Raw genomic sequence first — 283,285 nt, 5'->3', positions numbered from 1 at the left:
GGTTCCTGTGCAGCAGTCCTCCTCCTCCTGTGCAGCAGTCCTCCTCTCCTGGTTCCCGTGCAGCAGTCCTCCTCTCCTGGTTCCTGTGCAGCAGTCCTCCACTCCTGGTTCCCGTGCAGCAGTCCTCCTCTCCTGGTTCCCGTGCAGCAGTCCTCCTCTCCTGGTTCCTGTGCAGCAGTCCTCCTCTCCTGGTTCCTGTGCAGAAGTCCTCCTCTCCATGTGCCCCCGCAGCAGTCCTCCTCTTCTGGTTCCTGTGCAGCAGTCCTCCTCTCCTGGTTCCTGTGCAGCACTCCTCCTCTCCTGGTTCCCGTGCAACAGTCCTCCTCTCCTGGTTCCTGTGCAGCAGTCCTCCTCTCCTGGTTCCTGTGCAGCAGTCCTCCTCTCCTTGTGCCCCCGCAGCAGTCCTCCTCTCCTGGTTCCTGTGCAGCAGTCCTCCTCTCCTGGTTCCTGTGCAGCAGTCCTCCTCTCCTGGTTCCCGTGCAGCAGTCCTCCTCTCCTGGTTCCCGTGCAGCAGTCCTCCTCTCCTGGTGTCCCCGCAGCAGTCCTCCTCTCCTGGTTCCTGTGCAGCAGTCCTCCTCTCCTGGTTCCCGTGCAGCAGTCCTCCTCTCCTGGTTCCCGTGCAGCAGTCCTCCTCTCCTGGTTCCTGTGCAGCAGTCCTCCTCTCCTGGTTCCTGTGCAGCAGTCCTCCTCTCCTGGTTCCTGTGCAGCAGTCCTCCTCTCCTGGTTCCTGTGCAGCAGTCCTCCTCTCCTGGTTCCTGTGCAGCACTCCTCCTCTCCTTGTGCCCCCGCAGCAGTCCTCCTCTCCTGGTTCCTGTGCAGCAGTCCTCCTCTCCTGGTTCCTGTGCAGCAGTCCTCCTCTCCTGGTTCCTGTGCAGCAGTCCTCCTCTCCTGGTTCCCGTGCAGCAGTCCTCCTCTCCTGGTTCCCGTGCAGCAGTCCTCCTCTCCTGGTTCCCGTGCAGCAGTCCTCCTCTCCTGGTTCCTGTGCAGCAGTCCTCCTCTCCTGGTTCCTGTGCAGAAGTCCTCCTCTCCTTGTGCCCCCGCAGCAGTCCTCCTCTCCTTGTGCCCCCGCAGCAGTCCTCCTCTCCTTGTGCCCCCGCAGCAGTCCTCCTCACCTGGTTCCTGTGCAGCAGTCATCCTCTCCTGGTTCCTGTGCAGCAGTCCTCCTCTCCTGGTTCCCGTGCAGCAGTCCTCCTCTCCTGGTTCCCGTGCAGCAGTCCTCCTCTCCTGGTTCCCGTGCAGCAGTCCTCCTCTCCTGGTTCCCGTGCAGCATTCCTCCTCTCCTTGTGTCCCCGCAGCAGTCCTCCTCTCCTGGTTCCTGTGCAGCAGTCCTCCTCTCCTGGTTCCCGTGCAGCAGTCCTCCTCTCCTGGTTCCCGTGCAGCAGTCCTCCTCTCCTGGTTCCTGTGCAGCAGTCCTCCTCTCCTGGTTCCTGTGCAGCAGTCCTCCTCTCCTGGTTCCTGTGCAGCAGTCCTCCTCTCCTGGTTCCTGTGCAGCAGTCCTCCTCTCCTTGTGCCCCCGCAGCAGTCCTCCTCTCCTTGTGCCCCCGCAGCAGTCCTCCTCTCCTTGTGCCCCGGCAGCAGTCCTCCTCTCCTGGTTCCTGTGCAGCAGTCCTCCTCTCCTGGTTCCCGTGCAGCAGTCCTCCTCTCCTGGTTCCTGTGCAGCAGTCCTCCTCTCCTGGTTCCCGTGCAGCAGTCCTCCTCTCCTGGTTCCCGTGCAGCAGTCCTCCTCTCCTGGTTCCTGTGCAGCAGTCCTCCTCTCCTGGTGCCCCTGCAGCAGTCCTCCTCTCCTTGTGCCCCCGCAGCAGTCCTCCTCTCCTGGTTCCTGTGCAGCAGTCCTCCTCTCCTGGTTCCTGTGCAGCAGTCCTCCTCTCCTGGTTCCTGTGCAGCAGTCCTCCTCTCCTGGTTCCCGTGCAGCAGTCCTCCTCTCCTGGTTCCCGTGCAGCAGTCCTCCTCTCCTGGTGTCCCCGCAGCAGTCCTCCTCTCCTGGTTCCTGTGCAGCAGTCCTCCTCTCCTGGTTCCCGTGCAGCAGTCCTCCTCTCCTGGTTCCCGTGCAGCAGTCCTCCTCTCCTGGTTCCTGTGCAGCAGTCCTCCTCTCCTGGTTCCTGTGCAGCAGTCCTCCTCTCCTGGTTCCTGTGCAGCAGTCCTCCTCTCCTGGTTCCTGTGCAGCAGTCCTCCTCTCCTGGTTCCTGTGCAGCACTCCTCCTCTCCTTGTGCCCCCGCAGCAGTCCTCCTCTCCTGGTTCCTGTGCAGCAGTCCTCCTCTCCTGGTTCCTGTGCAGCAGTCCTCCTCTCCTGGTTCCTGTGCAGCAGTCCTCCTCTCCTGGTTCCCGTGCAGCAGTCCTCCTCTCCTGGTTCCCGTGCAGCAGTCCTCCTCTCCTGGTTCCCGTGCAGCAGTCCTCCTCTCCTGGTTCCTGTGCAGCAGTCCTCCTCTCCTGGTTCCTGTGCAGAAGTCCTCCTCTCCTTGTGCCCCCGCAGCAGTCCTCCTCTCCTTGTGCCCCCGCAGCAGTCCTCCTCTCCTTGTGCCCCCGCAGCAGTCCTCCTCACCTGGTTCCTGTGCAGCAGTCATCCTCTCCTGGTTCCTGTGCAGCAGTCCTCCTCTCCTGGTTCCCGTGCAGCAGTCCTCCTCTCCTGGTTCCCGTGCAGCAGTCCTCCTCTCCTGGTTCCCGTGCAGCAGTCCTCCTCTCCTGGTTCCCGTGCAGCAGTCCTCCTCTCCTTGTGTCCCCGCAGCAGTCCTCCTCTCCTGGTTCCTGTGCAGCAGTCCTCCTCTCCTGGTTCCCGTGCAGCAGTCCTCCTCTCCTGGTTCCCGTGCAGCAGTCCTCCTCTCCTGGTTCCTGTGCAGCAGTCCTCCTCTCCTGGTTCCTGTGCAGCAGTCCTCCTCTCCTGGTTCCTGTGCAGCAGTCCTCCTCTCCTTGTGCCCCCGCAGCAGTCCTCCTCTCCTTGTGCCCCCGCAGCAGTCCTCCTCTCCTTGTGCCCCGGCAGCAGTCCTCCTCTCCTGGTTCCTGTGCAGCAGTCCTCCTCTCCTGGTTCCCGTGCAGCAGTCCTCCTCTCCTGGTTCCTGTGCAGCAGTCCTCCTCTCCTGGTTCCCGTGCAGCAGTCCTCCTCTCCTGGTTCCCGTGCAGCAGTCCTCCTCTCCTGGTTCCTGTGCAGCAGTCCTCCTCTCCTGGTGCCCCTGCAGCAGTCCTCCTCTCCTTGTGCCCCCGCAGCAGTCCTCCTCTCCTTGTGCCCCCGCAGCAGTCCTCCTCTCCTGGTTCCTGTGCAGCAGTCCTCCTCTCCTGGTTCCTGTGCAGCAGTCCTCCTCTCCTGGTTCCTGTGCAGCAGTCCTCCTCTCCTGGTTCCTGTGCAGCAGTCCTCCTCTCCTGGTTCCCGTGCAGCAGTCCTCCTCTCCTGGTTCCCGTGCAGCAGTCCTCCTATCCTGTTCCTGTGCAGCAGTCCTCCTCTCCTGGTTCCTGTGCAGCAGTCCTCCTCTCCTGGTTCCTGTGCAGCAGTCCTCCTCTCCTGGTTCCCGTGCAGCAGTCCTCCTCTCCTGTTCCTGTGCAGCAGTCCTCCTCTCCTGGTTCCCGTGCAGCAGTCCTCCTCTCCTGGTTCCCGTGCAGCAGTCCTCCTCTCTTGGTTCCTGTGCAGCAGTCCTCCTCTCCATGTGCCCCCGCAGCAGTCCTCCTCTCCTGGTTCCTGTGCAGCAGTCCTCCTCTCCATGTGCCCCCGCAGCAGTCCTCCTCTCCTGGTTCCCGTGCAGCCGTCCTCCTCTCCTCGTTCCTGTGCAGCAGTCCTAGTCTCATGGTTCCTGTACAGCAGTCCTCCTCTCCTGGTTCCTGTGCAGCAGTCCTCCTCTCCTGGTTCCCGTGCAGGAGTCCTCCTCTCCTGGTTCCTGTGCAGCAGTCCTCCTCTCCATGTGCCCCCGCAGCAGTCCTCCTCTCCTGGTTCCCTTGCAGCCGTCCTCCTCTCCTCGTTCCTGTGCAGCAGTCCTAGTCTCATGGTTCCTGTACAGCAGTCCTCCTCCCCTGGTTCCCGTGCAGCAGTCCTCCTCTCCTGGTTCCTGTGCAGCAGTCCTCCTCTCCATGTGCCCCCGCAGCAGTCCTCCTCTCCTGGTTCCCGTTCAGCCATCCTCCTCTCCTCGTTCCTGTGCAGCAGTCCTAGTCTCATGGTTCCTGTACAGCAGTCCTCCTCTCCTGGTTCCTGTGCAGCAGTCCTCCTCTCCTGGTTCCTGTGCAGCAGTCCTCTCCTCTTCCCACTATGGAGGTCGATTATGCAAAAGCACCGGAATCATCATTTAAAATTTTTAAACCCAATCCAAACTCAGCATGTGAACGCGGTTTTAGCGGTGTAGTCACTGTTGTCTGCATATGTTGGATGTACACACACAGCTTTGCTGCTTGTCACCTATATAGTATAGTATAGATTTCTGTACAAACCTGGAAGGGGAGATGGATCTCAGCATAAAGTGATGACTGATGTCCCAATATGGCGGCCATACAATCCCATAACTGTGCTGACTGATAACGCCAGGGGGATCCATCCATCACGGATCCCATGAGACGTTTATATGAGGGCACGTGTCCATACGAGCCTCCCCTACAGGGCAGCGGCCATGATCCCCCTGGAGAAGGACATGGCCGCCGGCTCTTTAGGACCTGCCATCTCTGCATTCCTTCCTTTAATAACTTCTCGTTGTAAACATGTAAAAGGATGTTACCGCACCGCGGGTCACACCCGGCCGCGCTCTGGTCTCACGATCGGATGGGGCAATAATCCTAATGACCCTAAACACCGTCCCAGTGCTACTCATTAGGACTCACCTGGATGGGAGGTCAGAGATCATCATGGAGGGGCTGGATATGGTCATGTGTGTACTAATCATCTTATCATAGGATGCAGCGTGTGACTATACAGTCATACTGTACACATAAATAATGCCGCCATACAGGCGAGGTGGAAACATTACAGCACAAGTGTCTACACACAATAATTTGGGGTCTTGGCTACAGTGATTTACATTATACAATGGACGTAAAACTGGTATACGGTACATATAAATAATGCCGCTATACAGTACATATAAATAATGCTGCTATACGGTACATATAAATAATGCCGCTATACGGTACATATAAATAATGCCGATATACGGTACATATAAATAATGCCGCTATACAGTACATATAAATAATGCTGCTATACGGTACATATAAATAATGCCGCTATACGGTACATATAAATAATGCCGATATACGGTACAAATAAATAATGCCGCTATACGGTACAAATAAATTATGCCGCTATACGGTTCAAATAAATAATGCCGCTATACGGTACATATAAATAATGCCGCTATACGGTACAAATAAATAATGCCGCTGTACGGTACAAATAAATAATGCCGCTGTACGGTACATATAAATAATGCCGCTGTACGGTACATATAAATAATGCCGCTGTACGGTACATATAAATAATGCCGCTGTACGGTACAAATAAATAATGCCGCTGTACGGTACATATAAATAATGCCGCTGTACGGTACAAATAAATAATGCCGCTGTACGGTACATATAAATAATGCCGCTGTACGGTACAAATAAATAATGCCGCTGTACGGTACAAATAAATAATGCCGCTGTACGGTACATATAAATAATGCCGCTGTACGGTACAAATAAATAATGCCGCTGTACGGTACATATAAATAATGCCGCTGTACGGTACATATAAATAATGCCGCTGTACGGTACAAATAAATAATGCCGCTTTACGGTACATATAAATAATTCCGCTGTACGGTACATATAAATAATGCCGCTGTACGGTACATATAAATAATGCCGCTGTACGGTACATATAAATAATGCCGCTGTACGGTACAAATAAATAATGCCGCTGTACGGTACATATAAATAATGCCGCTGTACGGTACATATAAATAATGCCACTGTACGGTACATATAAATAATGCCACTGTACGGTACAAATAAATAATGCCGCTGTACGGTACGCTGTACGGTACATATAAGTAATGCCGCTGTACGGTACATATAAATAATGCCACTGTACGGTACATATAAATAATGCCGCTGTACGGTACATATAAATAATGCCACTGTACGGTACAAATAAATAATGCCGCTGTACGGTACGCTGTACGGTACATATAAGTAATGCCGCTGTACGGTACATATAAATAATGCCACTGTACGGTACATATAAATAATGCCACTGTACGGTACATATAAATAATGCCGCTGTACGGTACATATAAATAATGCCGCTGTACGGTACAAATAAATAATGCCGCTGTACGGTACATATAAATAATGCCACTGTACGGTACATATAAATAATGCCACTGTACGGTACAAATAAATAATGCCGCTGTACGGTACATATAAGTAATGCCACTATACGGTACATATAAGTAAAGCCGCTGTACGGTACATATAAATAATGCCGCTGTACGGTACATATAAATAATGCCGCTATACGGTACATATAAATAATGCTGCTATACGGTACATATAAGTAATGCCGCTATACGGTACATATAAATAATGCCGCTATACGGTACATATAAATAATGCCGCTATACGGTACAAATAAATAATGCCGCTATACGGTACAAATAAATAATGCAGTTATACGGTACAAATAAATAATGCCGCTATACGGTACAAATAAATAATGCAGTTATACGGTACATATAAATAATGCCGCTATACGGTACATATAAATAATGCCGCTATATGGTACACAAAGAACATTATAAAGACCCAAAATCCATTGACTCCCGAATATCTATCAGGCCGCAGAGTGTCCCTTTAGGCACTGACAGGGGGCACCTGCTGTATAGTGTTCGTCCTATTAGAGATACACAGACCGGACGTTTGTGTTCGGCCATGCAACCCAGACATATTGTCCAAAATGTTGGGCGAACAGCTAAATCAACAATGGACACCCCTAGGCTATGATTGGCCAGGGGGTGATATATTCGGGTCATGTGGTTAACCCGAACGCGAACGTCGGGTCCTCTCATCTCCTTGTACGTTGCTAAATTTTAGCCATTCCTATGTGACACACGGTCTCCTGCATGAGGTTTGCTTATGTCTTCATAGGGTGCTATGATGGATAGGCCACGGGTGCCACGTAGGCACAGTCAGCACCCAGTTGCAATGGCTGCGATATTCTCCTTAAAGGTAAGGTGACACGTTTTCTCCTTAAAGGTAAGGTGTCCTTGGTAGGTACCTGGGTGGGTGCTATCAGCAGGTTTTGATATTAAGATATTAGATATACCAATGGTCAGTGGAGAAGTAATGCCCGGTATAGATGTACATTAAGCACTTGGGGTGAGATAGAAGTTTTTTTTACTGTATTTTACACCTCAGTATAACTCAGGGTCTGATCGCTCAAAATGATCCCCTGCAGTCTTTCTCTTAGGCCCTCATCCCCCTCCACTATTCATAGACTTCCAAGGACAACTATTAACAGATCTCTATGAGATGGTTCAGTCTGTCTTGGAAGACCAAGACATATTCAAAGTAGATTAAGGAGTAATTCTGAGTTTTGGATGAAGAGAATGGAAACATAAACAAGGCAGGTAGGTGGGAAAAGAAGCATTTCCTCTGATAACATTTCTTGTGTTCACTCGTACTATTGATTTATACGACATTTTTCTAAGGATGAAGACAAGACTCAGAGTCCATAGAAGTCTATACAGAGGGGAGGAGACACACACACAGGCTTCTTATGGTCAAACTGCTCATTGCTGCTGTATAATGTGCTCCATGCTGCTGCTGCTTATAAGGATGAGCTACAGACAGATAGGAGACATCATGGCCGCTGGTCTCCATCTCAAAGACAACTGAGAACCAGAATCTCCATAACCAAACTAGAATACACTCATCTTTTATACCTTATGTCCTAAGATTGTGGCTGGATTCACACGACCGGTGCCCGCCGTACTCACTGCTGCTCACCCCCTCCCCTCTCCATAGGGATACATGGCGCACGGTGCCGTATGCCCTGAAAAAATAGGACATAGTACCGCTCCCGTAGGGCGCCGCGCGCCCATTGCCGTCTATATATAGCCCCCCTTGCGGTCGTGTGAATGCAGCCTAAGAGCGATCAATCTTTTGGGATCTGAGACATAAGTTGAAGTTATCCAAAACTGTACCAAGCTGTTCTGTTTCTATGGGGAAGAGATACAATGTAGCTTCTGGGACAGGATACTCCTGCACCCCTGACGTCTCTGTTTGGGTTACACCATTTATACTGCAGTATTATATGAGCACTTTGTATTGGCTGCTATTTGTATCATATTCTGTAGGCCCTTACTCCTCCTACTTTTACTCCATTCCTGGTGGTTTGGGCATCAAAAACTGTATCTGAAAAACTGAACGCGTGCCATCACCCTTAAGCCCCTTCTACACTGGCGTTTTTCACGCGCGAGTTCTGCGCGTGCATTTGACGCGCAGAACTCGCATTGCACTCTGTCCCATTGTATTCAATGGGTCTTTCTCCATTAGCGTTGTTTTTAACGCGCGTGCTTGCGTTCGTTTTCAAGCGCGTCAAAATCGCAGCATGCTCTATTTTTGCGTGTCACGCGCGTTTTTCACGCCCCATTCAAGTCTATGGAGATGCATCAAGAACGCATTGCACTCGCAATCATTGCAAGTGCAATGCGAGTGCAATGCGTTTTAAACGTAAGGGTTGCTAGGTGACCAGAATAACATTATTTCCCCTGCTCGCGATCGAGCATTTAATTAAAAAAACACAATGAAGAACAGTGAAGAATAGAATAAAAACATTGAACACAGTGACCACAGGATCATTTAAGATAAAAACACAGTGCAGAACACAGTGCAGAATAGATTACAGATGTTCGGCACATCTGCTTACTTGTCGGGAGATGCGCACGGAACGGTGCGCCCAAAATAGCATGTGAAGAACAATATATATGTGTGAAGAACACATTGCAGATGTATTTAAACATCTGCAATGTGTTCTTCACACACATATATATTGTTCTTCACATGCTATTTTGTTCACACCGTTCCGCGCGTATCTCCCGACAAGTAAGCAGATGTGCCGAACATCTGTAATCTATTCTGCACTGTGTTCTGCACTGTGTTTTTCTCTTAAATGATCCTGTGGTCACTGTGTTCACTGTGTTCAATGTTTTTATTCTATTCTTCACTGTTCTTCACATCTGCTAAATTGTCGGAAGATAATATACGCGCGGAACAGTGAAGAATAGATCGCAGATGTTTGCAAATTATCAGAAGACATTATTTTTCAATTAAATAACACATTTTAATCCCAAACCATGGTCCCTTTGAAAAATGCTCGAGTCTCCCATTGAATCGCAATGAGTGAAAAACGCAAAAACGCTAATTACTCCAAGGAAAAATGGAACAAAAACGCAGCCAAAAACGTCAGTTTTTCACGCATTGCACCCTGACGTGAAAACGCAACGCTAGTGTGGAAGAGGCCTTAGGCTTTATTATGTGTGATCCAATCTTAATACAGGCAGTCCCCGGGTTACATACAAGATAGGGTCCATCGGTTTGTTCTTAAGATGAATTTGTATGTAAGTCGAAACTGTATATTTTATAATTGTAGATCCAGACAAAAAATTTGTCCCAGTGACAATTGGATTTTCAAAATTTTAGCTGCAGTGGGACAATGGATTATCAATAAAGTTTCATTACAGACACCTTACAGCTGATTATTGCAGTCTGGGACTATAGTAACATCCAGAGAGGTCACCAGAGGTCACAGGGGGCAGAGGGATCCATCTGTAACTAGGGGTCGGGCGTCCTTAAGTAGGGGGCCGCCTGTACAGTATATTAGTTCTGGAGAAATATAGCATGGATCCCTACATCTGCACAATCACTGCATTACCCATTTCCAACACCAGGGGGCAGCTTTGGACAATCCAAAATTTCCCTTTCACAAGGCAAGTGTTTTACCCCATAAGAGCAGTGACACTCGATATACAATGTATAATATATAATGAAGAACTCGGCTTCTTGTTGAATTTTAGATCCTGATGCGGTCAGGAGCTTTCCCTCCTCGCGTCCATGCGGTTCTGGAGACAACGGGCTCCGTTCACTCGGTGCCAGGAATTCTTTGCAAGTATTTGGGTCACTGATCCCCCAAGTATCAAAGTTCTGCTGCTTATAATAACAGTTACATTTACATTTTCAAATAAAAAGTAATTCCAACTAATTATGAACCAATAACATATCATTTATCGGCAGCGAGGAAAGTGCCAACCAATAGGTCCACCATGACCTCTGATCTCTGATCCTACTTTCCCAGACTCCTGAATGGTCGATGTGACTGGTGTAACAATAACATAGAAGTGGCTTTATGTTGGATAAGCTCAGAGCCGCCATGATGGATATATTACTTGTCACTGAGCTTTCCCAAAATCGGCTACATCTAACAAACAAACAACTTTTTTGGACTTTTAAAGGAAATCTACCATCAGGGGCATTTACTTATAGGTGATCCAGTCATTGTGACTGTGGTAAACTTCTAGTGTTGGTTATCCATGGTATCCTTCCTTCTAAAATATGCTAATGAGCCTGGAGGACTCCTGGGTGTGTTACCAAAGCTCCTCTGTGCTGTAGGTTTTATGTCATCCGTTATGTTTAGTTATGCATGCGTTTGTTTGAGGTTTTTTACAGAAAAAATTATGGTGGCCGCAGTAACCGCTGTTATCATTTTTACACTGAAGTCATTTCATCGATGATAGATATAGATAGCCAGAAATCGTTAACCTATGCATTTATAAATGTGAGAGATAGATAGACATGGATAGTTCATCTATGCAAATATAAATAGATGAAAGATTATAGATACATATGAGAGAGTGAGGGAGATAGATAGATGTTAGCGTAGGGTGTGTGTGCCAGGAATATCAAGCATACACTCTTGATAGAAGGAAAGAAGATTAGATACAGAGAGAGAGAGAGAGAGAGAGATAGAAGAGACAGATACAGAGAGAGATAGAAGAGTTAGATACAGAGAGAGAGAGATCGAAGAGTTAGATACAGAGAGAGAGAGATAGAAGAGACAGATACAGAGAGAGATAGAAGAGTTAGATACAGAGAGAGAGAGATAGAAGAGACAGATACAGAGAGAGATAGAAGAGTTAGATACAGAGAGAGAGAGATCGAAGAGTTAGATACAGAGAGAGAGATCGAAGAGTTAGATACAGTGATAGATAGAAGAGAGAGATACAGAGAGAGATAGATAGAAGAGTTAGATACAGAGAGAGATAGAAGAGTTAGATACAGAGAGAAAGATCAAAGAGTTAGATACAGAGATAGATAGAAGAGAGAGATACAGTGAGAAATAGATAGAAAAGTTAGATACAGAGAGAGATAGATAGAAGATTTAGATACAGAGAGAGAGAGAGAGATAGAAGAGAGAGATACAGAGAGAGATAGAAGAGTTAGATACAGAGAGAGATAGAAGAGAGAGATAGATAGAAGAGTTAGATGCAGAGAGAAAGAGATAGATAGAAGAGATAGATAGAAGAGAGAGATAGATAGATAAATAGATAGATACAGAGAGAGATAGAAGAGTTAGATACAGAGAGAGATAGATAGAAGAGTTAGATGCAGAGAGAAAGAGATAGATAGAAGAGATAGATAGATAGATAGATAGATAGATAGATAGATACAGAGAGAGATAGAAGAGATAGATAGATAGATAGATACAGAGAGAGATAGAAGAGAGAGAGAGATAGATAGAAGAGTTAGATACAGAGAGATACAGAGAGAGATAATTGTGTGAACTGAACCTTACATAGAAATCAATGTTAAATTAAGGACGGGAAAGATTCTTCCGTTACTGGAGACGGATAAATTAGCGCTGCAGTTCACGTCCAACTATCCGCCGCAACAATGAAAGGTCTGAACGATGATATAAAAAAACGGATACTGATGAACATCATTACGGGTCCATTGAAATCAATTGAGAAAGAAACGTATCCGTTAGTCATCAGTTCTAGAACAGAAGCCGCAGCCAGGACGCTGAGGGCAGGTGTGAATGTAGCCTGAGAATATCTGCGTTTATGGGAATTGATACGTTTTCCCATGAGGGCGCAGGCTTTCCGTATTTGGCGTCCTGTCCCCGCGCGGTGTAAGGGGGAGCCTGGCACGGTACTGTATATACACATAGCTCGCCCTGTGTATTAGGCGGGGGCAGGGAGGGGGTCGGGAATGTCCCGGGGCCGGATGCTCCTTGATGACTATTAATCTCTTCTGTCAGCTGCCTTTGTGTGCTCGGTGCAGGATCTTTGGGATTAGGGAGGGGTATTATATTACCTCTGATTGAGGAGCTCCTGAAAAATGACAGGAAATGCGGAATACGGCAAATCCCTCTAAACCCGGGTGAGGATGAGCGGGATCTAAAGGATGGGCCGTCATCAAAGAGACACTAGATACCTGCTATCATTTATAGACACTTTACTTTGATTTAGTAGAGATCAGCCCATCAGTATGTTAAAGGGATTGTTCAGGATTCCTGAAACAGCGCCTCACCTGTATACAGGCTGCACGTGGTATTGCAACCCAGCTGCATTACAGCAACGGTCCTACAACTGCAATCGTGAGAACGGGAGTCCTAACCCGCCCAATGAACAGGTTAGCATTAGGAGGGGTCTAATGGTTGACCTCTACACTTTTGTCATTTGGGGGGTCAGGATACCCATTTTCATGATATATAGGGGTCCCAGCCTTCAGACCCTCAAAAATCAGCATTTATCCTGTAGAAAGGATTAAACATGTAACTAATTTAAGCTTTTTAAGTTAATTAGGGTGAAGCTGCAATACCACACACAACCAGCAGACGAGTGTGGCGCTGTTGTTAGTCGACCTTTAATATTTAGGAGATTTGGAAAATTTAGGTGAGTGCCCCAGTCAGATCAGTGTTAGGGTTCATACGGGAGGTCGCCCAGCTGTGCTATGTACAGCAGATGTATTAGTTTTCATCTCTTTATACCCATTTGCTATGAAAATGTTTCTTTTTTTAGTGATATTTTTGTAAACTCCTCTCCAGCTGGTGAATCCCCGGCTCCTGTATGAGATTATCCCCCCTCCAGAGCCTCTAATCTCCCGTGATGGAGGCCGCAGGGTGCATGAAACCCCCCGCAGGGCATATGGTCTGCATTATGGTTATATGGTCAGTGCTGGGATAAGGGACATAGGATTTCATTAGGGCAATGCGGATCCTCAGCAGATGGGATCCAGTCATCTACATGGATCAATGGGATCTGGTATCCATGAAATACTACAGACTGTGTCTAGGGTTTTATTCCTGGAGAGCTATTATTATTATTTTTTGTATTATAATTATTTATTAATAGAGCACCATTAATTCCATGGTGCTTTACAATCAGTAGGGGTTCACATACATTATATTAAAGGGAACCTGTCCCCAGGGACCCATTACACCTGCAGTGCAAATCTGCCATTCTCCTTTTTATTAGCATTTGCATTACAATATAATTGTGTGTTATAACTCACCTTGCACCCTGACAGAATCATCTGTGTAGTCCCAGGGGTTGGGCTGCAGACTCCCCAGCTCCCCAGGCTGTGACCTAAGTTATAACACACAATTATATTGTGATGCAAATGCTTAGAGAAGGCAGATGTGCACTGCAGGTGTAATGGGCTTCTGCAACCTGTCCTTAGTGAAAATGAGGTCCCTGGTGACAGGTTCCCTTTAAGACAAAAACTGGTGCAAGTACAAAACACAAAACTACAGTGATCAGGAGTGATGACAGATCTACACTCACCGGCCACTTTATTAGGTACACCTGTCCAACTGCTCGTTAACACTTAATTTCTAATCAGCCAATCACACGGCAGCAGCTCAGTGCATTTAGGCATGTAGACATGGTCAAGACAATCTCCTGCAGTTCAAACCGAGCATCAGTATGGGGAAGAAAGGTGATTTGTGGCCTTTGAACGTGGCATGATTGTTGGTGCCAGAAGGGCTGGTCTGAGTATTTCAGAAACTGCTGATCTACTGGGATTTTCACGCACAACCATCTCTAGGGTTTACAGAGAATGGTCCGAAAAAGAAAAAACATCCAGTGAGCGGCAGTTCTGTGGGCAGAAATGCCTTGTTGATGCCAGAGGTCAGAGGAGAATGGGCAGACTGGTTCGAGCTGATAGAAAGGCAACAGTGACTCGAATCGCCACCCGTTACAACCAAGGTAGGCAGAAGAGCATCTCTGAACGCACAGTACGTCCAACTTTGAGGCAGATGGGCTACAGCAGCAGAAGACCACACCGGGTGCCACTCCTTTCAGCTAAGAACAGGAAACTGAGGCTACAATTTGCACAAGCTCATCGAAATTGGACAGTAGAAGATTGGATAAAACGTTGCCTGGTCTGATGAGTCTCGATTTCTGCTGCGACATTCGGATGGTAGGGTCAGAATTTGGCATCAACAACATGAAAGCATGGATCCATCCTGCCTTGTATCAGCGGGTCAGGCTGGTGGTGCTGGTGTCATGGATCCATCCTGCCTAGTATCAGCGGGTCAGGCTGGTGGTGGTGGTGTCATGGATCCATCCTGCCTAGTATCAGCGGGTCAGGCTGGTGGTGCTGGTGTCATGGATCCATCCTGCCTTGTATCAGTGGTTCAGGCTGGTGGTGGTGGTGTCATGGTGTCTTTGGGCCCCTTGGTACAACGCCACAGCCTACCTGAGTATTGTTGCTGAGCATGTCCATCCCTTTATGAGCACAATGTCCCCTGTAACATCTGATGGCTACTTTCAGCAGGATAATGCGCCATGTCATAAAGCTGGAATCATCTCAGACTGGTTTCTTGAACATGACAATGAGGTCACTGGACACAAATGGCTCCACAGTCACCAGATCTCAATCCAATAGAGCATCTTTGGGATGTGGTGGAACGGGAGATTGGCATCATGGATGTGCAGCCGACAAATCTGCGGCAACTGTGTGATGCCATCATGTCAATATGGACCAAAATCTCTGAGGAGCTTCCAGCACCTTGTTGTATCTATGCCACGAAGAATTGAGGCAGTTCTGAAGGCAAAAGGGGGTCCAACCCGTTACTAGCATGGTGGACCTAATAAAGTGGCCGGTGAGTGTATGTCTATGTTATAAGAAGCAGCAGGACTGTGAAGAGTTATGAAAATAAACTAAAAGTGGCCGGAGGGGGCTGCTTAAAAAAATAAAGATCTACTTACCTTCCGGTGCCCTCCGATGTCCCGGGCTGCTGTCGCTCCGCTCCGGGCGCCATGTGAAGAAACATGGCCGCCGGAGCAGCGCTGGACTCAGCTTCTGGCCGGACCCGATAACCTTGCAGCCCGCATACACAATGCTGTGAATAGGGACGGATAGGCGGCGCTGCTCCGGCTGCCATGGTTCTTTACATGGCGCCCGGAGCGGAGCGACAGCAGCGCGGGACATCGGAGGGCACCAGAAGGTAAGTAGATCTTTATTTTTTTAAGCAGCCCCCTCCGGCCACTTTTAGTTTATTTTCATAACTCTCGGACAAACCCTTTTAATGGTTACTCTTCTTACAGAGGCACAGCTCTTATTTACTCTCTTACAGATACACAATTCTTAATGGTTACTCTTCTTACAGAGGCACAGCTCTTATTTGTTACTCTCTTACAGATACACAATTCTTAATGGTTACTCTTCTTACAGAGGTAACAGATCCTCTCTTAAAGATGCATAGCACTTGCAGTTGCTCGGCCTCTAATGGATAATTTCAAATCCTGTCCCCCTGATAATATGACATTAGGATCCATTGAATATAAGGGAAGTCCATAATGTAGTCTGGGATTTTACCACAAGCAGTGGGCGATACGGACAACATAACAGTCTACAAATCCATGTAATATCACCTGAATAATATTGCATGTGATTTGAAATGACCGAAACCTCCTCAGAATAACACTGATACTGTCATCAGCTTTACAGGCGGCTGCCATATCGCTCGGCCCATGTCTACTTAGCAAAGAATAACATAATGTAACCGTATCCACACGCACGTCTTCCTGCTGACACTCAAGGAAACGTCAGCAATTGTCCATTTCCTCGAGGGCCTGTGATAATGTTTAGCTTAGAAGAAAGGAGACAATTCAGCCATTCTACGTGGCGGTCGAGCTCCAGCGACCACCGCAGGAGAAATTTCAACACTCAATCAAATTTAGGTTCAAAATTATCCCTTTAAAAGAGTTTTATATTCTGTGATTATTATTATATATCACATTAGTGGGATCTGGCAACCTGAACCCCCACAAGTCTGCTGTTTGCAGTGGTTAAGACCCTACAATATAATTTATTATTTAGCTGTAACTCTTCCATGTGAGCGGCACAGAGCGTCAGTAAGTTGTTGTACCATGCACAGCAGCTACAGAATATGGGGGCGCTGTGCTTCCTCCAAGCACCACCGTTTTTTAAGACCGCTCATTATTGACCTCCATAGAGCTGCTATTGATAACGTATCCAAAAAATGGGCCTGCGAAGGAATTGTTCCACAAATGATACTTTCTCTCATTCCACAGGATGGGGTGTAAGTGGCTTTGGTTCCATGGTGCACCCAAAAATGGAAGCTAAAAGTCCCTGATGTGAATAAAGCTGTGCTGCTGCTGGTCACGGGTGCTCCTGCGATCTACATCACACCCGTGCCCCTATCCGTGGTGGTGCGGCTCCCCCCGACCCGCACTTACCTCTCCACGCTCCTGCTCCCGACCGGCCTAGGCCCAGTGTGTGTCCTCCGCACTCGGAGATATAAAGGACCAGCGCACAGGTGATTGGCGCTGGTCACTTCCGGCTCTGCTATTTAATCCGGCGGCTCCCATCATTTCCGAGAAGTGAAAGCCCTCCTGCGTTCCAGTGTTCCGGTGCTCCAGTGTGTTACCGTGTTACGGTGCTCCTGTGTCCCAGCGTTCCAGTGTTCCTGTTTCCCATCTGCCTCGACCTCCCGTTGCTGACTACGGATTTGGACTTTGACCTTGCACCTCTGCTGCCTGCCCTAACTGCCCGCTTGAGCCCGACTACAAGACTGTCACCTCCTAAGGTACCTCATCCTTGGCTGCCACCGCGGGCTAGTCGCACCCGTGGAACGACCTGGTGGCACCCTGGCGGGCTCTGGTGAAGACCAGGTGCCACTTAGACTCCGGTCCCAAGTGTCGGCTAGTACCTTCTCCCGTGGAGGTCTAGAGGGTCCACAGACACAGAACCCTGACACTGCTGTATACAGTGAGCTCCCCCTAGTGGATGCAGAAGGCTGCAAAAACTACAACTCTTACAAGAACCTACTAATAGACTACATCTCTTGTCCTGTGTCCAATGTTGTATTCTGTCTTATTAGGGGACATGATTGTGGCGTTGGAAGATGCTTGTTATCATATACTATAGGATTTTATATTTCTCCAGACCCTACTCGGTCTTGAATACTATGGAAGGTCTGTACTTAAAAGCTCCGTATTCCAGGTGCCCCTTGTACGTCAACAATGGGATCATTCTTGCATCAGCTCCAACTCTGCATCAATGGGATTCTTGTATATGCCCCAGATCACTTAAGTGAGTCAATAGGATTCTTCTATTTCGGGATTATTGGCATCACACACCGACATGTTGCCTACATTTTGCTAACTTGTCCATTTGAGGTCAGGAAGAATTAGGGGGACAATGGAGAGGATGACTGTGGTGTCAGGGGATGCAGGGTTATGCTGTATTCTCTAATCATGGAGTTTATATAGGAGCAACATAAAATGCAATAGAAAATCTGCAAAGTTGCTACTTACCCGCTTCATAGTGTCCCCCCCACTCACAATATTGTCATTGTCATTCTTCATTTTACCCTTGGGGACTGAGGAAGTTGTTGGGTGGTAAAAATGTTTGTCCTGTGCAATGTCAGGAAATTAATAGTAAATGTGCCCTGGGGGGGTGGGTAAAAACCTAAATAATTAAGGTTCACACAAGTTTCTATAAGGGAACCTGGTGAACCAAAAGCTATGGAATTATACATACAGGATGTCCTCAATATAGCCCAGATGTGAGTCAGTATAGAGCAATACCCCAGTATAACCCTAATGCCCTGACATAGAGCAATGCCCCAGTATAACCCTAATGCCCTGACATAGAGCAATACCCCAGTATAACCCTAATGCCCTGGCATAGAGCAATACCCCAGTATAACCCTAATGCCCTGACATAGAGCAATGCCCCAGTATAACATTAATGCCCTGACATAGAGCAATGCCCCAGTATAACCCTAATGCCCTGACATAGAGCAATACCCCAGTATAACCCTAATGCCCTGGCATAGAGCAATACCCCAGTATAACCCTAATGCCCTGGCATAGAGCAATACCCCAGTATAACCCTAATGCCCTGACATAGAGCAATGCCCCAGTATAACCCTAATGCCCTGACATAGAGCAATGCCCCAGTATAACCTTAATGCCCTGAAATGGAGCAATGCCCCAGTATAACCCTAATGCCCTGGCATAGAGCAATACCCCAGTATAACCCTAATGCCCTGACATAGAGCAATGCCCCAGTATAACATTAATGCCCTGACATAGAGCAATGCCCCAGTATAACCCTAATGCCCTGACATAGACCAATGCCCCAGTATAACATTAATGCCCTGACATAGAGCAATGCCCCAGTATAACCCTAATGCCCTGACATAGAGCAATGCCCCAGTATAACCATAATGCCCTGACATAGAGCAATGCCCCAGTATAACCCTAATGCCCTGGCATAGAGCAATGCCCCAGTATAACCCTAATGCCCTGACATAGAGCAATGCCCCAGTATAACCCTAATGACCCGATATGGGGCAATTCCCTAGTATAACCCTAATGCCCTGACATAGAGCAATGCCCTAGTATAACCCTAATGCCCTGACATAGAGCAATGCCCCAGTATAACCCTAATGCCCTGATATAGAGCAATGCCCCAGTATAACCCTAATGCCCTGATATAGAGCAATACCCCAGTATAACCATAATGCCCTGACATAGGGCAATGCCCCAGTATAACCCTAATGCCCTGATATAGAGCAATGCCCCAGTATAACCCTAATGACCCGATATGTAGCAATCCCCTAGTATAACCCTAATGACCCGATATGGGGCAATTCCCTGGTATAACCATAATGCCCTGACATAGAGCAATGCCCAAGTATAACCATAATGCCCTGACATAGAGCAATGCCCAAGTATAACCCTAATGCCCTGACATAGAGCAATGCCCAAGTATAACCATAATGCCCTGATATAGAGCAATGCCCAAGTATAACCCTAATGCCCTGACATAGAGCAATGCCCAAGTATAACCATAATGCCCTGACATAGAGCAATGCCCAAGTATAACCCTAATGCCCTGACATAGAGCAATCCCCCAGTATAACCCTAATGCCCTGACATAGAGCAATGCCCCAGTATAACCCTAATGCCCTGACATAGAGCAATGCCCCAGTATAACCCTAATGCCCTGACATAGAGCAATGCCCAAGTATAACCATAATGCCCTGACATAGAGCAATGCCCAAGTATAACCCTAATGCCCTGACATAGAGCAATACCCCAGTATAACCCTAATGCCCTGACATAGAGCAATGCCCCAGTATAACCCTAATGCCCTGATATAGAGCAATGCCCCAGTATAACCCTAATGCCCTGACATGGAGCAATTCCCCAGTATAACCCTAATGACCCGATATGGGGCAATCCCCTAGTATAACCCTAATGACCCGATATGGAACAACTTCCTAGTATAATATTAAATGGAAAAAAGTCTCTGGCGGGCACAGCCCCAACGATACCGCCGACAGCCCAACGCGTGCCCGACTCTCCAGGGGCAGGGGTGATCACGGCAGGACTTTCCAGCGGTACTCAATCAATATATAAAAGAGGATAACCATACATAAACATAGAGAAAGGTGACGGCACTCACCGGTTCCAAAAGCAGGAAAAGCGTCCTTTATTGGTGGGGAAGCATGCAGGGGGGTAAACAGACAGGTTCCGGCAACGGGGCCGTTTCACGCACTGTGGCGCTTTCTCAAGCCGATGGCCACGCCTCTCCACATCATCGCTAAAATACACATGACCGCGGGTGGGCGTGGCCAAACCCAGTGGGCGTGGCCATGCCTAGTGGGCGTGGCCATACCTAGTAACAAGCAATGCATTACAACACCTGTGACAATGAGACCGCAACAATAGTTCAGTGATGCACATGAATATCCTTATATAAACACACAAGGAGACAAAGTATATGTGACAACCAGGTGATAATTAAAACTATTCAGGTAAGTGGGAGGATGATAGATCGTCAGGCCCGGCATGGAGGTCCTTCCAAAACCCGGACCGGAGGTTCAATCCCACTGCTGAAGCTAAAAACAAGAAGACACTAAAGCTGCGACGATCTGATCGTCGATCCATGCTAAATGGCACTTATGTACAGCGAACTATTAATACCACCCTACAATTTGAAGAGGGTAAGGGGCGCAGGGTGCTATAAAGGGCGCAGGGTGCTATATGGTAAGGGGCGCAGGTTGCGGAATACTGTATGAGCATATGCTCCAAGTTATAGTAAAATGGTGGCTTGGGATTAGGTGGCCAAGGTAGCCTGACCAGTATGAAAGAAGAAAAAGGAAGAGATAGTAAATATCACAAGAATACATTGAGCTCGTTGCGGTCATTGAGTCCCAAAGGGCCCAAGGCCCCAAATTTACTAATGAGCCTGCTCTCACGCTGAAGGAGGAGTTTTGCACGGTCCCCTCCCACGCCCTTATGCTCAATCCTCTCAATGCCAGAGAACTTGAGAACATCTGGGTTGCCCCCGTGTACTCGTTGTACGTGTTCAATCAGACGGGGGCTTCCATTACCTTTAGTAATGGATCTTCGATGCTCCCTAAATCGGGTAAATAATTTCCTAATGGTTTTCCCAATGTAGAAATGACCACAGGGGCAGTAGACCACATACACCACGAAGTCCGACCGACAAGTTGTCAGCGACTTCACTACCTGTCTCACCCCTGCAAACTCTGCCACCTTTAGTTGGCCATTTAGGTTGCAGTAGTTGCAGTGACCGCATCTGTGATTGCCAGTGGGTGAATCCCTAGATAACCATGTCCCTCCCATTGGTGGAAGTTTACTATGGACCAATCTGTCTCTAATAGTGGTGCTTCTCCTGAAAGCGACTAGCGGTCTAGCACCTGAAATACTGGCTAAATCTGGATCCTGAGTGAGGATATGCCAATTCCTTTGAATGCCTTTTTGGGGATATTGGAAGATTTACACTGGCAGGAAAACTACAGCCTTGCATCGATAGATGTAGAGAGTCTGTATACACGGATCCCCCAGGACTTGGGAGTAGATTGCATCAAGGAGGTATTGATCAACGCCGGCCGGGAGGAGAAGTACATCGACTTTGTATGTGAGGGTCTGAGATTGGTGTTGTCCCATAATGCCTTCACATTCGGTGGCAAGTGGTTCGCCCAGAGGACAGGTACGGCCATGGGCACCCCTGTAGCGTGCACCTTTGCCAATATTTTTCTGGCATGTTTTGAGAGCCGCTATGTCCTTTCCCTGGGCAACCGCTATGCACAGAATGTGAAGGCATACCACCGATATGTGGATGATGTGTTTATAGTGTGGGAGGGATCTGAGCTCGAGTTCCACTCATTCGTACAGTACCTCAATACAGTTAATACGATGAACATGCGATTCACATCGGTGTTTGGGAACAAAAGCATAGATTTCCTGGATGTACGGGTTACAGAGTCTGAGGGTAGGCTCAGTACCACGGCATTCCGTAAGCCTACAGCCACCAACTCCCTGCTGCATTTTGGTAGTTTCCACCCGGAGCATACTAAGACCAGCCTACCTTACAGTCAGTTCCTCCGACTTAGACGAATTAACAGCGACGAAAGCAGATTTCAAATCCAAGCAGAGGAGTTGAAGGCCAGGCTTAGGGACCGGGGGTATCCAGCAGGACTACTAGAGGAGGCACAGGGGAAGGCAATGAATGTCCCTCGGAGGGACTTGTTGAAGGGCAGGAGGAGGACCCCTGGGGGGATAGAGGGAACAGAGGAGAACAGGTTTTCCTTCTCCTTTAGATACTCCCCCTATGAGAGGGCCATACGATCGGCCATTCAAAGGAATTGGCATATCCTCACTCAGGATCCAGATTTAGCCAGTATTTCAGGTGCTAGACCGCTAGTCGCTTTCAGGAGAAGCACCACTATTAGAGACAGATTGGTCCATAGTAAACTTCCACCAATGGGAGGGACATGGTTATCTAGGGATTCACCCACTGGCAATCACAGATGCGGTCACTGCAACTACTGCAACCTAAATGGCCAACTAAAGGTGGCAGAGTTTGCAGGGGTGAGACAGGTAGTGAAGTCGCTGATAACTTGTCGGTCGGACTTCGTGGTGTATGTGGTCTACTGCCCCTGTGGTCATTTCTACATTGGGAAAACCATTAGGAAATTATTTACCCGATTTAGGGAGCATCGAAGATCCATTACTAAAGGTAATGGAAGCCCCCGTCTGATTGAACACGTACAACGAGTACACGGGGGCAACCCAGATGTTCTCAAGTTCTCTGGCATTGAGAGGATTGAGCATAAGGGCGTGGGAGGGGACCGTGCAAAACTCCTCCTTCAGCGTGAGAGCAGGCTCATTAGTAAATTTGGGGCCTTGGGCCCTTTGGGACTCAATGACCGCAACGAGCTCAATGTATTCTTGTGATATTTACTATCTCTTCCTTTTTCTTCTTTCATACTGGTCAGGCTACCTTGGCCACCTAATCCCAAGCCACCATTTTACTATAACTTGGAGCATATGCTCATACAGTATTCCGCAACCTGCGCCCCTTACCATATAGCACCCTGCGCCCTTTATAGCACCCTGCGCCCCTTACCCTCTTCAAATTGTAGGGTGGTATTAATAGTTCGCTGTACATAAGTGCCATTTAGCATGGATCGATGATCAGATCGTCGCAGCTTTAGTGTCTTCTTGTTTTTAGCTTCAGCAGTGGGATTGAACCTCCGGTCCGGGTTTTGGAAGGACCTCCATGCCGGGCCTGACGATCTATCATCCTCCCACTTACCTGAATAGTTTTAATTATCACCTGGTTGTCACATATACTTTGTCTCCTTGTGTGTTTATATAAGGATATTCATGTGCATCACTGAACTATTGTTGCGGTCTCATTGTCACAGGTGTTGTAATGCATTGCTTGTTACTAGGTATGGCCACGCCCACTAGGCATGGCCACGCCCACTGGGTTTGGCCACGCCCACCCGCGGTCATGTGTATTTTAGCGATGATGCGGAGAGGCGTGGCCATCGGCTTGAGAAAGCGCCACAGTGCGTGAAACGGCCCCGTTGCCGGAACCTGTCTGTTTACCCCCCTGCATGCTTCCCCACCAATAAAGGACGCTTTTCCTGCTTTTGGAACCGGTGAGTGCCGTCATCTTTCTCTATGTTTATGTATGAACTTCCTAGTATAACACTAATACTCTGATATAGAGCACTGCCTCACTGTTACCCTAATACCCTGAGATGGAGCAATTCCCCAGTATAATCCTAATATTCCAATGCCAGACATGTCTGCACCACCTGATGAAACTGAGCATGCATGTGGGTGGGGTATCAGACAAGGTGTCTGTACAGCTATCTTGTGTGTATGACTAGTTTAAAGGGAGTGTGCCAGCAGTAAAAAGCTTCAGACAGTGTTCAGAACCCTGGAGATCTGTGTGTTGTTAGTAGCAGCAGGACTGTGAAAAAAATGTATTTACATTCCTGGATTGTAGCTGGACTTGGAGCACTTAAGGAGTGTCCTCACACTGCTGTGCTTTTAGATGTCCACATTGCACTGCTTCATAGCCCCTCCCCTGTGCTGTGATATCTAACCAGAAGCACAATACAGCTCAGAGAGAAAAACTGTTACATGGCTTTATGCTAAGTAGAAGTCGTCCAGCTGAATCAATCCCTTTAAGCAGCCTCACCTTCTACCTCCTCTCAGAATGAAGCATTAGAAGGTCTGTACAAATCTTTATATAGAGAACAAGTCTTATAAAAAAAAAGAGTCAATATTTCCAGACAAGAAGACCAGAAATGTCTCCTATAGCCTCGCTGTTTGCTCAGTGACTCAGAAGACGAGATTGTAGATATCACTATTACTCCCTGTGTGAGGACCTACGGCTTCTTAAAGGGGTGATCTAATTAATAAATATTAGTTTACCATGTGAGGATCATATAAAATGTAGTCATTTTTACTTTGTTTTTGTACTCAATGATGATCGGTAGGTGCCCCACACCTGGCCCCCACAGTGATCAAGTGTTCGGATATGTGTAGACAAGAAATGAAGGTGAATGGGGCTCGGCTACGGTTCTTGTTTCCTTACCTGGAGGCAGGTGCTTTCGGTTTGGTGTGTTGTGTCTTGGTCTGGGCTCTGGTTGTTTCTGGCCGACCCCTTTAAGATTCAAACTCCAAAAAAATCTACTTGATGTTCCCAGTGCAGCATCAGATTGGCCTCCATGTTGTATCATATTTCCCATTCAGCCTGCAATCACTGATGGTGTTTACTAGGACTCCAGGTACATCACCTGATCTGGGTTGAACGTGATGAGACAATCCCTTTAATTTAAAAAAAAAAATTCCCATCTAGGATATGTCTTTGTGATTAGTGAATCTCTGACCTCTAGGACCGATGCTATAACACCTTGCACTGCAGTCCCTTCAATTTTAGGATTATGGTGTCCCAGAGTAGAGATAAAGCTGCTTTCTGAAGGCTCCTAGAAGTGAATTGAGCACTTATGGGCACTAGTGGGCACCCGTTCTTGTGATGACTGAGGGCCCATCCTTCATCATCCTGAAAATAGACCCAACCATATATTAGTTGTCTTCTTCTGTACCTCCTGGGCCCAGTGTATGGGAAGGGCCCACCGGATGACCCTTAGATTCTCCGGTGGGCCAGTCCGACTCTCTATAGATCCCAGTTATTAGGCCTTGATGATGAGACACTTATCATCATCTCTAAAATAATTTTTAACTAACTTAATTAAAATTAATTAACCTGATAAATGTGATTGATAGTGTCTTCTATGCCAGTATGTGCCCGCTCAGCCCTTGTGCGTCTCGTGGATGCCAGCGCACGCGGCTCAGCGGTCTTGGACTCCTTGTACTCGGATTCTTCACAAAATTAAAACAGAGAGAGAAGTGAGTCATTCCAGATGACAGATCTTCACAACACAACATTATCTCATCGGGGGCCGTGTGTGTTCTGCTGCGCCCCGGGGGCCGCTGAGTAATGGAGCTGGTACCAGGTCACACTCGCCGCCTGAGACATCACTTCACGTCGGTGTTGATGGAAACGAAAACTTGCCCAAAACTCTGACCCCCCCCAACGCGGCTGAGAGTTTATATTCAGTCCTAGTCCGTTTATATACAGCCAAAAACTCCCTCCGATTAACCCTTTCATCACCAGGCCTCCCAAATTTCACAGGTTATCCCAGAGGGGCCACGGGTAGGTGTTGCAAATGAAGCACTATGGGGAAAAGGGGCAATTTGGGATTTCTAATTCTTTTCTATCTAACAGGGTAGATGACATTTGACCCTAAATGACATTTGAAGGGGGTTTCCATGACTAGATTTATTATGACCTTAATGATTATGATTTGGGTTCATGGGGGTGTGTGACATCGCCTTATCAGCTATTTGGGGAGACTGTCCTGTTCAGGTAAGTCGTGCGGTCTCGTTGTTGTTTAACAAGCACAGCGCCATACAATTTATAGTGATTGTGCTTGGGTATTGCAGCTTAAATCTACCACCAAAAATTACTCATAGATCCAGACACTGTGACGGTGGTAATATTCTTTAATTTGTTATCCATGGCCTCCTTCCTTCTAAAAATCAACTTTTACAATGATGCTTATGAGCCTGAAGGGCTCTGAGGGCGTTACCAGTGCCCCTCCGTGCTGTTATTTCAGAGGCTGTTACACTGTCTCCCACCTATTACCTGATCCCTCAGAACTCTGCCCCCCATCTGATGTAATCTCACACAGTGAGAGGGGGGAAACGCAGGGGGAGAGGAGACAGTGTAACATCCAGTGAAGCTACAGGATGGAGGGGCTCTTGTAACACCCCCCATAGCACTGGCTGATAATCAGATTTTTTTACGTTGAGTTTAGAAGGAAGGAGGCCATGGATAACAAATATAAGAAGATACCACAGTCACGGTGCCTGGGTCTATGAGTAATGTCCCTGGTTTATGATGGATTTTGATAGTAGATTTCCTTTAAGAAATCAGATAATTGGTGGGGGTACCGTTGTCGGACCACTATGAATCTGATATTGGTGACTTATAAGGACAGGCCATCAATAGTCCCCGAAAAATCCTTTAAACCTTTATACAGATATTTTCTACCCCAATCACACTGCTTTGCCTGTGTAAGCGTTTTAGTACTCATGAACCAGGAGGCTCAGACTGAACAGTGCAATTCCAAAGAAATCTTCTTTCATATTACTGATGCTACATGTGAATTAGCTCAGTCTGTTTGCAATTTTATCTCATTGATCTGGTGGTGTTCGCATCTATCTATCCCAGATTCTGGGGGGGGGGGGGGGGGGGGGCTTACATCACATGCTGATTATTGTCAGATAAGTGGCACAATCACCTTGCACTAGGTTCCCTAGCCCGAGGCCTGGGTATACAACTTCTGTTCTCACAAACACATTCAGGATCTGTTAAATTACCTCCTAAACCTACATGGAGATAAAATGAATGAAGACGACTTAAAGGATGAAGCAGAACCTGCCCGGACACGACAGGCGCGGATGCTAAATTATCTCTGCTCCTTATATACTCATTGTAAACTCTCACAGACATCAGGTTACTACACAGTATATAATACTGAACTGAGTGCGGGATGCTAGGAGAGTGTTTTCTGATGGTACGTTTGGGATTCGGTATTGGGGTGAAGGGCCCACCGGTGGATCCTCTGCTACTCCGGTGGGCCAGTCCGACACTGGATACCAGACTCGAGATTTGAAGGTTTTTGCTACCAAAAGTAGTACAGAAATCGATAAATAGGGCAGTAACCAGATCTGACCACTACACGAAGAATAGTGCTGTCTGCTCCCCATTCTCTCTTTATTAGCTGCTAAGAACCACTGATTGGTGGGGGTGCTGGGGGTGGACCCAGGGCCGGTTTTAGACAAAGTGGGACCCTGGACAAAACTAAAAGTGGGGCCCCAAAATAAAACAGCCACATTCAGTACAGTATATCATGAGGGGCCCTGAACAGGACAGGGGGCCCTGGGCAAATGCCCAGTTTGCCGCCCCTTAGCCCCGGCTCTGGGTGGACCTCAACTAATCTGATACAGAGGACCTAGAGTTCAATCCGGTCCAGCTACAGAGGAGTTTGCAAAGGTTGTTTTGTTACCCGATACTACAGGACACATTTCAGAGGTCTTGTAAGGTCTGTGCCTCAATGAATTGGGAATTTTTAGGAGGCGCATAAGTGATCAGCAGAGTATGAGGCAGGTTTGTATGTCATGGCTGATGAAGGTGTGTGTATTTTGTGTGATGAAATTAGTATCTGAAAATGAATATTGTGAGACAAAATCACTTTTGTGTGATAGAAATGACATTTTGTAGTTACACAATTACACAAATGAGTTCTGTACACACAAAATAGTGTTATATTGTATCCATTCTGTCAAAATCTAATTGATGACAAAATGTGTCATTTTGTGTGGCCAAAACTTACTTTGGTTACAACAAATTAGATTTTTGTAATTTTGTGATTACTAAATTGAAAATATTTTTGAAAGTATTTTTTTTGTAATATAAGACACCCATTGTGCCTGCATAGAGCACTGTTCCCTCCCTCTCTTACGTCCCGTCCCAGCATGAGTATTACTGCAGGACCTAGAATGACGTAAGAAGCCGGTGACTGATCACTGCAAGGTCCTTACACCCTTTCATGCTGCCATGGGATGGGGCTCGAGAACCCAAGACGTTGCAGCTTGCAGCAGGGTGGCTCAGTGGTTAGCACTACAGCCTTGCAGTTCTGGGGACCTGGGTTCAAGTCCCAGGGTCAACATCTGCGAAGAGTTTGTATGTTCTCTCCGTGTTTGCGTCAGTTTCCTCCCACACTCCAAAACATACTGGTAGATTGATTAGATTGTTAGCCCCATGGGGGACCGGGACCGATTTGGCACACTCTGTGCAGCGCTGCGTAATCTGTGTGTGCTGTATAAATAAAGAATTATTATAAATGGTGAACGGTTGTAGCAAAGCTCTGTGTGTGCGTGCCTGCAAATGGATATAGCAGAGCTGTGTCTTTGAGCATACAAATGGATGTAGCAGGGCTGTATGAGCAAGCAAAGGGATGTAAGTTGTCTGTGTGAGCATGCAAATGGATATAGCAGAGCTGTGTGAGTGAGTGAATGGATGTAGGAGAGCTGTATGTAAGTGTAAAGATATAGCAAAGCTGTGTGTGCTAGTGAGTGAATGGATGTAGGAGATCTGTGTGTGAGTGACTAAATGGATGTAGCAGACTTGTGTGAGTGAATGGATGAAGCAGAGCTGTGTGTGCTAGTGAGTGAATGGATGTAGGAGATCTGTGTGTGAGTGACTAAATGGATGTAGCAGACCTGTGTGTGCTAGTGAGTGAATGGTTGTAGGGGATCTGTGTGTGAGTGACTAAATGGATGTAGCAGACCTGTGTGGGCTAGTGAGTGAATGGATGAAGCAGAGCTGTGTGTGCTAGTGAGTGAATGGATGAAGCAGAGCTGTGTGTGCTAGTGAGTGAATGGATGAAGCAAAGCTGTGTGTGCTAGTGAGTGAATGGATGAAGCAGAGCTGTGTGTGCTAGTGAGTGAATGGATGAAGCAGAGCTGTGTGTGCTAGTGAGTGAATGGATGAAGCAGAGCTGTGTGTGCTGTGCTTGTGTGACCAACAGGGAATTTTTTAATTGGTTTCAAATATATTTTGCCTTTTTTTCTTTTTGGATGACTCTGGGTCTGAAATATTTGATACATTGTTGAGATGTTTAGCCATTGTTCTAATGCATTGCCCTCAATGTGGCAGGTACCGCATATCATCCTCCAGCGCCTCGGGAGGTTCATAGACTATGTGTAATGTTACTCACAGACCTAAACTTCACTCAGCAGCGCAGACAGATAGAAGAAACACGTGTAACATTCGCACTGTGTATTATCCGTAGAGCAGACCCAGCGAGATGATGTCAGATGCTGCCTGAGGGGGGACACATCTATGTATAGGCTGCTGTATGTACTATGATGTAGTCCTTCCTACATACCACCACGGCGTATGAATCATATAACATGAATCATTGGGAGAATGGCAGGGCTGTGCATGGAGTGGGATAGCTGTAGGGGTAGTAGAAGTAGCGACTAGGCCTCAACACAATGGGGGTACATGGTACATTGCTGTCTATACGTGGACTATAGACAGAAAAATCATACAACTACCCCCTCTAGACCAACCCTTTTACTAGCACATAGAGACTGGGAACCTACTACACCACAGCTGGGTCTAATGCCCGGACCCCCATTCAGTAACCCATCCTGACCCAGCCTGCGGTAGAGACTGGGAACCTACTACACCACAGCCCGGACCCCCATTCAGTAACCCATCCTGATGCACCCGCGGTAGAGACTGGGAACCTACTACACCACAGCTGGGTCTAATGCCCGGACCCCCATTCAGTAACCCATCCTGACCCAGCCTGCGGTAGAGACTGGGAACCTACTACACCACAGCCCGGACCCCCATTCAGTAACCCATCCTGATGCACCCGCGGTAGAGACTGGGAACCTACTACACCACAGCTGGGTCTAATGCCCGGACCCCCATTCAGTAACCCACCCTGACCCAGCCTGTGGTAGAGACTGGGAACCTACTACCCCACAGCTGGGTCTAATGCCCGGACCCCCATTCAGTAAACCATCCTGACCCAGCCTGCGGAAGAGACTGGGAACCTACTAACCCACAGCTGGGTCTAATGCCCGGACCCCCATTCAGTGACCCCTCCTGATGCATCTGCGGTAGAGACTGGGGACCTACTACCCCACAGCTGGGTCTAATGTCCGGACCCCCATTCAGTAACCCATCCTGACCTAGCCTGAGGTAGAGACTGGGAACCTACTACCCCACAGCTGTGTCTAATGCCCGGACCCCCATTCAGTAACCCATCCTGATGCACCTGCGGTAGAGACTGGGAACCTACTACCCCACAGCTGTGTCTAATGCCCGGACCCCCATTCAGTAACCCATCCTGATGCATCTGCGGTAGAGACCTAGCCTGAGGTAGAGATTGGCTTCTTTACCCAAAAACAACAGATAGATTATCCAAAAAGTGTCCAATGGACAGGACAACCTTCTTATTTTTTTGGTTTGTGACAATCGTCCTTCCATTACAGATGTCCGCAGGAAGGAGGATGGGACATGTTGGATTTACATCTGCCCAAGCGTTTTGTTCTCCCAGAAGGTGGGTGTCTGACTGGGGCTCGTGCCTTTGTGGGTGAAGGGGGTCGCAACAACAACTTGTGGACTGCTATTTAAGGTCTATACACTGTATGTTATATCTTGTAGTCATCTGTATATAAGATATACAGGCGGTCCCCTACTTAAGAACACCCGACTTACAGACGACCCCTAGTTACAAACGGACCTCTGGATGTTAGTAATTTACTGTATTTTAGTCCAAGGCTACAATGATCTAGCTATAATAGATATCACAGGTGTCTAGAATTAAGATTTATTGGTAATCCGGGTTCTTAGGACAATCCAAAAGTTTTAAAATCACAAAAAATTTTTGGCTGGGGTTAAAATTATAAAATTATACAGTTCCGACTTACATACAAATTCGACTTAAGAACAAACCTGCAGAACCTATTCTGTACGTAACCCGGGGACTGCCTGTAGATGCTGACATATAGGTGTATATGAATATATATATATACACAGAGGCCCTTAGGCTGCTTTCCATTCATTGTCTAGACGGCAAAACCTAATGTTGGTCTTTTGAAGTATTTTTGTGATGGGGAAGGTGGGGGGGGGTTGGGTCTTTTCAGGTGAGATCCAGGTGTTGCGGTGGTGTCTGCGTTGTATCCTTCCGAAGGGGAGTAAAGGAGAATAAACTTTTCCGCAGCCTCTCATCGCTAGATAAACAGCCCTCATGCTCCAATAACTCGGCTGCTAATGACTTCCCATGTGTCTACGAGCAGAAGGAACTTTGTGTGACCACCTGATACCTGCGCCGGATCGTGTTCTCCTCTGACAGCTTTACTGCGCCAACACTGTCGTCACCCCATGAGAAACTTACACCAACACGCTGAATACTTCATGTAGGCACAGGGGGTATCACATGCTACTCCTTGTGCCTCCCTGTAGTGCTCACCCTTTAATATGTCTATGCATTTGCACTTTTTTCATAATTTTAAACATATGGGGTATCCCTACCCCCACCCCCGACCGCCCCGGGAGCTTGGCTTGTATTTATATTAAAAAGTCGGGTGATCACAGTTATATTTATGACTTCCTATGACCTCATTAGAAGGAACCTGTCTGAAGCCATAGATTTTGTTGAGTTCTGTCTACCATCCTATGTGAATGAGGCCTCCTAACTCTCCTCCTCCATTGGCTGATATTGTGGGACCATGGGCAGTATTATGGGGGTACAAACACCCATGACCTTAAAAAAAAATGATCCAGGTCCCAGATCCCACATCACCCCAGACCTTCCAATTTCAGTTCCTGTGCCCAGATGAAACTTCCAGGGAGATCATGGCCGGCGAGTGTCCACCTCGGACCAGTGGAAAACTGATATGACCAAGGAGGCCACTCATTGGCTGGGGCAGATCCTGTGACCACTCCTGGAAATCCGAAAATACCAGAGTCGAGTGGGGGAAGTATGACTTTTTTTCCCACCCTGAACATAATAATAATTCTTTATTTATTTAGCGCCTACAGATTACGCAGCGCTGCACAGAATTTGCCAAATTGGTCCCTGTCTCCATGGGGCTCACAATCTAATCCTACCAGTATGTTTTGGAGTGTGGGTGGAAACCGGAGAACCTGGAGGAAACCCACACAAACCCCAGTACCCCAGCGCTGCAAGGCTGTAATGCTAACCACTGAGCCACCGTGCTGCAAGGCTATAGTGCTAACCACTGAGCCACCATGCCTCCCTATTAGAGATGAGCGAGCACTAAAATGCTCGGGTGCTCGTTATTCGAGACTAACTTTTCCAGATGCTCGAGTGCTCGTCTCGAATAACGAGCCCCATTGAAGTCAATGGGAGACCCGAGCATTTTTTTAATAAAACTGAACAGTAAAAGAACAGTGCAAAAAAAAAAATTCCAGATGTTTGCAGATGTTTTACTTGTAAGAAAACATTGAAATAACACTATTCTTCACTTTGCAGGTGTTCGCGCGTGTCTCCCGCTAAGTTAGGAGATGTGCACGAACATCTGGAATGTGAGGAATATTGTTCTTTCAATGTGTTCTGCACTTAAATGCTCCTGTGTTCACTGTTTTTAATGTTTTAATTCTATTCTTCACATTGCAGGTGTGCGTGCGTGTCTCCCAATAGGTTCGGAGATCCGCGCGCACACCTGCAATGTGAAGAATAGAATTAAAACATTAAAAACAGTGAACACAGGACCATTTAAGTGCAGAACACATTGAAAGAACAATATTCTTGACATTCCAGATGTTCCGAACATCTCCGAACCTAGCGGGAGACACGCGCGAACACCTGCAAAGTGAGGAATAGTGTTATTTCAATGTGTTCTAACAAGCAAAACATATGGAAACATGTGTAATATTTTTTTTTTACAATAAAAATACTTTTATTCAATTTATTTTATTAATTTACTGCTCGATCTCGAGCCGGCGAGATACTCGTCCGAGTAACGAGCCGGTCCGAGTATGCTAATACTCCACCCAGCAGTATACTCGCTCATCTCTACTCCCTATATAAATCTGTTTTTAATTTGCACAAATTCTTAATGCTACAGATCCTTCAGAATCCTTCAAATGGACTTCCCACTAGGGATAATATTTGAGCAAATCTGTTGCAGATGTGTTACCAAGTATGTGTCCCGCACATACAATAGGTACAGAAAATATTCAGACCCCTTTTTAAATTTTTCACTATTGGTTTCATTGCAGCCAATTGGTAAGATCAAAGAAGCATCTTCTGAGCGAGTGCAGCCGTGAGTCGTCTTCACCATCCAACCTGAGGGAACCGGAGAGGCAGAGGATCCTCAAATCCAGGGGTGAAAAACCACTTGGATTTGGGGATCTTCTCCCTCTTCCTCCAGATCCTATCCAGTTCCCTCAGGTTGTATGGTGAACGTTGGTGGAGGACATTTTCCAGTCTCTCCAGAGATGCTCCATTGGGTTTAGGTCCGGGCCGGTGAGGAATGGTCACAGAGATGTTCTGAAGCCTCTGCTGTGCTATTTTAGCTTGGGCTTAGGGTTGTTGTCTTGCTGGAAGGTTCGGCCCAGTCTGAAGTCCAGGGCACTCTGGAAGAGGTTCTCATCCAGGTTATCTCTGTACTTCTTCTGTGAAGATGGGGCAGAGCGCACATTAATGAGCAAAAAAAAAAAAAGAACATTTTCGATCTTACCAATTGGCTGCAATGAGTGAAAAATTTAAAGGGGTCTCCGTACCCCCAGTATCTAGGTCTGGTGACCAAGCTGAACAGAGATTTTGCTGCAATGTTCTTCTCAATCCCACCACAAATCAATGTTTCTCCGAATAAATAAAAGTCCACCAGATCTCCCTGTATTTTTAGGACGCCCCTTTAATAGGGCTCCTAGATAAGTGAATAATAAGATGTTCTGTTGTATTTCTATGTTCCTGTCTTGAGGCTCGTTGTCCTCCGATGCCCTATAAGCCCCGTTACAATGTGTGCCATCCTAGATAAGTCCTCGGGGAGATGGCGGTCCTAGTCCTCCAGACTATGGACCTTGGTGGTGACTTCGGTCTGAGGAATGTGATGGGATCACGTCATCGGTGACCTCCACTGTATCTTTATAGTGTGATAGTCTTTCATTATGTTTCCAATTATATTAACCCTAATGGGGAACTAAATGTGAAGCCCTAGAGAGGAGCCTGAAGATGTAACGTCATTGGATGAAGGACCATCCCCACCGCCCGTATAGGAGAAAGAAATATCCATCCATAGATTCCTTCCGCCTGTCCCAGAATTAGTGGGCCAATCCCGGATTGACACTCGCCCTTCCTCTCCTTTCATCCCGGAGCAGGCAGCGGGTGCCTTGTTCGGGGAGGTATCAGAGGGCCCCTCTCAGGTTGAGGCCCTCCAGCAGTAATTAGGGAGACGGCTTCCTGTAGCTGGGACGGGCTGATGAAAGGTGTCTGGGAGCAGCCACCCGTGGACCTGCCGGAGGAGGATTGTGGCCAAAAGGCTATGACAATATTATCATTCTCTGCGGTTCTGTAGAGTTTTCATAGCCGGGTCACACACTAGAACTTACACAGCACATTTCATACTCTTCTCATAGCATCTACAGCAGTACCAGGAGATGTTACCCGCACATTACAGCACAGTGACGTCACAGTACAGGGATAATACACACAGCGATGTCACAGTACAGGGATAATGCACACAGTGATGTCACAGTACAGGGATAATACACACAGTGATGTCACAGTACAGGGATAATACACACAGTGATGTCACAGTACAGGGATAATACACACAGCGATGTCACAGTACAGGGATAATACACACAGCGATGTCACAGTACAGGGATAATACACACAGTGATGTCACAGTACAGGGATAATACACACAGTGATGTCACAGTACAGGGATAATACACACAGTGATGTCACAGTACAGGGATAATACACACAGTGATGTCACAGTACAGGGATAATACACACAGTGATGTCACAGTACAGGGATAATACACACAGTGACGTCACAGTACAGGGATAATACACACAGTGACGTCACAGTACAGGGATAATACACACAGTTACGTCACAGTACAGGGATAATACACACAGTGATGTCACAGTACAGGGAGAATACACACAGTGATGTCACAGTACAGGGATCATACACACAGTGATGTCACAGTACAGGGATAATACACACAGTGACGTCACAGTACAGGGAGAATACACACAGTGATGTCACAGTACAGGGATCATACACACAGTGATGTCACAGTACAGGGATAATACACACAGTGACGTCACAGTACAGGGAGAATACACACAGTGATGTCACAGTACAGGGATCATACACACAGTGATGTCACAGTACAGGGATAATCCACACAGTGATGTCACAGTACAGGGATAATACACATAGTGATAATACACACAGCGATGTCACAGTACAGGGATAATACACACAGTGATGTCACAGTACAGGGATAATACACACAGTGACGTCACAGTACAGGGATAATACACACAGTGATGTCACAGTACAGGGAGAATACACACAGTGATGTCACAGTACAGAGATAATACACACAGTGATGTCACAGTACAGGGATAATACACACAGTGACGTCACAGTACAGGGATAATACACACAGTGACGTCACAGTACAGGGAGAATACACACAGTGACGTCACAGTACAGGGATCATACACACAGTGATGTCACAGTACAGGGATCATACACACAGTGATGTCACAGTACAGGGATAATACACACAGTGACGTCACAGTACAGGGAGAATACACACAGTGATGTCACAGTACAGGGATAATACACACAGCGATGTCACAGTACAGGGATAATACACACAGTGATGTCACAGTACAGGGATCATACACACAGTGATGTCACAGTACAGGGATAATCCACACAGTGATGTCACAGTACAGGGATAATACACATAGTGATAATACACACAGCGATGTCACAGTACAGGGATAATACACACAGCGATGTCACAGTACAGAGATAATACACACAGTGATGTCACAGTACAGGGATAATACACACAGTGATGTCACAGTACAGAGATAATACACACAGTGATGTCACAGTACAGGGATAATACACACAGTGACGTCACAGTACAGGGATAATACACACAGTGATGTCACAGTACAGGGATAATACACAGTGATGTCACAGTACAGGCATAATACACACAGTGATGTCACAGTACAGGGATAATACACACAGTGATGTCACAGTACAGTGATAATACACACACAGTGATGTCACAGTACAGAGATAATACACACAGTGATGTCACAGTACAGTGATAATACACACAGTGATGTCACAGTACAGGGATAATACACACAGTGATGTCACAGTACAGGGATAATACACACAGTGATGTCACAGTACAGGAATAATACACACAGTGATGTCACAGTACAGGGATAATACACACAGTGATGTCACAGTACAGTGATAATACACACAGTGATGTCACAGTACAGTGATAATACACACAGTGATGTCACAGTACAGGGATAATACACACAGTGACGTCACAGTACAGGGAGAATACACACAGTGATGTCACAGTACAGGGATCATACACACAGTGATGTCACAGTACAGGGATAATCCACACAGTGATGTCACAGTACAGGGATAATACACATAGTGATAATACACACAGCGATGTCACAGTACAGGGATAATACACACAGTGATGTCACAGTACAGGGATAATACACACAGTGACGTCACAGTACAGGGATAATACACACAGTGATGTCACAGTACAGGGAGAATACACACAGTGATGTCACAGTACAGAGATAATACACACAGTGATGTCACAGTACAGGGATAATACACACAGTGACGTCACAGTACAGGGATAATACACACAGTGACGTCACAGTACAGGGAGAATACACACAGTGACGTCACAGTACAGGGATCATACACACAGTGATGTCACAGTACAGGGATCATACACACAGTGATGTCACAGTACAGGGATAATACACACAGTGACGTCACAGTACAGGGAGAATACACACAGTGATGTCACAGTACAGGGATAATACACACAGCGATGTCACAGTACAGGGATAATACACACAGTGATGTCACAGTACAGGGATCATACACACAGTGATGTCACAGTACAGGGATAATCCACACAGTGATGTCACAGTACAGGGATAATACACATAGTGATAATACACACAGCGATGTCACAGTACAGGGATAATACACACAGCGATGTCACAGTACAGAGATAATACACACAGTGATGTCACAGTACAGGGATAATACACACAGTGATGTCACAGTACAGAGATAATACACACAGTGATGTCACAGTACAGGGATAATACACACAGTGACGTCACAGTACAGGGATAATACACACAGTGATGTCACAGTACAGGGATAATACACAGTGATGTCACAGTACAGGCATAATACACACAGTGATGTCACAGTACAGGGATAATACACACAGTGATGTCACAGTACAGTGATAATACACACACAGTGATGTCACAGTACAGAGATAATACACACAGTGATGTCACAGTACAGTGATAATACACACAGTGATGTCACAGTACAGGGATAATACACACAGTGATGTCACAGTACAGGGATAATACACACAGTGATGTCACAGTACAGGGATAATACACACAGTGATGTCACAGTACAGGAATAATACACACAGTGATGTCACAGTACAGGGATAATACACACAGTGATGTCACAGTACAGTGATAATACACACAGTGATGTCACAGTACAGTGATAATACACACAGTGATGTCACAGTACAGGGATAATACACACAGTGATGTCACTGTACAGGGATAATACACACAGTGATGTCACAGTACAGAGATAATACACACAGTGATGTCACAGTACAGGATAATACACACAGTGATAATACACACAGCGATGTCACAGTACAGGGATAATACACACAGCGATGTCACAGTACAGAGATAATACACACAGTGATGTCACAGTACAGAGATAATACACACAGTGATGTCACAGTACAGGGATAATACACACAGTGATGTCACAGTACAGAGATAATACACACAGTGATGTCACAGTACAGTGATAATACACACAGTGATGTCACAGTACAGGGATAATACACACAGTGATGTCACAGTACAGGAATAATACACACAGTGATGTCACAGTACAGGATAATACACACAGTGATGTCACAGTACAGGGATAATACACACAGTGATGTCACAGTACAGGGATAATGCACACAGCGATGTCACAGTACAGGGATACTACACACAGTGATGTCACAGTACAGGGATAATACACACAGTGATATCACAGTACAGAGATAATACACACAGTGATGTCACAGTACAGGGGATAATACACACAGTGATGTCACAGTACAGGGATAATACACACAGTGATGTCACAGTACAGGGGATAATACACACAGTGATGTCACAGTACAGGGATAATACACACAGTGATGTCACAGTACACAGATAATACACACAGTGATGTCACAGTACAGGGATAATACACACAGTGATGTCACAGTACAGAGATAATACACACAGTGATGTCACAGTACAGGAATAATACACACAGTGATGTCACAGTACAGGGATAATACACACAGTGATGTCACAGTACAGGATAATACACACAGTGATGTCACAGTACAGGAATAATACACACAGCGATGTCACAGTACAGGGATAATACACACAGTGATGTCACAGTACAGGAATAATACACACAGTGATGTCACAGTACAGGATAATACACACAGCGATGTCACAGTACAGGGATAATACACACAGTGATGTCACAGTACAGGAATAATACACACAGCGATGTCACAGTACAGGAATAATACACACAGTGATGTCACAGTACAGGAATAATACACACAGCGATGTCACAGTACAGGATAATACACACAGTGATGTCACAGTACAGGAATAATACACACAGTGATGTCACAGTACAGGGATAATACACACAGTGATGTCACAGTACAGGGATAATACACACAGTGATGTCACAGTACAGGGATCATACACACAGTGATGTCACAGTACAGGGATAATACACACAGTGATGTCACAGTACAGAGATAATACACATAGCGATGTCACAGTAAAGGGGTAGGTAATACAAAGTGATGAAAACATTTTTAAATAAAGTTTTAATGCATGAAGAGCGCTGAGGTAAAGTTACAAGTCGCAGATACAATGGTCGCACAATGCAGGGATAATATAAAATGTATAATGGCCCCGTGCACACAGCGACATCACGAATAGGAATAAGAACATTCAGTGATATCACATACAGGTGTAAATCCGACATATTTGCACCCTTGACCTGCAGAACATCATTATCCCTCCATAACATGAGTGTCAGTCCCTGCAGGACATTCTGCATACAAGTGATGAATGTGCAATGTGCTGCAGCGCCTCTGGCGGCCAGCAGGGGGCTCTGTGCCTGTGTGAATGGCCTGTATCCTGCGCCCAGTGACTCTTTACCTTATTCAGCGTCTCCAGGAACCTGAACTTCACTTTAATAATGTGCTTTTTGTTAATTATTTTATTGTTGGCTCCTGTGATGTATTTTATCGAAATTCTGATATAATTGGTATTTGCTTCGGAATAAGATACGACCCAACGCGGATATTTGCTCTAGATACAGACTCAGGCCTCGGCGTAGTAAGAGGATATAGATTTCACACCTAACCTGGAAATTCAGATGGAATATTCGCGTCTACTGTGGAATTTGTTAAGCTCTCATAGATTTTTTTCCGACTTGTCCAAGACAGATCCTGTCACCACACGTGGGCGTGCAAAAGGGGTCCGAAACTTGGGGGGCCCAGAAGGAGTCTTTTCCTAATAATATATTCATTATACATATATTATACATTATACAGGCAGTTCCCGGGTTACGTACAAGTTTGGTTACCGTAGGTTTGTTCTTAAGTTGAATTTGTATGTAAGTCGGAACCAGGGCCGGCTCCAGGTTTAAGTAGGCCCCTGGGCGACAGAGCCATGGTGGGCCCCTTTTCAAAAAACTCACATCCCGGCGCTACACTGCCAACCCCCCCCCCTCCCTCCCTCAACATGAACCACACTGTGCCCCATAAGCCATACTGTGCCCCCATAAGCCATACTGTGCCCCCATAAGCCATACTGTGCCCCCATAAGCCATACTGTGCCTCATAAGCCATACTGTGCCCCCATAAGCCATACTGTGCCCCATAAGCCATACTGTGCCCCATAAGCCATACTGTGCCCCCATAAGCCATACTGTGCCCCCATAAGCCATACTGTGCCCCCATAAGCCATACTGTGCCCCCATAAGCCATACTGTGCCCCATAAGCCATACTGTGCCTCATAAGCCATACTGTGCCTCATAAGCCATACTGTGTCCCCATAAGCCATACTGTGCCCCCATAAGCCATACTGTGTCCCCATAAGCCATACTGTGTCCCCATAAGCCATACTGTGCCCCCATAAGCCATACTGTGCCCCCATAAGCCATACTGTGCCTCATAAGCCATACTGTGTCCCCATAAGCCATGCTGTGTCCCCATAAGCCATGCTGTGTCCCCATAAGCCATACTGTGCCCCCATAAGCCATACTGTGTCCCCATAAGCCATGCTGTGTCCCCATAAGCCATACTGTGTCCCCATAAGCCATACTGTGCCCCCATAAGCCATACTGTGTCCCCTTAAGCCATACTGTGCCTCATAAGCCATGCTGTGCCCCCATAAGCCATACTGTGCCCCCATAAGCCATACTGTGTCCCCATAAGCCATACTGTGCCCCATAAGCCATACTGTGCCCCATAAGCCATACTGTGCCCCCATAAGCCATACTGTGCCCCATACGCCATACTGTGCCCCCATAAGCCATACTGTGCCCCATAAGCCATACTGTGTCCCCATAAGCCATACTGTGTCCCCATAAGCCATACTGTGTCCCCATAAGCCATACTGTGCCCCCATAAGCCATACTGTGCCCCCATAAGCCATACTGTGCCTCATAAGCCATACTGTGTCCCCATAAGCCATGCTGTGTCCCCATAAGCCATACTGTGCCCCCATAAGCCATACTGTGTCCCCATAAGCCATGCTGTGTCCCCATAAGCCATACTGTGTCCCCATAAGCCATACTGTGCCCCCATAAGCCATACTGTGTCCCCTTAAGCCATACTGTGCCTCATAAGCCATGCTGTGCCCCCATAAGCCATACTGTGCCCCCATAAGCCATACTGTGTCCCCATAAGCCATACTGTGCCCCATAAGCCATACTGTGCCCCATAAGCCATACTGTGCCCCCATAAGCCATACTGTGCCCCATACGCCATACTGTGCCCCCATAAGCCATACTGTGCCCCATAAGCCATACTGTGTCCCCATAAGCCATACTGTGTCCCCATAAGCCATACTGTGCCCCATAAGCCATACTGTGCCCCATAAGCCATACTGTGCCCCTATAAGCCATACTGTGCCCCATAAGCCATACTGTGCCCCCATAAGCCATACTGTGCCCCCATAAGCCATACTGTGCCCCATAAGCCATACTGTGCCCCCATAAGCCATACTGTGTCCCCATAAGCCATACTGTGCTCCCATAAGCCATACTGTGCCCCCATAAGCCATACTGTGCCCCCATAAGCCATACTGTGTCCCCATAAGCCATACTGTGCCCCATAAGCCATACTGTGCCCCTATAAGCCATACTATGCCGCATAAGCAATACTGTGCCCCCATAAGCCATACTGTGCCCCATAAGCCATACTGTGCCCCATAAGCCATACTGTGCCCCCATAAGCCATACTGTGCCCCATAAGCCATACTGTGTCCCCATAAGCCATACTGTGCTCCCATAAGCCATACTGTGCCCCCATAAGCCATACTGTGCCCCCATAAGCCATACTGTGCCCCCATAAGCCATACTGTGATACCTGTTATAGCTGTTAATTGTAGCCTAAGGCTAAAGTACAGTAACTTACCAACATTCAGAGGTCCGTTTGTAACTAGAGGTCGTCTGTAAGTCGGGTGTTCTTAAGTAGGGGACCACCTGTAGTTGGGAACCTGGAATGGATTATACATTGGAGCTGAGTAATTGTAAAGGGTTGTCCAGGATGATGGGCAAAAGAAAAGAATTCAAGGGACATTCCAGTAAAAACAAGACCACAGGTTAGGGGATACCTTGCCGATCCCACAGATAAAAAGAATGGGGGTCCCCAAATCTGTACTTGTGCCTTATTGTGCTCTATCACTATGGCACTGACCAAGGTAGCCGCATGCAGTGCGCTACTACTTGTGTCAGTGCTATAGACAGTCTGACCTGTTCTCTGGATCAGTGGGGATTCCCACCACCGAGACCCCCACTGATCAGCAAGTTATCCCCGATCCACAGGAAACATGTTGTCATTAGAACAGCCCTTTAAGTTGTATAACTAAAAGATAACTATTTATGGCCAATTAGGAAAGTCCCATCAGCGTATTACAAGTTACTGCAGCTTAAAGGGGTCGTCCTGTTTCATCAAATCATTGATATTCTGTGTGTAATGAAAAGGGATACAATGTTCCAATATACTATCTGTATCAATTCCTCACAGTTGTCTAGATCTCTGCTTGCTGCCCTTCTATACTAAGCTTAATTGTTTACTTCCCGTGGCTAAAAACTGCTCCCTGGTCATGTGATGTCACACAGGTGCATGGGCTCCTTATATCACTTAAAGTGATCAGAGCTCTGTGATATAAGAAGTTGTGCACCTGTGTGACATTAAATTACCAGGGATATAACCAGCCGTGCACCTGTGTGACCAGGGATATAACGAACCGTTCAGCTGTGCACCTGTGACATCACATGACCCAGGATATATAACGAGCCGTGCACCTGTGTGACATCACATGACCAAGGATATAACCAGCCATGCACCTGTGTGACATCACATGACCAGGGATATAACCAGCCATGCACCTGTGTGACATTACATGACCAGGGATATAACCAGCTGTGCACCTGTGGGACATCACATGACCAGGGATATAACGAGCCGTGCACCTGTGTGACATCACATGACCAGGGATATAATGAGCCCTGCACCTGTGTGACCTCACATGACCAGGGATATAACAAGCCTTGCACCTGTGTGACATCACATGACCAGGGATACAATGAGCCGTGCACCTGTGTGACATCACATGACCAGGGATATAACAAGCCTTGCACCTGTGTGACATCACATGACCAGGGATACAATGAGCCGTGCACCTGTGTGACATCACATGACCAGGGATATAACGAGCTGTGCACCTGTGTGACATCACATGACCAGGGATATAACCAGCCATGCAGCAGTGTGACATCACATGACCAGGAATATAACAAGCCGTGCACCTGTGTGCCATCACATAACCAAGGACATAACAAGCCGTGCACCTGTGTGCCATCACATGACCAGGAATATAACAAGCCTTGCACCTGTGGGACATCACATGACCATGGAACGGTGTTTATCGCCTCTATGTAAACAATGAAGCTTGGTAAAGAATGACAGCAAGCAGAGATCTAAAAAACTGTGAGTATATTGTGAAATTGTCTAATTTTTCATTACACAAACCATATCCATTATTTGCTAAAAGTGGACAACCCCTTATATGCCATTCATTTGAGTTGGACCGCGCTGCAGTACCGGGTACAACCACTATAACTATAAGGCGCTGTACACGAGACAGTCATTAGATCACTGCTGCTTCTTCAATCATCTGATCCCGGGCCGCCAGTAGCGCAGTCTCAATAATTTATGGTTAGGTCTCACTTTTTTATGGGCAGCATCGGATATTTTTACCTCACGAGGCTTAAAACGGCCATGATGGAACCGCTTTTTCTTTTGCTATTGTTTAGCGGGTAATGTATACAGGCCTCATGGTTATCCGAAGGCCTGCGCTCCGGGGAAGGATGGAAAATCGGTTCACCACAGTAAACAAGATTATGTCGTCTCCATGGGAACGTGTAGTAGGATAGTGAGGCTTCGGCCTACGCTGTCACCTGTCATGTATCTGTGACATGTCCCCTCACTGACGCGTTGCAGATACGCCGCCTGCTTGGGTGGTGGGATAGACATGGCCGGGACGCCTGGTGCTGTTTACTCTCCTGCCACACACGTCTCTGTTTGCTGGTGGGTGGTTTCTGACCTCTGACCCCACACGGAGGGGACAGGTCACGGGTTTGGAAAAACTTCTGTGCGGACATTGAGTGAAGCCGCCTGTCACCAGCTCCGCTCCGGCCATGGAGGACAATGGACTTTGGTCATACGTGTATACAAACACGTCACGTCACCCACTACTTCATCCGCAAATATCCATTAAAGGAGACCTGTCACCAGGATTTACCCCATAAAACTAGCAGCCCCCTGAGGTAGGGGGTACATTGTCCTTTCTAGAATCCCCTCTTTTATGTGAAATCTACCTATAGAAAACAAATCTCCTCCAAAGTCTTGTGACAATGAGCAGAGAAGAGTTATATTTGTCTGAGAAAAGTCATATTTAGAGGCTACAGGAGGAGAGTCACTTCAGAGGCCTATATCTTTGGTTCTGTGGTACCTAAGAACATGCTTTTGGTGTCAGATTAAAGATAAAATAATCTCATCTTTGAGATCACAACCGGCGTGTGGTTCTGTGAGCTGCAGACCCCAAAAACGCAGACCATTAAACACAAATCTCCTGTTATTTAGCTTACAGAACCGGATGCGATCTGAAAGGTGAGATTCTTATCTTTAATATGACACCAAATGCATGTGCATCAGGATTTGTGAACTACAGAACAGGAGCAGAAGCGGTTAAATTCAGGGCTGGAAATTTTCATCTGCAGCTCACATTTACAACTAGTTGTCTGTATTTCTGGTTCTGTATCTGATGTGATCCGAAGAGGAGATTATTATCTTTAATATGACACCAGGCGCACTCTTCTAGGTCCTATACAACCTGAGATTGTCTGTCAGTAATGACGCTTCATCTGCAGCCTCTTAACTTGACTGCGCTCAAGTAAAATATGACTCTTCTCTGCCTTTTTCACATGACTTCGGAGGAGATTTTTAAAGGTAAATGGGTGAAATTTATTATTACAAAATTCTAGAAATGGACAGTTTCCTTTTAAATGTCATTTACCACAATATTAGTAACATACATGTATCAATTTGTGACTAATTGGTGCAAATTTGGTGTAAATATATTGGTATTTGGAGTATGGTGGAGGTGCAAGGCCTACCCAAAAGCTTTGAATTATAGAGTCCTCGCATCCAGTACAGGACGTTATCTGTTTAGGTATGATAGGGTCCTGGAGATCTGGGAAAGTGGGGGAGGGGAATCTCGAAAACTTCTAACTTACTTTAAACTATATCAGCAGCCACATGATGCCAATACAATACAAAGCTACGGCATTGGATCTCCTACTGTTCAGGGTGTACCAAATCAAAGTGGGTTACCAGACCACCCCCCCAAAAAAAAAAAAGGGATGGGACAATAGAACTTTGCCTGGTCCCTACTCGCTCTGCAGAGTCCCGGCTACTCTGATTGGCTGCAGATAATTATTGGAGATGTATTTGTGTTTTCTCTGCCAGCTGCTCGCCCCTGCCCATAGGTCTTCTGGGGTCACAATGCCGCTTGCATTATTCATGTGTGATCTCCAAAGGTTTTGCTTGGCTTCACAATGTCTGACATGGAAATAGGGATCAGGTGGACACTGGGACACCAGGGAAAAGTGATTTCTTAGAGATTATAGTAATTATAGACAATTTGTTCACTAGGGCCGTGATGAAGATCTGCTAACGTCACAATCATTTCTATAACTGCTCCTCCTAGTGGCAGAGCCTTTGTGTAAATATACATTGTATCCCTTGAAATATTTAGAAAATATATTGGAAAACAAAATATTAGCAGAGCACCCTCCATCACAAGGTGAAATCTTACCTAGTTCCTAAGCCATAAGCAAATGAGTTGCAAAGACTGAGAAGAGTCACTTTTTGCTGCAGACAGAATGTAATTTCAGATGCCTCAATCTTCAGTTCTACAGCACCTAGAAACATGCTTCTGGTGTCCTATGAAAGATAAGAATTTAATCTTTCGGGTCACTTTAGGTTTGTGGTTCTGTGAGCTACAGGCAGTAATGAAATATATAATATAGGTGGTTTGGGCGGTAGCTCAGGGGCCCATGGCTACCCAAACTAACCACCAAATTATATACTAAGAGGGACCTTCACCCATGAAATCCTCGTCCTTCTGTTCCTGCTCTCAATGAACATGTACACAAAAGCCACTTGAGGACCTTTGAAGGTCCTCCAAAGGTCCTGAAACTGCAGAATGAATGCAGGCAGAAGAGACGCATCCCAAGAAGCGGATTCTAGCACCGTATGTAGGACGTGATACAAGGCTTGTAGGGGCTAGAATATTAATACAGCCCTGGGCCCATAGTATTCTTAATCCACTAGGCTAAAAATATGAGCAGTAAAAAAAGAACTATTTCCCATCTAAGTCTTTACCTGTCGGTATCTCCAATTCCGTACAATAGAAAACCACAATCCTGTTGCAATCGGAAAAATTAGATTCTTTAATGTAACATCAGAACCTTGAAGCAACACATCCACTGATACCTCGAAACTTGACTCGTCACAGGTAAAATATGACTCTTCTCTGCTCATTTTCACATTTGCTTTGGAGGAGATTTTTTTTTTTATAGGTAAGATTTTACATAAAAGAGAAAAATTCTGGAAAGGACATGTCTTTACCTACCTGAGGAGGTTAGTAGATTAATGGGGTAAAAGCTGCTGACAGGTTCCCTTTACATGTTGTTAGAGCTTATACTTTATATATGATCAGACTATTCCCACTAAACCTTCCCTTTTATACATTAGGGTTAATTGTTCATATGACGTATTGGCGTGTTTGATCAATACGGCGGCTTTTACTATAATGAATCCATGTAAATATTTAGCGGAGCGGCTGTCTATAATGGATTCTTGTAGAGGTTGATGTATGGTGATGTATGCTGATGCTGCGCTCGCTCCTTGCTCTGCGGTTGTTGCTGGGGGCCCGGGGCTAGGGATCACTACCTGCACATCTTCTCTCCTAGAGGTCGGGTCTCTGTAATCACCCCCATCCTGCATCCGTAAAAAGCTTTCAGAGCCGCGACCTGGCCCTGGGGCTCGGTGCTTGATGTACATCCATCCACAGGATTTTTATGGTTTCTTATCGGGACCCGTGTGCGGTGCACAGCCCCCTCGTCTTTGTAAATCTTTTTGAAGTTTAATGAATCCTCGTGCCTTATTATTATTACTACGTCTTATTACGACCTTTATGTGTTCCAAGCGTTTTGTAATAATGGAAAAATGGCTTTTTAATTACAGGCTGGAACCTATTAGTCATCTATAGGAACCCCGGAGCTTGTGGTTCCTGTATCTTCCTCTGTATTCCTGTAATATTCCTGGAAAGGGAACATCTTTGATCAGAAACGGGTTTTCTTTTTACCCAAAACAGCGCCACTCTTATCTACAGGCTGTCTCCAGTATTGCAGCTCGGTTCTGTGCAACGACCAGGCTGCAATACCCAATATATCCTTTAGGTGAAAATGGCGCTGTTTTGAAAAATGACTTTTTTTTCTAATTTCCTTATAGGGTGATGCCACACATGGCGTTTTGAACCCGTTTTTGGTCCGTTTTTTGAACGCATGCGTTTTCGGGCGGACTGCTTAAAAACGGACCAAAAACAGGTTCAAACCGCCATGTGTGGCATCACCCTAAAGGCCGCGGTCACACATTCCGCTAGCTTTACCTTTATAACGCCCACAGGGGGCGGGCCTTAGCCTGAACCTATTTGCGAAACGCATGCGATTGGTAACCAGGTTTATTCCTGATGGTCAAATCTTCTGGATTATCTTCCACAAAATATATGAAACTTGTTTGTTTGGGTGGACGTCCTACAATGTCCCCAAAATTATATACTACCTACTATTCACATGGGGCACCTTAGGGTACTTGTAGGGGGTCCGATTACTAGGACCCTTTCACTTTAATAGGACTTCTGAGTTACCCCACTCCCACAAACCTATACAATAGTTGCCAGAAAATTATGGTGGGCATCTGCATCAGAGCCACATTCACATGGGGCACTTCAGGGGGTTATTATAATCACTGGGGATAGGGGCCAATTGTTATTTGTAGTAAAATTTAAAGGGGGTTTCCAGTCAGTGGTCACTTGTGAGGAAGTTGTTTCCTTCTGTGACCGCCAATGCCACCAAGTCGCCATACAGATCGGTAAAACATGGAGAAAATCTGGGAATCCAAAGCAAGATAAGTACATTTTATTGATTTTTCTTGCCCTTCAAAATGGAATACCCCTTTAAGTTTGGCACAGCTTGGCGCATAGGTAGCAGTTTCTGGTGTAACTTTGTAGACACAATGTGAACCCTCATTACTCTCAGGGCGCTTTTACATTGTGTTTACACTGCTTTAACAACGCGCTTACATTGTGTTATCAAACTAGTTAGCAGCGCATTTACGTCAATGCAATTTTAACATGATGTAAAGACAGTGTCAACATAATGTTTACGCCGTGCAAACACAACTGAATTGCATTTGCAATGTGTTAACAAACACAACGCCCCCTTAGGCCCCAATGCGTTTGCGATCTGGAGAAACACTTGTTAATCAGTGCTGAACATATGTCGCCCATTCCTAACGCAAACGTTTAGGTATAAACGGGATCTGGAGATGCTCCTCCCCACTGCGCTTCAAGTGCATTTCTAAATGCTACTCAAAGACAGTGGGGCACATTTACCTACCCATCCGAGTCGCGATCCCCGCAGATCGTGCGTCCGATATCCCCACTAAGGTCCCCGGAGTTCATCTTCTTTTTCCCGGTGCATGTAAGTGTAAGTACGTCGGATCGTCCAACGGCCGACAACCCCCCCCCCCCCTAACCCTCCCCTGCCGCATGTGCGCCAAAATCCGATTGAAAGCAACACAATCCCCTTTTAAATGTGGCGCAAAGCGGTAATCGTCAGAATATCCAACGAAACTGTGGCCGCAGGACCCTTAGTAAATGTGCCCCAGTGTGTGAACGTGACCTTAAAGATTGTCACCTACATTACCTCTTGATGAAATATTAGATGACTCCAACACAAGAGCCTCTCAGGCTTTAGCTCTATGAATGCGGTCTAACAATCCTGAATGGACTCCATTGTTTTAGGGGTGTGTACGCTTTTACGGTCCGTGCATGGTGGAGCGGGGCTTGTTATCTGTGGGGCTTTTCTTCCTTGTTCCCACTGGATTGTCTCCATCCATTGTGATACAGATGAAGGGGGAGGTTGTATTATCTGTAATTAACTGATAGCCTTGTCTTTAGCGTTGGTGGCCAAGCTGATACTAGAATACTAGAGGTGCTGAACTAGTCATCGTAGATACCGCGTGCACCGGCGGTGGCCAAGCTGATACTAGAATACTAGAGGTGGTGAACTAGTCATCGTAGATACCGCGTGCACCGGCGGTGGCCAAGCTGATACTAGAATACTAGAGGTGGTGAACTAGTCATCGTAGATACCGCGTGCACCGGCGGTGGCCAAGCTGATACTAGAATACTAGAGGTGGTGAACTAGTCATCGTAGATACCGCGTGCACCGGCGGTGGCCAAGCTGATACTAGAATACTAGAGGTGGTGAACTAGTCATCGTAGATACCGCGTGCACCGGCGGTGGCCAAGCTGATACTAGAATACTAGAGGTGGTGAACTAGTCATCGTAGATACCGCGTGCACCGGCGGTGGCCAAGCTGATACTAGAATACTAGAGGTGGTGAACTAGTCATCGTAGGTACCGTGTGCACCGGCGGTGGCCAAGCCGATACTAGAATACTAGAGGTGGTGATGAACTAGTCATCGTAGATACCGCGTGCACCGGCGGTGGCCAAGCTGATACTAGAATACTAGAGGTGGTGAACTAGTCATCGTAGATACCGCGTGCACCGGCGGTGGCCAAGCTGATACTAGAATACTAGAGGTGGTGAACTAGTCATCGTAGATACCGCGTGCACCGGCGGTGGCCAAGCTGATACTAGAATACTAGAGGTGGTGAACTAGTCATGGTAGATACCGCGTGCACCGGCGATGGCCAAGCTGATACTAGAATACTAGAGGTGGTGATGAACTAGTCATGGTAGATACCGTGTGCACCGGCGGTGGCCAAGCTGATACTAGAATACTAGAGGTGGTGGACTAGTCATCGTAGATACCGCGTGCACCGACGGTGGCCAAGCTGCTACTAGAATACTAGAGGTGATGAACTAGTCATGGTAGATACCGCGTGCACCGGCGGTGGCCAAGCTGATACTAGAATACTAGAGGTGGTGAACTAGTCATGGTAGATACCGCGTGCATCGCCGGTGGCCAAGCTGATACTAGAATACTAGAGGTGGTGATGAACTAGTCATGGTAGTTACCGCGTGCACCGGCGGTGGCCAAGCTGATACTAGAATACTAGAGGTGATGAACTAGTCATGGTAGATACCGCGTGCACCGGCGGTGGCCAAGCTGATACTAGAATACTAGAGGTGGTGGACTAGTCATCGTAGATACCGCGTGCACCGACGGTGGCCAAGCTGCTACTAGAATACTAGAGGTGATGAACTAGTCATGGTAGTTACCGCGTGCACCGGCGGTGGCCAAGCTGATACTAGAATACTAGTGGTGATGAACTAGTCATGGTAGATACCGCGTGCACCGGCGGTGGCCAAGCTGATACTAGAATACTAGAGGTGGTGAACTAGTCATGGTAGATACCGCATGCACCGGTGATGGCCAAGCTGATACTAGAATACTAGAGGTGGTGATGAACTAGTCATGGTAGATACCGCGTGCACCGGCGGTGGCCAAGCTGATACTAGAATACTAGAGGTGGTGAACTAGTCATGGTAGATACCGCGTGCACCGGCGATGGCCAAGCTGATACTAGAATACTAGAGGTGGTGATGAACTAGTCATGGTAGATACCGCGTGCACCGGCGGTGGCCAAGCTGATACTAGAATACTAGAGGTGATGAACTAGTCATGGTAGATACCGCGTGCACCGGCGGTGGCCAAGCTGATACTAGAATACTAGAGGTGGTGAACTAGTCATGGTAGATACCGCGTGCACCGGTGATGGCCAAGCTGATACTAGAATACTAGAGGTGGTGAACTAGTCATCGTAGGTAGCGTGTGCACCGGCGGTGGCCAAGCTGATACTAGAATACTAGAGGTGGTGAACTAGTCATCGTAGATACCGCGTGCACCGGCGGTGGGCAAGCTGATACTAGAATACTAGAGGTGATGAACTAGTCATGGTAGATACCGCGTGCACCGGCGGTGGCCAAGCTGATACTAGAATACTAGAGGTGGTGAACTAGTCATGGTAGACACCGCGTGCACCGGCGATGGCCAAGCTGATACTAGAATACTAGAGGTGGTGATGAACTCGTCATGGTAGATACCGCGTGCACCGGCGGTGGCCAAGCTGATACTAGAATACTAGAGGTGGTGAACTAGTCATCGTAGGTACCGTGTGCACCGGCGGTGGCCAAGCTGCTACTAGAATACTAGAGGTGCTGAACTAGTCATCGTAGATACCACGTGCACCGGTGGTGGCCAAGCTGATACTAGAATACTAGAGGTGGTGAACTAGTCATCGTAGATACCGCGTGCACCGGCGGTGGCCAAGCTGATACTAGAATACTAGAGGTGGTGAACTAGTCATCGTAGATACCGCGTGCACCGGCGGTGGCCAAGCTGATACTAGAATACTAGAGGTGGTGAACTAGTCATCGTAGATACCGCGTGCACCGGCGGTGACCAAGCTGATACTAGAATACTAGCGGTGATGAACTAGTCATCGTAGATACCTCGTGCACCGGTGGTGGCCAAGATGATACTAGAATACTAGAGGTGGTGAACTAGTCATCGTAGATACCGCGTGCACCGGCGGTGGCCAAGCTGATACTAGAATACTAGAGGTGGTGAACTAGTCATCGTAGATACAGCGTGCAGCGGCGTGGAGACAACAATGTAGAACCTCTTTATCTATGCGGCAAGGCTGGTACCCATTAAAGAGCAATTAAGAGTAGTTACTTATAATACATAATTGTGTAATAATTTGCGATCAGGAGAAGCTCATCCCCGCTGTTCATGAATTGCGCTTCAAACACAGCATGTGAACACCGGCCAAACATCAGCCAATTGTATCCCCATGTAATGCATGGGTATCCATTGGTCTAGTGTAGGACTGAGTATCTTTGGGTGCACCTTCATCAACCTTGAAGAAATAGACCCTCTAAATTGGGTCGCTTCCTAGGGGAACCTATTATTTGGTTAGAACCAGATGATCTTCCAGTGCACCAGTCAAACCCTGTGTAGGTTTACAGCGACCCCCCATATAAAACACCTTGTGCAATATGTTCTCCATGGCTTTATCTACCTTATGGCACCACTATATATACAGATTTTTTTTAGATATTTGCGCCCCTTTGCTCTTAGTGCATTTTATGTTCCTTTACTTTTGTTTTTTGTCTTTTACTATGCTACAACTTCTGTAGCCATATTGTCCATCGGTGCAGGGTGTTTTGTATGTCCCCGGTTGACCATTTGGAGGGTTTCGTAAGTAAAGATTACACAGGGAAAGCAAATTGTCCATGAGACCTGCCGTGCTGTCCAGAGGTCGCATTTGGTGAATACTAAAACTACTGAATTCCAAATTCCAGCTCTGGGGGAGATCTGTAGACACAACCAAATGCCCCTGAAATCATAAAAACCTTCATACACCCTATGCCTATGATTTTTGTTGGCAAGTGAGGCCGCTTTGGATGGGATGTCAGTCATTTTTTATCTAAGCCTCTAACTCCTGACTCCTGAATTAGTCTCCGTTCACACTTCATGATCTAATGATGAATGCAACATGTTTGTGTATTTTGGCTGAGCACACATGACTTCTAATGAAGGAAGTATTCACAGCCAGGCGCCCCTGGTAGCAACTTAGAAGGTACCATTTTAGGAAAACCCTATCACAATGGAGTAACTGCTGGTTACTTTTATAGGATTAGTCAAGATTGGATACGGTTATCTAGAATTGGCTGCTTTCTTCCAACAACAGTGCCATGCCTGTCCACAGGTTATGTGCGGTATTGCAACTCAGCTTACTTCAACTGAAATGAGTTGCACTACCACATATGACCTGGGGAAAGGTGTGGCGCTCTTTTTTTTTTGGAAGAAAGTATTTATGGTTTTTTGCAATACAGGGCAGATACTTTAGGGCTAGTTTACACTCTAAACATAAAAGTAGCCAATCCCTATGGCCTTAAGCTCTGAGCTATTAATTCATAGTAGGATTCCATTCCCTGACAGCAAGCAGGTACCGTGAAAATTGTGGCAGACTAAAAAATTCAAAGTCCATAAAGCAAACCCTACCATATCTTGGGGTTCTGGAGATCTAGCCCTCTTAGAAAGCTGTTAGAATGATTTAATGGAATAAGAAAGGGGCAAACCCTTTGTGGTATGGACACATATTGATAATACTACTTCTAAATCTGCAAGGAAAGCAGCTGGAGCAAAATACTACCTAAATTAGGTGTTTTTTTCTATAACACCAACAATGTAGTTACTATATATTGCAGGGGGTTAGTCACTGAGGAATATTCAGCAGCTAACCTAAAGCTCTTGGGGTGCACTAGCAGCTTTGTGTATTGATTTTCTCCACTGCCGTCTATCATGACCTACTCCCTGAGCAGAAGGCAGGCCTTGGAGCTGACGGTGTCTATAGGTAAATAGAGGGTTTGATGGACTTGGTTAAATATGAGAACATGTTACAATTTGCAAATAGCTCTCAGGTAGACGAGAAAGGATCTGGGTTATGTTCCCTGGCGGTAATGCACAGATAAGTAAAACTGATTGCATTGCTGCTGGCTGACTTGTAATGTGATGTATGGAAAATCAAGCAATCATTAGCAGAAAGGAGTCAGGTAGGTTCACATTCCCCATAGGTCACAGCGTACTAGGCAGCTGCGAGGCTTTATGGATGCTGGGAAATGACTCCCCCCAACGTGCGGCATGCTGGGAGTTATAGTCGGGCTGAACGGGTTAATGGTTAGCGAGCGGTGAGATCAGAGGCCGCTTCTCTCGGGCTTTATGGCTGATCTGTGATATCATAGAGGGTAAAGTCACAGAGAGTCAGGCAGCGCCAGCAAGTGCAGGCTTGTTCCCAGCACAGAGGATCTAAGCCTTCGCCCCACCCAAAAAACGCAGGGCGGAGAGGGGCCGCTGACCTTTCAGTTCCACTCAACTGTTGATTTCATTGTCCGTGCACATTTACAGCCAAATTCAGAACAAAACTCAGAACAAAGCCGCTCTTCCTACGCGCCTGACCCACTTTTGTTTCCGCTTTCAGTTTTTTTCTCTTTTCTCTTTTTTTTTTTTTTTTTTGCATTCACTAGAAGAGTTTCAAAGAATTTCGAGAAAACACTTTGCCTCTCCCTTCTAGAATTGTTACTTTCTGGGAATTCTGAGGCCACGTTCTCGTGCATTCACCTGCGTTTGAATTACGTTAAGAAATGAGATTCCTGCACGGCGCGGAGGAGCCGATCAAAGATACACGTAGACCTAAAGTCTTGGGATTGGGAACAATCAATATGTGTTTTGTCAGTAGATGATGTTATCGGGATCGGGAGAAGCCTCTTCCCATTGTGGTTGAATTGTTTCTAGACCCAATTAAAAGGAAACGCGTGGCTGCGGCCCATAAATATTCTGTACATTTTGGATCACCCAACTATAAGAGGTGTCTCAGACTGCCCCATATTGGACAGCTGATTTTTAACATGTCCGATCCATTTCTTTTGAGATATCTGACCTCTAGGGTGGCTAGAGACACAAAACGTGATAGAGCTTAAAAATTCCAGCTTCAATAGGGGGGCAGCACGTCTTATGTGCCGGAGCTATGAAAATTCAAAGTCTGGTATTCTTGCTGGAGTGGACCCAGTAGGACTGCTCACACTACTAGGCGCTGAGACTCATCACCGGCCTCCATTCATAAAATCAGATACCTACTCCGGGAGTGCCTTATAGGGAGCCTCATTACCACATTGGCAGCCACTCTTCTTGCGTTACCCCGCTGGCCTTGACGGGCATGAAAGAAGCCTACATCGGGACATGCTACCATGACATCCTTGGCTAGGCCGCAACCAAGCCAGACACTCAGTTCTTGATGTACATTTGCCCCTACACATGTTGCACATAGTGGGCACATAAAAATACCGGTCTGTATAAGGCTAGTAAGTATACCTGTCAATAGAAAGTATTCTGAAAGTGTATTCACATTACTAATGGGAATACCAACTCTTCTTAGTGATCCGGCTCATTAGGCTCAGCTCAATAAGAGGAGCCGGCTCTTCTGGCTCCTGAACAGCTCCCTATTAAATATATAATAGGGAGCCGCAGGCCAGTCAGCCACCGGACACCACTCCACTTTTAACCCGATTTAATTGCGTTAAAGGGGGCGTGGTGAGCCGTTCAGGGGCACGGTTTAGTGAGCCATCGGCTCAATAATGGGAGCCAGCTCAGGTCGTTCCCGAACAAAAGCCGGCTCTTTGTGCCGGCTCGTTTGCAAACGACCCATCACTAATTCATATGAAAGCATCTGATCATTTAAAGGTCAGACTAAGGGTGATGCCACACGTTAGCGTTTTGACTCCGTTTTGTAACTGAATCAAAGCCCACTGGGGTGGCCCCTCAGGCAATGCATTTGTATGCAAACGCTTGCAATCGGTAATCAGCGCATTTACACAATAACAGACCCCGGATGCTAACGTGTGGCATCACCCCTGAAATCTGCCCAATAATCACGGAAGTGGGGGTCCACTTTGTGAATAGAGTAATAGCGCATGTGTGATCAACACCCCAATTATATTCATGAGACACGCGGCCCACAACTCCTGGTGCCATAGAAGTGAATGGAGCATAATGCACATTACCTCTTCATTTACACAGGGGACCTCGGAAACGCCATTTTTATGTGATCAGAAACTTAACAGGTCCTTGCTTTATAATCAATGTGTCCATCTCAAGGGTCCTCCAGTGGCCTCATCTCCTTGAATGTAGTTCTCGGGTACAGTCAATAACTCGGCCTAGATAGGGCATATGAAAGGAGGACTGTGATGTAAAAGGACACCCATACACCCATGTACCCTAACGTCTACCCGTGTTTATCCATAAGTAGCCTCCATTTGTGTGGGCGTGCGGTGAGGACGCAGAGAAAACATTCACCTCAGGCTCGAGGCCTAGTAAACAAACAGTAATGAAGAGGAACAATAGGTGTGTGCGCAGCAATAGGACGCCTTGTGCCGGCTCCCTCCTGGATCATTTTGTTTATTTTGGCCACTGGCAAGTGCCTCTTCCCACGGTGATAAGGACACAGGAGGAGGATAGCACCAGTCCAGCCATTGGGGAAACAAAGGGCATTGTTATGAGGGAGGATGATGAGCTTATGGAGGTAATGGAGGCAGCGGCCAGTTACACTCATTGCCTTTTAATAAGTCCTTATTGGGAACTAATAGAGCGCAGACATATGGAGGGCACGGTCTGATACCTTTTGTATTCAATGACTAGGACAAACATTGGCCATGGAGTCAGACACGGGAGCATGGAGATGTCCTGCATACAGGATCTGTCACCCCCTCCCCTTTACATAGGGTCCTTTACATGTGTAAAGTAGGTCCTTTTAAGTAACAATCTCAATTTTAGGTTCAGAGATGACAAGAAGTCTACGGTGGATCCAGAGGTTCATAAGGTTCCTCCGTGGATGTAGGATGTAAAACTGTCTATTTTGGGGGGAAAAAAATAAAAATAAACAACACCATTCATAGGGGCAGATTTATCAAGCTGTCTGAAAGTCAGAATATTCTCGGTTGCCCATGGCAACCAATCCCAGCTCCCCTTTAAAATATTCATGAGCATTGGTAAAATGAAAGCTGAGCTGTGATTGGTTGCCATGGGCAACTAGGAATATTCTGACTTTTAGACAGAGTCTGCCCCATAATGTACAATGTCCGACCACCTTTGGTCCTAATTGAGGACCGCCACCTTGGCCGGAAACAATGGAGACTTGTCTCATAAGAGTCTCATAACGGCAGAGATATTTTTCATCATCTTCTCCATAAATGGTCCAGCTCTTGACGCACTTTTGACCAACATCATGGAGATGCAAACTGTGGGGACACATTAGACTTTTGTTGTGCAATGTGCCTATAGGACCCGTAAACATCCCTCCTAACGCATCCTAAGAAGTGGAAAATTTGCATCCGCCACCCCTGCTGTATGCGAGGCATCACTTGTATACTAATGGTCTGACCCCATGATGGGAAGGTCTCATAATAGCAAGAAATTGTCCATGTCAGCATCAAAACAAATTAATGGCTCCTAATATATACTGGCGGTCCCCTACTTAAGGACACCCGACTTACAGACGACCCCTAGTTACAAACTGCCCCCTGTGACCTTTGGTGACCTCTCTGGCTGTTACTATAGTCCCAGGCTGCAATAATCAGCTGTAAGGTGTCTGTAATGAAGCTTTATTGATAATCCTTGGTCCCATTACAGCAAAAAATTTTCAAACTCCAATTATCACTGGGGCAAAAAAATTTTTTTGCCTGGATCTGCAATTATGAATTATACAGTTTTGACTTACATACAAATTCAACTTAAGAACACACCTATGGAACCTGTATTGTGTATAACCCGAGGACTGCCTGTATTCTGATTCTAGACCTAAATATGTGACCTGGTATAGGTAAGAAGCTTAATCACAGAAGCATCTTGTCGTTAGCGATTGAAGGGTTAAACAGGTCAGGATAGGTCAGCTGTATGTTAAAGTAGGGAAGCCTCTTAAATGCAGCCGTACATGTGCAGTAACTCCAGAGAGACGTAACCTGCTTAGTTGTGGTCAAAGGGGGTTAAACGGTTATGGAAGGTCCGATGTGGACTGGATGCTGTGGCCCTTGATGGTCTTTTAGGGCTTCTGTCACGCTGAGTTGTGATGGGAACTGGATCTTTATCGGGAGCTCACATTTCAACTATGGGGGTTATTTATCATCCGGCGGCTCCTTTGGACACTTCTATGTCTGTCTTTGATGCTCCACTGCCCTCAGATTCATGAATGTGACTCTGAAACCTTAGCAAATGTTCTTATGCCCTACTACTTGCTGTTTGGGTCTTTTGTTCAAAAAGTTGCGAAATGCATAAAAAGTCGCAGCACATCCACCAGCAGGGGATCGGAGTGACTATGTGACGTTTTATGCGACTTTCTCTATACTGACACCAAAATAGTGAAGTGGCGGAAATAGTCCTGTGCGACTTTTTAGCAGTCAAAGTCCCAAAAAACGGATTGCAACTTTTTACGCCAAAAAAAGCCCAACACGATTAATAATAAATAACCCCCTATGTCTTTATCTGCTGTGTCTGAAGCTGAAGCGACCGGAAAGATAAGATTCTTATCTTTAAAATAACACCGATATCAAATTATTAGGTGCTATAGAACCAAAGATGAGAAAGTGGTGCGGAAGGCTCTAAATTTGACTCATCTCAGTCAAAATTTGACTCTTCTCGTCTCATTTTCACATGTCATTGGAAATTATTATTTATAGATAAAATGGTAGAGATTTCAGATAAAAGAGGGAATTCTATTTCATATCCTGTATGAGGGAGTGTGTAGTTTAATCTGGTGACAGGTTCCCTTTAAATAGGAACAGGTTTTCCACAAGGCCATGATCACACAGTGCTCGGTATATCACAGCCGTATCAGATGTGGGTGATGGCTACAGGTCGTCCTGACATGACAGAAGGATGATGAGAGATTGTGGGATGACATTTTCGGCTAAAGTTTGCCTTGTTGCCTGGCACCCGACATGACGGATGACCTGGCCATATACAGGACCTGAGCACTTTAGGAACAGTTTGGAGTCCTGGCAGTGACACATTGCGGAGGCGACATTGTGCGGCTGCGGGCATCGTGTTATGTAAGGATGTGTCAGAAGTTGGCACAGTGATTTGTGAGGCTTGCGCTGTACCTGAGACGTGTGCAGCCTGCGCCCCCTCCCAGCTTCAAACAACTTCCATTCTGATAACACTTTCCATATGTGACGTCCCGGTAGTTGTGCGCACACACCGGGTCACCAGAGCGAGATTAAAGAGCCGCTAATCCTAAAATACAAGCTGGTTTATATAAGATAACTCCTGACTACAGGAGTCTCATATGGAAAAAATCAGAGTCCCCATAACGCAGAATATTGCAGGTCTGTAGGATCATCAGATCACGGTGTCAATCCATCCGGCGCTCCTGTGTGGCTCCATAAAATAACTTTATACGTTTCCAGGAGGGATAACAGAGGGGCGGCACAAAGTCGTTCTAATTTGATGACACTTTGTATACATTTCACCTGAAGGTGATTTAGAATAGAAGCCACATCACGGAATGGATACTTGTAATGGGTTTGTCGTGTGGCAGGATATATGAAGAGAAGCATGTAACTTTTTTGGGGGGTGGGAGGCTCCTGCTGCTGTCCATTCACCTTATCAGATTTTCTAATCGGTATTTAGTCGAGACCCTGGCTGATTCCTGTAGTAGTAGTAACACTCGCTCCATTCTCTGTGTAGCGGCCATCCCTGGACAACTAAAGCTCAGCTCTTAAAGGAGTTGTCCAGCCACATCACATGGTCCCTTGCAGACTGGTGGGGGTTCAAGCAAAGGTGCACCAACCATGTGGCAAGTTGAGCTTCTCGCCTCAGGCAGCACTAACTGCAGGAAGGTGGAGGCAGCATCAAGGGCATAGTCTTTCTACAAAGCAGGACCTGACAATTGAAAATAATGGGGCACATTTACTTACCCGATCCCCGATCCAGTGGGTCCGACGAAGATGAAGTCCAGCGCGATTCATGTAGCTTGTGCGCCCGAGATCCTGCATGTGTCGCTTCCCCGCTGAGGTCCGCCGGAGTTCACCTTCTTCTTCCCGGTGCTTGTAAGTGCTTGTCTTGCCACACAATTTGAATTTTAAATCCCGCGAGTAGTCCGAATCCATCGGGTTGTCCGGTGGCCGCACCCCTGATTTGCGTCGCATGAGTTGGCGCGATTGAGCCAAAATCTGATCACGTGCACCAAAAACCCCTGTTAGATGCGGCACAACATGGAAATCGACAGGAAACCCGACGAAACTGCGGTCCGCGGACCCTTGGTAAATGAGCCCCATGGTCTCTTCACACTTTGTCAGCGAGGGTGTGAGACACTGCGTGGAAAACTCACATACTAAACAACTAACATGATATGTTACCATTGAATTGGAAGGAGGGGTAGCAGAGAGTGTAGGTTCACCCCTGGGTCCAAGTGTTGGGACCCCCCAGGTATCACCAAATAGGGGTCTATTCTGTGACCCAGCAGTAATAGTGTAGCACAGAGGTCTACTATTGGTCATTGGCCATAGACTACAAATGAGGCAGCAGTGCACGTGCTTCACCTACCACTCCGTTCATTCCGGATACAACGGACCCCCCTATTCCTGTGATCCGGAAGGTGCAAGTTAACCCCTTCCTTATAGATATGGAATAAATTGTTGTGACTGGACGACCCTTTTAAGTGAATATTCCACTATTCCAGCTTCAGCATGAGTCTTCCTTTTCCGGGTTAATTTTGACTGTTTTTGCGGAAGGTGATAAATGTCTACAAGAAGACCCAAAGCTGTAAACAGGTCCATCCTCTTCCCAGGGGTCTGTCTGGTCGCAGCTCTTATACATTCGTGCTAAGATTATCTGAGGAACACTGATACTTTCATCATATCACACGAACACTTTGTTGTGTCTAAGTCTACCCCAACATCCCTGTATGTGACAAGCGCAGGGGGCGATCACATCACAAGATCCGGGAGATACAACTTTGTTCTCAGAGGAAGGACCGTTTTGCTTTACACTAAAAACTTCCTGTTTGGGCCCTTTTTTAGTTCATAAGACGCTTCATTGAGGAAACCTTAGTCAGTGTTACGTGGTAGGAGGTAAAACCACAAAAAGTTTGACTTTTTTTTTACAGTGATAATGTTCTATAGCACAAATGGATCTGTCTATGATTATGGAGGATCAGGACGGACGTATGTCCTTACAAATGTGCATTTTTGTATTGATTCCTTGACTTGATGTTAATTTTTAGCTAAAATAAGAAAACTCGTGAATGTGATGCGATGACTGAATGGATTTGGCTCAGAGCGAAAGTGGCTGTCAAAGTTGTCCCTGGTTTTTACCCTTTAACCCCTCCAGTAGGCAGGGGCGGAAGACTGCCATGGGCCCTGGGCTGTATGAATATTATAGACCCTACAAGGCTGGGATCACTTCCTATATATGGTACTAGGATCAGCTTCTTGGGGAAAGGAGGATGCGCCCCTTCTGCTTTCAATCTGCGGTTTCAGGACCTTTTGGAGGACCTTCAAGGGTCCGGAAATGGCTCTTGTGTACATGTGTATTGAGAGCTGTAAGAGATGTATGAGGATTTCATGGGTGAAGATCTTTCTCAGTATAAAATTTGGTGGGTGGTTTGGGTGGCCATGGGCCCCCTAGAAGGCTTGGGCCCAGGCTACCGTCCAAACCACCTATATTGTTAAACGCTACTGCCAGTAGTTCTTTGCTAAAAGGACCAGGTCCCTACCTCCGGAGTAGTCTCTGTTTAGAGTGGGGTGACCCGGATGTCACCAAAGTATAATCTCACAGATAAACTAACTCTAGTTCATTCCAAACCTAGGAACCTTTAGCTCAGGCAAATTCATGTGGTGGAAGATTAGGTGCCTTAGGAAACCAAGAGACAAAAAGTTACAGGAGGGAATATTAGAGGGTGCACACTCCTCCCAGGTGGTTGGAGACAGTCTGGCACATTGGAGGATCCTCTCTTAGACCTCATGTGCATGAACGTATGCATAGCAAGGGCCACAAACGATGGTCCTGTGACCTGTGTATCCTCAGTGTGTAAGGTTCGCTCGTGTGCTGATGACTGTGGAAAGCACAGACTGAGATGCAAACAAGGGCAAGTATTGTGAGCAATCGGCTCAGACACGGGGCCAAGGAAACCAAGGGCATGTAGAGTTATGAGGAAAGATTAAAACAACTAGATTTATTTAGTCTGGAAAAGAGAGGACTACGAGGGGACATGATTAATTTATATAAATAAATGAATGGTCCTTACAAAAAATATGGTGGTAAGTTGTTTCAGATTAAATCAAATCAAAAGACGAGGGAGCACTGTCTCCGTCTGGAGAAAACAAGGTTTAATCACCGGAGGCGACACAGAGGCTTTTCTACTATGAGAACTGTCAATCTGTGGAATAGCCGAGCTCAGGCGCTGGTCACAGCAGGGACAGCAGAGAGCTCAGGCGCTGGTCACAGCAGGGACAGCAGAGAGCTCAGGTGCTGGTCACAGCAGGGACAGCAGAGAGCTCAGGTGCTGGTCACAGCAGGGACAGCAGAGAGCTTCAAGAAGGGTCTAGATGCCTTTTTACACCTAAATAACATTGATGGTTATGTTATATAGAATTGTTTCCCCTAAATCCCTTCCTCATCCAATCACTTCCCTTCCTTGCTTGAACTTGATGGACATGTGTGTTTTTTCAACCATGTAAACTATGATACATGGTCACATCATAGACCCAGTACGTTGACAATCTAATCTCTATACCACACATGCTGATAGTCCTGGGGGTCTCGCTATTTGGTCCCCTAGTGATAATCCCACCCTTCATGGATGACCAGGCAAGTTAATAATGGCAGCTCTCAGATGTCTATGGCCCGGGTTATCTAAAGGAATGAGTGTAAAGGTAATAAGATAATCTCATTACATCGCCTGTTCCTCTCTCCGTATAGCGAGGGCGTTGCCCGCCGCCTCTTACCAGATGTGAGTATTTAATAGCTAACCTATACTTTGCTCCATTGTTCGTAGACCCCCATGACACGTACCCCTGTCATTAGACAACCCAAGCTGCTGGGAACAGTTTCACTCTAAGTCCATTAAAATGCTGATGTTAACTAGCCGCCCCCTGTGGCCATCTCACATTCACCACTTTAATTGTGTGCGGTGGGAACTTGTACAAACCTTGTATTAGTGTCAGTCAAACCCCAAACACACCCCGGCCCCTCGCTGTGTTTTATATTACATTGTGGTCTTACTCTAAAACCTTCATCCACTTTCATAAAGTGAGATTATTCCTGTATGCAGTAAGGACTTACGTAGGAAAACATTCACTGCTGGGAAGACAAACAGTGGCCCATGGGTTAAGACACGGGTGTCAAACGCAAGGCCCGCGGCGAAATCCGGCCCAAATCTTGTTTCCCTGCCCCTATGTTGCGCTTGTCAGGAGTGCGGCATGGGGTAGGGCAGCTACAATACTTACCTTTCCCCATTCCCCTGAAGCAGCAGCTGTCCTCTTCTTGCTGCAGTGGGTGCACGATGTGCCCGCCAGCTCTAAGTCCCGGAACACGTGATGTAATGACATAATCACGTGTTCTGGCTTCAGAGGCGGCACGTTCACCGGGCGCGCACTGGAGCAAAGAAGAAGACAGCTGCTGCTTCAGGGGAGTGAAGAAAAGTAAGTAAATGTTTGTTTTTTTAAGTGGGAGAGAAAAGGGCACTGTGACCACTGGGGGCACTCTGACTGTTAGGGCAGGACTCCTAGGGCACTAGGAAAGCACTGTGACTATGGGGGGCTCTAGGAGCACAGGGGCTTCTGAGGGGCATTGGGGGAGCACAGTGGCTACTGGGGGAGCACTGTGGCTGCTTGGGGCATTGTGGCTTCTGGGGAGCACTAGGGGCACTGGCTGTTGGGGGGGCACTACGGGGGCAATGTGTCAGCTGGAGATGCACTGTGGCTGCTGGGGGAGCACTGTGACTGCCTGGGGACACTGTGACTGCCTGGGGACAAATTGGGGACACTGTGGATGCTGGAGGTGCAGTGTGACTGCCTGGGGACACTGCGACTGCCGCATGGACAAATTGGGGACACTGTGGTTGCTGGGTGGCACTGTGGGGGCTCAGTGGCTGCTGGGGGTGCACTGTGGCTGTTGCTGTGGGGTACTCTGATTATTTGTCGCTGTGGGGTACAGTGTCTCTGGTTATTTAACATTATGTTCAGCTTTGTGGTTGCCCTTAAAGAGCCGATTGTAATTGTATCACACTATGAATGTAACTACTAAACAGCTCAAGTACGGTAGATACATTTATACAGTGATATAATTACAGTCAGCCCCTTTATGGCAACCACGAGGTTGATGTGGCCCCCGTGAAAATGAGTTTGACACCCCTGTGTTTAGAGGTTCTGACCTTGCGTAGATTTCAGCTATAATCAATCCCAGTTTTTTGGCTCAGGTTATAGTAAATCTGGCGGGTCAGGGTATCCGTGCCGGACCCTCCTCATCCCCACATGGCACAAAAGAAGTGAATAGTTGCAAGTTCAATGACACAGATTTGCTACTTTTTTATGCTTTGAATGCCAGAAAACCAACACACAAGCCATATTATATCGGAGCTACTGGCTGCCGTGTGGGGGCACGGTGACTATTGGCTACTGTGTGGGGACGCTGTGACTATTGGCTATCGTGTGGGGACGCTGTGACTATTGGCTACTGTGTGGGGACGCTGTGACTATTGGCTGCCGTGTGGGGGCACGGTGACTATTGGCTACTGTGTGGGGACGCTGTGACTATTGGCTATCGTGTGGGGACGCTGTGACTATTGGCTACTGTGTGGGGACGCTGTGACTATTAACTACTGTGTGGGGACGCTGTGACTATTGGCTACCGTGTGGGGACGCTGTGACTATTGGCCACCGTGTGGGGACGCTGTGACTATTGGCCACCGTGTGGGGATTCTGTGACTATTGGCCACCGTGTGGGGACGCTGTGACTATTGGCTACCGTGTGGGGACGCTGTGACTATTGGCTACTGTGTGGGGACGCTGTGACTATTGGCCACCGTGTGGGGACGCTGTGACTATTGGCTACTGTGTGGGGACGCTGTGACTATTGGCTACTGTGTGGGGACGCTGTAACTATTGGATACTGTGTGGGGACGATATGACCATTGGCCACCGTGTGGGGACGCTGTGACTATTGGCCACCGTGTGGGGACGCTGTGACTATTGGATACTGTGTGGGGACGTTATGACTATTGGCTACTGTGTGGGGACGCTGTAACTATTGGCTACTGTGTGGGGACGCTGTAACTATTGGCTACTGTGTGGGGACGCTGTGACTATTGGCCACCGTGTGGGGACGCTGTGACTATTGGCTACTGTGTGGGGACGCTGTGACTATTGGTTACTGTGTGGGGACGCTGTGACTATTGGATACTGTGTGGGGACGTTATGACTATTGGATACTGTGTGGGGACGCTGTAACTATTGGCTACTGTGTGGGGACGCTGTGACTATTGGCTACCGTGTGGGGACGCTGTGACTATTGGCTACTGTGTGGGGACGCTGTGACTATTAGCTACTGTGTGGGGACGCTGTGACTATTGGCTACCGTGTGGGGACGCTGTGACTATTGGCCACCGTGTGGGGACGCTGTGACTATTGGCCACCGCGTGGGGACGCTGTGACTATTGGCTACCGTGTGGGGACGCTGTGACTATTGGCCACCGTGTGGGGACGCTGTGACTATTGGCCACCGTGTGGGGACGCTGTGACTATTGGCTACTGTGTGGGGACGCTGTAACTATTGGATACTGTGTGGGGACGATATGACTATTGGCCACCGTGTGGGGACGCTGTGACTATTGGCCACCGTGTGGGGACGCTGTGACTATTGGATACTGTGTGGGGACGTTATGACTATTGGCTACTGTGTGGGGACGCTGTAACTATTGGCTACTGTGTGGGGACGCTGTAACTATTGGCTACTGTGTGGGGACGCTGTGACTATTGGCCACCGTGTGGGGACGCTGTGACTATTGGCCACCGTGTGGGGACGCTGTGACTATTGGCTACTGTGTGGGGACGCTGTGACTATTGGTTATTGTGTGGGGACGCTGTGACTATTGGATACTGTGTGGGGACGTTATGACTATTGGATACTGTGTGGGGACGCTGTAACTATTGTCTACTGTGTGGGGACGCTGTGGCTATTGGCCACCGTGTGGGGACGCTGTGACTATTGGCTACTGTGTGGGGACGCTGTGACTATTGGCTACTGTGTGGGGACGATATGACTATTGGCCACCGTGTGGGGACGCTGTAACTATTGGCTACTGTATGGGAACGCTGTGACTATTGGCTACTGTGTGGGGACGCTGTGACTATTGGCTACTGTGTGGGGACGATATGACTATTGGCCACCGTGTGGGGACGCTGTAACTATTGGCTACTGTATGGGGACGCTGTGACTATTGGCCACCGTGTGGGGACGCTGTGACTATTGGCTACTGTGTGGGGACGCTGTGACTATTGGATACTGTGTGGGGACGATATGACTATTGGCCACCGTGTGGGGACGCTGTAACTATTGGCTACTGTGTGGGGACGTTATGACTATTGGCTACTGTGTGGGGACGCTGTGACTATTGGATACTGTGTGGGGACGGTATGACTATTGGCCACCGTGTGGGGACGCTGTAACTATTGGCTACTGTGTGGGGACGTTATGACTATTGGCCACCCTGTGGGGACGCTGTGACTATTGGCTACTGTGTGCGGATGCTGTGACTCTTGGCTACTGTTTGTGGGCACAGGGACTACTGGCTACCTTGTGGGGGCTCTGTGACTATTTGCCACTGTCTGGGAGCACTGTCACTACTGGCTATCATGTGGAGGCTCTGTGACTACTGCAGGGGCACATACAGGGCACGCCGGTGTCTCTCTCATTAACAATACCTTTTGCTTTGTGGTTGCCTTTAGATGACTGATTGTAATGGTAACGCTGTATAAATGTAACTACTAAATACCTCAAACAGATACATTTATACAGTAATTAAATGACATTCAGACCTTTAAGGGCAACCACAAGGTCGATGTGGCCCATCAATGAAAATGAGTTTTACACCCCTGCCTTAAAGGGAACCTGTCATCAGACATTGGCCTAATAAACCGCTAGCAGTAGTTGTCAAGCAGCTGAGCAGCTTCTAGATAATGTTTCTTTCAGGGTCTGGTGTGGTGGCCTCGCCCAGAAAATCAACTTTGAAGTCAGATATAAACTGGTCTTATGAAGTCAAGGAGGCGGAGAGTTTAACACTGAAGTCAGGCTTTCCCTGCCATGGAATACCCCCTTCACCTTAATTGATGGTCTTGAGCCCTGGGACGTCATCGATCAGATCTCCGGGGGATGATGGTCTTCAGTGGCAGTGAGAGCTTGACTTTACTGTTAAACTCTCCGCCCCCTTGACTTTATACAACCAATTAACATCTCACTTCAAAGTTGATTTTCTGAATGATGTGACCACCATGGGCCATGAAAATAACCTCATCTAGAAACTGTACAGCCGCTTGGCAATATACTGGTAGGGGTTTATTGGGCCCATTTATGATGGCAGGTTCCCTTTAAGGTGTCTCTTCCCCATACAATGAGACACTTGTATTCCCGTCCTGGCCTGGACACCCAGAAGACCCTTTGCCCCACCAATATTTTAACCAGTTGGATGTAGATGGCCTTTGCTTCTCCTGAATCCTGCAGAAAGAAGTAAGAAGGTCAATGACACAGCTCAGAGAGGATGCAAGTGTTCTCCATACTTCTCCGAGCATGGAGGGCCGCCATACAGAGCTGCATGGTGGTTGTCCTAGATATTGGACTCCCACTGATCAGCTGCTAGTATCCTCCAGTCAATCCAATGTGCTTATATAGCATTAGGTAATATATGGGCTAAAATGTGGCTGTCAGAAGGGCATTTGTACAAGAGCGTTATCCAAAATTTTGGAACGAATATTAATAAACCACATAGAGGCATAGAGAATGACTTGTGTCAGCAGAATCTCCTGTCCCGAGTTGCCTCCATTGTCTCCTATGCTGCTCATTAGCATCTCCTTCCCATGTGTAGAATTTATCTCTGCCGCAGAACTGCAGAGGAAACTGAGGGATGATGTCACTAACGAGCCAAAAAAAAGTAGGACGCTGCTGCGGAGAGAGGAAATCGTTTGATCTATATTCATGGTGGTGGTGGTGGTGGGGGGGGGTTGATAGGGAACGCTTCATGTAAAATTAAGATAGATTTCATTGTTAGGGGGGATATATATGAAAGATGGAGGACAGGGGATCCAGACATAAAGAGGCGACGGAGAAGGTGAGCGAGGAATGAAGGGCAGTAATGAGGACCCTGAAAGGTTGTAGGGGATACAGACCAGGTCTAGGAGAAGGATGGGAAGAGATGTGATGATGGTCAAGACGGCCAAGAGATGGGGTCAAGAAGACAAGACTAGATGTTCAATGATATGAGGGTGAAGGAGGGTTCACGAGCAGGGAACGAGCAGGGAACGAGGCGATTGGGGGTTGTAACATAATGAATTGGGGAAGCTATAGAGTAGGAGACGTCAGCCAGGAAGGTGGGGGACTGGGCAATATGAGCTTGGTCTAGACGTCTTAAAGGCGTTTTACATGCTAGTGCAACGTACGGCAACATTAAAAGGGTTTTGACCTACTCCTACAAGAGAGGGGCCCCAGCTAGAGCCCCCCGGTCCTTGGAGAGAGGGGATGGCTAAGGACATGGGTCGTTGGGTTGTGATGGATTGGATATTAGGTGTAAGAATAGGGCTGTTATTCGAGGACGAGATGGATAAAGATAAAAGGAAGAAGATTGAAGATGAGCTGGAAAAGACAGGAGGATGTGATACGGACAAAGGAAATGTGACGGAAGAAGAACCCAAGTCAAGTAAAAAAAGAAATGTATAATTAGAAGCGCAGTCTCTCCTTGCATCAGTGAATGTCCTGAAATAGTCTGTTATCTTTCCCAAACCCTCCCGATCTGATTCCTTCCCCCCTCTTACAACGTGGCCCCCCAGAACAATACTCGGCCTCGCCAGTCTCACAGTGTTTTGTCTCCTCTGACCATCATCTGACGTGTGATTAATGAGGCGTCCCGCCTCACACAAAGCACTCGGGGCCTCACAGCTACTTCCCGCAGCTCTCTGCTTTACAGAAAACATTATTGCTACAAACAATGGCTGCCCTGGTGTGATCCTCAGCCTCAGTAACAGAGGGGAGACCTGGGAACGACACTCTACATGATAGACCCACGGCCAATGGACAACCTGGAGGACCCTCAGAACTAGAGCTGTAAATATCAATCATTTAAGATTAAAGTGTAATGAAATCTTTCTATAAATTATTATTTGCCCTAATCAGGTCCCTAATGAACCCTTAATTTTCAAAGAACGAGGATGTGACGGCCATCTTGGATTATTCAACTTTACAAAAGGTTTTATGTCCATGTAATACACAGACGGCAGAAGTCCTCCAGAACGAGGGGTAGTGTCTTCAGTAGTTGTACCCACTTCAGGATTAAAAGGGTTTTATGAATTCAGTAAGTGAGACAATCCTTTTATAGTTGGTGGAGGACTACCCTATGTTCGAGAACTAGCCGGCACTAGATGGCACCTGACTGTCGCCGTCATATGGACATGTATGTGACCCACTCCGCTAATCTCTCTTGAAGATAAAGAGGCAAGTCGGTGACTACCGTAGAGTTCAATGGAGAGAGTCCTACAAATTCATAATCCTGTCTAGGGTTGGGTCAGGGGTCATCAGTGGACTCCATTACTGAGAGGTCATTGTGCCGGTGGTAAGTAGTGTATACGCTGCCCACATTGATAGTGACTACAGGCTGGGCCTGTGATAAAGTCCTTGAAGGATGATTGAAGGTTCCACAGGGGTGACCTACACAACTTCTATGGGGCTTGGTTGACTTTATAAATGGACACTTATCTTCCTAGACGTCAAGAAGTAGCAAACAAAGGGCTCCTATCAAATATTAGGGACCTCTATTCTCTATAGATGCTTCCACTCATTGTACCCATAAGTTATAGGTAGTGGTGAGCTGGATGTATGTGACTCTGCAGCATTTGGTTATGGGTTTTATGTAGGACAGACACCTTGTGTGGTCGGACTTTTAGGTTTTCTTCTATGGCCTTTTAATATGGCAAAAGGAATTCCAATAAAGTTTACAGACGCTGGCTGTCAAGATTGGCACCAAACTCTTCCCCACCCCCTACCCACCGAGGTACAGAAAGAAATACCCATGGGGCACTGAGTCCAATACTGCTTAATTGGGTGTCAGCAGAGATGTAGGTTGCAATGAGGGGCTGTTTTGAGTGGGGGAAGGGCATTATATTTCCATCCCGCATTATACCAAGATAAAGGGTTTAACATCTAAAGACTGAAGACTCTTTGTTGTGTAAATAGTGGATTGGCTGGAGAGACCTTCACAGGGGATTAACTTCCTAATTTACTTGTAGACCAAGTTCTTTCCTTTTATTCTTGACAAAACAGCACAAATTTCACTGAAGAAATCCCAGTCCCAGGCTAACAATGTAACACGGGGCTGAAACATGGTCTCAAACACACTGGAAGCCGATTACCAAGTTCTGTTACGTCGATGGGCAGATTTTAATATCAACTGTAAAGGTTTCAGAAGACATTTCGGGGGCCACAGACCTCGTGTTCTACCAGAGAGATCCTTATTTGTGCAAGTGCTGGAGAACATAAAGGGTCTCCTTGCTGAAGAACCCTTGAGCCAATGCAAAGTGTGTCCTTTATTTTTGAAGACCACTTGTTGCACCATTACTTAGACACCTTATGATATTTCCATTTTCCTGCACTGAAATGAATACTTTATGGCAGTGGTGGTGAACCTTTTTGGAGACAGAGTGCCCAAGCTACAACCGAAACCCACTTATATGTCGCAAAGTGCCAACATGACAATTTAAGCAGTAACTTACTGATTCCGGCTGTATAACAGGTTTTAATCGTGTTGGTGTCCTGAGCTCACCAATACAATAGAAAGATGATGGAGAAATTTGGATTGAAGCTTCCCTCATGGGTCACCTGAAGAGGAAGAATTAGAGGACCCACAGCAGGAGCTCCATTGACAATCCGTCTCTATCCAGTCCTTCTCGCTCCTCCTGAAGTCCTGGCAGCCAAGGATGTCGCTTTAAAATGGAGCTGAGCATGGCACGTCCCGGGCTGCCTTGGACTTGGAGGAAGCCTTGAGTCCTATCTGACAAACTTAGTGTTGGGGTGAAGGTCTGGGTGCCCACAGAAAGGGCTCTGAGTGCCGCTTCCTGCACCCGTGCCGTAGGTTCGACACCACTGCTTTATGGTCCATTTCTGTCTCTGGAGATCCTGGAGCTTTGGAACCACAGTTGTCTATGGATATCTCCTTGAAGCAATAGACAACCATTAGAATCATCTTCAACCAAATTTAATCAAATAAGAGTAGCTGTCCTCGGCCTTGTTGTATCGTCCAAATCGGAGCCCGAAAGAGTGTTATGACGTTGTCTCTTTCGAAAAAGCCCTAATTGGAAGACGCCCTCCTGTAAACAATTGCTGAACTATCAGGATTTTCTTATTGAACGCTGACCTTACCAGGACCGGACACTGGAATCTGCTGACATTTACTTACCAAATCCGTCTTACAATATTAGGCCAGTAATGAGCCTCCCTATGTAATTACTGTCTCTCCCACCCCATCGTGCTGACACCACCAAACGTTCCTCTACCAGAGATGGACCCTACCATGTCTTGACATTACTTGGACTTCATATGACTTCGGGCTATGTGCACCCATACTTTCGTAGCTTCTTTTGTAGGCCCCCATTTGCAATTCTTTCCCGTTGCTCAGCAGGCAGCAGTTTTCTTACAGGAAAGAGATCAGACATCACAATGCAATCCCCATGGACTCCATTATGTCAGTAGGGTTCATTGGGATTCGCTGCACAATGGGATCTTTACCTGTAGATGAGCTTTCTCTATGAATGCACAGAGACTTAGTTGCTCTATAACCTCCCACAGACAACGTTGTTGTATTTTATGAATCAAGGAAGAAGAAGCTGGTGACGTCCAGGCACATAAATTGAGGGGGTACAGTTGCGCCTAAGCCTAGGAGCCATAGGGGGCCCATATGGATTGTCTTCCAGTATGAGAAGACCAGGTCTATAAATAGTATAGTAGTAACATGGTAAGGGGGTCTTGGGCAGATTCTTCTTTGGAGCTTGGCGTTAACTTAATAATAATAATAATAATTTATTTATATAGCGCCTAAAGATTACGCAGCGCTGCACAGAACTTGCCAAATCAGTCCCTGTCCCCAATGGGGCTCACAATCTAATCAGCCTATCAGTATGTTTTGGAGTGTGGGAGGAAACTGGAGGACCCGGAGGAAACCCATGCAAACACGGAGGGAACATACAAACTCTTTGCAGATGTTGACCTGGGTGGGATTAGAACGCAGGACCCCCAGCGCTGCAAGGCTGTAGTGCTAACCACTGAACCACCGTGCTGCAAGGCTGTAATGCTAACCACTGAGCCACCGTGCTGCAAGGCTGTAATGCTAACCACTGAGCCACTGTGCTGCAAGGCTGTAATGCTAACCACTGAGCCACCGTGCTGCAAGGCTGTAATGCTAACCACTGAGCCACCGTGCTGCAAGGCTGTAATGCTAACCACTGAGCCACCGTGCTGCAAGGCTGTAATGCTAACCACTGAGCCACCGTGCTGCAAGGCTGTAATGCTAACCACTGAGCCATCGTGCTGCCCATATATTGTATGTTCATTTGCGTAGAATATTTTTATAATCTTAGGTGGAAATGTTTTTCGACAGCTAGAAACCTGGACAACATTGAGACCATCTGGGTGAAGGTATTGACCACGGTGGTCAAGATTTAGTAGGATTAGGGTAAAAAAAAGGGTAAACTGGGAAGGGATTTGGGGCCCCTGTGGCGTTTTTATGTTCACAAATGAAAGTAGAACTTTGTAATCTTCGGAGGAGACCATTAATGACCAGAGATCAGGACAATCTGTTGACCCCTCCGGTAGACTGTTCTTTGTGAATGACATATTCTGCGCCATTGACTGACCCCAGCGAGCACTTTACCTAATCACCGGCCTCAGGCTCCGAACTTGAAAGACAACCTACCTGTCATCCAGATGTGGGAAAGTCTGACCTCATCTCACGGGAATTCCTCTTGTTTTTTAACATTTTCCACATTATTATTTCCACTGCAAACCATCAATTCTTCCTGTTATGAGGACGGATGAAGCTTTTTGATGTCGCTATTAAGTTGTTAACAGTTTGCTGTGTTGTCCGTATGCTCAAGCCCCGCCATGTCACGTACAAACTGCCATCTCTTACTGTTTGACAGGGTTTTTAAAAATTTTTAGAAATTCACACTCACTTGGTAGCGTAGGGGCTAATGTACTAACACATACCAGGAGTAGTGATAGCATAAAGGAGTAATAACACAAATAGTAAAAAAAAAAAAAAAAAAAATCATAAATAATAAAAATAAATATTAAAAAAAATAATAATAATAATAAATGCATAAAATTTTAAATTGACCTAATTGTCCACCTAAGATAGAACTTTTCAATTAAATAACATCAGACACAAGATAAATAGGGTTATGAATTATTGGACGTAGAGGGTCTTGACAAAGTTTGTGATCTGATGACCTTTGTTTAATCAATTGGAGCCCTTAAAAGGAAGCTGTTAGGGGGATTCGGCGCAGTAAGCCCCCCATGTGGCTTCTGCAGATTTGGTAAATTATTGGCCCAAAACTAACACTTATAATTACCTTGGTGCGGAGCTCTCGGCATCTATGTGGTCTTGCAGTGAAGCCGAGGTACTACATATATGGGTGCGGCGCATGCGCAATGAAGCCGGGGTGTAAAATCAAAAAACGTTTTTTTTTTTTTACCTAGGGGGCACTTGACTTTGAGACATAATAAATAATAATAATTCTTTATTTATATAGCGCACACAGATTACGCAGCGCTGCACAAAGCTGCCAGATCAGTCCCTGTCCCCAATGGGGCTCAGAATCTAATCAACCTAACAGTATGTTTTTGGAGTGTGGGAGGAAACCGGAGGAAATCCACACAAACACGGAGAGAACATACAAACTCTTTGCAGATGTTGACCTGGGTGGGATCCGAACCCAGGACCTCAGCGCTGCAAGGCAGAAGTGCTCCTCCTCACCGTGCCGTCCTATTAGACATTACTGCTGCAGTGTATACATCCTCCTCTGTGTTTAATGTATACACACCTGTTCTGTGTATTACACCCAGCTCTGGATATACTACTAATGCACCTCTTGTTCTGTGTATACAGCTCTTGTACAAACTTTCTCCACTCCTGAAAACCCCGTGCACCACAGAGCCCACCTCGCCTTCCCCCCCCCCCCCCCCCCCCCCCCCCCCCCAGTGCTCAATCCCTATCAACGTGTTTGTTTATATGAGTCTGGTTCCATCAGGATCCTGGACCCACTACAATGAAGCCTGGTTTTGTTTATACAGGGCGTCTCTGTATACCCTGCTTTGTGTTCCTACAAACAGCGGCACACTCCATCATGTGCCCCTCGCCCCCCCAGTCACCTTTTAACCCTTCCATAATAATCTAAGTAATCAAAGCTCTTTTTTGGAAGCATTTAGCGGCTTCCTGTATTGTGAATGCACCTTTTTCTCGGACCACCCAGGATCGTCCTCCCGGGCAGGTACATTGTCTAAGTGAATTAAAGTGGCGAGAAGACATGTGCACCAACCTCATGGGTAGGACAAGCCCTTCATATGACATGGGCCAATGCTGCATTATTACAGCAGTTTCTTCACGTTGGCCTGTGTCCAATGTAAACGTAATAAATCCTCAGCCGATCGATGACCTCCCCACCGCAGCGCGCAGAGAAAACCTCAGGACAATCATGTCCCAAGTCATAAGACAACCAGAGCAATATAGATTATATCCATGTCCATTCCTTTCGGGAGGGACGTTAGTCGTCTTTATGTTGGTCTTACATGAAGGCGGCCATTTTTCTGTAGCCTATTTAGTGTCATATCATCAGACACAGTCCGGACACGGATGAGTATATCCGTTGTAGGGTTGGAGGAAACTCCAGTATAGTAGGTAAGCCAATTAGTCCAGCCCCCAATGTGTTTGCAGGCTGATTTGCATATCCAGAGAAAGTTAATTATCTCTGCATTTCATCATTGGTTTGTGCCAATTTAAGAAGACCTTTGACCATCTATATTATCTGACACTCTTTGTCTTTCCGCTGATTCCGGCATATTTGGAATTTTTTCTACCATTCCTGATCAATCAGTGTCACTATTTCCAGATCTCTACTGTCAGGTGGGCAGAGCCAGACCCCCGGCTTTAGCCAAAGACCACCCACACCTGATATCAGGTGACTGCTAGTGATTAGACACATATCCCCTATCGTGAAAATGGAATATTATATGGGGATCAATGACTGGCTGCTGGGTCCCCCAGTTCCATGGGCCCCATGACAGTCGTCTTGTCCATCTTCACGTTACATAAACCCTTTGTAAAAAGATCTTGAGGCTGCACAAGAATAACGTCTTCCCGCCGGCAGCTGGAAAGAAACCAACCTTCGTTCTGGGCAGCAGATGAGATCAGAGAGACACAAGATTCAACCCCCAGCGAGATATAAAAAGTTTTCTTTCTATTTGAAGATTTGGTGTCTCTTGAATTAATGAAACTAGAAAGTAGGTCACGGAAAGTGTCTCTAATCTACAAGATATATCCGGCAAATGTGGATGTTAAATAAAACATTTATTATAGAATATTATAGAATTCCAGTGACAGATTTACGGATTACGGATGGTGACCACCCACTATTTCTCCATATTTTGGGTATCTGTAACGCTGGCGACGGGTTCCGCGCCTTGTCGCGTTCCCTGTCGCAGGCCTACCTTCAGCCGCCATGTCCGGCCAAGCTTCAGCTCCCTTAGGGCGCAGCTCTCCTTCTTAAAGGAGCAGGGCATTTCATTAGCATGCACCTCCCGTCATATAGTCCGGCATGCCCTATTCCCCGCGTCTGACCAAGGTGGTTAGTTAAGGTCTAACTTGCTGTATGGTATCTGAATCTGCTCATCTTCCCATGTGTGACCCATGTGTTTTCTGACTCTGTTCCCTGGTATCTGACCCAGGCTTATATTCTGATCCTGTACTGTCTGCCACGACCATAGGCTTGTACGCTGTTTGCCTTGACTCGGACTGACTTGACTACCCGCTCTGCCTGTCCCCTCGGTACCATGTACCGGTGTCTCTGTGCCCGGTGGGCCAGTTGCTATCCACACTTGGACCACCACAAGAGGTAGCGGCCTTGCAATCTCTCTGTAGCGAAGTCCAGGGGTAAAAGGGTGAATACAGGAGAGGTCCACGGATAACGCTCTTAGTGTGTGGCCCAAAGCCAAACCAGTTGGATAGCACAGAGGGTCCACAAGCCGCTGCTTGTTACAGTATCATTTTTAGGTGGTCATTTGGAAGAGGTTTTATGGAATATGGAAAGACCATCAGTAGTTTTTCATCCATTCTTGGACATGAGAGGAGCACTAAGAAGAGCCACGTCACACTTCCCAACCCCTTGAAGTCTTCTTGATTGGAAAACCTTGGCGGTGAAGGGCTCACAAGCCGTTGTTATGGATGGGTTAAAAAATGTTATCGTTTGTTATGACACAAAGGGTAAAAAAATATTTGCTCTGCATAATAAGTCTATCAGTTATTATCACAGGAGACAGATCATGTCCAAGTGCTGGAGAGGACCTTGCACTCTTTACATTACGTGAGTCATGCTGTTGTTGGATCCTGCCCATGTGAACAATGATGAAGTAGGAAAGTTCAGTGACTATGACACAGTTCACCTGATGTTTGCTTTCTAAGTGTGCTTGACTGAGATCAGAACAACCATTGTATTCATCTCTCGGAAACTGGTTACCCTCAGACGTGGAAGACAAGGAGCAGACACATCTTACAAATCCTCGAAGACAACAAAGTGTAACCTGAAGCTCCTAAGCCCAAATGTATAACAGGGGTCCTGAACCTATCATGTGCATTCATAATGTTAAGGTCTTCTTGTAAGGCAGTGGGTTCTTTGGGGCTCCAGTATGTGACTGCTAAATCTCCACCCATATATACTCGAGTATAAGCCTAATTTTTCAGCACAAAAAAATGTGCTGAAACCCCAAACTCGGCTTATACTCGAGTAAAAAAATATATATAAAAACTCACCTTTCTGGCTTCCCCCGCTGCTGACTGTATACTGGGGCAGGGGGCTGGCTATATACTGGGGGATATGGGCTGGCAGGCTATATATTGGGGGTCAGGTGCTGGCTATATACTAGGGGCAGGGTCCGGCAGGCTATATACTGGGGAGGCTGTGAGCAATGCATTTCCCACCCTCGGCTTATACTTGAGTCAATAGGTTTTCCCAGGTTTTTATGGTAAAATTGGGGGCCTCGACTTATACTTGGGTCAGTTTATACTCCAGTATATACGGTAAATAGGTTTGTGACTATGGTTACTCTTGTATAGTCCAGCCAAGAAAGAAGGCAGGTGACTCGACATGGCTTCAACCAGCTCTCTTATAGGAGGGTGACTTTTATTCAAAGTGTCCTTGTCATGGGGGAACATGGAGAAGAGAAGCTTAAATTTAGGGGACGTGTGATATCTAATGGGTGACCTGAGCAGGACTCTTCATTAGCAAACGAGAAGCCAACAAAGAAGGTGGTTCCACCCCGTATCGATGACCTCTCTACCCTACAAAAGGTCCTACATGCTGCATTTTCCTCTTTCTTTAGTGTCTGATTCCCATACGTACGCCCATTGTAGGCCTATGTAGTTGATAAACATAGCTACACCGCCGTTGTATAGAGGAATGTGGATGGCGCCGTGCACTTTGTGTCCTTACACACTCACCGTGTCACAGAAATATCTCTGGGTAATCATTCGAGGACAAGACCCGTGAAGGCCGTATGTGAGACGTCTTTTATGTCCTCACCTGTTGCATTGCTGAGATTCTTTCTCTAGGCTATATATTGGAGTATATAGATATATGGACGTTCATATAACACATTTTATAGGCCACATAAAACTGGGTCTAAATTTACTTGTGCTAAAAATATGCACATTTTACAGTCAAATGAATTTCAACTACAATAGTAAATCTCACCCATTGTATATACATTGTTTGGGACTGGGGAAAAAAGAGCTCAAACTTACCCCGCTCCAGCCCCCATTTCGGCTAGAAAGGTCGGCGGTCACGGAACCTGCTTCATCCAATGAGTGGCCTTCTTACACCACAGGATGTCACTTCCTGTTCTCCAGGCCTGCTTCACTTCCTGTTTTCCAGGCCTGCTTCACTTCCTGTTTTGTCACCTGGCCCAAGGTGGTTACTCATTGGATAAAGCAGGTCATATGATCTTATGGAACTTTTGTCCTGCAGGCCTGAAATCCGGGAATACTGGAACAACGTAGGAACTGGGAGCCGGCAAGAGCACGGAGACACATTATTATTGGTAAGCTGGGTTACTGATAGCCCATCGTGGAAAATGGTCATCGATGTTCATCCCTGGACAACCCCTTTAAGCCATTTAATTGTATCCGAGAACCATTGAATCCTGTGTAATAGGAAGTAGAAGGGATAAAGGGTTCCAAAGAGAAACAATAGGCTCAGACAAGAGGAGATGTAAATGGAGCCTTCAGTTCACATACTATTGGTCATCTAGTTACATGGACATTTTTATGGTAGTATTGTAGGCCTCCATATGTTCTATGACCCTCGGAACAGAAGACCTCCATGCTATATATAACCTGGCTCCTCAATTATATTATTATATGCTGACACTGCTTCCTAAACCCCCTCAGGCTCCTCTGGAGAGGGTCCTTAAAGTTGTGTTTGCTCACTTCCCAGTGTCTGCAGGATGTTATTGTGATGGGGGCATGACCAAGGAAGCTAGCGGAGACCCTCATGGTCCCCTGGAGGGGGTCATCTTACAGACTCTGCTTTGATTAGGGTTGAGGTTTGCCCTGCCTGGGTCATTATGTTGTGACAAGTCACGTGAAGACCTCTTGATGACCAGATCGCTCACAGGTTCCCGTAACAATAGACATATCATGAGTTCTGGAGAACTTCCTGCGTTGGTCAATGGAAAGAGCAGAAAGTAAACAGGATTGAATGATCTCATCTCAGTGTTCCTGATATGTTCCACACCTCCTCACCCTGCAGATCATACGAGTCCTGGTCATGGTAGACGTTGGGTTAATGCTTACTGGGACCGGTTCCTATTGAGTTAATGTGTCACCAATGTGATTCAGCCTGTCTGACCAATAGTAACTGGTAACTTCAGTGTGTAGGGAAATATATGATGAACCCCTTGATGGATTGGGGTCCATTGTCAGTGAAAGTCCACAGCTTGACCAGCGACACCTCCGAACTCCCTCCATGCACATGCACCCTTGGCTGAGTGCAGCACATGTGTTCTCCAGATGGACAGGGTTTATGGTGGTCTCTATCTCGTCAGATGTCTAAAGAGACCCTATCAGTAGGTTCATGTCTTCATGCAGCGGGGGTCTAAGGTCCCGAATCTTTTATCTTACCTGTGTTGGTTGCCATGTTCCCGAAACTCTGAAAGGTAACAATAGTGAGGCTCCAAATAGGAGCCCTCTGGACTCATAATAATAATAATTATTTATATAGCGCACACAGATTCTGCAGCGCTGCACAGAGTTTTGCCATATGTCACCAATGGGGCTCACATTCTAATCAACCTACCAGTATGTTATGGAGTGTGGGAGGAAACTGGAAGAAGCGGAGGAAACCCACGCAACCACACAGAGAGAACATACAAACTCTTTGTAGATGTTGACCTGGGTGGGACTTGAAGCCAGGATCCCAGCACTGCAAGGCTGTAGTGCTAACCACTGAGCCACCATGCTGCAAGGCTGTAGTGCTAACCACTGAGCCACCATGCTGCAAGGATGTAGTGTTAACCACTGAGCCACCGTGCTGCCCTCATGTCACCATACTCCCACCGCCTGGAATCTTGACATTGTTGGGGTTTTAAGGGCCCCAAATACTACTGACCTATCCCCTATAAATCCAATATGGCTGATCCTATGTTCCCCATGAGGTGCCAATTATGGCAAATTGTAATCTAATGTCTGGTTGTACCTATAGGTCAGGGTTCCACCATAAACATATGATCTGTATTTATTCAATTCCTCGCTAGCTTTATCGATCGGTGGCCACTGCTGGTCCACGTACATCACCCACATGACCGCTGCAACCAATCAATGGCCTCAGTGGTCTGATACAGGACACACAAGCGTGGTCTCTGAGGCCAGTGGATTGAACGTGACATCATCACCACCAAGACCCAAAGGGGCCACAGATGGATCCTGGTTCACCTCCGACACCAATGAGATGAATATATGGGAATAGATTTTCTTTGTTTAGTCCGTGGCATTGTCTCTTCCTGCCTCCGTAGGGTCATGTCCCCTCTATCTACCAGAGGTCACAGGAAAAGGAAGTGTGAGCTGCACCTCAAGGGTCATTATAGGGAAAGTGGGGTCAACGACACGGAGACAGACCCCAGAACCGTAAGAACTACTTTACCTTCCTTACATGGGGGAATGATAATCCAGGGAACACATGTCTATGGCTGCCCGGAAGCTTCTCCTCCCTTCATTCATAGATACAATGTGCACGTTTGTCCTGAATGAATGCGTGAAATACAGAAAGAAAACGCCGATTTGCAACACTTCAAGTCAATTTCTTCAATGGGGAAACCAGATGTCCATCTCTGGACCAGATTACAGAGGATTAGATCCGGGGCAGAGAGGAGATTACTGCTGGAGCAACCTACCTCCCAGCTGGGGTGGGATCTGATCTGTGAGAAGACATACACAATTATAAAATCTGGGATTACAGAGGGAGGTTGAACTGGAGGGTGGAGGCTGAGACAGTGTAACAGCCTGTGAAGCTACAGTACGGAGTGGCACTGGTAACACTCTTCAGAGCCCTCCTGGCTCATTAGCATAATTATAAATGTTAATTTTTGAAGGAAGGAGACCATGAGTACATGTCCCTGGTTTATCATGCAGGATTTTATTGGTTGCTTTAAGCAGGTCACCATTAAAGGGGTTGTACTAAATTTGTATGGTATGCAATGCACAGAACAGGGAATAACAAGCTGATTGCGAGGTATGACTGTTAGGACCCTCACCCATCAGCTTGTTACGGGATAACTTATAACATATAAGACTGCAGTGTCCGTGCATCTATGACACGTATAACGTGACCACGTATAGGATCCATACAGCACACATCATCTCTGAGGACGTGACCACGTATCGGATCCATACAGCACACATCATCACTGAGGACGTGACCACGTATAGGATCCATACAGCACACATCATCTCTGTGGACGTGACCACCTATAGGATCCATACAGCACACATCATCTCTGAGGATGTGACCACATATAGGATCCATACAGCACACATCATCTCTGAGGACGTGACCACGTATAGGATCCATACAGCACACATCATCTCTAAGGACGTGACCACGTATAGGATCCATGCAGCACACATCATCTCTGAGGACGTGACCACGTATAGGATCCATGCAGCACACATCATCTCTGAGGACGTGACCACGTATAGGATCCGTACAGCACACATCATCTCTTAGGGCGTGACCACTTATAGGATCTATACAGCACACATCATCTCTGAGGACGTGACCACGTATAGGATCCATACAGCTCACATAATCTCTGTGGACATAACCACGTATAGGATCCATACAGCACACATCATCTCTGAGGACGTGACCACTTATAGGATCTATACAGCACACATCATCTCTGAGGACGTGACCACGTATAGGATCCATACAGCTCACATAATCTCTGTGGACATAACCACGTATAGGATCCATACAGCACACATCATCTCTGTGGACGTGACCACGTATAGGATCCATACAGCACACATCATCTCTGAGGACGTGACCACGTATAGGATCCATACAGCACACATCATCTCTGAGGACGTGACCACGTATAGGATCCATACAGCACACATCATCTCTGAGGACGTGACCACTTATAGGATCCATACAGCACACATCATCTCTGAGGACGTGACCACATATAGGATCCATACAGCACACATCATCTCTGAGGACGTGACCACGTATAGGATCCATACAGCACACATCATCTCTGAGGACGTGACCATGTATAGGATCCATACAGCACACATCATCTCTGTGGACGTGACCACGTATAGGATCATACAGCACACATCATCTCTGTGGACGTGACCACGTATAGGATCCATACAGCACACATCATCTCTGAGGACGTGACCACGTATAGGATCATACAGCACTCATCATCTCTGAGGACGTGACCACATATAGGATCATACAGCACACATCATCTCTGAGGACGTGACCACGTATAGGATCCATACAGAACACATCATCTCTGAGGACGTGACCACGTATAGGATCATACAGCACACATCATCTCTGTGGACGTGACCACGTATAGGATCATACAGCACACATCATCTCTGAGGACGTGACCACGTATAGGATCCATACAGCACACATCATCTCTGTGGACGTGACCACGTATAGGATCATACAGCACTCATCATCTCTGAGGACGTGACCACGTATAGGATCCATACAGCACACATCATCTCTGAGGACGTGACCACGTATAGGATCCATACAGCACACATCATCTCTGAGGACGTGACCACGTATAGGATCCATACAGCACACATCATCTCTGAGGACGTGACCACGTATAGGATCCATACAGCACACATCATCTCTGAGGACGTGACCACGTATAGGATCCATACAGCACACATCATCTCTGTGGACGGGACCACGTATAGGATCATACAGCACACATCATCTCTGAGGACGTGACTCCAGATCTCTGTCACTGTCAGGCGGTGCAGCATTCCGGGTGTCCGTCCGGATGATTGATGATAATCCATATATATTGGTTCAGAGCCGCTGGACTGTGTTCAGACTTGTCACAGCAGTAACTCGGAGAAATGCCGTGTTTATACAGCGCACAGTTATTCCTCACCTCCATATGACTCTATACATCACTGCGGCCATATATGTGCACGCGTCTCCTTTGGCTCTTATCACAGTTTTCTGTTCCTGGAATTTTTTTTTTTACAATTTTACCGAAATAGAATGAAAATCTGCAGGCCAGAACCCAGCATCTAAGACCCCGAGAAGCCCCTCAGTACAGAGACCCTAGGAACACACTAAAACCTCTTAGCATTGTATAGCGCTATTATTATACCAATTGTGATAGTAGTATTATACGGGAACTGTGGTCATGTCTATAATTTACTGACTATTTTTTTGACTCATGAATGAAGTTCATCACCCATCAAAATATTTTGGTAAAATGTATCAAATAAAACTAATAAATGGAAATGGTATATAAAATATATATTTATATTATTTGTATTATTTATTTGTGGTTATCATTTATTTAATTATTATTATTACCGTATATACTCGAGTATAAGCCGACCCGAGTATAAGCCGAGGCCCCTAATTTTACCACAAAAAATGGGAAAATCTATTGACTCGAGTATAAGCCGGGGGTGGGAAATGCATTGGTCACAGCCTCCCCAGTATATAGCCTGCCAGCCCCTGCCCCAGTGTATATAGCCTGATAGGCCCTGCCCCAGTGTATATAACCCCCCCGTTGTGCAGCACAACAATACCATTGTAGCGGATGGATCACACAGAAGATCTACGGGGGCCACCGGAAAGGTGAGTTTTGATTTATTTTTTTGACTCGAGTATAAGCCGAGTTTGGGTTTTTTCAGCACATTTTTTGTGCTGAAAAACTAGGCTTATACTCGAGTATATAAGGTATTATTACGGTATATTTTTTAAGGGTGCAGTTATACGAAATAAAAACATGGCATAATAATACACGGGGTTTTTTTTTTCATATTTGTCTGAAAAAAAAAAAAAACATTCCTTACATTCTTTTCCCTTTCATATCTGAGGGCAATGGAATGGATAGAATCCTGATCAATAACCAATGTCTCAATTTCTTATCAGGCCTTTGACAAGCGGAACGTTATTAACGAAATGAAAACCCCCGATATTATTTATGGCCATGTGGTGATGTTATTAATGACTATACAGTGGTATTATTTATAGCCATATGGTGGCATTACGTTATTTGTTGCTATATTGGTAGTAACTCATTATTGCTATATGTTGCCATTATTTTTTGCTGTATAGTGGTATTAGCGATTGTTATATGGTAGTATTACGTATTGCTATATGGTGCTGTTATTTATTGCAATACGTTGGCAGTATTTATTGCTATATGCTGATTTAATGGTGTTATTATTTATTACATTGTTGCTATGTGTTGGTATTCTTATATGTTGGCATTATTTTTTGGTATATGGTGTTACGGTATTATTAATTTCTATATGGTCATGTTATTTACTGCTACATGGTGGAATAATTAATGTCTGTATTGGTGGATTATTTATTACATTATTGCTATATGGTGGAATAATTAATGTCTGTATTAGGGGATTATTTATTACATTATTGCTATATGGTGGAATAATTAATGTCTGTATTAGGGGATTATTTATTACATTATTGCTATATGGTGGAATAATTAATGTCTGTATTAGGGGATTATTTATTACATTATTGCTATATGGTGGAATAATTAATGTCTGTATTAGGGGATTATTTATTACATTATTGCTATATGGTGGAATAATTAATGTCTGTATTGGTGGATTATTTATTACATTATTGCTATGTGGCGGTATTCTTTATTGCTATCATTTTGTGGTATCATTTTGGAATTACCGTAAGTTGCATTATTTTATGGGCACTATATGGCAGTATTATGAGTGATCTTTAATCTTCGGAAACCTGCTAATGCTAATTTTCTGCAAAAAGCTTGTGAGCTCATCCCACAGTCCATTTTTCGAGGTCTCCGCATGGAAACATCATCCCCACAGTTAAGCTTTTAATCTTCATCGGAAGAACTGACATAGGAAATCTGCAGGTTATTTTGCGGTGGAATGTGGCCAAACAGTGCAGGTACCAAATCCAGCCAAGTCCTCACCCATAAGTCCTCACCCATGCCCAGCTCCCACATGATTTGAGCTATAACTTACCTTCAAACTTGCTTTCCATTGGCACCATATAGTGGTACTACATAGGATGTTGGTAGCAGTACTACATAGGATGTTGGTAGCAGTACTACACAGGATGTTGATAGCAGTACTACATAGGATGTTGGTAGCAGTACTACATAGGATGTCGATAGCAGTACTACATAGGATGTTGGTAACAGTACTACATAGGATGTTGGTAGCAGTACTACATAGGATGTTGGTAGCAGTACTACATAGGATGTCGATAGCAGTACTACATAGGATGTTGATAGCAGTACTACATAGGATGTCGATAGCAGTACTACATAGGATGTTGGTAGCAGTACTACATAGGATGTTGGTAGCAGTACTACATAGGATGTTGGTAGCCGTACTACATAGGATGTTGGTAGCAGTACTACACAGGATGTTGATAGCAGTACTACATAGGATGTTGGTAGCAGTACTACATAGGATGTTGGTAGCAGTACTACATAGGATGTCGATAGCAGTACTACATAGGATGTTGGTAGCAGTACTACATAGGATGTCGATAGCAGTACTACATAGGATGTTGGTAACAGTACTACATAGGATGTTGGTAGCAGTACTACATAGGATGTTGGTAGCAGTACTACATAGGATGTCGATAGCAGTACTACATAGGATGTTGATAGCAGTACTACATAGGATGTCGATAGCAGTACTACATAGGATGTTGGTAGCAGTACTACATAGGATGTTGGTAGCAGTACTACATAGGATGTTGGTAGCCGTACTACATAGGATGTTGGTAGCAGTACTACACAGGATGTTGATAGCAGTACTACATAGGATGTTGGTAACAGTACTACATAGGATGTTGGTAGCAGTACTACATAGGATGTTGGTAGCAGTACTACATAGGATGTTGGTAGCAGTACTACACAGGATGTTGATAGCAGTACTACATAGGAGATAACAGAATGAGGCCACTGGATGATGATGGCCTTCAATATGATATCCCCCCCCCCCCCCACACCTTATCTCACATATTACTACCTGATGAAGCTCTTTGGTCCTTCACCTTTCACTATGAATTTTTCATGAAATTGTCACTTTCAGAGCGATAAACTGGAAGGCGCAGCTGAAAATAAACTTTTATTTTCCAGGAATAGTTTCCCGGCCAACCAGAAAATTCAGGTTTGAACATAGTTCAGTATAATCCCGGACTCATTATAGACTTGGACGCTGAGATCTGGCCAAAAGGTACAACGAGATGGTCACTCGTAGACAGCGAAATATCCATAGACAGGGGGCGCAGGTGGGTGACTATATCTATAGGGAACAATAAGCATCTGGTATAAGGCTAATAAAAAGTTCTAATGGATCCTACAATCACCTCTATGGATAGGGGATAACAATTTGGTGGGTGATCACGAGACCTGGATTGGGAGAATGGGGGTCCTGTTCTCGCTAAATTATGGAGCACTAGGTCGTGCATGTCTCCTGCCCTCCATTCAATACAAGGGCAATTTCAGGAATTGACAAGCACAGCGCTGGGGTACCTCCGGCACTCCCAGACAGCGAACAGAAGTGTGGGAGATAGCTGAGCGCTGCGCTCACTTGATGCGGCAGAGTGTATGCTCATCCTGGGGCTCTATCAATTAGTGAGAAAAGGACCTCCATTCTCCTGATTGTTGGGGGTCTCTTTTTCCAGATAGCAGGGGTCCCAACATTTTGACCCTCATTGATCACCTTGTTAGTCCTATTCTGTGGATAGGGAGGTCGCTTTTTCACCAATGGGTTGAACATGCGCCCTGCTGCTCTATTCAATAGTATAGGAGAGGTCAGAAATTTCTGAGCACAGCGCTCAGGTATCTCCGGCACTTACATAAGCATTGAATGAGAATGCCAAGGATACCCGAGCGCTGCACACGGCCATTTCTGATACTGGCATACTATTGAATGTAGTAGGAGGACACATGCTCGACCTGCTGCTCCACCTCCATGGCGGTCAATTCTCATGGTCATTGGGGGTCCATGCAGTCAACCCTCATCGTTCAGATTATTATCACCTATTTTGTGGATAACGGACAACATGCAAACATAATATAGGCATATGTGGTTGCTTCATTACAAGAACAGCGCCATGCCTGTCCACAGGTTGTATATGGTACTGCAGGTCAGCCCTATTTACATGTGAATATAGTACAATCTCATATGTTATTACTGACAGATGTCGATCTCCTGGAAACCCCCTTTAAGATGGATCTTAATCCAACATTTCAGGTCCGACATTTGATAATTCTATCTGAAATGCCCCCACACCTGCTGCTGTGCCCCTTATATTGCCCCCTGACATGCTCCCAGTGATTTCGGCTTCTCGCCTGGACTTGTACTTGAGTTTAGCCTCCCTCTAAGCGCTGAGGCAGGGTAATGGAATAATAATAATTCTTCTTGTCCATTGCTCGGCAGATCTCTTGGCAGGACGTTTCCTCCAGCAGATAAGCAGCTGTTGTGCACGGAGCTCATGGAGTCCTGCAGTGGTCAGCGACTGGTGGAGGGATGCGGGCACACATCCCCATTGTCTCCTCCCAACCCCCCACAGGCAGAGCTATGCTGGCACACAACGCTCCGGAGATTTAGGGATGGGTTGAGGATGTGCGTCATAATATTTGATTTTCCGAGCACAGTATGTCACGGCGTTACCAGCCCCGGCAGATCTTCCATAGGATCCCAGGATGAGGCATATTCCCGGAGAAAGTTGCTGATCTTACGGATGAATATTTACGCTGATTGTTACACAATGTCCTTCCAGTAGGATACAGAATAATTATGGGATTGCTCAAACATAGGAAAAGTTTTACAAACAGCTGACAATAGTATAAAACATCTGCCGCTCCTGAGACGATGCTTGGATCCCCATCTGAAGGTCTGGAGATGTGACCACGGATTGATACAGTCATGGGCCCCAGGCTGTATGAATATTGTAATCCCTACTAGTACATATGGTACTAGGATCAGCTTCTTAGGGAATGGAGGATGAGTCCCTTCTGTCTCCTTTCAATCTGCGGTTTCAGGACCTTTGGAGGACCTTCAAAGGTCCTGAATTGACTCTTGTGTACATGTGTGTTGAGAGGAGGAACAGATGTATGAGGATTTCATAGGTTAAGGTCCTTCTTAGTATAAAACTTGGTTTAGGAGGCTGTGGGCCCCCTTGAAGTCTTGGGCCCGGGGCAGCCACCCTAACCGCCTATATTATAATCCACTACTGGCTGTGGTCACCCCAGAGGCCAGATCATGGCTGCACGGCTCACAGATGTAATGATGTGATGAACATTGTCTTAAATGACCACCTACCCCCAATTCTGCTGCTTGAACCGGCCATCAGCCGCCATCGTATATACAAGGTCCAAGGTGAAAGTGACTGCAGAGAAGCCTGGAGCATGAAATATATCTGGTGTTTGGCGGATAAGGGACAGGAGGAGGACACAGGATGGATTAGTAAAGAGAGAGGTGACATTTCATGCAGTTAGCGAGCGATAGATCTGCCTAAAGAGATGGGATATAAGAGCACGTCTGAAGCTTTGGAGGGTGGGGATTAGTCTGTGAGTCCGGGAAAGGGCATTCCAGAGAATTGGTGCAGCTCAGGAGAAGTCCTGGAGATGTGAGTTAGAGGTTCGAATTAAGGTGGAGATGAATCTAATGTCACTGGCAGATCGAAGAGCACCGGCAGGGCGATAGACGCAGAGAGATAGGGAGGTGCAGCATTGTGCAGAGCTGTGTGGATGAGGGTTATTATTTTAAACTGAATACGGAATAAGACCAGGAAACCAGTGCAGTGACTGGAGGCGTCCGTGTAGCGTTTGGTCTGAAGGACGAGCCCGGCTGCTGCATTAAGAATAGATTGTAGAGGGGAGATGATTAGTCGGGAGCAATCAGAGCAACAATTAGCATTTTAGAAATTTCAGTTGTCAGAAGTTATTGGATTCTGGAGACGTTTCTGAGCTGCGGGAAGAGCGAACAAGAGATGGAATATATGGTGCAAAGGAGACGTCAGAGTCCAGCACAACCGCAATACAGCAACCTGCTACATCACTGTTAGTATATAGGGACCCAGTTACATACATCAGTATTACTCTGTAGGGGCCCTGTTACATATATCAGTATTAGTATATAGGGGCCCAGTTACATATATCAGTATTAGTATATAGGGGCCCAGTTACATATATCAGTATTAGTATATAGGGGCCCAGTTACATATATCAGTATTAGTATATAGAGGCCCAGTTACATATATCAGTATTAGTATATAGGGGCCCAGTTACATATATCAGTATTAGTATATAGGGGCCCAGTTACATATATCAGTATTAGTATATAGGGGCCCAGTTACATATATCAGTATTAGTATATAGGGGCCCAGTTACATATATCAGTATTAGTATATAGGGGCCCAGTTACATATATCAGTATTAGTATATAGAGGCCCGGTTAATACATAAGTATTACTCTGTAGGGGCCCTGTTACATATATCAGTATTACTCTGTAGGGGCCCAGTTACATACATTAGTATTAATATATAGAGACCCAGTTACATCGATCAGTGTTACTCTATAGGGGCCCAGCTACATACATCAGTGTTAGTATATAGGGACCCAGTTACATAAATCACTGTTACTCTATAGGGGCCCAGTTGCATACATCAGTGTTAGTGTATAGGGGCCCAGTTACATACATCACTGTTACTCTATAGGGGCCCAGTTACATACATCAGTGTTATTGTATAGGGGCCCAGTTACATACATCACTGTTAGTATATAGGGGCCCAGATACATACATCACTGTTAGTATATAGGGGCCCAGTTACATACATCACTGTTGTATATAGGGGCCCAGCTACATACATCACTGTTGTATATAGGGGCCCAGCTACATACATCACTGTTGTATATAGGGGCCGAGATACATACATCACTGTTAGTATATAGGGGCCCAGTTACATGCATAACTGTTGTATATAGGGGCCCAGCTACATATATCACTGTTGTATATAGGGGCCCAGATACATACATCACTGTTAGTATATAGGGGCCCAGTTACATACATCACTGTTACTCTATAGGGGCCCAGTTACATACATCAGTGTTAGTATATAGGGGCCCAGTTACATACATCAGTGTTAGTGTATAGGGGCCCAGTTACATACATCAGTGTTAGTATATAGGGGCCCAGTTACATACATCAGTGTTAGTATACAGGGGCCCAGTTACATACATCAGTGTTAGTATACAGGGGCCCAGTTACATACATCAGTGTTAGTATATAGGGGCCCAGTTACATACATCAGTGTTAGTATATAGGGGCCCAGTTACATACATCAGTGTTAGTATATAGGGGCCCAGTTACATACATCGGTGTTTGTATATAGGGGCCCAGTTACATACATCAGTGTTAGTGTATAGGGGCCCAGTTACGTACATCAGTGTTAGTATATAGGGGCCCAGTTACATACATCACTGTTAGTGTATAGGGGCCCAGTTACATACATCAGTGTTAGTATATAGGGGCCCAGTTACATACATCAGTGTTAGTATATAGGGGCCCAGTTACATACATCAGTGTCAGTATATAGGGGCCCAGTTACATACATCAGTGTTAGTGTATAGGGGCCCAGTTACATACATCAGTGTTAGTATATAGGGGCCCAGTTACATACATCAGTGTTAGTATATAGGGGCCCAGTTACATACATCAGTGTTAGTATATAGGGGCCCAGTTACATACATCAGTGTTAGTATATAGGGGCCCAGTTACATACATCAGTGTCAGTATATAGGGGCCCAGTTACATACATCAGTGTTAGTGTATAGGGGCCCAGTTACATACATCAGTGTTAGTATATAGGGGCCCAGTTACATACATCAGTGTTAGTATATAGGGGCCCAGTTACATACATCAGTGTTAGTATATAGGGGCCCAGTTACATACATTGGTGTTAGTGTATAGGGGCCCAGTTACATACATCAGTGTTAGTGTATAGGGGCCCAGTTACATACATCAGTGTTAGTACATAGGGGCCCAGTTACATACATCAGTGTTAGTATATAGGGGCCCAGTTACATACATCAGTGTTAGTATATAGGGGCTTAGTTACATACATCAGTGTTAGTATATAGGGGCCCAGTTACATACATCAGTGTTAGTATATAGGGGCCCAGTTACATACATCAGTGTTAGTATATAGGGGCCCAGTTACATACATCAGTGTTAGTATATAGGGACCCAGTTACATACATCAGTGTTAGTATATAGGGGCCCAGTTACATACATCACTGTTACTCTATAGGGGCCCTGTTACATACATCAGTGTTAGTGTATAGGGGCCCAGTTACATACATCAGTGTTAGTGTATAGGGGCCCAGTTACATACATCAGTGTTAGTATATAGGGGCCCAGTTACATACATCAGTGTTAGTATATAGGGGCCCAGCTACATACATCAGTGTTAGTGTATAGGGGCCCAGTTACATACATCAGTGTTAGTATATAGGGGCCCAGTTACATAAATCAGTGTTAGTGTATAGGGGCCCAGTTACATACATCAGTGTTAGTATATAGGGGCCCAGTTACATACATCAGTGTTAGTGTATAGGGGCCCAGTTACATACATCAGTGTTAGTGTATAGGGGCCCAGTTACATACATCAGTGTTAGTATATAGGGGCCCAGTTACATACATCAGTGTTAGTGTATAGGGGCCCAGTTACATACATCAGTGTTAGTATATAGGGGCCCAGTTACATACATCAGTGTTAGTATATAGGGGCCCAGCTACATACATCAGTGTTAGTATATAGGGGCCCAGTTACATACATCAGTGTTAGTATATAGGGGCCCAGTTACATACATCACTGTTGTATATAGGGGCCCAGTTACATACATCAGTGTTAGTGTATAGGGGCCCAGTTACATACATCAGTGTTAGTGTATAGGGGCCCAGTTACATACATCATTGTTAGTATATAGGGGCCCAGTTACATACATCAGTGTTAGTATATAGGGGCCCAGTTACATACATCATTGTTAGTATATAGGGGCCCAGTTACATACATCAGTGTTAGTGTATAGGGGCCCAGTTACATACATCAGTGTTAGTATATAGGGGCCCAGTTACATACATCAGTGTTAGTATATAGGGGCCCAGTTACATACATCAGTGTTAGTGTATAGGGGCCCAGTTACATACATCAGTGTTAGTGTATAGGGGCCCAGTTACATACATCAGTGTTAGTATATAGGGGCCCAGTTACATACATCAGTGTTAGTACATAGGGGCCCAGTTACATACATCAGTGTTAGTATATAGGGGCTTAGTTACATACATCAGTGTTAGTACATAGGGGCCCAGTTACATACATCAGTGTTAGTATATAGGGGCCCAGTTACATACATCAGTGTTAGTGTATAGGGGCCCAGTTACATACATCAGTGTTAGTATATAGGGGCCCAGTTACATACATCAGTGTTAGTATATAGGGGCCCAGTTACATATATCAGTATTAGTATATAGGGGCCCAGTTACATACATCAGTGTTAGTATATAGGGGCCCAGTTACATACATCAGTGTTAGTATATAGGGGCCCAGTTACATACATCAGTGTTAGTGTATAGGGGCCCAGTTACATACATCAGTGTTAGTATATAGGGGCCCAGTTACATACATCAGTGTTAGTATATAGGGGCCCAGCTACATAAATCAGTGTTAGTATATAGGGGCCCAGCTACATAAATCAGTGTTAGTATATAGGGGCCCAGCTACATAAATCAGTGTTAGTATATAGGGGCCCAGTTACATACATCAGTGTTAGTATATAGGGGCCCAGTTACATACATCACTGTTGTATATAGGGGCCCAGTTACATACATCATTGTTAGTATATAGGGGCCCAGTTACATACATCAGTGTTAGTATATAGGGGCCCAGTTACATACATCAGTGTTAGTGTATAGGGGCCCAGTTACATACATCATTGTTAGTATATAGGGGCCCAGTTACATACATCAGTGTTAGTATATAGGGGCCCAGTTACATACATCAGTGTTAGTATATAGGGGCCCAGTTACATACATCAGTGTTAGTATATAGGGGCCCAGTTACATACATCAGTGTTAGTATATAGGGGCCCAGTTACATACATCAGTGTTAGTATATTGTTTTTTATTCTATTATCCGGCATTTTCTTGCTGATTCCTGTCATGCGGTCGGCACAGAAGTTACTGGAAACAGCTGAGGGACCTTTGGCCGGAGATTTCTCGGGAAGTCCCTGGCGTTCTCCTTATCGCCGGCGCCTCTTTTCATTTTCGGAGTTGGCGATGAACTGGGGGAGGGGAAATATCAGGTTTCTGTGGTCAAACTTTTATCAACTTCGTCATTCACTTCTCTGGATCATAAAGTGGTTGTGGCCGAGGAGATAATGGCCACATAGCGAGGCCACGCAGGTGGACTTCCCCTTTAAGTGCCCTCAGAGCGCTGGAAGAAGCGGCCATTGTCCTCTCCCCTGTCATTAGGAGATTTCTCCAGATCTAACCCTGTGTAATAACAGCCCATATTTCCTCACATAGACAATGGTTTCCGCCGCTGCCCCTCGTTTTCTGGCTATAAATAGATTCGCTCATTAAGAATTAGAGGGAGACGTGAACCCGCCGGCCTTTCATCAGTGATGTCACTGTCCGTCTCCATGGCGAGCGGCCTAATCCCTGCAAAAATACGTCTTCACAAAGACAACAACTAAATATAGTCTTATAATCAGTCAGGTAGAGCGCAGCAACAACTCTGCTACATCATGTGCGGCCCATGACACATACAGCTCCACTACATCATACACAGAACTGACACTGCTGCATCATGTGCGGCTCAGGACATATACAGCTCCACTACATCATACACAGAACTGACCCTGCTACATCATGTGCGGCCCAGGACACATACAGCTCCACTACATCATACACAGAACTGACACTGCTACATCATGTGCGGCCCACGACACATACAGCTCCACTACATCATACACAGAACTGACTCTGCTACATCATGTGCGGCCCATGACACATACAGCTCCACTACATCATACACAGAACTGACACTGCTGCATCATGTGCGGCTCAGGACATATACAGCTCCACTACATCATACACAGAACTGACCCTGCTACATCATGTGCGGCCCAGGACACATACAGCTCCACTACATCATACACAGAACTGACACTGCTACATCATGTGCGGCCCACGACACATACAGCTCCACTACATCATACACAGAACTGACTCTGCTACATCATGTGCGGCCTAGGACACATACAGCTCCACTACATCATACACAGAACTGACACTGCTACATCATGTGCGGCCTAGGACACATACAGCTCCACTACATCATACACAGAACTGACACTGCTACATCATGTGCGGCCTAGGACACATACAGCTCCACTACATCATACACAGAACTGACACTGCTACATCATGTGCGGCCCAGGACACATACAGCTCCACTACATCATACACAGAACTGACACTGCTACATCGTGTGCAGCCCAGGACACATACAGCTCCACTACATCATACACAGAACTGACACTGCTACATCATGTGCGGCCCATGACACATACAGCTCCACTACATCATACACAGAACTGACACTGCTACATCATGTGCGGCCTAGGACACATACAGCTCCACTACATCATACACAGAACTGACACTGCTACATCATGTGCGGCCCAGGACACATACAGCTCCACTACATCATACACAGAACTGACTCTGCTACATCATGTGCGGCCTAGGACACATACAGCTCCACTACATCATACACAGAACTGACTCTGCTACATCATGTGCGGCCCAGGACACATACAGCTCCACTACATCATACACAGAACTGACACTGCTACATCATGTGCGGCCCAGGACACATACAGCTCCACTACATCATACACAGAACTGACTCTGCTACATCATGTGCGGCCCAGAACACATACAGCTCCACTACATCATACACAGAACTGACACTGCTACATCGTGTGCGGCCCAGGACACATACAGCTCCACTACATTATACACAGAACTGACACTGCTACATCATGTGCGGCCCAGGACACATACAGCTCCACTACATCATACACAGAACTGACACTGCTACATCGTGTGCGGCCCAGGACACATACAGCTCCACTACATCATACACAGAACTGACTCTGCTACATCATGTGCGGCCCAGAACACATACAGCTCCACTACATCATACACAGAACTGACACTGCTACATCATGTGCGGCCCAGAACACATACAGCTCTACTACGTTATACACTGTGTGTATGTATACGCAGAACTGACACTGCTACATCATGTGCAACCTAGGACACATACAGCTCCACTACATTATACACAGAACTGACACTGCTACATCATGTGCGGCCTAGGACACATACAGCTCCACTACATTATACACTGTGTGTATATATACGCAGTACTGACACTGCTACATCATATGTGGCCCAGGACATATACAGCTCCACTACATCATACACAGAACTGACACTGCTACATCATGTGCGGCCCAGGACATATACAGCTCCACTACATTATACATGCACAGCTATACTACGATACACGCTGTATATATATATATACCCGTTCTCCCAGGTACTTTTTCAGGACGCAAATAGAGTTGAATGCAATGGTGAAGCAGGGAGCCGCTGGCTCCTTGCATCACTGCTGATCCCCTGCTGATGCTGTGTGGCAGAGCCTCGGCTATGGTAGTAGGGATCAGGTGGGATGGAGTTGGGTAATATATATATACTGGACTGGCATAATGTGGGGAGAGGAGGGAGACATCGTATGTACAAGCCTCGGGGAGGTATGTGGCCCTCTGATAACAGAGACTATACTGTCCTGTGTGATGTGACCACAGGGGGCGCTGCTCAGGGCAGGGGCGGAGTTATTTCACCCCAATAATAGTAATAGTTTTTATTAGATAGAACTTTCCTCTGCAATAAGTCTTGGATAACTTCTTTGACTCAATCCCATCTCTGCTGATGGAAGCCATCTATTGTTCTCTGCTATCAGCCACTTTTCACTCGGTGACCCTTGTACCAGTCGGGCCCTTCCCGCATCCTCCAGGACAGTAAGGAAAGAGCGGACACTTTACATGATAAAAGGTGATTTTATTTGCAAACAGAAATCGCATGAAAAGAGAATTTTGCGTCCAAACAAACAAACAAAATGCTTGTAAAGCGTCATCACTGAGACTGATAGGAGGCGAGCTGGGAGTGACGGGCGCTGGGAGTGACAGGCGCTGGGGGTTAGTAACTAGCAGCCCCCCAGATGTTCCCCGGACTACAAGTCTCAGCATGGGGTCCTGTAGTTGGGAGCAGCTGGAGGCGCCTGGAGTTACACAAAACCCGTTTGATCCCAGGTCCCGTCTCCCTCGCAGACCCGGACGTCCAGGCTAATACACAGTATTACAATGTCCATATGTCACACGCTTCCTACAACAGAAGCTTTACATTCAGGGCGTCCAGCCGCCAGGGCGAGGCAGCGAATCAAAGCAATCATCATCTTCATGCTCTATAGGCACCAGCTCACCAGGATTCATTCTGACACATTCCCACCTGGATCCCTTATCCAGTGTAAACATGGGTGCAAATGGGATGTATCCCTTTAAGAAGAGGTGTCAGAATATCGTTATGTAGGTTAGTTCTACGTCTCCAGGGGGAGGGAAGGGGCTCTGCTGATTCAGTCCATACCGGACCCCCCTCCCTGGTACAAGTCTTTGAACTCTGCGTGCTCCCGGAATTTGGGCACGATAGTCCGGAACCATGAACTTTCACAGTCACTTTTCACAGCAAGGAGTCGCGCTCCCGCTCCGAGTGCAAGCTCTTTGGATAAGGCACTTGGCTTGTTGGTCCTAAGGTTACAGTGAGAAAGAGTCTTAGACGCACACGTACTTCTTCCACCACGCCTTGGAGAGAGTCTTCATCTTGCTGGCGGTGGCAGCCATCTTCCTCTCCCTCTGGTTCCGAAGGTCGGAGTATCGGAGGCCGGACAGGATGGCGGTATCGAACACTTCTTTCAGGTTCTTTTGAGTAAGAGCGGAACATTCGACGTAGGCGACGGCTCCGATTTTTTCAGCGAGGGCCTTGGCGGAGGAAGGCGGCACAGGTTTCTCCCGATACCGCGCCAACTGGATGAGGACTTTGACATCCTCGCGGAGGTCGCATTGCGTGCCCACCAGGATGAGCGGCACGTTGGGGCAGTGGGTTTGTATCTCCGAAATCCATTTCTCCGATATGTTCTGAAAAGACGACGGGCTCACCACGCTGAAGCACAGGATGACCACGTCCGTTTTCGGGTAGCAGAAGTGACGCAACTTGTCAAATTCATCCTGGAGAAAGAAGGAACGTGGGGTTAGGGTTGTGTATCCAGAAGAAGAACAACAAAACTGGTGGAGGTGGAACTGTCGGGGGCACAACTAATGTAGGGTTATATAGGATCCTAGGTGAAAGGGGAATAACCCTAATGGTCATGGACTGGTGGCATAGCCCAGGGTGGGGGTAGGTTCTCTGTCCCTCCCATCACAAGGTGCTCCAGAAGGTAGAAGTTGGAGGACATGGAATCTGTAGGGTGTCACAGATATACGATACGGCGTCTCTACCTGCCTTCAGGGATATATAGTAACGCACCGGAGAGGATCATGCAACACCAAGCCTGAAATACAATCCAGCTGAGCACTTACCTGCCCTGCGGTGTCACAGAGCTGCAGCTTGACAGGCGTGTTCTCCACTTGCACCAGAGCTGTAAGAAAAATATCACCCAGAATTAACCATTTGCGCACAATCCTATATATATATATCCAGTAAGGTGGGACCGGGCAGAACATGACCCTATTATCGTAACGCCAGATGCCGCAGAGCGAGAAGACGTTATAAAACCACGGAGCTAATAAAAACATAAAAGGTGACGTTATCCCGAGTTATATAAGATCTGGCCCGGAACACAACAGCTTTAAGGTACATTCCTAAATGGAATAATAGGGGAGAAACAACAATCCCCTATTATATACAAATATCGGATCCCTTTCACAAACGCCCTGGAAACCCTGTGCAAACAGACGTGCGAGGAATACAACATAAGAGAGACGACCTTCTCGGTGTAGTGCAAGAAGAAACATTGCAAAAAAAATGACCGAAAAATAGGTGGAGGTTTTCTCCGGATTTAGTCTGACATTGGTTTTTGCTATAGGATTTGTCGCCGTGCCCCTACCTGAGAAGTCATCGAAGGCGGTGGGAATGTAGCGGGTTGGGTAGCCATTGGTGGTGTAGCTGACCAGAAGGCTGGTCTTCCCTACGGCCCCATCTCCTAGTAGGACACATTTGAGGATCCTCTCTTGACCTCCGGTGGTTGGTAGAGGTTTAGGCTTGTGCGGTGGCACAGGGGGTGCAAAGTGGGACCTGTATTCCATGGACATCTCTTGGGGGGGCATTATCCTGCGGGCGCGGAAGGTCCACCTTGTCAGGTTCCTACAGGTAAACTGTTTCAGGAAAAGGAGAAATGACTTTTTAAAATGGTTTTCCCCTCCCTCTTTGTGCGAGACACCCCCCCGCTCTTGGGAACTCTGCAGGCGGAGGGCTGGGATCAGGAGAGGGAGGAGACAGTCTGGGATAATCAATGGGGAGGGAGAAGGGATTGATGTGGTGGGGGAGGTGGAAGGGTTGGGAGGAGGAAGGGCTCTGCTTGGGGGGGGGGGGGAGCTCTTCACCAAAGAGTTTTGCATAGAATTGGGAAAGAAGAAAAGTTCCCTAACACTCCCTGAGTCCCTTCTCCCTCTTATCCAGGGGGAAATGAAGGAGTTAACGTTTCTCCTTCTGGAAATCTCCGCCCTGAAGAATTGAAGTTGAGATTCCTGTACAATGGACTTTTCTAAGAAGTCTTCATTTTAACCCTCGGCTCCCCGGGGCTGAGAGGATCTCCCCGGCTTAGCCTGTAATGTACCTACCTAATGCTATAATCCTCCTTACAGACCCACACAGGGAGAGCTAAGACGTCGTGTAATGTCTTCAGAGTCTCCAGCCGCCGCCGCATTTCGGATCAGTCTTATAGGATCCGGGATCAAACCATAAAGTGAATTATTAGTGATGTTACGGAATAGACCGCAGACTGGCAGCGAGGGAAGAGCCCACACTTGTCTGACTGATCTACTTAATAGTTGTGTGGCCCCGGGGCTCTGCCGATGATGTCATGGCGTTCACGATTACCAGCGTCAGCCCTCGATATAAGCCAACATCACAGGAGAAGCTTTACCCAGCGCCTCACTGGCATTGAGATCACATACTGCCGTGTATGATGATGTCACACTGTGTATGATGCTGTCATGTGGTATATTATGACATCACATTATATAGGATTAAGTCAAGCAGTATATGATGATGTCACACTGTGTATGATGCTGTCATGTGGTATATTATGACATCACATTATGTAGGATTAAGTCAAGCAGTATATGATGATGTCACACTGTGTATGATGCTGTCATGTGGTATATTATGACATCACATTATGTAGGATTAAGTCAAGCAGTATATGATGCTGCCATGCTGTGAATGATGATGTCACACTGTGTATTATGAGGTCAAACTGTATCATGTTACATTGTATATAGTGAGGTCACGCTCTATACACTGAATATGATGTCATACCGTATTTAATGATGTCACATTGTATATTTTGACTTCACCTTATAAATGTTGATGCCACAATGTAAATAATGATGTCACACTGTATATGATGATGTCATGCCATATATGATGATACTATGCTGTATATGTTTATGTCATGTTATATATGATGTCACACTGTATATTATGATGTTACTGTATATGATGTCATATGAGGTCAAACTGCGTATCACGTGACACTGTATATAATGATGTCACGCTCTATACGCTGGATATGGTGTCATACTGTAAATAATGATGTCATGCCGTATATGATGATGTCAAACTGTATATGATGACATCATGCCGTATATATGACGGTACTATGCTATATATGATTACGTCAGACTCTGTATTATGATGTTAAATTGTATATGATTATATCACACTGTAAATGATGATGTCACACTATATGATGATGTCACACTATATGATGATGCTTCGGCTTCCATATACATTCTGAATATTAACTATTTACTTGCTGATACCCTCTCCATCCATCACGTCACTGCGGGCCTTTGGTCGTCATGTCCCCTCAGCTAAACCCTTTAGGCTCCAGCTACATATAGTCAGAACTCCTAACCCAGACCTGTAGCAGGGAATCCCAGCGGACACCCCCCAATATCTGCCCCATTTGGGTTTCTTACTTCATAAATCACATTGTAAGATAAAATGATTACAAAAATTAGCAGAGCCCCCCCCATGTGGAGGAGCCATCAGCCTCGTCTCTTAGGTGTGAATAGTGACGTCCCGGCATCTGTCCCCAGCACAGATCCAGCAGCTGTGTATCCCGGGGAGCGGAGCCCACCCAGCGCGTCCTTCTCCAAACACTTCACCCTACATCAAACACCCAGAGATGGCGGCTCCCTGTTACTGTTTAGATTAGGGGATTATGGGGCTGATAGTGCTTTATGGTGACGGGGTGTACCATCCGCCTGATACATATATACTGTAATATATACCATCCGCCTGATACGTATATACTGTAATATATACCATCCGCCTGATACGTATATACTGTAATATATACCATCCGCCTGATACGTATATACTGTAATATATACCATCCGCCTGATACGTATATACTGTAATATATACCATCCGCCTGATACATATATACTGTAATATATACCATCCGCCTGATACATATATACTGTAATATATACCATCCGCCTGATACATATATACTGCAATATATACCATCCGCCATCCGCCTGATACATATATACTGAAATATATACCATCCGCCTGATACGTATATACTGAAATATATACCATCCGCCTGATACGTATATACTGTAATATATACCATCCGCCTGATACGTATATACTGAAATATATACCATCCGCCTGATACGTATATACTGAAATATATACCATCCGCCTGATACGTATATACTGTAATATATACCATCCGCCTGATACGTATATACTGTAATATATACCATCCGCCTGATACGTATATACTGTAATATACACCATCCGCCTGATACGTATATACTGTAATATATACCATCCGCCTGATACGTATATACTGTAATATATACCATCCGCCTGATACATATATACTGTAATATATACCATCCGCCTGATACATATATACTGTAATATATACAATCTGCCTGATACATATATACTGTAATATATACCATCCGCCTGATACATATATACTGTAATATATACAATCTGCCTGATACATATATACTGTAATATATACCATCCGCCTGATACATATATACTGTAATATATACCATCCGCCTGATACATATATACTCTAATATATACCATCCGCCTGATACATATATACTGTAATATATACCATCCGCCTGATACGTATATACTCTAATATATACCATCCGCCTGATACGTATATACTGTAATATATACCATCCGCCTGATACATATATACTGTAATATATACCATCCGCCTGATACATATATACTGTAATATATACCATCCGCCTGATACATATATACTGTAATATATACAATCCGCCTGATACATATGTTCTGTAATATATACCATCCGCCTGATACATATATACTGTAATATATACCATCCGCCTGATACATATATACTGTAATATATACCATCCGCCTGATACATATATACTGTAATATATACCATCCGCCTGATACGTATATACTCTAATATATACCATCCGCCTGATACATATATACTGTAATATATACCATCCGCCTGATACATATATACTGTAATATATACCATCCGCCTGATACATATATACTGTAATATATACAATCCGCCTGATACGTATATACTGTAATATATACCATCCGCCTGATACGTATATACTGTAATATATACCATCCGCCTGATACATATATACTGTAATATATACCATCCGCCTGATACATATACACTGTAATATATACCATCCGCCTGATACATATATACTGTAATATATACCATCCGCCTGATACGTATATACTGCAATATATACCATCCGCCTGATACGTATATACTGTAATATATACCATCCGCCTGATACATATATACTGTAATATATACCATCCGCCTGATACATATATACTGTAATATATACCATCCGCCTGATACATATATACTGTAATATATACCATCCGCCTAATACATATATACTGTAATATATACCATCCGCCTGATACATATATACTGTAATATATACCATCCGCCTGATACATATATACTGCAATATATACCATCCGCCTGATACGTATATACTGTAATATATACCATCCGCCTGATACATATATACTGTAATATATACCATCCGCCTGATACATATATACTGTAATATATACCATCTGCTTGATACATATATACTGTAATATATACCATCCGCCTGATACATATATACTGTAATATATACCATCCGCCTGATACATATATACTGTAATATATACCATCTGCCTGATACATATATACTGTAATATATACAATCTGCCTGATACATATATACTGTAATATATACCATCCGCCTGATACATATATACTGTAATATATACCATCCGCCTGATACATATATACTGCAATATATACCATCCGCCTGATACGTATATACTGTAATATATACCATCCGCCTGATACATATATACTGTAATATATACCATCTGCCTGATACATATGTTCTGTAATATATACCATCCGCCTGATACATATATACTGTAATATATACCATCCGCCTGATACGTATATACTGTAATATATACCATCCGCCTGATACGTATATACTGTAATATATACCATCCGCCTGATACATATATACTGTAATATATACCATCCGCCTGATACATATGTTCTGTAATATATACCATCCGCCTGATACATATATACTGTAATATATACCATCCGCCTGATACATATATACTGTAATATATACCATCCGCCTGATACATATGTTCTGTAATATATACCATCCGCCTGATACATATATACTGTAATATATACCATCCGCCTGATACATATGTTCTGTAATATATACCATCCGCCTGATACATATATACTGTAATATATACCATCCGCCTGATACGTATATACTGTAATATATACCATCCGCCTGATACGTATATACTGTAATATATACCATCCGCCTGATACATATATACTGTAATATATACCATCCGCCTGATACATATGTTCTGTAATATATACCATCCGCCTGATACATATATACTGTAATATATACCATCCGCCTGATACATATATACTGTAATATATACAATCTGCCTGATACATATATACTGTAATATATACCATCCGCCTGATACATATATACTGCAATATATACCATCCGCCTGATACATATATACTGTAATATATACCATCTGCCTGATACATATGTTCTGTAATATATACCATCCGCCTGATACATATATACTGTAATATATACCATCCGCCTGATACGTATATACTGTAATATATACCATCCGCCTGATACGTTTATACTGTAATATATACCATCCGCCTGATACGTATATACTGTAATATATACCATCCGCCTGATACGTATATACTGTAATATATACCATCCGCCTGATACATATATACTGTAATATATACCATCCGCCTGATACATATGTTCTGTAATATATACCATCCGCCTGATACATATATACTGTAATATATACCATCCGCCTGATACATATATACTGTAATATATACCATCCGCCTGATACATATGTTCTGTAATATATACCATCCGCCTGATACATATATACTGTAATATATACCATCCGCCTGATACATATGTTCTGTAATATATACCATCCGCCTGATACATATATACTGTAATATATACCATCCGCCTGATACATATATACTGTAATATATACCATCCGCCTGATACATATATACTGTAATATATACCATCCGCCTGACACATATATACTGTAATATATACCATCCGCCTGATACGTATATACTGTAATATATACCATCCGCCTGATACGTATATACTGTAATATATACCATCCGCCTGATACATATATACTGTAATATATACCATCCGCCTGATACATATGTTCTGTAATATATACCATCCGCCTGATACATATATACTGTAATATATACCATCCGCCTGATACATATATACTGTAATATATACAATCTGCCTGATACATATATACTGTAATATATACCATCCGCCTGATACATATATACTGCAATATATACCATCCGCCTGATACATATATACTGTAATATATACCATCCGCCTGATACATATATACTGTAATATATACCATCCGCCTGATACATATATACTGTAATATATACCATCCGCCTGATACATATATACTGTAATATATACCATCCGCCTGATACATATATACTGCAATATATACCATCCGCCTGATACGTATATACTGTAATATATACCATCCGCCTGATACATATATACTGTAATATATACCATCCGCCTGATACATATATACTGTAATATATACCATCCGCCTGATACATATATACTGTAATATATACCATCCGCCTGATACATATATACTGTAATATATACCATCCGCCTGATACATATGTTCTGTAATATAGAATCATATAACATTCAATCATAATATATAGGGGGAGATTATCAGAGGTAAAACTGTTCTAGTTGCCCATGGAAACCAATCAGAGTTCAGCTTTCATTTTATAAACAGCTGTGGGGAAATGAAAGCTGAGCTCTGATTGGTTGCCATGGGCAACTCGAACAGCTCTGCTCTAAGAGGCCTATGATAAATCTCCCCCATAGGTTCTGGATCTGGATTGTAAGGTTAATACAAAATCTGAAGCATTATTAGGGTACAATAATGACACATAATAGTCTATTAGTGCTGTATTATGTTCTCTTATATGTTCTCTCAGGGTCCTCCGGTTTCCTCCCACACTCCAAAACATACTGTTAGATTGTGAGCCCCATGGGGACAGGGACTGATTTGTCATGCTTTGTGCAGCGCTGCGTAATCTGTGTAAATAAAGAATTATTATTATTATTATTACAACCTAGTGGCTATATGTCCCCTATAGGCTACACCTATATGGGGTTATAAGTAATATCCATGTCCCACTGAGCTATGGCCGGTCTTATATCCATGTCACACATCTGCAACATTTGACTGCCGATCCTGAGGGACTACTACTACTACTACTACCCCCAGCATTGCTCTCTTTAGAACCTGGAGAGGAACAGGTTACTTGCAGAAGATTTACACTTGTAATATATGTATCTACTGCCTCCTAGTGGTAAAGTGACGTGTTACACCCCTATGGATCATTACTAACGAGCCTGTTTTTGTAGTTCTGCTCTAGGATTACATGTTAATTGGATTGTCCAGCCATTTTTGTGATTACACTAGTTACCGCACACCACAAGGTCCCACCTTGAAGGAAATCTCACCAGACTTTACCCCCCAATAAATTCAGCAACAAAAATAAAAGCAGCAACTTTTTTACCTTTTTACCTGCGAAACTCATATTTGAATGAGCAGAGATGCGTCACTTTTAGAGGCTGGAAGTGGAGCATCTCATCTTTTAGATTGAATCAGGCCTGTAATTCTGTGATCTACAGAACCGGAAATACAGGGAGTTAAAAAAAAAAAAAAGTGAGATATTTATCCGCCAATCATATTTCCAACTATGTCTTTACCCCCCTCTGTTCCCGTTTCTGTAGCTCACAGAACCCTAAGTCTAATTCAGTCAGAAAGATGAAATTCTTATCTTCATTGACACCAGGAACTATATGAACTATACAACTGAAGATAAGAGACTCTCTCCTGCATCCTCGAAACTTGACTCATCTCTGCTCGTTGTCACATGACTTGGCAGGAGATTCTTTTTTTATAAGCAAACGGGTGAGATTTCACATAAAAGAGGTAATTCTAGAAAGGACGTTTCATACCTTACAGGAAGTAAAATCTGGTGACAGGTTCCCTTTAATACAAACCCTAGTGCCTCTTAAAGAGGTTCTCCTGAAATATGGCTGCTTTCTTCCAAAAACAGCGCCACACCTGACCATGGGTAATGTGTGGTATTGCAACTCGGCTCCATTCATTCCTATACAGCTGAGATGCAATACCAGCACTGTCCATGGTCTTGAATGGAAGCAGCCATATTTTTCAACCTCAGGAGAGCCCCTTTAAGGAAGCAGCGTTCAGACACGGTCACTACCTCTGTCATTAAACCCTGCACATCTCTAGAATATGATGAGGCCGACCCCAAGTTTGCTTCTCGTTTCATCGACTTGAAAGGAATTTTCTATCACCTTTGTCAATCAAGTTCTCCTCAACTTCTAAAAAGTTTTTTTGGGGAAAAAAATAACTTGGGGTGTTTGGAGTCCACCCCTTAAAGGGGGGGGGGGGGTACTGTCCCCATTCTACAGTGATAACTCCAGCATTCTTACTCCCTCTGGTGGCCAGAATGCAGATTACTTGCTGTATCTCCCTCTAGTGGCTGGTTTTAAGCATTAAATACAATAATTGTCATATGTTCTATAGGATGGTCTATTACACCCCAAAAATACTAGTCCCCTCAGTTAGAGTCTGAAAAGTCCTTTCTAGAATTCCCTCTTTTATGTGTAATCTTGCAGGTTCTTTACCCATAGAGAATCCTCTCCAAAGTAATTTGCAGATGAGCAGAGAAGGGTCATTTTTTGCCTGAGATGAGTCATTTTTAGCGACTTGATTAGAAGGACATTGCTTCAGATGCTCATATCTTGGGTTGTGTAGTACCTTGAACTATGCTGGTGGCATCTTAAAGACAATAATATCATCTTTTGAATTTCAACAGTCTTGTTGGTTCTATGAGCTACGTCAGAGGAGATTTATCACAGGTGTCGGAGGGAAAACTGTTCTAGTTGAACATAGAAACCAAACAGAGATCAATTTTAATTATATTAATAGTTGTGGGAAAATAAAAAGCTGAGCTCTGATTGGTTGCCTTGGGCAACTAGAACATTTCTGTTCTCCGACACTTCTAATAAATTGCCTGGTTGTAGTACTTTATGTTATTATCTTGGTTCCGGTACTTTATCTATGTAACAAGCTTGGCTCTGTAACTGGAGTGTCTCTATACAGTAAGCTCAGTTATGGTTCTGTATCTATGTAGTAAGCTTTGTTCTGGTACTGTATCTATGCGGTAAGCTTGGTTCTTGTATTGTGTCTATATAGTAAGCTTAGTTCTGTTGTATATTTAGTTAGCTTGGTTGTAGTACTTTATGTTATTATCTTGGTTCCGGTACTTTATCTATGTAACAAGCTTGGCTCTGTAACTGTAGTGTCTCTATATAGTAAGCTCAGTTATGGTTCTGTATCTATGTAGTAAGCTTTGTTCTGGTACTGTATCTATGCGGTAAGCTTGGTTCTTGTATTGTGTCTATATAGTAAGCTTAGTTCTGTTGTATATTTAGTTAGCTTGGTTGTAGTACTTTATGTTATTATCTTGGTTCCGGTACTTTATCTATGTAACAAGCTTGGCTCTGTAACTGTAGTGTCTCTATATAGTAAGCTCAGTTATGGTTCTGTATCTATGTAGTAAGCTTTGTTCTGGTACTGTATCTATGCGGTAAGCTTGGTTCTTGTATTGTGTCTATATAGTAAGCTTAGTTCTGTTGTATATTTAGTTAGCTTGGTTGTAGTACTTTATGTTATTATCTTGGTTCCGGTACTTTATCTATGTAACAAGCTTGGCTCTGTAACTGTAGTGTCTCTATATAGTAAGCTCAGTTATGGTTCTGTATCTATGTAGTAAGCTTTGTTCTGGTACTGTATCTATGCGGTAAGCTTGGTTCTTGTATTGTGTCTATATAGTAAGCTTAGTTCTGTTGTATATTTAGTTAGCTTGGTTGTAGTACTTTATGTTATTATCTTGGTTCCGGTACTTTATCTATGTAACAAGCTTGGCTCTGTAACTGTAGTGTCTCTATATAGTGAGCTCTGTATCTATGTAGAAAGCTTTCTTCTGTTGTGTGTGTATATAGTAAGCTTTGTTCTGGAGCTGTATTTATGTGATAAACTTGGTTCTGTATCAATGCACTAAGCTTGGTTCTGGTACTGCACCTATGTAATAATGGCATCCCATCCTCCTCACTGCCAGGTTGGGTTGTTTGCAGTTGCGCCCCCTAGTGATCAGCAATAGATGACACATTCTAGATATCAGTGAGATCTGTCAGGTGATGATGTGGTGATTATGGGACAGGTCAGGTGATCAAGCCTCATAGAGAAACTAGATTGTAAGCTCCATGGGCGACAGGACTATGAGTGCGGGAATAGCAATGGTGACCTAAGAACCTATAGAGGTTATTATATGGATGATGCGGAATACTCATCACAACAGACGTTGATATCCGTTTCCTATGGCCGATCACTAGAGCCTTTGATTTTTCGGCGGGATCCCTTTAACAAACATGATGACTTCACCTGCTCCGTGTATGTGAGACCACATCACAGTCCAGGGTCACCGGCCAGTAACGCCACGAGGGGCCTGATCTCACAATAGGATACAACAAATGTTACATGAGACCCTTGTAATGACATTGTAACGAGCGGGCACTTAGCACCTCGGTGTAAATGAGGGGGCAATTTCCTTTACCCAGTCCTGACCTCATTTACATGGGATAACGGGATCACACGGTGATCAGGATCCCTTTATGGACACATCCTAAATATCTGCATAGTCCTATATACCACTGAGCTATCACAAAAAGTCAATACAAATGTTTCCCAGATTAGACATTTTTTGACACGTTAAACAGCGCCCCCCTTGTCCGTGGGTTGTTGGAGGTATTGCAATTCATCTAATATTAAGTGAGAGAAGAGTCACTGTTTTCAGCCCGTACCTACCTAACTTACCGAAACATCTGGCTTGGCCGTAATGATTCATGCCCATTTATATAAGCTGATATTAGGCCCATAACCAGGGCTGAACAATGGTATAACCAGTGTCGGAAGGGCCCACCGAAGGATCAGAGGATCCCCCAATGGGGCCCAGGCTATAACCCTAATGAAAACCCACTTCAAAGGCTGTTAGGTTCTACTTCCTAGAGGTTAAAGGGTATTCCGGGAATATGAACGCCGCATACAAAACCCCATAATGCTATAAATAAATGAATACAACAAAAAGTCAATGTCATTAATCACAAAATGGAGCTTAAAGGGGTTTTCCAGGAATCAGCATAATTCATATTCAAATGGGACATTAAAATATAAGCTAATATGTAATTAGTTGTTACTTAAAATTTTGCTCCCCTTAGCAGAAAAATGATGTGGACATACAATGTAATGAAGAATTAAAATGCTACCGGCCCTTTAATCAGTCCTGTGACTTTGTCCCTGTGGAGGAGACACAGGACAGAAGATGGCCGCTGGTCACATGTCCACATCACATGTCCTGCATCTGCCTGGGCAGGTCATGTGATCACCACTATGGCTGTAGTCAGTTGCTTGGTAAATGAGGGATCATGGGAGTTGTAGTTGTAGGCAATATTGGAGATAACTCCGCCTACTTTAAAAAGCTCCTAAAATGTTGTGAATTGAGTTTTGTTGTATTCATTTATTTATAACATTACGGGTTTTTGTATCAGACGTTCATATTCCCGGAACACCCCTTTAAATAGTTTATATTTTTAATGACATATTTGAATTTAAGTTAAGCTTATTTTTGGAATAGCCCTTTAATAGAAAGTGGCCCAAGTCACCCCAGACTGAAACTGAGTATAACCCTTGATGGACCGTAATGCTGTCCTATCTAAATCTACGATTAATATGTAAATAATATAATAAAATTAAAATATATGTAAATTAATATGTAAACTAGGTCAAAATATACCGGAAGCTCCTTTAGGACATGGATCTGAACACATTGAATGACACGACCCTGGTATATGCATTTATTGTACGTAGCATCACAGATCAGCCATAGGGATTGGGGAGTAGGTCTCGCTTTATGGCTCTGCTGCAATTGTGCTGATGATATGTATGGACATCACTTGAGGTTGGGGGAGGTCAGTGACACATGAAATCCCATTGCTGAAATAGAAAAGACAAAACAAAGTGTAAGCTGCGGCCAACTGAGGTCATCTGGGTCCAGCAGAGGAGGTGCTGATGCTGGTTTTGGACCCACCCTAATCCCAAAAACCTAATCTTATATACAGGTCATATACTCCAAAGATTTCCTTCTCATGGCTAGAGATGACCGGGTCTGTCAGTGCCCCCTCCGCCCACCACCCCAGAATTAAGGGCCCCTGCACCCCTGAAAATAATGGGGGTCATCATAGAAGTTTATAATATAGGCTCCCGACAATGAACCTTGTGGGACATCAGACCACGAGAGATGGAAATTTGTAAGACCCCTTTAAATGTGACCCCACCCTCTGCACCCCCTTACATTATAAGTCGCTGTAATTACTCACATCCGTCCTGAGCTCCACTTTCCCGGGCATTAGGTAGTGTTCCTCCTGGACAATGGAGCTGGGGAAGTAGCCCAACCTGGCCGTGTACTCCCCGTATTCATCTCCTTGTACCTATAAACAGACGGCAGGAGGTCATACGAGACTCCATTGCTGAGCGTTACACATCGGCGCGCCTACTTACACTTCCCAGCCAGAACAGCCGCCCCCGCCCCTTTAACTTGGAGTAGATGTACAGAGTCTGTCCGCGTCTGATGGGGATGAAGCGACAGTCAGGGGGGGTGTAATCGGACAGCGCCACGGCCATAGAAATGGGATCTGCCAAGAGGAAGGGGAATAAAACCTCATAATACTGAGTAGTGTCACATCTAAGCACATACGTGTTTCATACGTGTTTCCAGGCCCTTCATACTGCAGTAACAATGTGACAGATGCTTGTTCACCTCTAACCACACTCTAGGGTGCACAGAATGCTATATGTGTTCATTGCCCCTCATTGGAGCAGTATTCATGTATTCTGTATACAGACAGCTCCCCCTAGTGGTGGCCACTTGCAGCATTTTAGTTACATTTGGCTGCTGTGCTTCCTGGTGCCTCTGTTTTCGTCAGAGATCACATATAACATCCCTGGACGACACATAATTCATGGAAAACCTCCTTTTAAAGAAAATATACGTAACTTTCTATGTTATTCCCCTGCCTGGAATCAACAGGGTAGTGCATTCTAGAGAACTGGTGCAGCTGGAGATGGAGTCTGAACTGATACAATGTAGAAACCAAAGGAAGGATGATTTTTATTAAAAAAAATATTTAAAAAATTATAATAATCCAGTCCATTGACTTTGTTTTGCAATTTGTTTGTGAACCAGGCTGCTCAGGATGAACGCGGTCACAGATGAGCACGGTCGCTTGTCACAGCAGAGTGTGAAATATTTGACATTGTCCTGAGCACAAACTGAGAGCCGTGAGATCTCTGGGAGTCGGAGGACTATCCGCTCTTGTTTGTTCTTATATATTAGTTTCCGGAGGGGAATGGGTGTTCTCCAAGTGGAGATCTACAAGGTTTACTGTAGATAATAATAATAATTCTTTATGTATATAGCGCACACAGATTACGCAGCGCTGCACAAAGCTTTCCATATCAGTCCCTGTCCCCCATGGGGCTCACAAGCTAAACAGCCTACCAGTATGTTTTTGGAGCGTGGGAGGAAACCGGAGGACCCGGAGGAAACCCACGCAAACACAGAGAGAACATGCAAACTCTTTGCAAATGTTGTCCTGGGTGGGATTAGAACGCAGGACTCCAGCGCTGCAAGGCAGAAGTGCTACCCACTGAGCCACCGTGCTGCCCCTGCCACGAGCTTGATATTGGGTTTTCCAGTAGCATCGGTGTCGTAGTAGATTAGACTAAAAGATGAGCGAAACGCGTTGGCGATTACTGCAAACTAAATCTAAGGAGGAGCAAGACTTGGCCGCCATGAAATGTTCACTTTTTGGCGATGTCATAAACACATAGTATTATAACCCCCATCGGACTGGGACTACTTACGACTACATTCCTCGTCGGCGCAGAGCTTCCTGTCCGCAAGTTTGGGCATCTTCCGGTTTCCTTGGACCGACCCAAGTATCAGGCAGAAGAGAAGTCCCAGCAGTGAGCGATGCATGGCTGCGATGCTCTGCAGACTCCAGGCACTGACTGCAGCGGAGCGACGATCAGCCAGGACTCTGCTTCACGTCTCCTCCCCAACGCTTTTTTCATCTAATTGGGGAAGAGGAGGAGGAGGTCAAACAACAAACTCCTTTCTACTAACTTCTTCAAGACTTTCACTTTAATGGGTCTCCAGATGTTTACCCCCCTCAGGTCGGGGATGAAATGTCCTTTCTATAATTCCCCTTTTTATGTGAAATCTCACTCGTTTACTTATTAAAAAAAATATCTCACGTGAAAATGAGTCATATTTGCCTGAGATGAGTCAAATTTAGAGGCTGTAGAGGGAGCGTTACTTGAGATGCCCCTATTTCCAGTTCTACACCTAAAAACATGGTACTGGTGTCATATTAAAGATAGGAATCTCAACTTACATCAGGCTTGTTGGTCGGTGATTTACAGAACCAAAGATAAAGGCAGTTATAAAAAAAAATGGAGGAATTGGATCTTTATCTGCAATCTGATGTGATTTGAAAGATGAGATCGTTATCTTTAGTATGTCACCAGTACCATGTACCTAGGTCCTATAAATTAGTCTCATCTCTGGTAAAAAATGACTCTTCTCTGCTCATTTTCTCATTACTTTGTAGGAGATTTTTTTTTTATAGGTAAATGGGTGAGATTTTACATCAGAGGGGATTCTAGAAAGGGCATCTGATACCCGACCTGAGGCTGCGCAATCAAGAAGGAACGCGCAGGAGCTCGGCCCGATTGTACGCGTTTCACTGGAAGCGCATGTGATGGGTAATGAGCACCTGGGTAAACAATGGAAAACACTGGGCGCTCGTTACCCATCAACAGAAATGCAAATGTGATGGGGCGGAGCCTCTAACCGTTCTGTCTGGATTGTGATTCATAACGTGTAATCGCCGCCTGAGGGGGCTGCTAATTAAGGGTGAGGCCACAGGTCAGATTTTTGGACCGTTTTAAAACGGACTGAAAACGCAAAGTGTGGCAACACCCTTAGGGTGGTAGTAAGGTCATTTTAACCTCTTCTTGACTGGGTAACCTAAATGTATGTCCCCATTTTGTTATGGCTCATCAGCTCTGTACAGGGCAGGTGTCTGCTGTATATACTAAAACATTGCGACGGGGGTTCCAACTGACCAGCAGAAATCCCATGGGTCCGGTAGATTTTTAGAGACGTTTAAAAAGGTTTTTTTTTTTTTTTTTTGGGGGGGGGGGCAATAAAACTTTATACACAATGATTGCAGCACATTCACTGCCGCCCCCTTCCATCAGCTATTGCGCATGCGCTGGTGTATTTGCATGGCTCAGTCATTTCTCTCCCGCTGACTTTGCGCTATTTGGCAGATCGTCTCCATCGCTTTACACGGCTTATGCTGAGGCCGGAAAACACATGGAGAAGCAGAAGCGGCCGTATTCTGATGACTGAGCCTCCTCAAGAGGCTGCGGCGCTAGTGCTAGCCATGGATTCTCCTCTTTTATAGACACGGAGCGGGACACTGTTCCTGCAGAAACCGCGTGGCTGCCGTAGTACAAAACGTGAAAGGCGCTGGGACACACAAAAGATAAAGCCGGTCCTAGTCCTGCACATTTTTGCGTCCTGAGCAGACAACTCAATTGTCACTGACACGTGCGCAGAACTCGCTGCACAGGAAGCAGGACACTCGTTTGTTTTCCGCATACATTAAAGGGAACCTGTCACCAGGAGACCCATTTTTAGCACTCCCCCAGTCCCCACAGAGCATAGTATATACACTGCCATTAGCTGTGCTGTGTGACTAGGCAGTTGTCAAATGGGAGGGGCTGGAAAGGAGCAGTCCCCCCCACCCTTGGGAAACAGCTCCTCCATGTGACCTTTTCAAATATATGAAAACACCCATCACTGGGCTTAGCGACGCCCCCTGCTGCTCTACAGCCAATCCCAAGTGTGAGGAGTTATTCATATATTTAAAAAGGTCACATGGAGGAGCTGTTTCCCAAGGGTGGGGGGGGGGGACTGCTCCTTTGCAGCAACTCCCAATTGGCAGATGCTAATGAAAGGTACAATACAACATCTTTTTTTCTGTAAAACCTATTTTTTTTATACAAAAACACTTTGGCAGCGTATGTACTATGCTCTGTGGGGACTGGGGGAGTGCTAAAAATGGGTCTCCTGGTGACAGGTTCCCTTTAAAGGGCATCTACCACCAGGACGAAGGACTACATTCAAATAAGCCTGAGGAGCTCCATAGGTGTTAATGGAGCCCCTGAGGCTTATTTGCATACAGTCCTTCATCCTGGTGGTAGATGCAGACTGTTACACTGTCTCACCCTCAGCAGGAGGCGCTCACACGGTCTCTTGCTCTTCACCGACTCTCGTATGAGTGCAAATACGACTCGTGGATAGTCCACTGTGCACAGAGGTTCTTCAGTGGGTTGATCCAATCTGTGAACAATGCTGTATGTACCTAAAAACAGCACCTGTATTTCTCCTATTTTAGGTAAGACTAAAACCGTACGGCCACTGGCCACAGGGCTCCATTACCTGGACATTAGACCTTTGTACTTAAAGGGGTTCTCCAGAGGTTGAAAAATGTGGCTGCTCTCTTCCAAAACAGCGCCACCCCTGACCATGGTGCCTGCTGGTATTACAGCTCAGCTGCATGGAGCTTAGTCACATACCCTGCATGCATGGTCAGAGGAGCTATTTTTTGGATCTCTGGACACCCCCCTCTGAAGAATTATAGCAAAGCATTGCCTGGAGTATGTGTCAGGTGTCTCCCCGGACCATATTTTCCAGCCTTCACCTTTGGCTCCGCTGCTTGTGATTATTACCGGCTCTGGTCGCCTTATTTATACCAATGGATTGAAGTATAAAAACGTTTCTGTTATTAAATGTTTCCCTCGAGTCAAGCAATGAATGGAGAAGGAAAGGCAGCAGAAAACTACATCCCAAGCGCGGCCATGAATATAGTCACATGATCTCCTCCTGTATACTGGGACCTGCCGCCTCCACAACGACCTGGAGCTCCGTACACAAAGTGACCGCTGTATCTCCCCATCAATGAGCGGCTTGTGTGCAGCTGGAACACGTTGGATCTTGTGGGTCACAGCTCACATGAGGAGGGATATAGGGGCGGAAGGGCAATTTTCCTCGTTAGTACCAAAATGTAGGTTTTAATGTGACATGAAGTATTATAACTTATGAATAGTCTGAGTAAGAGGGGCAAGAGGTTCCACATCCAAATACAATCGGGATGTAATGATTTGGCTGCCTATATAGATTAGACTTACACATTCCCAGGACAGTCAGTTGTGGTGAGCGATTAGTTTTTCCTTCTTGTTGGCATCACAAATAGAGAAAGCGGCTGCTTTCTTCCCCAAGTCGTCTGTCTGTGCCGGCACCTCCGCTGCACAGAGATGAAACCAGCTTAGGTGTAATACCCCCAAAACCATGGGCAGACGTCACACTTTTTGGAAAAAAAAATCTGCCATTTTTTTCTTCAACCTCCAGACAACCCCTTTAACCTGTGGTCACCTGTATAGGGCTCTCTTAGTTAACCCCTTTGTAGCTTTTATTTAGCTGGCAGGTTTTCCAAATGAGAATTGGTGCAACTGTCCAATAGTGAGAGGTTACAGCCGGATTTACCGGAGGCATCTGTAAAAGGCTCCAATATAAAACATGTGACTGAGTAAACAGACCCCCAGGTCAGGGGCAGCCACTAGATGGTTTGCAAGTAAAGACTCAAATTATCAAAGAGAAGCACAAAAATACAGAAAACTCAGAAAAAAAAACTTTTTATTCACAAGCTCCAGGTACAATGTCTGGGAGTCAGACTCTGGGTGCAATGCTATCATCCCATTCATAAAAAAAGAAACCATGCCATACTCACCAACACAACGGATGAGAGATCAGCACTAAGTAATTGCTACAATTAAATAAAAGCGTCCAATCGTTATCAACGACTGGGAAGAACAAGTCCGTCATTTTCCTGGGGTCAGACTGAAGCTTGAGGGGAGAGAACCTTTACTTCTTCGCAAACGAGATCTTCATGGCGTTGCTCTGGGTGATCTTGAATCCTTGAAGAGACTCTCGGGCGGCTGCGGCCTGGACTTCATTGTCAAACTCCACAAAGGCGATGTCGTGACGGCCGGGGACCAGACGCACTTCTTTGAAGCCGGGGAACCTGGAGGAGAAGATTTGATTGTTAATATCTAAGTGAACCCTTTCCTGCCGGCATCAAGTAAGAAGTCATGACGCAAAGTACAGACCACCAAGGACCAGAGAAGGGGCAACACAAGCGCCTCTCCAGAGACCGTACGACTAGTACAAAGCCTCACAATGACTTGTCACAAGGTACAGGAACGCAGGGAGGGAGGAGATAGATACTCACTGGTTGAACAGCATAGACAGCATCAGCTCATTCGTTTCTTCAGGGAGGTTGGTCAGGAACAGAATGTGGTTCGGAGGATTTTCAGATATCTGAGGAACAAAATAGTGGAAGTGTTATTATAGTCTGCGATCCTAGAAAGCTCCAGAATGCAAAAAGGATCTCAGAAAGCAGGACACATAGGAAACCATAGCAGAAGAGCAGCTCTACATGCAATATATGGACACACCCCGACCTCTATAGGGCAGCTTCATTGTGCTGCAAAGGACTTCCCGGTATTTTTAGACATATATAAGCCAAATACACGCAGCCAAGTGCTCATCACGTGCAGCTGCAAAACGGCAAAATATAGGACACTTCCCGTAATGAGAAATGGTGCTCAACGACCGAATGCCATACAAGGGCCATGATCACGGCCCCCATAACGCTCACGTGCATGAGGCCTCAGTGGTGACACACTACAATCCAAAAGGCTGTGTGATAAAAGATACTATTAACCCCCCCCCCCCCAACCCCCTATCCAAAGTAATAGGGAGAACAGTCCCCTGTATTTCACTTCTCTGGGACGTTAAGGCCCCTAACACACTAGCGAGCGCAATGCATCCATCTCACGTGCTGGCTGGAACGTCTGGCACAAACGTTAACAACTGAAACTGAACCGACTGCGGACATCACATGTGAGTTGGGTGCAGGAGGCCACAGACATTCTCTAGGCTTTGGCGGGTTTTTTGAGCCTTAAAGTCCTTCCTGTATGACATGTCAGCAATATCCCAAGCCATTTAGTGGTGGGAATAAAGCTGTAACACCAGGCTGTGCGGTTAATTCCACTACTGCACAATCGGCACACTACCAGTACGGAATGAATTACAACCAATGTAACATTGTAGAAAGTTTACTCACCGGTTGCATAGGTGCCATTTGTCCTGGCATCATCTGCCCATGAGGCATGCCACCAGGAGGCATCTGTCCAGGAGCCATTCCAGGGGGTGGCATCATTCCAGGATGATGCATATAAGGCGACTGTCCAGCCATGTGCATCATACGCGGAGCCTGGCCCATGCCAGGGATGTTCTGCATTCCCTAAAAATAAAAAGAACATTTTTTGAGACTGATCCAGGAGAGATCAGCGGCTGCAGCCAGAGAGATCAGTAAGAGAAGACTCACCGGCATCTGTCCTGGTAAGCCTGGCACCATAGGAGCGCCGGGCATAATCTTCTTGGCAGCTGCAGCTTCTTGCCCCTTGACTTTCCTCTTCTCCTGTCTCTTTCGGTCTCTCTCCACAAAGGTGCCTTTCATTTTCGCTATGATGTCGGAGTCGGTCTTTGAATATTGTATTCTCTAAAAGAAAAGAGAAATCAAAGTTTTACTCGATTGTCTTGGAGAAGGAAAGAACAATCTAGAGGAGATCCTTGTCTAATCTGCACTACCAGACACGACCATGATATAGCCGTGGTGCTATTGGGTGGGTTAGAAGTGAAGCATAATAAACAGCGATACCAACCATTGGCTTATCGTAAAAAGGGAATCCTTGCATCGACCTCAGGGCATTTGTAGCGCTGCCAACTTCCTTAAAGATGACAAACGCCTGCCCTCTCATCTTCAGACTGCGAGACACCAAGATGTCAAGGATCTGCCCAAACTGGGAGAAGATGGCGTACAGAGACTTCTTCAGCTCTAGAGGAAAGATTAAGCAGTTACATCAAGTAATGAGCATCAACAAGTCTCACAATCCCCCTGCCCCATCTGACAGCACGTGCCCACCGAGCCCACCCTGGCATCAGCAGCCACGTCTCCACTGGCACGGGAGGGGAAGGAATCGCAAACTAGGAGTCCTCCAGTGGGGGTCCAGCATCTAGACCCCCAAACCAGTCACAGGAACGACGCTCTACCAGGACCAGGATGCATCTCACCACACCATTCAATACAATGGGAGTGTTAGAATCAGCAGAGCACAGCGCCGGGGTATCACCGGGACCCCCAATCACATCGGCAGGAATCCCAGTCATCCCCCATCCAGTTCTTTTTGGGAAACTCCTTTGTTTTGAAGTCATAGAAACTTTTTTTTTTAAGCTGCACAAAGGAGATATCCAAAAAAAAAAACTCGATGGGGGAACACTGGGATCCCTGCCGATGTGACTGGGGGTCCCGGTGATACCCCTGCGCTGTGCTCTGCGGTTTCTAACACTCCCATTGTTTGTTTTTCTTTGAACTTGAAGTTTTTAAAAATTGCTCAAAGTATAATAACAGCGCAGAGAAATCAGTTACAGATCCCCGGCCTATGCTTAAAGGGGTTGTCCCAGAGTCAAAAACCAGCAATGTGGCAGGTACTAACCTCCCGGCTACCCCCCGGGGTCCCGCACTGCCGTCTCTCCGTGCCTCGCGTTCACCCATCACCATATCCGAGCACTGGGACAGGCGGGGCACAGCGTGCAGAGACCACAGCACGGGACACGGGGAGGGACCAAGAAGGTAAGTACATGTATAATCTCAGACAACCCCTTTAATTCAATGCTACCTGCACACTAACAGACGCCTCCACACTGACTAATGTGCACGGCTTCGTTACAGTGTGTCAGCGCATGTATAACCAATGCACAAGGATCGGGCGGGCCTGTAGAGCTGCACTCACCGTCCTTCTTGATCTTCTCGTTGAGGTTGTTGATGTAGATTGTGTTGTTGGGTCGGATCTCCTGGCCGGCCATTGTACCAGAGGCTGAAATAGAAAGGGAAGTGTAAGGAGAGGACACAACATCCGGGCTCCTCCTGCAGAGCTGCACTCACTGTCCTGCTGTATGGAGCCTCTTGTACCTCACACCCTGGGGGCTCCTCCTGCAGAGCTGCACTCACTGTCCTGCTGTATGGAGCCTCTTGTACCTCACACCCTGGGGGGCTCCTCCTGCAGAGCTGCACTCACTGTTCTGCTGTATGGAGCCTCCTGTACCTCACACCCTGGGGGGCTCCTCCTGCAGAGCTGCACTCACTATCCTGCTGTATGGAGCCTCCTGTACCTCACACCCTGGGGGGCTCCTCCTGCAGAGCTGCACTCACTGTTCTGCTGTATGGAGCCTCCTGTACCTCACACCCTGGGGGGCTCCTCCTGCAGAGCTGCACTCACTGTTCTGCTGTATGGAGCCTCCTGTACCTCACACCTGGTGGGCTCCTCCTGCAGAGCTGCACTCACTGTCCTGCTGTATGGAGCCTCTTGTACCTCACACACTGTGGGGCTCCTCCTGCAGAGCTGCACTCACTGTCCTGCTGTATGGAGCCTCTTGTACCTCACACCCTGGGGGCTCCTCCTGCAGAGCTGCACTCACTGTCCTGCTGTATGGAGCCTCCTGTACCTCACACCCTGGGGGGCTACTCCTGCAGAGCTGCACTCACTGTCCTGCTGTATGGAGCCTCTTGTACCTCACACCCTGGGGGGCTCCTCCTGCAGAGCTGCACTCACTGTCCTGCTGTATGGAGCCTCTTGTACCTCACACCCTGGGGGGCTCCTCCTGCAGAGCTGCACTCACTGTTCTGCTATATGGAGCCTCTTGTACCTCACACACTGGGGGGCGCCGCCATGTTGTTGGATCTACGAGGAGCTGAGGCTCCGGAGCTCAGTCAGACCTCCACCCCATCCATTGCCATAGAGTCTGTAAAGAGCGGCGTCACTCTGAGGACGCGTTCACACCGTGCGTTTTAGTATGCAATCCGAAGGCCTCAACCATGATCACGAGCTGCGGCTAAATATCTGCTACCACAACATGTGATGTTGGAAGCCTCAAAACGCACCGTATGAACGCGGCCTGAAAGACCCCGGCCGGTATTACACGGTCAGCCCGGGGTAACGGCGTCGGCCTCGTCCCGCTCCCCCTTACCTGTAGCGTTCACACCGGATGAGACTGCAACACGCGCTTCTCCTCACACAAAGCGACTAGGCCGCAGCACAGGCCTCACTACTACAACCGCCGGCTAAGCCACGCCCTTCTGTAGCCACCATGCGGATTCTCATTGGCTAGAACACAACGCCCCGCCCCTAAGCGTTGCCGTGCGGCACGTGACAGAGCTCCGCAAATGAAACTGCTCCGAACGCCCAACAACCAATCACCGCAGGCCATAGCCATTAGCCCGGGGCGGACTGTGAGGAGAGCGCGCGCCGTGGGTCGGTTTGCCTGATGTTAGTGTTAGGTGACTGTTCACACCGCATTATACACCATAACGCGTCTGCATCCGTTAGTCTCTTGCATGTACTAACACCAGAGAGGAGACGTGCTACCACCCCGCGCTGTATGATATGTGGGCGGGGCCCCCAGCAGCTGAGCATGTGACCCTGTCAGTCAGACATTTCTGTGTTGGACGTGTCACGTGTCACCCCTGCAGCCCCGCCCCCAACACATCTGTGAGGTGACTGCCTCAGGATGGAGCGATGCGCTGCAGGACTGCTGCAGAGCATCGCTCCCAACTAAAGAGAGAGAGAGAGAGACCGCACAGGCCCCGCCCCCTGCCAGTGTCTTTAGTTGGGAATCTGTGATGTCACGGATAGGGGCGGAGCCTCCTCTTAGTGCAGGAAGTGGAGAGAACTTACAGGTAAGTGGCTGGGTACACTGTATACATGAGACTGTATGGCTGTAGGGACTGGGGTGTATCTCCAGTATCGGTGGCGTCTGCTCCGGGGTCTCCGGCATCGGTGGCGTCTGCTCCGGGGTCTCCGGCATCGGTGGCGTCTGCTCCGGGGTCTCCGGCATCGGTGGCGTCTGCTCTGACATTAAACATAAAAATTTTGAAAGTGCCAAATTAGGGTTCATATTTTCGAGGGGAAATGAGTTTGGTCACTGAGGGGTTAAACTTACAGACCCCTCGGGTCAGGTATGAAATGTTCTTTCTAGAAATCTCACCTGTTCCCCTCCAGAGTCCGGTGACCACGAGCAGAGACAAGTCATATTTGCCTAAAAGGTTCTCCATCACTGCTCTAGGATCATCTGTGTCCTTCCAAGGCCGTCTCCTCCTCCACCAGATAAGACGCTGTCCGGGTGATATACGAGAGGGCGAGGCCCGCCCCACGGACACACCCTGCGCCCCAATAGGCTTTATTACAAAATCCAAACTTATACTGATTTATTTCTAATAAATGTGGTCATGTTGTCCCTTAGAAACCAGATGGCTTCCTTGGATACGACCACCTCACATTTTGGCAGCGGTGGCCAGACATGCGCTATTGTGTCCTGCCGGACCTCCTGGATTCAGCGATCATTATTACAGGACGGCTGTGGGACCTGCAGTGACACCCGGAAATTTCATATACAAAAACTTTTTGCAATCCCTCCAGCAGAGGTGGTTGTATCCAAGGACACTGTGTAGTTTCTAAGGGACCATAAGACTACATTTTATGAGAAATTATTTTCACACAGGTGATTTTTTTTAGTGACATCTAATTGAAGAAAGGTTTACATACGGCAGATTAATGACACTGAATGTGAGTGCTCAGACGAGAAAACCCCTTAGGGATCGAGTGCCCAAAATAAGACCCAAAACACATCAGCTTTTCCCAAAGTACCAACACGGCAAGTTAGGCAGTAACAAACTTATTGCTACCAGAATCTTTGAGCTCCAATCTGACCCGGTCCATACCTTCTCACTCTTCAGACAGGACCAAGCAGCACAGCATGGGTCACTTTACAATAGCAGGACACTACTTGGACTGCCTGAGACTGCAGGAAGATGCCATGTCTGGCAAACTCAGTGCCTTGGAGACAGCTGTGTGCCGACAGAAAGGGCTCTGAGTGCCATAGGTTCGCCACCACTGTCCTAGAGGGTTTCTAGAGGGTCTGCAGCTAAAACCAGAGGTGCCCTCTAGCCCCCAGCTATAGGCTCCCGCCCTGATCATGTGATCCTATAGTCCTGGAATACACACTAAATATGCGTCCCAAAAAGGGATTACAACGGATTGGAGCAGAACATCTGTGCCTCATAGGGAGCCGCATGGTGGTGCCACAACGCAGCATCAGGGTGGGCGGCCATCTATAGGATTGTATGACATTGTATGGCTGAACCTATAACATGTCGGCTCGTGTCTTATCCACCTTGTCTCTTTAGCACTCATGCCGCAGGAGGATGAAGATGCCCCTACAAACACTAATGTTGGACCCCCACCGCCGCCCCCGGTCCTCTCCCCCCCTCCTTTTGTCAAGAGCAAGTTCTTTAAGAAGGTGGCAGAGAACAGCGACCCTTCTGTCGGGGGATGTGAAGAGTTAAAGAGACTGATCAGGAATCGGCAGAACCGGTGAGTGGTCACACATTGTTATGGGGGGCGACAAGTGATGTGATGTATGGCTGCAGTGATGTGCCCCAGTGCTAGGGGGAGACGTGTGATGTGATGTACGGCTGCAGTGATGTGTCCCAGTGCTAGGGGGAGACGTGTGATGTACGGCTGCAGTGATGTGCCCCAGTGCTAGGGGGAGACGTGTGATGTGATGTATGGCTGCAGTGATGTGTCCCAGTGCTAGGGGGAGACGTGTGATGTGCCCCAGTGCTAGGGGGAGACGTGTGATGTGATGTGCGGCTGCAGTGATGTGCCCCAGTGCTAGGGGGAGACGTGTGATGTGATGTACGGCTGCAGTGATGTGCCCCAGTGCTAGGGGGAGACGTGTGATGTACGGCTGCAGTGATGTGCCCCGGTGCTAGGGGGAGACGTGTGATGTGATGTACGGCTGCAGTGATGTGCCCCAGTGCTAGGGGGCGACGTGTGATGTGATGTACGGCTGCAGTGATGTGTCCCAGTGCTAGGGGGAGACGTGTGATGTGATGTACGGCTGCAGTGATGTGCCCCAGTGCTAGGGGGAGACGTGTGATGTACGGCTGCAGTGATGTGCCCCAGTGCTAGGGGGAGACGTGTGATGTGATGTACGGCCGCAGTGATGTGCCCCAGTGCTAGGGGGAGACATGTGATGAGATGTACGGCTGCAGTGATGTGCCCCAGTGCTAGGGGGAGACGTGTGATGTGATGTACGGCCGCAGTGATGTGCCCCAGTGCTAGGGGGAGACGTGTGATGTGATGTATGGCTGCAGTGATGTGCCCCAGTGCTAGGGGGAGACGTGTGATGTGATGTACGGCTGCAGTGATGTGCCCCAGTGCTAGGGGGAGACGTGTGATGTGATGTACGGCCGCAGTGATGTGCCCCAGTGCTAGGGGGAGACGTGTGATGTGCCCCAGTGCTAGGGGGAGACGTGTGATGTGATGTACGGCTGCAGTGATGTGTCCCAGTGCTAGGGGGAGACGTGTGATGTGATGTACGGCCGCAGTGATGTGCCCCAGTGCTAGGGGGAGACGTGTGATGTGATGTACGGCTGCAGTGATGTGCCCCAGTGCTAGGGGGAGACGTGTGATGTGATGTACGGCTGCAGTGATGTGCCCCAGTGCTAGGGGGAGACGTGTGATGTGATGTGCGGCTGCAGTGATGTGCCCCAGTGCTAGGGGGAGACGTGTGATGTGATGTACGGCTGCAGTGATGTGCCCCAGTGCTAGGGGGAGACGTGTGATGTGATGTACGGCTGCAGTGATGTGCCCCAGTGCTAGGGGGAGACGTGTGATGTGATGTACGGCCGCAGTGATGTGCCCCAGTGCTAGGGGGAGACGTGTGATGTGATGTACGGCCGCAGTGATGTGCCCCAGTGCTAGGGGGAGACGTGTGATGTGATGTACGGCTGCAGTGATGTGCCCCAGTGCTAGGGGGAGACATGTGATGTGATGTACGGCTGCAGTGATGTGTCCCAGTGCTAGGGGGAGACGTGTGATGTGATGTACGGCTGCAGTGATGTGTCCCAGTGCTAGGGGGAGACGTGTGATGTGATGTACGGCTGCAGTGATGTGCCCCAGTGCTAGGGGGAGACGTGTGATGTGATGTACGGCTGCAGTGATGTGCCCCAGTGCTAGGGGGAGACGTGTGATGTGATGTACGGCTGCAGTGATGTGCTCCAGTGCTAGGGGGAGACGTGTGATGTGATGTACGGCTGCAGTGATGTGCCCCAGTGCTAGGGGGAGACGTGTGATGTGCCCCAGTGCTAGGGGGAGACGTGTGATGTGCCCCAGTGCTAGGGGGAGACGTGTGATGTGATGTACGGCCGCAGTGATGTGCCCCAGTGCTAGGGGGAGACGTGTGATGTGATGTACGGCTGCAGTGATGTGCCCCAGTGCTAGGGGGAGACGTGTGATGTGATGTACGGCTGCAGTGATGTGCCCCAGTGCTAGGGGGAGACGTGTGATGTGCCCCAGTGCTAGGGGGAGACGTGTGATGTGATGTACGGCTGCAGTGATGTGTCCCAGTGCTAGGGGGAGACGTGTGATGTACGGCTGCACTGATGTGCCCCAGTGCTAGGGGGAGACGTGTGATGTGATGTACGGCTGCAGTGATGTGCCCCAGTGCTAGGGGGAGACGTGTGATGTGATGTATGGCTGCAGTGATGTGCCCCAGTGCTAGGGGGAGACGTGTGATGAGATGTACGGCTGCAGTGATGTGCCCCAGTGCTAGGGGGAGACGTGTGATGTGATGTACGGCTGCAGTGATGTGCCCCAGTGCTAGGGGGAGACGTGTGATGTGATGTACGGCTGCAGTGATGTGCCCCAGTGCTAGGGGGAGACGTGTGATGTGATGTACGGCTGCAGTGATGTGCCCCAGTGCTAGGGGGAGACGTGTGATGTGTCCCAGTGCTAGGGGGAGACGTGTGATGTGCCCCAGTGCTAGGGGGAGACGTGTGATGTGATGTACGGCTGCAGTGATGTGTCCCAGTGCTAGGGGGAGACGTGTGATGTACGGCTGCAGTGATGTGCCCCAGTGCTAGGGGGAGACGTGTGATGTGATGTACGGCTGCAGTGATGTGCCCCAGTGCTAGGGGGAGACGTGTGATGTGATGTACGGCCGCAGTGATGTGCCCCAGTGCTAGGGGGAGACGTGTGATGTGATGTACGGCCGCAGTGATGTGCCCCAGTGCTAGGGGGAGACGTGTGATGTGATGTACGGCTGCAGTGATGTGTCCCAGTGCTAGGGGGAGACGTGTGATGTACGGCTGCAGTGATGTGCCCCAGTGCTAGGGGGAGACGTGTGATGTGATGTACGGCTGCAGTGATGTGCCCCAGTGCTAGGGGGAGACGTGTGATGTGATGTACGGCTGCAGTGATGTGCCCCAGTGCTAGGGGGAGACGTGTGATGTGATGTATGGCCGCAGTGATGTGCCCCAGTGCTAGGGGGAGACGTGTGATGTGATGTACGGCTGCAGTGATGTGCCCCAGTGCTAGGGGGAGACGTGTGATGTGATGTACGGCTGCAGTGATGTGCCCCAGTGCTAGGGGGAGACGTGTGATGTGATGTACGGCTGCAGTGATGTGTCCCAGTGCTAGGGGGAGACGTGTGATGTACGGCTGCAGTGATGTGCCCCAGTGCTAGGGGGAGACGTGTGATGTGATGTACGGCTGCAGTGATGTGCCCCAGTGCTAGGAGGAGACGTGTGATGTGATGTACGGCTGCAGTGATGTGCCCCAGTGCTAGGGGGCGACGTGTGATGTGATGTACGGCTGCAGTGATGTGCCCCAGTGCTAGGGGGAGACGTGTGATGTGATGTATGGCTGCAGTGATGTGCCCCAGTGCTAGGGGGAGACGTGTGATGTGATGTATGGCTGCAGTGATGTGCCCCAGTGCTAGGGGGAGACGTGTGATGTGATGTATGGCTGCAGTGATGTGCCCCAGTGCTAGGGGGAGACGTGTGATGTGATGTATGGCTGCAGTGATGTGCCCCAGTGCTAGGGGGAGACGTGTGATGTACGGCTGCAGTGATGTGTCCCAGTGCTAGGGGGAGACGTGTGATGTGATGTACGGCTGCAGTGATGTGCCCCAGTGCTAGGGGGAGACGTGTGATGTGATGTACGGCTGCAGTGATGTGCCCCAGTGCTAGGGGGAGACGTGTGATGTACGGCTGCAGTGATGTGCCCCGGTGCTAGGGGGAGACGTGTGATGTGATGTATGGCTGCAGTGATGTGCCCCAGTGCTAGGGGGAGACGTGTGATGTGATGTACGGCTGCAGTGATGTGTCCCAGTGCTAGGGGGAGACGTGTGATGTACGGCTGCAGTGATGTGCCCCAGTGCTAGGGGGAGACGTGTGATGTGCCCCAGTGCTAGGGGGAGACGTGTGATGTGCCCCAGTGCTAGGGGGAGACGTGTGATGTGCCCCAGTGCTAGGGGGAGACGTGTGATGTGCCCCAGTGCTAGGGGGAGACGTGTGATGTGCCCCAGTGCTAGGGGGAGACGTGTGATGTGCCCCAGTGCTAGGGGGAGACGTGTGATGTGATGTACGGCTGCAGTGATGTGCCCCAGTGCTAGGGGGAGACGTGTGATGTGATGTACGGCCGCAGTGATGTGCCCCAGTGCTAGGGGGAGACGTGTGATGTGATGTACGGCTGCAGTGATGTGCCCCAGTGCTAGGGGGAGACGTGTGATGTGATGTATGGCTGCAGTGATGTGCCCCAGTGCTAGGGGGAGACGTGTGATGTGATGTACGGCTGCAGTGATGTGCCCCAGTGCTAGGGGGAGACGTGTGATGTGATGTACGGCTGCAGTGATGTGCCCCAGTGCTAGGGGGAGACGTGTGATGTGCCCCAGTGCTAGGGGGAGACGTGTGATGTGATGTGCGGCTGCAGTGATGTGTCCCAGTGCTAGGGGGAGACGTGTGATGTGATGTGCGGCTGCAGTGATGTGTCCCAGTGCTAGGGGGAGACGTGTGATGTGATGTGCGGCTGCAGTGATGTGCCCCAGTGCTAGGGGGAGACATGTGATGTGATGTACGGCTGCAGTGATGTGTCCCAGTGCTAGGGGGAGACGTGTGATGTGATGTACGGCTGCAGTGATGTGTCCCAGTGCTAGGGGGAGACGTGTGATGTGATGTACGGCTGCAGTGATGTGCCCCAGTGCTAGGGGGAGACGTGTGATGTGATGTACGGCTGCAGTGATGTGTCCCAGTGCTAGGGGGAGACGTGTGATGTACGGCTGCAGTGATGTGCCCCAGTGCTAGGGGGAGACGTGTGATGTGCCCCAGTGCTAGGGGGAGACGTGTGATGTGCCCCAGTGCTAGGGGGAGACGTGTGATGTGCCCCAGTGCTAGGGGGAGACGTGTGATGTGCCCCAGTGCTAGGGGGAGACGTGTGATGTGCCCCAGTGCTAGGGGGAGACGTGTGATGTGCCCCAGTGCTAGGGGGAGACGTGTGATGTGATGTACGGCTGCAGTGATGTGCCCCAGTGCTAGGGGGAGACGTGTGATGTGATGTACGGCCGCAGTGATGTGCCCCAGTGCTAGGGGGAGACGTGTGATGTGATGTACGGCTGCAGTGATGTGCCCCAGTGCTAGGGGGAGACGTGTGATGTGATGTATGGCTGCAGTGATGTGCCCCAGTGCTAGGGGGAGACGTGTGATGTGATGTACGGCTGCAGTGATGTGCCCCAGTGCTAGGGGGAGACGTGTGATGTGATGTACGGCCGCAGTGATGTGCCCCAGTGCTAGGGGGAGACGTGTGATGTGATGTACGGCTGCAGTGATGTGCCCCAGTGCTAGGGGGAGACGTGTGATGTGATGTACGGCTGCAGTGATGTGCTCCAGTGCTAGGGGGAGACGTGTGATGTGATGTACGGCCGCAGTGATGTGCCCCAGTGCTAGGGGGAGACGTGTGATGTGATGTACGGCCGCAGTGATGTGCCCCAGTGCTAGGGGGAGACGTGTGATGTGATGTACGGCCGCAGTGATGTGCCCCAGTGCTAGGGGGAGACGTGTGATGTGATGTACGGCTGCAGTGATGTGCCCCAGTGCTAGGGGGAGACGTGTGATGTGATGTACGGCTGCAGTGATGTGCCCCAGTGCTAGGGGGAGACGTGTGATGTGATGTACGGCTGCAGTGATGTGTCCCAGTGCTAGGGGGAGACGTGTGATGTGATGTACGGCTGCAGTGATGTGCCCCAGTGCTAGGGGGAGACGTGTGATGTGATGTGCGGCTGCAGTGATGTGTCCCAGTGCTAGGGGGAGACGTGTGATGTGATGTGCGGCTGCAGTGATGTGCCCCAGTGCTAGGGGGAGACGTGTGATGTGATGTACGGCTGCAGTGATGTGCCCCAGTGCTAGGGGGAGACGTGTGATGTGATGTACGGCTGCAGTGATGTGCCCCAGTGCTAGGGGGAGACGTGTGATGTGATGTGCGGCTGCAGTGATGTGTCCCAGTGCTAGGGGGAGACGTGTGATGTGATGTGCGGCTGCAGTGATGTGCCCCAGTGCTAGGGGGAGACGTGTGATGTGATGTACGGCCGCAGTGATGTGCCCCAGTGCTAGGGGGAGACGTGTGATGTGATGTACGGCTGCAGTGATGTGCCCCAGTGCTAGGGGGAGACGTGTGATGTGATGTACGGCTGCAGTGATGGGCCCCAGTGCTAGGGGGAGACGTGTGATGTGATGTATGGCTGCAGTGATGTGCCCAGTGCTAGGGGGAGACGTGTGATGTGATGTACGGCCGCAGTGATGTGCCCCAGTGCTAGGGGGAGACGTGTGATGTGATGTATGGCTGCAGTGATGTGCCCAGTGCTAGGGGGAGACGTGTGATGTGATGTACGGCTGCAGTGATGTGCCCCAGTGCTAGGGGGAGACGTGTGATGTGATGTATGGCTGCAGTGATGTGCCCAGTGCTAGGGGGAGACGTGTGATGTGATGTACGGCCGCAGTGATGTGCCCCAGTGCTAGGGGGAGACGTGTGATGTGATGTACGGCCGCAGTGATGTGCCCCAGTGCTAGGGGGAGACGTGTGATGTGATGTACGGCTGCAGTGATGTGCCCCAGTGCTAGGGGGAGACGTGTGATGTGATGTACGGCTGCAGTGATGTGCCCCAGTGCTAGGGGGAGACGTGTGATGTGATGTACGGCTGCAGTGATGTGCCCCAGTGCTAGGGGGAGACGTGTGATGTACGGCTGCAGTGATGTGCCCCAGTGCTAGGGGGAGACGTGTGATGTGATGTACGGCTGCAGTGATGTGCCCCAGTGCTAGGGGGAGACGTGTGATGTGATGTGCGGCTGCAGTGATGTGTCCCAGTGCTAGGGGGAGACGTGTGATGTGATGTGCGGCTGCAGTGATGTGCCCCAGTGCTAGGGGGAGACGTGTGATGTGATGTACGGCTGCAGTGATGTGTCCCAGTGCTAGGGGGAGACGTGTGATGTGATGTACGGCTGCAGTGATGTGCCCCAGTGCTAGGGGGAGACGTGTGATGTGATGTGCGGCTGCAGTGATGTGCCCCAGTGCTAGGGGGAGACGTGTGATGTGATGTACGGCTGCAGTGATGTGTCCCAGTGCTAGGGGGAGACGTGTGATGTGATGTACGGCTGCAGTGATGTGCCCCAGTGCTAGGGGGAGACGTGTGATGTACGGCTGCAGTGATGTGCCCCAGTGCTAGGGGGAGACGTGTGATGTGATGTATGGCTGCAGTGATGTGCCCCAGTGCTAGGGGGAGACGTGTGATGTGATGTACGGCTGCAGTGATGTGTCCCAGTGCTAGGGGGAGACGTGTGATGTGATGTACGGCTGCAGTGATGTGCCCCAGTGCTAGGGGGAGACGTGTGATGTGATGTACGGCTGCAGTGATGTGCCCCAGTGCTAGGGGGAGACGTGTGATGTGATGTACGGCCGCAGTGATGTGCCCCAGTGCTAGGGGGAGACGTGTGATGTGATGTACGGCTGCAGTGATGTGCCCCAGTGCTAGGGGGAGACGTGTGATGTGATGTACGGCTGCAGTGATGTGTCCCAGTGCTAGGGGGAGACGTGTGATGTGATGTACGGCTGCAGTGATGTGCCCCAGTGCTAGGGGGAGACGTGTGATGTGCCCCAGTGCTAGGGGGAGACGTGTGATGTGATGTATGGCTGCAGTGATGTGCCCCAGTGCTAGGGGGAGACGTGTGATGTGCCCCAGTGCTAGGGGGAGACGTGTGATGTGATGTACGGCTGCAGTGATGTGCCCCAGTGCTAGGGGGAGACGTGTGATGTGATGTACGGCTGCAGTGATGTGTCCCAGTGCTAGGGGGAGACGTGTGATGTGATGTACGGCTGCAGTGATGTGTCCCAGTGCTAGGGGGAGACGTGTGATGTGATGTACGGCTGCAGTGATGTGCCCCAGTGCTAGGGGGAGACGTGTGATGTGATGTACGGCTGCAGTGATGTGCCCCAGTGCTAGGGGGAGACGTGTGATGTGATGTATGGCTGCAGTGATGTGTCCCAGTGCTAGGGGGAGACGTGTGATGTGATGTACGGCCGCAGTGATGTGCCCCAGTGCTAGGGGGAGACGTGTGATGTACGGCTGCAGTGATGTGTCCCAGTGCTAGGGGGAGACGTGTGATGTGATGTACGGCCGCAGTGATGTGCTCCAGTGCTAGGGGGAGACGTGTGATGTGATGTACGGCTGCAGTGATGTGCCCCAGTGCTAGGGGGAGACGTGTGATGTGATGTACGGCCGCAGTGATGTGCCCCAGTGCTAGGGGGAGACGTGTGATGTGATGTACGGCCGCAGTGATGTGCCCCAGTGCTAGGGGGAGACGTGTGATGTGATGTACGGCTGCAGTGATGTGCCCCAGTGCTAGGGGGAGACGTGTGATGTACGGCTGCAGTGATGTGCCCCAGTGCTAGGGGGAGACGTGTGATGTGATGTATGGCTGCAGTGATGTGCCCCAGTGCTAGGGGGAGACGTGTGATGTGATGTACGGCTGCAGTGATGTGTCCCAGTGCTAGGGGGAGACGTGTGATGTGATGTACGGCTGCAGTGATGTGCCCCAGTGCTAGGGGGAGACGTGTGATGTGATGTACGGCTGCAGTGATGTGCCCCAGTGCTAGGGGGAGACGTGTGATGTGATGTACGGCCGCAGTGATGTGCCCCAGTGCTAGGGGGAGACGTGTGATGTGATGTACGGCTGCAGTGATGTGCCCCAGTGCTAGGGGGAGACGTGTGATGTGATGTACGGCTGCAGTGATGTGTCCCAGTGCTAGGGGGAGACGTGTGATGTGATGTACGGCTGCAGTGATGTGCCCCAGTGCTAGGGGGAGACGTGTGATGTGCCCCAGTGCTAGGGGGAGACGTGTGATGTGATGTATGGCTGCAGTGATGTGCCCCAGTGCTAGGGGGAGACGTGTGATGTGCCCCAGTGCTAGGGGGAGACGTGTGATGTGATGTACGGCTGCAGTGATGTGCCCCAGTGCTAGGGGGAGACGTGTGATGTGATGTACGGCTGCAGTGATGTGTCCCAGTGCTAGGGGGAGACGTGTGATGTGATGTACGGCTGCAGTGATGTGTCCCAGTGCTAGGGGGAGACGTGTGATGTGATGTACGGCTGCAGTGATGTGCCCCAGTGCTAGGGGGAGACGTGTGATGTGATGTACGGCTGCAGTGATGTGCCCCAGTGCTAGGGGGAGACGTGTGATGTGATGTATGGCTGCAGTGATGTGTCCCAGTGCTAGGGGGAGACGTGTGATGTGATGTACGGCCGCAGTGATGTGCCCCAGTGCTAGGGGGAGACGTGTGATGTACGGCTGCAGTGATGTGTCCCAGTGCTAGGGGGAGACGTGTGATGTGATGTACGGCCGCAGTGATGTGCTCCAGTGCTAGGGGGAGACGTGTGATGTGATGTACGGCTGCAGTGATGTGCCCCAGTGCTAGGGGGAGACGTGTGATGTGATGTATGGCTGCAGTGATGTGCCCCAGTGCTAGGGGGAGACGTGTGATGAGATGTACGGCTGCAGTGATGTGCCCCAGTGCTAGGGGGAGACGTGTGATGTGATGTATGGCTGCAGTGATGTGCCCCAGTGCTAGGGGGAGACGTGTGATGAGATGTACGGCTGCAGTGATGTGCCCCAGTGCTAGGGGGAGACGTGTGATGTGATGTACGGCCGCAGTGATGTGCCCCAGTGCTAGGGGGAGACGTGTGATGTGATGTATGGCTGCAGTGATGTGCCCCAGTGCTGGGGGGAGACGTGTGATGTGATGTACGGCTGCAGTGATGTGTCCCAGTGCTAGGGGGAGACGTGTGATGTGATGTATGGCTGCAGTGATGTGTCCCAGTGCTAGGGGGAGACGTGTGATGTGATGTACGGCTGCAGTGATGTGCCCCAGTGCTAGGGGGAGACGTGTGATGTGATGTACGGCTGCAGTGATGTGCCCCATTGCTAGGGGGAGACGTGTGATGTGATGTATGGCTGCAGTGATGTGCCCCAGTGCTAGGGGGAGACGTGTGATGTGATGTATGGCTGCAGTGATGTGTCCCAGTGCTAGGGGGAGACGTGTGATGTGATGTACGGCTGCAGTGATGTGCCCCATTGCTAGGGGGAGACGTGTGATGTGATGTACGGCCGCAGTGATGTGCCCCAGTGCTAGGGGGAGACGTGTGATGTGATGTACGGCTGCAGTGATGTGCCCCATTGCTAGGGGGAGACGTGTGATGTGATGTATGGCTGCAGTGATGTGCCCCAGTGCTAGGGGGAGACGTGTGATGTGATGTACGGCCGCAGTGATGTGCCCCAGTGCTAGGGGGAGACGTGTGATGTGATGTACGGCTGCAGTGATGTGCCCCATTGCTAGGGGGAGACGTGTGATGTGATGTACGGCTGCAGTGATGTGCCCCAGTGCTAGGGGGAGACGTGTGATGTGATGTACGGCTGCAGTGATGTGCCCCATTGCTAGGGGGAGACGTGTGATGTGATGTACGGCTGCAGTGATGTGCCCCAGTGCTAGGGGGAGACGTGTGATGTGATGTACGGCCGCAGTGATGTGCCCCAGTGCTAGGGGGAGACGTGTGATGTGATGTGCCCCAGTGCTAGGGGGAGACGTGTGATGTGATGTATGGCTGCAGTGATGTGCCCCAGTGCTAGGGGGAGACGTGTGATGTGATGTACGGCTGCAGTGATGTGCCCCAGTGCTAGGGGGAGACGTGTGATGTGATGTATGGCTGCAGTGATGTGCCCCAGTGCTAGGGGGAGACGTGTGATGTGATGTACGGCCGCAGTGATGTGCCCCAGTGCTAGGGGGAGACGTGTGATGTGTCCCAGTGCTAGGGGGAGACGTGTGATGTGATGTATGGCTGCAGTGATGTGCCCCAGTGCTAGGGGGAGACGTGTGATGTGATGTATGGCTGCAGTGATGTGCCCCAGTGCTAGGGGGAGACGTGTGATGTGATGTGCGGCTGCAGTGATGTGTCCCAGTGCTAGGGGGAGACGTGTGATGTGATGTATGGCTGCAGTGATGTGCCCCAGTGCTAGGGGGAGACGTGTGATGTGATGTATGGCTGCAGTGATGTGCCCCAGTGCTAGGGGGAGACGTGTGATGTGATGTATGGCTGCAGTGATGTGCCCCAGTGCTAGGGGGAGACGTGTGATGTGATGTATGGCTGCAGTGATGTGCCCCAGTGCTAGGGGGAGACGTGTGATGTGATGTACGGCTGCAGTGATGTGCCCCAGTGCTAGGGGGAGACGTGTGATGTGATGTACGGCTGCAGTGATGTGTCCCAGTGCTAGGGGGAGACGTGTGATGTGATGTGCGGCTGCAGTGATGTGCCCCAGTGCTAGGGGGAGACGTGTGATGTGATGTACGGCTGCAGTGATGTGCCCCAGTGCTAGGGGGAGACGTGTGATGTGCCCCAGTGCTAGGGGGAGACGTGTGATGTATGGCTGCAGTGATGTGCCCCAGTGCTAGGGGGAGACGTGTGATGTGATGTACGGCTGCAGTGATGTGCCCCAGTGCTAGGGGGAGACGTGTGATGTGCCCCAGTGCTAGGGGGAGACGTGTGATGTGATGTGCCCCAGTGCTAGGGGGAGACGTGTGATGTGATGTACGGCTGCAGTGATGTGCCCCAGTGCTAGGGGGAGACGTGTGATGTGATGTACGGCTGCAGTGATGTGCCCCAGTGCTAGGAGGAGACGTGTGATGTGATGTACGGCTGCAGTGATGTGCCCCAGTGCTAGGGGGAGACGTGTGATGTGATGTACGGCTGCAGTGATGTGCCCCAGTGCTAGGGGGAGACGTGTGATGTGATGTATGGCTGCAGTGATGTGCCCCAGTGCTAGGGGGAGACGTGTGATGTGATGTACGGCCGCAGTGATGTGCCCCAGTGCTAGGGGGAGACGTGTGATGTACGGCTGCAGTGATGTGCCCCAGTGCTAGGGGGAGACGTGTGATGTGATGTACGGCCGCAGTGATGTGTCCCAGTGCTAGGGGGAGACGTGTGATGTGATGTACGGCTGCAGTGATGTGTCCCAGTGCTAGGGGGAGACGTGTGATGTGATGTACGGCTGCAGTGATGTGCCCCAGTGCTAGGAGGAGACGTGTGATGTGATGTACGGCTGCAGTGATGTGTCCCAGTGCTAGGGGGAGACGTGTGATGTGATGTACGGCTGCAGTGATGTGCCCCAGTGCTAGGGGGAGACGTGTGATGTGATGTACGGCCGCAGTGATGTGTCCCAGTGCTAGGGGGAGACGTGTGATGTGATGTGCGGCCGCAGTGATGTGTCCCAGTGCTAGGGGGAGACGTGTGATGTGATGTACGGCTGCAGTGATGTGCCCCAGTGCTAGGGGGAGACGTGTGATGTGATGTATGGCTGCAGTGATGTGCCCCAGTGCTAGGGGGAGACGTGTGATGTGATGTATGGCTGCAGTGATGTGCCCCAGTGCTAGGGGGAGACGTGTGATGTGATGTACGGCTGCAGTGATGTGCCCCAGTGCTAGGGGGAGACGTGTGATGTGATGTACGGCTGCAGTGATGTGCCCCAGTGCTAGGGGGAGACGTGTGATGTGATGTACGGCTGCAGTGATGTGCTCCAGTGCTAGGGGGAGACGTGTGATGTGATGTACGGCTGCAGTGATGTGCCCCAGTGCTAGGGGGAGACGTGTGATGTGATGTACGGCTGCAGTGATGTGCCCCAGTGCTAGGGGGAGACGTGTGATGTGATGTACGGCTGCAGTGATGTGCTCCAGTGCTAGGGGGAGACGTGTGATGTGATGTACGGCCGCAGTGATGTGCCCCAGTGCTAGGGGGAGACGTGTGATGTGATGTACGGCTGCAGTGATGTGCCCCAGTGCTAGGGGGAGACGTGTGATGTGATGTACGGCTGCAGTGATGTGTCCCAGTGCTAGGGGGAGACGTGTGATGTGATGTACGGCTGCAGTGATGTGTCCCAGTGCTAGGGGGAGACGTGTGATGTGATGTACGGCTGCAGTGATGTGCCCCAGTGCTAGGGGGAGACGTGTGATGTGATGTACGGCTGCAGTGATGTGCCCCAGTGCTAGGGGGAGACGTGTGATGTGATGTACGGCTGCAGTGATGTGCCCCAGTGCTAGGGGGAGACGTGTGATGTGATGTATGGCTGCAGTGATGTGCCCCAGTGCTAGGGGGAGACGTGTGATGTGCCCCAGTGCTAGGGGGAGATGTGTGATGTGATGTACGGCCGCAGTGATGTGTCCCAGTGCTAGGGGGAGACGTGTGATGAGATGTACGGCTGCAGTGATGTGCCCCAGTGCTAGGGGGAGACGTGTGATGTGATGTATGGCTGCAGTGATGTGCCCCAGTGCTAGGGGGAGACGTGTGATGGGCCCCAGTGCTAGGGGGAGACGTGTGATGTGATGTATGGCTGCAGTGATGTGCCCCAGTGCTAGGGGGAGACGTGTGATGTGCCCCAGTGCTAGGGGGAGACGTGTGATGTGCGGCCGAGTGTTCGCTGATTCATTACAATTTGTTGTATTTCAGATTGGGGGAAGATCTGAAGTGGCTTCTGTATAACCAGCACATCCCGTCCCTTATACAGGAGGGGCCGCAGTAAGTCACTTACAAGAGACGCATCTACAACTTGTGCATCTGTTCCTTGATGTGTACAAGACCTGTGTTGGCTGTCAGTGAATGGAAACCTCATGAGCAGGTGGAAGGGGAGCTGCGGGGCTGGATTGTGGCTCTGACTCCCCTACGGATGAGATGTTGCCCCCTATATGCCTTCAGATATTGGAGCTATTTTTTTACCTCCTGAGTCCAGTTTGTGTCTTACCCCCCATCCCCCCCCCTCCCCCTACGGGGGGGGGGTCTGTATAGATGACTAGAAATTAGCATTGAGTACACGGAGACCCCTCCAGCGAGTAACCAGTAACCCCCCATAGTACCCTGATCCATACACTGTCCTGTAGGTGCGGGCTGGTCGCCCTGTGGATGGCCGGGGGGACACTGAGCGCCCAACAGGAGGTGACACTGGATCTCATTGTACAAGTGGCGTCGTCCAGAGGATTCACCATCCACGGGGAAATGTTCTCAGGTGAGTGATGCCCCTGCTAATTGCCCCTCCGATTGCTCCCTACTAATCATCTTCCACTCACTAAACTCTCTCCTCTACAATCTACTCTTAAAGGGCACCTACCACCACGATTGTACCTATAAAGGTAGGTCCGGTGGTAGGTGGATGTAAGGGACGTGAGAATAGTTCTTTTTAGAGATAATCCTCACGTCCCCGCTAACTGTTGGTAAACTTTATTGAACTAATATGTAAATGTGACTCATCTCAAGCAAATCTGACTCTTCTCTGCTCCTTGTCATGTGACTTTGGATGAGATTTTTTTTATTGTTAGATTTCACATGAAAGGAAATTTCAGACTTTACCTGAGGGATAAAATCCGGTGACAGGTTCCCTTTAAGGAGATTTTCCCGCAGGATTGGGGATTTGTCTTCTCTTTGCAGATCTTCCAGTGATCACAGAATTGGCGCCTCCGATGGTTGTGACAGATTTGTGTGACCTCTCTCTTCTAGCGGATAACATGTCCCTCCTCGCAGAGGAAGTTTTCGGCTGTCGCTGTGAACTACTGACAGGAGGAATGGAAGGAGAGAACCGAGAGCGAATCCTGCGTCACCTGACAGCGGGGCTTCCCGTTCTCATCCCGTATCCTATACATTACAGTGTCCTATACATTACAGTGTCCTATACATTACAGTGTCCTATACATTACAGTGTCCTATAGATGATTCCTCTAGTCCTGTGCACTGAAGGGAAACTCCTCCTTTTCCATGAAGTGTAGAAATAAGTTGCCTTCTCCTTAATGGCCACTTGGTGGCAGCAGCAGCGCACGTGCAGGGATGGACCCTGCGATAAGTGGCTGCAGATTTGTGTATTTAACTACTTAACAGCCGGTGCAGATACGATGAAGACTTCAATCATGAACCATGCCAGAAGAACGGGCACCGGGCGCACTGGGCAGTGGTTTCAGGTGGGGACTTTGTTATAGGATGGGTCATTAATTTATTTTAAGGGTTCAACCATAACTTTTGAAACAGCCGTCATTCTGCCGGATTGGCTATTTGGTCTCCGATCCGGCAAAATGAGAGCGGACTGGAATGGCAGGTCACCACAGCAAGTGAAAGAAGTTGGAAACCTTAAATGGGTTGTATTGAGTTTTCCCCTTTCCACAGGATCCAATCAGGAGAAGTAGATCTCCAGCAATCTGGAGAATTCAGTAGTATAGGAATGTCTGAAATTGCAGAGCACAGCGCTCTGGTATCTACACTACTAACTGAAACTGTGACTGGAGGTGCAAGAGATAACCAGGCGCTGTGTTTTGCAAATTCTAACACTCTCATACTATTGAATGGGGCAGGACACAGACGCTTAGGCATCTTCACCTACTAATAAGAAAGGGACCCCTATTCTTGTTTGGTGGGGGTCCCAGCAGGCGGTTCCTCATGGATCAGCTTGTTATTCCTTATCCTGCGGATACAATTCCCAGCAACTTGCATGTAGAGTTCAGAGAACAACTAAGAATGTGTTCATGCTGGAAGTTGTTGTGTGACCACAGCTGCAGCCAGAGGTTGCGGATCCCTATGAATATTTGGGGGGTTGTTTATTGTTCCCTACAATCCAATAAAACACACACCAGGTGCTGTGTAGCCTTCTCTTACTCCAGCTCCACCACAACGGTCACCGGCTGACTGTTTTCCTGGTCCCTCTAGCAGTGCTGGGATGAGTACAGGCTTTCCCTGCCAGTTCCTTATCCTCTGATCTGTACCGGAGAAGCTTCATTACTGAGCATGTACATAAAGTGCAGCCACATTCATCTCCACGTACAGCCCAGAGGAGGATGCACAAAGCTGTTCTTATGGGCCACACGCAGCCTGTCAGGCCTTGGTTTGGACAGTCAGTCTAAGTGTTTCCATAACTGAGCAGATGATTGGTGCAGGAGGTCGGGTAGCAGTGAGTGCGGCTGAGAAGTTCTCACTTCTGTATTAGTGGAGTCCATTTCATCAGGATTCTGACACTTGGTGATAATTTATGACCTGATCCCATGGCCGCTGTTCTTCTCTATTCTCAGGGGTTCTGCTGGGAATGCGGAGCGGCTCTTATGATCCTGATCCGGAAGTCCCAAATCTCTTCCAGCCGCCGCTCAGCCCCCTGAGCATCAACACGGGGGACATAGAAGAAACCTACCTCATCGCTAAGCAGGGGAAGAGCCTCCGCTACCAGCTGTGGGGATACGAGTGTCTGAGCCGCAGCAATAACCAACTCCAGCACCTGGATCCCAAGAGAAGCTGCGACGGCAATGACTACGTGCTGCCTGCAGGGGGCGTACAAGCCGGGCTCTGCGGAAAGATCCTGCTGCTAAGACACTCAGAGAATGTATAGAGACCGTAACTGATTAACTGTTTTATCTATAGAGACTTTGGCAGCGCCGGCTTAAAGGGATATTCCAGGATCTGTTATCACATTCTTAGGAGAGGTAAGTAGTAACAGATAAGAGGTCGCCCCCTACAGCTGATCAATGGAGGGATCGAGGGGGTTAGACCCCACCATACGGAATGTGATGATCAATCCCTTTAAGTGAGTGGTGCCGTGTGTCATAGAAGCTTCACGGCCCGAAACAAAATGTTTATTCATAAAAACCAAATAAACCCCCGGATGTTGGTCGCTGCGTCCTGTCCGTGTAGTGTGACGCACGCGGGTTACACATCACCTGGAAGGTGAGGAGAGGAAATGTGGCGCTAAATCAGATGGCAACATCCGACTACACAGTGTTTGCTTGTAGTCTGTTACCATGGAGACACCTGTTCCTGTCGTGTGAAGAGCACATAATCGACAACCTGTTAGGGCGCGGTCACTTGTTACGTTTTGAAACGCATTACAACCGCTGAGATGAGGCGATCTGCCCAATTACATTACTGTTAACATTTGCATTAACAAAACGCAGTGTAAATGTGATGTCAATGCCTGCGTTTACAATTTTTGTTTGTGTTTGTTAACACAAATGTTAACAGTAATGTACTTCGGCAAATCACCTCATCTCGGCTGTTGTTATGCGTTTCAAAACGCAACGTAGAGTAGAGGAGGAGTGGTGCTAAATTAGCAAGAAATGGGGATAAATAGTAACGCAGTGTTTGTTTGTAGTCTGTTACCATGACGACACAAACGTTTGTATCAAAGCTGCTCCCCCCGCCTTCTCCTGTGAGATTACAGAAGGCAGACTGAGGTGGAAGGGAGAGACCATGTAACAGCCTGTGAAGCTGCTGCACAGAGGAGCTCTGGTAACACCCTCCTCAGGCTCATTAACATAATTTGAAAAGGTGATTTATGGAATGAGGCCATGGATAACGAATATAAGGCGACACCACAGTCCAGGGCTCCGGATCGATGAGGGTTAATGTGTGCATTCTGTAAATGCAATGGAATTAGACAAATCTCTTCTCGGCTGTTGTGATTCGTTATCTCCACGTGCGATCACACCCCGACGTCCCGGGTTTCTCACGATGGTTTTCGGTTATTTTCGTTGTATCCTGATTTTTGCATCCTGGATCAATCTTTCTGATCTGTGTCCGTGTTACCTGCGAGACTTTCCCTAGAAGAGCCGTGATTGGTCATTGTGGTCACGTGGTTAGATGTATAGGAAGGTTCCTTGCGGTCACCTCTGTCCACGAGGATTCATCACTTACCTGCAGCCACGGAGTCTAGAGATTCGGCCACTTCTGACCCGTTATAATAACAGAGAGTAGGGAAAGTCCCGGCCTGGAAATGACGGGGAAACTCCAAAAATATCACGTTTCCGATGTTATAACGGCGTCTGTCGTGTTGTGAAAGAGCCGCTCACCTACAGGTGACCCCCACCCCGTCACCCACATTCACTGCAGCCGATGCATCTCAGAGGTAGTTCCCAGCTGCTTTTTTTTCTTAAAGGGGCGGTGACATCTGTTTATTCCATAGCTGCAGAGATCTGCAGATAACAGGACAAACCTTCCCTCCATTCACTTCTATGGGAGTTAAGTCCTCTATGACCAGGATGAATTACTGTATGCAAATGAGCCTGAGGGGCTCCAGACTACATTAAAAGGAAATCTACCACCAGGATGAAGGATTGTAAACCAAGCACACTGACATACTGGTGTGTGCATCCTCTGGCACGATCTGTTATTCTTTAAGCTCCTTATGGCCTGGTTTTATAGGGAAAAAAAAAAGATTTAAAATTATGCAAATGAGCCCAAGGGGCTCCAGGCTCCATTAACTCTTATGGTGTCTGGAGCCCCACAGATTCATCTGCATATATTTTAAAGCCAGGGCATAAAAAGCTAAAGTGAAGAGCAGATCCTGCAGGAGGGGGCACACACCAGTATGTCAGTGTGCTGGGTTTACAATCCTTCATCCTGGTAGATGTCCTTTAACACCTATGAACCCTGGAGCCCCTTCTGGCTCATTTGCATATAGTCATCATACCTGGTGGTCGATGCCCTTTACAGGAAACTATTAGCAGGGTCTAACCTACTAAATTACCAGACCCCATATACAAGGGATGAAATGTCCTTTCTAGAATTCCCTTTTTATTTGAAATCTTTCCCGTTTGTCTATACAAAAAAAAAAAAAAAATCATGTGAAAATGAGCAGAGAAGAGTCATAATTGCACCAGATGAGTCCGGTTTAGAGGCTGTAGGGCCGGGTCACTTCAGATACCTCCATCTATAGCACCTAGAAACCTTCTGCAAATCACAGAGACACAAAACTGATGCGATCTGAAAGATGAGCAACGAAGAGTCACGTTTTACCATTTTCACATAATTTTGGATTGGATTTTTATAGATAAATGGGGCGTATGAAAATGAGCTGAGAAGAGTCATGTTTTGCCTGAGATGAGTCAAGTTTAGAGGCTGCAGGAGGAGCGTCACTTCTGACATGCATTTGGTATCATCTTTCAGATCACATCCGGCTGGTGGTTCTGAAAGCTACAGAACAGGAGATGGACAAGTAAAGTAGTAGTTGGCTCAGCACAAAATAATCCAGATCCCGCCTATTACTTTTCCTGCGTCTATGTAGTTCTGAGGAACCATAGACCCGATCTGACAGTTGGGATTCTTATCTTTAATATGACACCAGCAGCATGTTTCTAGGTGCTATAGAATTGCTTCTGAAGGGACACTCCCCCTGCAGCCTCTCAACTTGACTCGTCTCAGATAAAATATGACTCTTCTCTGCTTATTTGCACAACTTTGGAGAGGATTTTTTTTTTAAAGGTAAATAAGATTTCACATAAAAGAGGGAATTCTAATACCTGACCGGGGGGTTGGGAGTTTAAAGAGAATTTGTCACCAGGTTTTATCCCCCTAAAGAGGCCGCTGTGCTGTAGGTAGGTAGGTAGGTAGGTATGTTAGTTCAGCCTGCATACAACTCCCAGCATGATGGGACACATTGGGAGTTGTAGTATCACCACACGTGGAGTGCTGTACATTGCTGACCCTTGCAGCGGTTAGGGGGAAGCTATTTTGGGTTGTACTCTGGGCTTCCTGTTTGTTCCCCTCCATAGAGAAGCAGAACATTTCATGACATCAGATCCACTTCCTTTTCAAAGGTCACGTTTATTATAAAAACCATATTCCAGATATTGTACAGGAATCGTGTAAAAATAACTCATTTCGGCTAAAAAGGAACCAAAAAAAAAAAAAAAAAAATTCTTCTAGTCAAACCCGGGAACCCGAAACATTTCAGTCTGTATCCATGTTATAGCTCTGTATGACATGGCAGCGCCTGGTGCTGGAGAGGAACTACAAGTCACACAATACTGCCAGGCATGCAGGTACTTGTAGTTCTCCACGAGCCACGGGATGCACAACCTATACGTCCGGCCGCGTAGTCCATAGGCTTGGGGGGGGTCTCCTATGTGCCGTGAGAGGGGCTGCACTCTGCAGGTCCATTTACTCCCCTCCCCCCCATTGTACACAAATGGGTCAGAGCTGCTCTAGGGGATAACAATCTGACCAGTGAGGGTCCTACAATCACTTTATTGGGACCCCCAGCATTCCAGAGAATGGGCGCATGCTCCACATACCGCTCCATCTAGAAGTGGGACCAGGAGCCCCATTCTCCGGATGGCTGGGGGTTCCAATCTTGTGATTGTAGGACCCTCACTAGTCAGATTGTTATCCCCATTCCAGTCGATCTCCCTTGAAGGACACTTGGTTTAGCCACATACACCGGCACCTTCTGGTTAGCGGAAGCCGAATTCACAATGTTCTATGGATTTTGGCCCGGCATTGCAGATTTGCATCCTCGGATCGGAGCCAAGGTGCAATACCATGTGCAATCTGCAGACAGGGATGGCGCTGTTCTTATATACATCATATACACAAATATCTCACGTATTTGTAGCTGCAGTAACTCTACAAGACTACAGTGCACATAGTTATCTCTTCCCTTAAAGGGATTGTCCACTTTCAGCAAAGTTATACAGTTTTCCAATAGACTTTCTGTATCAATTCCTCACCATTTTCTAGATCTCTGCTTGCTGTCATTCTATAGGAAGTTTATAGGTTTACTTCTTGTGGATAAACACCGATCCCGGATCATGTGAGGTCACACAGGTGCACATATAATAATCAGAGCATATAATGAGCCGTGCACCTGTGTGACATCACATGACCAGGGACCGGTGTTTATCCACAGATAAACAATGAAGCTTCCTATAGCGTGACAGCAAGCAGAGACGATATCAATTATTTGCTGAAAATGGACAACCCCTTTAAATAGGTTCCAGTAATGTCTGTAGGAAGATGTTTGTCCATTATCCAACCAGATGAATAAATGATTGTATGACGCAACCTTGAAGGGGTTTTCCCACGAAGGAAAGTTAGGGCCTATCCTCGGGATCACTTGCTGATCAGTGGGGGTCTTAGTGCTGAGACTCTCCCGCAAATTGCTAAAACGAGGGGCCCGGCGGACCCTTCTGCTCCATTAATCTCTATGGAGCGGACGGAGAGCGGTGAGCGCCGCCCTCAGCAATTTCCAGCGGTTCCGTAGAGATTAATGGTGCGGAAGGGTCATGCGCGGCCGTCTGCTCCATTACTCTGATGGAGCAATGAGGGGTCGGTCGGACCCCTCGTTTTAGCGATCTGCGGGGGTCTCAGGACTGTGGGTAGGGCATAACTTTTCTTTGTGGGTAAACCCCTTTAAGGGCTCTTCCGATTTGGCACTAGGTTGTGCCATCACTTTATAACTGGTGAAGGTCTAATCTCTGAGACCCCCCCCCCCCCATACAGTGGTACTCGGACCCCCCCCAGCTGTGGATAGACCTGCACCTGATCCTATTCTTTTTGATGGGGCTGCACTTCAGTTTTCCACACAGCAGCTTTATTGGGGGACACTAGTGCAGCCCCTTTATCTTTACCATCAGACCCCCTAATGACTACAAAGTGGGGGCTTTCTTCTAGTAATATTCATTGCTCTATAAAATGGGAATTACCTGGACCAGATTGTCCCAAAATATAGTTGAAACAGCACCACTCCTGCCTGTGGCAGTGTCTGGTATTGCAGGTCAGACCCATAAACCTCAGCACATGAGAGCTGCCCCCCCCCTCCCTCACGTCTGGCTATAAGATACGTGGCCGGTGCATTATATTATATTATTGCTCCATCTGACGCTTCATCTGGTTAAAAACTGAACCGTTTAAAAAAATAAAAATATAGAATAAAATCAGTTTGTAAAGAAGTAATAAAATATATATATACAAATTATAAAAGAGCGGGAGGAGCCTTGTCTCCGGCTTTTACCTGTACAGTTTCCAGTGTTCTGTTTCTAGGAGGCTACAAAAAGCATAAATAAAATGGCGTCCGTCTATAATACAACGTAAAATCCCATAGACTGAAGTAGAGAGGAGGTCGGGAGCCGCGGATCCTAGTCTCGCACCAGGTCAGAGAAGATGTGGATGAGGTTGTCGAGCCCCCACAGGTAGCCGTCCTCCCGGTTACCCTCCACCCAGGGCACCCGGTGGTTTAGTGTTTGCTTGTTTGGGAGCCGAACGGTTTTACCAAAGTCAATCATCCAAACCTTGGCCAATTCCGAGGAGTCGTGGACGAAAAGTAAAGAGCTGCCGACCACCTGGGGGGAGAAAGACACGAACACGGGGGAGGTTAGAGCTCCGAACGTGACAGCCCACCCGCTACAGACCCCAAACAATCATCCAACCAACCAAGAAAGATCATCTCCGGATCGGACATATGAAATGCAGCATGTCCGATCATTATTTCCTCCATCAGAAGAGACTCCGGAGGCCCCATACACAATGTACAAGGGGTATAGAAATCTACATGCCATGTACTGTGTATGTGACAAGGCAGATCACATGACCTCTGGAGTCTGGATACGGATTACAATCTGATGGGGATTATACTCCGGAATGTCATTCTCCATAAACCCAGAGACTATTCCAGACTGAGCCTGACAATACACGTAGTAATCCATGGCCGTCACACCAGTCAATGATGACAGAATACTAGGTCTTATTATGCTATCATTATTATATAGATACCTCGTGGTGCTTGAAAAACTCAGACTTCTCCAGTTCCACGCGGAGATCTTTCAATCTCGTTAAGTAATTTTTCTGTAATCAAAACAAACAAAAATGTAAGATGTCAACTATCAGACAATAGGATTAAAGGGGTTTTCCCATCTGGACATTCACGTTTCATTTAATTCATTTGCCATATGTAAACATTTCTTCATTTGGATGTTATTTTAAAAATATTCCTGTGTGAAGATAATTTCTCATAAATGCAGTCATGTTGTCCCTTAGAAACCAGATGGCTTCCTTGGATACGACCACCTCACATTCTGGCAGGACATGCGCTATTGAGTCCTGCCTGACCTCCAGGATTCAGGGATCATTACCACAGGACGGCTGTGGGACCTGCAGTGACACCCGGGCATTTCATATACAAAAACCTTTTGTTTCTTTGTGCAATCCCTCCAGCAGAGGTGGTCGTATCCAAGGGCACAGTCTTGTTTCTAAGGGACCATATCACTACATTTATGAGAAATTATCTTCACACAGGTAAAAAAAAAAAATTTCCGTGGCTCCAGCAGGTTCTGAAGCCGCTGGAACACAGAAGCCGACACCGAATACGGACATACGACCAGGACATGTGACGTTTTCTAGAATTCCTTGAAAACCCCTTTAAGACTTTCTAGTCTAACTGTCTGCATCCTATTTCTTGGCTCAGTTTTACAACCGGAACAAATTTTGTCTTGTTTTCAGAATTTTTGCCCCACTAAACCACAAACCTCTTTTCATTCCAAAATATTTTTGTCGGTGGTTTCCCCCGATATACAGAGCACTGGCAACATTCCACAGGATGACCCAAGCAGAGAGGACGTAAATCCAAGCATCATACGATGCAAGGAGTCCCTTCTCCCCAGCTAGACTGCAATCATAAAAACAGATGGGAGTCCTTGCGTCATATTTCACTACACCGTTCAGAGTCCTGTCCTTGGCATTGTGGTCAGTCCATGAAATCCACCCCCTGCGTGGTGCGCTATTCACAGTGACCACGGCCAAGTGTCCCCAACCCTTCATTACAGACGGTTCATGGTGCAAATTAAATCAGAATCAAGTCTTAAAAATCAAGTCTGCCCCTATAAGTCCTGCAAAATCCAAAACGTGAGGTCCCCGGTGACGTCCCCCGATACTCACCAAAATGTTCTTATTGCCGTCCACGAAGTCCTCCAGCGCTCGCATCACCTGCTCCCGGTGTTTGGTCTTCTTGAAGTTTGTGTCGCACGTCCCATCCGCTCTCTGCAAGAAGAAACGAGCGGGTGACATGGGGTTTACAGGTTTTACTGGTTCCACGCACAATAGTCCTGAGCCGGTCACGATAACATCTCCAGAGAGTTTGTGTTAAATCTGGAAAAACCAAGACTTGAAAGGGACAAAGACTGGATGTGTCAGACTGGTAGGACGAGAGGTGCTTCTCCTCACCTTGATTCCTTCTATTCTAAAGCCCAGGGTGGCGGTGGAGCTCAGGGTCTCCCTCCATTGCATGTATCTAGGCTTTAGGATGGCCCTCTGTCTGTGCTCCTCTTCTGTCGGCGCCTCGGGGTCTACAGCGATCATCTTCTCATACATGTCCTTTCTGAGCTTGGGCTTCTCCCGAGCCTTGACCAGTTCCTCCTCTAGATATGTCCTGCAGAAGAAGAAGAAGAAGAAGAAGATGTTCAGAAGAAAGCAGAAATATCCTGACCCCCAAGCAGTGCCGGTGTGAAGACAGACCATGGCGGAGGTTATGGGGGGGTAAACTGACCCCCACAGGAGAACTCCGAAGAAGGGAACCTAATTCACACATCACTCACCGTACACCCATTTTACAGTCCATGATAGAAGGAGAGTCAAACTCTGACAGAAGGTCCTCCATCTGGTTGTAGGTCTCTCCTTCCTTCTCCACCACTCCAAAATACCCCGGGACAAACGGCCTCAGAGAGTCTCGGTTCAACCACTCTAAGCATTGCTGCTCGCACTGACAGAACTTCTTCAGGATTTTCCCGTATTCTCCGGCCTTGAAGTTACCTACAGGCAGATAAGTGGGACTCGGTTTCTGATCTGTGGCGACTCTCCCCAGGATTATGTTCCTAGGATGAGAAGTTGGGCAGAGACTTCCTTCCGTCCCTCGCTCACAGTTGACCTCTCAGAAGATGTTCCTTACCTGCGTGTCCGGCGAGTTGGACCCATGGGTAGTGCTTTTTGAAGGACACCACAAACGGTGACCAGTGGACCATGTTCTTCAGCTTCCTCCAGGATGTGCTCTGCAAAAGAAGAAGCAAGAAGACAACGAGCTGTGAGCTGGAGATGTTCTCGGGGGAACGCTCATGTCTAACCACAAGTTTATCTTGGAAACATGCAGAGTATTTTCGTGAAGGCGCCACCCAGCACCTGGTCTACAGTTTCCGAAAAAAAGGTCATCCCGACACCTGGGGAGGATGACCGAACAAGAGGACGATCACAGGGAAATCATCCATGACCTCCGAGATGCCATGGACTCCGCGGTGACCTCTGTGTATGACCCCAGAGCAGCGGCTGCTCCCTTGGTTCCTCACGGCACGTTACAGGACTAACCCGCAGTTTCGGACGGTGTCGCGGCTGACGAGCTACAAGTCATCTAATTAGTTTGTGACCCGTGGACTTGCAACGTTTGGCAAAAGAAAGAGAAAGAAAAAATAGTTGCGCGTCGCTGTTCTGCACATGCTGGAGAGAGTCCAAGGGGGAGAGAAACAATACTGACTCTGGCGGCTGCTCAAGCGCTCGCTGTGGGTACGGACACGCTGGGTCAGGCATCTCCGGCTTGTTGATACTTAAAGGAGGCGATCAATAGGCGCCTGCAACAAACCCTTAAACTGGAGCACACAAGGTTTCACGAGAGCCTTCAGCACAACCAATCATCTGAGGAGGTCCATTACACAGCACAACCAATCATCTGAGGAGGTCCATTACACAGCACAACCAATCATCTCAGGAGGTCCATTACACAGCACAACCAATCATCTCAGGAGGTCCATTACACAGCACAACCAATCATCTCAGGAGGTCCATTACACAGCACAACCAATCATCTGAGGAGGTCCATTACACAACACAACCAATCATCTGAGGAGGTCCATTACACAGCACAACCAATCATCTGAGGAGGTCCATTACACAGCACAACCAATCATCCGAGGAGGTCCATTACACGGCACAACCAATCATCTGAGGAGGTCCATTACACAACACAACCAATCATCTCAGGAGGTCCATTACACAGCACAACCAATCATCTGAGGAGGTCCATTACACAACACAACCAATCATCTCAGGAGGTCCATTACACAGCACAACCAATCATCTGAGGAGGTCCATTACACAACACAACCAATCATCTCAGGAGGTCCATTACACAACACAACCAATCATCTCAGGAGGTCCATTACACGGCACAACCAATCATCTCAGGAGGTCCATTACACGGCACAACCAAATCATCTCAGGAGGTCCATTACACAGCACAACCAATCATCCGAGGAGGTCCATTACACAACACAACCAATCATCTGAGGAGGTCCATTACACGGCACAAGCAATCATCTCAGGAGGTCCATTACACAGCATAACCAAATCATCTCAGGAGGTCCATTACACGGCACAACCAATCATCTCAGGAGGTCCATTACACAGCACATCCAATCATCTCAAAAGGTCCATTACACAGCACAACCAATCATCTAAGGAGGTCCATTACACAGCACAACCAATCATCTCAGGAGGTCCATTACACGGCACAAGCAATCATCCGAGGAGGTCCATTACACAGCACAACCAATCATCTCAGGAGGTCCATTACACAGCACAACCAATCATCTCAGGAGGTCCATTACACAGCACAACCAATCATCTCAGGAGGTCCATTATGAAGACCAAAAAAAAAAAAATACACAACCCACAAAGGGTCAGTCTCCTAACCCTCCACCCGACCAATGTCCGACGGTCACAGCCAACATCGGGTGGTCGATAGTCCTAGACATTTTTGAGAGAGTTACTTTAAGGAATTGCCGACTCAAATAGAAGGCCAAAAATAATAATAATTACAAAACTTAAGTCCCTCTTGTCCAGTGAGGACACTTTATTCCCCACCACTTCCAGACGAGGCCGATTCATGAAGGGCACGTGACTGTCGAGACTGGTTGATCACATCACAGAGGTCACACTTTCTGCTGTGACTTTTCTAGTGAGAAGTCTGGAGACTCCCATACACATAAGACGGTCCAGCAGGTCCTGGTGAAATGGGTCGATGAGTTTGACCGACCATTATGAGGACCTCTGACGATCACAGCAATAACCAACCACAGAACCCAATTACAAATCTTGGAAAACCACCACGTAAAAAGCGGACGTTACCTCATCACTGGACATGTCCATCAGCGGGACAGCCGCATAAGGTCAGTAAACAAGGAGTCGGGGGAGCGTCAGCCCGGTCGCAGTCACAGATGTCGTCTGTGAGTAAACTCTACTGAGAGCGTGAATTCTCCAAGTGTTACACAGTGCGGGGCAAAGTCCTAACTCCAATACCCGGGGCATGCTGGAAGAACAGGAGGCAGATCCCCGGCCACAGACCAAACCTGACACACACGAAATATGTAAAACTAGACATAAAACTGGTCAAAAACACCTCAAAACAGGAGACCCCTAAGAAATGTCCAGGTAAATCGCAGCGATAGATTCCTAGAGATCCAGTCACGTGACCGCAGGTCGCTTCTCTTACAATAGACGGCTCGAGTGACCGTACGAAGTCCAAACTCTGAACACACCCGGCGGGAGATCGGAAATCGAGCATTTCCTTGTGGTAACGGGATAGGTGTAACGTGACACTGCTTGGCCCCAGGAACCTCACTGATCAAACGCTTCCTCCAATATTGGCGTCTTGATACTGAGGCCTTCAACCAGACGTCAGATGGTTTTCCTTCAGTCACAAGCGATCACATTAGTTGGATACAACCCAGTTTGTGCATAAATGGCCGCCTTCAGATATGACGACGAACTAACAGGACTATTGTAAGGTCCGAAAAAGAACAGATTGACATCTGTGGAAATAGTGTGGGGGGGGGGGGGGGGGGTAGAGACTGTTTGACCGATGAACACCGCAAATATCTGTAGGAAAATTACTCCAGCAGATGGACACCCGACGCCGACGCCATCAAAGGCACATGATTGTTTTTCCATCGCGAACAGCGGCCACGAAGGATATCACCGCTCAGGAGATTAGAAGAGACCCAAAATACATGTCGCACCGTAAAAAGGGTCGCAAAAAATACCACAGATCCTTCCATTTTGAAGACTGGAAGACGCAACATCATCCTTTTGTCTTCAGAAAGATGTCCGACTAGAAGCCACTTACGGTATACGGTATATACGGTACTCTGCCTCGAGTGCTTCATCTTCCCTGAGGTATTTCTCAACTGAAATATATTTGTACAAAAAACAAAAAACACTACACCCGTATTTTTTAAGCTTGGCAAGTTGACAAACGACCTTGTATATATATAAAAAAAAAAAACTTCAATTTTTCTTCCTTCTGAGGAAACACTGAAATCGGCCTCCGGTGGAACGAATGTTATGTTTTTCTCGTTTATCCACTACAAAGATTTTTGTAACCTCCACTATTTTTGAATAATGGGTGGCAGCCGCTATAACTTTTTTTTTTTTTTTTTAATCAAAGCAAAAACAATTCAACAGCATTTTAACAATATCAAAGAAGCTTCTGAAACACAGTTTCAAAAATTGCACTGAATAGCCCTAATTAGGCTTATACTTGAGACTATTAAAAAAAAAAATTGACACTGTACTCACCTTTCCGACGCTCCCCGCAGGTTATCTTCTTGCTTCGGGTGCTCCGGGCTCAGTCTTCGGGTCCCCTTTGGCAAGCTGACGACCTTCTCGTGTGTGCCGGCCCCAGCGGGAACCTGAAGTGGAGCCAGAAAAATCCAAAGAGGATCTAAAGATGGAGCCGGAGCACCCGAAGCAAGAAGAGAACCTGCAGGGGGGCATCGGAAAAGTGGGTACAGTGTTTTTTTTTTTTTTTTTTTTTTTTAATGGCCTTGGCATGCTCAGGGCAGGGGCTGGCAGGCTATATACTGGGGACATGGGCTGCTGGCTATATACAAGGGGGCAGGGGCTATATACTGGCAGGAGGCTGTGACCAATGCATGTCCCACCCTCGGCTTATACTCGAGTCAATAGGTTTTCCCAGTTTTTTGGTGTTAAAATTAGGTACCTAGGCTTATACTCAAGTATATACTGTAACCACCACCCCCACTGCTCCCCATTCACAACCCATAGTCCCATCTGGTCTGGGAAATAACTACTGTAAATTTTAAGGAAAAAAAATTTGTATAAGTTATGTCCCAAACCTACACCAGTCTGAATGCCAGTCTTAGAAAATGCCATAATTGTCCATAATCCTTTATTCCAGTCATGACCATGTTATGTTTTTTACACAAGTTTTACAGCTCCTTTGTACTGTACTAGATGGGGCCTTAACATATGTATTTGGATACGGATATATATTTCTGTCATTCTTCCTCTAAAAATGTGGCTGCCGTATTGTAATATAGAAAACACACTATATAAAAAGGAAAAAGAAAAATTTAAAAATAAAAACAAAAACGTGCCAAAACCCATATTGTGGCCCCCCAGAGGCTACATTAGGAGGATCTTGCTTCCAAAACAAAGAAAAGGGCCACACGTCCCACCACAAGCTTCTCCGTGGGACAACATATCACTCCGGGAATCTTGGAATTGTGTATAATTCTGCGGACAATCGCATGTGGAGCGGCTCCAGCCAAGTCCATTCCTGACTTCCTGAGTGTATCCGGAGTCCAGAGGCCGATGTCATGACAAATAGCTGCTTACAGGAGGCTTTGGAGTCTAATAATTGTACTTTTCCTGTCAGGATGACTAAATTTGTACGGAAAAACGAGAGAATATATAGACGGGCCTTCGGTTTGGACGCCGCTGTTTACATGAACTCCGCTCCGTCGCGGTTGCAGCTGTTGGAATAAAGCATCATTTACACAAACAGTGGAAACGAGGAAAATCGGAAAATGTAAATTCCCGACCATCTGTCAAGCAAATGCAGCTCCGAGCCGTAAAAACGGAAGGAGGTTTCCATGAACAATCCTGAGGTAAAAATTACACAACGCTTGACGCCAAGTAAACCAAAATTCGAGAGAAGGTTGTAAACGAGTTTAAGGAAGTAGAGGTCGGGTGCACATATGTTCGCAGTGACCCCGTCACCCGTAGGTTCTCGCTGCGGTGACCCCGTCGTATCCTGACACCATTCAAAAAATATGCAGAAATTTGAGAATGGAGAATGAAGGACTCGCGAAACCAGAAATTCTTTTCAGCTCAGTCAAGTGATACCCGTTCCCCGCAAGCACATACCTGCGTACACGACACAGGCGCTGTATTTATTTCTTTAACTAGGGGAAAAACCAGCAACTAAATTATACGTAACATTCAGGAACTACACATCTTTCCTTGTAGGATCCATAAAGCTGTACTTTCCCCGCTGTACGAAAATGACTCGTCTGTTACCAGAAATTCCACCACATCACACAAAGATTTCTGAGGGGGAAATGACCCACGAGGGGCTCACTCCGCGAGGCTCTCCGGCAGGCATATAATACAATGCACTTATTTTCATCCCTATGTGAGCCATGGGATTTTCCTTGCACGCCCAAAATTATTGCATAAATCATGTATTTATGAGGGGGGCCCTCGCTGGAAAATGGTGGCATTTTTCATGACTGACAGGATTTTGAAGACATGACTAGTTAGGTGGGTGTGGGAATTTGGTTCTGAAGGAACAGTTCTGACAACCTCCTAAAAATTTATTTTTCCCATATTTTGATGTCGATCTCATTTATTGGAAAAAGTGGAAGCCGACAAAAGTTGACAACTCTATGTACAAAGTTAACCTAGTCGTAAAGGAACAAGTGCAGCTTGTGGGCCACAAACAACAGGTCCGTGGCCCTTACGTTATCGGTGTGTAATGTTTTGCCGAGTTTCACGTCCAACAAAAAAATTGTCTGTGTGACCAAACGTAAAGGCCTGCAAATGATGTCACTTGCTTGTACCAACCTCGTCAGGGGCCACATGCGACCAAACCCACATTACACTGTGTGTAATCCATGTGGCGGCCATATTTTTCATGTTCTCATAAATACCTAGGGGAGTGTGGGGACCACCTGGAACCAATTGTGTAAGGGAATGCAGGGTGTCACGGTCCTCTATGAATGTTCTCACTTTTACAGCTGTTTCACATTTTCTGGTTACGGCCACTTAAAATTTACCTCAGGTTTAGGTATTTTTTTGAGGTAATTTCTGGTATTAGTTTTTCCCGCTCTTTTTTTCCTCGTAAAGCTCTTTGCTTTTCCTGCCTTTCCTGCTATTCACAAGGCGGACAAATAGAATTGTCGTCTCCATATTAATGTTTTTAGACGCGCTTGTGATTGGTTATTTAGCCTGGCAACTAACATGGATTCATGGACAGCCTTCAATGAAACTTTATTGAGACGTTTAGAGAGAGACAACCCGCATTGCCCTACGTTTGTCAGAGATCCTCAAAACTAATATGTTTTACATGATATTTATTTTCTTTACATTATCTATGAATATTTTATCTATGAAAAACCCTTGGATGATTTATTAGTAGTATAGCCGACTATTTTATACATTTTTTTTGGATAATGGGGAATAACAGAGGGCATTCAATTCCATGGAGATACCAGACCGGATGCTCCGGCAGACCCCCGACGTCGTGCTTCACATGCTCTTTGTCAGTCTAGGACAGAGGGCATTTTGTGCTGACCTAAAATGACCCATCTAGACCCCCCCCCCCTCCCCTCTGAGGCAAATTTTTAAAGGGACGTTTATAAGCAACCCAATATTTTTCGAGAACTGGACTTGTATTTAGACCGCCCGGCCGTGACTCAAACACTTCAGCTCTATCCAAACACAGGGCTCTCTTTGTCCTGCGCAGGTCAGCTCCCTCCTGTCACACAGTCGCACAAGCGTGAACATTGCTGGAAGAGGAAAGATACACAAAAGTATGGTATAAAAAAAGCCGCGAGTAAACAAGTCTACAGAAATAGCCGGACCACTGCGACGCTCCGTGTTTGTTCTACAGGAGTAGTGTTTACCGAGAACTTGATACGGAGAGGAACGGCCATTGTGAGCAAATCCGACCTATGGACAACGCCTAATGGAGACCGTGGTATAACTAGGCCGCTATATAACGGGGACCTAGACCATTATACAATGGCTTTATTGCTTAGGCTTATGGGCTAGCATTATGATTGATGGGGGCCTCTTTGCCACGAGAACAAGAGTCCGTGGTAACCCCACTGCACCCCTGAAGAATGGAGCCACCAAGCTGGACACAACAGCAACTATTCACTTTCCCTGCACTGCCTCTGCAGGCCAAATGAGGAATTACATGATGTCTGCAGGTTGGGTCCACAAAAAAAATTAAAAAATATTCTGCTACTTCACCAAAATAAGAGACTAATCTCTTTATTAGGTTATTGGGTCCTAAACTTACTGCGAATTCCTGTGGACTAAAATATGGAATAAAAACTAGAATTTTTTTTTCATTTTACAATTAATCAAAATCAATTCCGTAAACTTGGCCAACGCGTCTACTCAGTCTCCTCACGTGTAGCGGAAACGAGCAGGAACATTCCTCACTTTATTACATGCGGAGAAATCGGACACAGATCCATCCGTCATACTTTGCCACGACTTGTAAAGTCAACGGCGTCCAAAATAAAAGGGGTTTTTTTTCCTGTTAATTTCATTAATTGCGGAGCGTCACGTGGATCTCGGCGCTCGCTGACTCATTAACCAGCAAGTCTGAACCTCGCTGACTATTTATAGCCGCTGGTTAATGGGTTTAATTGAAGCCAAGACTAAACACACAGGCTGACGGCGGCCTCATTCTCTCCGTGATAAAGGGCGTATTGTTCGGGCCTGGGGGGGGGGGCCTTTGTCTTGTTTCACTAGATTATCCCCATGCACTGGCCATTGACTAAATGCCTCTATTGAAAAACACATTTCCTAAAATACACTTAAATGGTGGCCCCGGGACAGGACCTGTGTACATCACGTCTCTCCACCGATGGCTCCTTCAGCCGACAGGGACTTCTTTCTACCGCTTTTCCCTTCGTGACGGCTGAGCATGCATGTGGTTTTAATCTGAAGAGAGGAATAAGCCAGATCCGGTGTCTTATCTCCCTAAAACATTGACCATTGGCGGGCAGAATTGGGATAGGAGTTACACATTAAGGGGTCGGATGGACCCGTGGATCAGTAGGTTTAGCCAAAAATGATCGTAACCAGGAGACTGTCTACACAGAGCGACATGCGGGTCCATCCAGATTAGTTGTTAAAACAGTTGGTTCAAGAAATGAAGCAACAGCGACGTCCACGCAGCTGCGGAGCCACCTCCCTGCTGCTACATGGCCGACGTCCCCACTGCTGCGGAGCCACCTCCCCACTGCTGCGGAGCCACCTCCCCGCTGCTACATGGCCGACGTCCCCGCTGCTGCGGAGCCACCTCCCCGCCGCTACATGGCTGACGTCCCCGCTGCTGCGGAGCGTCATGTGGCACGGTTAGGACTCTCTCGTCCCCCGGCTGCTCTCGTCCTCGCTTCATTCCCAAGAGCCACCGACTGGGCAAAAATCAAGACCAAAGTGGCGGAGAAAGTAGCAGGACCAGGCCGTGGCATGTGAAATTCTAGAATTAGGTTGGTTGAATGTACGTGATCCCCCTAATACATGAGGTGCCGCCTGACCCACATCTCGTTGTCTGCTTACAGTCGCCCCAGGACACGCACACGGCGTGCACATCCGTCTTATCCATAATCAGTAATGCATTCGCCTCAGCACACGTTCAGATCCTTATTTTTTTTTTGTGGGAAAAACATGTCCGCCTGAAGTAGGCAGAGGACGAGGTGTGAATCTCGGCCTAATGCTAATTTTCAACGCCTTAAAAGTAGGTGAAGATCAGATAAGTCTGCAGGAGATTTAGGAACATATGTTGTACCCAGGTCTCATCAATACTGAACTTCCAGGAGGAATAACAGAGGGACAACGACAGAGGCTTCTAAGAAATGTACTGAACCGAGATTACATGGGAAATATTAGGATGAAGCACCCTGCTTAATAAAAGGGACACGGCCGCGCCTCAGTTTGCATTAGTACATCCTTGAGTGTTCCCCGATGGGCACCGCGCCGACCTGCAACTTCAGCCAAACCCGTCTCGCTAAAGAGCAGACACTCGCTGCAGGTATCAAACTATATCTACACCACAAACCAAAGGAAGCAAAGTGTTAAGTTTGTCGCTATTCGCAAAATCTTTTTTTGCCGGGCTGGCAACATGGTTGAGCTTTAGAATGAGTCTCACCTCAAAACCAAGGATCAAGGGGGTCTGTCCATGGGGAGGGGAGGGTGGTCCTAGTTGCCTGATTTTAAGGGAATCTCCCCTGCAGTGCCTTTTCATTATACCTTTATGTAGGTGGTTTGTTGCAGGATTTACATTCCAAGATTGTAGCTTCTCCGAGCGTGTCCTCACACTGCTGTGCTCTTACCCCTCAGCACTGAAAATCTACACAGCCCCAGAAAAAAAAAAAAAAAAAAAATAATATGTGATTATCCCACCTCCCTCCGTACACTATACTTTTTGACACTTCTGCAAGACTCATCGATAGGTGTGATCAAAGCAGTGGTTTCGATCACAAGTAAGTATTGCCGACTACCACCACAGCACCGAGAGGAGATGTATATATTATTGGCAAATTTAACTCCTCTACTTCCATTAGTCCTAAGGGCACTCGTTAGGGAGCCATCCTGCATGTATTGTTTGAAATTTGAATCTGTGTACAATAGGCGCCCTCTAGTGGTGGTTGCAGACAGATAGAACTTTATTATTTGACTGGATTTGCACGGGATTTGGAGCCAGAGATGTTCCTATGACCCAGAGATGTGTCACTTTTACACAATTTTAATCCAAGCCCAAGAGATTTCAACTTGTTTGATAAAAAAATTTTTTTTACATTAGACAATCCCTTGCTCGGGATTATAAGGTCTCTTGGCTGCTTATTATTGAGATACACATCCCGTGGTTTTTTTTGTTTTTTTTTTAGGAGAACCAAATCTGACAACAAATGATCTCATTTAGGATCAATCCTGGACACAGAGCAAAGATCTGGCGGCCGTATAAGAGTGGCTCCTCTGTGTGCAGCCTGCGGTGAGGAGCAGATCCCCATTGTACCGCACAATGTCTTATCTCACCGCACGCATCGTTTAGCAAATGTTGACAAACAGACGCCGGTGTTTGCCGACTGATAGAAAGAAAAAGAGAAATCCGACGCCAAAGTTGAAACGATTGTTTGGATACAGAATTCAATATTTGCAGGTTACGGAGATAAGAAAAGATGGTGACAAGCGGGATCGGCAGGACAGACAGGCCGGGGGGCGGGGCGGGGGGGGGTCGTAGGGAATATGGAGATTCCCTTTAGGAGTCGATCACGGTTTGTGTCCCCCTTGACCATGACCAGGAGACGTCTCCCGTGGACACGTGCGACCCTGGTCTATCTGTAACATTATACGCAGCCTCAGGACAATCCATCAGCACCCCACCCGTGTGAACCCGTACATGGGTGTAGTCCGATTCCCATGTGCCGAATTTAGAGGATTACAATCTCGATTCACGGAGGTGCACAGACTTGTTGGAGAGCTCAATGTTTCCAGGTCCACACCCTTCTCCTGTTTCAGCTTTTTAAGGTGCCCAAACACTTCAGCGGAGCCTTCAGCAGAGGCCACCGTGTCGTCCGGGGGCACATAACATGGGAGGACAGAGTGATTGGGCATGCTGATCTACAACATGCCCAATCCTTGTACAATTTTGAAGCCGACATCAGAAGTGAGTGATGCTTACACCCCCTGTGTAAAGTAAATGTCCAATAGCTACTTAAAGGGGAAGTAAATTACAGATCGATGACTGGGATCTCCACCAGACGTGAAAACTTTTTCCCATGAAGCTACTTGTCAAGCAAGTCATGACCCAAGGTGATCCATTGCTGACCAGACCAGCGCTGGACAACTCTTTTCTCCTTTCAAGCCCGCAGATCATTAAAGGGACATTCCCGCAAAGACCAGATTCTCAAATATACTCAGGATAACAAAATAACACATTCTCCATATCACTGTTATGAACAAATATAATTCAGACCTATCAGTCCTGGTGTTTACAATTTTGGTCGCCCCTGGAACCGAGTGTTAAGCGACCGACTATGGTCAAATTCTTCTCATGAATAGCTTCTCTTGTCTGCACGCGGCAGTGCTCTCTGCCTCCTGCTCCTCCCACTGTATTACAAGACCAGCTCAGACACAGGCACTTCCTGCCAGCAAGCAGCCGTGTGCAGAGACTTACTCTACAAGCAGATACGGCCTTTATCCGGGAGGGAAACATATAGCAGAGCTGAGTATGTGATTGTGCGTTATATGCATCTCATCATCTCTGATCCGTCTCATGTCCCTTTCCAAGTGTCAGACACTAGGGCAATGTTCAGACGGTAAATTAAAAAGTGTAGATAAACCCTGTATCCTGATAATGTAAGTACATTGTCAGCACACAGCATCTCATAGCACAGTGGGATCATAAAGTTTCTGCTTAGAGAGTCCCCGTCCACACTTATTTGAGAAAAACTTCTTTAAAGGCTCTCAATTCGTGGACCTTGAAGAAGATTCCATAAACTTTTGTCTACCTGAGGCTAAAGACGACACATTACATATAAATCGCCGTCAGTCTCCCGGATCCGTTTCTCCATACTTAAGCAAGCGGTCAGGACGGCCCCATCCGCATCTGATGATCAATACGTCCTGGGTTCAGCTGGCGTTCATCTGCTGTATACACAGGAGCGCAGCTTCATGTCTCCGCACGCCTGCAATCGCCGGAAGCAAAGTTGCACAATGGTTCAAGCCTTCGATTTTGTAAATTTTTTTAATTTTTTTTTTTTTTAGATTTTCGGTTTACGTAACTTCCACCAACCCGACACGTGAAGTCAGGTCAATCAAACAATTCACAAGAGGATCTTGTGGACCTGCAGTGCCGGGTGATTCATGACTTGTATGTTATGACAGATTGTTTCCACTGCGGCCCCGCTTGTGGTTAGCGAGAAGATCAGAGGAGACTATGTGCGACGACGTAGAGGCCACGGGAGAGCTCACGCCAGACCACAAGGGCCCCCCTTACACACACGCACTGTGCATACACCCGACATTGGTGACGCCTCCCTATAGACAGCGATGGTGAGACCTCTCTATAAGGTCCCCAGGGTCCTGTGGTTACACGAACGCTCGAGGAAACCCCCGCGCTTTGCATGTTACGCTTTAACGAGCCGAGAATAAGTTCTACGTAAACGAGGAGCAGGTTCTGCCGCGGATGACGCATTTTCCCGAGGACAATTATAGATCCGGTTATTATATGGTTTTTTTTTTCCACCTTATTAGGGACCGAGCCCAAGCCATAATTACCCGTGCACCAAGGAGTAATTTGGGGACTAACCGTAAAACACGTGACGTCAATATCGTTTCGAAACCCGTCGCTATCCTGCCCTGTGATGCCGTCAGGTCCAGTCATATCAGAGAATTATTTTCTAGGACCAAAATAAAAAAAACAAAAAACCAAAGCCCCAGCCCCACGCCCTGTCCTGTCCTGTCTTCGGAGTCACCGAGTTTTAGTAATGAGGTTGTTGGGTGCATTATAACAATTCCCACGCCCTGCGCTGTCCTCGGAGTCACCGGATTTTAATAACGAGGTCGTTGGGTGCATTATAACAATTCCCACACCCGGAGCACGTCACTCGCCTACGGCAGGTATTGACATCTTGCTATATAAGGGGTTAAACTGAGGGATGACAAAACAACTTAGTCACATGACCAAGAGTCCAATGAGATTTAGGAGCGAATGTCTGTCATTTACCCAGTAGGGGAGGCGATAGCCCATCAACGCCATCCAGATGCTCCAGGCCTGGAGGGAGGAGCATGACTCATGGGATAATACACGGTGCAGGGTCTGGAGGGGAGGAGCAGGACTCATGGGATAATACACGGTGCAGGGTCTGGAGGGAGGAGCAGGACTCATGGGATAATACACGGTGCAGGGTCTGGAGGGAGGAGCAGGACTCATGGGATAATACACGGTGCAGGGTCTGGAGGGGAGGAGCAGGACTCATGGGATAATACACGGTGCAGGGTCTGGAGGGGAGGAGCAGGACTCATGGGATAATACACGGTGCAAAGTCTGGAGAGAGGAGCAGGACTCATGGGATAATACACGGTGCAATGTCTGGAGAGAGGAGCAGGACTCATGGGATAATACACGGTGCAATGTCTGGAGAGAGGAGCAGGACTCATTGTCATTGTATTCATAGAAGCACAAGATAAAATTCCATGAATCAGATGTGACTGGGGCGTCCCGAGACCAAGGCTCGGACCCTGCCCCACCAAAACTTTACAGAGCCATCCATATAACAGGCGGCCTGGATCCAAAACTCCTGGAGCGCCAGGACAGCCGTAACTATTTCTGATCACTGTTTTTAGAATGTATATAAAAGGGGTACAGGGGGGGGGGGGGGGGGGTTCACTTAATTTGTGTCAAAATTCCCCCCTTTATACTGGCGCAGAGATAATGTATAGGTCCATAGGCTGCTCACATCTTCTATACAACAACTTTCTATAGAAGGAAAAGTTAAATATGAAAGCCGGAAACAGCCTGCACCATAGCACCTGCACCATAGCGGCTGCACCATAGCGCCTGCACCATAGCGCCTGCACCATAGCGCCTGCACCATAGCGCCTGCACCATAGCGCCTGCACCATAGCGCCTGCACCATAGCGCCTGCACCATAGCGCCTGCACCATAGCGCCTGCACCATAGCGCCTGCACCATAGCGCCTGCACCATAGCGCCTGCACCATAGCGCCTGCACCATAGCGCCTGCACCATAGCGCCTGCACCATAGCGCCTGCACCATAGCGCCTGCACCATAGCGCATGCACCATAGCGCCTGCACCATAGCACCTGCGCCAAGTCTGAGGCAAAATGTACCCCCCCCCCAAAAAAAAAAAATACCGGGGATCAATGAAGACTGCACACTACCAGGTCCTACATCTAAACAGGCAAAACAATATCCACCACTAAGAAGCCAACCTACGGCTCTGCAGCAGGTGGGAGAGGACAACCCCCTCACGGGGCCATGCTGGGCGTTGTAGTCTCCCACCAGCTGGAGAGCCGCAGGTGTAACAGGTACGACTCACTATAGTCAGACGCGTCCGGGGAAGCTCTTCTACATGACGGGGGGGCACGCGCCGGTCTGGGCTGCGGCGTGCGCTCCGAAAACACAATCACCGCTGGCAGAGGGGAGGGGCGGCTGCTGACGTTGGAAAGTTGCTCAGTAACTGCAACCCCCGGGAGAATTTTTCCATGACAGAGGAGAAAAAAAAACCACTGTGCGAGTGTCGATGTAACTGGTTAACCCCTGACCTCCTGCACACCTGCCCCAGTCCAGGTAAACGACCTGTGGTCCTGCAAGTTCAGGTCAGGGAGAGAGGTCAACGGGGGAAAGATGAAGACTGGGAGCAAACACGGCTCAAGGGGTTAGAGAAAATCCGGTGACCCCGTGCCCTCGTATCCAAAAAGCTGCAGGGTCACTTCCGTCTACTGACATGTAAACTTTGTTCCTCGATGGCCGTCCTGGCATTTGCATAACCGGAACCCGATGGAACACATATAGGAAACAGAATTTACAGGTTGAATCGAGACGCCGTAGATTTAACGCGTATCCGAAAAATCTAAGAATGTTAAAAACCAACTATGGCACATTCACAAGTAAAAATAGTCAAAAACTTACGATGTGCAATGGTTGACAAGACCCGAAACCTCTGACCCCCTCCACTCTGACCCTATAGACATGAAAGTCGGGTGTCAGCAATGTGCAGAGCCCAGAGGGAATGCTCCAGATTCTAGATTCGCATGAATCAGGTTTAGACAAGTTCCGGGGCAAACATTTGGGTTGATGGTTGATCCCAGAAACCCAAAATGCAAATCATGTCCAAGCCCACCACGAAATTTAAGTATAGTCACCTGGAAAGTCCCCAGTGCTCGCCGCGCGCCCGCAGCCGTCCACGTACGTGAGATTAACTCCTCTCATGGAGACAGATAGGAAGATTAATATCCACACCGCGCTCCCGAGGCATCTAGGGACACAGTGGGATTATAAAGGAAACCAGAGCAAGGTCTACAGTGGAGCGGACGGGGGGTTGCAATGCGGACACTGAATTATTTGCACCCAATTATTTTTGGATTTCTACATACAGAGGTCCCAGCTGGTGCCGCAGATACTGGGTGCTGTAGTATCACCAAACAATCTCTATACCTTGAAGGGGATGTCGACCTTTAAGTGTTACATTTTCAACAATCCTTATCAAGCACAGCGCCAAACGCTGTATAGTGTCTATATGCGGCATTGCAGTTCAGCCATCATCCTTTGATCCTTCGGACTAAAAGCTTTAGAAAGTTCACGTGATGATGGATAGACGTGGTGTCACAGGGATGTTACGTGCTGTATCCCCCCCCCCCCTCCAACTCCCCCGTAATACTGAGTTGGTTCTCAGGTCAGTAAAGGGTTAACCTAGACCTGGGGAAGCGGCTGCTGGAGTATCAGTCGCCTCCCCTGAAGGTGGGTAGATCACACCCTGCTGTTTGTTCTGCAGGGACAGGAATTTCTGACACAGAACTAAGGAATTTCTTCCAACTCCATTCACTGCCAGCGACCTGTATCCATATGTATCCATACATCCCCCTCCTCCTCCTCCACTGCGAGCGACCTGTATCCATATGTCTCCATACATCCCCCTCCTCCTCCTCCACTGCGAGCGACCTGTATCCATATGTCTCCATACATCCCCCTCCTCCTCCTCCACTGCGAGCGACCTGTATCCATATGTCTCCATACATCCCCCTCCTCCTCCTCCACTGCGAGCGACCTGTATCCATATGTATCCATACATCCCCCTCCTCCTCCTCCACTGAGAGCGACCTGTATCCATATGTCTCCATACATCCCCCTCCTCCTCCTCCACTGAGAGCGACCTGTATCCATATGTCTCCATACATCCCCCTCCTCCTCCTCCACTGAGAGCGACCTGTATCCATATGTATCCATACATCCCCCTCCTCCTCCTCCACTGCGAGCGACCTGTATCCATATGTATCCATACATCCCCCTCCTCCTCCTCCACTGAGAGCGACCTGTATCCATATGTCTCCATACATCCCCCTCCTCCTCCTCCACTGCGAGCGACCTGTATCCATATGTATCCATACATCCCCCTCCTCCTCCTCCACTGAGAGCGACCTGTATCCATATGTATCCATACATCCCCCTCCTCCTCCTCCACTGAGAGCGACCTGTATCCATATGTCTCCATACATCCCCCTCCTCCACTGCGAGCGACCTGTATCCATATGTCTCCATACATCCCCCTCCTCCTCCTCCAGTGAGAGCGACCTGTATCCATATGTCTCCATACATCGACCTCCTCCTCCTCCTCCACTGCGAGCGACCTGTATCCATATGTATCCATACATCCCCCTCCTCCTCCTCCACTGAGAGCGACCTGTATCCATATGTCTCCATACATCCCCCTCCTCCACTGCGAGCGACCTGTATCCATATGTCTCCATACATCGACCTCCTCCTCCTCCTCCACTGCGAGCGACCTGTATCCATATGTATCCATACATCCCCCTCCTCCTCCTCCACTGAGAGCGACCTGTATCCATATGTATCCATACATCCCCCTCCTCCTCCTCCACTGAGAGCGACCTGTATCCATATGTCTCCATACATCCCCCTCCTCCACTGCGAGCGACCTGTATCCATATGTCTCCATACATCCCCCTCCTCCTCCTCCAGTGAGAGCGACCTGTATCCATATGTCTCCATACATCCCCCTCCTCCTCCTCCAGTGAGAGCGACCTGTATCCATATGTCTCCATACATCCCCCTCCTCCTCCTCCAGTGAGAGCGACCTGTATCCATACGTCTCCATACATCCCCCTCCTCCTCCTCCAGTGAGAGCGACCTGTATCCATATGTCTCCATACATCCCCCTCCTCCTCCAGTGAGAGCGACCTGTATCCATATGTATCCATACATCCCCCTCCTCCTCCTCCACTGAGAGCGACCTGTATCCATACATCCCCCTCCTCCACTGAGAGCGACCTGTATCCTGTCATCTCTTTATATTACTTATCCATGGCCTCCTTCCTTCTAAAATCAACTATAAAATTATACTAATGAGCCACAGGGGCTCTGGAGGTGTTATCAGAGCCCCTCTGTGCTACAACTTCACAGGCTGTTACTCTGCCCCCCTTACCCTGCTCCATCAGCATCCCCTCCCACTCTGCCTGATGTAATCACACACAGAGGTTAGTGGATTTGCTCCTTCACAGTGTAACAGTCCGTGAAGCTGCAGCACTAAGGTGCTCTGGTAACACCTCCAGAGTCCTTCTAGCTCATTAGTTGATTTTGGAAGGGAGGAGGCCATGAATAACAGATATAAGCCGATCCCACAGTCCCGGTCCCTGGATCTACGAGTAATGTCCCTGGTTTCCTTTGATTCTAGGAAATTAACCCTAAAATCACTGACTATAAAACAAAGTTCTAAACAAATCTGTATCAGGGGCGCCTGAAATTCCATGTTATTAGACTCGAGGTCAATAGAGAGAAGCAGCCAAAACAATTGGTAAGATAAGTGATCGTTTATGGGAAGGACAAAGCACAGAGAACGTGGCCCAATACAGGACTCTGATGATCCAGATTAGGCAATGAGGGGGCAGCAGACCCCTCCCCAGAAGTATCAGGTACACACAGTCCTGGAAAACAGCGCCACACTTGTTTTCAGTTTGTAGGTGGTATTGCAGCCTAATTTAGAAGCCGCACTGTATTCTCCGCTGTGCAGAGTCTCATCCCATCTGTGGCGGTCAGTGTAAATTCTTAGGCCACGGGAGCTGGACACCCCCTTTAAGTGTAGTGTAACACGTGTAAATGTGCCAGACCCATAGCATTCATATCAATCCATGGCTGACATGTAATTATCAGAATAGTCGGTTCCCAGCAATGACAAGACGGGGGCCACGTGGAAAGAGCAGTGCAGCGACAAAACAAGAAGACAAAACAACAAGCGGAAAATAAAAAAAAACAGAAGCAGAAGACAGGAAACAGGAGAAAGTGACTCCACACCCCGACACGTGTAGGTAGACCCGACGCCGAGATCACCCACAAAAATCCCCCCTCCCCTACACCTAGCATCAGATACAATGTATTATGAAGATACATCTTCCCCAATATGAAGGGACATCAGCAGTGATGACCATATTAAACTGCAAAAAAGGTTTGACCCTGGAGATCTGTGTCATGTTGCGAGTTGTTAGTAGCAGCAGGACTGTAGAAAAAAAAAAAAGGATTTATATTCCAGGATTGCAGCTGGACTTAAAGCAGTGGATGAGTCTCCTTACACTACTGCGTTATATCACTACACTGCACCTCCTCTCTGCTGTAATATCTAACCATGTTTTGTTAGTAGGAGCAGAACTGTGAAAATTGATTATAGCTGAACTTGGAGTGTTCTGCTGCACTGGTGTGGTATCTCTTTACTCATCACAGTACATCTACTCCCTTTGGCTCCAGGTAAGAGCAGTATCAGGCTTCTGGTTAGATATGACAGCAAAGGGGAGGGACTGGAGAGCATTGTAGCAATTTAAGAACACAACAGTGTGAGGAGACTCCCCCCCCACTGCTCCAAATCCAGCTGCAATCCTGGAATATAAATCCACTTTTCACAGTCCTGCTACTAACAACACGCACACAGATCACAATGTATGGTCAAAACATCAGCCTTCAGTGTGAACTGAGACGAAGTAAGTTACAGTCATTCCCCCCCGAGACAGACATCCATACAGATCACTGATCAGACTGATCACGACCATTAAGGTCTGGGGCCTCATAGGTTGATGTGAGCTGCCCTATAGATGGTGGGGGGGTGGGGGTACATACCTAATGTTTTACACAAGAAGCTCAAAGCAAAAGTTAGGATCTCTGCTTGCTGTGCATGAATGGAAGCACAAGTCCCCATATGAATGGACTTACCTAAAGCGATACACTGTAACCTAACGATTAGGTCCGAGATGTTGCAGCGGATTCAGAAGCACGGGTCACGGATATCCATTATACAGCTCATCACTTAGGTGGAGCATCCCTTTAAATCCCACCCCCCAATGTTGTCTATTCACTTATATAACTACACAATGGGTGGGATTACTCCTGTGTAAGCAGGACGTGTCGGAGGATTAGGGTGCCACTGGGAGAGGGATTAACTGATTCACACATCCGCGCCCAGTGTTTCAAGAACAGGTTTTTCCAAGTAACTCTGAAAATAGCGTCCGAGGTGAGGGACGGGTGCCTTTCCCCGCGGTATTTTTAGCAGCGTGTAAATAACTGGAGGAGACAATAAAAACCAGCCACGGATTTCTATTCTTATCACACAAAACAGGCTGTACCCTGCCCCAACGCCACACGCGGAGCGAGACAGAACATCCTTAGCACCGGCACCGGGGTGGAGACTGCCCGGGCCATGGCAGCGGGACACGAGAGGGGTGGGGGGCCCGGCTAAGAGGAGGACAATACACCTGGACACGAGAGGGGTGGGGGGCCCGGCTAAGAGGAGGACAATACACCTGGACACGAGAGGGGTGGGGGGCCCGGCTAGGAGGAGGACAATACAGCTGGACACGAGAGGGGTGGGGGGCCCGGCTAAGAGGAGGACAATACAGCTGGACACGAGAGGGGTGGGGGGCCCGGCTAGGAGGAGGACAATACACCTGGACACGAGAGGGGTGGGGGGCCCGGCTAGGGGGAGGACAATGGATATTTTGTAAAAGGACCATCTATTATGTAGGACACACCACAAACATCTGCTGGGACAATGAGAAGGATCAGGCTGCTGGATTTAAAGGGGTTGGCCACATTACCTCAAGTTTTTGTAATGTTGGCGTGGGGGGGGGGGGGGGGGGCAGGATATTAGGTAATTTACCAATACACATCTCTTAATGTCTGTTACCTCATCAGCCAGAGATTCCTGACCGGAAAATGGCGGCAGCTGGAGGGTCCATGAGCAATCACCCTGCCAGGACCTATTTATGAAAATAAGGTTAAGACAGGGAGATTGCTCATGGACCGATGGAGGGTCATGTGATCTCTATCTGTGGCCATTTTATGGACAGGTAAAAGACAGGAGACGTCACTTTACATATCAGGAAAGCTGAGCCGAACTAATAATAGATGTATATTGGTGAATTACCTCATATCCTACCCCCCCCCCCCCCAAACACACAAGGTAAAGTGGCCAACCCCTTTAATAAGTCTACTCCTTTAGCCAACATGAGAGGAGGCTGGCAGCGGCTTACTCTCCTTAACCATTCAGAACACATGCATACTTGGATGAGCTGAGCGTGCATGTGTATGGAGGGGGTGCCAGGATTGTAAGATGCATCAGTTTGGTTCATGAAATACGGACCATATAACCGCCATGTTTCATGGATCAATCAGTGGGATGAATAAGATGCAGGGAGTCCGGGTCCCTGCATAGTTGTCTTTACAGTAATGACGGCCGACAAGCACCGGATGACGCAGACCATGAGCGAGTCCAACAGGAACCTTTCCTGCTCTTCCGGGATTTACCTGACCGAACCTAGAGTGACCTAATGAACCTGCTGAACTCAGGTCAGTGATTCTGGGTTTGGTCCAGTAAATCCTGCAGCAGCCAGACCTCAGTGGACAAGGGCTGAAGAGTCTGGAGGGACGGCCCCACCTGTATAGCCATGGGGGCCATAGTGTACTGCGCTACAGACTATGTTAGATGATGCCTGGGACGACTTCTAACTTCAATTGGTTTGCAACGTGCCAGGTGAGTGAGACCACCAGCTCTTCCTATGGAGGGGGGGGGGGGTCACATGACAGCAAGTAATCATGTGATCACAAAGTCACAGCCACTTTAGGAGAGCCCAAGGAAACATCAGTCCTAGTGCAAGACACATAACTTAGCGGTTTGGGAACTACAACCCCCAGAATTCCCGGCAGCCAGAGAATACTGGGAGATGTAGTTTTTCAAAAGATCAATAACCAAGAAATCGCAGACCCCCCCCCCCCGCCCCCCAATCTCCGTCCTGTACTTACAGATGCCCCTTGCTCGTCCAGGCCGCAGACCATTAACCCACTAGGCTCCAGGTCGCTGCTGATGAAGTCGTCTTCAGATTCTTCGAAGGATGAAGCCGATGAGAGGCCGGAGGAACTGGACAACTTGCGTAGAAAAAGTGAAGGCACCGGGGACCCACCGCAGCCGCTGTCTGAACAGGGCGACTCTGCCTCGCCCGAGGTGGGAACGTCCAGGCTGAACCCCGATTCATTGAACTGGGGGGACAGAGATGGAGGGACGCAGCGTTTGGGACTGACATCTCGGGTGACGATGAGTCGGGGGATGGTATAAGCGGGGCTATCAGCGTTCATAAGGAAAGGGGGGCCCCTTCTGCTTAGTAGAGAGTCTCCGGGTGATTTGGGGGAATAGTCTGTATCCGGGGGAGTAATGGTTAATTTTAGGCTGCCGATTCCAGAGTCGCCGCTCCACAGCTCCTCCACAGGACAATGATGGGGGGCGCAGCTGGAGCCCACTTTGTGATCAGTCCCAGACACAGAGATGGTAACGCGTGATAACAGCCGATCACAGGACGATCCAGAGACTTCTCCGGAGGATCCAGCACAGACTCCATGGTGCTTCATCGATTGGTGAAGTCTCTTCTCACTTCTCCAGTTACTGCCGGAGAGGTCCAGAGTCTCCGAAACTTCACTCATCCTACTGATCACTACCGCCTGGCCGGCGCCCTCTACAGGCCGCTCTGCATCTGCCCCCCAGTCACCAGGTGACCCCAACATCTTCTTCCCACCGTCTTCCAGCCAAACTCTTTCTTTTCCGGTATTCATGGCGGCATCGCACTTGGACATATCCCTTCTGAGCCGCCCTCCCTGCCCATCCAGTCTCATGTCAGGGGCTGCAGCAGTTGGTGTACTCGGTGCTGTACCTTCAAGGGTACACAACGGGCTCTGTTCACCTCCTGGAAGGGCAGGGGTTAAATCCGCTGAATCTGATCCAGGTCTTGGGTCTCCTTGTGTACCCTGCACTGTACTAGGTACCAGGCTATGGCTACTATGGGGCTGCTGTATATGTTGTGCTGTACTCTGTGTATAGGACTGCTGTATACCCTGCACTGTACTCTGTATATACGGCTGATATATACTCTGTGTATAGGATTGCTGTATACCCTGTGCTGTACTAGCTACCAGGCTATGGCTACTATGGGGCTGATGGAAACCCTGTGTTGTACTCTGTGTATAGGACTGCTGTATACCCTGTGCTGTACTCTGTGTATACGGCTGATGTGTACCCTGTGTATAGGACTGATGTATACTCTGCGCCGTACTCTGTGTATAGGACTGCTGTATACTCTGCGCCGTACTCTGTGTATACGGCTGCTGTATACCCTGTGATGTACTCGGCTGTTGTGTACTCTCACCCCTGCCTCCTCTGTCCGCTGATAGTGTGCTCTCTATCCCCGTCTGCTCTACACTCTGCGCTGTACTTCCAGCACGAGGCTGCCGCCCTCCCCTTCCCGTCCTCTGCCCCCCGGGTAGCTCCTCAGCCCGGCTTTTGTCTTCCCTTCTCCGCCTCCTCGGGATTCTGAGGCGCTTCTTCCACTCTCCGGCGGAGGAGAACCCTACAGCAGCTTGGGCTGCGCGATCAGAATAGTTTTGTCCCATCACAGTCACCGTTGAGCAGCGCTTTCCCCTCCTTCTACGTAACGTCACACGGCAACCCACCAATCAGGGGCTAGTGGGCGCTGTCCGGCTCCAGGCAACGCATTCAGCGGAGTGTATCACTGCGCAGCGCCAACTTTTATTTTACAACTTTACAAAAAGTATCCCTCCGCATCGTAGTGGCTTTTATTTAAATAGTCCGTGGGAAAAAAAATGTCGCTGCAGTTTTTATTTTTCAGGGTTTTCTTCCTCATTTCCGGGAGATTTTATCTCTAACACACGTCCTAGAGTCTTATCTGCGGAGAAACAGAAATAACAGGGAGTGTTAACCGCTGCCTGCAAACAGTGGAAGTTGTTTAACGTTTTTATGACGTGTAAAGCGCAACCCATTCACACTATGCGGTTTCTTTATATGAGGCAATGTTTTTTTTGTTATTGCAAGTTTCTATGTATAAATTGTGATAAATGATGTCATCATTAGGGATACTCACATTATGGGGCAGATTTATCAAGCTGTCTGAAAGTCAGAATATTTCTAGTTGCCCATGGCAACCAATCACAGCTCAGCTTTCATTTTACCAGTGCTCATGAATATTTTAAAGGGGAGCTGTGATTGCTTGCCATTGGCAACTAGAAATATTCTGACTTTCAGACAGCTTGATAAATCTGCTCCTATATGTCTGGTATATATGTGTATAAATATACTAGGGCCCAATCCTAAGAATGTGGGGGCAATGCATGGTAAGTGCCCCCTTCACCCCTTTCCAATGCACAACGGCGGGCAGTGAATACCCAGGAAAAACGGTAAAAAATTCTGGTAAAAATTTAGCAGGTGACTGGCTGTAGAAAAACTCTGCAGTATCTGGGATGGTGCTGTGCTACAAATTTTTATGTACTTCAGCCAGGGCCTGGCGTAGATCCCGGATATTCCACTTCTTATTTTGGCTTTCAAATACTGATATGAAATACTGGTAAAATACGGACGGTGTGAAAGTGGCTTTAGAGTTTTTGTTTGGTAAAAATGCGGGCAGTATAAAAAGCCCCCTTTAGGCTACATTCACATGAACCGAAGGGCAAATGTTCGCCGCGATGGAGAGGAAGAGTGGTGACACATCCCTTCTGCATTGCAGCACCGTATCACTCCGGGCGCCCATTGCCGACCTATGGGGGACATAAGTACGGCCCCAAGATTGCGGTCATATATACGTGCCCCTATGGTCGTGTGAATGTAGCCTATACTGATGGGGCTTAGTGTCTCCAGCACTATCTCACCTCTATGCTATCAGCTTCACCAGGCACACTGGGCATGTGCTATAGGCTTATTCGGACCCATTTCAGCGCACTCACAGAACCACTGCACCTTGTTTTCTCAAGGCAACAGGCAGGGGTGATCTATATATGTTTGGGCCCATAAACTCCAGCTACATAAAGTCAGGTCTATGGTTTAGAGTTCTCAATCTTTTGGGTTCAGGTTTTTTTTAAATCAGAACTGAACCCAAAACATCCTGTGTATGTCCACTATCGCATAGTTTTTTACGACTCAAATTTTCCATTATAGTTTATATAATTTAGGGACAATCCTAAAATAATTAAGATCATTGTGAGGAAAAAGCTATGCAGGAAGAATTGCGGATCTCTGCAACTATTTACCGGTAACTATGAGGAAGACATTATTGAGATATCCTCAGGGATACATCCAAAACATTTCTAATGTCTATCAGTGACCAGATAGATAGTAAAGAATGTGATAAAACAGGAAAAGAACCATCATTTTCGGGCCCATAACCTGGGGCGCAGCTTATCTCCTGGAAAACTCTTCAGAGATTCTACCAGGATACATGAAAATCTACTGGAATGAAGATCATCAAACAAGAGCAAAGAAAGAAAATGGATGTAATTTGAGGAGATCCTCAGGACCGTAATAAGCAGGATGTGCCTGGAGGGACATAGACAAAAAGCCATGATTAGCGCAGCTGCTTTGAAGTCCCCTAACATTTTGTAGGAAAGGAGCCAAATCTCATTAGGTCACTGGCCATACACATAAGGAGGGCTGCCGTATTATATTTTGGGGTAGGGAAGTTTTGGGGAACTGCAAGTCCCCTGACCTATGGCTCAAATAGCAGCTGATATTAGACCCACAACTATCACAACTTTATAGTATATCCTTTGTGTAAAATGGTTTTACTCCTTTAGAGGGGTCAACCAGTATAGGTCATTAGTAACTGTGAGATGGGGGTCAGACACCCCAATTCTGCACTGATTCCAGCACTTGGAGGGCACCAGAACCTATATAGGGAACAGAGCCAAAAGCAGAAGGCACTATGCACTGTACAGCGCTATGCCGGACCCCCACAGATACTGATTACCAGTCATATAGACAGAAATCAAGTCTATGAATATTTAAAGGGGTTGTCCAGCCACATAAATTTTATGTATAGGGGATAACCTGATAATCATCGTATGTCGAAGTGGTGAATATGGTCTGAGTCCCCAGTTGCACATGTGTCCGCTACTCTATTTATCTCTATAGCGCCGACATAGATAGTAGAGTACAGTACTCCACTACTATTAATACTATAAATAATTACTAATATTTTGGATACAAAACCACTGGTCCATAAATTTCCCTGACAGGTTTCTTTTAAATATAGGAGATGGCTATGAGGAGTGTTAATGTGGCAGTCCCATCTGGTGTTTTTCCAGTCAGCGGCCCGGCGGCCATTTTTGTAAACTTGGTAACAGGTAGTGCAGCCATATTACTTGCCAGATGTAACCCCCTCTTCTACAACAATGTAAATGGACTATTATGTATGAACCCCCATCTATAACCAAGTGACAGCATATACAATATTCACAAGCAATATGGCCGCACTTACTCATGACACTCATATCAAAATGGCCGCCAGCGATCAGGAAACAGACGCATGGTGATTAACACATTTACCACTTCAGTCTAAGATTTACTATATTAGTGACATAATGTGGGAAATCCTCATGACTACAAAAAGCGCAATGTTCTTGGTTTCCTGAGGGGAGAGAATAACTATAAAATAAGGTAAACATCAGGGGGGGGCGGGGAGAGGCTTAAAATATGACTAGACGGTAAAATGGCTTCCTGGTGAGGGTGTGCGGCATTGCACACAATAACACATGACGCGGCAGCTCCATGTTACACACTAGTGACACAATCCCAGCTGGGGACGTATTATGGCTGCACTGATGTGTGACACAGGCGTGACTCTTCATGCTTGTCAGCAGCTGATATGTGACTCACATTAATGTGACGCTGCCAGGAATAGTCCTGATGCGTTGTATCACTGCCGCCCCTGGGGCAGATACTACAACACGAATCATGACTGATACCTAAACATTATAACGCCGGATGTCCGAACCCCATAATAAGTGGAGGATAATAGGAAGTAATTACAGCATTAACGTACTAATAGTGTCTGACGCCATTTTTCCACGGTATGGTACTGGTTTCGACTCAGTCTGGTTTGTTTTCCACTACTGGGATCATGTAGAATGTGATTGTCAGCCATAAGACTTGGTAATTAATACAGAAATTATATAGAATAATTATATAGAAATGACTTGGTGACTGGTGTAAGATAAGTTCTCAAGTCGAACCAAAATTATCAATTCGGCATTATAAAAGATTATTTTTAGTACTATTATTCTTCCATTATTAAGGGTAGCGAGTAAGAGGCACATGTATCACACGTCTGGCTGTGTCCATCTGTTTTTTGGGATTTTTCTTGGCTTTTCTGTTGGTCAGATGTATCTTAGCAGTTTTTTCCTTATTGACACATGTGGCGTTTGGCCTTTAGTGAATTCGCGACTAAACAAAAGTCGCAAAAAGTTTCAAATACAGGGAGTCCCCGGGTTACGTACATGATAGGGTCCGGAGGTTTGTTCTTAAGTTGAATTTGTATGTAAGTGGAAACTGTATATTTTATAATTGTAGATCCAGACCAAAAAAAATTTGGCCCCAGTGACAATTGGAGTTGAAACATTTTTTTGCTGTAATGGGACCAAGGATTATCAATAAATCTGCATTACAGACACCTTACAGCTGATCATTACAGTCTGGGACTATAGTAAAGCATTCAGAGAGGTCACCAGATGTCAGAGGGGTCTGTCTGTAACTATGTGTTGTCTGTAAGTCGGGTGTCCTTAAGTAGGGAACTGCCTGTAATCGCAATCGGTTCTAAGCTAATTTCTACTCCTGGTCAGGGGAAGCTGTAGATTTGCGCCAAAATTTCTGACTTTTTAACAAAGCCACAACTTTCACATCTGGATTCAGGTAATAACTCGGGGAACACTGCAGAAAACTAGACAATGGCCAACTTTGAAAAGGCAAACTAAAAGTGTAATACCTGCACCCCAAAGGATCCAAAATATGAACAGGTCATACAAGGGTAGAAATCATCACGTTTATTGGACATGAGCAGGATGACGCGTTTCCAGGCTACCCCCCCCCCCCCCCAGAGGGTTGTTCCCCCTAAAAATGCTTAAAGGAAACCTACCATCCGGAATCTTCCAAATAAGGTAGATCCCATGGTAGGTTTCTGAAATAACATTTATACCTATTTATTTTTTTTATTTAATCATTTAATAAAGTTTAATCCCTTAGAATTCAAATTTTTATGTTTATGTAAATTAGCGCCGCAGGCTACTGGGGCGTGGAGGAGCCTCTTACCTACAAGGTAGATCACATGGTGGGTTGTTGCCATGACATAAATACCTATCATTTTTTAAAAGAAATCATTTTATAAAGTGCAACCCCTTAGAATTTTTTATGTTTATGTGAATGTGCATCAGAGGCTACTGGGGCGTGGAAAAACCGTGTCCTGTAGCGGGAGTACAGGTTATTCCACGCCCCAGTAGCCTGGATCAACGCCGCCTACCAGCTCCTCTTCAGTGCGCAACACGTTGCAGAGCTGGAGTTTTGCGCATGCTCAGTAGCTACGGCTTTGCTCTACATGCTCATCTGCAAAGCTGGAGCTACTGCGCATGCGCGCTGAAGAGGATCTGGTAGGCGGCATAGATACAGGCTACTGGCGCATGCAACCACTTCTCAATATTCTTAAAGTCTTTCTGCTCTTCTGACACCATTTTACACTAATGCATTTCCCATAATAAAAAAAAATCTAGAGTTTTTACCTACAGTTTTGGGCTGTTCCTCTGTTATTCCGACTAGAATGCCAACTGGGTGACATTGTTTTGAGGAATTTCCCTGCACCAATAATTTCAGACCCGTGTAGAGACACGCCCATATGACAATATGCATAATAACGCACAGTTGTTGATTTATTTATACATATCCAAGAGGAATAACAGAGGAGCAACAGGACATTTAATGGGAAATGTAATATTTCACGGAAGAAGACATGGAGTCGGCTGCTCTGCCATTTAGGAGGAGACCGGTGGCTCATGACCATAGTCCAGACGTGAATCCCAGATTTCCAGAATCCCATAGTCCGTATGTGAATGGCCATAACGCACCAATCACAGTGCTATATGATGCAAGGAGTCCCTTCTGCAATTTCCTGATCTAAAGGGGTTGTCCACTTTCAGCATATAATTGGTATTGTTTGTGTAGGGAAAAGTTATACATTTACCCAATATACATTCTGTATCAATTCCTCACGGTTTTTCTAGATCTCTGCTTGCTGTCCTGCTATAGAAGGGTTCTATAGAATCTGTCCATGCGATGTGATGGAAGCGCAGGTGCACGAGCACTTCTCATTACACAAACCATATCAATTATTTGCTGAAAGTGGACAAGCCCTTTAACTCTACTTTCTGCAAGGGTCTTAGTACAGTCAATATTCCGCTATGACTCAGCCCCCCCCATTGGTTGTATAGCTATATGGGAATTATGCAAACACCATATTACGGCAATATTTGCAACATGGAAAAAAAAAACATGAAGATTTGAATAAAGTCTCGTACGGGGAATATGTGAAACCAGAGAGAACTCTCTATTACACTTCCTGATAACATGTAGTGAGCTCAGACACTGACACTGACATGAATTAAGCAGGACTCTTACGTGCGTCTCCTCCGACAGGAAGGAAGTGCGATCTGACAGATAAACACAATAAACACAATGTACTCCGAATCCTCACATATTGCAAAATACGGCTCAATCGTCAGGATTTCCAATCAATCACATGCACCAGTAGTAAGCACCGCCGGCATTACACTGGCGTCACTGCTAATGCAGATATCAACCAACAAGATGGCTGTAAGATGTCACCCAATTAATATGGAGGATCCCTTTAAGACTATAGGTTAAAAATTAGCAATTTACAGTGACAGTATAGCGTCACATGCGGTTTGCTCCCCCTAGTGGTGGCTACTTGTAGTCATAATTCTGTAATATTTTATTAATTTATTATTTATTTTTCCATGGTGCTGTGCATTCAGGAGGCGTTCACATGTACGATACTGCGACAAAACCAAATGAAGCTCAAAGGATAAAAGACTACAAGATCTGATCTGGTGCTGTTATTCTGTACAGAGCTCTGTCCTGGTGATGTATTTATACAGTTGTTCTGGTACTGTATGTATCGTGCTTGGTCCTGGTGCTGTATTTATGTATGGTGCTTGGTCCTGGTGCTGTATTTATGTATTGTGCTCAGTCCTGGTCCCGTATTTATGTATCGTTCTTGGTCCTGGTGCTGTATTTATGTATAGAGCTTGGTCCTGGAGCTGTATTTATGTATCGTGCTTGGTCCTGGTGCTGTATTTATGTATAGTGCTCAGGCCTGGTGCTGTATTTATGTATCGTGCTTGGTCCTGGTGCTGTATTTATGTAACGTGCTTGGTCCTGGAGCTGTATTTATGTAACGTGCTTGGTCCTGGTGCTGTATTTATGTATTGTGCTTGGTCCTGGTGCTGTATTTGTGTATTGTTCTCAGTTATGGTGCTGTAGTTATGTATCGTGCTTGGTACTGGTGCTGTATTTATGTATCGTGCTCAGTTCTAGTGCTGTATTTATGTATCATGCTCGGTTATGGTCCTGGATTTACGGATCGTGCTTGGTCCTTGTGCTGTATTTATGTATTGTTATCAGTTATGGTGCTGTATTTATGTATCGTGCTCAGTCCTGGTGTTGTATTTATGTATGGTGCTCGGTCCTGGTGTTGTATTTATCTATGGTGCTCGGTCCTGGTGTTGTATTTGCGTACAAGGTTCAGTTCTGATACTGTATTTATGCATTGTGCACAGTTATGGTGCTGTATTTATGTATTATTCTCAGTTATGGTGCTGTATTTATGTATCGTTCTCAGTCCTGGTGTTGTATTTGTGTACAAGGTTCAGTTCTGGTGCTGTAATTATGTATTGTTTTCAGTTTTGATGCTGTATTTATGTATTGCGCTTAGTTCTGGTGCTGTATTTATGTATGGTGCTCGGTCCTGGTGCTTTATTTGTGTATTATGCTCAGTTCTGATACTGTATTTATGTATTGTGCTTAGTTATGGTGCTGTATTTATGTATTGAGCTTGGTTGCAGTGCTGTTTTTATGTATCGTGCTCAGTTCTAGTGCTGTATTTATGTATCATGCTCGGTTATGGTCCTGGATTTACGGATCGTGCTTGGTCCTTGTGCTGTATATGTGTATTGTTCTCAGTTATGGTGCTGTAGTTATGTATCGTGCTTGGTCCTGGTGCTGTATTTATGTATCATGCTCGGTTATGGTCCTGGATTTACGGATCGTGCTTGGTCCTTGTGCTGTATTTATGTATTGTTATCAGTTATGGTGCTGTATTTATGTATCGTGCTCAGTCCTGGTGTTGTGTTTATGTATGGTGCTCGGTCCTGGTGTTGTATTTGCGTACAAGGTTCAGTTCTGATACTGTATTTATGCATTGTGCTCAGTTACGGTGCTGTATTTATGTATTATTCTCAGTTATGGTGCTGTATTTATGTATCGTGCTCAGTCCTGGTGTTGTATTTGTGTACAAGGTTCAGTTCTGGTGCTGTATTTATGTATTGTTTTCAGTTTTGATGCTGTATTTATGTATTGCGCTTAGTTCTGGTGCTGTATTTATGTATGGTGCTCGGTCCTGGTGCTGTATTTTTGTATTGTGCTCAGTTCTGATACTGTATTTATGTATTGTGCTTAGTTATGGTGCTGTATTTATGTATTGTGCTTGGTTGCGGTGCTGTATTTATGTATTGTGCTTAGTTATGGTGCTGTATTTATGTATCGTGCTCAGTCCTGGTGTTGTATTTGTGTACAAGGTTCAGTTCTGGTGCTGTATTTATGTATTGTTTTCAGTTTTGATGCTGTATTTATGTATTGCGCTTAGTTCTGGTGCTGTATTTATGTATGGTACTCGGTCCTGGTGCTGTATTTTTGTATTGTGCTCAGTTCTGATACTGTATTTATGTATTGTGCTTAGTTATGGTGCTGTATTTATGTATTGTGCTTGGTTGCAGTGCTGTATTTATGTATTGTGCTTAGTTATGGTGCTGTATTTATGTATTGTGCTTGGTTGCGGTGCTGTATTTATGTATTGTGCTTAGTTATGGTGCTGTATTTATGTATTGTGCTTGGTTGCGGTGCTGTTTTTATGTATTGAACACGATTCTGGTTCTATTTTTTTGCACAGAGCCCAATTATCAAGTCAGAAAACCATGGCTGCTGTCTTACCGTGCATCTTCGCATATAATGTGTGAAGGGGTCTCACTCACAGCAGCAAGTACATTAGGGGGGCTGTATTTTAGTTCCCTTCAGTGGACGGTGCATGTAGCTGATATAACCGTGACTATGCAAGAAGTAGCTCCATAGCTATTTCTATACTACAAAGGACTAATACAAAATTATATATAGAGGCTGCCCTAGTACATTATATTAGGATGGGCTGCCCTAGTACATTATATTAGGATGGGCTGCCCTAGTACATTATATTAGGATGGGCTGCCCTAGTACATGATATGCGGCACATGTGTTTGTACCTGTACGGGTGTGACCCTACAATAGGCACATGTTGAATGTGAATAGCACATGTATAGCTGGGAGTGTATAGTACAGGAGCAGCAAAATATAGCAAACACCTGCAGCCAGGAACAAACTCTTCTGACAACCCCTTTAACTGGCACATGCCAAGGCGTCTGCCATGTCAAGGCTTCTGCCTGTGTTCACATCTGGGATTTAATCACCAAACTTTCTCCGATCCCTGAAAGGATCAGGCTGATTTCCCCATTCAGGAGCCTGGGAAAGCTGGGTGACGTCCCCTGATGTAGCACAAGGGAATAGGTTTACACGCCCCTAACATCCTTGCCAAATGCGGAGGACTGGTACAACACAGCAGATGTGAGATGTGCTGAGCGGGCGCGGGGCAGTCACAAGCATACGCTGCTTTTGGGTTATGATGACTCAGGAGTCAGCGCTCGGTGCGTAAGTCTTGGGCTTATTATTAATCCTATTGAGCAATTAACCACATTAAGGGTGCTGGGAATGAAGTAAAGTAGGGGAAATGCAGTCATTCTGGGGGGCTGAGGGTTGAGGACAATGGGGGATTTATTCCCCAGTAATGAGGCATCTTCTAGGTAAACAGTTCAGTATTATGTGTGTGCGGTATGATGTATGTGCGGTATGATGTATGTGCGGTATGATGTATGTGCGGTATTATGTATGTGCAGTATTATGTATGTGCAGTATGATGTATGTGCGGTATTATGTATGTGCGGTATTATGTATGTGCGGTATTATGTATGTGTAGTATGTGCAGTATTATGTATGTGCGGTATTATGTATGTGCGGTATGATGTATGTGTAGTATGTGCAGTATTATGTATGTGCGGTATTATGTATGTGCAGTATTATGTATGTGTAGTATGTGAGGTATTATGTATGTGCGGTATTATGTATGTGCGGTATGATGTATGTGCAGTATGAAGTGTGTGCAGTATGATGTGTGTGCAGTATTATGTATGTGCGGTATGATGTATGTGCAGTATTATATATGTGCAGTATTATGTGTGTGCGGTATTATGTGTGTGCGGTATGATGTATGTGCAGTATTATGTGTGTGCAGTATGATGTATGTGCGGTATTATGTGTGTGCGGTATTATGTATGTGCGGTATTATGTGTGTGCGGTATTATGTATGTGCAGTATTATGTATGTGCTGTATTATGTATGTGCGGTATTATGTATGTGTAGTATGTGCAGTATTATGTATGTGCGGTATTATGTATGTGCGCTATGATGTATGTGCAGTATGATGTGTGTGCAGTATTATGTGTGTGCAGTATGATGTATGTGCAGTGTTATATATGTGCAGTATGATGTATGTGCAGTGTTATGTGTGTGCGGTATTATGTATGTGCAGTATTATGTATGTACGGTATTATGTATGTGCAGTATTATGTGTGTGCGGTATGATGTGTGTGCAGTATGATGTATGTGCGGTATTATGTATGTGCGGTATTATGTGTGTGCGGTATGATGTGTGTGCAGTATGATGTATGTGCGGTATTATGTATGTGCAGTATTATGTGTGTGCGGTATGATGTGTGTGCGGTATGATGTATGTGCAGTATTATGTATGTGCGGTATGATGTATGTGCAGTATTATGTATGTGCAGTATTATGTATGTGCGGTATTATGTATGTGCGGTATGATGTATGTGCGGTATGATGTGTGTGCAGTATTATGTATGTGCGGTATGATGTATGTGCAGTATGATGTATGTGCAGTGTTATGTGTGTGCAGTATGATGTGTGTGCAGTATTATGTATGTGCGGTATTATGTGTGTGCAGTATTATGTATGTGCGGTATGATGTATGTGCGGTATTATGTATGTGCAGTATTATGTATGTGCGGTATTATGTATGTGCGGTATTATGTGTGTGCAGTATTATGTATGTGCGGTATTATGTGTGTGCAGTATTATGTATGTGCGGTATGATGTATGTGCAGTATTATGTATGTGCGGTATTATGTGTGTGCGGTATTATGTATGTGCAGTATTATGTATGTGCGGTATTATGTGTGTGCGGTATTATGTATGTGCGGTATTATGTGTGTGCAGTATTATGTGTGTGCAGTATTATGTATGTGCAGTATTATGTATGTGCGGTATTATGTGTGTGCGGTATTATGTATGTGCGGTATTATGTGTGTGCGGTATTATATGTGTGCAGTATTATGTATATGCGGTATTATGTGTGTGCGGTATTATGTATGTGCGGTATGATGTATGTGCGGTATTATGTGTGTGCGGTATTATGTGTGTGCGGTATTATGTATGTGCGGTATTATGTGTGTGCGGTATTATGTATGTGCGGTATTATGTATGTGCAGTATTATGTGTGTGCAGTATTATGTATGTGCAGTATTATGTATGTGCGGTATTATGTGTGTGCGGTATTATGTATGTGCAGTATTATGTATGTGCGGTATTATGTGTGTGCGGTATTATATGTGTGCAGTATTATGTATATGCGGTATTATGTGTGTGCGGTATTATATGTGTGCGGTATTATGTATGTGCAGTATTATGTGTGTGCGGTATTATGTATGTGCGGTATTATGTATGTGCAGTATTATGTATGTGCAGTATTATGTATGTGCGGTATTATGTGTGTGCGGTATTATGTGTGTGCGGTATTATGTATGTGCCCTATAACACCCACTCACAGGAAATCATGGGGAGGGGGCGGTTATAGAGCAATGTCTTGAAGTGCCAGATTTTAGCTAGAATATGCGGGCAGGCATTACAGGACCTCCAAATGTACCTGAAACTAGGGCAGTGGCTGCATAGTGATACTATCACCCGGAGTCATTGTTAAAGGGGTTGGCCACTTTACCTCCTGTGTTTTGTAATGTATGTGGGGGGGCAGGGTATGAGGTTATTTACCAAGATACATCTATTACTTGCTTCCTTGATATGTAAAGTGACGTCTCCGGTCTTTTACCTCTGGGAAATATGCAAATACGTTTTCCAAGGTGGGAAATATGGGAGTGGGAGAACAATGCCTCCTTTTTTACCTTGTATGGCTGCCCCTTACACCAAGCATGGCCGACAAGAAGCCTAATGACATGATGTGGGAATTTCCCAAAGCAGTAAAAAAAAATCTCACCCAGAGATTCCTGACCGGCAGATGGAGGGTCATATAATCTCTATCTATTAACAATCGCCCTGCCAGAACCTTAGGATAGTTTTCATGAATATAAGACCTGGCAGGCCGATTGCTCATGGACAGAGAGAGATCACATGACCCTCCATCTGCCGCCATTTTATGGCCAGGAATGTCCGGCTAATGAGGTATAAGACAGGAGACGTCACTTCCTAATATCACACACCCCAAACTTAGACACAAATTACAAAAACATGCGGTAAAGTGGCCAACCCCTTTGACTATTAATAATTACCCATCTATTTTGTTCATTCAAGGAAAGCTGAGTGGATAATGGATTGGTAATAATAATTGCTACCCAGCTTTCTCTCCACAAAGTACAGTAGATAGAGTCTCTGATGAATGTACTAAAATAAACCATGCACCCAACTTTCCCAGTCTCCTGCATGGAATCTGAATATCTCCTGAACTTAATAGCTCCTGGTACTGTATAACGGTGAAAGAAAAGGGACATGTTTGGCGATTTAAGATCCTTTTTAAGTTACCGTACTCAATTTATGGGAAAGCTGAGTTGCAATAGATCTGTTGATATAAATTAAGAAGGGATGTCACCCAGCTTTCCCGATCTCCCGAAATCAGTTACTTGATGGCAACCCTATCAGGATATAGGGTCAGCAAATATGTCCAAGCATAATAAGCCTGGTTAGCTATTCAGATGGATATCTGACAAACCCATGTGGGAGCTGTAGCTGCCATACTGGCTGGCACCCAACTTTCCCAGAAATATATATCATAAAATCAAGAAAAAGCTGATGTGCCCCAATGTTTTAGATGTTATGATGGGGACGTATATAAGATTTATCAAATTATTACCCTCCTAGGAATACAATACAAATCTATTATGAGGGTATCGGTAGAGTAAATGGCAGAGCCGCCCTCTAGTGGCCTCAAGTAGAAATTTCAGGATGAAACTAAAATACCCCGGTAACCTATCGACCTTCTCTAAACTTGCACATGTCCAATGTTTCATTACTTTTTGCACAATCTGTTGATTTCTGACATGGAGCTTAACAGCTAAATTTACAGCATAGATGTGATCCAATAAATGTTCTGGTTGTATAAGAATTGGTATTTTAAACAGTCCTCCTCATCATGCTGATACCACGAGATCAAGATGACACTTGATACACAGTATTTTGCCATTGTGAGGCTTCATGCAGGATGTTCTGAGATGGAAGTGGCCACAGAGACATCATCGCCCGCTCACCGCTACATTGTGAGCAAATCTTTATGTTACTATTTATCATTACGTTACATTACAGGGAGACTCGGGGGCCTAAATTTGCCACATAATCATGTTTGCCTGTTTCCAATAGCTTACAGAGGGAGTCTTTCCCCTCTAACACACTTACATGCCACGGTAGCCATGTGCTGGGGCATCTAGGGGGTTCTGCCAAAACAATAAACTATGTCATAATGTAGCAAACTTTATTGCAATCACCTTGAAAGGCTGTTACACTGATCTCATCCCCAGAGATCACATTTATTTTCTTACCTTCCTTTTTATGTGGCCATAAAAATCAGTGTTTATGAACCACACACCCCCTTATGTAAACGGTAAGGGTGTCGTCACCCGCGCCGCTGGGACTAGAAACAGATTCAAAGCGCAGAGTGGCCCGATCATAAATACATTTCTACGGAAACGCATGTGATTAATAACCAGCCTACCCCGCAGGTCAGCCGCCTACCCTGCCGATCACCTGCCTTGCATACCCATGTACTTGAACTGGAAAGGATTTACAGCACCCTGGCGTGTACTAGGTGTGGGGTATCAGATCACCGTCCATCTGATATTGATCGCCAATACTATGGATAGTTCATCAATATCAAAAACTTGAAAAAAAACCCCTTTAATTATCTTTCTAATATACCAGGACGGCTTAGGCTACTTTTGCACATTGCACTTGATTTAAGTTTAGAAGCGCAATTCAAGCGCATCGGGGAGGAGCTGTTCCCGAACACAGATCTAAACACTCGTGGTCGAGAACTCACAATATGGGGCACATTTACTTACCCATGCGCTGAGTTCAACGAAAGTGCATTGTCCGTGTATAATGCACTGCACAGCGATTCACTAAGATCATCCGCCCGATTTCCTGCATGTGTCGCTTCCCCGCTCAGGTCCCCGGAGTTCACCTTCTTCTTCCTGGTGCATGTAAGTGCATTGTCCGTTTATAATGCGCTGTGCGGGGAGTCACTAAGATCGTGCGTCCGATATCCTGCATGTGTCGCTTCCCTGCTCAGGTCCCCGGAGTTCACCTTCTTCTTCCTGGTGCATGTAAGTGCATTGTCCGTGTATAATGCGCTGTGCGGGGAGTCACTAAGATCCTGCGCCCGATATCCTGCATGTGTCGCTTCCCCGCTCAGGTCCGCTGGAGTTCACCTTCTTCTTCCTGGTGCATGTAAGTGCATTGTCCGTGTATAATGCGCTGTGCGGGGAGTCACTAAGATCGTGCGTCCGATATCCTGCATGTGTCGCTTCCCCGCTCAGGTCCCTGGAGTTCACCTTCTTCTTCCTGGTGCATGTAAGTGCATTGTCCGTGTATAATGCGCTGTGCGGGGAGTCACTAAGATCCTGCGCCCGATATCCTGCATGTGTCGCTTCCCCGCTCAGGTCCCCGGAGTTCACCTTCTTCTTCCTGGTGCATGTAAGTGCATTGTCTGTGTATAATGCGCTGTGCGGGGAGTCACTAAGATCGTGCGTCCGATATCCTGCATGTGTCGCTTCCCCGCTCAGGTCCGCTGGAGTTCACCTTCTTCTTCCTGGTGCATGTAAGTGCATTGTCCGTGTATAATGCGCTGTGCGGGGAGTCACTAAGATCGTGCGTCCGATATCCTGCATGTGTCGCTTCCCTGCTCAGGTCCCCGGAGTTCACCTTCTTCTTCCTGGTGCATGTAAGTGCATTGTCCGTGTATAATGCGCTGTGCGGGGAGTCACTAAGATCGTGCGTCCGATATCCTGCATGTGTCGCTTCCCCGCTCAGGTCCACTGGAGTTCACCTTCTTCTTCCTGGTGCATGTAAGTGCATTGTCCGTGTATAATGCGCTGTGCGGGGAGTCACTAAGATCGTGCGTCCGATATCCTGCATGTGTCGCTTCCCCGCTCAGGTCCCTGGAGTTCACCTTCTTCTTCCTGGTGCATGTAAGTGCATTGTCCGTGTATAATGCGCTGTGCGGGGAGTCACTAAGATCGTGCGTCCGATATCCTGCATGTGTCGCTTCCCCGCTCAGGTCCCCGGAGTTCACCTTCTTCTTCCTGGTGCATGTAAGTGCATTGTCCGTGTATAATGCGCTGTGCGGGGAGTCACTAAGATCGTGCGTCCGATATCCTGCATGTGTTGCTTCCCCGCTCAGGTCCGCTGGAGTTCACCTTCTTCTTCCTGGTGCTTGTAAGTGCATTGTCCGTGTATAATACGCTGTGCGGGGAGTCACTAAGATCATGTGCCCGATATCCTGCATGTATCGCTTCCCCGCTCAGGTCCCCGGAGTTCACCTTCTTCTTCCTGGTGCATGTAAGTGTATTGTCCGTGTATAATGCGCTGTGCGGGGAGTCACTAAGATTGTGCGCCTGATATCCTGCATGTGTCGCTTCCCCGCAAAGGTCCCCGGAGTTCACCTTCTTCTTACTGGTGCATGTAAGTGCATTGTCCATGTATAATGCGCTGTGCGGGGAGTCACTAAGATCCTGCGCCCAATATCCTGCATGTGTCGCTTCCCCGCTCAGGTCCGCTGGAGTTCACCTTCTTCTTCCTGGTGCTTGTAAGTGCATTGTCCGTGTATAATACGCTGTGCGGGGAGTCACTAAGATCATGTGCCCGATATCCTGCATGTATCGCTTCCCCGCTCAGGTCCCCGGAGTTCACCTTCTTCTTCCTGGTGCATGTAAGTGTATTGTCCTTGTATAATGCGCTGTGCGGGGAGTCACTAAGATTGTGCGCCTGATATCCTGCATGTGTCGCTTCCCCGCAAAGGTCCCCGGAGTTCACCTTCTTCTTACTGGTGCATGTAAGTGCATTGTCCATGTATAATGCGCTGTGCGGGGAGTCACTAAGATCCTGCGTCCAATATCCTGCATGTGTCGCTTCCCCGCTTAGGTCCCCGGAGTTCACCTTCTTCTTCCTGGTGCATGTAAGTGCATTGTCCGTGTATAATGCGCTGTGCGGGAAGTCACTAAGATCGTGCGCCCGATATCCTGCATGTGTCGCTTCCCTGCTCAGGTCCCCGGAGTTCACCTTCTTCTTCCTGGTGCATGTAAGTGCATTGTCCGTGTATAATGCGCTGTGCGGGGAGTCACTAAGATCGTGCGCCCGATATCCTGCATGTGTCGCTTCCCCGCTCAGGTCCCCGGAGTTCACCTTCTTCTTCCTGGTGCATGTAAGTGCATTGTCCGTGTATAATGCGCTGTGCGGGGAGTCACTAAGATCGTGCACCCGATATCCTGCATGTGTCGCTTCCCCGCTCAGGTCCGTTGGAGTTCACCTTCTTCTTCCTGGTGCATGTAAGTGCATTGTCCGTGTATAATGCGCTGTGTGGGGAGTCACTAAGATCATGTGCCCGATATCCTGCATCTGTCGCTTCCCCGCTCAGGTCCCCGGAGTTCACCTTCTTCTTCCTGGTGCATGTAAGTGCATTGTCCGTGTATAATGCGCTGTGCGGGGAGTCACTAAGATCGTGTGCCCGATATCCTGCATGTGTCGCTTCCCCGCTCAGGTCCCCGGAGTTCACCTTCTTCTTCCTGGTGCTTGTAAGTGCATTGTCCGTGTATAATGCGCTGTGTGGGGAGTCACTAAGATCATGTGCCCGATATCCTGCATCTGTCGCTTCCCCGCTCAGGTCCCCGGAGTTCACCTTCTTCTTCCTGGTGCATGTAAGTGTATTGTCCGTGTATAATGCGCTGTGCGGGGAGTCACTAAGATCGTGTGCCCGATATCCTGCATGTGTCGCTTCCCCGCTCAGGTCCCCGGAGTTCACCTTCTTCTTCCTGGTGCTTGTAAGTGCATTGTCCGTGTATAATGCGCTGTGTGGGGAGTCACTAAGATCCTGCGTCCGATATCCTGCATGTGTCACTTCCCCGCTCAGGTCCCCGGAGTTCACCTTCTTCTTCCTGGTTCATGTAAGTGCATTGTCTTGCGACACAATTTGAAAGTTAAATCCCGCGCTAAGTCCAAATCAATAGGACCGTCTGACGGCAAGCCTCCCAAATCTCAGCACAGACACCTGTTTAATACCTGTCACAGCCGTGTAATCCCCGAAAAAGTTGCAAAGTCCAACGAAAGTGCAGCGCGCCGCTCTTTAGTAAATGAGCCCCTATGTGTGTTGCCACTTTGCCAAGGCAAAACATTTGTTGCTAGATCCCCATTGCAAATGTTTATATCTGAAGGGGGAGAAGCTCCCTCCCCAAATAAGCTTGAATTCAAATTCAATAGCAATGTGCGAATGCAGCCTCACTTATTGCGAGTAAATCACAGGAGTCCTTGAACATCCAGAACAGGGGAAGATCTGTCCATTATTCCTTATACCGGTGCAGTTTCAAAACCTGCTTATGGCTCACAATAACTGATGTGAAAAACTGGTCCTCAATCACTCTAATTCCCCATTCACATGTTGCGATGACATTATATTGAGGCAGTGTTTGCTCGCATTTATGTAAACATGATGTAAAATTCTAAGTTAACATCATGTAAACGCAACGCGTGAACACAGTTTTCCGTAGGATAATAACTGGAACATAACAATTTAGTCTTTCTGGAGTTCGCTCCACAAATGCCTGAAGGGATTATTCGGAATTAAGACCATTGTGATTCAGTTTAGCCTAAATTTAGGGCAGAACATAAAAGAAGGCAAATACTTGGCATTGCTTTGATACTTAGTCATAAGAGAAACAAATACAAAACTTCACCAAAATCCTTCCCACGCCTGAACTATAGAACCTCACGCCCATATTCACATTACTAGCCCATACCACGAGTACGTCCCACTGTATACCGTGCCCATTAACCCTCACATCAAAAAATAAAGTTTTCACATATTAGTAACTTTATAGTTCAGGCCGTTCCTAGTCCTTGTTTTGAGACAATTGCCCAGGAATTTTCACCAGATTAATGATTGTTACCTAAATGTCCCTAAACAAGGTCCTGTGCATGGTGTGATGCATTCAGTGGTACCTACGTGGCCGCTGCTGATGGAGCTGTCACCCTCAGTCATAGCCCTGGCATGGTGGCCCCGTCACTGACCGGGCAGCTAAGTCTCATATACCTTCTCCAAACCCTTGGAATCAGCAGAGCCAATAGGAAAGCAGCCAAAATAGAAGCCAAGCCAACATCTATTATTACATTCAATTAAATACTGGCCCCCGGGGATCATGTCATACAAGAATACCAAAGTAATGACAAAAAAAATGGGAAATTGTAGAACTTCTAGTCCTAAATTGGCTGAAGATTTTGTTGCATTCCTACATTGCTTTCCTTGTGGTGTTAGTTTACAATATCACACAGTTAAAGGGGTGATAATCCCTGTTAGGACACATGGGTATCATAAGGAAATCCCCGATTTCAGATCCATTATTTATCCCATATCCATGTAGGACGATGCATTACTATTGTCCATACATGGTAATAGGTACCATGCAATACCACATATTTCCTGTAGTGGCCACTGCAGAAATAATCTGTAGCCCCTTGAGACCTGCCCTGACAATCAATTCAATGATTAAAGGGAACCTGTCACCAGGTACCTAATTTTCACTAAAGACAGGTTGTAAAATCACAGCTGCAGTGCACATCTGCCTCTTCTAAGCATTTGCATTACAATATAATTGTGTGTTATAACTTACCTTGACAAAATCCTGGGGTAGTCACAGGGGTTGGGCTTTGGTTTGGATGCATCTCAAAAACAACATGTGACTTGTCTGTGCTGCAGACTCCTCAGCTCTCAACCCCCACCTTTGTGCTCCTGTACAGCTCCTCCCTCTCCCACTGATGGCATCTCACCAGGCTGTGAGCTCTGTGAAGGAGCAGGAGGGAGGAGCTGTACAGGAGCACAAAGGTGGCGGCTAAGATCTAAGGAGTCTGCAGCACAGACAAGTCGCATGTTGTGCATCCAAACCAAAGCCCAACCCCTGTGACTACCCCAGGATTTTGTCAGGGTGCAAGGTAAGTTATAACACACAATTATATTGTAATGTAAATGCTTAGGAAAAGCAGAAAGGAAGATGTGCACTGCAGGTGTGAAAATGAGGTCCCTGGTGACAGGTTCCCTTTAAAGAAGCTTTGTCCTACAATATATTATCTGGTTATCAAAGTTCATACTTTTTCTGGCTTCTCTTAGCTGTTACTGTTGACTTTTTGTTTCAGATTCCTTCCTCGTCCGATTATTGACTACACTCCTGTCTTGCCCTTTGACAAAATTTGCTCCAATGCTTGTAAGCTATTTTCCGGGATACTCCCTCATTTTTCAGTGGCCTTTCCTGGGCTGAAATAAGGAGGGGGCTTGTAAATCCTTGTCCGAAAACAGACAGCCCTATCCAATTTTGGGGTAAGAGTCACATATAGGATTTTAAAAAGTACCTCATCTGATAAAACCGTGATAACCCTACGTCTGCAGCCTAATCATTGCGGTAGTAGCTGATTTTACATATCGAGTTGATTTCAGGGTTTGTGACCATTTACACTTTGGAGCAAGTATTTCCATTATTATCTCCACTCATTTTATTAACAATTGCTTTATGCAAATATCACTAAAATTATCTCACTGGGATCCTCATACATTAAAAGAACTGAGAGGCTTATGTTTCCATACAAAAATATTCATCCCGTTCCTCCACATTGAAGTGGTTTCGGTGCATAAACATAATTGAGGATACTTTTAAGGTCTGCAGGGTTCTTATAACTGTGGATACTATTCAGGTCTGCAGGGTTCTTATAACTGTGGATACTATTAAGAACTGCAGGGTTCTTATAACTGTGGATACTATTAAGGTCTGCAGGGTTCTTATAACTGTGGATACTATTCAGGTCTGCAGGGTTCTTATAACTGTGGATACTATTCAGGTCTGCAGGGGTCTTATAACTGTGGATACTTTTAAGGTCTGCAGGGTTCTTATAACTGTGGATACTATTCAGGTCTGCAGGGTTCTTATAATTGTGGATACTATTCAGGTCTGCAGGGTTCTTATAACTGTGGATACTATTCAGGTATGCAGGGTTCTTATAACTGTGGATACTATTCAGGTCTGCAGGGTTCTTATAACTGTGGATACTATTCAGGTCTGCAGGGTTCTTATAACTGTGGATACTATTAAGGTCTGCAGGGTTCTTATAACTGTGGATACTATTAAGGTCTGCAGTGGTCTTATAACTGTGGATACTATTAAGGTCTGCAGGGTTCTTATAACTGTGGATACTATTCAGGTCTGCAGGGTTCTTATAACTGTGGATACTATTCAGGTCTGCAGGGTTCTTATAATTGTGGATACTATTAAGGTCTGCAGGGTTCTTATAACTGTGGATACTATTGAGGTGTGCAGGGTTCTTATAACTGTGGATACTATTAAGGTCTGCAGGGTTCTTATAACTGTGGATACTATTGAGGTGTGCAGGGTTCTTATAACTGTGGATACTATTAAGGTCTGCAGGGGTCTTATAACTGTGGATACTATTCAGGTCTGCAGGGTTCTTATAACTTTGGATACTATTCAGGTCTGCAGGGTTCTTATAATTGTGGATACTATTCAGGTCTGCAGGGTTCTTATAACTGTGGATACTATTCAGGTCTGCAGGGTTCTTATAACTGCGGATACTATTCAGGTCTGCAGGGTTCTTATAACTGTGAATACTATTCAGGTCTGCAGGGTTCTTATAACTCTGGATACTATTCAGGTCTGCAGGGTTCTTATAACTCTGGATACTATTAAGGTCTGCAGGGGTCTTATAACTGGATACTATTCAGGTCTGCAGGGTTCTTATAACTGTGGATACTATTAAGGTCTGCAGGGTTCTTATAACTGTGGATACTATTAAGGTCTGCAGGGTTCTTATAACTGTGGATACTATTCAGGTCTGCAGGGTTCTTATAACTGTGGATACTATTCAGGTCTGCAGGGTTCGTATAACTGTGGATACTATTCAGGTCTGCAGGGTTCTTATAACTGTGGATACTATTCAGGTCTGCAGGGTTCTTATAACTGTGGATACTATTCAGGTCTGCAGGGTTCTTATAACTGTGGATACTATTCAGGTCTGCAGGGTTCTTATAATTGTGGATACTATTCAGGTCTGCAGGGTTCTTATAACTGTGGATACTATTCAGGTCTGCAGGGTTCTTATAACTGCGGATACTATTCAGGTCTGCAGGGTTCTTATAACTGTGAATACTATTCAGGTCTGCAGGGTTCTTATAACTCTGGATACTATTCAGGTCTGCAGGGTTCTTATAACTCTGGATACTATTAAGGTCTGCAGGGGTCTTATAACTGGATACTATTCAGGTCTGCAGGGTTCTTATAACTGTGGATACTATTAAGGTCTGCAGGGTTCTTATAACTGTGGATACTATTAAGGTCTGCAGGGTTCTTATAACTGTGGATACTATTCAGGTCTGCAGGGTTCTTATAACTGTGGATACTATTCAGGTCTGCAGGGTTCGTATAACTGTGGATACTATTCAGGTCTGCAGGGTTCTTATAACTGTGGATACTATTCAGGTCTGCAGGGTTCTTATAACTGTGGATACTATTCCGGTCTGCAGGGTTCTTATAACTGTGGATACTATTCAGGTCTGCAGGGTTCTTATAACTGTGAATACTATTCAGGTCTGCAGGGTTCTTATAACTCTGGATACTATTCAGGTCTGCAGGGTTCTTATAACTCTGGATACTATTAAGGTCTGCAGGGGTCTTATGACTGGATACTATTCAGGTCTGCAGGGTTCTTATAACTGTGGATACTGTTAAGGTCTGCAGGGTTCTTATAACTGTGGATACTATTAAGGTCTGCAGGGTTCTTATAACTGTGGATACTATTCAGGTCTGCAGGGTTCTTATAACTGTGGATACTATTCAGGTCTGCAGGGTTCGTATAACTGTGGATACTATTCAGGTCTGCAGGGTTCTTATAACTTTGGATACTATTCAGGTCTGCAGGGTTCTTATAACTGTGGATACTATTCAGGTCTGCAGGGTTCTTATAACTGTGGATACTATTCAGGTCTGCAGGGTTCTTATAACTCTGGATACTATTAAGGTCTGCAGGGGTCTTATAACTGGATACTATTCAGGTCTGCAGGGTTCTTATAACTGTGGATACTGTTAAGGTCTGCAGGGTTCTTATAACTGTGGATACTATTAAGGTCTGCAGGGTTCTTATAACTGTGGATACTATTCAGGTCTGCAGGGTTCTTATAACTGTGGATACTATTCAGGTCTGCAGGGTTCTTATAACTGTGGATACTATTCAGGTCTGCAGGGTTCTTATAACTGTGGATACTATTCAGGTCTGCAGGGTTCTTATAACTGTGGATACTATTCAGGTCTGCAGGGTTCTTATAACTGTGGATACTATTCAGGTCTGCAGGGTTCTTATAACTGTGGATACTATTCAGGTCTGCAGGGTTCTTATAACTGTGGATACTATAAAGGTGTGCAGGGTTCGTATAACTGTGGATACTATTCAGGTCTGCAGGGTTCTTATAACTGTGGATACTATTCAGGTGTGCAGGGTTCTTATAACTGTGGATACTATTAAGGTCTGCAGGGTTCTTATAACTGTGGATACTATTCAGGTCTGCAGGGGTCTTATAACTATGGATACTATTCAGGTCTGCAGGGTTCTTATAACTGTGGATACTATTAAGGTCTGCAGGGTTCTTAAAACTGTGGATACTAATAAGGTCTGCAGGGTTCTTATAACTGTGGATACTATTCAGGTCTGCAGGGTTCTTATAACTGTGGATACTATTCAGGTCTGCAGGGTTCTTATAACTGTGGATACTATTCAGGTCTGCAGGGTTCTTATAACTGTGGATACTATTCAGGTCTGCAGGTTTCTTATAACTGTGGATACTATTCAGGTCTGCAGGATTCTTATAACTGTGGATACTATTCAGGTGTGCAGGGTTCTTATAACTGTGGATACTATTCAGGTCTGCAGGGTTCTTATAACTGTGGATACTATTCAGGTCTGCAGGATTCTTATAACTGTGGATACTATTCAGGTCTGCAGGGTTCTTATAATTGTGGATACTATTAAGGTCTGCAGGGTTCTGCTGTGTTCTTGGAATGGGTTATGAAGACAAGACATGAAAACCTAGGAGGACAGAACTGTAGATTTGTTTTGTCTGTGCTACACTCCGGATGTGGTCCCACCGCTCTATTCAACCATGTGTTGCTTGAACCCCCTGGTGGAACCTTCACCCATTTACAGGAATCTAATCTCTTCTTTAGGAAGACCCATCTGCATGTGGTCCTGGTGAGCACAGCAGCCAGCCAGTGGACCAAGAAGGGATCAGGTATGAGAATGGTTAGAAACAAGCCAAGGTCAGGGCAGGCATAGGACTAAGCAGGTGACATCCGGTGGTAGGACTAAGACAAGCTTACGGCTTTACAGAGAAGGTCAGAGATCAGCGAGTAGTCAGGGAGCAAGCCAGAAATCAAATACAAGAAGTCAAATAAAGGGATATTATACAGAAGATCACCTTTGCTTAGGCAATGGGGCATGCTGGGGTATTTAGCCGTAGGTGAAAGAGGATAGGCTCAGAAAACAAAAGTTGTTTCAACATACTGGATGCGAAGAAAGGAACGACAGTGAGCAGGAGTGCGGGGAACCAGCTCAGCGATCACCGGCTCAGCGATCACATCCACTGTAATATCCTGCCATTTCCTCCAGGCTGAACAATACTCACATAATTGTGCGCCTGACAATCAAACCTCCTGTTCTGAATATTATTTCTTCCTGCGATTTGGGAGAATTTGCCAATTTATTCAGAATTCTAATTAAGTTGTAATTGTCCAGGCCTGAGCCAGCTGGAGAGGCGATTGCAGTCTGGGTAATTGTCTATATTTGGTCTTTATGTGATGTGGACCCTGCGATGTGTACGTGACAAGCCACACACTTCACTGCTACCAGAACCCACCGGCTCTTTTCCTCGTATGATAAGATCATGTAATATTATTACACATTGTTGTTACAGATTCTGGAGCGATATGTAAAGTTATAAAAAAAAGAAAGAAAATGTAATTGGCCAAACTGTTGCAGTATTTGAAAGAAAACACTTCTGGCTTGTTCTCTTATTACATTCTTGTTTCTGGACCGTCGCTAGTCCCGATTATGAATCTGTGCTCTTCTACCTGACCTCAGCTTGTTCCTGAACATTTTCTGCTTGACCTCAGCTTTTTTTTCCTGACCATTCCCCGCCTGACCTCGGCCTGTTCCTTACCATTCCCCGCCTGACCTCGGCCTGTTCCTGACCATTCCCCGCCTGACCTCGGCCTGTTCCTGACCATTCCCCGCCTGACCTCGGCCTGTTCCTGACCATTCCCCGCCTGACCTCGGCCTGTTCCTGACCATTCCCTGCCTGACCTCCACTTGTTCCTAAACGTTAGTTTTCTGACCTTGGCTTGTTCCTGACCATTCCCCGCCTGACCTCGGCCTGTTCCTGACCATTCCCCGCCTGACCTCGGCCTGTTCCTGACCATTCCCCGCCTGACCTCGGCCTGTTCCTGACCATTCCCCGCCTGACCTCGGCCTGTTCCTGACCATTCCCCGCCTGACCTCGGCCTGTTCCTGACCATTCCCTGCCTGACCTCCACTTGTTCCTAAACGTTAGTTTTCTGACCTTGGCTTGTTCCTGACCATTCCCCGCCTGACCTCGGCTTGTTCCTGACCATTCCCCGCCTGACCTCGGCTTGTTCCTGACCATTCCCCGCCTGACCTCGGCTTGTTCCTGACCATTCCCCGCCTGACCTCGGCTTGTTCCTGACCATTCCCCGCCTGACCTCGGCTTGTTCCTGACCATTCCCCGCCTGACCTCGGCTTGTTCCTGACCATTCCCCGCCTGACCTCGGCTTGTTCCTGACCATTCCCCGCCTGACCTCGGCTTGTTCCTGACCATTCCCCGCCTGACCTCCGCTTGTTCCTGACCATTCCCCGCCTGACCTCCGCTTGTTCCTGACCATTCCCCGCCTGACCTCCGCTTGTTCCTGACCATTCCCCGCCTGACCTCCGCTTGTTCCTGACCCTTCCCCGCCTGACCTCCGCTTGTTCCTGACCATTCCCCGCCTGACCTCCGCTTGTTCCTGACCATTCCCTGCCTGACCTCCGCTTGTTCCTGACCATTCCCCGCCTGACCTCCGCTTGTTCCTGACCATTCCCCGCCTGACCTCCGCTTGTTCCTGACCATTCCCCGCCTGACCTCCGCTTGTCCCTGACCATTATCTGCCTGACCTCGGCTTGTTCCTGACCATTATCTGCCTGACCTCGGCTTGTTCCTGACCATTCCCCGCCTGACTTCGGCTTGTTCCTGACCATTATCTGCCTGACCTCGGCTTGTTCCTGACCATTCCCCGCCTGACCTCGGCCTGTTCCTGACCATTCCCCGCCTGACCTCCGCTTGTTCCTGACCATTCCCCGCCTGACCTCGGCTTGTTCCTGACCATTCCCCGCCTGACCTCGGCTTGTTCCTGACCATTCCCTGCCTGACCTCGGCTTGTTCCTGACCATTCCCTGCCTGACCTCGGCTTGTTCTAAACATTAGTTGTCTGACCTCGGCTTGTTCCTGAACATTGTCTGCCTGACCTCGGATTGTTCCTGACAATTCTCTGCCTGACCTCGGCTTGTTCCCCAACATTCATGCCTGACCCCCAGATACTTTTCACTAGCGTCTCTTGATCCATTCTGTCAGCTGTCACAGCAGTCTCTTACAGTAGATCCATGTGTTGGGGCTAAAGTATGAAAACCCACGGGGTCACTTAGAAAATGTCATTGGAGTAGTTCTAAGCCACAAAGGTTAAGTGACATAGCTAAAGACTGTTACAAGCACTATGTGGTTGGTAGACTTTGACCATATGGGACCCTCAGTGTCCCTTGGAAAGGAGAATCTGCAGCAGTAACTCCCCTGTATGACCTTCATCATTTTATATGGGCAACATCTCAGTGCACCCAAGACGATCGCAGGACCTGCACCACTGATCCATTCAGTTAAACAAGGCGAGCAGCAAGGGACTGGGACCCTTCATTTTCCGGATCAGAAGGAGAACCAAAGGTTGGTCCCTCCCTGCTAACCACAGCGCCAACTCTGCACCAGTAACCAAAAATGATTACTCATTGACGGTTTCATCATCAGATATTTTTGTCTAGGTCTTTATTTTTATTCTTGAGCCTCTCGTCCACAAATGCAGGAAGTTTGCTGTCCCCAAGCGGTCCCTGCACTACACAGCCTTGTACACACCAGGAAGAATATCTGAAGAAGAACATGATTCATATCGCTCCCAATCGCGTGAAGGGAAATGAGTCGTACTCACCTGGCGGGGTCAGTAACCATCATCCTCAGGTCGGCCGCTGACTAGAGCGCATCTAGTGCCCTGTGACACGGGCGCCCGGCTGCCAGCTCACACTTCCTCATGACACTGGTGACACAAGAGACGGCAGAAGGGAAGTGTCAGCCATTGACAAGAGGAGTATGAGAACCATATAATGGGTGTAATGACTCACTGCCCAATTATCCAGTGGGGACACCAGGTATAGCCACATTCATAGGCTGTGGAGGAGGTTGCAAGGTGTCCAACATAGGACTCCTAGTTTAGTAGCAGTGGGGATAATACACACAGTGATGTCACAGTACAGGGATCATACACACAGCGATGTCACAGTACAGAGATAATACACACAGTGATGTCACAGTACAGAGATAATACACACAGTGATGTCACAGTACAGGGATAATACACACAGCGATGTCACAGTACAGGGATAATACACACAGTGATGTCACAGTACAGGGATAATGCACACAGTGATGTCACAGTACATGGATAATACACACAGTGATGTCACAGTACAGAGATCATACACACAGTGATGTCACAGTACAGGGATAATACACACAGTGATGTCACAGTACAGGGATAATACACACAGTGATGTCACAGTACATGGATAATACATACAGTGATGTCACAGTACAGGGATCATACACACAGCGATGTCACAGTACAGGGATCATACACACAGCGATGTCACAGTACAGGGATCATACACACAGCGATGTCACAGTACAGGGATCATACACACAGCGATGTCACAGTACAGGGATCATACACACAGCGATGTCACAGTACAGGGATAATACACACAGTGATGTCACAGTACAGAGATAATACACACAGTGATGTCACAGTACATGGATAATACACACAGTGATGTCACAGTACAGGGATAATACATACAGTGATGTCACAGTACAGGGATCATACACACAGCGATGTCACAGTACAGGGATAATACACACAGTGATGTCACAGTACAGAGATAATACACACAGTGATGTCACAGTACAGGGATAATACACACAGCGATGTCACAGTACAGAGATAATACACACAGTGATGTCACAGTACAGAGATAATACACACAGTGATGTCACAGTACAGGAATAATACACACAGTGATATCACAGTACAGGGATAATACACACAGTGATGTACAGTGATACACACAGTGATGTCACAGTACGGGGAGGATACACACAGTGATGTCACAGTACGGGGATGATACACACAGTGATGTCACAGTACAGAGATAATACACACAGTGATGTCACAGTACGGGGATGATACACACAGTGATGTCACAATACGGGGATAATACACAGTGACGTGACCGTAAAAGGATAATACACACAGTGATGTCACAGTATGGGGATGATACACACAGTGATGTCACAGTACGGGGATGATACACACAGTGATGTCACAGTACAGAGATAATACACACAGTGATGTCACAGTACAGGGATAATACACACAGTGATGTCACAGTACAGGGATCATACACACAGTGATGTCACAGTACAGGGATAATACACACAGTGATGTCACAGTACAGAGATAATACACACAGTGATAATACACACAGTGATGTCACAGTACAGGGATAATACACACAGTGATGTCACAGTACAGGGATAATACACACAGCGACGTCACAGTACAGGGATAATACACACAGCGATGTCACAGCACAGGGATAATACACACAGTGATGTCACAGTACAGTGATAATACACACAGTGATGTTACAGTACAGTGATAATACACACAGTGATGTTACAGTACAGAGATAATACACACAGTGATGTCACAGTACAGGGATAATACACACAGTGATGTCACAGTACAGAGATAATACACACAGTAATGTCACAGTACAGGGATAATACACACAGCGATGTCACAGTACAGAGATAATACACACAGTAATGTCACAGTACAGGGATAATACACACAGTAATGTCACAGTACAGGGGATAATACACACAGTGATGTCACAGTACAGGGATAATATACACAGCGATGTCACAGTACAGAGATAATACACACAGTGATGTCACAGTACAGAGATAATACACACAGCGATGTCACAGTACGGGGATAATACACACAGTGATGTCACAGTACAGGAATAATACACACAGTGATGTCACAGTACAGGGATAATACACACAGCGATGTCACAGTACAGGGATAATACACACAGTGATGTCACAGTACAGAGATAATACACACAGTGATGTCACAGTACAGAGATAATACACACAGTAATGTCACAGTACAGGGGATAATACACACAGTGATGTCACAGTACAGGGATAATACACACAGTGATGTCACAGTACAGAGATAATACACACAGTGATGTCACACAAAGCAGGATAATGAACATGTGAATTCACATCGTACAGTACAGTACAGTATAGTGGACAAAGTGATTTCATTATAATCTGTATGTGGCACCGTCCTATGCACACAGCAGTAATGCCACAGGACAAGAACCTAGTTAGGACAATGGCCGCAGAGAATCTCGGGTCTCCATTCACTGTTTGCTGAAAGGTTGTATAGTTTGGACAAATCCCTTTTTCCTAAGAGTCTCTCCAGTCTAAACAAATCCCATGTCACCCCGGGCACCGTCCCTTTAATATTCCCCAATAAAATAAAGAAAAAAGAAGCATCGCAATAGTCGCCCCATCGGCCCCAGACTATACATGTTATACATAAAAACAACACAAGATAGGAAGTTCATTTATAATGAAAATAAATAAATATATATATGTATATCACAAAAAACATTTTTGCACCTTTTGTAAATTTGACCTCAAATAAACTAGAAATTAAAAAAAAGTTCTTAAAAGTTATAAAGTTTTAACCAGTTTGAAAAAAATGCTGTAAAAATTTTTAAGGTGGCAAGCAGAAAAAAAAAAGGGATTGCAAGAATGCAAAAAATTGCTAAAAATGGCCTGATCATTAAAACCTTTCATTAAGGGGTTAAAAGAGTGGGGGGTGAGGAAGAATTCCCATCAGGGACTCTATATACTGGGGGTTATGCAATTGCTCCCACATACACCACGTGAGCCTCCAGCAGTCAGGGCGGAGTCAGGCCCTATCGGCGTCACGTGACCCCTCCTCCTGCACTTCCGCCCGTACAGCTAATAACCTTCAAACTGTGACTAGCAAGGAAAACCAATCACAGGCCTTTTCTCATTCACCAACGGGGAACCTACAGATGAGATCCGCACTGTGATTGGCTTATGTCAGCTAGGGGCGCTCATTGGCTGTAAGTGGGGAAGTGCATTGTTTCCATCATCCCGGTGTGTGAATTGGGTGGTGGAGAGTCAGGCGGAGATTAGATAGGGCTCAAGGATAATTCCGAGCATTGGACGGTCTCGGTTAAAGCGAAAGTTAGTGAAGCGCAGCTGTTGCCCTCATTAAAGATGGCGGCCGAGGATGCTCAGTGAGGGAGGCAGAGGTGAGTTTCTCATGTTCTTCTATGGTATTTGGCAGCTTATGTATAAGTGATGGCGCTCTTATAGGCCGGTGTTGGGCTCTGCAGACTGCTGTGGTGTAAGTTACCACTAGTAAGGATGAGGCCTGTAAGTGTATGTGATGTAATCTCCCACATGTGACTGTACAGGGGGCTTTGCACTGACGCCAGGACTGAGGAGTTACATAATTTTCTCATATACTCCTTATGTAGAGCAGTTGTGATAAAAAGTAACCTCAGTGTCCTGCCAACGTAACTATAAGCCACATACTAGAGCCCAGACCCCGCTCCTTAGGGCGCATTCACACGATGCGTTGCGTCACGTTTTTTGATGCGTTTTTGACGCATTCCAAAGGCTTCAGCCTTGATCACATGTTGAAGTAACATTGCGTTATTGCAAATGCAATGGAAATGCAATGTTACTTCAACATGTGATCAAGGCTGAAGCCTTTGGAATGCGTCAAAAACGCATCAGAAAACGCAACGCATCATGTGAACGCGCCCTCGCATACATGGAGGCTTTCCTACACCCCCACTGACCATTCTGGAGATGTACAAAGTTTGTTGATGGGGCGGCAGGTTGAGCAGAGGTCCGGCTGCTCCAATCATTACTATTGGGGCATCAGAAGGCTCTGACACTTACATAATATTCATTAGATCCATAAGATACATCCCCCTGCTGATCCATAGATCAGTAATAACGGGACCCCCCTTCTATAAATCAGTGGGGGTCTCAGCAGTTAACTCCTTTCTTTTCGGGGATAGGAAATAACTTCTAAACTTAGTACAACCCCTGTGATGGACCTGGCACAGTAGAAGTGTCCATATCCAGTCCGGAGCTTTGGACCTGCCTATATGATCTTCTCATGACCCCATAGAAGACATTGACAAATATTATACATCTATTTTTAAAGTGTTTTCTGGTAAAGAGAATCCTTCCTTGTCTGGGATCTCGGTGATCGGTGCAGATTTAACAATGTTTTTTTTCTCTCTTCAAACCAGAGTTAACCTGAAGAGTAAGACATTACCAACTTGGGGAAGATATACAGGTAAGAAATGTATAGTAGGCAGTCCCCTAAAGTAAACCACACCAACCCCCCTCCCCCGAACCTATATATTTTTGGATTCTTCATTCGTGTTGCAACCTAGACATGTGCTAGTACAGAAGGAGAAACTATTTGGGGTGGGGGTGGGGGGTTGTTTTAAGAACACCTGATTACAGACGGACCCCTCTGCCCACTGTGACCTCTGGGTGTTACTTTAGTTCCAGGCTGCGATGATCACCTGTAAGGTGTCTGCAATGAAGCTGCATGTTAATTCTTGTTCCCTTATTCCGAAATTTTTAATTGTCACAGGGACCAAAAAATATTTTGTCTGGTGTTACCGACTAACTATACCTGTTCTGACTTGCATACAAATTCAACTTGCAAAACAAACCTATTGAGCCTACCTTGTATGTAACCCGGGGTCTGCCTGTATTTAACAATATACACCTAATACAGAGAGAGACTGTTAGGCCTCCATTATATGGCATAAGAATGTGCTATGCTGTACAGAGGCATCTAGTGCTAAACGGGGGAACAGTATCATGATATATTTATTCATAAATAGGTGATCAATATCACGTGGGCCGAATTCAACACAGAGTGTGAATCTGGGAACCCAATTCCATTCCCTGTATAGTGGCCTGTTATGTTATAGGAAGCAGAGATGTACTGATGCAGCTCAGCCTCTATACAGACAATGGAGCTGGACTTCAGCTTTCCTAAGCCCCATGACTTGATGCCTGTTGATGACTTACCGTATATACTGTAGTATAAGCTGAGTTTTTCAGCACAAAAAATATGCTGAAAAAACCCTAACTTATACTCGAGTCAAGAAAAAAAACAAACAAACCCCAAATTGTACTCTCCTTCTGACGTCCTCTCCTATATATTGATGTATCGGCACACACTATGATGTCAGCGAGCGGCTGACGTCAGGATACAAAGAGCCGATGCCGGAGCATCAATGTGTAGAAGAGGACCTGCCGGGGGGTCGGGCCGGGGGGTTTTTTGTGTTAAAATTAGGGGTCCTGACGTATACTCGAGTATATACAGAATTTTGTTAATGGGGGATAAATGTCATATATCCTAAAAACATTCATCCTTCTGAATGATGGCGTTGCAGTTCTATGTTATACATCTTCTGTCCTGCTTTGGCTACTAGGGGCGTCTGTTTGGGAGAAAGTGGGGTTCTCCTACTAGAAGGGAGACTCTCTGCCCAGAATGATGGGTGAGGGAGCATCTGACAATGTCCTCTCCTCGTCGTCCAACACTTAATGGTCTTTCAAGTTCTTACAAATCTCCGGATATTTCTGGCTTGTGCCTTGTATATGTATAATAAATGTATATAAACCTGCAACGCAGCGCAGTAAAAACTTCACATAAACCATTTCCTGCTCCGTGACTCTGACTGGTTCTTCTAGCACGTGATTCCGCCTTGTATAAGTTGACGTCTTGACTTTTGCTCTGACCTCTGATCTTCTAGGATGTGGAGCGAGGTGGTCCTGGTGCTACAGGGGGCCTCCCGGGTGGCGCAGGCGGTGGTGAAGATGGGCTGTGAAGAGCTCCGCATGGCCACTGCTACCTCCACATTGGGAAGTGGTGTTAGGTCCATGCAGTCCACTGCTGAGCGCTGTGTCAGCACCATGTTCACAAATATGCAGGTAAGTGTATTGTGGAGCTGAGCAGTGTCACGTTTCCCAACAATTCACATGTGACTGCCATTACTGAGCAGCGAGATTCTTGTGACTTCTCCTTGTGACACTTCTGTAGTTCTGCTGTTTGCACATCTTTTCCTCTCCTGCCTTGGGCGCTTGTAAATCCTTGAAGAGCAGTTGGTAAACTTTCAGACCAGGTGATAAGATGAATGGCTGCATTGTAATAACTGCACGGCCTTCTGCCGCCCTACACAGAGGACACCACTAAGAGGATTACCGTATTGTTCAGACTATAAGGCGCACTAAAAATCCTTTGATTTTCTCAGAAATCAAAGGTGCGCCTTATATATGAACTGTACTTACAGACAACAGCTGCCTTGTACTGTGCACAGGTCTGCCACCTGCTGGTCATTCATCCTTATAATCAGGTGCGCCTTATAGTCCAGTGCACCTTATATATGATCCGTACTTACAGACAACAGCTGCCTTGTACTGTGCACAGGTCTGCCACCTGCTGATCGTTCATCCTTATAATCAGGTGCCCCTTATAGTCCAGTGCGCCTTATATATGAACTGACTTACAGACAACAGCTGCCTTGTACTGTGCACAGGTCTGCCACCTGCTGGTCATTCATCCTTATAATGAGGTGTGCCTTGTATATGAACCTAGACGTTTTAGCAGGCATTTATTGATGGTGGTGCACCTTATACTCTGGTGCGCTTTATAGTGCGAAAAATACTGTAGCTATCAACTATTACTTTAGTTTGTGCATCTATTGTAGAGAGGATTTACTGTTGAATTATTTTTTTAGGTTGTGTTTTTAGTAACTTTTTTTAAATTTTGTTTATTTCATCAATTTTGTTTTCCTTATATAAAATTTTGGTTCAGGTCAATAAGACTGACACCAGAGAGCGGCCGCCACCTTCCGATTTCAACGCCGATTCTTGGAGTGTGATGTCGGAGCTGCCCCCAGCTGAGGAGGTGCCACCTCTTCGGACAAATTCTGGAGAATGGCAGAAGAAGAGCCCAAGTGTGACTGGCATGGGGCAAGTCAGAAGCTACAGCACCATTAGAGGGTTAACAGCTGATGAGATTCAGAGAGCGAGGGAGGCTAAACTGCAAGGAGGAGCAGAGGATCATGGGAGACCTAAGCGACAGAAGGTGGGGGACTATTAATAAATATAAGTTGCCAAAATGTGTTAGTTATCTCAAGGGCTTCACTTGTACGATTTCATTGGGGGGGGTCCTGTTCTTACTAATGGATGGAGTATCAGGGTGAGCATGCGTACTGTTGTTCCTTTCAATAGTATGGGCGCATTGGAATTGCTGAACACAGCGCTCGGGTATCTTTTAAAGCAAGATATCCAGCTGATGTGCTCAGTAATTTTCAGCTAATAATGACATTGTGGACTAAGCTAAAGACTACAAATCTATTCACAAAAAAGGTCAAGTAGAGACCTCACTGAAACCCATTCGTCTAAGATCAAGATTTCACTGTAGCGCCCCCCCCCCCCCCAACAATGGCATCCACAGGGGTTGTGAGATGTACATATTCTCACTAGAGCTGGAGATTTTTAATCCAGTTTGAGTGTTGTACTCTTTTTAATACAGGCGGTCCGCTACTTAACACTCGACTTACATACGACCCCTAGTTACAAACGGACCTCTGGATATTGGTAATTTATTGTACTTTAGTCCTAGGCTACAATGATCAGCTGAAATTGTTATCAAATGTGTCTGTAATGAAGATTTATTGTTAATATTGATTCTTATGACAACCCAACATTTTTAAAATCAAATTATCACAGAGACCAAAAAAAGTTTTTTGGCTGGGATTACAATGATAAAATATATAGTTCTGACTTGCATACAAATTCAACTTAAGAACAAACCTAAAGACCCTATCTTGTATGTAACCCGGGGACTGCCTGTACATACTACAATAAAGGTTATATTTTATCTTAGACCACAGGTGGCACTCAGAGCCCTTTCTGTGGGCACCCAGGTCTTCGCCCCAACACAGAGTTTGCCAGATAGGACTCAGGGCTTTCTCCTGTGATCCAATACAGCCCAGAAAGTGCCATGGTCAGTGCTATTTTAAAGCGACATCCTTGGCTGCCAGAACTACAGGAGGAGCGAGAAGGTGTGGATAGAGATGGATTGTCATTGGAGATCCTGCTGTGGGCCCCCTGATTCTTCCTCTTCAGGGGACCCTGGAGGGAAGCTACAATCCAAATTTCTCCATCTTTCTATTGTATTGGTGAATTCAGGACACCAATACGATTAAAACCTGTGATACAGCAATAAGTTCCAGCTTAAATTGTCATATTGGCACTTTGCGACATATAAGTAGGTTTTGGTTGTAGCTTGGACACTCTGTCTCCAAAAGGTTCCCCATCGCTGTCTTAGACTAATGGGTTTCAGTGTTTTCTCTAATTGACCTTTTTTTGTAAATATAGATCAGTAATTCTCCACACTCTCTGATACTACTGGGGGAATGACGGGAAGCAAACTGGACCTGCTGCTCCATCCATTAGCCAGACCCCTGTTCTCCTGATCGCTTCAGATCCCCTCCTTGTGGTAACAGGATGGGGGTCACTTGCATAGTTGGTACAAACACGTTTAAAGGGCTCTAAATATTTATATGTTCTTAAGGTTACAAGTGACCAGCGAGTGTGAATTGCAGCTTTGACTGCTCCCTGCTCTCTCATAGCTAATGCGTATACATTGAGGCAGTCAAATCCCCTGCTGCACCAGCAAAACAATGTTGACCATTAAAGATGTATTGGCACAGGGCGTGTAAACGGAAATTTACCATCAAAATCCACCATGGGCACTTATTTATAGATCCAGGCACAGTGACTGTGGTATTCTTTTTATGTTTGTTATCCATGGTCTCCTTCCTTCTAAAAAAATCACCTTTTTAAATTATGCAAATGAACCAGAAGGGCTCTTGGGGGTTGTTACCAGAGCCACTCCCTGCTATACCTTCACAGGCTGTTACTGTGTGCTGAAACTGCCTCTGCTGCTGTTAGATTACATCACAGAGGTAGGAGGAAATGCTAAGGGAGCAGGGTGAGCAAGCTGCAGCATAGAGGGGCTCTGGTAACGCCCCTAGAGCCCTTCAGGCTCATTAGCATAATTGTAAAAGTTGATTTTAGAATGAAGGAGGCCATGGATATAAGAAGGTACCACAGTCCCGATGCCTGTATATATGAGTAATGCCCCTGGTTTATCATGAAGGATTTTCTTGGTAGGTTTCCTTCAATGAAGTTTTATCAGACGCATCCTCAGTCACATTCGATGGGGGTAGAATTTACCTGACCCCTGCCCTGATCTGACCCCCGAGGTGTGAGGCAGCTGCAGTAATCACAATGCACTGTACTTGTCATTGTCTTTGCTATAAAGCCCGTATAAAGTTTTTTTTTGTTAGAGTGTAAGCTCAAAGGGGCAGGGAGACGGTGAGGAAAATGTGTGTAATGAGATACATCGGATCTGTATCTAAAGTTATATAAGGTATTTGCATTGACTGTTTAGGGTTTGTGTGTGGAGTTAGAGTTTAGTTTTATCCCTTCTAGGACGGGGTCATTGTTACCAACCAAATGCTACAGATAAATAAAACAATTCTCTGCTGAGTCGTCTGGTCTCATTTACTGGAAATGTAAAAACCTTAGACGTCAATGCAAAAGATTTCTATATTACTGTATAGACATCTCCTCTAGATAGACGGCCTAAAGTCTTTTCCAAACCAGGACAATTTATAACACATTAAACGTGAAGTGTATAAAAAAATATCTTATTATTAATAACAACAATAATAATAATTTATATATTTTTTTTAATTATTGAAGTACACACTTTCCACATTTTATAAAAATTTCCAATGCCCCCTCCCCCCCCCCCCCCCGTGATGCAGGATTGTGCGGCGTTGTACATGACTATGAACAATTGCCTCAAACAAATCAATAAAAGCCCGACCCTCGCAGAGCCTATTAAAACTGTTAATAATAATCTTTATTTATATAGCGCCATCAGGTTCCGTAGTGCTTCACAGATTGTCCATTTCAACCAATCAGAGCTCGGCTTAAGTTTTACAAACAGCTGTGGGAAGATGAAGGCTGAGCTCTGATTGGTTGCAATGGGTAACTAGAACAGTCCTGCTCTCAGACACTTCTGATAGTTTTAAACACATTTGGGGAGATTTATTTATCAATCACATATCCATAATAATAATAATAATAATAATTCTGCTAAAGGAAATTAACAAGAACAAAGTAGCGGGAACCAAAAAGGTTTAGACTGCAATTTAAAAAAAACACCAAAACACTTTTATTGTGGCCTGAGTATTGTACTGAGAAACGGGTAAAAGTTTAGATTTTGGGCTTTAAAGGGGTTGGCCAATAATCCCAAACTTTTAAAGATGATCTGTCGGGACAATTTCAGACACTAAACCACCCACAGGCCCTTATGGACCGGAGGTATAGTGTCCCAAATTTCCCCTAAAAGTCCCTATGTATAAAGATAAAAAGAAGTGTTTGCCTTGATCCAGTCCTGTGCAGGACGAGACGGTTCGGATGCGCGTCATCTGACTCCTCTCTAGGTAAATATGAGTTCTGGTTCTTCTTTTAATTTTTGTTTTTTTTTAATCACAGTGGGAATTGGTACAGACTTTATAGGACGCTCAGGCCTAAACCCCCCAAGCGAGTCTACTGTGACTTAACTCGCATCATGGTCTTACTCAGAATATCCGGCCCGAACGCTTGTGAGTTAGTCGCGTCAGACTCGCTCAGGAGTTGTCACCCTAAACCACCGGTCCATAAGGACCTGTGGATGGTTTAGTGTCTCAATCGCCCTGACGGGTTCCCTCTAAAGGAAATCTACCAGAAAAATCGAGCAGGATAAACCAGGGACACTTACTCATAGATCCAAGGAGTGTGACCATGACTTACTTTATTCTAAAATTAACTTTTACTATGATGCTGATGAGCCAGAAGGGCTTTGCTCCCCCCTCCCCCCTCCATAGAGAGCTGAGCAGACGCGCCACAAGTCGGGGCAAGAATAGGACCTGCTGTAACGTATGCGGAGCGGTCGCCTGACGCAGACACATTGCAGTGACACGTAATGTGCTAACTCCATAGTGTCTGTATACAGTGCACAGTCTATGGCTGCTATGTCTCTGCTCACGGCCATGATGTGCGGACGTCTGAATGGTCCCGAACTGATAGAGAACGTATATGGTATAACTTTTCATTACGCAAGCAATGTCCATTATTAGGTGACAATGTGCAACCCCTTTAACTCCTTATGGACAAACCACCCTATAAAGCCTCAGTCTGGACTCTCGAGTTCCCAATTCTGTCACTTTGCTTCAATGATGCCGGTGTAGTCCACACCAGCTTCATTGCACGTGCGCCGGACCTGCAGGGTGAAGCTGAGGTTTACAAGATCTGCTTCACTGGATACCTGCGCGGACACGGAGAAGTTATAAGGGTTTGGTTACTTTATTGCTGACACAGACATTGACCTGAGATAAAGTTTCCTGCCTTGCTTTGTCATGTACAGGCGGTCCCCTACTTAAGAACACCCAACTTACAGATGACCCCTAGTTAAAGACGGACCCCTCTGTGACCTCTGGTGACCTCTCTGGATGTTACTATAGCCCCAGGCTGCACTGATCAGCTGTAAGGTGTCTGTAATGAAGCTTTATTCATAATCTTTGGTCCCATTACAGCTAAATTTTTGAAAATCCAATTGTCACTGGTGCAAAAAAAATTTTGTCTGGATCTACAATTATGAAATATACAGTTCCGACTTACATACAAATTCAACTTAAGAACAAACCTATGGAACATATCTTATACGTAACCCGGGGACTGCCTGTACATTCCAAAAAACAAAACAAAACAGAGGATCCTAGATATTAACCCTTTAATGATTTCTTCACAGCTCAGTGAAAGGGCTAGAGAGAGGAAGGTGCCGGCATCTCGGATCAGTCGCATTGCAAACTTTGGGGGTAACTTTTATTAATTGCTCTTTCTTACTTTCATATTAATTTATGGGGTTTTTTTTTTGAGATTTTGTGATTTTTGAAGATGTTGACTAATTATTTCGCCCTGCACGTCAGGCCTGGCTGTGAGTCTGGGGATCGGAGCACTGACAGAAGCGGCTAAACAGTCTCTGAACAGAGAGAAGAAGTCGGGAGGTGAGCGATGAGCGGCTGGGCCCACGTATTCTCTCATTATAGGGATCAGGATTCCTAATGGTTCTAGCAGGGAAATCTACTATCAAAATCTAATGTGATCAATCAGGGACGTTACTCCTAGACCCAGGCACCGGGACTGTGGTATCTTATTATATCTGTTATCCACGGCCTCCTTCCTTCCTGAAAATCAACTTTTATAATGATGGTAATGAGCCAGATGCACTCTGGGGGGCGTTACTAGTACCTTCCATGCTTCAGCTTCACAGACTGTTGGAAGGGGAAAGTGCTCCTCCATAGTGTAACAGCCTGTGAAGCTACAGCACGAAGGGGCTCTTTTAACGCCTCAGCGTCCTTCTGGCTGACTCATTAGCATAATTTAAAGAGTTGATTTTTAGAAGGAAGGAGGCAATGGATAACAAATATACTGTAAGAAGGTTACCGCAGTCACGGGTCTATGAATAATGTCCCTGGTTTCTCATGATTGGATTTGATGGTGGATTTCCTGTAAGAAAGCTGATGACCCTCCGCAACTTCTACTGACCTTCAACCTTTGACCTTGCTTCTTTTGTGAAACAACCACCATCGGTCTGATGTGACAAGTGGCCTCTGACAGGAGATGTGCGTGATGGGCTCTTTAGGGTTTACATTGTTGCAGAAAGTTTCTGCAGCAATTCTAGAGATGCTTCAGGGAAATATGCAGGGGCAGATCTTTCCGATATCTTAAAGGAAATCTATCATTTGTTTTCATCCATTATGAACCAAACAGACCTTGAGAATGCTGTAGTTACACTGATGCAAAAACATATCTTGTTTAATCCCTGTGCTGAGTGGTTTTGCTGAAAAAGCAATTATATAAGTATGATAATGAGGCTCTGATGCTCCTGTGGCTGCTCGGCGCTTCTCCTCTTACCGCTGCTCCTGAGAATGATGTAATCATTGTGTTGTCCCTGACAGGCAGAAGTAATCAATTACTGTACTAGATGATGTATGAGTCATCTAGCCCAGGTTCATTAGTCCTGTCTGGACAGTTCAAGGAGCTCCGTGTAATGTGTTTATGAACAGCAGCCGCATGCAACCCAGCTTTCCCAAGATCTGGAATTATATATGATTACATTATATTATTATTATGTATCGTATCTGGGATCAGAAATCTGATATTCATCACTAATCTTCAACCAGGGCCATAAAACTCCTATCATAATGAGTCTGCCTGGAACATATGCTGATGACAAAAGCCTAATACACTACACCGCGTTTGTTGCAGTGTGTAATGGTAACTGTCATGGATGATAATTTTTTCTGGTCAGGTTCTAACTCCTGGACCCCCAGCAATCCGAAGAACAGGGGTCTCGTTCTCACTAATGCAGTGTAAGGACGAGCATGTGTCCTGCTCCCTTCAGTAAAATTGGAGTTTTGTAAATTGCAGTACTGTACTGATGCTCCCATTCACTGTCTATGTGAGTGCTGGAGGTACAGAGCGCTGTGCTCTGCAATATCCTACACTCCCAAGCTGTTGAATTTTGGAGCAGCTCAACCTGACGCTCCATCCGTTGTTCGGCTGGAGGTCCCGTTCACGTTGTATGTGGTCCCCGCAGTTGGACCTCACCAATCACCATGTTATCCTGTGCATAGAGGAAATTTCCTGCTTTATTTTCATTGTCCTGTCTGAGACCATGGATCCTGGCGTAAACCTAAAACTTTATCTAATACATCTATGGCATGTATTTTTCAAGCTCCGACTTTACAGATTGCACTTGTTTTCCTATTAATTTTCCAGACCTGACCGTCCTGGAAGCAAACTCCTTCATGAGCGAAGCCAATGCCGAGCGAATCGTGGACACGTTGTGTAAAGTGCGAGGGGCTGCGCTGAAGATCGGCCAGATGCTGAGTATACAAGGTAAATGCATGCTTCACACTGGTCCATAATACAGAGTAGATGCACTACAGTCAAGTTATACAAAATGTAAAGTAGTCCTCCCCCCCACTAGGGGGCGAACTACTGCAGATGGGTTACAGTTCAGCACAAACTGCATGAATTAATATATAGCGAGCCCTTGTATCATAAGCATTTAAAGGGATGTTATTATTGATGGAAAAATTCATAAAAAAGCTGAAGTCCTATAGATTATAGTGTAGAGGATCATGTGCATGAGCAGATGTCTCTATGTGGTTTGCCCTTGTCATAAATCATTGAATGGGGCAACCAGGTCATCAGCCACTCCTATAGATATGTTGTAGATGCTCATTTAAAAGGGGTTAGGTGGAATTTACTATGTATCCCCTATTTCTATTCTCAAGAACATGGATTCTATGAAACCACATCTGCGGTTCAGACAGAAGTGAAGAATCCTCTGGACTTTCCACTGCCTTAGCAATGTCCGATCTATAGGATAGGCCATCCATATATTAAGGCTGTAACACCCACAATCTGGAGCCAGTTTGAGGCGCCATGATCACTCCATCCATTGGGATACATAGAAATACAATGTATTACAAAGTTGCTTTTAGATTTCCTCCACTTGGCGTCTTGAGCTCCGAAATACTATTTTTGACAGCCGTGTCCTTTTAATTTTTAATATCTGAAGGATTTCATCCCTGCATTATTTATTTGGTTGTTTGCAGACGCTGTAACCTATAGATTTTTTTGTCTTATTACAGATAATAGCTTCCTTAGTCCTCAGCTGCAGAAGATCTTTGAGCGGGTGAGACAGAGCGCAGACTTTATGCCTTCCTGGCAGATGACGGTGAGGAGCGTCGTGTCTTTCTTGCCTGTGTCTGGTGGCAATTCAGTGGGATGGTAAATATGGAAACTTTTATTTTTGTCTGCAGAAAGTGCTGGAGGAAGAGCTGGGCCCAGGCTGGAGGGAGAAGTTGTCCTATTTTGAAGATAAACCTTTTGCAGCCGCCTCTATTGGCCAGGTACATCTTGCCAGGCTGCATGACGGCCGCGAGGTGGCGATGAAGATCCAGGTGCGTTGCTATGCCTTTATTGCTTTCACCTTATCTAAAGGGAACCTGTCATCAGGACTTCACACTTGCACCTTATTGCAGGTTCCCATTGGCTGTTTAATGCTAATTAGAAAGCTTATTTCATAATGAACATTCTCCGTTCCAATCATATAAAAGTATATAGACGTCTTGCCGGCAAAGAGGATGGAGTCATAGGGGTGTCCGTGTGACGCCACTGCTTTACTGTGTTGGCCAACAGTGATTTGCAAGTGATTTGAGTCGGCTCACGTCTTCATGGGGGAGAGGTAGGTAGGCCGTGGTGACGCAGGGACTTGAAGCCTCACACAGACTCCCCCATGACCGTTTAATACTAATTTCCAATAACCATCCATAATAAAACATTTTTAGTTCCATTCAAACAGCCTGTGGGAACCTGTCATTAGGTCAAAATGGGAAATCCTGATGACAGGTTGCCTTTAACTGTGATATTTGGGGTTTATAATACACTTAAAAAAATTTAAGATCTGAAGCAATTAAATGACGTAATTTAATTGCTTTGGATTACGGTGCAGACACAAACTTTTGCAATGCTAAACTTGAACTCTGACCCATCCCTTCCACTATTGCAGCAAAATTGCAGCGTTAAACGCATGATCTGGTTTCTGATGCTTGCACTATTACCGTTGTGGAAAGCTTACGCAGGCACCCCATGAGCTGGCACCCCATGAGCTGGCACCCCATGAGCTGGCACCCCATGAGCTGGCACCCCATGAGCTGGCACCCCATGAGCTGGCACCCCATGAGCTATGCGCACACGATAATCCTGCAGCCGTTCCACAAGCGTAAGAAACCACAGTCTGTTTCTGATGTGTACAATGCCACGGTTTTGCCGCAGCAGGAGGTGTAGTTCAACTTTTGCATTTTGCAAATTTTGATTTCGACTCCGACATCCACAGGAATAAGTGATGTGTTACTTTACTGCAAATTGAAACTAATGCATTTCCTCCTCGGATATTTTCTGCAATGTGTGTAATGAGCTGACATTAATCCCATGCATTATTGTACTAATGTATGATGCTGCGGATTTAGCACTTTGCACATATTACAAATTACCTGCAGATTTGCACATACTCATTGGCTGCATTTGAATTGCTTTGTGAAGGCCATAGAAGTTCCCTCAGACTTGGTTGGAAACGCTCATTTAAGCCAAAGTCTCATCTGAATGACCAGTTCTACATTGATTAGAGATCCACAATGAGGATTTAAACAAAACCTATTGAGGATATTATCTTTAGCTCATTGTCGATGCAATAAAAAGCGCAGTACGCTGTGTCTTACACAATTCTTTCTTTACCCAGTATCCTGGAATTGCTCAAAGCATCAAGAGCGACGTGGAGAATCTTCTGTCCATTCTGAAACTGAGTGTCGTTCTTCCAGACGGTAAGACGTCTACCGGATGTGTGTGTTACGTGTTTATCCTCCGTTACTCCTTCTAGTAACCTTTATAGTGTGTGGGGGAGGGGGGGGGGTGCAACATTGAAAAGTTTAATCAACCTTAATTATAATTAATAATTATTAAATTGTACATGAAAAAAGAGATCGGCTCTTGTAAAGGTGGAAAGTATTTTATTTTTTACAGGTTTGTTCCCTGAAAACAGTGTCCAAGTCCTCCAGAAGGAGCTGGCGTGGGAATGTGATTATTTACGTGAAGCCGACTGCGCCAAGACATTCAGGTAGGACAGCAGTGGTTGCATGTAAGTGATAACCAGCTGATCGGTGGCGGTCCCGCTACTGGCACTCGCACAGATCACGAGAACATGGCGATCATGGGTCCAGTTCTCGCTTATTGGTGGACCCTTTCTTGTCCCGCTGCTCCGTTCAATGGTATGTGAGTGTCAGAAATTGCCAGGCCCAGCACTCCATTTCTGACACTCCCATATACTGTCTTGAGTTATGGAGATAGGTGGGCGCTGTGCTTGGCCGCTTCTAACACTCCTATTCTGTTCCATGGAGCTGCAGGACGCATGCACAACCCATTGGTAATAATGGGACCCCCTAAAGAGTGTACAGGCCAATGGGGGTGAACCTATGGCACGGGTGCCAGAGGTGACAATCTGAGCCCTCTCTGTGACTGCCTAGGCTGTTGCACCAGCACACAGTGCACCTTACAGGACTCCGGGTCTCCTCCTGCAGTCCCATGCAACTCGGAACTTGCTTTCTACAATCCGATTTTAAAGGGACACATCCTAGGTTGCCTGGGACTGCAGGAGGAACAATTGAGTGTAGAGAGGGCTGGATTAACATTGGATGAGAGGTTAGCAGTAAGTTCCTGCAGTGCTGGTACGTGTTGTTTGGGAACTTGTGTACTGCCCAGGAGTGCACAGAGAAGACGCAGGATAGACCCTGTGTGGTAGCCACTGAGGGCTTATGTTTCCTTTGTGACTTACAGGAATCTCCTGAGCGACGATCCCTTCTTCATAGTTCCACAAGTGATTGATGATCTCACTACCAAGAGAGTCCTGACTATGGAGCTGGTGTCTGGCGTTCCCCTCGACCAATGTGAGGAGATGGACCAGGAAACCCGCAACAAGGTCAGAAAAAGAATATGTGGGTCTATGATTAGAATTTGGTTATTAGACATATTATTCTATGTCTGAACTATAATTCACCTATCTAAATCATGATGGGCGGTATAGCGTCGCAGCGGTATAGCGGCGGTGCGTCGCAGCGGTATAGCGTCGCAGCGGCGCTGCGGTATAGCGCCGCTGCGGTATAGCGGCGGCGCGCCGCTGCGGTATAGCGGCGGCGCGCTGCTGCGGTATAGCGGCGGCGCATGGTTTGTTTCCATCCAATGCAGGTTGAGCTTTGATTACACAGTGAGCTGACTGCTCCTTTCAGCTCAGAAATCCACTTTAAAGCTCTAATTACTAGGGCTAATAACGCTTTAGAAGGCTTTGATGGTACTTCTTACATTAAATGTTTTTTTTAGATCATTTCGTGATTCTGTGAAGTTTGATTGTTCTGACCATGCTGCGCTCTGCATACATAATCATACATCGCTTGCAATCTCTCATTGCTCTTGGCCGTCCTTATGGCATCTGCCGCTGTGTGTCTTCTTTGCTCTCTGTCGCGATCAATGAGGACAGAGGGCAAAGGACAGACACAGTTGCCATAAGGACGGCCAAGAGCAATGAGAGATTGCAAGCGGTGTATGTATATGTATGCAGAGTGCAGCATGGACAGAACAGGGAAAAGCTGAAGAGGAAAAGGAGTAGAATAACTCATACTCTCCTGATGCAGCTCCTCCTATTCAGCCGAGTTCAGACACGTAAACAGAAAATCACGGAGGGTCTACACATAGTACAAAACAAGTATCTGGGATGCTGAATCACTTGATGAACATTTAAGGGATTATCCTAAACGCTGTAAAGGTACACGGGAAACTTATGTAAAAGAGTGGCCAACCCCTTCAAGAAAGCGGAAACAAAAAGTTTTGGTTCTTACAAAATGGACATGGAAGAAAAACTTATTGAATCTTAGCATTTGCATTACTTTACATGTTTGACTACCACTTCATTTATATGGGGACCTGTGTTAGTTGGCAGGATATTGAGTAAATCAGTCCTTCTATTTCTGTATGTAATGGGGCTCCCACTCCTATCATGTCCTTGTCTACAGGAGCCCGGGTTCCTTTAGCTGTATGGCACATAGACAAGCACGGTGGCTCAGTGGTTAGCATTGCAGCTGTGCAGCACGGTGGCTCAGTGGTTAGCATTACAGCCTTGGAGCGTTGGGGTCCTGGATTCAAGTCCCATTGTCAAACAACAAGAGATTGTATGTTCTCTTGGTGCATGGTGTGCATGGGTTTCCTCAGATTTCCTCCCACACTCCAAAACATACTGGTAGGCCCCATTGGGGAAAGGGACTGATCTGGCAAACTCTGTGCAGCGCCGCGTAATCTGTATGCGCTATATAAATGAAGAATTGTTAATAATAACACGTCACAGGGATTCGGCTTCTCTGCTGCACTGGGAATGGCTTGCTGTTTAGTTATATCCATGCACTGTGGATGATTCTCCGCTTTCATCCGTTTTTCTGCGTTTCAGATCTCCTACAACATCCTCCGCCTCTGCCTGCAGGAGGTATTTCAATTCCGCTTCATGCAGACTGATCCCAACTGGTCCAACTTTTTTTACGATGCTGATATGGGCAAGGTAAGAAGGACCAGCAGTGGCAAGCCGTGGTAGATTCTAGGTGTTTTGATTAAAAAAATTTACAGCCAAAAAGATTTTTCAGATTTCTTATTTACCTGGATTGCTTTTGAATTACTTTATGATTTTACAGCATTTGTATATTTGTATTGCTTCACACATTTAAAGAAGTACTAAAAAGAATTAAAAAAAAAAAAAATTCTCTATACTTCTCACTGTCGGCCACAAGAGGGCGCTTCAGCAAGTTGTTTGACTAATAAATTCAGTTCTCATTTTTTTGATGGGGTTTTCCCACAAAACAAGTTGGGCCCTAACTCGCTCATCAGGGGGGTCTCTGTAATGATACCCCCACAGATCACAAGTACCAGGGGTTGGACCCTGGTCGCTCCCCGTGATGCAGCCGGTCGTGCATGGTTGGGCTGCCCCATTCATCTCTATGGAGCTGAATAGAAATGAATGGGGCAGCATTTAAATGAACTGACAGCAATTACTTTATTATTATGGCGTCACATTCCCTTTATCAGATATTTTGTCAAATTTATTTCTATTTTGTTCTCCTGCATCGTCAAAGGGAGGGGGGGCACATACTTTTTTTTTTTTTTTTAAAGTTGTTTTTACCCTATATTAGATCTGATTGGCTCCATAGTAACAGACTACAAGTCCTGGATGTAGTCCCCTCCTACAGTCCTAATATTCTTTGCTTTTTAGCATTGACCAGGGAAAGATCTTTGGTTGTTGGTTGAAAAGGCGCATTAGTAAATCTCAGCGTTCATGTGACCTAACGGATATAGAAGGATAGCATTGTCAGCTCATCTTGATTAAAGAGCTGACTTGTTGGCCCAAATCCTCCCGACCGGTTCCCTTTTGGCCCAAATCCTCCCGACCGGTTCCCTTTTGGCCCAAATCCTCCCGACCGGTTCCCTTTTGGCCCAAATCCTCCCGACCGGTTCCCTTTTGGCCCAAATCCTCCCGACCGGTTCCCTTTTGGCCCAAATCCTCCCGACCGGTTCCCTTTTGGCCCAAATCCTCCCGACCGGTTCCCTTTTGGCCCAAATCCTCCCGACCGGTTCCCTTTTGGCCCAAATCCTCCCGACCGGTTCCCTTTTGGCCCAAATCCTCCCGACCGGTTCCCTTTTGGCCCAAATCCTCCCGACCGGTTCCCTTTTGGCCCAAATCCTCCCGACCGGTTCCCTTTTGGCCCAAATCCTCCCGACCGGTTCCCTTTTGGCCCAAATCCTCCCGACCGGTTCCCTTTTGGCCCAAATCCTCCCGACCGGTTCCCTTTTGGCCCAAATCCTCCCGACCGGTTCCCTTTTGGCCCAAATCCTCCCGACCGGTTCCCTTTTGGCCCAAATCCTCCCGACCGGTTCCCTTTTGGCCCAAATCCTCCCGACCGGTTCCCTTTTGGCCCAAATCCTCCCGACCGGTTCCCTTTTGGCCCAAATCCTCCCGACCGGTTCCCTTTTGGCCCAAATCCTCCCGACCGGTTCCCTTTTGGCCCAAATCCTCCCGACCGGTTCCCTTTTGGCCCAAATCCTCCCGACCGGTTCCCTTTTGGCCCAAATCCTCCCGACCGGTTCCCTTTTGGCCCAAATCCTCCCGACCGGTTCCCTTTTGGCCCAAATCCTCCCGACCGGTTCCCTTTTGGCCCAAATCCTCCCGACCGGTTCCCTTTTGGCCCAAATCCTCCCGACCGGTTCCCTTTTGGCCCAAATCCTCCCGACCGGTTCCCTTTTGGCCCAAATCCTCCCGACCGGTTCCCTTTTGGCCCAAATCCTCCCGACCGGTTCACTATTAGGATGCATTTGCACCCCAGATAGTTGGCTGTTGTATCCAGGAATTAATAGAGGAACGCTCTTCTCCATAGGTTATGTTGTTGGACTTTGGTGCCAGTCGGGGATTTGATGAGAAATTTACGGATGATTATATTGAGGTGAGTTTTATATGTCTGGATACAGATAACTTTCCAGAGTCTCTCTCCTTTGCGGGGTTAATGATGTTTTGGTGACTTCCCCGTCTTCTGTCCATTGCAGGTGGTAAAAGCCGCAGCAGAAGGAGACAGGGGGCGAGTTCTAGAGAAATCCAAAGACCTGAAATTTCTCACTGGATTTGAAACGAAGGTAAATTATGGCTGATGTATATGTATGTATGTATGTATGTATACACTATAGGAGTAGAATGATGGAGGGATACAATGTAACTTTTTTACTCCTTTAGTGCATTGGAAACAATCCCATATTATAATCAGTAATTTTAGTGCTACAAGAAAATTGGCGATTTGTGTCGCTCCACATTTTTATATCAGCGGACGCCGGGCGCCACCATCTCAGGTGGCCAATCACCGCCTTTCCCGTAACATTAACTGATGGCGGCCTTAGTGTCACAGAGACTCATAGGCCGGCCATGGATAGAGATCTCTAATAGCGATAGCAGGGGTAGTCCTTATATACAGCATTAGCCGCTCCGACCACAGAGACCCGCCACAACCCCAAGAATGGGGGTCTTGTTCCTCCCTGATGACTGGTCGGTCATTCATTCATTCATCCATCCATCCATCCATTCATTCTCTATAGAACTGCTGGAGATGGCCGAGTCCTGTACTTGGTCATCTCTGGAAGTCCAATCCATCAACCTGCTGCCCCATTCATTAACGGGAATGATCGGCGGGGTCTAAACCTACTGGACACCCACCTCTCAACATGTCATAGATCGTTCATAGTTGCAACAAACCTTTGAAGGTCATCTACCACCAGGATCAAGGACTGTAAACCCAGCACACTGACATACTGGTGAGTTCACTCTCTGGCAGGATCTGCTTTTCTTTTAGCTTCTTATGCCCTGTTTTTTTTTTTTACAAAAAAAGGGCTTTTAAAATTATGCAAATGAGCCTGAGAGGCTGAGAACCTGGAGCCCCTCAGGCTCATTTGCATATTTTTCAAAATCTTTTTTTTTTTCTAAAAAACAAACGCATAAGAAGCTTAAAGAAGAGGGGATCCTGCCAGAGGGGGCGCAAACCAGTTGTCAGTGTGCTTGGTTTACAATCCTTTATCCTGGTGGTAGATTTGATTTAAAGGTCCCATATACTCATAAGAGAACAATCTACTGGTTGTGACCGGACCATCTTTTGTGTATGGGTGACCCAATTTTTTTTTTTTTTTTTCCCCAATATTTTGTTTGATTCCACTATGAACTGGGGGGAGGATGCTGCTGCCCGCATGGTCTTACCCCTGACACTGGGTCTCCTTTTAGTAAGATTTTGTCTCGCACTCCCTGTGTAGTGGTCGATATCTTACTCGTTCCCCCCCCCCGTGCATCTTGTCTGCTGCCTCTTTCTGGTGTAATAAAATCTTGTGAATGAAGCGGAACAAATCATTTTCACGCGGCTTTAGTCCAACATTATATAAAGACTCCCAGATCCCAGAGGGGGGTCGGGATTTACCCCTAGGAACCTGTCTGCTGGCACGGGTTACCCATGACCATGCCAGGATATGCTGTATCCATCCTGTATCGGACCTCTGGGGTGGACGGGGCCCGGCCTGAGGGTTTCTCGCTCCGTCGTCCAGGATTCGGATGGTTGTGGCCATTCTTGTTTCTGGGATATTGATGGTAAAATGGCTTTTAGCAGTAATGACAATGCAGACAGCAGCCTCCTAATGTCTCATCACATCGCTCTCCTACCTATTGTGCTGCGCTCCGCTAATTATCCCCAGAGATGAAAGCTTCAGTTCCTGGAATTTCAATGAGATAAGACGGGTACATTCTGCTGAAATGAATATATCAAAGTAAAAATCCAGGGATACTTAAAGAAAATCTACCCTCAAAATCAAGATGCGTAGATCCAGGCACCTAAATCGTGATAATCTTCTTATAATTGGCCTCATTCCTTCTAAAATCAACCTTTACAATTATGCTAATGAGCCTGAAGGGCCCCTGAGGGCAGTACGAGTGCCCCTTTGTGCAGTAGATTCACAGGCTGTTATGTTCTGCCGATGCAGTGACAGTGTAACAACCTGTGAAGCTTCACCCTGGAGTGCTCTGGTAACACCTACAGAGCCCTTCAGTCCCATTAGCATAATTTTAAAGTTGATTTTAGAATGAAGGAGGCCATGGATAACAAATATAAGAAGATACCACAGTCTCGGTGCCTGGATCTATAAGTAATGTCCCTGGTTTATCAGGATGGATTTTCATGGTTGATTTCTTTTAAAGGGAACCCGTCAGGGGGTTGTATATCTGATATACAGGACTGTATCATTATTGCAGTCCCTTGCGTTACTCAGAAATGGGTCTTACAATCCTGGAGACAATTGATCCGTAATAAATCATGGGGTGGAGGGCGGCTATGCCCTTGGGTTTACATTCACTGACAGCAAGCAGATTTCTGCAATACAAGGAGGAATAGGATCACGCAGAGATTTACCATACGCTGGCGTTTGATGGAACCTCGCCCCTCCGGATATATCCCGAAGCTCCTGACGTAGATGGAGGGCAGGCTGTGCAGCGTACATGACTTATTAACCCATGAGTGTTCAGCTTGAAGGATCGCAGGCTATAGCCAATAGCCTGGGAGGTGACTTAAAGGGGAAAATCGTCACAATTCTGGGGCTTTACAAGACATTGCAACTATTTTAGGGCTGATAAATGCCCCACACGGAGAATATAAAACCGTAACATGGTCCGTGCGCTCCCCTCTGCACCTTGCCTCTTGCCGGGCCGCCCCTGGTACACACGAGGCTCTTGGCGGAGGGACAGGAATGTGATGTGTTTGGGGCTTAAGGAAGTTTTACTGAATGTTTTTGCTGAGCTGCGGGGTTTAGTATGTGGGGCTGTTACTGCTCTTTTAAAGGGGCCACTGCTGATATTTTTAGGGCTCAACTTTTTTGTGTTGTTGTAATAAAATGTTCTGATCAGCTCCGGGGGAGAGGCACATGATGGGGAACCACACAAAGATGCGCATCAGAGACCCTGCGGAGAGTCCGCACGTGATGGTGCATATTTTACAGGACGGTCATTTCTGCAGACGAGTCCTCCAGATAAACCCTGTGACTGGATATCAAGATGATGGTCCCCCCCTTAAGAGGAAATCTACCAGCAAAATCCTGATAAACCTGGAACACTTACTCATCGATCCAGGCTGTAGGAATCTTCTTATATCTGTTATTCATGGACTCCCCCCCCCCCCCCCTCTGAAATCAACTTTTAATATTATGCTAATGAGCCAGAAGGGCTCCTGGGGGTGTTACCAGAGCTTCACAGGCTGTTACACTGTGCAGAAGCACTTCCTTACCTCACTGTGTGCTGAAACCTTTTCTCTTCTGCAGTGAGATTGCAACTTGCAGAGGGAAGGAGACAGTAGAACAGCACAAAGGCTTCTGGGGCATTAGCATAATTTAGTTGATTTTAGAAGGAATGAGGTCGTGCACTACAAGCCTAATGAGCGTGACTGGGTATGGGTGTGTTACAGAAACCCTCTGCTTCAAAAGCTGTTACACTGCAGCAGCACGTCTAAGTCTCTCCCTCCTCCATGCACTTCCTCCAATCTCGGAAGCGAGAGTAGTCCTCCAATGCTTTTTTCCCCCAAATATAGCGCCACACCTGACCATGGTTATTTCCGGTATTGCATCTTGTCTGTATAGAGATGAAGGCTGCTTGGTTGCGATTCCACACACACTACCCATGGTCATCCCCTTTAAGGGTTCTATGTACAGAACATCCCTGGTATAAGCAGAGGGATGGCCGCCTGCCCGTGCTGAATGGCCAGAAGTATTGTCCGTGCCCGGTGACGGTGTATACAGCGCTGTACATCCAGTCCCTGCACCACCCTGAGGGTACACAACGTCCACACAGCTGAGTGTTCAGACACCGCGCCGGACATTGCTGTGTTATGTTTTCATTGTTGTACGCTCAAGGCGCTCGCGTTTCCCGGGGACCATTGTGAGTTTTTTGGGGGATTTGATCGGAACGTCTCTTTTAAAGTGATGACCTGGTAGATTGTAGCTTATAGTCCTGAGCTGAGCGTCACTGGATTACATGTCATCTGTGGATCACTCGCATATTCAGCGGTGGACGCTCCGTCTACGTCTCATCCCCCTCCCCAGGCTTTATCCCTGTGCGTTGCAGATATTGCTTACGGCTCATGGAGTGTGTAGGGGGGTCAGAAGTCTAGAATCAGAACATCACCGAGGATCCTGATCCGTATCACCCCCTGTATCAGGGGTTCTAAGTGACCCTGCTCCTAAGTTTAAGACCCTGCTCCCAGTTTCTCCATATTCATGTGAACATGAGCAGAGAAGAATCACTTTTTGCCTGAAATGAGTCACTTTAGGGTCTGGAGGGACATCCCCGCAGCTTGGTCTCTGCGGTGCTTCTCCTATCAAGATCCCATCGGGCTTTTGGTTCTGTGACGCACAGAATCTGAGATGCAGGGAATGGGTAGGAGCTGGATCTTTATCTGCCGCTTACATTTCCAACTCTGTCTCCTTGTATCTGTAACTCACAGAACTGGAGATTCTTATCCTTAAAAGTAAATCTCCCGTCAAAATCCGTCACGAAAAACCAGGGACATTACTCATAGATCCGGGCACCGTGACTGTGGGGATCTGCTTATATTTGGTATCCAAAGTCTTCCTTCTAAAATCAACTTTTAAAATGATGCTCTGGGGGGAGGGGGTGGGTGGGGGTGTTACCAGAGGCCTCTGTGCTGTAGCTTCACAGGCTGTTACCGTCTCTGCTCCCTCTGCCTGATGTAATCTCACTGCACACAGTGGGAGGGGTGGGGGTCTTCATGCACAGTGTAACTGCCTGTGAAGATGCAGCTCAGTGTAACAGCTCTGGTAGCTCCCCAGGAACCCCTGAGGCTCATAAGCATTATTATAAAAGTTAATGTTAGAAGGCAGGAAGGAGGCCGTGGATAACACATATAAGAAGATACCGCAGTCCCGGTGCCCGGATCTATGTAATTTCCCTGGATTATCCGGATGGATTTCCCTTAATATGACACCCAAAGTTTGGTTCTGGGTGCACAGAAAGATCCCTTTCCTGATGCACGGGGTGGGACACTGTTGCAGCCGGTGATTGGATATAAGAGGGAGTTTCTTATGACCGTCCCAGGAGGAGCCTATAGGAAGAGGACCGGTTTGGTGATTTGAGTTGCAGGCAGTCCCCAGGTTACATACAACATAGGTTCCGTAGGTTTGTTCTTAAGTTGAATTTGTATGTAAGTGGAAACTGTATATTTTATAATTGTAGTTCTAGACAATTTATTTTTTTGCCCCAGTGACAATTGGGAGTTTCAAAAATTTTTGCTGTAATGGGACCAAGGATTATGAATAAATCTTCATTACAGACACCTTACAGCTGATCAGTGCAGCCTGGGGCTATAGTAACATCCAGAGAGGTCACAGGGGGCAGAGGGGTCCGACTGTAACTAGGGGTCGTCTGTAACTAGGGGGCCCGTCTGTAACTTGGGGTCCGTCTGTAACTAGGGGGACTGCCTGTAATTTTTTTAAAAAAAATATTTTTTTGGAATTTTCCTAACTGGATACCACTCCATGATTTATTCTCCAAAAAGAGTGGAAAAAGGATTTTCTCCCTTTTAGCTTTCCTATGGATTTCTTGTGTAACGGAGGGGGGTGGGGGAGCGCGGTTGGACCGATGATCTACCCCGTCCCCATTCATGGATTTGCCTCTAGTACAGGAAGCTGTCGGCTCTTCTGTCCCAGAAATGTAGGTTTTTTTTTTTTTTTTTACAGCTTAACCACTTCCTTTATAGCAGAATTTTCCAGCTTCTCTCTTGGCAATGTCTGTGTGTCGGCCTCACGTCACTGGCTGATTCCCCCCCCCCCCACACACATGGCTCACATGGGCCCCCGCCTGGCACACATGGGCCCCCGCCTGGCACACATGGGCCCCCGCCTGGCACACATGGGCCCCCGCCTGGCACACATGGGCCCCCGCCTGGCACACATGGGCCCCCGCCTGGCTCACATGGGCCCCCGCCTGGCACACATGGGCCCCCGCCTGGCACACATGGGCCCCCGCCTGGCACACATGGGCCCCCGCCTGGCTCACATGGGCCCCCGCCTGGCACACATGGGCCCCCGCCTGGCTCACATGGGCCCCCGCCTGGCTCACATGGGCCCCCGCCTGGCACACATGGGCCCCCGCCTGGCACACATGGGCCCCCGCCTGGCACACATGGGCCCCCGCCTGGCACACATGGGCCCCCGCCTGGCACACATGGGCCCCCGCCTGGCACACATGGGCCCCCGCCTGGCACACATGGGCCCCCGCCTGGCTCACATGGCCGTCGTCTTGGGTGTGAGACAAGTATTAGAATTGTGGGTGAGTTGGGTTTTGTTCTGTGGCCCGGAGGTGCTAGTTGACTATTGGGCTTTGCCCATTTGGTGGCATCAGATTTTCTTGACCGTTGTGTTTTATGTTCTTCATCAGGTGTTTGAAGAGGCTCACATAGACGCCGTGATGATTCTCGGAGAAGCTTTTGCCGCAGAGAAGCCGTTCAATTTCGGCACCCAAAACACCACAAAAAGGATCCATGACCTTATCCCTGTCATGCTAAAACATAGACTCGCCCCTCCGCCCGAGGAGACCTACTCCCTGCACCGCAAGATGGCCGGCTCTTTCCTTATCTGTGCCAAACTTAGGGCGGTCATCCCTTGTAAAGACCTCTTCGATGGCACGTACCGCCAATACTGGGCACAACGAGGGCGAGAGGAGCCCAAGCCAACAGCCGATTAATCCAGTCCCATCATTGTTACTTTTAGATTTTTTTTATTTTTAGCCTTTTATTACCCATCGACTGGTAAAGTCAATGTCATTTCACTGCTCATACGTATGTTATTCAGTGACCCGCCAGTTTTGTGGCTTAAATGATGAGGGCGATTGTGGTTTTTGTAATGTGTGTGGGTTTATTTTATTATTTTTTTGGATTATTGTGGTCTATAGTGGAGTTTGCCCATTGATAGGGGAGGATTAAAGATCTGCTCTCCGTGGGGTCCATCCTACTTAGGGAGGTTCCCTCCTGGGAATCGACCTCTTTCTCTGATCCGTATCTTGAGCCGTTCAGATGAGACAATCCTGTTTTTTTTACATTTTTATTCTTTGGGCTCCTTGGTCTGTGTCGTTGGCCCTCGTCTCTCGAAAAACTTGTCCAAAATCGTGGATTGACTTTCATTGACTTGTCATTGGGAACGTTTTAATTAATCGCTTAATCCGCTCTTCAGTGTCTTTTGAAGCTGCCTCCTTGTCCGGGGAGATAGGATTCCCTGTGAAATTTTTTTTTCCCCTGTTGACGGGAAGAATTTGGGAACAATGTAAAATAGGTCACCGGGTCCAGGCACCGAGAGGTCTCCAGAAATCCAGATCACAGCTTCTGTTTCTTTAGCCAGAATATACGATGAAGATTAAGGAAAGTAAATGGATTGTGTGGGGCTCCTCCCTGTCGGAGATTGATGCCACGCTGGCGCTGCGGACCTCTCATCACCCACGTCCTCAGCTGCTGGTGCCGCCCCTGGTTGGCATTGTGCAAAGCTTCTTCTAGTACCGTCAAAGGACCGCTAATCCCTGGCCGGGTTTATAGGAAACTCACAAAAATATGTACACACATTCTCAGAAATGAACATATTTAAGATATAGACTCTACATGCAGAATTCTTTTGGAACTGTTGAACCTGTCTGGAGGCAATGTGGAACGTTACCTTCGCCCACACATCCTTATAGACTAGTGGTTTAGTGTCCCAAATCGCAGTCTATTTATTCTCTCCGTAACACAATAGAATTATACTCGCCTTGGTCCAGAGCTCTCGCCACCTAGGCGTTGAGTCAATGAAGCCGACGTAGTACCTACAGCACGTAAAGTCTGATTGTACTATGTTGGCTTCAATGACTAAACGTGTCCCAAATTGTAGTCTGTCTATTCTCTACCTAACACAATAGAATTATACTTGGCTTGGTCTTAAGCTCTCGCCACCTAGACGGTGAGTCAATGAAGCCGACGTAGTACCTACAGCGCATAAAGTCTGTCTGTACTATGTTGCCTTCATTAACTAAACATAAGGGCACAGAGAGTACCAGAGATGGCTCTGATGATCCTTAATAGACTGATCTCTAGGTAACAGGAAAATTTGGGTTACAAAGTAACAGGTTTACAGCGGAGCTTTAGCTGGGTAAGTGGCCCAAATCCACCTGACAGGTTCCCTTTAAAACAACTCCAGCTATGGGAACAAAATTTGAGTATATATTTGGAATAAGTTATCATACTGGTAACTTACAGCGTCACATCTTCCAGTCTCCTAAAATTTACCCCTCTGTTGTCCCATTTCACAACCGTAGCGTGGGGGTCTGTGAGTTACATTACGAGCCAAGATCCAGGAATATTGGACAATTTCTTCAGGTTTTACTTGTATTTTAAGTTTCTTGTTTGTCCTTGCTGCCATTTGTGGTTCAGATAACCGCACATCTTCACGTGGAATTAGGATTGTCTTCACCAAAGGAGGTCACATGTTGTGTGGAATGTGAATGTACATCTATTAAATAATTTATACAGACGGCCATCTTTTGTTTTTTTTGTTTTTTATGTTTAGATAGTGAGAGGGTTGTTCAGCTAGAAACTGTTTGCAAAAAGAGAATTTTCTCTGTTGTAATTCCTCGTATCACCAGATCACAGCCACCGTTGCGGAGGTGTGAATGAGCCCTTAGGAGGGAAATTATTTTCCCGCCTGAAACACCTCTAAGGTAAAATAATGGATGCCTATAATCCCATGAGGAACCCTCCTTAATTATACTCGGGATAACAAAATAAAACAAAGTATTTCACAGATATAATTCAACCCTGGTGTATTCCATAGCTCCCAACCGTCCCGGATTTTGAGTGCTCTCTCGGATGGTTGGGACAATGTCCCGTGCTGTCCCTCACTGCCCCAGGTTCTCCCACCTCCTGGTCCACGCCCCGATACACTAGAGATGCAGAGTAGCCGCCAAGAGGCGGGATCAGGGCCTGCTGCCTCCACCCATCTCTGCTATGCTCTATCGAAGAAATGTGTGGAGATGGCTCCGCCCCTGTGATCTCACAGCTTCGGGGAGAAGAGGAAACAGGACTGTGGAGGAACGCCGCAAAAGTAAGTAGCACTTTTTTTTTTTTTTTTTTTTTTTTAAATACCCAACAACAGGGGAGGATGGGACTGAGGGGAGATGGAGGAGGACGGGAGACCACTATATGAGAGGGGAGATGGAGGAGGACGGGAGCCCACTATATGAGAGAGGAGATGGAGGAGGACGGGAGCCCACTATATGAGAGGGGAGATGGAGGAGGACGGGAGGCCACTATATGAGAGAGGAGATGGAGGAGGACGGGAGCCCACTATATGAGAGGGGAGATGGAGGAGGACGGGAGGCCACTATATGAGAGGAGATGGAGGAGGACAGGAGGCCACTATATGAGAGGAGATGGAGGAGGACAGGAGGCCACTATATGAGAGGAGAGATGGAGGAGGACAGGAGGTCACTATATGAGAGGGGAGATGGAGGAGGACAGGAGGTCACTATATGAGAGGAGATGGAGGAGGCCACTATATGAGAGGAGATGGAGGAGGACAGGAGGCCACTATATGAGAGGAGATGGAGGAGGACAGGAGGCCACTATATGAGAGGGGAGATGGAGGAGGACGGGAGGCCACTATATGAGGGGAGATGGAGGAGGACAGGAGGACACTATATGAGAGGAGATGGAGGAGGACAGGAGGCCACTATATGAGAGGGGAGATGGAGGAGGACAGGAGGTCACTATATGAGAGGAGATGGAGGAGGCCACTATATGAGAGGAGATGGAGGAGGACAGGAGGCCACTATATGAGAGGAGATGGAGGAGGACAGGAGGCCACTATATGAGGGGAGATGGAGGAGGACGGGAGGCCACTATATGAGAGGGGAGATGGAGGAGGACGGGAGGACACTATATGAGAGGAGATGGAGGAGGACAGGAGGCCACTATATGAGAGGGGAGATGGAGGAGGACAGGAGGCTACTATATGAGAGGAGATGGAGGAGGACAGGAGGCTACTATATGAGAGGAGATGGAGGAGGACAGGAGGCCACTATATGAGAGGAGATGGAGGAGGACAGGAGGCCACTATATGAGGGGAGATGGAGGAGGACAGGAGGCCACTATATGAGAGGAGATGGAGGAGGACAGGAGGCCACTATATGAGAGGAGATGGAGGAGGACAGGAGGCCACTATATGAGAGGAGATGGAGGAGGACAGGAGGCCACTATATGAGAGGGGAGATGGAGGAGGACGGGAGGACACTATATGAGAGGAGATGGAGGAGGACAGGAGGCCACTATATGAGAGGAGATGGAGGAGGACAGGAGGCCACTATATGAGAGGAGATGGAGGAGGACAGGAGGCCACTATATGAGAGGAGATGGAGATGGACAGGAGGCCACTATATGAGAGGGGAGATGGAGGAGGACGGGAGGCCACTATATGAGGGGAGATGGAGGAGGACAGGAGGACACTATATGAGAGGAGATGGAGGAGGACAGGAGGCCACTATATGAGAGGGGAGATGGAGGAGGACAGGAGGTCACTATATGAGAGGAGATGGAGGAGGCCACTATATGAGAGGAGATGGAGGAGGACAGGAGGCCACTATATGAGAGGAGATGGAGGAGGACAGGAGGCCACTATATGAGGGGAGATGGAGGAGGACGGGAGGCCACTATATGAGAGGGGAGATGGAGGAGGACGGGAGGACACTATATGAGAGGAGATGGAGGAGGACAGGAGGCCACTATATGAGAGGGGAGATGGAGGAGGACAGGAGGCTACTATATGAGAGGAGATGGAGGAGGACAGGAGGCTACTATATGAGAGGAGATGGAGGAGGACAGGAGGCCACTATATGAGAGGAGATGGAGGAGGACAGGAGGCCACTATATGAGGGGAGATGGAGGAGGACAGGAGGCCACTATATGAGAGGAGATGGAGGAGGACAGGAGGCCACTATATGAGAGGAGATGGAGGAGGACAGGAGGCCACTATATGAGAGGAGATGGAGGAGGACAGGAGGCCACTATATGAGAGGAGATGGAGGAGGACAGGAGGCCACTATATGAGAGGAGATGGAGGAGGACAGGAGGCCACTATATGAGAGGGGAGATGGAGGAGGACAGGAGGCTACTATATGAGAGGAGATGGAGGAGGACAGGAGGCTACTATATGAGAGGAGATGGAGGAGGACAGGAGGCCACTATATGAGAGGAGATGGAGGAGGACAGGAGGCCACTATATGAGGGGAGATGGAGGAGGACAGGAGGCCACTATATGAGAGGAGATGGAGGAGGACAGGAGGCCACTATATGAGAGGAGATGGAGGAGGACAGGAGGCCACTATATGAGAGGAGATGGAGGAGGACAGGAGGACACTATATGAGAGGGGAGATGGAGGAGGACAGGAGGACACTATATGAGAGGAGATGGAGGAGGACAGGAGGCCACTATATGAGGGGAGATGGAGGAGGACAGGAGGACACTATATGAGAGGAGATGGAGGAGGACAGGAGGCCACTATATGAGAGGAGATGGAGGAGGACAGGAGGTCACTATATGAGAGGAGATGGAGGAGGACAGGAGGCCACTATATGAGAGGAGATGGAGGAGGACAGGAGGACACTATATGAGAGGAGATGGAGGAGGACAGGAGGCCACTATATGAGAGGAGATGGAGGAGGACAGGAGGTCACTATATGAGAGGAGATGGAGGAGGACAGGAGGCCACTATATGAGAGGAGATGGAGGAGGACAGGAGGTCACTATATGAGAGGAGATGGAGGACAGGAGGCCACTATATGAGAGGAGATGGAGGACAGGAGGTCACTATATGAGAGGAGATGGAGGACAGGAGGTCACTATATGAGAGGAGATGGAGGACAGGAGGTCACTATATGAGAGGAGATGGAGGACAGGAGGTCACTATATGAGAGAGGATAAAATTAAAGAGGCGGCATTATATTTTTCTGAGTTGCATTAGTGGGTATTATATAGGTCCCTGGGGGAGATTGAGAGTTGGAGGGTGCATTATACTATACAGGGGCAATTAAGGTCAATATTCTACGATGTTTGGGGTGGGGAAATGGGTGTGTTTTAGGAAAAGGGCCTCTTCTGACTTTGGTTGACTGGTTCCTCTAGCATTGCGGGGGGAGGGGTAGGAGGCAGACTGCACTACAGACACAGGCACTTCCTGCTAGAACAGTAGTGTGGAGAGGATACAGCAGCAGATAAGCTCTGGAATCCTGGGGAGGGGTAGCATAGCAGTGCTGACTGTGTTTTATTGACTGGATGAGGCAGCAGAGCAGAGTGTGTCATTGTGTCTTATATGTATCTCATGAACTGATCTCTCATCTCTTTTTCTATGAGATACTAGTAGGATATTCAGAAGCTAAATAACAGTGTATATAAACCCTGTACCCTGATAATCTAAGCACATTGTCAGCACACAGCATCTCACAGCACAGAGGAATCCTGTGTCCCCGCCCTGCACTGACCATCCCTGAGTGATGGGAACAAAAATAGCAATAGTAAAGAGTAAAATTGTAAAGTTAGGGGTCAAAAATGATCTTTATTGTGTAAACACGATGAGGGGCTTACATTTTAAGAACTTTCTTTGGTGGACAAACCCCTTTAAGGTCCCGGTTCCTTACATTCCTGCATCCTCCATCTATAACTTAGATTTGTGTAGTAACACCAGACGCCTCGCAGCAGCGGAGGAGGAGGATGATGGAGGCTCAGACGCCGCTGCACACAAAACCCTGCAGGGTAGAGAAGGGTCAGCGACCGCGGCACAAAGGATTTACTGTAACCAGATTCCCAGAACTAACTTTATGAAAAGGTCTGAAAACCTATTTAGCAGTAAGAAAGAAAAAGAAGTGACTGAGCCGAGGGGACTCCGGGGTCAGTGACTCACGAGGAAGGATCTGCTCATTTACTAAACATGTTGCAACGTTCTGCAACATTCTATCACTGCCTCCTCCTCTGCCGCCGCCCTAGAGGTGTCTTATCACATTGCCCTCTGCGTTCCTTTCCCCATCTATAATGTAAAGAAATCTGCAACTCTGGGGAAATTTTGACTTGAAAAGTTCCTGACCTTCGGGCGGTTTTATGGAAACAGAATGTGGGCGAATAATTAGTGCACAGGGAATCGGGGCTTGGGCGGAACCGCCCTACAAAAATGTGGTGGGGCATTTATCTATGCTGGCCCCTCGACTCACCCTGGTGACCACATGTCCTACATGATCCTGGGGATGACAATGGTACAGATAGAGGCAGCTGGAGCTATATAGGAAGCTTCTATCACACCCTTAGTGCTTTATTCTGATCTGTACTTATCTATTATGTCCCACATGATCCTGCTGATGCGTCTGAGTGAGAGATAAGAGACATCAGTGCTGCTTTATTATGTCCCACATGACCCTGCTTATGAGGTGGAGACCCGAGTATAAGCCGAGACCCCTAATTTTACCACCAAACACTGCGAAAACCAATTTACTAGAGTATAAGCCGAGGGTGGGAAATGCATTGGTCACAGCCTCTAAGTATATAGCCAGCAAGTCCCCTGTAGTATACAACCAGACCCCATTTAGTATATAGCCAGCCCCCTGGAAGTATACAGCCAGCCAGCCCCCAGTAGTATACAACCAGACCCCTTTAGTATATAGCCAGCTCCCTGGAAGTATACAGCCAGCCAGCCCCCAGTAATATACAACCAGCCCCCATTTAGTATATAGCCAGCCCCCATTTAGTATATAGCCAGCCCCATGTAGTATACAGCCAGCCCCCAGTAATATACAACCAGCCCCCATTTAGTATATAGCCAGCCCCATGTAGTATACAGCCAGCCCCCATTTAGTATATAGCCAGCCAGCCCCCTGTAGAATACAACCAGCCCCCATTTAGTATATAGCCAGCCCCATGTAGTTTACAGCCAGCCACCCCCTTGTAGTATACAGCCAGCCCCCTTTATTAGCCAGCCAGCCGCCAGTTTGCCCAGCACTTAAAAAATTAAACTTACATATAAACCTTCGGGTGGTCCCGATGTTCGGCGCGGCTCCTCTTCTGTCTTCTGTCAGAGCTGCGGCCATGCACTCTGCTGGCCGGCGCATACAATGATGCGGCCGCTGATGACGCCATAGTATGCGCCGGCCGGCAGAGAGCATGGCCGATTCCCTGCAGTTTTTACGGCAGACTGAAGACAGAAGAAGAGCCATGGGGGCCAGAGCATCGCGGGGGAAGACAGACGAGGAGCCCCAGCGACATCGGGGAGCCGCACCGAGCATCGGAGGCGCTGGAAGGTGAGTATGTAAGGTTATTTGTTTATTGATTCATGTATAAGCCGAGGTGAGGTTTTTCAGCACATTTTTAGTGCAGAAAATCTCGGCTTATACACGAGTACATACGGTACTTATAGGTCCAGGCACCGGGATTGTGGTGATCTTCTTGTTTTTATTGTCCATGGCCTCCTCCCTTTTGAAATCAATTTTTAAAATTATTATAATGATCCAGAAGTGATACCCTAGCCCTTTGCTTCTGCTTCACCGCCTATTTCACTGTCTGCAAAATGGAAATCATAAATGGCCATAAATAGTTTCACTCCTCGTGTTTTCACACTCTACTATTCAATTATGCAAAGTCTAATGAACGGTTAGGTACAATCTTAATCCTTCCTGAATAAAACTCTTGATATATTTATGAGTTCAAATTGCTGACCAGAATTCCCTGTGGTTGTGATTGAGTTTGGTATAAATCTGAACCTCTGTGGATTATCCTTAAAGGGGTTGTCCAAAGGTTTAAAACAAGGCTGCGTTCAAAAACAGCGCCACCCCTGACCATGGTGGTTGGTGCCGGTATTGCAGCTTAGCTGCATAGAGATGAACAGAGCTTATTGGCAATACCGCACACTACTCATGGTCAGAGGAGGAGCTGGTAAAGGAGCCATGTTTTACAACCTCAAGGAAATTAGCAGCAGTGAAGACGCAGCACTGATACTATCAGCGGCCCTGGCCTTATGTAGGAATCACACATTCATCTTCCAGGCAGATTTAGACCCAAAACCAAGAGTAGATACAGACGGGAGTCAGTCCACTTCTGATTTCGATAAAACCACATAAAAGTATTAATTAATAATTTCGGCCCTGGGAATATTAATTGTCCGTGTTTAAGCCTTTGTGCTTAGAGTTCTATAACCTGCGGCCTGTAGATTGCACAGTGTCCTATCTGTACAAGTGCTCCTCCTGCTCTATAACATAATGTCTACAGATTGTACATAGTGTCCTATCTACTCAGCTCCTCCTGCTCTATGACATGCCGCCTGCAGATAGGACACTATGTACAATCTGCTCAGCTCCTCCTGCTCTATAACATGCTGCCTGCAGATAGGACACTATATAAAATCTGCTCAGCTCCTCCTGCTTTATGACATGCCGCCTGCAGATAGGACACTATGTACACGCTGCTCAGCTCCTCCTGGTCTATAACATCCTGCCTGCAGATAGGACACTATGTACAATCTGCTCAGCTCCTCCTGCTCTATAACATGCTGCCTGCAGATAGGACTCTATGTACAATCTGCTCAGCTCCTCCTGCTCTATAACATGCTGCCTGCAGATAGGACACTATATAAAATCTGCTCAGCTCCTCCTGCTCTATAACATACTGCCTGCAGATAGGACACTATGTACAATCTGCTCAGCTCCTCCTGCTCTATAACATGCTGCTTGCAGATAGGACACTAGGTACAATCTACACAGCTCCTCCTGCTCTATAACATGCTGCCTGCAGATAGGACACTATGTACAATGTGCTCAGCTCTTCCTGCTCTATAATATGCCTCCTGCAGATAGGACACTATGTACAATCTGCTCAGCTCCTCCTGCTCTATAACATGCTGCCTGCAGATAGGACACTATGTACATTCTGCTCAGCTCCTCCTGCTCTATAACATGCTGCCTGCAGATAGGACACTATGTACAATGTGCTCAGCTCTTCCTGCTCTATAACATGCTGCCTACAGATAGGACACTATGTACAATCTGCTCAGCTCCTCCTGCTCCATAACATGCTGCCTGCAGATAGGACACTATGTACAATCTGCTCAGCTCCTCCTGCTCCATAACATGCTGCCTGCAGATATGACACTATGTACACGCTGCTCAGCTCCTCCTGGTCTATAACATGCTGCCTGCAGATAGGACACTATGTACAATCAGCTCAGCTCCTCCTGCTCTATAACATGCTGCCTGCAGATAGGACACTATATAAAATCTGCTCAGCTCCTCCTGCTTTATAACATGCTGCTTGCAGATAGGACACTAGGTACAATCTGCACAGCTCCTCCTGCTCTATAACATGCTGCCTGCAGATAGGACACTATGTACAATCTGCTCAGTTCCTCCTGCTCTATAACATGCTGCCTGCAGATAGGACACTATGTACAATGTGCTCAGCTCCTCCTGCTCTATAACATGCTGCCTGCACATAGGTCACTATGTACAATCTGCTCAGCTCCTCCTGCTCTATAATATGCTGCCTGCAGATAGGACACTGTGTACAATGTGCTCAGCTCCTCCTGCTCTATAACATGCTGCCTGCAGATAGGACACTATGTACAAAGTGCTCAGCTCCTCCTGCTCTATAACATGCTGCCTGCAGATCTATCTGTCTATCCTTCCTTGAGTGAAAGTAATCTTGGTATTAGATCTTTCTCCCCTCTTGTAGTTGATGTTTGGGGGTGGAAGCTTTTGGCCTGTTTTGGCTATGACTGTATCTCCAGGGAGGTGACTCACATGTAACACACCCGGGCCGGAGCAGCTTGTCCTGGATTTGCTCCCGGGATACTGGAATATCCTCCAGGAAGCGGGTGTGGGGGCGTCTTACGGGGACATTGGACGGATCTCACGTCTGTCTGGAATGTAAAAGCCTCTCCCTAGAAATGCACCAAAATTTCCCTTCTGTGGGTCCAGTCCAGACATGACACTATGACATCACGGCGAGCTCTGACATCATCTTCCCACTGCTCGGAGAAGACGTAATTACCATAACATCCCATCAACATCCGGCCCCAAATAAAAGAAACTTCTTTTTTCGGTTGTTGAAGCCAAATGTTCTCTGTATACAATATACAGCTAAGAATATACAATGTACAGAGGGGAGGATCCAGGGGTCACATCAGAGCCGCTCTACATCTATATCCAGAGGGAATCTATAAGATCCTGGGGTTTTAACACAAAGCTGTGAAACTGAAAACACAGTCCTATCTGCAGGCAGCATGGTATAGAGCAGGAGGAGCTGAGCAGATTGTACATAGTGTCCTATCTGCAGGCAGCATGTTATAGAGCAGGAGGAGCTGAGCAGATTATACATAGTGTCCTATCTGCAGGCAGCATGTTATAGAGCAGGAGGAGCTGAGCACATTGTACACAGTGTCCTATCTGCAGGCAGCATGGTATAGAGCAGGAGGAGCTGAGCAGATTGTACATAGTGTCCTATCTGCAGGCAGCATGGTATAGAGCAGGAGGAGCTGAGCAGATTATACATAGTGTCCTATCTGCAGGCAGCATGTTATAGAGCAGGAGGAGCTGAGCAGATTGTACATAGTGTCCTATCTGCAGGCAGCATGTTATAGACCAGGAGGAGCTGAGCGGATCGTACATAGTGTCCTATCTGCAGGCAGCATGGTATAGAGCAGGAGGAGCTGAGCAGATTGTACATAGTGTCCTATCTGCAGGCAGCATGTTATAGACCAGGAGGAGCTGAGCGGATCGTACATAGTGTCCTATCTGCAGGCAGCATGGTATAGAGCAGGAGGAGCTGAGCAGATTATACATAGTGTCCTATCTGCAGGCAGCATGTTATAGAGCAGGAGGAGCTGAGCAGATTCTACATAGTGTCCTATCTGCAGGCAGCATGTTATAGACCAGGAGGAGCTGAGCGGATCGTACATAGTGTCCTATCTGCAGGCAGCATGGTATAGAGCAGGAGGAGCTGAGCAGATTGTACATAGTGTCCTATCTGCAGGCAGCATGTTATAGACCAGGAGGAGCTGAGCGGATCGTACATAGTGTCCTATCTGCAGGCAGCATGGTATAGAGCAGGAGGAGCTGAGCAGATTATACATAGTGTCCTATCTGCAGGCAGCATGTTATAGAGCAGGAGGAGCTGAGCAGATTGTACATAGTGTCCTATCTGCAGGCAGCATGTTATAGACCAGGAGGAGCTGAGCGGATCGTACATAGTGTCCTATCTGCAGGCAGCATGGTATAGAGCAGGAGGAGCTGAGCAGATTGTACATAGTGTCCTATCTGCAGGCAGCATGGTATAGAGCAGGAGGAGCGGAGCACATTGTACATAGTGTCCTATCTGCATGCAGCATGTTATAGAGCAGGAGCAGCTGAGAATATTGTACATAGTGTGCTTAGCTCCTCCTGCTCTATAACATGCTGTCTGTGCATAGGACTGCAATAGATGGTAAATAATTCTTTCTAGAACAGGTAGAAACCATGAGAGATTTCCCATTCTAGATCCAGGAAATCTGAGGATAACACTTGGTATATTCCCTCTGATTCATTTCTCTGTCCTCTATTTTTCCTTAAAATTCTAATTATTATAGTGGACAATAAGATCCCCCCCACCCCCGTGCACAGGGCCGGCTCTCCGCACGTCTCGCGCTGCTGATGCTTCGGTTTCTTGGTCTCTTTGGGACGTATCATTCTGCCTGACACGTGTCACTAAGTGCTGAGAACAAGGACAGCGCTGCCTTTTGTGCGCTGTAATGTGCTGCGTCTTGTGAAACATCTTCTAGATCCTCCAGAGGTTGCGCCCGTCATGATCCCTGTGTCCTGTCATACTGATGACTCGGCAGATTTCCTCCACCTTCACTTCTTTACAGCTGGTCTGCAATACCAGACTCAACCTGAGGACAGGCGTGGCGCTGTTTAGCTGACCCATTCAAAGAGATTCTCTGCCTTTATCTTTCCAATCCCTTGATATTAAACTGGTCACAAAGTGTCCTGCAATCTCCTGTTCTTTGTTCTGCAGCGCCTCCACTGGTGAAATGAAGTATTACATAGCACCCATGTACATCCATAGATTGTCTTTATAATGCAGAACTGGATGGGTCCTACAGTCTTATAACCAATGAGAGGACCCCCTATAATCACACAATTACCTAGTATGGTCTATGCAAAAGGGTTTTCAAATCTGGACACCCCCTTTAAGCAGTGACGTAAGGCACTTACAGGGTTCTGGTGCTTTGTGATAGTTTCTATTCTTATTCATTAGGGATTTTTTTTTCCCTGTTCATTAATTTCCATATTAAAATTTTGCACAGACGAGGCTGGAGCCAGCGCTGGGATGTAATATTCATGTCTAATCCTGTGGTTTCTTCCTCTTGTCATTTTAATGTGGAAATTTATCACTTCTGTCCCTGCAACGGCCGGATCCATCAATGTCTGCACATCCCAATGCAGCTTCCCCGCTCTATAGAGAATAATCGGATCCGGACGTCCAGTCATTCATGTGTTACCTAATCATCCATTACCAAAAGCAACAAAATAACATTTGGATTTCATCGTGTTCCGTGTAATACTCCCTTCCACCTGCGGGGGTGCTGCAGGGAAATTGTCATCAGTCTCCTCTTCAGATTATTGTTGTTTGCTGGTGGATTGTGATTGGTTTATGATCATAAAGATCATTTTTCCAAAAATCCTTTTCAGATCATATAAAGAAACTGGACTTTTACAGAACCCTGTGGCAGCGACATCCAGGTTAGCGCTCATGATGCATCGTGTTTTATCACCTGGTCATATAATATCTCAGATCTACACACTGGTTAATAAATGGGACTCCTAAGCTGGTGTCCCCTCTATGACCTCCATGTCCCCTATAGGCTCCCAAATGACATTATACAATCTAGAAGCTTAGATAAAGTTTTATGGAGGGTAAAAGTTTCAGACCATGTCCACCAGGTGGAGCCACTGATCCCTTTTCTAGTCTCTTCTATAGGGCAGGGGGGGTAGATCATTGCTTTTTGCCTTCCAACCGGCCAAGGGTAAGTGGTCATGTTCTTACTTTCCGAAATAGTTAAGAGCACACCAAAAAAGTCTATTGTCCTCTGTTATCAGCCACTGAGTATGTGGAGTAGATGCACCTTAGCTGATGTCTCTGCTGATTTATAAATGGATATCTGATGTATCGGGATCATTTTCTGACTGTCATCCTATGACCACCGAACCTGGAGAGAACTCTAATAGGGGGCCGTCAGCTCCGAAAATGGGAAAGTTGTGAAATGGTTAATGACTGAATTGTTTGGTTTATTAACAATGTCATTATATCTGCGAATGTTATTGTCATGTGTGGAAGAAAAAATGTCAAGAAAATAAAAAAAAGAAAATTGTGACATAATAAATTATTATTATTATTATTATTATTATTGATATGATTAATAATAAGTTTTATTTGTATCCATATTTATTTATTTTTTATTAATTAAAATGCACAATTCATATTGATAATATTTATTCGTATTATTAATGTTAGTATTATTATTAATAAAATGTATTAGTATTATTTGTGTTAGTATTATTATTAATAATATTTATTAGTGTTATTTATGTTAGTATTATTTTTAATATTTGTTATTTTTATTAATATTTCCATTATATATAATATTATATATCGATGGTCTTGCATCTGCGCCTCCATTTAACTATCCCAGCCTTGTCTGCAATACCAAGCCCAACCACTAGAGTGGCGCTGTTCCCATTTACAATTGTAATAAACTTTTTTTTTCTATTTTTGTACTTTTTTAATTGCTTGTGATCTGGCTAAATACCAACCTGCCCGGTTATAGTAGGATTGTGCGGCATGATGTCAGGCCATTTCCTCCTGACGGCTGCCAAGTGGGCAGATTTCTTCCTGCTGGGGGACAATTGGGAACATTCATCAGGGAGGAGAGTCCCCAGGATGAATATACTGCAGGGATTTACCAATTATCCTACAAATCTGTCCCTGTATGTGACCGGATATGTGTGAGATAAATCTATAGGTGCCAAATGTCCAGGGGACTCCCAGGATATAGGGTGGTCCCTCCAGATTCCTGGAATACGGGGTACATTTCCCGGGGGCCATCCTTCAAAATCCATTGTGATAATCCAGGGACATTACTCATAGATCCAGGCACCGGGACTGTGGGATCTTATTATATGTGTTATCCATTGTCACCTTCCTTCACGTTTTAAACTAATGCGCCTGAGGGAGTATTACCAGAGCCCCTCTGTACTGTAGCTTCACAGGTTGTTAAACTGTCCCCCCTCCCTCTGCTCCCTCAGCACTTCCCCCCTCCCTCAGCCTGCTGTAATCTAACACAGTAGGAGGGGAAAGTATTCCTGCACTGTGTAACAGCCTGTGCAGCACAGAGAGGCTCTGGTAACACTCCCCAGTGCCATTGTGGCTCATTAGCATAATTTTAAAAGTTCATTTTAGAAGGATCACCAAAAGTCATGAAGCCTGGGTCTATGGGTAAGGGACCCCAGTTTGCCATGATGGATTTATTTAATTTGGTGGCTGTTTTTGTTATCTCCGTGTTAGTTTAGGAATCTGTATTCACCTTGGATGAAGGGGTCCTATGCGACATTTGTGAGGGTGTTTCCCATATACATTAGAGGGGTAGGGGGGATTCTATGGTGGGTACACCCTGCCGTCTCATCTCAAAAACTGACAAGCATGCTGGGGTTCAGGTCCCAGGGTCAACATCTGCACAGAGTTTGTATGTTCTCTCCGTGTTTGCGTGGGTTTACTCCGGGTCCTCTGGTTTCCTCCCACACTCCAAAACATACTGATAGGTTGATTAGATTGTGAGCCCCATTGGGGACAGGGACTGATTTGGAAAGCTCTGTGCAGCGCTGCGTAATCTGTTTCCAAATCTCCAATTTACTTTATGTGCCAATTTGTTGCAGGTTTTCAAGATCTCTGCTTGCTGTCCCCTGGTCGGATCCCTCATTGTTTATTTCCATAGGGATACAAACCTGTCCTGGGCATGTGATGGACTGTATCCAACCTTGTACCTGTGTATCCAACACATGACAGATTTGTATCCTCTGGCTAATAAAGCATAAGGTTTCCATTCAAGTACAGCAAGCAGAGATCTTGAAACCTGCAAGGAACGTACACAGAAAGGTAACCGGATAACTTTTTATCATATATAAGATTCGGATTTGTGCGCTGACTATTTCCATGTGTGTTTTTGTTGCACTTTTTGCAGTCATTAAGATTATTAAGATAAAATAACTTTTTATGATCAATTTAAAGATTCCATAAACTAACTATTAATTCAAAAATGTCCAATTTCCCTAAAAATATTTGCCCATTTGTTTCCTCTTAGTCTCTTTGTAACTAATTATTCCCATCCCCTTTAATAATCCGTAATTCGCCCCAGATTGGAACAAAGTTTGCAAATATTTATTTACGTTGACATAATTTCCGCTTCTTCCACTTTCTAAATTTAAGGGGAAAGAATTCATCAGATTCCAGATACTTTGTAACAGAAGGAAGGAATTTGAGAATAGGGGGGGGGGGGGGGGGGAGAGGTGGCCACAATGGACAGATTTGCATATTCCTGCTGCATTGACCAGTCAGGCGGCAGGTGGGCGTGGTTATGGTGATTGTATCCGTTCTAAGGAGCATGCGTGGATCCATGGGTAACAAAGCAGAGCCACAGTCACTGCATTTGGGATTATCCGTTGGGAAGGACTGAACTGGGATTGTTCTCTTGCAGATCCTGCGTTAGTGAGGAGGGGGATTCGTTCACCTCTGAAGTGGGATCTATCTTGTCCCTGGTGAGTACATAACTGCCCCTGGGGGGGGGGGGGGATCACACACACGCGCCGGCCCAATGAATGAGTCAGGGGGGGCATTTAATCTGGATTTACAGGAAGGGAGAGTGGGCGGATGCTTAATTCTGCATCTGTGTGGGTATAGCCGTATACTGCAGGTGTATGATGTGGCGGCTTTACGTGTATATATATATATCATGTAACCCCTGCAGCGCTGCGTCCACGCTATTGTGCTGCTTGGCTATAGGATGACATTGTCTGCACATGGACACTTGTGTTATACAATGTATCCAATCTATATCACGGATGGCGACGCTGAGGGTCCGCGCTGGGGTGTATCTGGCAGAAGTGTGCATGCAGCTATGTCTACTGTACACAGTATGTGTGTGGCCCTTATGAGGAAGACATTAACCACGCGTGTGCTGGTGGCCAGCATGGGGAGGAGAGGGGAGAGGTCCCACAATTCATCCCAGCTGCCAAAACTGTTTTGGTTCTGAGATTTATTGACGTCTGATTTTCACGTCCATAATAAGACCCAGATACCCCCAGGGCGCCACTATACACCCAGTGCTACACGCAGTCTTTCTATATAAATATTCTATGAATATGGTCCCCACCGGCTCTCTGGACACCGGCACCATATATACAAATTTACATTACTATATTAGAGAAGCAAAAATCTACCCGAGACCCATAACCGGACTGTAAGGGCCACCACTAGCCCGCAGCTGGTGTCCATCCTGCCACCCCCCTGTGCCAGGGTATATGAACAAGACCCATGTTTGTGCAGATGTGTCATTCCCATATGATATATATATAGTGTATATTGTAGAGTTCAGACATGTCGGCACATACCATACACTGCCCATGGCCCCTGGCAGCCCCTGCACTGGCACAGCTCCTGCCCATGGCCCCTGGCAGCCCCTGCACTGGCACAGCTCCTGCCCATGGCCCCTGGCAGCCCCTGCACTGGCACAGCTCCTGCCCATGCCCTCTGGCAGCGCCAGTCTCCGTAAGCGGCTGGTGTGATAGATTTCAGCCAGACAGAACACGTGTGTATCATACATCATCTGTCTGCCTCGCCAACAAGTCCATTATACCTCCTGTAGGGTGCTCGAGGGGTCACTGTGGACTTTGGGAACCCTATACTCTACACATTGAGCTTTTGGATTTCATTGTAGCCTTTATTATAGCAATTTATTCCTATAGGTCCATCCATCTGCCGGGGATATAACTCCTATAGGTTGTATAGATGGCGATGGTACCAATCGCTTCATTGTATGGACATATTTTCCTAGATATTTCTATGGGGAACTTTTTCCGAGCCTCTTGTATGACAGATGTGGTGTCCTACAGAAAGGAGGGTCCTCTTAATAAGCTGTAGGGTTGTATCCCCCGGGGGCAACCAACTAGAGAACTGGTAAGTAATAATAAGCATGGCACAGATTATTCATACCAGGATGCAGGGGCAGAGGTAGAGGATCGGCACCTGGGGAATGTTTTGGGGGGCTACTGCCATGTAGACCCCAATAAACAACTTTCATGTACAGGCAGTCCCGGGGTTACATACAAGATAAGGTTCTATAGGTTTGTTCTTAAGTTGAATTTGTATGTAAGTCGGAACTGTATATTTTATAATTGTAGTTCCAGACCAAATTTTTTTTTGCCCCAGTGACAATTGGAGTTTCAAAATTTTTGGGCTGTAATGGGACCAAGGATTATCAATAAAGCTTCATTACAGACACCTTACAGCTGATCATTACAGCCCGGGACTATAGTAACATCCAGAGAGGTCACCAGGGGGCAGAGGGGTCCGTCTGTAACTAGGGGTCGCCTGTAAGTCGGGTGTACTTAAGTAGGGGACCTCCTGTATTTAGATGCAGAAGAAAAGAATTAAATTTGGTCTTGAAGCTCTTGGGGGGGTGGAAGGGGGGTGGGGGTGGTATCACATGATGTCTTTGCCCTGTATAGCGCCATCCATGGACTGTGAATCAGATCTTTATATATAGTTTCGGTTCTGTTGTGATAGTTCTGTTCTATCATAGGAACCGCAGGGACCTGGCATACGATCATATGATGGACACAAATTAAGCTCAACGGAGCCCATTGATTATAATGGGATAGTTGAGTTTCTGTTGTAGTGTCATTGTCATTTTACCATAACACAAAAATATTATTAATAATGAAGTGTTTATTCATAGAGAACAATAAATTCCTTACATGACATGTAGAACACAAAAAACAAACACAAATAAGTTAAAAAGACACAAAATTAGACCCAACCGGAGCCATGTAACACCATTTATCCACTTCTGCAACAGTGTCTATAGCAGAGATGTGAACTGAGCCTTAGATGTTGTTCTTTTTTATAATGATTAGTTTAACCCCATCCACGCATTCACTTGATTTCAAAGGTCTTGCAATACCTAAGTTCTCCTGCGGAGGCGCTGCAGAGGAAATGAACACTTCCTGTTGAGTATCCGCACCGATCACAGCCGATTAGTGAGACGTTCTATGTCATCATCTATGGGATCTAACAAAAAGATGCGACTATTCAGCAATGTTTTGCCCATTTGAGTTGTGACTGGTGGCTGTGGCCTGGGGTAGATTATTCACTATCCTGTAATGTTACTATTAGTCACCATATTACAGCACATGCCGGCTCATATATCTTGCTGTAAATACAGAATTTCTTCCATACAATAAACAGGATATTACAGGTCACCCCGGAGCTCCCCGATGTGTGCGGAAGCATTCAGAGGTTTAATAATGGATTTCCTATGGGGCGACATTCATAAGAATAGAGAATACATTGTTTTCTCCATTACCCTGTATATTCCAACTTCAGAGGGGCCGCTCCTATATCCTCTGTCTGCCGCTGCCTGGAGGTTACTGCCCTAGACCTGGAGGAGCAACAAGATTATACTGGACCCAGAAAGTAGAATGCCCCCTTATGTGGCCCCAGGACTGTGTCCTGCCCCATTCAGTATAATGCCCCCTTATGTGGCCCCAGGACTGTCTAATGCCCCATTCAGTATAATGCCCCCTTATGTGGCCCCAGGACTGTGTACTGCCCCATTCAGTATAATGCCCCCTTATGTGGCCCCAGGACTGTGTCCTGCCCCATTCAGTATAATGCCCCCTTATGTGGCCCCAGGACTGTCTAATGCCCCATGCAGTATAATGCCCCCTTATGTGGCCCCAGGACTGTCTAATGCCCCATGCAGTATAATGCCCCCTTATGTGACCCCAGGACTGTCTAATGCCCCATTCAGTATAATGCCCCCTTATGTGGCCCCAGGACTGTCTAATGCCCCATTCAGTATAATGCCCCCTTATGTGACCCCAGGACTGTGTACTGCCCCATTCTGTATAATGCCCCCTTATGTGACCCCAGGACTGCGTACTGCCCCATTCAGTATAATGCCCCCTTATGTGACCCCAGGACTGTCTAATGCCCCATTCAGTATAATGCCCCCTTATGTGGCCCCAGGACTGTGTACTGCCCCATTCAGTATAATGCCCCCTTATGTGACCCCAGGACTGTGTACTGCCCCATTCTGTATAATGCCCCCTTATGTGACCCCAGGACTGTGTACTGCCCCATTCCGTATAATGCCCCCTTATGTGACCCCAGGACTGTGTACTGCCCCATTCAGTATAATGCCCCCTTATGTGACCCCAGGACTGTGTACTGCCCCATTCAGTATAATGCCCCCTTATGTGACCCCAGGACTGTGTACTGCCCCATTCAGTATAATGCCCTCCTATGTGGCCCCAGGACTGTCTAATGCCCCATGCAGTATAATGCCCCCTTATGTGACCCCAGGACTCTGTACTGCCCCATTCAGTATAATGCCCCCTTATGTGACCCCAGGACTGTGTACTGCCCCATTCTGTATAATGCCCCCTTATGTGGCCCCATTCTGTATAATGCCCCCTTATGTGGCCCCATTCTGTATAATGCCCCCTTATGTGACCCCAGGACTGTGTACTGCCCCATTCAGTATAATGCCCTCCTATGTGGCCCCAGGACTCTGTAATGCCCCATTCAGTATAATGCCCCCTTATGTGACCCCAGGACTGTCTAATGCCCCATTCAGTATAATGCCCTCCTATGTGGCCCCAGGACTGTGTACTGCCCCGTTCAGTATAATGCCCCCTTATGTGGCCCCAGGACTGTCTAATGCCCCATGCAGTATAATGCCCCCTTATGTGACCCCAGGACTGTCTAATGCCCCATTCAGTATAATGCCCCCTTATGTGGCCCCAGGACTGTGTACTGCCCCATTCAGTATAATGCCCCCTTATGTGACCCCAGGACTGTGTACTGCCCCATTCAGTATAATGCCCCCTTATGTGGCCCCAGGACTGTGTACTGCCCCATTCAGTATAATGCCCTCCTATGTGGCCCCAGGACTGTGTACTGCCCCATTCAGTATAATGCCCTCCTACGTGGCCCCAGGACTGTGTACTGCCCCATTCAGTATAATGCCCCCTTATGTGACCCCAGGACTGTGTACTGCCCCATTCAGTATAATGCCCCCTTATGTGGCCCCAGGACTGTGTACTGCCCCATTCAGTATAATGCCCTCCTACGTGGCCCCAGGACTGTGTACTGCCCCATTCAGTATAATGCCCCCTTATGTGGCCCCAGGACTGTCTAATGCCCCATTCAGTATAATGCCCCCTTATGTGGCACCAGGACTGTGTACTGCCCCATTCAGTATAATGCCCCCTTATGTGGCCCCAGGACTGTCTAATGCCCCATGCAGTATAATGCCCCCTTATGTGACCCCAGGACTGTGTACTGCCCCATTCAGTATAATGCCCCCTTATGTGACCCCAGGACTGTGTACTGCCCCATTCAGTATAATGCCCCCTTATGTGGTCCCAGGACTGTGTACTGCCCCATTCTGTATAATGCCCCCTTATGTGACCCCAGGACTGTGTACTGCCCCATTCTGTATAATTCCCCCTTATGTGACCCCAGGACTGTGTAATGCCCCATTCAGTATAATGCCCTCCTATGTGGCCCCAGGACTGTGTACTGCCCCATTCAGTATAATGCCCCCTTATGTGACCCCAGGACTGTGTACTGCCCCATTCAGTATAATGCCCCCTTATGTGGCCCCAGGACTGTCTAATGCCCCATTCAGTATAATGCCCTCCTACGTGGCCCCAGGACTGTGTACTGCCCCATTCAGTATAATGCCCCCTTATGTGACCCCAGGACTGTGTACTGCCCCATTCAGTATAATGCCCCCTTATGTGACCCCAGGACTGTGTACTGCCCCATTCAGTATAATGCCCCCTTATGTGACCCCAGGACTGTGTAATGCCCCATTCAGTATAATGCCCCCTTATGTGACCCCAGGACTGTGTACTGCCCCATTCAGTATAATGCCCCCTTATGTGGCCCCAGGACTGTCTAATGCCCCATTCAGTATAATGCCCTCCTATGTGGCCCCAGGACTGTGTACTGCCCCATTCAGTATAATGCCCCCTTATGTGGCCCCAGGACTGTCTAATGCCTCATTCAGTATAATGCCCCCTTATGTGGCCCCAGGACTGTGTACTGCCCCATTCAGCATAATGCCCTCCTATGTGGCCCCAGGACTGTGTACTGCCCCATTCAGTATAATGCCCCCTTATGTGGCCCCAGGACTGTGTACTGCCCCATTCAGTATAATGCCCCCTTATGTGGCACCAGGACTGTGTACTGCCCCATTCAGTATAATGCCCTCCTACGTGGCACCAGGACTGTCTAATGCCCCATTCAGTATAATGCCCCCTTATGTGGCACCAGGACTGTGTACTGCCCCATTCAGTATAATGCCCTCCTACGTGGCACCAGGACTGTGTACTGCCCCATTCAGCATAATGCCCCCTCATGTGACCCCAGGACTGTCTAATGCCCCATGCAGTATAATGCCCTCCTACGTGGCCCCAGGACTGTGTACTGCCCCCTTATGTGGCCCCAGGACTGTGTACTGCCCCATTCAGTGGCCTTTCTGTGGTTTCCACACTATATAACGCTTCTCTTTTCTTCAACCCCCACTAAAAACACGTCATCCCCCCCAAACTTATCCTCACCTCTCCTGATTCCCTGCAGCACCTCAGCTTCCTACCATTACAGAGGCAGAATGGTGGAAGTAGGGAGCCGACGGATCCCTGCATCACCATTACACTCAAAGAGTTAATTCCAGGATATGCTTCCTGTTGCCTTGGACAGCCCCAAAATCCTGGAAGTTTAATTTTATGACACTTTTTGAGCCCCCCATTCCCTTAATCACCTTGGTCTGTGTCTTTATGACGCTGGTGCCTAACATTGTACCCGATATGTCATGAGGGGGTCTGACTTCTGATTTGGCAGAACCAAGTCCTTCTCATCTCCTCTTTTGATACATCCTAAAATTTGCCTCGCAGCAAAGGTTGCAAATAAGGGACAGTATTTTAGTCTCTGGATAAAAATGTTCATATTCACAATAAACAGAGATCTGGGTGAGAATTTGAAGGGCAAAGATTGTGGGGTCCATATTGCTGCTGTACCATAGTGTAGTAGTCGCTATGGGGCCCACTGTGTCAGGGGGCCTGGCCACCCGACCTGCCTCTCTACATAAATGTCATTTCCAAATGTCTCCAGAAAGGTGCAAAAAATTGCAATGCATCAAAAAATGTCTCAAAAAGACAGAAAAAAACTGGAAGAAAAAGATAAATGACCTCCTATGTGTGTATATACCATATCATTTGCGTGTGTATTTGATGTGTATATACTGTATGTGTGTATAAATGTATGAATGTGTGCATGTTGTCTGTGTATACTGTATGAGTGTGTATATTCCAAGTATATATGTGTATTTGAGTGCATAAATGTATATATGAGTGTAACATGTATGTATGTGTGTAAGAAAGGTGTATAAATGTATGTATGTGTGTATAATAGGTGTATGAATGTGTGCATATGAGTGTATACATGTATGTATGTGTGTATAAATGTGTGCATATGAGTGTAACATGTAAGAAAGGTGTATAAATGTATGTATGTGTGTATAATAGGTATATACATGTGTGCATATGAGTGTATACATGTATGTATGTGTGTATAAATGTATGCATATGAGTGTAACATGTATGTATGTGTGTATAAATGTATGCATATGAGTGTAACATGTATGTATGTGTGTATAAATGTGTGCATATGAGTGTAACATGTATGTATGTGTGTATAAATGTGTGTATATGAGTGTAACATGTATGTATGTGTGTATAAATGTGTGCATATGAGTGTAACATGTATGTATGTGTGTATAAATGTGTGCATATGAGTGTAACATGTATGTATGTGTATAAATGTGTGTATATATATATATATATATGAGTGTATAAACGTGTGTGTGTATAAATGTGTGCATATGAGTGTAACATGTATGTATGTGTATAAATGTGTGTGTGTATATATGAGTGTATAAATGTATGTGTGTGTATATGAGTGTATAAATCTGTGTGTGTGTATATATGAGTGTATGAAAGTGTGTGTATATATGAGTGTATAAATGTGTGTGTATATATATGAGTATAAATGTGTGTGTATATATATGAGTGTATAAATGTGTGTGTGTGTATATATATGAGTATAAATGTGTGTGTATATATATGAGTGTATAAATGTGTGTGTGTGTGTGTATATATATGAGTATAAATGTGTGTGTATATATATGAGTGTATAAATGTGTGTGTGTGTGTGTGTGTGTGTATATATATGAGTATAAATGTGTGTGTATATATATGAGTGTATAAACGTGTGTGTGTGTGTATATGAGTGTATAAATGTGTGTGTATATATATGAGTGTATAAATGTGTGTGTGTGTGTATATGAGTGTATAAATGTGTGTGTGTGTGTGTGTATATATGAGTGTATAAATGTGTGCACACAAAAATGTATGTATTTTTTTAAGGGGAGCAGTAAATAGCAGATCCTTTGATCTATTGGGTGTCCGGTATGGTGTGAGCGCTCTGTGGTGCTGCCCTTTGGCACAGTTTTATTTTGGTACCAGGCGGTTATTCAGGCAATACAACATTATTACTCACTCCAGTCCAGACCCTATGGCCAGGCGCCCCATATATTTACCTGAAAGTCATACACGGATCTTGATTGAACCCTGAATACACATTTCTATGCGCACACTTGGTATATATACTCCTCAGATGTATGGAGCCAGGCTGTATTATATCGTGTAGATCTGGTGAGAGGAGCGATGCTGAAGGACGGTCGCTGAGAATTGCTTATTAATGAGTCTGGACCTGAAAGCGCGGCCTATTCCTTACCAGGTCCAGCTACATTATAGCAAATAATAAGCCCAGGACAGGAAGTCTATTCTCCGGAGAGGGATTGCAATAAAAGTCGATAAGCAATGGACGTCTATGTGTTCTCCATACATTAAATGAGCTGCACTCAGGGACTTATAGATCGGATATGACTTGTTGCTGTTTATGGTTTTTTTCCGCATTCTTATATACCGTAAGGCACATGATGGTTGGTGCCCTGTTGTGGATTTTAGCAATCCAAACTTGTAAACCATTGTTGTAAGGAAGCATCTTCTTCAGAATCTTCATGTCCACACAGGAATCTTCACTTCTGTGTTGATGATTCAGCTTTCTAAAAGGGGGTGAAGATCACCCAAACAATTGTTCATACCTGATCGGCCCAATCTCTATAAATGACAGCAAGCAATGGCCCATCTCGATGAATGATGGTCACACTTGGCCTCTTCTACCATCCATCTCGATGAATGATGGTCGGCACTTGGTCTCTCTTACCGTCCATCTCGATGAATGATGGTCGGCACTTGGTCTCTCTTACCGTCCATCTCGATGAATGATGGTCGGCACTTGGTCTCTCTTACCGTCCATCTCGATGAATGATGGTTGGCACTTGGTCTCTCTTACCGTCCATCTCGATGAATGATGGTTGGCACTTGGTCTCTCTTACCGTCCATCTCGATGAATGATGGTCGCACTTGGCCTCTCCTACCGTCCATCTCGATGAATGATGGTCGGCACTTGGCCTCTCCTACCGTCCATCTCGATGAATGATGGTCGGCACTTGGCCTCTCCTACCGTCCATCTCGATGAATGATGGTCGGCACTTGGTCTCTCTTACCGTCCATCTCGATGAATGATGGTCGCACTTGGCCTCTTCTACCATCCATCGCGATGAATGATGGTCAGCACTTGGCCTCTTCTACCATCCATCTCGATGAATGATGGTCGGCACTTGGCCTCTTCTACCATCCATCTCGATGAATGATGGTCGGCACTTGGTCTCTCTTACCGTCCATCTCGATGAATGATGGTCGCACTTGGCCTCTTCTACCATCCATCGCGATGAATGATGGTCAGCACTTGGCCTCTTCTACCATCCATCTCGATGAATGATGGTCCGCACTTGGCGTTTACTACTGTCCATCTCGATGAATGTTGGTCGGCAGATGGCCTCTCTTACCGTCCATCTCCATGAATGATGGTCAGCACTTGGCCTCTCTTACCGTCCATCTTGATGAATGATGGTCAGCACTTGGCCTCTTCTACCACCCATCTCGATGAATGATGGTCAGCTTTTTGCCTCTCCTACCGTCCATCTCGATGAATGATGGTCAGCACTTGGCCTCTTCTACCATCCATCTCGATGAATGATGGTCAGCACTTGGCGTTTACTACTGTCCATCTCGATGAATGATGGTCAGCACTTGGCCTCTCTTACCGTCCATCTCGATGAATGATGGCCGCACTTGGTCTCTCTTACCGTCCATTTCGATGAATGATAGTCAGCACTTGGCCTCTTCTACCATCAATCTCGATGAATGATGGTCCGCACTTGGCGTTTACTACTGTCCATCTTGATGAATGTTGGTTGGCAGATGGCCTCTCCTACCGTCCATCTCGATGAATGGTGGTCAGCACTTGGCCTCTCCTACAGTCCATCTCGATGAATTACGGTCAGCACTTGGCCTCTCCTACCGTCCATCTCGATGATTGATGGTCGGCAGTTGGCCTCTCCTACTGTCCATCTCGATGGATAACGGTCGGCAGATGGCCTCTTTTACCGTCCATCTCGATGAATGACAGTCGGCAGTTGGCCTCTCCTACCGTCCATCTCGATGAATTACGGTCAGCACTTGGCCTCTCTTACCGTCCATCTCGATGAATTACGGTCAGCACTTGGCCTCTCCTACCGTCCATCTCGATGAATTACGGTCAGCACTTGGCCTCTCTTACCGTCCATCTCGATGAATGATGGTCAGCACTTGGCCTCTTTTACCGTCCATCTCGATGAAGGATAGTCGGCAGTTGGCCTCTCCTACCGTCCATCTCGATGAAATACGGTCAGCACTTGGCCTCTCCTTCCGTCCATCTCGATGAATTACGGCCAGCACTTGGCCTCTCCTACCATCCATCTCGAATGATGGTCAGCAGATTGCCTCTCTTACCCCCCATCTCCATGAATGATGGTCAGCACTTGGTCTCTCCTACCATCCATCTCGATAAATGGTGGTCAGTACATGGTCTCACCTACCGTTCATTTCGACGAATGGCGCATGAACCTTTAGTTGTTATGTGGTTGGGTTTGTTCATAGGAACAGGAATGGGGTTGTGAGACAAAAGGTCGATAAATCTATGGAAACATCCAAGATTCCAGTCCTGACCTCGGCTGCTGGTGTACATAATCCGTAAGTGGATGTGACAGATCCCCCATAAACATGGCCGGTTTCCCGTACATCACACAGCTACCTGCTTCTCCGAGTAGCCATGACACTTCTTGTACGGACACAGTCCAGGCCGGATTTATGTCCATATTCTTGTACTAATCACATCAGTTACACTGAATGAAGTGCGAGTGAGGGTCAGCTCCAGGCAGGAGCGCGATTTATGCCTCTCCGAGCCGTTACACACTGCGGATATTACTGACGGCTCCAGGTCTAGCGCTGGAAATGAACGGCTATTTGATTAGTCGCCGCAGTCTAGTATATTACATACGAAACAATATTCGCCAAAGACCTGGGGATAGGTATTAAAGAGTTGTTTTTTTTTTCATGAATAGAAATAAAAATTGTTAACCCCATAGTAAAACAAGGTGATCGTATGATGATCATGTGATCAAGGTGCCATGTGATGACTGGATTAGAGGATGACTGCAGGGGCGTAACTAGGAGAGGATGAGTGCGCACAATGGCCAAGATTTATTATGTCTCCCCATATATAAATCTCCCCATTTACAACCCACATGGCTCTATGGCTATGTTGGGTCCTAGACTGGTTGTGGAGGGCGCACCGGGCGTTCAAACCCCAGCCTGCCCTCCCCTTGCCCCACTGCCACCCAGTCTACGACCCAACACGCCCATAACCCTACAGGTCGTAAATGGCCGAATTTGTGCCCATATTCACTAAGAATCTAAAGCTTCTTAGTAAATATCAGCGCAAGACCGTTGACGGGGGGGAGTGGGGTGGGTTTGGTTTAAGCTAGTCTTAATAAATTCTCCAATGTGCAGCATAATGGGGCAGATTTCTTTGCCCGGTCCTGTCGCGATCCAGCGGCGGGTTCTCCGACACTGATTTGGGTCCTCCGGCGATTCACTAAGGTAGTGCGCCCGATGTCCACCAGGTGTCGCTGATGCGCAGAAGTCCGTCGGAGTTCACTGGAGTTCACCAAGCTATCCTGGGTGCAGGTAAGGGCATGTCCAGCGACACATTTTTTTTTTTTTTTAAACTGTGTTTTTTCCGAATCCGTCAGGTTTTCTGATGGCCGTGCCCCCCCGATTTCCGTCGCGTGCATGCCGGCGGCGATGCGCCACAATCCGATTTTGTGAACCGAAACCCCGGGGCAATTCAGCGCAAAACGGTAATATTCGGGAAATCCGACGGAAAAAAGCAATTTGGGCCCTTAGTAAATGATCCCCATTATGTATATAATGGTGCGCATCTTCCATTCTTTAATCTGGCAGGTTGGGTTGCCGGGCCCCCTGACACTGCAGGTCCAATAGTAGCTGCTATGGCTGCTACCCCTGTAGTTACACCCCCTAGATGTAATACTCTCACCAAAACTGACGGGGTTGGAGCAGACTCTTTATCAGCCTTTGGTTGTGGATCTGGAAGACCTCACAGATATTAAACTGATGGCTTCATACTGTGAGCCTCTTTAGGAAGGACCTGCCTCGGTGGTGCTTGACCTGTATGTGTTGTCTCAGATTCTCCACCATGTAACTTGTTTGATCTACATTGTCCCATGGAGGCTGTCACTTACCTTCTTTATGTGATGTATGTATATTATCAGAAATTTCCATTGTCACAAAAAGCATTACAAGCCAACCCGTAACACAACCCCATGTTCTATTGATCCTGAGTCATGGAAACCTGCGACGGTCATGAAATCTCTTCTGGAAAAGAGAAGGAGGAGGAGGAGGAGGAGGGTGGGACATGTGACCTCCATTTCCAGTAACTGAATCCATCGATTGATTACCTTCTAGTGATAAAGATGTTCTGCCCATACGTGTTACTGACACGTCCGGCTCTTGTCTGGTTTTTCCAGTAGGGTTGAAGCTAAGTAATAGTCTTTGGGGATTGGCTTTAGCTGGGCGGAACCAGTGAATTCTGGGGCCAGTTTGTATGTAAATTGCTGTCATCCCAATTTCCAGTGCATTCACCAACGTGTTATAATGCATCCAACACGTGGACTGTCCATGTGACGATCACATCCTAGCATCTTGCCCGAGGATGGCTCATGTACTGAGCCGAAACGCGTTGCACTTTGTTTTTTTATACAAAACGCTGGGTGTTCTCCTGTTATCCACCGGGTACCTACATTGATCTTCTACAATCCCAGGTTCTGGATCTGGAACTGCTTACTTCGGCTGCTGGTCCTGCATCACAGACCATACATGTGCTTATGCTCATGTTATACGGTGAGCGGCTTCTCTGCCGAATTATAATCTTTCCACGCTATCTAAACATACCATACCTTCTGTCTCTCTTTTGCTCTCTTCCCATATTTGCTTGGCTCATCGGACAACATCTGATGTTCTGATGCTCCAGAGAGTAGTGTTCTTCCAGACCTTGGCATCCTATCACATACGTGTGAACCTATCCTTGGCTACATGACTCATTAGATGTATTTTAGCAAATCTTGATTTGATCTGGTTTGATTGGTTGACCTTCCAATCCATTGGTGGAAAAATATTCATCCGGTGGTTATTTGGTCTGACGGTGAACTTATCCCCTCTGCTAGTCACTTGGCCGCGTGGAGCATGCATGTATGTAGGGTGGTGGCACCTGTTGGTCACACAGGCTTTAGGTTCTGGTTGTAGGACGCAATATTCCTGCTGTATAAGAAGACGTAGACCCTGGTTTATAAGCAAAGTGCTAATGTGAACTAATATTTAGCCGTAAAAGTCATAATTTCTAGTGAACCTCATATACATCTGTTAGGCTGAGACACATATGTGGACCAACGTCATTTTACCCTGTAGCATGTATAGTCCATACACCACCAGTATTATGTGGGCAGCAGGACACTGTATATGGTGCCTTCTTATCTTTCCAGGGACATCTAATATTTGCCGACCTCGCCCTAATTTCCTAGGCGTGTTCTCAATACTGAAGGTTTAGGAGTATTGCTGGTGGATCTGTATGATGCCGTTGTAATTCTATAATTCTGTGAGGGTCTTCCCTCCATAACGTCTGGTCCTCACCTTGTTACAGTGCTGTTTTTCATAGCTTGCTGTGTCCAATGGCAGAACGGCCTCAGATATACATTTCGTTATTATAAAGAGGTGGCCTCCATCTTTATGGTATCTCCAGCCGCTACTTTCTCCTGGTGGCAGAGTTGGGTCTTCGTGGTTATCGTCACTCTTAGATGATCGTGGTCTTCAGACTCAAAACTTTGCCTAGTGATTGTGGCGCATGTTTAGTGATTGTGGTGCATGTTTAGTGATTGGGGTGCATGTTTAGTGATTGTGGTGCATGTTTAGTGATTGGGGTGCATGTTTAGTGATTGGGGCGCATGTTTAGTGATTGTGGTGCATGTTTAGTGATTGGGGTGCATGTTTAGTGATTGGGGTGCATGTTTAGTGATTGTGGTGCATGTTTAGTGATTGTGGTGCATGTTTAGTGATTGGGGTGCATGTTTAGTGATTGGGGTGTATGTTTAGTGATTGGGGCGCATGTTTAGTGATTGGGGTGCATGTTTAGTGATTGGGGTGCGTGTTTAGTGATTGGGGTGCATGTTTAGTGATTGGGGTGCATGTTTAGTGATTGGGGTGCATGTTTAGTGATTGTGGCGCATGTTTAGTGATTGTGGTGCATGTTTAGTGATTGTGGCGCATGTTTAGTGATTGGGGTGCATGTTTAGTGATTGTGGTGCATGTTTAGTGATTGTGGTGCATGTTTAGTGATTGTGGTGCATGTTTAGTGATTGGGGTGCGTGTTTAGTGATTGTGGTGCGTGTTTAGTGATTGTGGCGCATGTTTAGTGATTGGGGTGCATGTTTAGTGATTGTGGCGCATGTTTAGTGATTGTGGCGCATGTTTAGTGATTGGGGTGCGTGTTTAGTGATTGGGGTGCGTGTTTAGTGATTGTGGTGCGTGTTTAGTGATTGTGGTGCATGTTTAGTGATTGTGGCGTATGTTTAGTGATTGGGGTGCATGTTTAGTGATTGGGGTGCGTGTTTAGTGATTGTGGTGCATGTTTAGTGATTGTGGTGCATGTTTAGTGATTGTGGCGTATGTTTAGTGATTGGGGCGCATGTTTAGTGATTGGGGTGCATGTTTAGTGATTGTGGTATATGTTTAGTGATTGTGGTGCATGTTTAGTGATTGTGGTGCATGTTTAGTGATTGTGGTGCATGTTTAGTGATTGTGGCGCATGTTTAGTGATTGTGGTGCGTGTTTAGTGATTGTGGCGCATGTTTAGTGATTGTGGTGCATGTTTAGTGATTGTGGCGCATGTTTAGTGATTGTGGTGCGTGTTTAGTGATTGGGGTGTATGTTTAGTGATTGTGGTGCATGTTTAGTGATTGTGGCGCATGTTTAGTGATTGTGGCGCATGTTTAGTGATTGTGGTGCATGTTTAGTGATTGTGGTGCATGTTTAGTGATTGTGGCGCATGTTTAGTGATTGTGGCGCATGTTTAGTGATTGTGGCGCATGTTTAGTGATTGTGGTGTATGTTTAGTGATTGTGGTGTATGTTTAGTGATTGTGGCGCATGTTTAGTGATTGTGGTGCATGTTTAGTGATTGTGGTGCATGTTTAGTGATTGGGGTGCATGTTTAGTGATTGTGGTGCGTGCTTAGTGATTGGGGCGCATGTTTAGTGATTGGGGTGCATGTTTAGTGATTGGGGCGCATGTTTAGTGATTGGGGTGCATGTTTAGTGATTGGGGTGTATGTTTAGTGATTGGGGTGCATGTTTAGTGATAGGGGTGCATGTTTAGTGATTGGGGTGCATGTTTAGTGATTGGGGTGCATGTTTAGTGATAGGGGTGCGTGTTTAGTGATTGTGGTGCATGTTTAGTGATTGGGGTGCATGTTTAGTGATTGGGGTGCATGTTTAGTGATTGGGGTGCATGTTTAGTGATAGGGGTGCATGTTTAGTGATTGGGGTGCATGTTTAGTGATTGGGGTGCATGTTTAGTGATTGGGGTGCATGTTTAGTGATAGGGGTGCATGTTTAGTGATAGGGGTGCATGTTTAGTGATTGGGGTGCGTGTTTAGTGATTGGGGTGCGTGTTTAGTGATTGGGGTGCGTGTTTAGTGATTGTGGTGCATGTTTAGTGATTGTGGTGCATGTTTAGTGATTGGGGTGCATGTTTAGTGATTGGGGTGCATGTTTAGTGATTGGGGTGCGTGTTTAGTGATTGGGGTGCATGTTTAGTGATAGGGGTGCATGTTTAGTGATTGGGGTGCATGTTTAGTGATTGGGGTGCATGTTTAGTGATTGGGGTGCATGTTTAGTGATAGGGGTGCATGTTTAGTGATAGGGGTGCATGTTTAGTGATAGGGGTGCATGTTTAGTGATTGGGGTGCATGTTTAGTGATAGGGGTGCATGTTTAGTGATTGGGGTGCATGTTTAGTGATTGGGGTGCATGTTTAGTGATTGGGGTGCATGTTTAGTGATTGGGGTGCATGTTTAGTGATTGTGGTGCGTGTTTAGTGATTGGGGTGCGTGTTTAGTGATTGGGGTGCATGTTTAGTGATTGGGGTGCATGTTTAGTGATTGGGGCGCATGTTTAGTGATTGTGGTGCATGTTTAGTGATTGTGGTGCATGTTTAGTGATTGGGGTGCATGTTTAGTGATTGGGGCGCATGTTTAGTGATTGTGGTGCATGTTTAGTGATTGTGGTGCATGTTTAGTGATTGGGGTGCATGTTTAGTGATTGGGGTGCGTGTTTAGTGATTGTGGTGCGTGTTTAGTGATTGGGGTGCATGTTTAGTGATTGTGGTGCGTGTTTAGTGATTGGGGTGCATGTTTAGTGATTGGGGTGCATGTTTAGTGATTGTGGTGCGTGTTTAGTGATTGGGGTGCATGTTTAGTGATTGGGGTGCATGTTTAGTGATTGGGGTGCATGTTTAGTGATTGGGGTGCATGTTTAGTGATTGGGGTGCATGTTTAGTGATTGGGGTGCATGTTTAGTGATTGTGGTGCGTGTTTAGTGATTGGGGTGCATGTTTAGTGATTGTGGTGCGTGTTTAGTGATTGGGGTGCATGTTTAGTGATTGGGGTGCATGTTTAGTGATTGGGGTGCATGTTTAGTGATTGGGGTGCATGTTTAGTGATTGGGGTGCATGTTTAGTGATTGGGGTGCATGTTTAGTGATTGGGGTGCATGTTTAGTGATTGGGGCGCATGTTTAGTGATTGGGGTGCGTGTTTAGTGATTGGGGCGCATGTTTAGTGATTAGGGCGCATGTTTAGTGATTGGGGTGCATGTTTAGTGATTGGGGTGCATGTTTAGTGATTGGGGTGCATGTTTAGTGATTGGGGTGCATGTTTAGTGATTGGGGCGCATGTTTAGTGATTGGGGTGCGTGTTTAGTGATTGGGGTGCATGTTTAGTGATTGGGGTGCGTGTTTAGTGATTGGGGTGCATGTTTAGTGATTGGGGTGCATGTTTAGTGATTGGGGTGCATGTTTAGTGATTGTGGTGTATGTTTAGTGATTGTGGTGCATGTTTAGTGATTGGGGTGCATGTTTAGTGATTGGGGTGCATGTTTAGTGATTGGGGTGCATGTTTAGTGATTGTGGTGCGTGTTTAGTGATTGGGGTGCGTGTTTAGTGATTGGGGTGCATGTTTAGTGATTGGGGTGCATGTTTAGTGATTGGGGTGCATGTTTAGTGATTGGGGTGCATGTTTAGTGATTGGGATGCATGTTTAGTGATTGGGGTGCGTGTTTAGTGATTGGGGTGCGTGTTTAGTGATTGTGGTGCGTGTTTAGTGATTGGGGTGCGTGTTTAGTGATTGGGGTGCGTGTTTAGTGATTGGGGCGCATGTTTAGTGATTAGGGCGCATGTTTAGTGATTGTGGTGCATGTTTAGTGATTGGGGTGCATGTTTAGTGATTGGGGTGCATGTTTAGTGATTGTGGCGCATGTTTAGTGATTGGGGTGCATGTTTAGTGATTGGGGTGCATGTTTAGTGATTGGGGTGCATGTTTAGTGATTGTGGTGCATGTTTAGTGATTGTGGCGCATGTTTAGTGATTGTGGCGCATGTTTAGTGATTGGGGTGCATGTTTAGTGATTGGGGTGCATGTTTAGTGATTGGGGTGCATGTTTAGTGATTGTGGTGCATGTTTAGTGATTGTGGCGCATGTTTAGTGATTGTGGTGTATGTTTAGTGATTGTGGCGCATGTTTAGTGATTGTGGCGCATGTTTAGTGATTGGGGTGCGTGTTTAGTGATTGTGGTGCATGTTTAGTGATTGTGGTGCGTGTTTAGTGATTGGGGTGCATGTTTAGTGATTGGGTGTTTAGTGATTGGGGTGCATGTTTAGTGATGGTGGCGCATGTTTAGTGATTGGGGTGCATGTTTAGTGATTGTGGTGCATGTTTAGTGATTGTGGCGCATGTTTAGTGATTGTGGCGCATGTTTAGTGATTGTGGTGCATGTTTAGTGATTGGGGTGCATGTTTAGTGATTGTGGTGCATGTTTAGTGATTGGGGTGCATGTTTAGTGATTGGGGTGCATGTTTAGTGATTGGGGTGCATGTTTAGTGATTGGGGCGCATGTTTAGTGATTGTGGTGTATGTTTAGTGATTGTGGCGCATGTTTAGTGATTGTGGCGCATGTTTAGTGATTGGGGTGCGTGTTTAGTGATTGTGGTGCATGTTTAGTGATTGTGGTGCGTGTTTAGTGATTGGGGTGCATGTTTAGTGATTGGGTGTTTAGTGATTGTGGTGCGTGTTTAGTGATTGTGGCGCGTGTTTAGTGATTGTGGTGCATGTTTAGTGATTGGGGTGCGTGTTTAGTGATTGGGGTGCATGTTTAGTGATTGGGGTGCGTGTTTAGTGATTGGGGTGCGTGTTTAGTGATTGGGGTGCATGTTTAGTGATTGGGGTGCATGTTTAGTGATTGTGGTGTATGTTTAGTGATTGGGGTGCATGTTTAGTGATTGGGGTGCATGTTTAGTGATTGGGGTGCATGTTTAGTGATTGGGGTGCATGTTTAGTGATTGTGGCGCATGTTTAGTGATTGGGGTGCATGTTTAGTGATTGGGGTGCATGTTTAGTGATTGGGGTGCATGTTTAGTGATTGTGGTGCATGTTTAGTGATTGTGGCGCATGTTTAGTGATTGTGGCGTATGTTTAGTGATTGTGGCGCATGTTTAGTGATTGTGGTGCATGTTTAGTGATTGGGGTGCATGTTTAGTGATTGTGGCGCATGTTTAGTGATTGTGGTGTATGTTTAGTGATTGTGGCGCATGTTTAGTGATTGTGGTGCATGTTTAGTGATTGTGGTGTATGTTTAGTGATTGGGGTGCATGTTTAGTGATTGGGGTGCATGTTTAGTGATTGTGGTGCATGTTTAGTGATTGTGGCGCATGTTTAGTGATTGTGGTGTATGTTTAGTGATTGTGGCGCATGTTTAGTGATTGTGGCGCATGTTTAGTGATTGGGGTGCGTGTTTAGTGATTGTGGTGCATGTTTAGTGATTGTGGTGCGTGTTTAGTGATTGGGGTGCATGTTTAGTGATTGGGTGTTTAGTGATTGTGGTGCGTGTTTAGTGATTGTGGCGCGTGTTTAGTGATTGTGGTGCATGTTTAGTGATTGGGGTGCGTGTTTAGTGATTGGGGTGCATGTTTAGTGATTGGGGTGCGTGTTTAGTGATTGGGGTGCGTGTTTAGTGATTGGGGTGCATGTTTAGTGATTGGGGTGCATGTTTAGTGATTGTGGTGTATGTTTAGTGATTGGGGTGCATGTTTAGTGATTGGGGTGCATGTTTAGTGATTGGGGTGCATGTTTAGTGATTGGGGTGCATGTTTAGTGATTGGGGTGCATGTTTAGTGATTGTGGCGCATGTTTAGTGATTGGGGTGCATGTTTAGTGATTGGGGTGCATGTTTAGTGATTGGGGTGCATGTTTAGTGATTGGGGTGCATGTTTAGTGATTGGGGTGCATGTTTAGTGATTGGGGTGCATGTTTAGTGATTGGGGTGTATGTTTAGTGATTGTGGCGCATGTTTAGTGATTGGGGTGCATGTTTAGTGATTGGGGTGCGTGTTTAGTGATTGGGGTGCATGTTTAGTGATTGGGGCGCATGTTTAGTGATTGGGGTGTATGTTTAGTGATTGGGGTGCATGTTTAGTGATTGTGGCGCATGTTTAGTGATTGGGGTGCATGTTTAGTGATTGGGGTGCATGTTTAGTGATTGGGGTGCATGTTTAGTGATTGGGGTGCATGTTTAGTGATTGGGGTGTATGTTTAGTGATTGTGGCGCATGTTTAGTGATTGTGGTGCATGTTTAGTGATTGGGGTGCATGTTTAGTGATTGGGGTGCATGTTTAGTGATTGTGGTGTATGTTTAGTGATTGGGGTGCATGTTTAGTGATTGGGGTGCATGTTTAGTGATTGTGGTGTATGTTTAGTGATTGGGGTGCATGTTTAGTGATTGGGGTGCATGTTTAGTGATTGGGGTGCATGTTTAGTGATTGTGGTGCATGTTTAGTGATTGTGGTGCATGTTTAGTGATTGTGGCGCATGTTTAGTGATTGGGGTGCATGTTTAGTGATTGGGGTGCATGTTTAGTGATTGTGGTGCATGTTTAGTGATTGGGGTGCATGTTTAGTGATTGGGGTGCATGTTTAGTGATTGTGGTGCATGTTTAGTGATTGGGGCGCATGTTTAGTGATTGGGGCGCATGTTTAGTGATTGTGGTGCATGTTTAGTGATTGTGGTGCGTGTTTAGTGATTGTGGTGCATGTTTAGTGATTGTGGCGCATGTTTAGTGATTGTGGTGCATGTTTAGTGATAGGGGTGCATGTTTAGTGATTGGGGTGCATGTTTAGTGATTGGGGTGCGTGTTTAGTGATTGTGGTGCATGTTTAGTGATTGGGGTGCATGTTTAGTGATTGTGGTGTATGTTTAGTGATTGTGGTGCATGTTTAGTGATTGGGGCGCATGTTTAGTGATTGTGGTGTATGTTTAGTGATTGTGGTGCATGTTTAGTGATTGTGGTGTATGTTTAGTGATTGTGGTGTATGTTTAGTGATTGTGGCGCATGTTTAGTGATTGTGGTGCATGTTTAGTGATTGTGGTGCATGTTTAGTGATTGTGGTGCATGTTTAGTGATTGTGGCGCATGTTTAGTGATTGGGGTGCATGTTTAGTGATTGTGGTGCATGTTTAGTGATTGGGGTGCATGTTTAGTGATTGGGGTGCATGTTTAGTGATTGTGGTGCATGTTTAGTGATTGTGGCGCATGTTTAGTGATTGTGGCGCATGTTTAGTGATTGGGGTGCATGTTTAGTGATTGGGGTGCATGTTTAGTGATTGTGGTGCATGTTTAGTGATTGGGGTGCATGTTTAGTGATTGTGGTGCATGTTTAGTGATTGGGGCGCATGTTTAGTGATTGGGGTGCATGTTTAGTGATTGGGGTGCATGTTTAGTGATTGTGGTGCATGTTTAGTGATTGTGGTGCGTGTTTAGTGATTGGGGTGCATGTTTAGTGATTGTGGTGCATGTTTAGTGATTGGGGTGCATGTTTAGTGACTCCGTCTTGAGAGGAGATGGACCTCCTTCTAAAGTTCTTGCCCCCAAAGAAGTCGCTTTGACCCTACGACCTTACACCCATGACCTTGACCTGCAATTTTGAAACTTATCGTTAACCCTGATATCTCCCTAAACTGTCGCTTAGCCCTGCAGGCGGCCAAGTCCCTATAAGTCCTCGATATGAGGAGACCAATACAAAGTGAGGCTTCAGTGTTGTAGACTTTGTGTTGGAGCCCAAGAGCTTTCAGTCTATACTCCTGTGTTTTTACACTTTACCGTAATCTGGTGAAATTGATCCAAAATTTGTTCACCAAATTTCGATAAATTTCTCCAGAATTTACGTTGTTTCTTGGAATATGTTGCAGGAATGTCTGTCCAGGACCTTGATTGTTTTCTCAAAACTGCTGATATTTTGGGAGAAATATGTTAAATATAACTCCCAATTATGTTTTATTAATGCGCAGAAGAATATGAGAGCCTCATCCTGTAGACAATGGGGCAGATTTACTTACCTGGTCCATTCGCGATCCTGCGGCGCGTTCTCTGTGCTGCTGCGCTGAATAGCATCGGAACGTGCTGGAGTGCACCAAGCCGGGCTGAGTGAAGGTAAGTGCAAGCTCCGCGACAGAGTTTTTGTTTTAAATGCGGCGTTCTTTTCCGAATCCGTCGGGTTTTCGTTCGCCCACGCCCCCCGATTTCCGTCGCGTGCATGCCAGCACCGATGCACCACAATCCGATCGCGTGCGCCAAAATCCCGGGGCAATTCAGGGGAAATCGGCGCAAATCAGAAATATGCGGGTAACACGTGGGGAAAACGCGAATCGGGCCCTTAGTAAATGACCCCCAATGTGCACAATCGGGCCTCTTGTTTCCATGCGTCGTCACCGTCCTCTTTCGGCCTCTTCTCCTCCTCTGACGATACGACCTCTTCTGCACATGGATTTTCCTCACTTTCATGGTTCTCTCGTTCCATTCATACATTTCCGAGCGCGCTCATTACCATATAATTGGCGACTTTGAATAACGAGTGGGTGAATGAATGAAACCATGAATTACCAAAGACATAAAGAAAATGTTCATATCTGTCGCCTGCTGGTTTCTCAGCGCAGTCTATGGAAAGCCCCGGCGGCTCGGCTGTACGTTTCCCGTTTGTGGGGAGCACATTATATATATGGAATATCATAGAGCAGCTCGTCCTCAATTGCCTTCCCGCTCGGCCTGAAGAATTGATATTCCAGGACTCTTGCGGTGCTGTAGATCGGGCCGCGTGTTTTGGTGCCTGAAGGGCAGGAAGGAGGTTTCTGCTTAGGAATATTTTTATCCTTCTGTAAGTGCTCCGAGTGCTGACTGACAGATTCCTCCACGTCTGCAGATACCGGAAATAATACACCATTAATATGTCCAATAAAGAGCGGCCAAGCCAAGGAAATACATTTACTGTTACAAGGTTTTCCCATCTGTGATGACATTTGGTCTAAACGGTCCAAAAATGTATAAAAAAAGAACTAGAGATCTGACATCAAAGCTTTGAACATCTTCGTAGCTTAGGGAATATTTTTATTTTTCCTCTGATCGTGACTTTAACTATAAACTGGAATATTATATTATATTAAGAATATACACAATGGGGCTTAAATACTAAGGGTCACACGGCCGCATTTTCGTCGGGTTGTCCGACTTTTCGGGGATTGTGTCGCACGCAATCGGATTTTGGCGCATCGGCACCGGCTTTCAGGCGACAGAAATCAGGGGGCGTGCTGTCGGACGATCCGACTGATTCGGACTGAGCGCAGGTATTAATATTTAAATTTGTGTCGCAAGCTATGCACATACAACGGGGAAGAAGAAGGTGAACTCCGGGGACCGGAGCGGGGAAGCGACACATGCAGGCTGTCGGGCGCAGGATCTTAGTGACTCCCCGCACAGCGCATTATACACGGACAATGCACTTACATGCAGCAGGAAGAAGAAGGTGAACTCCGGGGACCTGAGCGGGGAAGCGACACATGCAGAATATCGGGCACAGGATCTTAGTGACTCCCCGCACAGCACATTACACACGGACAATGCACTTACATGCACCAGGAAGAAGAAGGTGAACTCCAGGGACCTGAGCGGGGAAGCGACACATGCAGGATATCGGGTGCACGATCTTAGTGACTCCACGCACAGCGCATTATACACAGACAATGCACTTACATGCACCAGGAAGAAGAAGGTGAACTCCGGGGACCTGAGCGGGGAAGCGACACATGCAGGCTGTCGGGCGCACGATCTTAGTGACTCCCCGCACAGCGCATTATACACGGACAATGCACTTACATGCAGCAGGAAGAAGAAGGTGAACTCCGGGGACCTGAGCGGGGAAGCGACACATGCAGAATATCGGGCGCAGGATCTTAGTGACTCCCCGCACAGCACATTACACACGGACAATGCACTTACATGCACCAGGAAGAAGAAGGTGAACTCCAGGGACCTGAGCGGGGAAGCGACACATGCAGGATATCGGGTGCACGATCTTAGTGACTCCACGCACAGCGCATTATACACGGACAATGCACTTACATGCACCAGGAAGAAGAAGGTGAACTCCGGGGACCTGAGCGGGGAAGCGACACATGCAGGATATCGGGTGCACGATCTTAGTGACTCCACGCACAGCGCATTATACACGGACAATGCACTTACATGCACCAGGAAGAAGAAGGTGAACTCCAGGGACCTGAGCGGGGAAGCGACACATGCAGGATATCGGGTGCAGGATCTTAGTGACTCCCTGCACAGCGCATTATACACGGACAATGCACTTACATGCACCAGGAAGAAGAAGGTGAACTCCGGGGACCTGAGCAGGGAAGCGACACATGCAGGATATCGGGTGCACGATCTTAGTGACTCCCCGCACAGCGCATTATACACGGACAATGCACTTACATGCACCAGGAAGAAGGTGAACTCCGGGGACCTGAGCGGGGAAGCGACACATGCAGGATATCGGGCACAGGATCTTAGTGACTCCCCGCACAGCGCATTATACACGGACAATGCACTTACATGCACCAGGAAGAAGAAGGTGAACTCCGGGGACCTGAGCGGGGAAGCGACACATGCAGGATATCGGGCGCACAATATTCTTGAATCGCGGCACAGCGCATTCCGGCGCACATTCCGGATCGGGGATCATGCAGGAACGGGTAAGTAAATGTGCCCTAATATATACAATAAATACAAAAGAATATGGTGAAATATGTAAACAAGTTTTCCAGGATGGGATAAGGAAAACCACACCTCTTTTACCTTCCTTGATATCAAGCATGACCTTCAGGAAGGTCTTCTGTAAGGAGAACTTTTACTTCCCGACAAAAGAATATGGTAACATATATCTGATTCAACATAAACCTTTAGGTTTTTGTCAATTCACTAAATATTTACAGTTGTTATATCTGCTGAGCGGAGGAGCAGATTTATGTCTTTTCTGAGGATAAGGTAAACAATGTAAAACCCAAGATAATGGGGGTCGTTTACTAAGGAAACCCGACAGATTCGGAAAAACCGCTGCATTTAAAACAAAAAATCTGTCGCGGAGCTTGCACGTACCTTCACTCAGCCCGGCTCGGTGAACTCCATTGCGTTCCGATGCTTTTCAGCTAGTCATGTGTGACTATGTAGTCTCCTGCAATTTCATATACTGAAGGAAAAATGCATTGTGTCAAGACCAACAGAGGCTACAAGGACACCATAAGTGGCGCAGTATTACCCCACCGATATCTGTCTAGAATATGTATGGAAAGCTTAAAGTATGGAAAGCACATAAAGGGCAAGACCCCATGTACATAAGAGGAAGGTAGCCCAAACTCTTCTCCGACAGACGTTGGAGGCATCGAGGATCGGGCCGGTGTCGGGGCTTCCGCCGGATAAACTTAAGAACCTCTCAGGTTGTAGTCGATCTAACCAACTCCACCTATACCTAAAATGGATTTCGAATCCTTGACCTCAGCTCCATTGGGGCTGAGGATATATGTCATGTATGGATCCTACTCCTAGATCTCATCACTATAAACTGGAATCTACAGGCGAATTTACTGCAAGAACACGATTACTCTACTCACAGATAAAGCTGCATCCATGGCGTCGAATACTACACAACCACGAAAGCTTTTTTTTCCACATCTTCTACATCTTCCCCCAACTGGTCTATAATTGAGTTTAATTAAACATTTCCCATCTGAGAGATATTGCACTGCTTATTTTTCTTGCTCTTCGCACCAAAGAATCAAAATAGCAATTTCCCCCCGGAGAATACAAAGGGCGAGGAGGAGTCGTAAGATAATTGTTGCATGAATCACATTGTACAGAAGTTCATCATCAGGTTACAGCGTCTTGGAGATGTAAGGAATCTCCTCCTCGGTATCTTCCAGATCATAAGGACAGGGGGTTATTAGTGTATGGCATTGTTCCTTAGGATTTATAAGATGGGAAATAAGCACTTGAGATGTTTGTATCTCGGATGGAACAGGATATAAAGTAGAGGATTCGTAAAGAAAAAATTGCATTTCAGCATAAAACATGAGGCCGTTCAGCGTCTCTTGTGTCGCTTTCTTTTCCATATGGATTCCATGTGAATTTTTGAGAAGGCCCTCGGAAATGAAGGTCCTCCTCCTCCTCAAAATATTGTGGGTGCTCTTTGATCCATTTTATGTGCTAAAATTTGGAAAGTGCATTTTTGGCCCAAATAAAACACCACCAAAGGCCAGTCTGAAGGTGCCTCTAGATATCTACCAGCCCAATTCTTAAAAAAGCCAATAACTTGTCCAGTGGACCTCCCATTATCAATGCAATCTTGACTAAAGCTGCTGCCAAACACCTCTGGCAACAGCTGTAAAAAAAATCAAGTTTTCTATCCCTTTTCCACATGTGGACCAGTTGGACTGTAAGGTTTTGGAAGTCCCATAGAAGTCAGTAAGGTCTGGATGGGTTGACCTACAAGCGGGGCAGGCGCCAGCAGTGGGTATACCTGGGCATATGCTGGGGGCCCAGAGCTGCTAGGGGGACCCACATAGGGCTGTACACAAGGAATCCTTGAATGTGAGGGGGGCTGTATCTAATGAATCCATAGAGTATGAAGGGGGCTTATATAAAATAACCATGAGGGGACTGTTTGGGATGATAAACTAGGGAAGATTTTAGGGAACAGGAGACGGTTTGAGTTTCTGAATTTTGAATGCTGTCACGTGAGGTCACCGCAAAGAGGCCCACAGAGGCTCTGTCACCCGGGGGCCTACTGAAACCTGGAGCCGGCCCTGCCTACAAGTTCCTCTGGCATAAAGTTGACCCTACATTCGGGGGTCTCTGTAGATAAGGGATAAATGTAAACTGTCAAGTTCTGACTTCGGTCTAATGTATTTGGCTACCTATATAAAAGATGACATTGTCAACATTGACCCCCCCCCAATTCCGGCAAAATATAAATACCAGGGTTTTAGGATCTTCAGTGCGCTCCTGAGCCTCCATTTCCTTGATCATTGTAGAGGGCAGAGTCATTTGGCACTTGAAAGGTTAACAGACCCGTCTTCTTTCCTCTGAGGTCAGACTTCCTTAAATTTCCTTATTCCTCTTGAGGAAGGAAATCCTTTTGTTGATGTTAGAATAGGAGACCCTCCCTGCCGTCTCCCTAGCAGTCTAGGGGGTCCGCACCCTCTAAGACGCTGAATGACGGTGATCGAGGAAGGAAGTTTGGGTTATTATTTCGGTAGGAAGTTACACTCCCTGCAGTTTTTTTTGGTATCACTCGGGATGATGTCACAGAAACAACAACCGATCCATAATATGCAAAGAACCGGGACATAGCTTTTATCCTATTATATAACAAATCCTTTTTTGGATTTTTTTGGTTTACCTAAATTACTGAATTTAAAATGGACCTTGAATTTAAGATCATGAGGCCTAATAGTCACTCAAGTCGACTTTTTTTTCTATATGGGACTCAAAATCGCATATTATGCCCCCCTGTACTTCACTATGGTGGAAGCAAAGTGAACTCATTGGGGCACATTTACTTACCCATCGAGATCCCCGAAAGTGCATTGTCCGTGTATAATACGCTGTGCAGGGAGTCACTAAGATCCTGCCCCCGATATCCTGCATGTGTCACTTCCCCGCTCAGGTCCCTGGAGTTCACCTTCTTCTTCCTGGTGCATGTAAGTGCATTGTCCGTGTATAATGCGCTGTGCGGGGAGTCACTAAGATCCTGCGCCCGATATCCTGCATGTGTCGCTCCCCGCTCAGGTCCCCGGAGTTCACCTTCTTCTTCCTGGTGCATGTAAGTGCATTGTCCGTGTATAATGCGCTGTGCGGGGAGTCACTAAGATCGTGCGCCCGATATCCTGCATGTGTCGCTTCCCCACTCAGGTCCCCGGAGTTCACCTTCTTCTTCCTGGTGTATGTAAGTGCATTGTCTGTGTATAATGTGCTGTGCGGGGAGTCACTAAGATCCTGCGCCCCGATATCCTGCATGTGTCACTTCCCCACTCAGGTCCCCGGAGCTCACCTTCTTCTTCCTGGTGCATGTAAGTGCATTGTCCGTGTATAATGCGCTGTGCGGGGAGTCACTAAGATCGTGCGCCCGATATCCTGCATGTGTCGCTTCCCCACTCAGGTCCCCGGAGTTCACCTTCTTCTTCCTGGTGTATGTAAGTGCATTGTCTGTGTATAATGTGCTGTGCGGGGAGTCACTAAGATCCTGCGCCCCGATATCCTGCATGTGTCACTTCCCCACTCAGGTCCCCGGAGTTCACCTTCTTCTTCCTGGTGCATGTAAGTGCATTGTCCGTGTATAATGCGCTGTGCGGGGAGTCACTAACATCGTGCGCCCGATATCCTGCATGTGTCGCTTCCCCACTCAGGTCCCCGGAGTTCACCTTCTTCTTCCTGGTGTATGTAAGTGCATTGTCTGTGTATAATGTGCTGTGCGGGGAGTCACTAAGATCCTGCGCCCCGATATCCTGCATGTGTCACTTCCCCGCTCAGGTCCCCGGAGTTCACCTTCTTCTTCCTGGTCCATGTAAGTGCATTGTCCGTGTATAATGCGCTGTGCGGGGAGTCACTAACATCGTGCGCCCGATATCCTGCATGTGTCGCTTCCCCACTCAGGTCCCCGGAGTTCACCTTCTTCTTCCTGGTGCATGTAAGTGCATTGTCTGTGTATAATGTGCTGTGCGGGGAGTCACTAAGATCCTGCGCCCCGATATCCTGCATGTGTCACTTCCCCGCTCAGGTCCCCGGAGTTCACCTTCTTCTTCCTGGTCCATGTAAGTGCATTGTCCGTGTATAATGCGCTGTGCGGGGAGTCACTAACATCGTGCGCCCGATATCCTGCATGTGTCGCTTCCCCACTCAGGTCCCCGGAGTTCACCTTCTTCTTCCTGGTGCATGTAAGTGCATTGTCTGTGTATAATGTGCTGTGCGGGGAGTCACTAAGATCCTGCGCCCCGATATCCTGCATGTGTCACTTCCCCGCTCAGGTCCCCGGAGTTCACCTTCTTCTTCCTGGTCCATGTAAGTGCATTGTCCGTGTATAATGCGCTGTGCGGGGAGTCACTAAGATCGTGCACCCGATATCCTGCATGTGTTGCTTCCCCGCTCAGGTCCCCAGAGTTCACCTTCTTCTTCCTGGTGCATGTAAGTGCATTGTCCGTGTATAATGCGCTGTGCGGGGAGTCACTAACATCGTGCGCCCGATATCCTGCATGTGTCACTTCCCCGCTCAGGTCCCCGGAGTTCACCTTCTTCTTCCTGGTGCATGTAAGTGCATTGTCCGTGTATAATGCGCTGTGCGGGGAGTCACTAAGATCGTGCGCCCGATATCCTGCATGTGTCGCTGCCCCACTCAGGTCCCCGGAGTTGACCTTCTTCTTCCTGGTGCATGTAAGTGCATTGTCCATGTATAATGCGCTGTGCGGGGAGTCACTAAGATCCTGTGCCCGATATCCTGCATGTGTCACTTCCCTGCTCAGGTCCCTGGAGTTCACCTTCTTCCTCCTGGTGCATGTAAGTGCATTGTCCGTGTATAATGCGCTGTGCGGGGAGTCACTAAGATCATGCGTCCGATATCCTACATGTGTCGCTTCCCCGCTCAGGTCCCCGGAGTTCACCTTCTTCTTCCTGGTGCATGTAAGTGCATTGTCCGTGTATAATGCGCTGTGCGGGGAGTCACTAAGATCATGCCCCGATATCCTGCATGTGTCGCTTCCCCGCTCAGGTCCCTGGAGTTCACCTTCTTCTTCCTGGTGCATGTAAGTGCATTGTCCGTGTATAATGCACTGTGCAGGGAGTCACTAAGATCATGCCCCGATATCCTGCATGTGTCGCTTCCCTGCTCAGGTCCCTGGAGTTCACCTTCTTCTTCCTGGTGCATGTAAGTGCATTGTCCGTGTATAATGCACTGTGCGGGGAGTCAATAAGATCATGCGTCCGATATCCTGCATGTGTCGCTTCCCCGCTCAGGTCCCCGGAGTTCACCTTCTTCTTCCTGGTGCATGTAAGTGCATTGTCCGTGTATAATGCGCTGTGCGGGGAGTCACTAAGATCCTGCACCCGATATCCTGCATGTGTCGCTTCCCCGCTCAGGTCCCCGGAGTTCACCTTCTTCTTCCTGGTGCATGTAAGTGCATTGTCCGTGTATAATGCTCTGTGCGGGGAGTCACTAAGATCGTGTCCCCGATATCCTGCATGTGTCGCTTCCCCGCTCAGGTCCCCGGAGTTCACCTTCTTCTTCCTGGTGCATGTAAGTGCATTGTCCATGTATAATGCGCTGTGCGGGGAGTCACTAAGATCCTGCGCCCGATATCCTGCATGTGTCGCTTCCCTGTTCAGGTCCCCGGAGTTCACCTTCTTCTTCCTGGAGCATGTAAGTGCATTGTCCGTGTATAATGCGCTGTGCGTGGAGTCACTAAGATCCTGCGCCTGATATCCTGCATGTGTCGCTTCCCCGCTCAGGTCCCCGGAGTTCACCTTCTTCTTCCTGGTGCATGTAAGTGCATTGTCCGTGTATAATGCGCTGTGCGGGGAGTCACTAAGATCTTGCACCCGATATCCTGCATGTGTCGCTTCCCCGCTCAGGTCCCCGGAGTTCACCTTCTTCTTCCTGGTGCATGTAAGTGCATTGTCCGTGTATAATGCGCTGTGCGGGGAGTCGCTAAGATCCTGCGCCCGATATCCTGCATGTGTCGCTTCCCCGCTCAGGTCCCCGGAGTTCACCTTCTTCTTCCTGGTGCATGTAAGTGCATTGTCCGTGTATAATGCGCTGTGCGGGGAGTCACTAAGATCCTGCCCCGATATCCTGTCCGAATAGCGAACAGGTTACTTAAATTGCCTTATATGTTGGGCACCAGCGGTTTTTGAAGTGTTCTGGAATTGTAAGTTAAAAAAGGCGGTTTCTGTCTTTCAAAAACAGCGCTACACCCATCCACAAGTTGTGCCTGCAGGATGACCCCATTGGGGCACATTTACTAAGGGTCCGCGATTCTGTCTGGTTTCCTGCCTGTCCAGCTTTCATGCGACACAAATCGGGGGTCGTGGCCGTCGGACAACCCGACTGCTTCGGACAAAGCGCAGAATTTCAATTGCAAGATCAGCACTTACAAGTAAATGTGTCCCATTGAGTTCATTAGAACTGAGCTGTAATACCAGCAACAACCCACGGAGGAGAGGGGCGCTGTTCCTAGCAAGAAACTCCGCCGTTTTTTTCCACTTCTGGACATCTCCATCCTAGAGGTTGTTTCTAATCTTCACTGAAGTAAATGTAGAAGTCCCTTAGTTTAGCAGCCCCTTCCTGTACTTGATGTGTCGTGTCCCCCCCCCGCTGTAAGTTCCTGGACCTAACTAAGGGACATAACAACGTTGTGTCTCCATTCAGGACGTAACACAAGCGCTTGAGTGTTGTAGACGAGACGTGAAGATATAAGTCCAAATTTTTGTGCTTGTTTTTCGAGTTGACCTTGACAATGAGCTGCCCAAGTGATCCCCACGCTTTTTGCGCTCGTCGAGTTGGCCAGATGTGTCCATTGGATAAAAAAAAGTGACAAAAACTTTGACTAAACTTTGGAAAGTGATGCATTGTGTGACTGACTATGTATCCAGGGCCCGGCAGTTGTGTCTCGAGGGTTTTCTTAGGCCTTCCTCCTGCCCACTGCTGGTGATCCGCTAACCCGGGGGGTGGGGGAGGAAAGTCTAGCAAACAGCTGTCCTGATTTTTTTGTGTGTCTTCGTTACTCCCCAGCTGCTTTCCATACCCTCTCCGTTGTCCGGATCCTTTGTCCCGTCCCTCTCCGACACCTCCCTCGTCTATGCACAGCTGTTGCCAAGTATGACTTTTCTTGGCCTTAATTAAAACGAGGATATACAATGGAGAGGAAGGGGGGGCATCAGTCACGCCCTCCCCGGCAACCACCCTCCACCGGCTCTGAGGCCTAGCGCGTCCCTGCAAAGCCTATGGCTGCAGTAAATGAGCTTTTAGTTGTTGAATGGGGGGGGGGGGGGGATGTTTTGGGGAGGAATTACTGTTGTCACAGCATCTGTGTCCTATTCAGACGCTCGTGCTGGAACTATTCAAGTGACATAAAGGGACGGGAGATGGGTATTGTGTATGGCACACTCTGCCTCTCCGCCATCACCCCCTCCTGCCCCCCGAGGAGTGAAAGGTCATGTATATTAATTATTTGTGTGGTAGAATGAAGTGACTTGCAGCGGCCATCTGTAGGGCACCACCCTCCTCGTGTCTCACATTTACATTTTTATGCTAAGTCTCTCGGCCGTCGGCACAAAGACAGCAAAAAAGTTATTCCTAAAAGTCAAAAATGTGGGAGGAATGGGAGGGTAAGGGTGATGGGACACGTGGCGTTTTTGGGTCGTTTTTGGGCCGTTTATAGTGCGTTTTCAGATCGTAAAAAAAGGCATCCATTTTTTTGAAACCGCATGCGTTTTTGTCCGGTTTTGGGAATTTGCGCAATTAAAAATAAACAAAAACTGATGCGTTTTTAAAGCAAGTGTTTTTTACGATCTGAAAACGCACTAACAAAAAACGGCCCAAAAACGCCACGTGTGATATCTCCCTAAAGGTGATGGCACACGTGGCGTTTTGAACCCGTTTTTGGGCCGTTTTTTAAGCAGTCCGTCAAAAAACGCATGCGTTTTTGACCAGTTTCAATTAAGATAATTGGTCAAACCTTTCAAAAAACAGATGCGTGTTTGGACGGACTGCTTAAAAACGGCCCAGAAATGGGTTCAGAACGCCACGTGTGCCATCACCCTAAGTCACTTCACAAAAACTTTTACCAACAAGATTTGGGCCAAATACTAAATAAATGGGCAAAAATGTTAGAAATAACAAAAAAGTAACTTTAAGTTTTTGTGTTAAACTATTCCACTTATTTTAAGAATTCCGAAAGGCTAAAGACATAGAAAATCGCTACGACCATAACCCGTAACTAATGTAGAGGCTCAGAACAGTAGGATCTCCCCCTACCCGTTAGTTTCTCTTAAAGGGACCTACAAAACAACATGGGGTTGTCCAACCTTTTTAAAGTTTGATTGATGTGAAGTTTGGTCAAAGATTTTTGACTCCTCTCCCATAATTCATTGGGTGTAAAGGCCTTGGTATTGTTTTTGGCAGGATCCATAGAACCACAGGGGGTCCTCCGGGCTGTGACAGAAAGTATTATGGGGCCACTAGGCCTGAGCCTTCTGAGGTGCCGAGTCTGTGTGTCATTTTTTATTTTTTTTTTAGCTTGAATGTCATAAAAATGTTTATCAAGTAAAATAAACTAGTACATGGTTAAAGGGATTGTCCCCAAAATCCCTTATACACAAGGGGTTAAACTAGTACAAGCGGCTGTGCCACAAATTACACTGATCCCTTAACCACAGGAGCCCATAAAACGAATTAGTACATAGTTAAAGGGATTGTTCTACAAATTAAGTTCATCCCCCTATCCACAGGGGCCCAAAAATTAACTAGAACATATTAAAAGGGATTGTCCAACAAGTGACCTATAGACAGGAGCCTCATCCGCTATAGGACTAGGGGAGCGATGATATGCGGCCGCGCTATAAAACTATAGAGCCTCTTCACCTCCGCGATGTTGGGGCTTGCAGGGTTCTTATTGCTGATGGTTGTAGAGGTCAAACCCCCATTAATTAGACAGGTACCCCAAAAGAGTAAATTTTGGAAAACCCCTTTGGATGTTGATGAATTCTATAGGACATCAGCACTGATCAGCAAATTGTAAATGTATGTTTTGTCTGTAAGCTTGGTGATTTAGGGATCATATGAAGTCTCTTAAAGGGGTTTTTCTCACATTCAACATATCAGAAGGATCACCGACCTACAGTATATGATGATCATAGGGGATCACCCCATAATCCGCTGTCATTTTATGGAAAATCTTTCTGCAGATAATTAAGCAGCGCCTCCGCAGGAGAAGTTAGGCATTACACCTGTAAAAAAAAAATGACACCTTACACAGGTCCGGAGTATGAAAAAATAACTGGTGTTGGAAAATGGTGGGAACAGAATTTTTTCAATCGTACGGACCCAAAGATTAAAAGTGATGTGTACCGCATAGTTCAAGCAGTAAAAATAAAGCAACAGAGAAATGGAAAATTTGTGTTAATTGCAACAAATTTAGGATTTTTTTTCCAACTTCTAATACATTGGGACACATTTACTTACCCGATCCTGTCACGATCCCCGCTGTGCATTGTCTGATGATAATGCATTCTGCCGCTATTCACTAAGATTGTGCGCCCAATATCCTGCATGTGTCGCTTCCCCGCTCAGGTCCCCGGAGTTCACCTTCTTCTTCCTGGTGCATGTAAGTGCATTGTCCATTTATAATGCGCTGTGCGGGGAGTCACTAAGATCGTGCGCCCGATATCATGCATGTGTCGCTTCCCCGCTCAGGTCCCCGGAGTTCACCTTCTTCTTCCTGGTGCATATAAGTGCATTGTCCGTGTATAATGCGCTGTGCGGGGAGTCACTAAGATCCTGCACCAGATATCCTGCACGTGTCACTTCCCCGCTCAGGTCCCTGGAGTTCACCTTCTTCTTCCTGGTGCATGTAAGTGCATTGTCCGTGTATAATACGCTGTGCGGGGAGTCACTAAGATCCTGCGCCCGATATCCTGCATGTGTCGCTTCCCTGCTCAGGTCCCCGGGGTTCACCTTCTTCTTCCTGGTGTATGTAAGTGCATTGTCCGTGTATAATGCTCTGTGCAGGGAGTCACTAAGATCCTGCGCCCGATATCCTGCATGTGTCTCTTCCCCGCTCAGGTCCCCGGAGTTCACCTTCTTCTTCCTGGTGCATGTAAGTGCATTGTCCGTGTATAATGCGCTGTGCGGGGAGTCACTAAGATCCTGCGCCCGATATCCTGCATGTGTCTCTTCCCTGCTCAGGTCCCCGGGGTTCACCTTCTTCTTCCTGATGCATGTAAGTGCATTGTCCGTGTATAATCTGCTGTGCGGGGAGTCACTAAGATCCTGCGTCCAATATACTGCATGTGTCGCTTCCCCGCTCAGGTCCCCGGAGTTCACCTTCTTCTTCCTGATGCATGTAAGTGCATTGTCCGTGTATAATGCGCTGTGCGGGGAGTCACTAAGATTGTGCACCTGATATCCTGCATGTGTCGCTTCCCCGCTCAGGTCCCTGGAGTTCACCTTCTTCTTCCTGGTGCATGTAAGTGCATTGTCCGTGTATAATGCGCTGTGCGGGGAGTCACTAAGATCATGTGCCCGATATCCTGCATGTGTCGCTTTCCCGCTCAGGTCCCAGGAGATCACCTTCTTCTTCCTGGTGCATGTAAGTGCATTGTCCGTGTATAATGCGCTGTGCGGAGAGTTACTAAGATTGTGCACCGATATCCTGCATGTGTCGCTTCCCCGCTCAGGTCCCCGGAGTTCACCTTCTTCTTCCTGGTGCATGTAAGTGCATTGTCCGTGTATAATGCGCTGTGCGGGGAGTCACTAAGATCGTGCACCCGATATCCTGCATGTGTCACTTCCCCGCTCAGGTCCCAGGAGTTCACCTTCTTCATCCTGGTGCATGTAAGTGCATTGTCCGTGTATAATGCGCTGTGCGGGGAGTCACTAAGATCGTGCACCCGATATCCTGCATGTGTCGCTTCCCCGCTCAGGTCCCCGGAGTTGCGTCACAATTTAAATGTTAAATCCGGCGCTCAGTCCGAATCCGTCAGATCATCCCTAATCAGTCGGACGGTCCGCCCCCGGTTTCTGTCGTATGAAAGCAGCGCAGCTACGCCACAATTTGATCGCGTGCGGCATAATCCGCTTCTAAATTTCAGAAAACCAGACGGAAATGCGACCCTTAGTAAATAAGCCCCATTTTATGGAATGGCAGCACTAAAAAGTCAAAAGTACAATTCGTTCTGCAGATAATGGAAAAATATCAAAGTTATGGCTTTTGGGTGAGGGGAGTAAAAAACAGAAGAGGGTCTGAGTCCTCTAAGGGTTAAAAGGTTATTTTATGTGACAATTTTTCCTTGTCTTGCAACTTTCACAACCTCCGTCTATCCTAATAATAAACCCTGGGGGCTTATGGTTACAATGAAACTACAATTTTGTGAGCCATGGGCTACTATGTAACCCTAAGAGAGTGCCCCAGGCTCCGCGTGGACCTGCATATGACGGATAATCCATCTTCCAGCGTCACCTGTGCCGGTTGTTACCGTCCCCTGTCCTCCGAGGTCACCGGATGTGTCCCCACTGCTCTCCCAATTACCAGGATCCACAGCCAGCGGTTACGGGAAAGCGCTCACCTCTGCAACACTGTCTCCACCATTCTTAATCCCGTCAGAATCTGGTAACCTGGCAACCATTTCCAAGGAGACCGTGTTCCCAGGATATGTAGGAAGCCGGATCTGGCTGACAGCTGAGGCCTGGGATCAGTCACCAGTGCGGTATATAAGGAGGTGAGGATTTATGGCTGGTATCGGGGTTATATATTGGATACATTGTATAGAGGGGTTATACATCGTCCTATGGCACAATCAATGAGCGCGTCTCGTCTGTAGCCAATGCTGCGCCTCTTATCGCCTCCTGGATGCAGTTTCTTACCCCCTTATTATTGGGGCTTATTCATTATCGTTGCACGAGCGCGGTTTTGCGGTAGAATATCCAATACCCAGTCTATAGTGTGGGGAACAAATCACATGAACATAATTTTGCAATGAACATGGACCCACAAGAGTCAATGTAGACTGTTGCGGTTTACATGCATTAGGCGTTATTTCATCCCATGTTGCATCCTACACGGACTTGTAGACTATTGGTTATACCGACAATGGGGCACATTTACTTACCCGTCACATCGCGTCCCCGCTGTGCGTTGTCTGATGAAGATTCGGAGCTGCCGCAATTCACATAGCTCGTCCGCCTGATTTCCTGCATGTGTCGCTTCCCCGCTCAGGTCCCAGGAGATCACCTTCTTCTTCCCGGTGCATGTAAGTGCATTGTCCGTGTATAATGCGCTGTGCGGGGAGTCATTAAGATCCTGCACCCGATATCCTGCATGTGTCACTTCCCTGCTCAGGTCCCTGGAGTTCACCTTCTTCTTCCCGGTGCATGTAAGTGCATTGTCCGTGTATAATGCGCTGTGCGGGGAGTCACTAAGATCGTGCGCCCGATATCCTGCATGTGTCACTTCCCCGCTCAGGTCCCCGGAGTTCACCTTCTTCTTCCTGGTGCATGTAAGTGCATTGTCCGTGTATAATGCGCTGTGCGGGGAGTCACTAAGATCGTGCGCCCGATATCCTGCATGTGTCACTTCCCCGCTCAGGTCCCCGGAGTTCACCTTCTTCTTCCTGGTGCATGTATGTGCATTGTCCGTGTATAATGCGCTGTGCGGGGAGTCACTAAGATCCAGCACCCGATATCCTGCATGTGTCACTTCCCCGCTCAGGTCCCCGGAGTTCACCTTCTTCTTCCTGGTGCATGTAAGTGCATTGTCCGTGTATAATGTGCTGTGCGGGGAGTCACTAAGATCCTGCCCCCGATATCCTGCATGTGTCGCTTCCCCGCTCAGGTCCCCGGAGTTCACCTTCTTCTTCCTGGTGCATGTAAGTGCATTGTCCGTGTATAATGTGCTGTGCGGGGAGTCACTAAGATCCTGCGCCCGATATTCTGCATGTGTCGCTTCCCCGCTCAGGTCCCCGGAGTTCACCTTCTTCTTCCAGGTGCATGTAAGTGCATTGTCAGTGTATAATGCGCTGTGCGGGGAGTCACTAAGATCCTGCGCCCGATATTCTGCATGTGTCGCTTCCCCGCTCAGGTCCCCGGAGTTCACCTTCTTCTTCCTGGTGCATGTAAGTGCATTGTCCATGTATAATGCGCTGTGCGGGGAGTCATTAAGATCCTGCACCCGATATCCTGCATGTGTCACTTCCCTGCTCAGGTCCCTGGAGTTCACCTTCTTCTTCCCGGTGCATGTGACTGCTGATCTTGCGACACAATTTCGTTTTTAAATTCCGCGGTTTGTCCGAATCAGTCAGGTTGTCCGACGTCCACGCCCCCAGATTTCTGTTGCATGCAAGCCGGCGCCGATGTGCCCCAATCCAAACGCGTGTGCCAAAACCCGGGGCAATTCAGCGCAAAACCAAAACCCGACGAAAATGCGGTGTTCAGACCCTTAGCAAATGTGCCCCAATATCTCCTTCTCTTCTCCGACCCTCCCTAATATCCAAGAATACATTGACAACTGGGCGTTACCATTCCCCCTTGTCAAAAGAGCCCTACACTACATTGGTTGGACAACGTTGGCATACGGAAACGCCAATTTATTTCCAACATTTACGAAGAAACATCAACAATCGCATCAATACTCTTTACTAGTATCTTAGCACCTTTCCCTGGAAACGGGTGAAAAAACGGGTGTTACTAAAGGGGTGTGTCCCTACAAGATGTCATGGCTCCTCTTTATACCCAATGCTGGGATATGTTATTTGGATGGGGGGGGTCTAGTTCCTATGTGGTGCGTTAGTTGTAGCTTCTGATCACATCCTGCGCCGGGGGTGTAATAATCTGCATCGTTGGCTTCTCGTACCAGTTACTTATCAGCCTCCACAGGCTCCGGTCACAGGGATAAGACAATTCTTCACCCGTCTTAGGGCATTACCCTTCCTGCCAGACTCTAAATGTGGCATAAAAGCCTGTAAAGCGGAGCCACGGCTAATCCCAGCAGCAGCCGCCGCCGCAGCGCGGTCACCAGGGGCTTTGTGGGGGACTATGGGGGTGCAGTGATTAGTATTATCTGCCAGCACAATTGTACAAGTGAGTTATAATAATCGCCAAGACTTCATGGATCCATGCCACGTGTGAGAGCGCCACGCTGTGGCGATTTACACCCCTGCCCATATCCTGTATCGCTTCTCATCCATAGATTTATTCTAATTTATTATTTAAATTCTTCTAATTATTATTATGTGATGGTGACTGGAATGAGAGGTGGTCGCAGTTTATGTGTTAATGGACACGATGTAATTCTTCATTTGCCCTGCGGGGGTGCTGCAGGAACAGTAGTGGATTATAATAGAGGGGACCCACAGCCACTCACCCAGATCCGGTGCACCCTCCCCTACCCAGTGCTTCATACTTGGCTTTGATTGTTTCCCCCCCTGAGAAACTGGACAGTAAAAACTACCCAAGACGTTGAGGCCACGCCCATAGTGCACCTAAATTGTAATTTAAATATAAATTTAAAATAAGATTTTCTTTGCATTTTGGTCTCAGATTTTTATTAAATTACAGACAATCCCTTTAAGTTACTGCAAGGTCATGACATGAAATGATGTTTGGGTGGGAGTGACAGTCTCTGGGTGGAGAAGCAAATTTCATTCCAAAAACAGGGATAAATTTCCATGTCTCCACCTTATTCTGAGAGAATCAGAAAGCGTTATACAAAGAATATGCAAAGCTGTAAAAAAGTGTTGGGTATCAGCCCCAGGGAATCTGCGTAATCACAACTTTATGGGGGTCATTTACTAAGGGCCCGATTCGCGTTTTCCCGACGTGTTACCCGAATATTTCCGATTTGCGCCGATTGTACCTGAATTGCCCCGGGATTGTGTCGCACGCGATCGTATTGTGGCGCATCGGCGCCGGCATGCACGCGACGGAAATCGGGGGGCGTGGCCGAACGAAAACCCGACGTATTCGGAAAAACCGCCTCATTTAAAAACCGAAAAAGTTTCGCTTGGGGAGCGCTTACCTTCACCTGGTCCGAGGTGGTGCATTCCGGCGCGTTGAGATGATTTTCAGCGCAGCAGCGCCACCTGGTGGACGGCGGAGGAACTACCTTCATAAATCCCGGCCGGACCCGAATCCAGAGCAGAGAATGCGCCGCTGGATCGTGAATGGGCCTGGTAAGTAAATCTGCCGGCCCATTCGCGATCCAGCGGCGCGTTCTCTGCGCTGGATTCGGGTCCGGCCAGGATTTATGATGGTAGTTCCTCCGCTGTCCACCAGGTGGCGCTGCTGCGCTGAAGTCCGCTGGAATGCCTCGAAATACACCGGCCTATCCTGGATGAAGGTGAGTGAAATTTTCGCGACACAATTTTTTTTTTAAATGCGGCGGTTTTTCCGAATACGTCGGGTTTTCGTTCGGCCACGCCCCCCGATTTCCGTCGCGTGCATGCCGGCGTCGATGCGCCACAATCCGATCGCGTGCGCCAAAAACCCGGGGCAATTCAGGTACAATCGTCGCAAATCGGAAATATTCGGGTAACACGTCGGGAAAACGCGAATCGGGCCCTTAGTAAAGGACCCCCAATGTGCTGTGTCCTCACACTGCTGTGCACTTAGCTCTCTGTTGTAAACATTTTCTCCTCTGCTCTTTATACTATGTTATAGGATCCAACAAAAAGGTTTGTTACATCTTTTGTTTAAAGCAAAGGGAAGGAGGTATGGAGCAGCTGAATGCAGAGTGCTGAGGGCACAGCAGTGTGAGGACACCCCTGATCAGAAGCTAGTGAAGGGGGTATGGAGCAGCTGAATGCAGAGTGCTGAGAGCACAGCAGTGTGAGGACACCCCTGATCAGAAGCTAGTGAAGGGGGTATGGAGCAGCTGAATGCAGAGTGCTGAGAGCACAGCAGTGTGAGGACACCCCTGATCAGAAGCTAGTGAAGGGGGTATGGAGCAGCTGAATGCAGAGTGCTGAGGGCACAGCAGTGTGAGGACACCCCTGATCAGAAGCTAGTGAAGGGGGTATGGAGCAGCTGAATGCAGAGTGCTGAGGGCACAGCAGTGTGAGGACACCCCTGATCAGAAGCTAGTGAAGGGGGTATGGGGCAGCTGAATGCAGAGTGCTGAGGGCACAGCAGTGTGAGGACACCCCTGATCAGAAGCTAGTGAAGGGGGTATGGAGCAGCTGAATGCAGAGTGCTGAGGGCACAGCAGTGTGAGGACACCCCTGATCAGAAGCTAGTGAAGGGGGTATGGAGCAGTTGAATGCAGAGTGCTGAGGGCACAGCAGTGTGAGGACACCCCTGATCAGAAGCTAGTGAAGGGGGTATGGAGCAGCTGAATGCAGAGTGCTGAGGGCACAGCAGTGTGAGGACACCCCTGATCAGAAGCTAGTGAAGGGGGTATGGAGCAGCAGAATGCAGAGTGCTGAGGGCACAGCAGTGTGAGGACACCCCTGATCAGAAGCTAGTGAAGGAGGTATGGAGCAGCTGAATGCAGAGTGCTGAGGGCACAGCAGTGTGAGGACACCCCTGATCAGAAGCTAGTGAAGGAGGTATGGAGCAGCTGAATGCAGAGTGCTGAGGGCACAGCAGTGTGAGGACACCCCTGATCAGAAGCTAGTGAAGGGGGTATGGAGCAGCAGAATGCAGAGTGCTGAGGGCACAGCAGTGTGAGGACACCCCTGATCAGAAGCTAGTGAAGGGGGTATGGAGCAGCTGAATGCAGAGTGCTGAGGGCACAGCAGTGTGAGGACACCCCTGATCAGAAGCTAGTGAAGGGGGTATGG

The 283,285-nt window shown here is 46.9% G+C and overlaps 6 protein-coding genes and 1 long non-coding RNA gene across 14 annotated transcripts in view; 3 read left to right on the top strand and 4 right to left on the bottom strand.

The window, feature by feature from the left end:
* Positions 1-43,579: 43,579 nt before the first annotated feature.
* LOC140076519 (actin maturation protease-like) lies at positions 43,580-139,976 on the top strand. Of its 5 annotated transcripts, none has more exons than XM_072123077.1 (7): positions 43,580-43,622; positions 123,098-123,284; positions 136,793-136,861; positions 137,221-137,345; positions 137,834-137,963; positions 138,218-138,288; positions 139,387-139,976. In XM_072123077.1, the coding sequence occupies exons 1-7, from the start codon at positions 43,595-43,597 to the stop codon at positions 139,695-139,697; spliced, it is 921 nt and encodes a 306-aa protein (XP_071979178.1). In that variant the 5' UTR covers positions 43,580-43,594; the 3' UTR covers positions 139,698-139,976. The 5 variants fall into 5 exon arrangements, with proteins under 5 accessions (XP_071979178.1, XP_071979174.1, XP_071979177.1 ...); XM_072123073.1 differs by having other exon boundaries at positions 137,765-137,963; XM_072123076.1 differs by lacking the exon at positions 43,580-43,622 and adding an exon at positions 121,076-121,181 and having other exon boundaries at positions 137,765-137,963.
* LOC140076649 (rho-related GTP-binding protein RhoU-like) lies at positions 96,516-99,480 on the bottom strand. Its single transcript, XM_072123266.1, has 4 exons — positions 99,362-99,480; positions 98,629-98,896; positions 98,102-98,160; positions 96,516-97,750 (listed from the first exon to the last, which is right to left on the bottom strand). The coding sequence occupies exons 2-4, from the start codon at positions 98,846-98,848 to the stop codon at positions 97,298-97,300; spliced, it is 732 nt and encodes a 243-aa protein (XP_071979367.1). The 5' UTR covers positions 98,849-98,896; positions 99,362-99,480; the 3' UTR covers positions 96,516-97,297.
* On the bottom strand, positions 110,442-112,691 carry LOC140076829 (melanoma-derived growth regulatory protein-like). Its single transcript, XM_072123570.1, has 4 exons — positions 112,524-112,691; positions 111,159-111,292; positions 110,978-111,088; positions 110,442-110,594 (listed from the first exon to the last, which is right to left on the bottom strand). The coding sequence occupies exons 1-4, from the start codon at positions 112,636-112,638 to the stop codon at positions 110,571-110,573; spliced, it is 384 nt and encodes a 127-aa protein (XP_071979671.1). The 5' UTR covers positions 112,639-112,691; the 3' UTR covers positions 110,442-110,570.
* Positions 116,411-121,034, bottom strand: LOC140076520 (U1 small nuclear ribonucleoprotein A). 2 transcript variants are annotated; one of them, XM_072123078.1, is made up of 7 exons: positions 120,883-121,034; positions 119,649-119,732; positions 118,521-118,693; positions 118,184-118,357; positions 117,920-118,099; positions 117,023-117,111; positions 116,411-116,815 (listed from the first exon to the last, which is right to left on the bottom strand). In XM_072123078.1, the coding sequence occupies exons 2-7, from the start codon at positions 119,719-119,721 to the stop codon at positions 116,656-116,658; spliced, it is 849 nt and encodes a 282-aa protein (XP_071979179.1). In that variant the 5' UTR covers positions 119,722-119,732; positions 120,883-121,034; the 3' UTR covers positions 116,411-116,655. The 2 variants fall into 2 exon arrangements, with proteins under 2 accessions (XP_071979179.1, XP_071979180.1); XM_072123079.1 differs by lacking the exon at positions 120,883-121,034 and adding an exon at positions 120,562-120,753.
* A 2,910-nt stretch (positions 139,977-142,886) lies between the features above and the next one.
* LOC140076862 (inositol-trisphosphate 3-kinase C-like) lies at positions 142,887-197,627 on the bottom strand. The gene is made up of 8 exons (XM_072123619.1): positions 197,514-197,627; positions 169,206-171,133; positions 148,020-148,119; positions 147,670-147,883; positions 147,299-147,503; positions 147,014-147,115; positions 145,853-145,924; positions 142,887-145,422 (listed from the first exon to the last, which is right to left on the bottom strand). Exons 2-8 carry the CDS (start codon positions 170,838-170,840, stop codon positions 145,219-145,221), a joined length of 2,532 nt encoding a protein of 843 aa, XP_071979720.1. The 5' UTR covers positions 170,841-171,133; positions 197,514-197,627; the 3' UTR covers positions 142,887-145,218.
* On the top strand, positions 180,228-227,662 carry LOC140076864 (atypical kinase COQ8B, mitochondrial-like). Of its 3 annotated transcripts, none has more exons than XM_072123621.1 (16): positions 180,228-180,248; positions 202,030-202,076; positions 203,557-203,734; positions 204,618-204,890; positions 209,676-209,742; positions 209,854-209,931; positions 211,709-211,828; positions 212,590-212,675; positions 212,761-212,901; positions 214,239-214,320; positions 214,520-214,613; positions 215,330-215,471; positions 216,987-217,094; positions 218,959-219,024; positions 219,125-219,211; positions 225,543-227,662. In XM_072123621.1, the coding sequence occupies exons 3-16, from the start codon at positions 203,558-203,560 to the stop codon at positions 225,846-225,848; spliced, it is 1,827 nt and encodes a 608-aa protein (XP_071979722.1). In that variant the 5' UTR covers positions 180,228-180,248; positions 202,030-202,076; position 203,557; the 3' UTR covers positions 225,849-227,662. The 3 variants fall into 3 exon arrangements, with proteins under 3 accessions (XP_071979722.1, XP_071979721.1, XP_071979723.1); XM_072123620.1 differs by lacking the exon at positions 180,228-180,248 and adding an exon at positions 200,692-201,012; XM_072123622.1 differs by lacking the exon at positions 180,228-180,248 and adding an exon at positions 201,116-201,136.
* A 14,179-nt stretch (positions 227,663-241,841) lies between these two features.
* Positions 241,842-283,285, top strand: part of LOC140077079 (uncharacterized) — a 58,470-nt gene continuing 17,026 nt past the window's right edge. The window contains exon 1 of the long non-coding RNA XR_011849696.1: positions 241,842-241,995. This is a non-coding gene — a long non-coding RNA (uncharacterized lncRNA). The remainder of the gene's footprint in view (positions 241,996-283,285) is intronic.

Source organism: Engystomops pustulosus, chromosome 9 (assembly GCF_040894005.1).
Source record: "Engystomops pustulosus chromosome 9, aEngPut4.maternal, whole genome shotgun sequence".
Classification (NCBI taxonomy): domain Eukaryota; kingdom Metazoa; phylum Chordata; class Amphibia; order Anura; family Leptodactylidae; genus Engystomops; species Engystomops pustulosus.
This window is presented reverse-complemented; position numbering and strand designations above follow the sequence as displayed.

What these genes read in the sequence shown, in the direction of transcription:
- LOC140076519 (XM_072123073.1), top strand. Translation starts at nt 43,595, where the DNA reads ATGACAGCAAGCAGAGATCTAAAAAACT. An exon ending in ATCAGGAATCGGCAGAACCG is followed by an intron (nt 123,285 to 136,792) that starts GTGAGTGGTCAC and finishes GTTGTATTTCAG; the next exon opens with ATTGGGGGAAGATCTGAAGT. An exon ending in CTTATACAGGAGGGGCCGCA is followed by an intron (nt 136,862 to 137,220) that starts GTAAGTCACTTA and finishes ACTGTCCTGTAG; the next exon opens with GTGCGGGCTGGTCGCCCTGT.
- LOC140076649 (XM_072123266.1), bottom strand. Translation starts at nt 98,848, where the DNA reads ATGCCCCCCCAAGAGATGTCCATGGAATACAGGTCCCACTTTGCACCC. An exon ending in CGCCTTCGATGACTTCTCAG is followed by an intron (nt 98,161 to 98,628) that starts GTAGGGGCACGG and finishes TTTTTCTTACAG; the next exon opens with CTCTGGTGCAAGTGGAGAAC. An exon ending in TCTGTGACACCGCAGGGCAG is followed by an intron (nt 97,751 to 98,101) that starts GTAAGTGCTCAG and finishes TTCTTTCTCCAG; the next exon opens with GATGAATTTGACAAGTTGCG.
- LOC140076829 (XM_072123570.1), bottom strand. Translation starts at nt 112,638, where the DNA reads ATGCATCGCTCACTGCTGGGACTTCTCTTCTGCCTGATACTTGGGTCG. An exon ending in CGCCGACGAGGAATGTAGTC is followed by an intron (nt 111,293 to 112,523) that starts GTAAGTAGTCCC and finishes TCCTCTTGGCAG; the next exon opens with ATCCCATTTCTATGGCCGTG. An exon ending in AAGTGGAGCTCAGGACGGAT is followed by an intron (nt 110,595 to 110,977) that starts GTGAGTAATTAC and finishes TTTCTATTTCAG; the next exon opens with CAATGGGATTTCATGTGTCA.
- LOC140076520 (XM_072123078.1), bottom strand. Translation starts at nt 119,721, where the DNA reads ATGGCCGGCCAGGAGATCCGACCCAACAACACAATCTACATCAACAAC. An exon ending in CTTTTTACGATAAGCCAATG is followed by an intron (nt 118,358 to 118,520) that starts GTTGGTATCGCT and finishes CTTTTCTTTTAG; the next exon opens with AGAATACAATATTCAAAGAC. An exon ending in CTGTCTATGCTGTTCAACCA is followed by an intron (nt 116,816 to 117,022) that starts GTGAGTATCTAT and finishes CTTCTCCTCCAG; the next exon opens with GTTCCCCGGCTTCAAAGAAG.
- LOC140076862 (XM_072123619.1), bottom strand. Translation starts at nt 170,840, where the DNA reads ATGGGACAAAACTATTCTGATCGCGCAGCCCAAGCTGCTGTAGGGTTC. An exon ending in GACTGTAAAATGGGTGTACG is followed by an intron (nt 147,504 to 147,669) that starts GTGAGTGATGTG and finishes CTTCTTCTGCAG; the next exon opens with GACATATCTAGAGGAGGAAC. An exon ending in ACGGCAATAAGAACATTTTG is followed by an intron (nt 145,925 to 147,013) that starts GTGAGTATCGGG and finishes TTTTGATTACAG; the next exon opens with AAAAATTACTTAACGAGATT.
- LOC140076864 (XM_072123621.1), top strand. Translation starts at nt 203,558, where the DNA reads ATGTGGAGCGAGGTGGTCCTGGTGCTACAGGGGGCCTCCCGGGTGGCG. An exon ending in ACGATGCTGATATGGGCAAG is followed by an intron (nt 217,095 to 218,958) that starts GTAAGAAGGACC and finishes TCTTCTCCATAG; the next exon opens with GTTATGTTGTTGGACTTTGG. An exon ending in TCACTGGATTTGAAACGAAG is followed by an intron (nt 219,212 to 225,542) that starts GTAAATTATGGC and finishes GTTCTTCATCAG; the next exon opens with GTGTTTGAAGAGGCTCACAT.